General features: G+C 43.9%; 5 protein-coding genes across 7 annotated transcripts in view; 4 read left to right on the top strand and 1 right to left on the bottom strand.

The window, feature by feature from the left end:
• The window catches only part of LOC138590371 (tumor necrosis factor receptor superfamily member 5-like), a 10,639-nt gene extending 6,315 nt beyond the window's left edge, over nucleotides 1-4,324 (top strand). The window contains exons 6-7 of the mRNA XM_069660994.1: nucleotides 3,516-3,605; nucleotides 4,266-4,324. Coding sequence (XP_069517095.1) covers nucleotides 3,516-3,605; nucleotides 4,266-4,324 — 149 coding nt within the window. The remainder of the gene's footprint in view (nucleotides 1-3,515; nucleotides 3,606-4,265) is intronic.
• Nucleotides 4,325-48,435: 44,111 nt separating this feature from the next.
• On the top strand, nucleotides 48,436-52,891 carry LOC138589827 (tumor necrosis factor receptor superfamily member 14-like). The gene is made up of 9 exons (XM_069660289.1): nucleotides 48,436-48,548; nucleotides 48,746-48,839; nucleotides 48,924-49,052; nucleotides 49,567-49,722; nucleotides 49,812-49,899; nucleotides 49,994-50,160; nucleotides 50,263-50,294; nucleotides 50,382-50,417; nucleotides 50,514-52,891. The coding sequence occupies exons 1-9, from the start codon at nucleotides 48,510-48,512 to the stop codon at nucleotides 50,532-50,534; spliced, it is 762 nt and encodes a 253-aa protein (XP_069516390.1). The 5' UTR covers nucleotides 48,436-48,509; the 3' UTR covers nucleotides 50,535-52,891.
• Nucleotides 52,892-74,478: 21,587 nt separating this feature from the next.
• Nucleotides 74,479-78,460, bottom strand: pex10 (peroxisomal biogenesis factor 10). Of its 2 annotated transcripts, XM_069660656.1 has the most exons (7): nucleotides 77,999-78,460; nucleotides 77,266-77,346; nucleotides 77,126-77,166; nucleotides 76,754-77,035; nucleotides 75,947-76,113; nucleotides 75,241-75,376; nucleotides 74,479-74,729 (listed from the first exon to the last, which is right to left on the bottom strand). In XM_069660656.1, exons 1-7 carry the CDS (start codon nucleotides 78,108-78,110, stop codon nucleotides 74,661-74,663), a joined length of 888 nt encoding a protein of 295 aa, XP_069516757.1. In that variant the 5' UTR covers nucleotides 78,111-78,460; the 3' UTR covers nucleotides 74,479-74,660. The 2 variants fall into 2 exon arrangements, with proteins under 2 accessions (XP_069516757.1, XP_069516756.1); XM_069660655.1 differs by having other exon boundaries at nucleotides 76,754-77,166.
• A 19,072-nt stretch (nucleotides 78,461-97,532) lies between these two features.
• On the top strand, nucleotides 97,533-271,497 carry plch2a (phospholipase C, eta 2a). Its single transcript, XM_069660988.1, has 22 exons — nucleotides 97,533-97,665; nucleotides 223,504-223,650; nucleotides 228,727-228,970; nucleotides 229,089-229,218; nucleotides 237,668-237,838; nucleotides 241,937-242,030; nucleotides 243,990-244,193; nucleotides 245,101-245,221; nucleotides 248,505-248,676; nucleotides 251,769-251,876; nucleotides 254,066-254,221; nucleotides 256,289-256,387; nucleotides 256,704-256,804; nucleotides 256,949-257,037; nucleotides 258,327-258,509; nucleotides 258,604-258,711; nucleotides 258,793-258,917; nucleotides 259,176-259,260; nucleotides 260,627-260,773; nucleotides 261,936-262,015; nucleotides 264,756-265,131; nucleotides 268,686-271,497. The coding sequence occupies exons 1-22, from the start codon at nucleotides 97,533-97,535 to the stop codon at nucleotides 270,338-270,340; spliced, it is 4,728 nt and encodes a 1,575-aa protein (XP_069517089.1). The 3' UTR covers nucleotides 270,341-271,497.
• A 2,137-nt stretch (nucleotides 271,498-273,634) lies between these two features.
• On the top strand, nucleotides 273,635-282,916 carry LOC138589724 (probable glutamate receptor). Of its 2 annotated transcripts, none has more exons than XM_069660144.1 (10): nucleotides 273,635-273,731; nucleotides 273,902-273,971; nucleotides 277,499-277,530; nucleotides 278,515-278,694; nucleotides 280,325-280,548; nucleotides 280,859-280,956; nucleotides 281,229-281,446; nucleotides 281,527-281,746; nucleotides 282,083-282,333; nucleotides 282,442-282,916. In XM_069660144.1, the coding sequence occupies exons 2-10, from the start codon at nucleotides 273,908-273,910 to the stop codon at nucleotides 282,535-282,537; spliced, it is 1,383 nt and encodes a 460-aa protein (XP_069516245.1). In that variant the 5' UTR covers nucleotides 273,635-273,731; nucleotides 273,902-273,907; the 3' UTR covers nucleotides 282,538-282,916. The 2 variants fall into 2 exon arrangements, with proteins under 2 accessions (XP_069516245.1, XP_069516244.1); XM_069660143.1 differs by having other exon boundaries at nucleotides 282,439-282,916.
• The last annotated feature ends 5,442 nt before the right edge of the window (nucleotides 282,917-288,358 follow it).

Raw genomic sequence — 288,358 nt, 5'->3', positions numbered from 1 at the left:
AGTTCTTAAACTCTGAGTTTGGGATTAGGAATATTTTACCACAGAGGGCGGACCAGCCAATCACAGCGCAGGAGGACGAGATCAGCTGACAAACATAATGCTGTTAAATATTAACACTCATGTCAGACTCTCGGTCACAGTGTTGCTCTTCACCTCACACCTTTTTGAATCTCACATCTTCTCTAACTTTCAGGTGTTTCTGTGATTGAGAAGTAGATCAGGTACAGTCAGTAACAGGTGTTACAGGTGGAGCTAACACACAGGCACTGTGGTTCAGTGTTTGAGCTAAATGTTCCTATGCGAGGGATCAAAGGTCAGCATGTCTCAGGGCGGTTTATGCTCTTGTAGGCGACCAATCCCTTCAGTATATGCACTCTGCAAATAGTTAAAGGGTCAGTCTGCACGATCATTTGACTTCAACAGTTTTTTTAAGGAGAGTAGAAAATGTTCTTTTCTACATACAGTAGAGCTGCAACTAAATACTCTTGTTACATTAATCGATCAATCATTTTGTCTGTTAGATGTCCTAAAAAAACGAGACAATCAGGTCGTCAGAACCTCCCAGAATCAAAAGTCCAACTTCAAATTGTTTATTTTTGTCCAATTCACAGCCACAAACCAAAAGATCTTTATTTACTGTCATGAATGTAAAAGAAAAGCAACAAATCTTCACGTTTAAGGAGCTGGAACCTGCAAATATGTATGTGAACAATGACTGAAACAATGAACAGTTTGCAGCTCTTATGTGTTGTGTATTTAAGCTGCAGAGTCAGAAACATATCATTTAAGTTACATTAAGAAATAGGTCAGTGTACTGTTAATACCAGTCTGACTAAATGTAAAAGCATTTCTGCAATATCATAGACCAGACTTAAGTAATGCTCTGATTTTATAACAAGACAAATACTGTGTGTGTGTGTGTGTGTGTGTGTGTGTGTGTGTGTGAGAGACATCATTCCACTCTGACTTGTGTGGGTGTTGACTGTGTGGAGCAAAGCCTGCTGGGAAGCAAGCTGTCTCTGCTCCACCTTGTCAGAGTCCAACTAACACTCACCATAAACACACACACACACACACACACACACCCAGGAGAGCCCTGTCAGACTCACTCACACACACACACACACACACACACACACACACACACACACACACACTCAGCAGCATGTTTCAGGTGTTAAACAGAATCAAACACAGACTGTATCAGGCTCTATGTCTGATTCTGTCTGCCGTCACTTGTTTACTCTTTGCAGCTGTACTGTTGTTTGAATGTCTAAGCATGCACACACACACACACACACACACACGCACACACACACACACACCCTTATTTAAGATAGTCTGCTGATAAGGGTGTTTGAAGGTCAGGACTGACATAAACTTTGTGCTTTCTGTTTCACATGCAGGTCCGACTACGTTTACGTGTTTCCAGTTTTACAACAACTTTAACCTTTAATGCTGCCGTAGTTATTAAATGATGATGAAATTATCTCAATATTTCAAGAATAATCTGTAACGAGGAAAAAGTCCTGCTCATTTAGATCTGCCTGCAAACGATTATTAAACTGGACTAAGACAGAATAAAAAGTTCTGGCATTGGACTGGATTTGATAACAAATAAGAGGCTGCCCCTGGTTAGCAGGACGAAATGTATTTATCGCCTCTCATAGACTGTAAAAAAAGACGAACGGCGCGTCTCCACCTCCTCTGTTGTACACAAGTGAAGCCTAAACCCCCTCCAAGCGGGCGCTGCCATCTTTAGTATCCAGGGTGTTTGCAGTAGAGATCGGCTGGTGGAGCCGCCGTGTTGACGTCCCGCCCCTTCCTCTCCCCGACACACACCTTCACCTTGTATCCTTGGCGTGTTGGAGCCCTCAGGTGTCCTTGGCGTGTCGTAGCCCTCAGGTGTCCTTGGCGTGTTGGAGCCCTCAGGTGTCCTTGGCGTGTTGGAGCCCTCAGGTGTCCTTGGCGTGTTGGAGCCCTCAGGTGGGCTCAGTCTGCAGCAGAACAGCTTCTCGTGTCGGTCTGAAGCAGATATTCACGCTGATGGAAAGTTCAATGACTGTAGTGTTAGTGTTAGTTACGTCTCCTCTCGCCGTTCCTCCTCTACTCTGCTACTCGGGAACAGAACGCTGCAGGAGCCCCATTTGTCAACACAGCTGTCAATCATGAGGCCACACCCCCTTTTTATAGCATCAAATAACTAATTAGAAGTAAACTTGGAACACTGTGACATAAATCAGCATGATAAGAACTAACTATAATGACAGAAACCATGTTTGAGAAAAATGTATTTGACGTGTATTTAGATTTTATAGTTTGACTCATGTCCCATCTGTTAACATGGAGGAGGCGGGCTTTATGAGCTATACTGCAGCCAGCCAGCAGGGGGCGACAGAGAGGGTTTGGCTTCACTTTGAGGGAGCTGTCATGTCGGCCATCTTGTTATACAGTCTGTGCTGTAGTCTCATGCCTGTTTAGGATTTCAAAGCTGGACAAACGCCTCCTGGGTTCAAAGGAAGGATTCTGGCTGATTGGAGCGTTTATATAGATTTTTGAAGCATTAATCTGTAGTTTTAATATTTTTATTTGAATAGCATTGCCAACCATAAAGCTGTTATTAAAGTGTGACTCCTTAACAGTAACAGGCTCTAAGGGGAGCGGGAAGGGAAGTGTGTTTGCAGAGCAGTCATATAGCTAACCAGTAGTTTTCCACCATGCGGGGATACATAAGTAAGCAGCCCAGTAATACATTTTAAAATGAGGTGGGGTAAAACCACTTGCACTCTTTGTTTTAAATAAAACTGAATGTTTTTGGTCCAAACAGATTTAAACAGAGACGAAAGCTGCCTGTAGGAGGAGTTTACTTTGAATTCAGTGATGTGAAGGAAGTCCTCATGTTGTCGACTTCTTGAATCCTCCTGAGGATCTCAGATTGACTCCATCTTTCCTCTGTGTGTGCGTGTGTGTGTGTGTGTGTGTGTGTGTGTGTGTGTGTGTGTGTGTTCAGGGACATGCTGATCACAGACTTGGCAGCCTCAGTAACCTTTGCAGAGTTGTGTGAGGAGGTGAGAGGGATGTGCAGCGTTGCCAGGCAGCAGCCCATCACACTGAAGTGGATCGATGATGAAGGTGGGTGCTCCCCCCGCTCAGACTCCCCTCATCAGGTTGAACACACCTGCTGTGCCCTTTTGCACTCTGGCTCAGAGATGCGGTGTGGAGCACAGCGAGCCTGTTCACTGGGCTTTAAGCCAGTCCAACAGTCATCACTGCCACATCACACTGTTACTGGAATGACCTGACGAGCTCATATCCAGCGATGTCGGCTGTACTGTGAATACCAGCAGTCAGAATGGGATCCTGTTTTTACAAATGTCTTTAAAGCTGGACAACAGGAAGTTATCTTCAATGCTGCTGCTGAAGATAATCTTTGTACAAGACTTTAAAAATACAAAACCTTGTCTTGAAATAAAATAAATGTGTGTGTGTGTGTGTGTGTGTGTGTGTGTGTGTAGGGGACCCTTGTACCATCTCGTCTCAGATGGAGCTGGTGGAGGCTTTCCGTATTTACAATCGGACCAAGAAGTCTGGACTGCTGCTGCACGGTGAGTTTGTTCCTTTGTTTCATTTGACTCTTAATAATAACAACAAGGTGACTAAATAGTTTAAATAACACAAACAAACAACCGATCTAGACTGCAGCTCCTGTGTCCTGTGAGCTAAAATCAGTGTTTTTATGAATGGAGTCTGGCGTGTCTGCAGAGAGCGATGTAACGTCTGTGTGTGGTTAAAACAATCATCTTCCTCTGTAACTAAAAGGTCTATCTCTGTAGGATCCTTTCTGTCATGTTGTCACACACTTAGAATAACAACCTGAGCCTGTCAGTGGAAACAACAAGAACCTTTGACCCATCAAGGATTATGTTGCAGCCATGACAGCCTGTTTCACTGCTGCAGGATGAACACATCTACTGGAGACACTCTTAAAGTTTTTGTGCCTTTAAGTCATTAATAGTTTTGCAGAATTGCAGTCATAGATATATACCTTAGCAAGCAACGTAGCATTTAAGGAAGAATTTTAAATGCAATTTTTATTCTGATTGGTGAATTTCTGTAAATTTATTGTGCTCATAAATGGATTACATGTATGTAAGGTTTTTTATTTCCATGTCCGATGCATATTTCACACAGCTCTGCTTGGTGACAGGAGAACAAAAGCACCAGATTATAACGACAACTTTCCCTTTTATTTTCTGTCTTCTCAGTGTTTCCCAGCATGCCCGAGCGGCCTGGCATGCCCTGCCCCGGAGAAGACAGTGAGTAAACCAGCTCTGCTTTCTCTCTGACCCCTCCTATTGTATCCCTTTGACCAGCAATGTTACACTAGGTGATGCACATGCTGTATGTACCTGTCACCTGGCTGTGGTGAAAGAGCTCTAGCAGCACGTTGTTGTTGTTTTCGTACCGAGCTGCAGTCGGCCATGATTCAGAGCTCATGTTGGATCATGTGGTTTACATGTGGCCCTTCTGCTTGTTTGATCTACACTCGGTTTTTCTTTCCTCTAAACATTTAATATATTCATAGATCTGTTGAAACCTAATCTTTGCTCATGAGTTGGTCCCTGTGTGCGCCACACTATACTCGCGTCGTCTCAGGTGTGATGGATATTTACCCAGATGTTTCACTCAAACAGCATTCATGTTTCACTGACACCAAACTCTCTCCTCTCCTCTCCTCTCCTCTCCTCTCCTCTCCTCTCCTCTTCTCTTCTCTCCTCTCCACAGATGCTCGTGCTGAATGTCTTCAGAGGTCATGCTCTCACATGTGATCAATCTGAGTATAAGATAGGAAATAGATGCTGTCTCAAGTGTCCTCCTGGTAAGATCCAACTGAAAATTAAAGGGATATATATATATATATGCTTATGACTTAAAAAATAAATTTATATCTGTTTTCTTTAAACAGGAAGTCGAGTTCAAACTGATTGTAGCTCAGAGTCCAGTCACACCTCCTGTCTGCCCTGCACTGAGGGAACCTTCATGAACCAGCCTACTGACCGTTTGCAGTGCTTCTACTGTAGAGACTGTGATGCAGGTACATTTCTGATAATATAATATAATATAATATAATATAATAATAATATTTTCCAAACCTGAGTGGAACACTAAGCGACACCAAACAAAGCAGGTTAAACAGACAGAGAGCTAAAGAGCAGCTGCTGAGCTAAACGCTGTGACTGCCTGAATCAAAGATCCGTGTTCTCTGTCCAACGAGTGTTCAGATACGAGAGGAGCTGTTTTTTGGGTCAATATTCTGAAACGTTTGAGCCTGTTTTGGTTCCACAACTAAATGTGAATGATCTGAGTTATAGCTCAGATGTTTGCTGCATTCACAGCAGCTCAGTTTGTCTCCGTCTGTTTGACTTTGTAGGAACTTTTTGTCCTGTGAGAAACTATTTGAGTTGAGCTAAAGCATCCCTGCTCTACATCCTTACCTTCCTTATAGATGTAGCCTTACCTTATATAGAAGAGAAGATATCTGCCAGGTGTGTTTGGCTGATGGGTCAAGTAGGTCCATAATAACCTCTGTGTGTGTGCTGACAGGTTCTGGTATGAGGATAAAGACGTCATGTAGCCAAACATCAGACACAGTCTGTGGACCACTGGAAGGATTTTACTGCATCAGTCAGAGAGGTGAGTTTGAGTTTGATAAGACCGTCAGTTAATCTTCATTTCTCAGACATATTTTTATCTCAGTGTGAAACAGCAGATTGCTTTAAACACCACGATAACCAGGAGCTCCCACAGTGTCGCTGTTGAGAAGAACATCCAGAGGCACAAATCAGACTTCATCAAACTTTGAATTCTCTGTTGGAACCAAAAGGCCCCATTTAGTCACTGACTCCAGTCTTTATGCTAAGCTAGGCTAACCAGCTCTGCACTCTGCAACAAAGCAAACACACACTGTTCCCCAGACTGTGAACTTTCCCTGTTAGCTGATATGTTTCAGGTCGAACAGTGTGTGATGTTGCAAACATGCTCCTGCCTGAGCTCAGAACAGTGGAAGGTGATTGTGTGACTGAAGCAGGAGAAGCTGAATCTCAGTCAGTGTCCTCCATAAAATACATGATGAGTTCATGTTTCTCAGATCAGTTCTGTGTCAGTTATCTTTCAAAGAAAACTTCTTCTGCTCTCTGGTGTTGACGACTGTCACAGAAAGAGTTCTGATATTCTCACATTTTTAGATCCTCTGGTATAAAACTGGACACACTGATATGATTATATTAAAACATTCATGTGACAAAATCTCACTTTAATAAATGTGCTGTGTTTTCAGATGGGACGTTTACATCTTGTCAGCCACACACACAGTGAGTGAAGCTTCACATCAGACAGGGACACACCTTCATGACTCCATGAGCTCCGACAGGTGTTCCTCTAATAAATGTCCCTCTGTCATTACAGGTGTGAATCAAAGTTACTACAGATACTGGAACCAGGAACTGATTCAACTGATGCTCAATGTGGAGGACTGAATTCAGACGGGATATTAGTGACAGTCGGTGTTGTTGGGCCTTTGTTGTTCATTGCAGTTGTCATGGCTCTCGTAGTGAAGATAAAAAGACTTCGAAACAAAAGTAAGAATTTCTTTGTGTCAATAAAAACTTGATCATGTTTTAATAGATAATACTGTCTGTGACATCATCAAGTTTTTATTCATTGTTTATGTTTTATTACAGAAAACAAAAGAAAAGAAGAAATTCTGGAACAGGTATGTTTTATTCTCTCTTTACTCTCAATCCATTTAACAGTGAAATAATTAAATGATGTCACTCACTCATTAATATTTCTCTTAAAGAGACTGAGGTTTGCAGAAGAACTTCATCACCAGGTGAGACAGCAGAGTGTTCCTCTGACATGTTCACTGACTGACTCCATTTAACAGTAAAATAATTAACTGATGTCACTCACTCATGAATATTTCTCTTAAAGGAACGGATGTTGGCAGAAGTACTTTATCAGCAGGTGAGACAGCAGAGTGTTCCTCTGACATGTTCACTGACTGACTCTGTCAGGTTTTATAAAATGTTTGTGATTAAAATAAATCTCTTCTCTCTTCAGGAGATGATCAGGATGGAAGGACAGTTGGACGATCTTTGATAAACACAAAGCAAGTCTTATTTAGATTTATTTGGAACAATTAAACAGCTCAGATCAAATATATTACTGGGCAGCAAATATCAGCAGCTTTCTGTATCAGCAGCTTATTGTGTGACACATCAAAACCTTGAAATTCCTGCTTGGATACAAATTGGATCTCGCTCTTGTGCTCGTATTTCACTGTCTGCTCTTCTGTGTTCATCACTTCCACTGCATACCCCACAGAACTGTCAGAACCCTGTGGGTTTGCACTCCTTGAAATTGTGGTTTCAATTTACTGAAACACTACAGATTAGTCTCCATGTCTACTTATGCTTCAACTGCAGCCAGCCACCTGTTCCCAGCATCCCGTATAGACCGTGCTTTTGATCAGTGGTCCAAAAAGGGAATTTTGAACTCCTATTGTATAAAGAAGACATTCTTATGTCATCTGATTAAAGTAAACATTAATTTGTTCTTCCAGCACATCATTTCTTTGGATATTTACAAATTAGACACTTTATACAAAATCAGTTGACTCAGGTTCCTTCCCGGACACAAAAACATATCTTGACTTAATTCTAGAGACCAAACCAGGAGCTAAAGGAACAACATCCAGGCTTTATACAGCTCTATTTGATATGGAAGATGCATCTCTCTCAATTATAAAGGAAAACTGGGAAAATGATTATGAAACCAATATATCAGAAAATCAGAGGTCTAAAACACTTAAAAATATACATTGATCATCCATCTGTGCGAGGCATGGCCTCATTCCATTGAAGACTGTACACAGGCCTCATGCTCTTCTATATTTGAAGTGAACTCAGAGGTCGCAGGTCAAACAGTTCAACACATGCTCTTTTCTTGGTCTTGTACCATCAGAGCATCTTACTCTGACAAAGGCACAGTTCAGCAGCATGGCCTGCTCTGCACTTCTGGCAAAGCGTCTCATTCTTTTGAACTGGAATTAGTTTTTTTGTTTTGTTCTTGTTTGTTTTTGTCTTTTGTGTGATGCTTTTTCTATTCCGTCTATTTAATTTTTCCACATTCATTACGTCTGTCATTTCTGCTGTATTTGTATTCTGTATGTACTTTGTATGAAAAGTTAAATAGAAACACAGTGACAAAAAAAAAGTCTTATTTTATATTCATCTGTTTATTTTCTTGTTCTTTTGCTTTCTTGTTTTTCACCTTCTGCAGCAGCTTTAATGTGTCAGCAGCACATGAACCACAGTCACGTCTCATACAGACGATGACGAGTCATTTCAGTTGTTTGCTGAAGATCTCGACTTCTTTATCTGGTTATCTCCAGAGAACAAAGCTGGTTCTCTCGTGATAACGGATCATTTAGTGTCGATGTAGAAAACAGAACAACAGGCTGCTCGCTGTGATATTAAATCAGATTCAAATCAAATGTTATTTGTATAGCGCCAAATCATAACCAGAGTTATCTCAAGACACTTTACAAGAAGAGCAGGTCTAGACCGACTCTTTATGTTATTTAGAGAGAGACCCAACATGAATCACCATGAGCAGCACGTAGCAACATCCAGCACAGTGGCAGAAAAACTTCCTTTAACAGGCAGAAACCTCGAGCAGAACCAGACTCATGTTGAACATCTGAAGAGACTGGATGGGCCGAACATGGGACAGAAGGAGAAGCAGGATAGAGACAGGCAGAGAGAGCAGCAACAACATATGTTCTTGTTACAACAACAGCAGCTAATACATACTCATGGTTATGATGCCAATAATAGTGGTACACTAGTGTGAAGATTAGCAAGAACAGCAGAGTCATGATGAAAGGCTGATAATAGTAATTGTAACACTTGAAGTCAGCAGGTCTACTTTGTTAGACAGGACAGGTAAAATTAAATGCAATTGTTGTTAACATTTGAATACTATAATTAAATATTTTTTAAATGAGCGTTTATGTAGGAAGTAATGAGTTACATGTCTTTGGACTCCTGCATTTCGCCCATGTCCCTTATGGGACTATATAAATAACAAGTTAAAAATAACAAAAACAAATGATAAGGAGGAAATCTCCATAAGCTTACACTGGCATGAAAGAGTAGCCAGAACACTTGTTATGAATAACTAGTGCACGTTTGAGTCTTGAGAATATATCACTTTTATGTTCTCTGTATGATCTTAGATCTGCTCCTCTTGTACTCCTCTTGAGGTGTCAGAGTCTAACATGTATGCTTTAAGTTTTACTGCCATGTTGGCCTCTGATGCTCTTAGTCGAGTGTCTTGAGAATTACTGCAGTTGAGTCTTTAAAGATCCTATTCTTGATTTATATCCTGTTTTCCCTCAGTTACACTGACTGTATGTCAGCCTTTAACATTATAGCCAGCAAGCTTTATGTACTGTAGCCTTTGCTCTCTTGGTCTTTTTCTTTAGATTTATTATATGTGTGTGTTTAAGTTTGAACATTGTAAACTCACTGTGTAGCTTATAGCTCACAACTTATAATATGAGTTTATTAATTAATGGATTATTATCTGATTTCTTAACTAGGAAAAATAGAATGATGTTTGATTACATATTATTTTGGAGTATTACTCGATTATGTTGACTTTTTATTAACACAAATTATTGGTGAATTGTGAATTGCAAGGAATTATTTTAACCTTGACTTTTAATCAATGATTTGTGTTACTATTCTCCTTCTAGTAGTTACTTTAGTCTTTTCATCAATCTGCATGTTGATTTTTCTGTCAATGTACTTTAATGTACTCATGTAACCATGTCATATATCCATTTATTGGACTTTTGACTATTTATTGTTAAACATTTATCATGTATGCTTACGTTTATTGAGTTGTTAGAGAACTTCTCTTTGAGTCCTTATTTGTGGGTCGCAGAGTTGTTGAAACTGGTCTTGTCTGTGAACAGATTTATGATTGGCTCCCCGGTCGCAGCTGGCCCACGTGGGGTAGGGCTCAGGTTGGCCAATAGTTATGGGTAGGCTGGACAAGTGTCCCTCACCTCACGTGGACGGGCCGCGTGCACCTCACCTCACGTGAACGGGCCGCGTGCACCTCACCTCACGTGGACGGGCCTCGTGAACTTGCAGGTGCAGGAGCTGGGAAATTCCAGCTTTTGCGCAGAGGCCTATATAAAGGCAAATGTCCGGAGATCGGGGCTCACTCCCCGCTCCGCTCTCCTCAGGACATGCCTACCCGTCTCTCAGAGATTCTCCATTCGCAGGAAGAGGTAAAGCAGATAGCCTGAAAAACTTTAAATCTGACTCTTGTCCGTTTGTGACTTGAACTTCTGGCGTAATTTAGATTTGAAGCAAGACTTTGACAACTGTTGGGCCTGCCATAACGGGGATGCTCGTAAGCTCCTGGCGACAACACGCCTATTGAGGGTTTGCATGGTATCTCTTGGTAGACAAACCTAAACAGGACTCGAGGTTTTGTGAATAATCAATGCCCGCCAGAGACTCCCAAATTTAGCTGATAGATAGAATGTAATTTAAGGTTTCTTAAACTGCATCCAAATTGTCCAACTCCTAAATTATCAGCCTTCTTTAAAGGCATCTGAAAACAGAACCAGACCAGTTCTGACAAATTTGAGTTTTTAACTTTTTCTTTTTTATTATTTATATATTTATAACTGAGTGAACAAATAAAGGCATGTAAAACTTTAAGAAATCCTTTGGAGGGAGTTTTGGTTTCAGAGTGAGTGGTATTAAAACAGAAGTGAGAAAGGTTTTCTTCAAAGGACTCCGTTACGCCCCCGAGGTAAGCTCATGAGATTCACACTACGGCGACATTACTGATTTATAGACACACACACACACAGGGCAGAGAGCACCTTTAGAAAGCCTTTAGGGGTTTCACGGTAGGGACCGGACCAAGGGACAGAGAAACTAGCCGTATTTTTCCCTGAGGGCTAAGGGCCCGCTAGCATAGTCCCAGTAGTGATCCGTGAGCACTACGGCGACAGATTAATGAACGTGTCGTCGGCGACGGGAAAGCCTCAGTTTTTGTGACGCTTCTGAGGGCGTCCTGCTTTTAGAAGGAAAGAAAAAATAGGAACAATTTTTTCTTAAAACCCCCCTTCCCCTTACCTATTTAGATATTAGAGCATGCTTCAACTTTTAGCATTAGCAGCAACAATAATGATACTATGGGGAAGTCTGATGTTAGTAGGTGTTGCAGATTGAGTCGAGCCGGTCAGCAGCAGACAGCGAGACAAGGGAGCGCAAGAACTCCCGGGAAGATATATGGTTAGTAACGTTAATGGGACAAGAAGACACAGAGTTAATGAGCTGCATTAATATGACAGAGAGAGAGGGAGAGAGACACAGAGGGAGAGAGAGAGAGACAGACAGACAGAGAGAGAGAGAGAGAGAGAGAGAGGCTCGGTGTGTCAGATCCCCCCGGCAGTCTAAACCTATTGCAGCATAACTCTGGGCTGGTCCCAGCCTGAGCCAGCCCTAACTATAAGCTTTATCAAAGAGGAAAGTTTGAACTCTTAAAAGAAGAGAGGGTGTCTGCCTCCCGGACCCTGACTGGTAGATTGTTCCAGAGGAGGGGGGCCTGGTAATTGAAGGCTCTACCTCCAACACTACTCTTAGAGACTTTAGGTACCACAAGCAGGCCTGCATCCTGGGAGCGCAATGTTCTAGAGGGGTAATATGGCACTATGAGCTCTTTCAGATATGATGGTGCCTGACCATTAAGAGCTTTGTAAGTAAGAAGAAGGATTTTAAATTCTATTCTAGATTTCACAGGAAGCCAGTGCAGAGAGGCTAATACAGGAGAGATGTGCTCTCTCTTCCTAGTTCTTGTCAGCACACGTGCTGCAGCATTTTGTACCAGCTGCAGAGTTTTTAGTGACTTATTAGAGCAGCCTGATAGTAACGAGTTACAATAATCCAACCTGGAAGTAACGAATGCATGGACGAGTTTTTCTGCATCGTGTTGAGACAGGATGTGTCTGATGTTTGTTGTGACGGTGAAAGAAGGCTGTCCTTGATATTTGTTTTCTGTGGGAGATGAAGGACATATCCTGATCAAACAGAACTCCCAGATTCCTAACAGTAGTGCTGGAGGCCAGGATGATGCCATCTAGGGCAGAGGTTTCATTACAGCTAGTTTAAAAGACAGTGGTACATCGCCTGTTGATAAAGACATATTGATCATATCTAGTAAAGAGGTGCTAAGGGAGGGAAAGACTTCCTTCAGCAGCTTGGTTGGAATAAAGACAGGTCGATGGTTTAGACGGAGTGATTAGAGAATTTAGCTCAGGAAGGTCAATTGGAGACAAACAGTGTAAACATCAGGTTTTTGAGCAGTTTCCAAAGATACATCTGCACCAGTTAAGGGCAGCAGGTTACAGAGTCTCTAATCTTTAGGATTTTGTCATTAAAGGAGCTCATGAAATCATCACTGCTGAGGGCTATAGGAAAACATGGCTCAATGGAGCTGTGACTCTCTGTCAGCCTGGCTACAGCGCTGAAAAGGTACCTGGGATTGTTTTTATTTTCTTCTATAATTACAGAGCAGGACATGCCATGCTGCCATCGCCCACACTGATGAGGGAAGTTCAGCCTGTTTCTATGTTCGATTGGTGATACGAGTTATGATCATCTGACGTTACGGTGACCTCCAGGAAACAACTGAAATGAGTCGTTATCACGGGAAAACAGAGTAAATGAAATGTACGAGGCATGTTCGCTCAGGGCTTCTGTAAATAGCAGCTTTAAAATCCAGCCTTAAGAGCCGTCCACACCAAGAACAGCATCTATAAATATATCCTCTCTGCTGCTGTGGTTTACAAGTTATTAAAGTATTATATGATGTAATATTATGCTGCAAATATCATCAACCAGTCGAGTTGAAGTTTATATCATATTTGAGAGGTCACAGTAATCTTTGACCTTTGACCCAAAATTCAAATCAGTTCAAACCTGAGTCCGAGTGCACATTTGTACAGAGGCCGACACGGGCAAACGTGCTCCAGCGGCCTGAAGCTCTTCCATCAGAGGAAAACAGCAGCAGAAACAGAAACCATGCAGAAACCAAAACACATAAAGTCTGAAGGGAAACGTGCTGCAAGAAAAGAGAAACAAAGGCATGAACAGCAAACACAGACGACATAAACACTGAAGCATGATCAGAAACACAGCGCGGAGGAAGAGAGGACGTTAAATTAAATGTCTTATTTGAAATAAAGGATTTTTACCTGTTGTGTAACAGAGCAGCGAGCCGTCACTGAGTTCTTGTGAGGAACAGACTTTAATATCACTTTGTTTTTGTTGTTCTGAATGTTTTTCTGATGCTTCTCTTCACTCTGTGTTTCTCTCTCTGAGTCCACTCTGTGTTTAAATATCACTGCATCAATAAAAGTCTCTTTCTTGAATCTTAAAAGTGTCTGATGTGGATTTATCGTGTGTTTGACTGCAGACTGAAAGGTAACAAGTCCTCGTGTTAAACAGTATGGTGCAGGGAAAAGGACAAAATTAAGACTATTGAGAGGCCGAAGGAGCCTATGTCCTTGCCGAAGCCAGCTATTGATCTGACCAGTGATAAGTCAGCGCAGTGCAGGCCGTTAACTGGCCGCCTGTTCATTCGACCAGGGTGGCAAGTCATGTGTTTAACATAGCAACCCATTGGCTTGGCGACTGGCTAGGCTGGTCATGAGCTTCCGAATTACCAGCCTGTCCAGTAACCGATCCAGTGGGTTGTTAGCTTCGGCGCGCTAGTCGCCAGCCTCGGAAGCGTAGTGAGTTGCTAAAACTGGGCTATACTTAGTGAAAATACATATTATTAAGCTATATTTGAGCCATCAACCTGCTGCAGTGTTCATCAGACATGTCAGGATACTGAGGAACAAAATAATAATAATTTTTCCATAAAATTTGCCATATTTACCATATTTTTCACTTGTGCTGTAAAACACATAGGTCTATGTATTGATCCACACGGGCTGATAATTAAATAGCAAGACATAAAAAAATCATTCAATTCAATTCATTATTACGTTTTTTACATATCAGAGCACAATTTTATAATCATGTTATTATACTAATTTAATTATTATGTTTTGTTATAACGAAAGTCCACTTTAAAAAACAAATGAAGCCCATTTAATTATTAATTATTAATCCAGGCCTATTGGTCTGTGAGTGACTGTAATCGATTTGGTCCTAATATAATCTGGCTTTAATTTATTTTAGTTTTATATAACAAAGTTTTTATTGGTCGTAGCCTAGAAAATTGATTTTTGATTTCCCAGTTTGGGACCAATAAAGTACATCCATCTGTCTGTCTGTCTATTCATCCAACTATACATCCAACTATACATCCATCCATCTATACATCCATCTATACACCCAACTATACATCCAACTATACATCCATCCATCTATACATCCAACTATACATCCATCCATCTATACATCCAACTATACATCCATCCATCTATACATCCATCCATCTATACGTACATCCAACTATACATCCAACTATACATCCAACTATACATCCATCCATCTATACATCCAACTATACATCCATCCATCTATACGTACATCCAACTATACATCCAACTATACATCCATCCATCTATACATCCATCTATACATCCATCTATACGTACATCCAACTATACATCCAACTATACATCCATCCATCTATACATACATCTATACATCCAACTATACATCCATCCATCTATACATCCATCCATCTATACGTACATCCAACTATACATCCAACTATACATCCAACTATACATCCATCCATCTATACATCCAACTATACATCCATCCATCTATACATCCAACTATACATCCATCCATCTATACATCCATCCATCTATACGTACATCCAACTATACATCCAACTATACATCCAACTATACATCCATCCATCTATACATCCAACTATACATCCATCCATCTATACGTACATCCAACTATACATCCATCTATACATCCATCCATCTATACATCCAACTATACATCCATCCATCTATACGTACATCCAACTATACATCCATCTATACATCCAACTATACATCCATCCATCGTCCCAGCCGCTTCCTTACTGCTACTCGCTGGCTCTCTGGCTCTCTGGCTCAGCGGTCTGACCTGCATGGTGGAGTGGCCTATCGTCCCAGCCGAATTAGCCGAAAACATTAGAAGGGCCGTTTTGGCTTCAATTCAGGGTTTGAGCAATGCAACTGTTTTAAAGCAAACATTTAAACATCGACTGCACCATTGCAACCACGCACCCACCTTCAGCTCATGAGATTTTTCCTTTGCTGAGGTAAGTACTGTTCACAGTACAGCACGGAGCCCTACCCATGCAGTTGCGCTTTTGATCCACCAGGTGGCGACAGAGCAACATCAACAATACAGTCACATCAATGTTGCAGAAATTCCACAATAAAGGTTATTCCTAACTCTGTTACATTGAGGATGGATTTGTTTGGGTTGTTTTATTTTATCCAGTACTTATAAAAATTAGGCCATCGTTCAAAAAATAAATAATATAGAGGACGTTTATACATCTGATAAAATATATGAGCCTTTGCTGGAAGGATGGATGGATGACACATAACTATATCTGATATGGTGCTATATCGGCAGCGAGAGGCTGATTTTAGATCACTAACATATTCAAATATTTGTGCGTAAAACACTAAAAGAACTTGTAAAATACGGTATGACGTTTTGTTTAAAACTAAACTCAACAGTTTGTACTAATGCCGCTTAAATGATGAGTTAATAAATCTATCAGTTAATTTACAGAAAATGAAATGGCAACTATTTTGATTCATTTAATAATACTAAAAACTGAAAGTATTATGAATATCATGCCATTGTAGGGCACCTTTTCACATGAAATCTTTGAACCGTCTTTTGTGTTCCTTAGTTTGTTTAGTGGCTTGTTTTTGATCGTTTTCAGCAGGATTCTGTTAAACTAACAGAATAGTGAAGGATCTATTTCCTCTGCGAAAGTCTGCCACTGCTTTCATTTTTCTCAACATTCAGGCATGCGCAGATCATTCCGCCTTACTTGGCGCTTCAGGTTAATCTTAAACATGCTCGGAATAGTATTCTATTTTCACAGAATAGGCTGTAGACCTAGAGGCCATAGAGACAGACGTCTGACGTCAGTGAGGTCAACCCGGGCCTGCTGTTTGTATGTGGATGCCAGAGTTAGCGTGATTAGCATGTTTTATTGTTGGGGATTGACAGTAATGAAGGTACGCACGGAGCTAAATATTTATGATGTGTTTTTATGTTTTAGTTGAATTTGATTTGGTTGAGTAAAGAAACAAGTAGACTACGTTGTATGTAAAAGTGTCTCTGGATAGTCATGTTCAGTGTTATTATGGGAAACAGACGGTGTGATGCTAACATGGCTCAAACAGACTTTATTAATGTGACCGTTCAGAGACGTTGGTTTTCCATGTGAGCCATTTGGTTCCCTTATTTCCACATTGTGTTCACATAGAGAAATATATCAAATGATTTTATTGTCAGACAGTCAATCTGAAGAATGTTTAAATTGCATTTCATTGTTATTTTGAAGCAGCAGATCTTGTTTGATGTTAGCATCTTGTTCATGAACAGAAGTTGGATTTAAAGCTGTTTAATGTCACGTTGTGTCTTTAAGTCTTTACGTTACTCACGCTGGTTCTGAACAACATCTTAAATAAGGTTTTTGCTGTGAGTCTCTCTTTTCTTCTGTGTGACATGAAGTGAACTTATAAGTCAGCGCTGAGCAGCTATCCTGACTTTTAATCTTTAATGAGTCCGATCGTGTCATCCTGACTCTTTCTCATGTTTTCCTCTTCTCGTCTCTCTATCCAGATGCTCTGCCTCGACCAGGACGAACCCTCCAGCTGATCGTCACCAACGTGAGGAACTGTCCGTTGAGCGCACAGGCTAGTAACCACAGCAACTGAATAAGCCAGATATACAATATGGCGGAGACACCAGTAAAAACGTGAAATGACAACAAGTGCAGCCGCTGTATTACACCACCAACACAATCGAAGCAGAGACACATCAATCCAGCGGAAATCAGTATTTTTACTGTGAACGGTAATCCAGTGTTTCCGCTACATACATTTTGAAATTAAATAATTAATAAAATTATTACCGCCGCTGCTTCAGATTTCTATAACGTGTCCTGAAGTTGCAATTAAACGACGGAGATGTCTGCTCCAAATAAACAGTCGTTTGCCGGTCATTTGGTAACGATGGATGATCTTTTTGATCTCTACGTCATTAATAACCTCCCTCGTGCACACGCAGCTCACGTGCTGTTTTGAATTGCGATAGAAAATATTTAAGTTTTGTAACTTAATTAAACAGACTGCTGATGAAGGCAGTCAACAAAGCAGACAGAAAGAGGGGGGCGGGGCCAGCAGCTATGCCGAGAGCAGAGGTGCAGGTGGGTTGGGGGACTGAAGCAAAGTGATCAGATTAAAGTAGATTGTGAATTAAAACTTAATACAGTGAAGAAAAGAGAACAATTAGAGTGTGGAAGTGTGCTTCTCACAGAAATCATTGATATATGCGAGTAATTGCGATCAATTAATTTACCCCCCCCCAGCTGCTGAAAAAAATCCTAGCGGAAACACTGGCAATCTACAGCTAATTTTATTTGGCAAAACCAGCAGCACTTAGTTTGCTAACAGAGACTGTGGAAAAAACAACAGAGCCAACGAAGCAGTAACTCACTGATGTTGTGAACATTTAGCTGTGCGAGCACAGGCACACAGAACTAACCTGGGGTCCGTTTCACAAAGAAGGTTCAACAAACTCTGAGTCTAACCCTGGACTCTGAGTTGATCTACTCTGAGATAGGAAACTCTGAGTTTTCGGTTCCAGAACAGCTGATCAGAGTTAGTTCAATCAACTCTGAGTAGGTTCACCCGGAGTTAAGTGCGTGCATGCTGACTATAAAAAGCCAGCATTAATGGAGCCCCGACACCACGATTCACCATGGCAACGGTACACAAAAAGAGGTCCTCCTACGTCACACCAGCGGAGCTCGAAATCCTCATGTGGACGTTCAACGAATACGAGCATGTTTTTAGAAAAATAAAGTAACACGGCTGCAGCTGCAAAAGAGAGAGAAGCGGCGTGGGAAGAAACTGCTGCTCGAGTAAATTTGCAAGTTTGAACTGGTCTGTTTATTTAATACTTAATCACGACCGGAAGCTAAAATTTATATTAATTTAGGAGCAATCCAGCGGGAGAAAAACGTAAATGGAAGCACTTCAATCATATTTTCAATATTAAACAGATTAAATATCATTCAGTGGCTGTTTTAATGTGCATCAGCTTTATCCCTAACATGATGCTGACTTCACATACATTATAATTCATGTTGATTAAACTGAATGTGTTAGTTTAAAAAAAAAAAAATCCAATAACTTACGGCGTCTTATTTGAGCGCTCTCGGCAGTGGTGGTGGAAAATCTAAAAATGATGACTTTGACACAGATTTGTCTTTTGATTTTTTTTATCATAAATATAAAAGACTTTTGCAAAGCGGTCAGAGCAGCACAGAGACGCAAAGTTTCTTCTTTTAATTCGGTAACCGCTCAAACACACGCGTGAGACGGGCTGAATGAATGAGGAAGTCGAATGAGGGTTTTATATTCTAGAGGGAGGAGACAGAGCGAAACTCTGACTTTCCTGAAGAAAACCTGCTCACGACCAGGTTAGGTTCATAGAGTCTGTTACTACGGTAACTGACCGAGAGCTTAAGTTACCTCTCTCTGTGAAACAGGCTAGAGTTACCCCTCTTTCTCTGGTTTGAGTTACCTCCCTTTGTGAAACGGAAAACTCAGAGTTTCCCTCATTTCAGGGTTAACAGACTCAGAGTTTTCAATAAACCTGCTTTGTGAAACGGACCCCTGGTAACCTGAAAGTAACCCTGCCTGGGCACTTCACAGAGATATTTTCAGCCACTCTGCCATGAAAAAACGCCATACAGCAGCACCAGTGGGAACAAGCTAACGTTAGCCCGACTGCAACACCAACGTAAAGTCACAGTAACCGCAGACATCTTAGGATTGTGGAGACGTTTTTTTAAAGCAAATACAGCATAAATCAAGCTGGGGTAACTGTCTAACTCAGCATCACTATAGGAGCCTAAATGCTATTTTTTGTTGATAAGTATTTGAATAATAATTTAAGTTGATATGTGAAAAAAGATTGTGGTTTATTATGATAAAAAAAGAGGTTATTTACATTACTCACAGGTGAACAGTTCATATTAATAGGTTAGTACTTATTTCATTTCACTTAAAAATGTGTGGATGTTTTTTGGTTTAAAAATCGCACATGTAACCTTTAATGCGGAGGAGTGTTTGGGCGTGGTTGACGTAAAGCAGGCAGTCAGGTCAGTGTCATGGAGTGGAGCCACACAGTTTTTTGACCTCTTTGCTCTTTAATTTACCTTTAGACTCCGCATTTTTGTTGTCTTTGGCTCTTGCCTTTCTTTTTTATTTTCATAATGCTGGACTATTGTATTTTGCCTTATTATTCGGAGTAAACAATGAAAAGAAACGAAGGAATCGTGTGGAGTTTTTTTTTTTCGTTCAAGTGGATAACGAGGGAGGAGAGCGTCAAGCTCATGGCTTCACTGATTAGGAACCTACAGTAGTCAAAAAACTCGCTCTTCGTGGATTTATGGAACGTGGAACTGCCTGACAAACACGGAGACTTTTGGAAAAGGAAAAATCACAAGCTGCGAGAGGGAGCTCATCAGCCTGGCGTCGGATCGTTAATTGATGCGAGTCTACTCGCCGACGCATGTGAGTAAAAAAGAAAACATGATCGTTGTTCGGCTGAATAACGAAGTGAGACTCTACGGTGCTTCGACTTCTTTATTGATTAAAAGTGGAAATAATACCTTGTTATGGATGAACAAGACAGTGGAAAGCGGACAGTAAAGATGACTGAGAAGGCCATAGAAGAACACACATCCAGACAGATCCAGGCACGCAGGTACAAGCTCTCCCAGATAACTAGATTGAAAAAAATCACATTGAACAATTAATGGAAGACGATGCAAATGTTGACACTGTAAAAAATAAGCTCCGTGTTGACTTCAGTGGCTTGCATCAGGAATTTTTGGAGCTTAATTCTGGCCTTCAGAAATTAATGAATGAGGAGGAATTTGCAGGAGATCAAAGGAACTGGTTTGATCCAAAGAATAAATCAATGGATGACTTTTTCTGGAAATGTGAGGATTGGATGAAAGAGGTTTTGAAGCGTGTTGAGCAGGCTGAAGAGTGTGACAGACAGGTTACACCTGCAGACAGTAGGTCTACATCAACAAAAGTGACCACTAGCGGTCGAAGTAAAGCTACATCACGGAGTGGAAGATCACGTTCATCAGCGTCTTCAGTCAGATTAAAGGCGGAAATGGAACAAGCATTATTAAGAGCAAAAGCTGCAGCTTTACGGGAGAAACTGGCCATAGAACAGAAGCAGAGTTTGAAGCCCACCAAAAAAGGATGGAAGCTTCACTAAAAGCTAGAAAAGAAATGCATGCAATGCAAACTGCACTGGCTGAGTCTGACGCTAAAATGGAGGTCTTACAAAAATATGAGAACACACAAGAAGATGGTAGCAAAGGTAAAGCGGATGACAACGGTCAAACAGACACAAGACCCACCTTACCAGCGCCCAGGGTTAAACAAAATACTCCAGCAGCAACTGACCAATTGGCTACTTCTGCGCCAAAGACTGAAATTAAAGAGCCACAGGGACCAGTGCTCGATGGGCTTTGCCAAGCCATCTCTCAGCAAGCCAACGTCACAGAGTATCTTGTGAGGAGTCACAAAGCTTCACTACTTCCTGATCTCACCATCCCAACATTTAAAGGAGACCCACTGGAATACAATTCCTTTATTAGAGCCATTGAACATGGGATTGAAGGTCGCACAAGTGACAATCGTGATCGTCTTCAATTTTTGCTACAGTACACAAGTGGACAACCACATGAGTTGGTTAAGAGCTGCATCCACATGGAATCTTCAGCAGGATATGCTAAAGCAAAGCAAATGTTGAAAGAGTTCTTTGGTGACGACTTCAAGATAGCGGAAGCGTACATAAAGGAAGCTTTGGACTGGCCCACAATCAAGCCGGAAGATGGTGCATCCCTTCAATCCTTCGCACTATTCCTAACAGGTTGCTCTAACACAATGACAGATATTAGCTACATGGAAGATTTGGATAACACAGCTAATATAAAGGCACTGGCAAATAAACTTCCATACAAGCTCAAGGAATCCTGGAGGAAGTCCGCTTGCGACCTGCAAGAAAGAACAAAAAAAAGAGTCAAGTTCGAGGACTTTGTTGACTTCGTGAATAAGCAAGTTAAGTATCTTCTGCATCCACTCTATGGAAACATAAAAGAAAACACAATAAACACGAAAGAGCCTGTAAAACAGAAACCGAAACCACAATACGCAGAGACACTCAAATCAAGGAAAGTGTTCACAACAGTTGTTGTGCCCCCAAAGACGGAAAATGAAAAACAGACAGCAGCAAAAACACAACCTGTCTCAGTCGATGGTTTCAGCAAACCTTGTGTTTGTTGTAATGGAGAGCAACACAGTCTCACAGTTTGCAAGAAATTCAAGAGCAAGCAACATAAAGACAAGATTGGTTTCTTGAGGAGCAAAGGTCTGTGTTTCGCATGTTTAAAGCACGGTCATATGAGTAGCAGCTGCAAACAGAAGCTTCAATGTGAAGAATGCCCCAGACCGCATCCCACATCATTGCACATTACTAACAAAGACACAAGAGAAGACACAGGAAAGGACTGTTGTGATCAGCAATCTGTTTCAAGTGCCCTTGTACGAACGGCTGAAACCTTTGGAGTCACAGGGGCCGGTAAAGATGATTACGTTCTTTCCATCGTTCCAGTGTGTGTCAAGGCACAAAAAGGAACCAAGACAGTGACAACCTACGCGTTTTTGGATCCCGGTAGCTCGGCTACTTTCGCTACAGAGTCACTGATAAATCAACTGAACATGAATGGACGCAATGTAAGCATCTCATTGCGAACTATGGGACATGAATCAGTCGTGAGCACACGCATTGTGGCTGGTCTGGAGATCAGCAGTTTGGACAGCAACCAGTTTGTTGAACTTTCGGAGGTGTATTCACAGAAGGACATTCCTGTAGCTAAGGACAATATTCCCCGCCAAGAGGATATTGACAGTTGGCCCCACCTAAAAGAGGTGAAAATCCCCACTATCCAAGCAGAAGTTGTATTGCTCATTGGAGCAAATGTTCCCAAGGCGATGGAACCGCTACAAGTGGTCAACAGCGTGGACAATGGACCATACGCCGTGAGGACAGGCTGGACAGTGAACGGACCACTCAGAGGTGGAAATGACACATTGGAGGCAAACACACTGACAGGAATTACTGCAAACAGAATCTCAGTAGCCAAGCTTGAAGAACTTTGGCAGCTACAATTCAAGCAGGACTTTCCAGATGCTGGACAAGACGAAGACATCGAGATGTCTAAGGAGGACCATCAGTTTATCAGCATGGTGTCACAGTCTGCTGTACTTATAGACGGTCATTACAATGTTTGTCTTCCAGTGAAGAAAAAATGTTTTTGTATGCCGAACAACAGAGCAGTTGCGGAGCAACGTGCACTGAACTTACGGAAGAGGTTCTCAAAGGATGGCAAGTTCTATGGAGAATATGTGGCGTTCATGGACGACGTGCTCAAGAAAGGTTACGCCGTGAAGCTTGTAGGTGATGAGTGTGAACCTACTGAGGGGCGAACGTGGTATTTGCCTCACCACGGAGTAAGACATCCAACCAAGCAGAAGTTGCGCGTCGTGTTCGACTGCAGCGCAAGCTTCCAAGGAATATCATTGAACCAGCAGCTCCTACAGGGTCCGGACCTTACAAGCTCGCTGGTGGGGGTCCTCATGAGGTTCCGCCAGGAGGCTGTGGCGGTCATGGCAGACGGGGAGGCCATGTTCCACCAAGTCAAAGTGAGTAATGAAGACACGGATCTCCTGAGATTTCTATGGTGGCCTGGCGGCAACTATGAGCAGGATCTCGTCGAACATAAGATGCTGGTGCATATCTTCGGCGCAACATCATCGCCAAGTGTCGCCACCTTTGCGCTCCAGAAATGCGCAACAGATTTCGCAGAGGAGTTTGGACAAGAGACGGCTAAAACAGTCAGGAAAAATTTTTACGTGGACGACTGTCTTAAGTCGGCTTCTGATGAAGATACAGCCATCACACTGTGTGCTGAGTTGAGAAGCATGTTGGCAAAAGGAGGATTCCGGCTGACAAAGTGGTCAAGCAACAGCAGGAAGTTGCTTAACTCAATCCCAGAAGAGGAAAAGGCTCAAGGGTTTCAAGATCTGGACTTAGATGAGGACAACTTGCCCATGGAGAGAACATTGGGTATCCAGTGGTGTGCCGAATCAGATCAGTTCAGGTTCAAGATCAACCTTAAAGATCGACCACACACTAGGAGAGGCCTGCTTTCCTTGGTCAGCTCAATTTTTGATCCGCTGGGCTTTCTCGCTCCAGTAATATTGCCCGCCAAAAGAATCCTGCAGGATTTATGTCGGCAGAAGTATTGTTGGGACGAAGACCTGCCAGACACTGTGGTCAAAGGTTGGAATAAGTGGATCTCAAGTTTGCCACAGATTGAGAAATTTGGAGTTGACAGATGTGTCAAGTCGAAGCACCTTGGTGCGCCAGTCTTTGCGCAGCTTCATCACTTTGCTGACGCTAGTGAAGATGCCTATGGCACCACAAGCGACTTACTGCTGCGCTTTTCAACGGGTGAAGCTCAATCCACCTTGATCCTAGCAAAGACAAGGGTCGCTCCCTTAAAGTCACCAACTATTCCCAGAATGGAACTGACAGCGGCCACAGTCGCAATAAAAATGGACAAGCTTCTGAGGAAAGAGCTTGAGTTGGAGCTTCACGAATCCATCTTTTGGACCGATAGCACGGCTGTGCTAAAGTACTTGAACAGTGAGAGCACCAGATTCAAGACGTTCGTTGCTAACAGGGTTTCAGCAATCCTGGATCACTCTCAGACATCTCAGTGGAGATACATCAACACCACTCTGAATCCCGCTGACGTTGTCTCAAGAGGACAGACTGTGGAAGCATTTTAGAAAAATGAGAGCTGGCTTTCGGGACCAAGTTTCTTGCTCAGCTCACAAGACCAGTGGCCTAAAAATCCAGATCCGGGCATGCTGGATATCGACGACCCAGAGGTCAAAAGAGTGACTCAAGTGCATGTCATTCAGGCACAAGAACTTGAGGATTTCATGGATCAGTGGATGAACCACTACTCTTCCTGTACGGCGTTGAAACGCGCTGTAGGCTGGTTTCTGAAACTTAAGGATTTGCTGAAAGAGCTAAAGGAAAAGAGAAAGGAGCTACGAGCAGTAGACGGAGAAAGCCGGATGACAGAGTTCAAGAAAGCCGTTAAAGGAAAGTATCTGACTTGTGATGACTTGACTGAAGCAGAAACAGAAATTGTGAAATGCTGTCAGAAACAAAGCTTCAAAGAAGACTTGGCTATGCTAAAGGAGCATCAAAGAGTGAAGAAAGGTAGCTCGTTCTTTAAGTTAAATCCAGTGCTCCAAGACGGAGTTATGAGAGTTGGCGGAAGGTTGAGTCGCGCGGCTATGCCTGATGACTCCAAGCAGCAAGTCATCTTGCCTAAGGATTCACACGTCACAAGGCTTGTGTTGAGACACATTCATGACATTACAGCTCACGCCGGAAGGAATCACATGTTGGCTCAGCTACGGCAACGATTCTGGATCCCTGGAGCCAGTGGAGCTATCAGAAGGTTCCTGTCCAAGTGTGTCATCTGTAAAAGGCTACATGGAGCAGCTGGCAAGCAGCTCATGGCAGATCTACCAACATGCAGGGTCCTGCCAGACGACCCTCCTTTTACAAGAGTCGGCATAGATTACTTCGGTCCGTTCCTAGTGAAGAGAGGACGAGTCCAAGTAAAGAGATACGGCGTTATCTTCACGTGTCTTGCTATACGAGCAGTGCATCTGGAAGTTGCTTCTTCTCTCGACACTGATGCCTGTCTCAACGCAATCAGAAGATTTCTTGCCAGAAGAGGACAAGTCAGAGAGATGTATTCAGATAATGGAACCAACTTTCGGTCAGCTGACAGTGAGATGAGGAAATCAATCAAGGAATGGAACACCAACAGGATCGAGAAACATTTGCAACAGAGAGGTGTTCAGTGGCATTTCAATCCGCCAGCGGGTTCTCACCATGGAGGCAGCTGGGAGCGGTTAATTCGTTCAGTGAGAAAAATCCTGAACATCACGGTCAAGGAGCAACTGCTGGATGAAGAAGGTCTCCACACCCTACTTTGTGAAGCTGAGGCGGTCATAAACAGCAGGCCCATCACAAAGGCATCATCAGACCTCAATGATTTAGAGGCGCTCACGCCCAACCACTTGTTGTTGCTCAAAGTCAAGCCCGAGTTACCACCAGGAGTATTTCATGAAGATGACCAGTACGTCAACCGCAGATGGAGACAGATTCAATACCTCGCGGATGTCTTCTGGAAACGCTGGTTCAAAGAGTATCTGACACAGCTCCAAGAACGTCAGCGATGGTGTTCACCTGGAAGAAACTTCTGTGTCGGCGACGTGGTGCTGATCGTGGACGATACATCACCCAGATACTCCTGGCCACTTGGAAGAATAGTGGAGACTTTTCCTGATAGAAATGGTTTCGTTCGTCAGGTTAAAGTGAAGACCAAGACCAACGAGCTTTGTCGCCCTGTAACAAAGTTATGTCTTCTTCAAGAATCAGAGGATAACTGATGGACTGTTATGAAGATCTCATCTTGAATGGGACTAAGAACACCAAGCTTCTCTCACTAAGTGATAGTAATGTTATTCAGGCTCCTTTAATTTAAGTTGACACCTTTTGGAGTAATTGTTTCAAGGACATTGATAACAATTAGGGGCCGGTAATATAGGAGCCTAAATGCTATTTTTTGTTGATAAGTATTTGAATAATAATTTAAGTTGATATGTGAAAAAAGATTGTGGTTAATTATGATAAAAAAGAGGTTATTTACATTACTCACAGGTGAACAGTTCATATTAATAGGTTAGTACTTATTTCATCTCACTTAAAAATGTGTGGATGTTTTTTGGTTTAAAAATCGCACATGTAACCTTTAATGCGGAGGAGTGTTTGGGCGTGGTTGACGTAAAGCAGGCAGTCAGGTCAGTGTCATGGAGTGGAGCCACACAGTTTTTTGACCTCTTTGCTCTTTAATTTACCTTTAGACTCCGCATTTTTGTTGTCTTTGGCTCTTGCCTTTCTTTTTTATTTTCATAATGCTGGACTATTGTATTTTGCCTTATTTTTCGGAGTAAACAATGAAAAGAAACGAAGGAATCGTGTGGAGTTTTTTTTTTTCGTTCAAGTGGATAACGAGGGAGGAGAGCGTCAAGCTCATGGCTTCACTGATTAGGAACCTACAATCACTTTATAATCCTCTCAGGTCCCGTAGCTCTCTCCACCTCAGAAATGCTGCTCCAGTGTTAACGCTGTTTTGTTTCTGTCTCGGTCCAACTCTTTCTTTTTACCTTGCCTTTTCCTCTTCTGTCTTCTTCGGTGTAACGGTTCTTGTAGTAGAAGCCGTATTTGGCGATGGAGGGATGGGCAGTTTTTCATTCCTGGTGGTTGTTTTTCAGCCTTTGTGGACACAAACAGGCTGACGCTGCGCACACTGAAGAAATTGATCTTGACTGTGCTGCTGCGCAGCGTGTGATTGACAGCAGCCCGATTGACTGCTCGGCTCTGATTGGTTGTTGTGTTTCGGGAGTGTTGGGTTCTTGCAAATGCCATTAGGAGCAGTCGGAGGAGCCAGAGGAACATGATGTTTTTCACAGATTATCTCTCTCATGTACGACTGCATATTTGAAGTGACAGTTTGTTAGTTTTAATAATGTAACCTACTACAGCATTAATAATAGATGCAATAATAATATCAAGTAATAAAATAGTAATAAAGAATAAAAAAATAAGTCAGCATATTACAAAGTGAGGTCAAAGACCGCTCTATTTAGATAAAGTGTAATTACAGAACCAATATCTAGTAGTCTCCTAAATTCAGATGCGTAGTGACGCGGCTTAAGAGAGAGTTGTGTTGGAGGTGGTCGTCTTTTTGTCCACCAGGGGTTGCCATACTTCAAGAACGTCTCTGTTGTCCAGCTTGTAACACACTCTCTCTAAATGTATTTCTCAGATCTCTGAGCCGTCGCTGAAATGAAGGACCGCCCTCTGACCTCCACAGTTGAAGAATAAGGCATTTGGCCAGCGATGTGCAGAGGGAAACAGCTCGTCCTTTGTCAATACACGGGTTTGTCACTACTGAACCAAAGAAGGCAAGAAGTGGGTCTGGATCAATAGTTCTATTGAACGCTGCTGATATATAGTCGAATACAAGGCACCAGAAGGAGGCTAAATTAGGGCAGCACCAAAACTGATGAGGAAGTGTGCGTTTACATTCGTCACATGAGGGGGAAGTGTTCAGGTATAATATATATAACAGAGAATTTTATAATGTAAAAAGATCTGATCTATGAAGGACTGAAACTGCCATAATCAAAAACAAATAAATATCTCAAATAAATAAATAAGTAAACAAAATAATAAAGACAGAAATGTAAAAATGAAAGCCTCAATTGTCAAATAAATGTTCATATTCATTAAAGAATAAATAAATATATTCAGAAATCTGAAAAATGTAATGTTTTTATTTATTTTATCCTTATTTTTGTATTCATTTATTTCAATATTTACTTGATTGACAACTGATTCTTTCTATTTAAATTTATATCAGTTTTTCATTATTTCCCTATTTATTTAATTCTGTCTGCATTTATTTCCGTATCCTGTATTTCTGAATACTTAAAGTACTCCATGTAAATGTTGTAGCGACCAGAGGGGGGCCGTCGCGTGAGGCACAAAGCATTATGGGACTGTTGATGCTCACATTGTTTTAAAGTGTTGTTTTAAAGACAGTGTGTTCATGGTTTGATTGTTGTGGTTATGTTGGTGTTATATAATGTGTTTTCAGTGTTTGTGTGGCTAGGAAAGCATTACAGTTTATCTAGCAATGTAGCCACCATGACTCGTGTTGATTAATGACCTGTGTCCATGTATTAAATGGCTTTGTCTTGTTTTAAACAGCACCACCTGTTGTTGAGAAGAGTATGGGGCAGAGGTGTTGTTAAAAGTCAGAAAATCTCTGTCTTCTAACTTTCTTGTCCACGCTAACCCACCACATTGGTGTCAGAAGTGGGATTTCAGTCATGTCAGACTTCAGAATGGAGAGAGAAATTCAAGACCTGGAGCTAGCTATTGAGCAGACACGTCAGCAACTGGGGAGACCACAGAAGGAGTCTACCAGAGGTGGAAGTATCCCAGCACGTCCGGATGGCTCCAGTGCACCACGGCTCCATCGCCCCCTACAGGATGAAAATGATAACACCAGAGGATTGCTGTTACTTACTGCCGACGCTGAGCTTCAACTGCCCATTGCTGCGGCTGCTGCTAACGAGCTGCCATCAACACCGGTCTCCATGCCCAGCCTGTTGCACCCTGCAGCTGTGCCTACAACACCAGCCACAATGGGATGACGCAGCTGGAGCTGTACCTCTCACAAGTCCAACTAGAGGCATGGCACAGCAACTGGAGCAATGAAGAAGCTGCTGTTCACCTGGCTCTGTCCTTGGAGGGCAAGGCGCTGCAGGTGCTCCTCGACTTAGCCCCAGCAGAGGAGCAGAATCTAGAGGCCCTGACCATGGCGCTGGAGAGGCGATTTGGGCGAAGACTCTTCACTGAGCAGAGCAGAGAGCAACTAGCCAGTCGCCACTGTCAAGAGGGAGAGACCCTGGGCACCTTCGCCGCAGATGTGCAGCTGCACGCCCAGCATGGTTACCCGCAGTTCAGCGCAGCTGCTCAAGAGGAGCTGACACCAGAGCTGCTGCGTCAGCATGTTCACCTCGCCATGCGCCAATCTCTCAGCGAGGCTCTCCATGAAGCTGAACGGGCCGAGGCTGTACTGTCCACTCGACCTACCCAGCAGAAGGCCCCTTCTCTCATTTGTCAAGTTGGTCGACTACGAGGAGGAGGCAGCAGAGCTTTGCCAGGTTCAGCCTTCACCACGACAGTGTCAGCAATGGCCTCCACCATCCCGGCGACGTTCACCCCGGCAGAACGATCGCTGTTACCGGTGTGATGAACCTGGCCACATAGCCTGCAACTGCCCAGCACCAGCACCGAAAGCCAGAGCCCCCAGCTGGCGGGAAATGGCAGCGGGATGGTCTAGTGAGGGGCCCACCACTCCAGTCTCCAGTCCCCCTCCAAGGTCAATACACAGAGGTTGGCCGCTTAGGTCACACCTCAGGACTGTATCTGAACTGCCAACTTGACGGTAAGCCCTGCCGGGCCCTGGTAGACTCTGGGGTTACCATTTCCCTGGTGCGACCTGGTATCCTCCGGTCAACTCTCAGGGGCATGGGCTCCAACCCACACCCAGATGACAACAGTGACAGGACAAAAGGCTGGCATGAGAGGGAAGAAGTCACTGTGAGTCCAGGCTGGAGACCAGGAGCTGGTGCATGAGTTCTGGCTCGCTTAAATCCAGGACCCGTACACCATTGGTCTGGATCTGCTGACCCGCTGGGGAGCCATAGTTAATGTGCAGAAGAAAACCATCATGCTTGGCACAGAGACATTGGCACTTGAGATCGGTCAAGAGAAGAAGACCGGACCTAAAGACCAGTGTGCCAGTCGCCAAGCGGCGCCAGTGTGGAGCGTTTCAACCGCACCCTAGCCACTCAGCTTGCCATCCTCACCAGCCAACAGCAGCGGGACTGGAACCGTCACCTACCCTTGGTTCTGTGGTCCTACTGAACTGCTGTTCAGGAGTCCAGTCAGTGCACACCTGCTGCCCTCATGTTTGGGCGGGAGCTCCGGACACCGATGGACTTGGTGTTTGGGGCTCCACCCGAGCCAGAGATTGCCGGGGGACGAGAAATGGACTACTTTCGTAGCCTGAAGGATCACCTGCAAGTGGTCCACGACTACACCCGCCAGGCTCAAGCCAACTCTGGAGTGCGGCAGAAGAGGGCCTACGACACACGGTGTCGGGGGCAGGCTTTCATGCCTGGGGACAAGGTATGGGTGTATTATCCCATCCGTAAGGGTTAGGGGCACACCAGTCGCTCTGTTGCAGCCGGAAGCAGACGGGAGCGCAAAAGAAAGAGGCAGGGGGGAAGTCGCTGCTTAAATGCTTCCCCCTAGTTCAATGATTGGCCACCAGTGGCGCTCCATTAATTGAAGCAGCAAACTGCATAAAGAAATAAATATATTTCTATGCTGCTACACACCGATCAGTGTGACTCTCCTCCAGTTGAATTTCCTGTGGGCCCCAGGCGGCCTGTTGGCCAGCGAAGACATCCTGGACATTTGAGGGACTATCCTTTGGGTGATGGGATCGTCGAGGACGACTGACCCCTCAGATGGGAGTTATGTAGGGACCAGAGGGGGGCCGTCGCGTGAGGCACAAAGCATTATGGGACTGTTGATGTTCACATTTAAAGTGTTGTTTTAAAGACAGTGTGTTCATGTTTTGATTGTTGTGGTTATGTTGGTGTTATATAATGTGTTTTCAGTGTTTGTGTGGCTGGGAAAGCATTACAGTCTATCTAGCAATGTAGCCACCATGACTCATGTGTTGATTAATGACCTGTGTCCATGTATTATATGGCTTTGGCTTGATTAAAACAGCACCACCTGTAGTCAAGCGGTGTATGGGGCACAGGTGTTGTTTAAAGTGAGAAAATCTCGTTTCTCTTGTCCACGCAAGCTCGCCACAATATGTAACGTGTGTTTACTTCAGTGACCATCGAAAAATAATCCTTCAACCAACCATCTGTCATATTCACGCACTTCTGACAGCTACATTTACATCAACATGATGATATTCATAGTTGTTTTTTTAGTGGCTGGGAACAGAGATAAATGTAACAATAGCATTAATGACACATTATGTATGTAGCTAATTATAAATGCCTCCAATAAACGGTGTTTTTTAAATTTTAGTTTAGTTTTTCAGTTTAAATAAGAATGGCTTCAAACCATATGGAGTGTTTTGATTGACCATTAACACATTATACTGTAAATTACGAGACTCTTCTTTGGAAGCTTTTATTGTGAAAGGCCTGGAAATGAAACTAAAGTTACTCCTGCAGTCAGTATCTGGGAACAAGGTGCGTACTCGTCTTTGTCTTGACATATTTTCTTTAAAAAGAATCCCAGTAAATATAAAACTCTGTTGAAGTCAGTTGATGTTGTTTTACTGCTGAAACTCGATCAGTCTGACTCTTATGTTCAGATTATGTTCTGGATATTTGGTTACCGATCGTAACGGCTCTGAAGCTCTGACTTCCTCTTTTGAGGCTGACGGCACATTGCACTTGCACACAGCAAGAGTTAAAGCAAGTAGAGTATATTGTAATCTTTAAGGACAAGTTCTGTTTGCAAACATTTCAAAGTTATTTGTTGGCTTGATTAATGATGATTGATTGATAGACTATTGAATGAAGTGTTTTCAGATTCTTAATGTTCTCGTAGGGTCATACTTTGTATTAGTGAAAGTTCTTTTGAGCAGTCGTGTCTCCTCCATGCTGAGGAGAAGTAGCCTTTCTTAGACACCATAAGTGTGAGTTTCTGAGGGTGAACTCGTGTGTTGTGAGATTATTCATGTTTTAAACTTTACTGTCATATTAGTTATTTTTAAAATCTTTGCGATTCTGTTAGTGATGAAGAAAATCTAAAGTTTCAGATTAAACAAAAAGGTGAGGACCCAGAAGCAGACTTAGATATAAGGATATAATTAAATAAAAGGCAAAAATGCACAAACAAAATCTAAACTCCAACAAAAGACAAAAAGGAAAATCAAAAGACAGAGCAAAAAACTTACAAACAAAACCAGGAACAGGTAATCCAAGGGAACGAGGAGCTACGAGGAAATCAGGGGAGGCACGAAGATAATCCAGAGGAGACACGAGGAACAAAAACACACCAGGAAGGTCAAAGACATAGACTCCACAGGATAGACGACAATGAACTGGCAACGAGACAGGGGAGCACAAAGACTAAATAAACTCAGGAGGTGAGGCTAATCAGACACAGGTGAGACAATCAAGGGGCAGGTGAAAACAATCAGGGCAGGGCACATCATCAAACAAGCGGGAAACACAAAGGCAGGAAGTGGACCAACACGAGAGACAAGGTGACAAAGTAAAACAGGAAATGATCTAATCAAAAAGACACAAGTGAAATACTAAACTAAACAAGACTAACTACTGACAAGAACACAGAATAAAGTAAATACAAAACTAAACGATGAGAACTCATGACAAGGGACAAAGTGACAGGTAACACAAGAAATAATAACTGAACACCGAAATACAAGAAAAACCAGAACTAAACTAGAAACTCATGACAAAAGTGGTGATGAAAAGTAAATACATTTGAAGAGGTAGTTATTACAGTCTTTAGTGTCCTTAGTAGTGAAATATATAGTCATAATACTGATAGCCAGGAGTCGTCATTATCCTCGCTGTCATCATAGTATACATAGAGTGTGTATATAGAGTGCATCCGGAAAGTATTCACAGCACTTCACTTTTTCCACATTTTGTTATGTCAGCCTTATTCCAAAATGGATTAAATTATTTTTTTCCTCAAAATACTACAAACAATATCCCACAATGACAACGTGAAAAAAGTCTTTTTGAGATTTTAGCAAATTTATTGAAAATAAAAAACGAAGAAATCACATGTACATAAGTATTCACAGCTTTTGCCGTGAAGCTCAAAATTGAGCTCAGGTGCATCCTGTTTCCACCGATCATCCTTGAGATGTTCCTACAGCTTAATTGGAGTCCACCTGTGGTAAATTCAGTTGATTGGACATGATTTGGAAAGGCACACACCTGTCTGTATAAGGTCCCACACTTGACAGTGCATGTCAGGGCACAAACCAAGGATGAAGTCAAAATAACTGTCTGTAGACCTCCGAGACAGGATTGTCTCGAGGTACAAATCTGGAGAAGGGTACAGAAACTTTTCTGCTGCTTTGAAGGTCCCAATGAGCACAGTGACCTCCATCATCTGTAAATGGAAGAAGTTCGGAACCACCAGGACTCTTCCTAGAGCTGTCCGGCCGTCTAAACTGAGCGATCGGGGCAGAAGGGCCCTAGTCAGGGAGGTGACCAAGAACCCGATGGTCACTCTGTCAGAGCTGCAGCGTTCCTCTGTGGATAGAGGAGAACCTTCCAGAAGGACAACCATCTCTGCAGCAATCCATCAATCAGGCCTGTATGGTAGAGTGACCAGACTGAAGCCACTCCTTAGTTAAAAGCACACGGCAGCCCGCCTGGAGTTTGCCACAATGCACCTGAAGGACTCTCAGACCATGAGAAACAAAATTCTCTGGTCTGATGTTCAAAGATTGAACTCTTTGGCGTGAATGCCAGGCGTCATGTTTGGAGGAAACCAGGCACCTCTCATCACCAGGCCAATACCATCCCTACAGTGAAGCATGGTGGCGGCAGCATCATGCTTTGGGGATGTTTTTCAGCAGCAGGAACTGGGATACTAGTCAGGATAGAGGGAGAGATGAATGCAGCAATGTACAGAGACATGGATGAAAACCTGCTCCGGAGCGCTCTTGACCTCAGACTGGGGCGACGGTTCATCTTTCAGCAGGACAACGACCCTAAGCACACAGCCAAGATATCAAAGGAGAGGCTTCAGGACAACTCAGTGAATGTCCTTGAGTGGCCCAGCCAGAGCCCAGACTTGAACCCGATTGAACATCTCTGGAGAGATCTGAAAATGGCTGTGAACCGACGCTCCCCATCCAACCTGATGGAGCTTGAGAGGTGCTGCAAAGTTGAATGGGCCAAACTGCCCAAAGAGAGGTGTGCCAAGCTTGTGGCATCATATTCAAAAAGACTTGAGGCTGTAATTGCTGCCAAAGGTGCATCAACAAAGTATCGAGCGAAGGCTGTGAATACTTATGTACATGTGATTTCTTAGTTTTTTATTTGTAATAAATTTGCTAAAATCTCAAAAGAACTTTTTTCACGTTGTCATTGTGGTGTATTGTGTGAAGAATTGAGGAAAAAAATGAATTTAATCCATTTTGGAAGAAGGCTGAAACATAACAAAACGTGGAAAAAGTGAAGCGCTGTGAATACTTTCCGGATGCCCTGTATATATGAATATATATTTATATATATATATACATATATGTGTATATATATCACGTCACGTCTTTGGTTAAAACACTTCCACGTAGGATCCACCTGTGTACCCTCGCTCAGAGCCTCCTCTCTGCATTTTAGAGAGATCCTCCATCATGGCGGAGGGGGAAACATTTTTGGGTCAGCAGAGGAGAGAGGACGCGAGGATGCGCAAATTAATGTAATGAAAAGCACCAGGCTTCATTGGCAGAGCGTAGTGGGCGAGAGGGAGTGTAGACCTGGATGAGGGCGTTCAGGTAGGCAGAAGCTGTATTCTGTCCAGGTGTTTGATTTTCATGTTTCACTGACACCAAACTGTCTCTCCTCTCCTCTCCTCTCCTCTCCTCTCCTCTCTCTCCTCCTCTCCTCTCCTCTCCTTTCCGGTTCCGGTGGTGTGTGAGTGTGAGTGGTGGTGGTGGTAGGAAGTGCGAGTGGCGGAAAGTTTGAATTGTTTGCTGTCCCAGTTTTCGGGTCTCCCTGTGTTTCCCATCTGTATGTGCATGATCAGGTAAGCGGCTTATTTTGATACTTTGTACCGAGTGTTGGGTAAGTGAATTAGTTGTTTGTTAGGTGTTTTTTTCGGGAGGAATGGCGTCCTCCGAGACGCCACCTCCGTCTATCCGGCAGGGAGTGCGGATCATCCCGCCGGACAGTAGCACCGCAGTGGAGGAGGTTCTGCTGGCTGTGGGTGAGCAGGTAGGCCACGACAAACTGTCATTCGCATCCAGAATGAATAAAGCGGTGGTTGTATTTTTGACGGAAGAGACGCTTGTATATCGACTGATAGAAGCTGGTGTGTTCATCAGGCAGATCTTTGTACAAGTTTCCCCGCTGTCAGTTCCCTCCACGCGGATCACCGTCTCCGGTGTTCCGCCGTTCATACCAAATGTGTTGTTGGAGAACGAGCTCCGAAGGTTCGGCAAATTTGCGAGCGTGTTTAAAACCGTGACTCTGGGATGTAAAGATCCGAAGCTGAAGCATGTCCAGTCTCTGAGGAGGCAGGTGTTCATGTTCCTGGATTCACCTGCACAAACACTGGAGGTGTCATTCAGAGTGAAGCACGGTGATGGTACATATATGGTGTACGCTAGCTCAGGACAAATGAAGTGTTTTGAGTGTGGAGATGTCGGACACAAACGCTTTGCCTGTCCGCATAAACAGCGAGGGGAGGTGCGCTCCGACGGTGCGGCGAGCGGCTCCGTCCCCGCCGACGCGGAGGGCACTTCCGCTCCCGCGGACGCGGCGGGCGGCTCCGTTCTCTCGGGTGCGGCGGCTGATGGGCCTGCAGCTGCTGAGAATGTGAGCAGGCTGCAGTCAGCAGTGCATGTTAGGGAAGCAGCCTCTACCAGTGTTGCAGAAGGAGGTCACAGTGAGATTACCACAGAAGGACAAAGTGTGTTTAACAGCCAGGCGTCATGTGATGGAGAAGACATGGAGTATGACTCTGAGTCAGACTCTGTATCTATTGCTGAGACGCCTAACAGAAATGTAGAACTCTATTCGTTAGAGGAGATAAACAGATTTCTTGATGAAACATTCAAAAAGTCTGTGAAAGTGAGTGATTACTTCAGTGACACTGGTAAGTTCATCAGGTCTGTTGATGTATTGAAAAAGCTTGTTGGTTTTGACCTGCTGGATGAAAAGAAGCGCTTCCGCCTTAAAAAACACATTACAACCCTGAGAAAGGCAACAAAAGGAAGAACTGGTTTAAGGACCAAAAGAGGTCAGCTAACATGATCATGTATTGCACGGTGTTTTCCTCTTTGTACTGTTTGGTTGTTTCATCTTGTCTGATTCTCCTTCTCGACCTCTCCATGAGAAACCTAAAAATAGGGTCTCTAAACATTAACGGTGGCAGAGACGGGCAGAAAAGGGCTTTGGTTTCTGAAACCTCTAATCAAAAAAGGGTTGATGTGTTGTTTTTACAGGAGACACATTCAAATCCAAGGGATGAGACAGAGTGGAGGTCATGGTGGGAGGGTCCATGTCTCCTTAGTCATGGCACTAACCTTAGTGCGGGGGTAGCTACTCTGTTTAAAACAAATGTGAATGCTACCATCTTATCCTCCACTGAAGTGGTGAAGGGTCGACTGTTAATAGTCAGGGCAGTAATAGAGGACTCTGTCTTGTGCTTTGTTAACTTACATGCTCCAAATCAAGGAGCAGAAAGAGTAGAGATTTTTAACCGACTGAAAAATGAACTCACAAATTATCATCAGGATCAATTCATTTTGGGGGGGGATTTTAACTGTACATTAGATTTCACCATGGACAGGATAGGTGAGGAACCCCATCCACAGTCATCTCAGAACCTTAAAAACATCACAACACATCTGGATCTGCTCGACACATGGAGGGTTAAACATTCACAGTCCAGACAGTACACATGGGTGAGGGTCAGCAATAACAGGGTGAGTGCAGCCAGATTAGACAGGATATACATTTCACAAAGCCTCAGCTCGAGGTTAGCACATAGCAGCATTAGTCCGGTTGGTTTCTCTGACCACCATCTTGTCAGCGCTGCCTTGATTCTTTCGCCAGGTGAAAGAGTTAAATCCTACTGGCTTTTTAATAACCAGCTACTGCAAGACAGATTTTTCTGTCAGAGCTTCGAGCTTTTTTGGCAGCAGTGGAAAATTAAAAAAGCAGATTTTAGTTCTTTGAAGCTGTGGTGGGAGGTTGGTAAGGCGCAAATTTGTGTGTTTTGCCAGCAGTATACCTCTCATTCCACTGCTAAGATCAAGGCAGCAGTTCAGGGTCTTGAAGCCAGCATTAAAACCATTGAAAAGGGTTTACATAGAGACTCAGACCCTACTACTGGTCAGCTGCTGCGAGAGAAGAGGCTGGAACTGAGCTCCTTCCTGCAGGAGAGAGTGAAGGGGGCTCTTGTCAGGTCTCGCTTCCTGCAGCTCAAAGACATGGACGCCCCAAGTTCATTCTTCTTCAATCTGGAGAGGTCGGTGGCGCAGCGGAAGCAGATGACCTGCCTGAAGCTTCCAGGAGGCAGAGTGACCACCAGCCCGGGCGAGATGAGGAGCCACGCCATGGAGTTCTACGCTGACCTCTTTGGGGCAGAGCAGTGCAACATGGAGTGTCGTGAGGAGCTCCTGGAAGGACTTCCTCAGCTCAGCTCGGAGGAGAAAGCTGCCCTGGACCTTGAGCTGACTCTGGAGGAGCTGACAGTGGCTGTCGGTCAGCTGTCATCAGGACGGGCACCAGGGATCGATGGTCTCTCCACTGATTTTTATCAGCGGATTTGGAATACCCTTGGACCTGATCTGCACAGTGTTTTTATGGAGTGTTTTAAAACAGGATCTCTCCCTGTTTCTTGTCAGCGAGCAGTGCTTTCCCTGCTGCCCAAAAAGGGAGACTTGGCCTTACTGAGGAACTGGAGGCCAGTTGCCCTGCTATGTGCAGACTACAAGGTTCTGTCCAGAGCGTTGTCAAACAGACTAAAAGACATCCTTGGAATTATTGTTCATTCTGATCAGACTTATTGTGTTCCTGACAGGACGATCATGGATAATATTTTTCTTATTCGGGATGCTTTTGATGTTTGTAAATTGTATGATGTGGACTGTGGTATTGTCTCTTTAGACCAAGAGAAAGCGTTTGATAGGGTGGATCACACGTATTTGTTTTCTTCACTGAGGGCTTATGGTATTGGTGATGGGTTCCTTGCTTGGGTTGGTCTATTGTACAGTGGTGCACAGTGTATGGTGAAGATGGGGGCAGGGCTGAGTCGGCCAATTCCTGTACAGCGAGGGATAAGGCAGGGTTGCCCTATCTCCGGTCAACTGTTTAGTTTAGCGATTAAGCAACATGCAGAGACTCAACGTGGCCTATAGTGATGGCATGAGAATGCTTTTAAAACTTCCAAAATGGTGCAGTGCTAGTGAAATGTTTGTAAATGTTGGGGTGCCAAACTGCTCTGCTGTGATACGTAATCTTATGTACAGGTTCATGTGCAGGTTGTCAGTTTCAGGTAATGGTATTTTAATGTATTTGAGTAACTGTGAGAGGAGCTCAGTGCGGTTCTCGTCGAGATTGTGGAGCCACTGGCGCTCAAATGTACTAACTAACTAAATTTAGACCCTGGTTCCTGCTGTTGAAACGCACAGAGTTCCTAAAAAGGTTCCTAGTTTCTGGGGAAAGTTCCTGCTGTCGAAAAGCACCTTTAGAGATCAGGGCAGAAACTGTCTTCTTTTGATCCACTTTAAAAAGCACGTTATGATGTTTATGTAGTAGTATTCATAGTGTTTGGGTGTGTGTGTGTGTGTGTGTGTGTGTGTGTGTGTGTGTACATAAATATATATGAGACATTGTTGAACTTTAAAGGATCCAAGATGATGAAGACAATGTTCCTCTGACAATCTCAATTGTGAATTAATCTTTTTTAGGCTGCATTAAATATGAATCAAAAGGATTCTTCAGAGTTTGTAAAAATCATGCTGAACGTTTTTTTCACACTTTACAAAATAAACTACTTTTTATCTTTACCAAGGAAGTGGTTTGTAATTTAGTTGAATGTCTTCTTGCACAGATTTATTTTGGTGCTTCTTTCCTGCTGCAGACGTCAGAAATCACCACCTGAGCTGTGAGGAGAAAGTTCCCCTGAACTTAAACTTCACCAATAATCTTAATCAGACATGAACACCAACCGCTCTGACTGATGTGTTGTCCTGGTCTGCAGCTCTTGTGTCTCTGTGCTGCTGCACAGCCGCCCTCTGCAGAGACTGTGCAGTAAAATCCTTCCAGTGTTTCACAAACTGTCTGATTTCTTGGTGCATGACGTCTTTATCCTCACACTAGAACCTGTCAGCACACACACAGAGGTTATTATGGACCTACTCCACTTTGACTGTGTTTAATGAACTAACAGCAACATGCTGAACTTTAATCTGACCATCTTTACATTTTCTGAATTAATGTAAAAAAATCTGCACACATGATTTAAGATTTAAGAGGTTGGTCACTCGTACACAGAATGACATTTGATTTCTAACATTACTGCAAGTCCCACTGAAAAAAAAAAAGTCTTATTATTGTTTAAAGAAATTACACATTAAAGTGTCAGCTGATTCTAACAGCCAGAGATCTGAAGCAAAGGGTGGATTAAAACATTCATATCAAATCAAATCAAGTTTATTTATAGAGCACATTTCATACGAAAGGCACGGACTCAATGTGCTTAAGATTAAAAACAGGTCAAAATCATACATGACAAGCATATAAAACAGGAAAATAAAACAAAAAGACACTATGCACAGAAAACAGATACAAAAAGCACAGACAATGGAAAACCCGGCACACCCCACTCGAGACCCACCCACATGACACAAACCGGCAACAATCAGCAGACACACGATCAACCAAACACAAACACCCGAACCCTTCCCAACGAGTCTACTTCAAACCTGGTGAAAAGCTTTTGAGTTTTAAGTCTACTTTTAAAAGAAGGCACAGTTTTAGTCAATCATAATTCAACTGGTAGAGAATTCCACACAGTAGGACCATAATGACCGAAGGCGCCATGAGCAGATTTAGAGTTAATTAGGTGTAATGAGGAGACCGTTACTGGATGATCTAAGGGATCTGTTCAGTGTGTATTCAGTGACCAATGTAGGAAGCAGCTAAGCCGTGCATAGATTTAAAAACAATGACAAGTATATTAAAATCGTATTGTTGTTTTACTGGGAGCCAGTGAAGAGATTTTAGAAAGCCAGTGATGTGGTTTTAGTAAGTACTCTGGCTGCAGCATTCTGGATAAGCTGGAGTTTGTTTAACGACTGCTTTGTCAGTCCAGCAAAAAGTGTGTGACAGTAAACGTAGTCCACTTGAAATGAATGCATGAACTTGCATGGATGAGGTCATTCACTGGGCTAAGGTTGTCTACAGAAACAGATATGTATAACTGAGTGTGATCTGCATAGGAGTGATAGGAAATATTGTGTCTCTGAATGATGGACCCAAGTGGGAGCATATACAAATTAAACAGCAGTGGGCCAAGAACTGATCCTTGGGGGACTCCGTTTGGAATCTTGACTTCATCTGATTAAAAGTTGACAGTAGAAACAAAGAAACATCTTCCAGTAAGATATGAAGAAAACCAGTTTAGAATGGTGTCTCTAAAGCCTAAACAGTGTTCAGGACGATGAAGAAGAATTGTATGGTCGACAGTGTCGAAAGCTGCACTGAAGTCAAGAACTACCAAAATAGAAACTTTATGGTAGTCTGAATTAATTTTAAGACCTTAACAACTTTAACAAGGGCAGTTTCTATGCTGTGGTTAGCTCTAAAACCAGACTGATTGGCATCAAACAGATTGTTATGTGATAAATACGGATGAATTTGCTGGTATGCAACCTTTTTAAGAATCTTTCCCAGGAATGGACAGTTTGAGATTGGTCTGTAATTGTTATCAACAAAAGGATCAAGATTGCTCTTTCTTAACAATGGTGTTATAATAGCATGCTTGAGCCCTACGCCTTAGAAGGCCTTGGGTCAAGAGCACATGATGCAGAACTTGCAGTTCACTATGTTCAATAAGAGTGAAGTAGGAGTAGTGTCGGCACCCTAGCATTGAGTTATGGTAGTGGAAGAAGAGGCCACTTGCGCTCAGATTTGCGACTCTTTATAGAGTCCCTGTCCCGCCCGCTACGCTCTGCCAATGAAAGGCGCCTGGTGCTCCCATCACAACAGGGCCCTATGTCTCTAACTAGACTCTTCTCCTCTGTCGCCCCCCGGTGGTGGAACGAGCTACCAAACTCCAGTCGGTCCGCAGAGTCCCTTTCACCTTTAAGAAGAAGCTAAAGACCCAGCTCTTTATGAACACCTCTGACCTTGAAGACATTGAGGATGTAGTTTATGTTGACTAGGATTTTCATGATGATGATGATGACTATACTGATCTTGTTGATGTTGCTGCTGCTGATTACTATGAAAACATTTTTAAAAAAACACCCTATACACTGCCTGTCAGCACCGGTGTCTGATCATACCTGAAGCTGTTTGTAGGCTCTTGCTGACTTCGTTCCCTCCTGTCCCCATCGTTGCTTGTGTTGTATTAACTCTCAGATGTGCGTCGCTTTGAACAAAAGCGTCTGCTACATGAAATTGTAACATTGTAACATCCTCACTCTTTCCATATTCAGCCAAGGTGCTTTAATTTGACCAGAATCTGTTTTGTTTTTATAGGTGAAATGTCGTCCATAGTTCATGTCACTGATGGGTTCAAATTATTGAGCAGATCACCACACAAAGACAGGGAAGACGAGACAAATAAGAATGTGACCCGGTACTCTCGAAGGGGTTAGTATATCTGGCAATAAGCTTGTCAGATGTGCCTGCACACACTGAACGATTTTTGACTCATTTTAAACCAGCTACTTGTTGAGCGTCCAAGCAACTTTGAAAAGGATACAAAAGTGATCTGAAATCTGAAACTAAAACCACTAAGAAACTTTAGGAACACATAACACAGAGAAAATAAAAACTCCATTTTCCACATCAGAATCACAATTTTTATTTATGGATTATTTTTCCGTTCCAGCAAAAAGAAGAAAGAAGCCTGCAGACTGTGTTTGTTCCCCTCGGCCTGCTGAGACTGGCCCCGCCTACCTCACACTGTATACAGGAAGTGGTCGCAGCCTCTTGTTTAGTAGAATTTGACAGACAGAAGTTTCAGGTTTCACCATGCCCACCTTCACAATAAAAGCATGCTGATTTGTTCACTTATCATCAAACTCTGCAAAAATAATGAAAATACATCAATATGCAGCATTTCAAACTAAAAATGTAACACGTATTAAAGCTTTAACACAGGGACAGGACAGGTGTCTTCTTCAGGTCACCTTCAGAAAATGAATCCTTCAACCAACCATGTGTCATATTTATGCACCGCTGCAGCAGTTTGTGAGGTGGTGTGGGGAAAATCACCTGCAGCTGAATGTGGGAAACAAAGGAGATGGACCTCAGACAAAAAGAACACCTCTCTTTCTCCAGTCTGCATCAGTGGGAACGACGTGGAGATCGTCAGGTCCTACAGGTACCTGGGTGTGCACCTGGATGATAGACTGGGGTGGTCCACCAACACGGACGCTGTGTATGGGAGGGGCCTGAGTCAGCTTCACTTCCTGACGAGGCTCAGGTTCTTTAACGTCTGCAGCGAAATGCTCCTCATGTTTATCAGTCTGTTGTTACGAGCCCGATCTTCTTTGCTGTGTGCTGGGGTTCAGCATCACAACAAAGGACGCCAACAGACTGAAGAAACTGATGAAGAAGGCTGAGTCTGCTGTGGGCCTGCAGCTCGTCAGACTGGAAGAGGTGGTCGAGGCCAGAATACTGGAGATACAGTTCACCGTTATGGACAATGACTCCCGCCCTCTGGAACATGCTGGATAATCTGAGGAGAAACTTCAGCCACAGATTCTTCCACCCTCGCTGTTCCACAGAGAGACACAGGAGGTCTTTCTTACCTGCTGCAGTCAGACTGTACAACACATCTGCACAAACCTACAAACACTGACCTGGACGTATTATCTTTGCACTGTTCACTCTTTGGCCTTTTGTGTGCTACTGCCTGGAAACTAGAATATACATGTACATCTGTGACTTCTGTTCGGTGTGATATCATCTATATTATATTATAATATATCCTATTTTATGTATCATATCATATTATAGCATATTATTACCAGTTCCATAAATGCTCTGTTAAAACCTGCTGAAAACAGGAAATAAATGTAACAACTTATGACACGTATAAATTCCTTCGTTAAACAGTGTCTTTATTAATTTTTCCCTCCACTCCAGTTGAAATGACGTAAAACCAGAAAAATGTTCTGATTGGCCAGCTTTTGTTGTGAAAGGATCTTTCCTTTCAAAAAGAAACTAAAGTCACTCCTGTGGTCAGCCTCTGAGTAACAAGGTGCGTACTCGTCTTTGTCTTGAGTTTTCCTGTAAATAGAATCACAGTAAATATGAAACACTGTTGGAGTCAGTCGTTGTTGTTTAAAAGCTGAAACAGTCTGAGTGTGATATGTGTCAGAAATGTTCTGGATATTCAGTTGCAGAACATACAATAGTTGTGAAACGCTCAGAGTTTCTCTTTTAAGTCTGAAGTCACGTTTTTTTAATGTCATACTCGTTATTATAAATTAACATGCACTGTGACGGTGTCAGTTTATGTGACAAGATATCTGGAATGAGTCCGGGTCTGAAGAGGAAATCCTGAAGAACATAAAAAAGCTTCGTCCAGAGAAGTCGAGTCAGATCGTTGCTTCCTTAAAGTCGGTTAAAGAATCTGGGGTGTTGATCTTTTAGTTACCAGAAGCGCTCACAGTGAAAACCAGGAGACATTTCAAAGATCTTTGAGAAAAAGTTCTCTTTAAAAACGTTACCAAGTTGTTTGTTGTCTTTTTTGTTTACAGATGATTGATAATTGGTTCATAAATGATTGAATAAATAATAGATGGAAAGTGTTTTCAGTGTAAGATACAACATGTTTTGGTAGGATCATAATCAGATATTAACGGTCCGTTCCTCTCCACGCACGTGACTTTACTTGCGCACAAACACGGCCACAGCCAAACCCCCCCCTCCTGTCTCCCCGTGCATGCCCTCCCTTTACCCTGGCTGTCAGGAAGGTTTTACGGTTGATTTAAAAGACCATGTTTCAGCTTCTTCTTCTTTTTTATACACTTACTGTATTGTTTGTTCATTCTTCTTTATTTTAGTCTAGTTTATTCTTCCTCTTAGTGTTTATTTATTTGAACAACAACCCGTGATATTTAGTTTCACATTCACCACCTCTTGTCCTCTAGTGTATTCCTTTTTTAAAAAACTCTTTTTAGAACAAATTTTAAACAAATTACACCCAGGAGAGTAAAACCGTCTCTTATTAAACCAAAAACACAATATGAAATAGTTTCTCCTTTTTCTGTTTGACTCAGTCTCCATGTGTTTGTATGAGTTCCTACCCAACCATTAGAACAGATGACTGTCCATCCAGATTTCTCAGAGATGTTAAAAGAAGATGCAGGATGTGGATGTGATGAAATATATGAAGCTGATGAGCAGGAGGCCGTAGAATGGCGGGGACTCGTACCTCAACTGCTGGGCTCTGAATCAGAAAACAACAGCTCACAAAATGTGCAGAACAGTCACTCAAATTTACCCACTTTAATCTGTTCGTCAATCTTTTCATTTAGTAAACATTTGAACTCTCAACATTCACTACAATTCACGTTTTTTAAACTACATTCATCGTTAATAACGTCACATTTTAACCATGAATTACTTGAAAATGAAATATGGACTCATTTACAATCAGTCCGTTTGATCCAAAGAAATAACAACAGTTATCATGAAATATTACCTGCTAGCTTAGTTAGCTTACCACCTGTATTAGGGTAATCGTCCCTTTAAGCCCACCAAAACCTGTTTGCAGACATTATATATGCAAATACATATATATATCTATATAGATATATATATCTATATATATATATATTGCCACAATTTAAGAAATAAAATTGCAGATGAAATGAAACATTTATCTCTCATTTGAAGTTTAGATCATTTATACAACTTTTTAATGTTTTTATTATTTAATTTAAGGAAACCTGTCCAAAGTCTGGAATGGGCTTAATGGGTACCGAATGAGCCCATGTGTGTTCCCAATAAGCCCACTTCATGATTTACTGATAAATAAATAATTACATATTTTAAATGTAACAATACAAACTTGATCTATCAAATCTGTAATCTCTTACCTCTCAATAGCAATTAAAGAATAGTTATTTTTAACACAGCTAGTAAACACAGCTTAATCTAACTGGCCTGCTTAACCTCATAATAGACTGCTTCACGCTGTGTGTAGTTTTAGTTTCTCCTGGTTTCAGTCATCTTGCTAAAACTGATCTGAAAGTAAAGATTTAAAAATGAGGCCAATGATCTGAATTAGGGAACTGAGCTGAACAAGAGGAAGAACATCCCCATTGAAACACAGTCAGCCGGGCTTAAAGGGTACATCAGTGATTTTATGGATAAAGACTGAATATTTTATCTTCCCTACATGACCTTAAATAAACAATGTTATGAATATAATAATAATAATAATAATAATAATAATAATCTATATATGGTGGACTAACATAACATAAACATTTAAAATGGATCATACAGAGAAGTAATTAACTACACTCATTTACATCCACCCCAACCAGTGTGATTGTTCTGCTCGTGTCCCATTTAAGCCCACCTGATGATGATGATGATGATGATGTTAATTTAAAAAACAACTAAGATAAAAATACACATTTAATAAACATTTAATTATAATAATATCAACTGCATACACAAATGGAAACTATACATGCTTGTCATGCTTTATGTCATTGCAATGAACCATTCTGTGTAGCTCCTGCATGGCAGCACTATGTTGTTGGTTAGCTAGCATGCTAAAACTCATATTTTGATTTCAAAATAAAACAATATTATTATTTCTTTTAATATGTGTTTTTCTGAGGGTACCCACAGGACCAACGTGTTTTTTGCAGCTTCTTCTCAGCTCAGCCGGCACATGTCACACATTGACCCAATCCCAATCTCCTCCCTGAAGCCTGAGCACTGAACACTCACGGACTTTAATAGCGTCAGGCGTGCAGTGCGTGAGTCTGTGAGGGTTTGAGAACAGCATAAAAATGAGGAATGTGTCGCACAATCATGGCATCACATTGCCTGTAAACCAGATGGGCCATTAAATCTAATAAGAAAAAAAGGCGACCTGCAGCATGTGTGTGTGTGTGTGTGTGTGTGTGTGTCTTACAGTGTTTACATATTTAAGATAAGATAAGCTTTATTTAACAAACTATCAAAAGTCAGAAAGGCTTTCATGTTATCTAATTGTTTACAGATAAATGTATTTGCGGTTCCCATCCATGCTCGCATTGTTTACATTTATTATTATTTTTTGGTCAAACTTTATTGAATACGACTTCAATGTACGAACATTTGTTTACATTTAGTGGGGGGCTGGACTATCACGTTTGTATACGTCACCAAGTTTGCTATGAACCCTGGGTAAGTCCCACAGGAAAGCCAGCAGATATGCGGACTCACGGAAAGTCCGTAATTTACCGTTGAAAAGTCGGCATCAGAGAACCTCACGCACTTACCGGGAACGCACCTCAAAGTCTGTGAGTCTGAGAGTGTGGAGATTGGGATTGGGCCATAATTAATAAACGTCCCTAACTCAAGATCAGCAAATCTGATTGGCTTAAAAATACAACTGGCATGTAGGTTAAAAAAACAGCTTAATATGAAGAAACATGACACAGCACAAAATGATGAAGACTCAGAAGTTGCTTATATGGTCGGCTACGTGAGCTTAATAGGGACGTTTACTCACACTCTGAGGCTACATTTGAAATTCGACTTAATAAAGTGGAAACAGGCTTTTTGTTTATCACTCCAACTTAAATGATATTTTTATCTCATCCCGATGGGTTTTTATTTAACAATCTTCAAGTCACAGTTACATAAATACTAACACACTAGCGGGGCTAAATTGCAGTTTTGGCTAGTAGCTAACTCACCGGGAAATCAATATGTCCGCCGCTGATACAGAGAAGTCCACTCCGTGCTGCAAATGTTTCACTCTCTCATCTATCTACATAAAACCACAGCGTGGTCTGTGTTTATTCTGAGTTAATCAATCTTAATCTCACTTTTCAGTTCCTATCATGATGGCTACTAGCTCAACGATCTGTCATCTATGTGTCCTACTCCCTCGACCTGTGTCAGAAACCCTTTTCCAACCGAAATTAACACGTTGATGCGAGTTTTTCAGACCCGGGAAGACCCGCTTTATAAGTGGGTAAGCGGCACTTATAAATGCTGATTGTCTCTTTTCCCATTGCCAGTGGAGTATACTGCTTTCGGTCCCTTTCTGATGCGTCACCGTGCGACGATGTTACGGTGGTTAGGTCTTTATTGTATCTATTACTCATTCAGTCTGTGTATCAAACTCAGCACGGTAAAATTTGGAACAAAGTTCGAGCGCTGCTCGGACGGAGACGGGCGGAATTTCTAGCTGAGATGACGAGGAGTCACAGAAGTTACAGGCAGAGCATAGCATCGCGCCAGAACGGGGGCGGAGATTAGCACGATGACACGGGTTTTATGTGCCCATCAATGCCGATCAGAGCCGAGGCGATAATTACCCGGGTCTTTCCCAGCCGGGAAACGACGGGTCCATTGAGTTTGAGGTTATCCTGAACACTAGGTCCCTTACCAAGTTACGCCAGCAGATGGTGCTAAAATACGGGTATTTATTCTAAGTCATGTCTGTTAGAGACGTTTAACTCTTTTAAACTGATCTTTATTCAAATTAAATAAATATAATGACTAAACAATGGCTGCCCTGACTACCTGGGCTACACCTCTCAAGAGATATGTGAGAAGTTTTTCATCTCATTTACAAGTAAAGTTATGGATGTTAGGCAACAAATCACCCAGCCAGACCGTATTCTACATGCGCGTAGGACACAGTTATTTTAGCACTTTTGAATCTGTGTCCATTTTTATCTGAAATCATATCCCACATGACAGCCTCGAGTTTTTCCTAAAGAGGTTTTTAACACCGTTGGACCTGATAAAATGAAGGGGTGAATCTGTTTAGTGATGAAGATAACTGCCCCTCCTCGTCACGTTGTGTTTACTTCAGGTAATATGAACCCTTTAATAATGAAACCCCTTTAAGTGGCTTCTCTTAAGTGTCATCATCCTCATTAGTTAAGGCTGATACTTAACTTTATTTGACAAACAAATTAATTCTGTTTAGTTGTTCGGTTTAAAATACAAAAAGTGTGATTGAATATTTTCTCTCTCTGTTCCCAGGTGGTGTCGTGATCAACGTCTCTCTCCATCTCAGATCTCAGTGAGAAGACGTCTTCATGAAAACTGTGATCCTGACGAGACAACGATGTTCAGAGGGACTCTTTGGTCAGCTGCATCACTGCTGGTAAAAGATTTTATTATTACAGAGATTTTTTTGTCTTTTTCTTTTCCATCTAAAGTTCAAAGAAAGTAAAACACAGAAATGAACTGAAGAACTGAAGGTGTTTTTCATCAACACACTGAGGGATGATGTTCATGTTTTACTGACACCAAACTCTCTCCTCTCCTCTCCTCTCCTCTCCTCTCCTCTTCTCTCCACAGATCCTCGTGCTGAATGTCTTCAGAGGTCATGCTCTCACGTGTGATCAATCTGAGTATAAGATAGGAAATAGATGCTGTCCTAAGTGTCTTCCTGGTAAGATCCACCTGAAAATTAAAGGGACATATATATATGCTTATGACTTAAAAAATATATTTATATCTGTTTTTTTTTAAACAGGAAGTCGAGTTCAAACTGATTGTAGCTCAGAGTCCAATCACACCTCCTGTCTGCCCTGCACTGAGGGAACCTTCATGAACCAGCCTACTGACCGTTTGCAGTGCTTCTTCTGTAGAGACTGTGATGCAGGTACATTTCTGATAATATAACATAATATAATATAATATAATATAATAATAATATTTTCCAAACCTGAGTGGAACACTAAGCGACACCAAACAAAGCAGGTTAAACAGACAGAGAGCTAAAGAGCAGCTGCTGAGCTAAACGCTGTGACTGCCTGAATCAAAGATCCGTGTTCTCTGTCCAACGAGTGTTCAGATACGAGAGGAGCTGTTTTTTGGGTCAATATTCTGAAACATTTGAGCCTGTTTTGGTTCCACAACTAAATGTGAATGATCTGAGTTATAGCTCAGATGTTTGCTGCATTCACAGCAGCTCAGTTTGTCTCCGTCTGTTTGACTTTGTAGGAACTTTTTGTCCTGTGAGAAACTATTTGAGTTGAGCTAAAGCATCCCTGCTCTACATCCTTACCTTCCTTATAGATGTAGCCTTACCTTATATAGAAGAGAAGATATCTGCCAGGTGTGTTTGGCTGATGGGTCGAGTAGGTCCATAATAACCTCTGTGTGTGTGCTGACAGGTTCTGGTGTGAGGATAAAGACGTCATGTACCCAAACATCAGACACAGTTTGTGAACCACTGGAAGGATTTTACTGCACAGACTCTGCAGAGGGCAGCTGTGCAGCAGCACAGAGTTACACAAGCTGCAGACCAGGAGAATACATCAGACAGAGAGGTGAGTTTTATTTCTAATAATAAAATAATGAGACAAAATCACGTCTAAAATCTCATTTGAACTGGTTTTAATAAATGTGCTGTGTGCAGGAACGTCACAGAGAGTCATTGATTGCTCTGACTGCAGTGATGGAACATTTTCAGATGGGACGTTTACATCTTGTCGGCCACACACACGGTGAGTGAAGCTTCACATCAGACATGGACACACCTTCATGAGTCCATGAGCTCCTACAGGTGTTCCTCTAATAAATGTCCCTCTGTCATTACAGGTGTCAATCAAAGTATCTACAGCTGCTGAAAGCAGGAACTGATTCAACTGATGCTCAATGTGGAGGACTGAATACATTTTGGATAATGTTTATAGTCTCTAATCTTGTGCTTATTTCATCAGTTGTAGTGTATCTCGCACTGAAGCAAAAAATGCTTCGAAAACAAAGTAAGATTTTCTTTGTGTCAATAAAAACTTGATCATGTTTTGATAGATAATACTGTCTGTGACATCATCAAGTTTTTATTCATTGTTTATGTTTTATTACAGGGAGAGAAAGAAAAGCAGACATTCAGAATCTGGTATGTTTTCTTCTCTCTTTACTCTCAATCCATTTAACAGTGAAATAATTAAATGATGTTACTCACTCATTAATATTTCTCTTAAAGGAACAGATGATTCTCAGCCTTATCGGAATAGAGCAGGTGAGACAGCAGAGTGTTCCTCTGACATGTTCACTGACTGACTCTGTCAGGTTTTATAAAATGTTCCTGTTATAAATAAATCTCTTCTCTCCTCAGGAGGTGACAGAACAAACCTGAACATGCAGACAGTTTACCGTCACACAGTGATTGGTCCATCAGAGAGGTCAAGCAGAGGTCGTGCAGCAGACTCAGTGTTCAGCTCTCGTGTTTGTGAAGCAGAGAATTGTTTCATTTCTCTCCATGAAGCTGAGCTGACGTCAGCTGAGGTTGTCACTCATGCTACAAACACACACACTATAAACACAAACACAAAGTGGGTCCTTCAACAGTCTGTTATAAACACAAAGTCTTATTTTATATTCATCTGTTTATTTTCTTGTTCTTTTGCTTTCTTGTTTTTCACCTTCTGCAGCAGCTTTAATGTGTCAGCAGCACATGAACCACAGTCACGTCTCATACAGACGATGACGAGTCATTTCAGTTGTTTGCTGAAGATCTCGACTTCTTTATCTGGTTATCTCCAGAGAACAAAGCTGGTTCTCTCGTGATAACGGATCATTTAGTGTCGATGTAGAAAACAGAACAACAGGCTGCTCGCTGTGATATTAAATCAAATTCAAATCAAATGTTATTTGTATAGCGCCAAATCATAACCAGATGATGAAAGGCTGATAATAGTAATTGTAACACTTGAAGTCAGCAGGTCTACTTTGTTAGACAGGACAGGTAAAATTAAATGCAATTGTTGTTAACATTTGAATACTATAATTAAATATTTTTTAAATGAGCGTTTATGTAGGATGTAATGAGTTACATGTCTTTGGACTCCTGCATTTCGCCCATGTCCCTTATGGGACTATATAAATAACAAGTTAAAAATAACAAAAACAAATGATAAGGAGGAAATCTCCATAAGCTTACACTGGCATGAAAGAGTAGCCAGAACACTTGTTATGAATAACTAGTGCACGTTTGAGTCTTGAGAATATATCACTTTTATGTTCTCTGTATGATCTTAGATCTGCTCCTCTTGTACTCCTCTTGAGGTGTCAGAGTCTAACACGTATGCTTTAAGTTTTACTGCCATGTTGGCCTCTGATGCTCTTAGTCGAGTGTCTTGAGAATTACTGCAGTTGAGTCTTTAAAGATCCTATTCTTGATTTATATCCTGTTTTCCCTCAGTTACACTGACTGTATGTCAGCCTTTAACATTATAGCCAGCAAGCTTTATGTACTGTAGCCTTTGCTCTCTTGGTCTTTTTCTTTAGATTTATTATATGTGTGCGTTTAAGTTTGAACATTGTAAACTCACTGTGTAGCTTATAGCTCACAACTTATAATATGAGTTTATTAATTAATGGATTATTATCTGATTTCTTAACTGGAAAAATAGAATGATGATTGATTACATATTATTTTGGATTATTACTCGATTATGTTGACTTTTTATTAACACAAATTATTGGTGAATTGTGAATTGCAAGGAATTATTTTAACCTTGACTTTAATCAATGATTTGTGCTACTATTCTCCTTCTAGTAGTTACTTTAGTCTTTTCATCGATCTGCATGGTTGATTTTTCTGTCAATGTACTTTAATGTACTCATGTAACCATGTCATATATCCATTTATTGGACTTTTGACTATGTATTGTTAAACATTTATCATGTATGCTTACATTTATTGAGTTGTCAGAGAACTTCTCTTTGAGTCCTTATTTGTGGGTCGCAGAGTTGTTGAAACTGGTCTTGTCTGTGAACAGATTTATGATTGGCTCCCCGGTCGCAGCTGGCCCACGTGGGGTAGGGCTCAGGTTGGCCAATAGTTATGGGTAGGCTGGACAAGTGTCCCTTACCTCACGTGAACGGGCCTCTTGAACTTGCAGGTGCAGGAGCTGGGAAATTCCAGCTTTTGCGCAGAGGCCTATATAAAGGCAAATGTCCGGAGATCGGGGCTCACTCCCCGCTCCACTCTCCTCAGGACATGCCTACCCGTCTCTCAGAGATTCTCCATTCGCAGGAAGAGGTAAAGCAGATAGCCTGAAAAACTTTAAATCTGACTCTTGTCCGTTTGTGACTTGAACTTCTGGCGTAATTTAGATTTGAAGCAAGACTTTGACAACTGTTGGGCCTGCCATAACGGGGATGCTCGTAAGCTCCTGGCGACAACACGCCTTTCGAGGGTTTGCATGGTATCTCTTGGTAGACAAACCTAAACAGGACTCGAGGTTTTGTGAATAATCAATGCCCGCCAGAGACTCCCAAATTTAGCTGATAGATAGAATGTAATTTAAGGTTTCTTAAACTGCATCCAAATTGTCCAACTCCTAAATTATCAGCCTTCTTTAAAGGCATCTGAAAACAGAACCAGATCAGTTCTGACAAATTTGAGTTTTTAACTTTTTCTTTTTCTTTTTTATTATTTATATATTTATAACCGAGTGAACAAATAAAGGCATGTAAAACTTTAAGAAATCCTTTGGAGGGAGTTTTGGTTTCAGAGTGAGTGGTATTAAAACAGAAGTGAGAAAGGTTTTCTTCAAAGGACTCCGTTACGCCCCCGAGGTAAGCTCATGAGATTCACACTACGGCGACATTACTGATTTATAGACACACACACACACAGGGCAGAGAGCACCTTTAGAAAGCCTTTAGGGGTTTCACGTTAGGGACCGGACCAAGGGACAGAGAAACTAGCCGTATTTTTCCCTGAGGGCTAAGGGCCCGCTAGCATAGTCCCAGTAGTGATCCGTGAGCACTACGGCGACAGATTAATGAACGTGTCGTCGGCGACGGGAAAGCCTCAGTTTTTGTGACGCTTCTGAGGGCGTCCTGCTTTTAGAAGGAGAAGAAAAAATAGGAACAATTTTTTCTTAAAACCCCCCTTCCCCTTCCCTATTTAGATATTAGAGCATGCTTCAACTTTTAGCATTAGCAGCAACAATAATGATACTATGGGGAAGTCTGATGTTAGTAGGTGTTGCAGACTGAGTCGAGCCGGTCAGCAGCAGACAGCGAGACAAGGGAGCGCAAGAACTCCCGGGAAGATATATGGTTAGTAACGTTAATGGGACAAGAAGACACAGAGTTAATGAGCTGCATTAATATGACAGAGAGAGAGGGAGAGAGACACAGAGGGAGAGAGAGAGAGACAGACAGAAAGAGAGAGAGAGAGACACAGAGGGAGAGAGAGAGAGACAGACAGACAGAGAGAGAGAGAGAGAGAGAGAGAGGCTCGGTGTGTCAGATCCCCCCGGCAGTCTAAACCTATTGCAGCATAACTCTGGGCTGGTCCCAGCCTGAGCCAGCCCTAACTATAAGCTTTATCAAAGAGGAAAGTTTGAACTCTTAAAAGAAGAGAGGGTGTCTGCCTCCCGGACCCTGACTGGTAGATTGTTCCAGAGGAGGGGGGCCTGGTAATTGAAGGCTCTACCTCCAACACTACTCTTAGAGACTTTAGGTACCACAAGCAGGCCTGCATCCTGGGAGCGCAATGTTCTAGAGGGGTAATATGGCACTATGAGCTCTTTAAGATATGATGGTGCCTGACCATTAAGAGCTTTGTAAGTAAGAAGAAGGATTTTAAATTGTATTCTAGATTTCACAGGAAGCCAGTGCAGAGAGGCTAATACAGGAGAGATGTGCTCTCTCTTCCTCGTTCTTGTCAGCACACGTGCTGCAGCATTTTGTACCAGCTGCAGAGTTTTTAGTGACTTATTAGAGCAGCCTGATAGTAACGAGTTACAATAATCCAACCTGGAAGTAACGAATGCATGGACGAGTTTTTCTGCATCGTGTTGAGACAGGATGTGTCTGATGTTTGTTGTGACGGTGAAAGAAGGCTGTCCTTGATATTTGTTTTCTGTGGGAGATGAAGGACATATCCTGATCAAACAGAACTCCCAGATTCCTAACAGTAGTGCTGGAGGCCAGGATGATGCCATCTAGGGCAGAGGTTTCATTACAGCTAGTTTAAAAGACTGTGGTACATCGCCTGTCGATAAAGACATATTGATCATATCTAGTAAAGAGGTGCTAAGGGAGGGAAAGACTTCCTTCAGCAGCTTGGTTGGAATCGGGTCTAAAAGACAGGTCGATGGTTTAGACGGAGTGATTAGAGAATTTAGCTCAGGGTCAAGGTCAATTGGAGACAAACAGTGTAAACATCAGGTTTTTGAGCAGTTTCCAAAGATACATCTGCACCAGTTAAGGGCAGCAGGTTACAGAGTCTCTAATCTTTAGGATTTTGTCATTAAAGAAGCTCATGAAATCATCACTGCTGAGGGCTATAGGAAAACATGGCTCAATGGAGCTGTGACTCTCTGTCAGCCTGGCTACAGCGCTGAAAAGGTACCTGGGATTGTTTTTATTTTCTTCTATAATTACAGAGCAGGACATGCCATGCTGCCATCGCCCACACTGATGAGGGAAGTTCAGCCTGTTTCTATGTTCGATTGGTGATACGAGTTATGATCATCTGACGTTACGGTGACCTCCAGGAAACAACTGAAATGAGTCGTTATCACGGGAAAACAGAGTAAATGAAATGTAGGTTGAAGTTTATATCATATTTGAGAGGTCACAGCAATCTTTGACCTTTGACCCCAAATTCAAATCAGTTCAAACCTGAGTCCGAGTGCACATTTGTACAGAGGCCGACACGGGCAAACGTGCTCCAGCGGCCTGAAGCTCTTCCATCAGAGGAAAACAGCAGCAGAAACAGAAACCATGCAGAAACCAAAACACATAAAGTCTGAAGGGAAACGTGCTGCAAGAAAAGAGAAACAAAGGCATGAACAGCAAACACAGACGACATAAACACTGACGCATGATCAGAAACACAGCGCGGAGGAAGAGAGGACGTTAAATTAAATGTCTTATTTGAAATGAAGGATTTTTACCTGTTGTGTAACAGAGCAGCGAGCCGTCACTGAGTTCTTGTGAGGAACAGACTTTAATATCACTTTGTTTTTGTTGTTCTGAATGTTTTTCTGATGCTTCTCTTCACTCTGTGTTTCTCTCTCTGAGTCCACTCTGTGTTTAAATATCACTGCATCAATAAAAGTCTCTTTCTTGAATCTTAAAAGTGTCTGATGTGGATTTATCGTGTGTTTGACTGCAGACTGAAAGGTAACAAGTCCTCGTGTTAAACAGTATGGTGCAGGGAAAAGGACAAAATTAAGACTATTGAGAGGCCGAAGGAGGCTATGTCCTTGCCCAAGCCAGCTATTGATCTGGCCAGTGATAAGTCAGCGCAGTGACATGGCAGTCATGTGTTTAACACAGCAACCCATTGGCTTGGCGACTGGCTAGGCTGGTCATGAGCTTCCGAATTACCAGCCTGTCCAGTAACCGATCCAGTGGGTTGTTAGCTTCGGCGTGCTAGTCGCCAGCCTCGGAAGCGTAGTGAGTTGCTAAAACTGGGCTATACTTAGTGAAAATACGTATTATTAAGCTATATTTGAGCCATCAACCTGCTGCAGTGTTCATCAGACACGTCAGGATACTGAGGAACAAAAAAATAATAATGTTTCCATAAAATTTGCCATATTTACCATATTTTTCACTTGTGCTGTAAAACACATAGGTCTATGTATTGATCCACACGGGCTGATAATTAAATAGCAAGACATAAAAAAAATAATTTAATTCAATTCATTATTACGTTTTTTACATATCAGAGCACAATTTTATAATCATGTTATTATACTAATTTAATTATTATGTTTTGTTATAACGAAAGTCCACTTTAAAAAACAAATGAAGCCCATTTAATTATTAATTATTAATCCAGGCCTATTGGTCTGTGAGTGACTGTAATCGATTTGGTCCTAATATAATCAGGCTTTAATTTATTTTAGTTTTATATAACAAAGTTTTTATTGGTCGTAGCCTAGAAAATTGATTTTTGATTTCCCAGTTTGGGACCAATAAAGTACATCCATCTGTCTGTCTGTCTATTCATCCAACTATACATCCAACTATACATCCATCTATACATCCATCCATCTATACATCCATCTATACATCCATCCATCTATACATCCATCCATCTATTCATCCAACTATACATCCATCCATCTATACATCCAACTATACATCCATCCATCTATACATCCATCCATCTATACATCCAACTATACATCCATCCATCTATACATCCATCCATCTATTCATCCAACTATACATCCATCCATCTATACATCCAACTATAAATCCATCTATACATCCATCTATACATCCATCCATCTATACATCCAACTATACATCCATCCATCGTCCCAGCCGCTTCCTTACTGCTACTCTCTGGCTCTCTGGCTCTCTGGCTCAGCGGTCTGACCTGCATGGTGGAGTGGCCTATCGTCCCAGCCGAATTAGCCGAAAACATTAGAAGGGCCGTTTTGGCTTCAATTCAGGGTTTGAGCAATGCAACTGTTTAAAAGCAAACATTTAAACATCGACTGCACCATTGCAACCACGCACCCACCTTCAGCTCATGAGATTTTTCCTTTGCTGAGGTAAGTACTGTTCACAGTACAACACGGAGCCCTACCCATGCAGTTGCGCTTTTGATCCACCAGGTGGCGACAGAGCAACATCAACAATACAGTCACATCAATGTTGCAGAAATTCCACAATAAAGGTTATTCCTAACTCTGTTACATTGAGGATGGATTTGTTTGGGTTTTTTTATTTTATCCAGTACTTATAAAAATTAGGCTATCGTTCAAAAAATACCTAATAGAGGACGTTTATACATCTGATAAAATATATGAGCCTTTATACACCAAATAATGTTTCCTTTTCCGGTTTGGTGAGTTAGTGATAACATTTCACTGGAATCACAAAAACATCTTCAGTCATGTTTTGTTTGTCGTTCCGCTTTTATTCTACGTTTTTAAATCAGATGACGTGATCACAGAGAAGTAAAAGTTATTTCGTTTTAAGGTTTAAAATTTGAGTATTAGCAGCTCCATATCTCACACGGTTATTGTCCTAAACTGAAGGCCTTTCTTTGCTCTGTAGACTCTTTACAGACACCTGAAGGCGCTGCTAAGAAATACTCACAGCCTAATATTTGAACCATAAAAGGAATATAACTTCTACATCCGATGTCAGGTTTTTCCATATTTCCATATTGATGCCTATGTAGCTATTGACCCACACAATGATAATAAGAGAAAAACAGTGACGATGTTATTAATTCAACACATATAGCATCAACACACAATTTGATCAAAATCATGATTTTGATTGTATTATTTTGTTTTGTTATTACGATTGCCCACAAATCAATTACTTATTAATCCAGGCCTATTGGCCAGTGAGTAAGCGTAATCGATTTGGTTCTAATATAATCAGGTTTTATTTACTTTAGTATCATCTAATTAAGTATTATTTGTAGAACGAAATGTATTTTTCTTATGAATAATATGAATAATATTGGGCTATTATTTTTCATATCGCTGGTCGTCATGGTGAGGCCTGACGTGTTCAGGGGCCCCTATAAAAGCAGAGGTCACAATAATTCTAATTCCTTTCCAAACCTGAGCGCAGAACAAGAGACACTTGAACGAGCTCGATTTTTTGGAGATTTATTTGGAGATTACAAACTTTCATCAAGAAGACTTCGACCATCATCTGGAAGATTCCAAGAAGCTGTCAGGAGACGAAGAAATGGCCCCCGGATTCCGACGAGAGAAGCACCTGCTGACCATCGACATCTTCCGCCTGCTGGATGAGCGCTATGGTAAGACACATGTTCGCTCTGTATTTATATTACATAGAACACAAGATTCTGATGTGCTGTAATAGCAAATTACTACGGTATGTGTAAAGGTGAATTTAAGTTAATTTCACTGTTAGTCGAAAATATTTGTCCACTATTTATATGTAAAATCATATAATCATATTTATAGACAATTATTTTACGATAGACTGTTTCTAAATAATATTATATACAGTGTTTAGAATTTACTGAGAGAAACGTGTGTACAAAGTGTAAATGTTCATGTTTTGGGGGTTTGTGAAGTGTAAAATTGAAAGTTTTGGTCAAACATGGCGACCGTTCAGTGTTTTTTTTTTAAAACGCAGAAGTTGTTGTTGCACGCGCCATAGAGACAGACGTCTGACGTCAGTGAGGTCAACCCGGGCCTGCTGTTTGTATGTGGATGCCAGAGTTAGCGTGATTAGCATGTTTTATTGTTCGGGATTGACAGTAATGAAGGTACGCACGGAGCTAAATATTTATGATGTGTTTTTATGTTTTAGTTGAATTTGATTTGGTTGAGTAAAGAAACAAGTAGACTACGTTGTATGTAAAAGTGTCTCTGGATAGTCATGTTCAGTGTTATTATGGGAAACAGACGGTGTGATGCTAACATGGCTCAAACAGACTTTATTAATGTGACCGTTCAGAGACGTTGGTTTTCCATGTGAGCCATTTGGTTCCCTTATTTCCACATTGTGTTCACATAGAGAAATATATCAAATGATTTTATTGTCAGACAGTCAATCTGAAGAATGTTTAAATTGCATTTCATTGTTATTTTGAAGCAGCAGATCTTGTTTAATGTTAGCATCTTGTTCATGAACAGAAGTTGGATTTAAAGCTGTTTAATGTCACGTTGTGTCTTAAAGTCTTTACGTTACTTACGCTGGTTCTGAACAACATCTTAAATAAGGTTTTTGCTGTGAGTCTCTCTGTTCTTCTGTGTGACATGAAGTGAACTTTGAAGTCAGCGCTGAGCAGCTATCCTGACTTTTAATCTGTCTTTAATGAGTCCGATCGTGTCATCCTGACTCTTTCTCATGTTTTCCTCTTCTCGACTCTCTATCCAGATGCTCTGCCTCGACCAGGACGAACCCTCCAGCTGATCGTCACCAACGTGAGGAACCGTCCTCTGAGCAGCTCCAGCGTGGACTCCATGAGGGATGTCGTCCTCAGCCTGTACCACAACCTGGTCACAGGCTCGAGGGACTTCCCTCTGATCCTCTTCAGAGGATCCTTTCGAACCCGGCAGGTGTTCACGCCCTTCACGGTGCAGGAGCAGAGGGAGAATACCACTCCATCTCCTTTTGAGTTACCACCAGGTCTGATGGTGCCTCATTCAGGCTTTGTTCGTCGCGCCATCCTGACTCCTGGTCTCCCTGAGAGGGCTGAGCTGGGAGCCCTCAGGGGAGACCCCCGGCACTTCCACCGACGGCTGGAGGTAGACGGTAGGACGGTGAACAGATTCGTCTCGCCTGTGTACCGCCTTGACAGCTCCCAGCTCACCAACCGCTGGAGAGTCAGCGACTACACAGCAGACGGACTCTGTGTCATGTCGGTCCTCTGTCGCTTCACCAGCGAGTCCACTGAGTGTGCGAAGAGGCCGAGAAAGAGGAGGAGGGACACGGAGGGCAGCAGTCTGCCTCCAGCAGGGAAACGCCTCCGCCTGTGAATGACTGTTTGGTCATCACAGCTGGCCCATGCGTATTGCAGGGCTGCTGAGGCCCCTGCTGGTTGCAGAAGTTGTTGATTAACTGTCTAATTTTATCTGTTATTTGTTTTTCAGAGAGAGGAGAGGAACAACTCTAGACCAGACCGGACGGGACCAGACCAGACCAGGAGGGACCAGATGAGACCAGAGAGGAGCAGAGGAGACCAGAGAGGAGCAGAGGAGACCAGAGAGGAGCAGAGGAGACCAGAGAGGAGCAGAGGAGACCAAAGAGGAGCAGGGAAGACCAGAGAGGAGCAGGGGAGACTAGAGAGGAGCAGAGGAGACCAAAGAGGAGCAGAGGAGACCAAAGAGGAGCAGGGAAGACCAGAGAGGAGCAGGGGAGACTAGAGAGGAGCAAGGGAGACCAGAGAGGAGCAGGGGAGACCAAAGAGGAGCAGGGAAGACCAGAGAGGAGCAGGGGAGACTAGAGAGGAGCAAGGGAGACCAGAGAGGAGCAGGGGAGACCAGAGAGGAGCAGGGGAGACTAGAGAGGAGCAAGGGAGACCAGAGAGGAGCAGGGGAGACCAGAGAGGAGCAGGGGAGACTAGAGAGGAGCAAGGGAGACCAGAGAGGAGCAGAGGAGACCCCAGAGGAGCAGAGGAGACCAGAGAGGAGCAGAGGAGACCAGAGAGGAGCAGGGAAGACCAGAGAGGAGCAGGGGAGACTAGAGAGGAGCAGGGGAGACCAGAGAGGAGCAGGGGAGACCACAGAGGAGCAGAGGAGACCACAGAGGAGCAGAGGAGACCACAGAGGAGCAGAGGAGACCAGAGAGGAGCAGGAAAGACCAGAGAGGAGCAGGGGAGACTAGAGAGGAGCAGAGGAGACCAGAGAGGAGCAGAGGAGACCACAGAGGAGCAGAGGAGACCCCAGAGGAGCAGAGGAGACCAGAGAGGAGCAGGGAAGACCAGAGAGGAGCAGGGGAGACTAGAGAGGAGCAGGGGAGACTAGAGAGGAGCAGAGGAGACCAGAGAGGAGCAGGGAAGACCACAGAGGAGCAGAGGAGACCAGAGAGGAGCAGAGGAGACCACAGAGGAGCAGAGGAGACCAGAGAGGAGCAGAGGAGACAGTATCCACTGTCAACCATCTTACAAAAAAAGAGTAATATACTTTTTTATTTCTATCTGTAAATTTCTTACACAGTGAAGTTCTTCTTTTGTTTGCTGAAGTTCTTTGTTACCTAATGTCTCTTGTTATCCATCATTTGAATTTTAGAGAGAAGAAAGGAAACAAGACCAGGAGAGACCAGACGAGCCCAGACCAGGAGAACCAGACCAGACCAGAAGAGACGGGACCAGACCAGGAGGGACCAGAGAGGAGCTGAGGGGACAGCATACACTGTGAACCATCTTTAAAAAAAGATAAGTCTACGTTATTCTAATTCATGTCAGACATTCCCACAAAGTTAAAGTATTCTTCTGTTGTCTGAAGTTTTTTTTATTAACTGTTGTCTCTTCTATGAATAATTTGTCTTTTATAGAGAGGAGAGGAAACGAGTCCGGACCAGATGAGACCAGAAAGGTGACCAGAGAGGAGCAGAGGAGGCAGCCTGCACCGTCTGCTCTCTCATTTCAAAAGGTAAATACACGTTGATTTGTTATTATCAGAAACTTTAGTTTCTCAGTGCTGAAGTTATTCACTGTTGTTCCTCTTGTTTGTGTTTTAGAGAGCGAGAAGAGGAGCTGAGACGAGAGGAGGAGACATTACACACTGTCAGCCATCTTACAAAAAAAGGTAAATCTACTTTATTCTAACTCATCAGATTTCTTACACTGTGATTTTTGTCTCCTCATTACTGAAGTGGTTAATTAATTAATGTCTCGCCTTGTCCATCATTTGTCTTTTATAGAGAGGAAAGGAAACGAGGAGGAAACGAGTCCAGAGCCGAGGAGGCAGCGTGCGCTGTGAAGGAGACGACCTCCCTGCCTGTAGGATGAGTGAACTGTTCTTCTGATGGAGCTGAACAAACGGAGCCTGATGCTCCGGCCTCAGCCTCCTCCAGCCGCACTCACAAAGAGAATATTCTTACTCTCTTACATGTTTAAATAAAATGTATTAATTGTACTTAAATACAAGGCCTACAACGTTCATTACTTGCTACAAAGTGAACTGAAAATCAGTTATATTATTAAGAGAGTGGGGTTTGATTCCGTGACAGAAAATGTTCCAACCTTCAGTTAATATCTGGACCAAAATCAGAGCTGTCTGAAGTCTCACGTGTGCGACAGCGTCAACAACACAGGGAACAGTTTCACAAGGAATGAGGAGGAATATTTCTGAAACATTAATGCCATGCTGTCCCGTACAAACCTCGTGTCTCCAAAAAGTTTTTCTACGCTGTTAGAAACAGTTTCAAACTGTTCTTCAGAAATGACTCTTGATAAAGACACTTAAATTTGATCTTTGACTTTAAGCTAATTTATTCAAATCACTTCAGACCAACATTTTTCAGGATCTTATGACTCATGAGTCATTGTTTACTATTTCTTAGAAGATAAATACAGTATGTAGTCTAAGTGTGATTTATTAGTGCAAGTTCATGTGTTTGTCCACTAGATGGTGCTAAACATGAGCGCGTCATTAAGGAAAAGGCTCTGCTGGGCTTTAAAAGTGAATCACTCGCTGAAGATCAACTTGACTTTGAAGAAATATCAAAAGCAAAATATATATTAAATCTATTTACACAATGACAAATAGGTTAAAAGGTATTTTGACATATGTATTAAGTTTTTTGATGTTTCATTATCTTAGATATATTTTTGAGAATTGTAAAATTGTAAAAATAATAATAATAATAATAACTTCAAAGAGGGACGTCTGTTAAAATCCCTTATATATCATGAACCTTTGATTTACTGTCAAATAATCCAGAAAACCAAAGAATTTTTATCCCTTTTTTAAAAATTAGTTTTTAGGGGTAAACAAAACAAAACAGAAACAACACGACACTTAGGAATCATTGGTTATTTCATAGAAGATTAATACACAGTGTAAGTGTGATTTATGTGTTTGTCCACTAGATGGTGCTAAACATGAGCGAGTCGTTCTGTAAAACACGGCTGGGCTTCAAAACTGAATCACTTGCTGACGATAAACTTGACAGACAGATAAAAATAAATATCAACAGAAAAATATGTATTAAATCTTTACATACAATGACAATTAAGTTAAACGGTATTTGACACATTAATATGTGTTTTTTTAAACCTTTTTTTTTTAACTACAATCGTTTTGAGAATTGGAAAATTGTACAAAATCATAACTTTAAAGAGGGACGTCTGTCAAATCCCTTACATGAACATTTGGTATTAACAGACAAATAATCCAGAAAAATAGAGATCATGGACATGTAGTAAAATAAGGTGAAGTAAAGAAATAAAAAATACAAGTAAAACAGACAATAATTAAAGTGCTGAACAACAGATGTGTCAAGAGCAGCAAATATAAAAGAGTCATTCAAGTGAGACAAAAGATTAAAAAATAGATGCAATAATAAAATCAAGTAAGAAAATACTAATAATAAAGAATAGAAACAAAATACATCAGCATGTTACAAAGTGAGGTCACAGACGGCTCTAATATCTACAATACAGTTGTCTCCTAAATGTAAGTGTTAGTGAGGTGGCCTAAGAGAGAGTTGTGTTGGAGGTGGTCATCCATTTGTCCACCAGGGGTTGCCATACTTCAAGAACGTCTCTGTTGTCCAGCTTGTAACACACTCTCTCTAAATGTATTTCCCAGATCTCTGAGCCGTCGCTGAAATGAAGGACCGGCCTCTGACCTCCACAGTTGTAGAATAAGGCATTTGGCCAGCGATGTGCAGAGGGAAACAGCTCGTCCTTTGTCAATACACGGGTTTGTCTCTACTGAATCAAAGACGGCAAGAAGTGGGTCTGGATCAATAGTTCTATTGAACGCTGCTGATATATAGTCGAATACAAGGCACCCGAAGGAGGCTCACTTGGGGCAGCACCAAAACCGATGAGGAAGTGTCCCGGTGTCTTGTTTACATTCGACACATGAGGGGAAAGAGTTCAGGTCTAAAAACAGAAAATATTTTATGTTAAAAAGATCTGACAGGACAAATATGACATGAACTCAGATCAGAGTGTTTAACTGAGAGGATGTATTTTGTCATCAGACAAAACAGAAGGGTGAACACTTTCTAAGCTCCCTTACGATTAGTCTTTAATCAGCGATTAGCTATCAATAAGTCTGTGTTACTACATCTCCTATAACTCAAGACTCACAGATGTTTAGAGCATAAACACGATAAAGAAGGCCGTTTAAAAACCAGGATAAAAACTAAAAGAGATCCACAAATATTAAATTCATCTGTAAAAAACATTCTCACATCAATCAGCCTGATCAGAGATTCATCTTCAATAATCAGAACTCTTTGTAAAGCTTATTCAATTCGTGTCCCTTCACTGGCATCCCATTTTCATCACTCAACAGATACAAGATTTGTCCAAAGCAACATTTACATAAGACTGCTTTAAAGTTACAGGTACGACTGAAATCACTTCTATCATCACAAGTGCTGAGGCAACATTCAGCTTCTGTTTCACTGAGTGTGAACTCTGAACAGGAAGTGTTCCAATCTTTATTTCACTTTGTTTCTCAAGCAGTTTGAAACAAGCGGGGTTTCATTACAAGACCAACAACAAGGAGCCGACTGATCCTTTAAGGTTTTTAATCTGATGGTTTAAATCTCAGTTTTCAGTTCAGATATTTAAACGTTTATGTCAAATGTACTTGCCCCCCTAAACAGACGAAAATCAGTGTGTACAGCAGTGTGGTGATCCAGAAAGCAAACAGGTACACAGTTTTGTTACAGTACAACACCGCAGCCTCCACAGGACGGGCCTGTGGGGCGTTCAGGTGCTCTCTGCTCGTCTGATTGCTGCTGTTGTTGAGGGACAGCGTTTGAATGAGATCCATTAAAGTCTGGTTGGTGCTGTTGATCATCCCGGTCTGGTTTATGATCGGGAGGCTCTGGTTCTGGTTCTCCAAGGAGAGGTCAGGCTTGTTGTGAGGTGTAGCTGGAGTAAACAAGGTGGTGTTAGTGCTGCTTGGGTGGAGGGTGGTCTTGATGTAGTTGGGTTGATAAATAGAATAAACCAGGTAACTACCTGTAGAGGGAAAGAGACAAATGAATGACCTATGACCTTTAGAGACGTAAAAGTTCTGTAAAATCTCCAACAGATCAAAATAAGGAACAAATCAAGATTATTCCAGTTAAATGACCAAAAGTCTAAATCCTGTGTGTTCAGTCCCTCCAGGAAGTTGTGATGTTGCGTTCACGTGCACACGTCGACATGTACGTCACAAAACTCACCCCTGAGGTCTGCTGATGTAGAAACATCAGAGGACATCTGTTACTGTGTCTTTGACATGTTTGCAACGCTGCATGCTGGAGATGTACTTTGTTTTTGCTGTGAAGCAGACAGCTGATCCGAGCTCGCTCTGGTGTGTTTCTCTTTCCTGAGCTTCCTCGAGCCGCCTTGAACTACACAGTCTGTGAGGAGACTCTTCACGGTGTAACAGCAGGAATGTAATAACAATAAAAAGCATTTTAATGTGTATGCGCAGCGCAAAATGAGACTTTCATGGCAATTTACTTTAGTGTCATTCAGTTTTCACACATTTTATTTGCCGTCTTGTCACAGAAATCAACAGGAAGTGATGTCAGCAGACAAACAGCTCGCTCAGCGAACAGACGGCTTTATTGGAGCGTTTGTCCCGGTCGCTCAGAGCAGATGTGTGATGTGTTAACCTCAAAACATCACAACTTGTATTAACACTTTTTTAAAAAGCTGCATCAAAATCAGGCAGAAAATCTGGGAAATCCTGGAGAGAGTTTATTCACGTTTATCGGATCATAATAAATGTTTTGTTTTTTTGGAAGCAGGATGGACCATATGTGGATCACTGCTGTTGTTGCGTCTTGGTTGACAGGCACTGTGGTAGTGACTTATTGATCACAGCTATACCTACGGCAGCATCACCTGCTTTATCCTCTAATTTCCTCTAATTTGGACCAAACTGAACGTCACACTGAATCTAAAAGGACTCGCAACTGATTCCATAAACTAATTGGATAATGTTTACCGAAGGAATAAATCAACTAGCTGCAACAATTAATTGCTTAAGTGATGGACAGAAAATTAATCACCAAATATTTTGACCATCTATGATCGTTTTAGTGACCCTGGGCATTGTAAAACCCTAAAGTAAAAATCTCTAACTTTTTCATATAAATAAATGTCTGTTAAGTCTCTATCTATCACTGAATGAGGTAACACAATGGTGACTGAACCTATGGCCCACTGATGAAAGCCTTTGCATTTGCAGTATATAGGATTATTACAGACTGGGTGTCTGTGGCGACATTTGTGGAAAAAATCACAAGCGGCGCCCAGTTAGTGACGCGTTTTCCATCAGCCAGCAGTGGTTGGTCTGCCAGAGAGGGTAGGCGGAGCTAAGCGGCTGCACTTCCGGTTTATGTAAGCATTTCGAGGAGACGGTAATCTACTACGGCTGAACAAACAAAGAAAAGATGGATGACTACAGATACAACTTCAACAAGAAGTGAAAATCCAAAGAAGAAGAAACAAACTCGACGCTCAGATGAAGCAAACAGTCTGAAAAGGAAAGCGACCGTCAGCCAGGAAAATCAAGAGTTACAACCGTGACAGAGGGAGTCAGCCTGTAATTACCGACCAGAGCACCTACTGGTGTATGTTTCACACCTGCCTGATATTTTATAAATTTGATGATTACATGATTAATCGTAAAAATAATTGTCAGATTAATTTAAAAGCCTTTAAAATCAACTGAGAAGTTGAAAGTGATTTTCTTCTGGTTTTATACAATCAGACATCTTTTTGCAGCCAGTGGAGTCGCCCCCTGCTGGCCATTACAACGAATGCAGATTTAAAGCGTCACTCGTATCACAATGCTACATCCACTACAGTCTGTAATATCGGAGGATGATAGTGGTTCAGACCCCTCCACTGTGACCTACCATAGATGACCCATATGAAGGTGAACAGGAGCAGGCTGAGGAGGCACACAGCCCAGAGCCGGTGGTTCGGTGCAGCCGGACAGAGGAGCTTTGGCAGAGCAAACATGCTGATCACCAGCAGAGCCACGATCCCACACACCATCACATACACTGGGATCATTGGTGATATTGGACACTCATGCAGGTACACCACACCTGTTTACACAGAGAAAAGACATTTGGACACACAGCCGATTCAAAAATTATGTTTTAATTAATATTTGAGAGCACACTGTTGCACTGCTCGAGTTGTTACGCTCTGCAGGATTCCTGTACCCATACCTCCATACTATTACTATACTATTCTGTATGCAGGAAGAATATTTAGTTTGTCCCAATACATGCAGGACAAATGTAATATTCCCAAAATAAAGGGATGCTACATCCGGTCACATTTCACAGTTTGTTAGCCAGCATGCTTTTTTGGCATTCCTGACCTCCTTGGACAATCCTCTGCAGAGCAGAAGGCTTGATACCAGACTATGTCAGAGTTTGTTTCAAGGTGACAATTTTCAGGTCCACATGCATCCAGTCCACAGTGCAGCCAAACGTTTGCAAGTTCTCCTATTCTTAAATTTTTTACAAGTCACATCAAGTTCATCCATCTTTTTTAAAAGGAGCGAAGTTATGACAAAGACGTGTGTCCCAGTTGTCTGCATGCTGCGCGTGTGTGCTATAGTACAAAAAACGCTCGATTTGTCTTTGAACATGAGCTCCTTTTCTGGAGTTTCATAAATTTGAAGGTCAGTTGATCGTCTGTTTCAAACGGCCACGTTGTCTGAAAGAATAACTCAACATTAAATTCACTTTTTGATTCAGTCATTCATAACTGTAAATATTAAAGATATTTAACATTCAATAAAACAAATAAGGACTTCATTATTTTAATTTAGTGTCAGAAACCATAAAGCAAATCAAAGACTCGTAATGATCAACTTCGGTTTCTTTACTCTGTTTCCTGAGCCACGCGGTCACATCAGCGTTCAGTTTGCACGTCAGAGATTGAACGCAAATGTACTTCAGCTTGTTCTGAACCCAAATTTAAACTTTTAACAAGTATTTGCATAATATTTCATACATTTTACATTAACCAGGGGCTAAATGATGATTCGTAAAAGAATGATAAGACCGTGGCTGAAGTTTTACAGCTTCCAACATGTTGGATATTTGTGGTCATTTTTATATAAAAATGTAGAGCAAGAAAAGAGTTTTTAAAACATTTTAACCTGCTAACTTTTACCACTTTAGACATGCTTCAATGTGCCGATGAAAGTCCACATTATAAAAGAGTAAAACCGATGATCAGAGAGGACGTGTCAGAGCCTCACTTACCTAAAGTGATCTGGGTGATTGGGAGAGCTGACAAGAGGAAAACGACGCATCCTGCAGGAGGATGCAGAGAAGGTTAAAGGTCAATGATGATAAATATAGTTGCTGTAATTGTTTGTTTCTTTAGTTGTGATAACTTACCTGCAAACAAAACACCTGTGCTACAACAGTTCTCTTCCATTCTGTCACAGATAACAGGCTGAAGGAGAGATGCTCCGTCACTACAGGTGAACACATGAACACTGAGAGTCAGTCAGCTCATTATCCTGTTTGTTTAGGAGGTAAAATGAAAAGTGAAATGAGAGGAGACCTTACCATCTGTCTTCAACTGGGTCTGATAAAACATCTGAGAGTCAGGTTGGTTGTCAGCCAAGTTAATGAGTCTCAACTCTTCAGTGTGTCGGAAAGGAAACACCTCCTGAACATGTAAGACAGGATTTTCTCCTGTTGGGTCAGTGCTACAATATTACTGCAAGACTGCTATTACTACAATTACCAAATCTGCTTGACACTATGCTGAGGGAAGGGCAGCCACAAGATCGTTCATTGAACCTAAAAAGTGGACGTGACGACATCACTCGTTGCTTTGGGGACTGTTGTTTATAATCCTGCCATCTTTGTTTTTTGAAGCCAGAAGTGACCATATTTGGACGAGAGGGTGGAGCTGGAGAGGAACAAGGGGTTAGCAAATGCTAAGTTATCAATTTTATACAGTTATAACGTCTATATAATTTGTTATCTGGCTAATAAGGAAAAGCTAACAAGACAGAGCACAGCAAGACAGATGATCTGTCTGATATTAACATGAACAAATCTCCAAACGGCTCCAACAGCACAAACACGGCCCAGAGGTTACGTTCAGTGACTGAGTTAGCTGAGGGGACACCTAGCAGACAGCTAGCAGCTCCCACCTGTCACTCAAAGAGGCCACGCCCCTAATGCTGCATCACTTTAAGCCTTAATATAATGTAAACAGGTGAGCTGTATAAAGATTCTCCCCGTACAGTTGTCATGAAGAGAGAAATGAGCTATAGAGACCCAAACTGTTTTTTGTACCAGGCTGTAAACATGTTTATTTCTGCTGTAAAGTTTAACATGGGGCTCTATGGGGACTGACTCACTGCTGGAGACAGCCTCAAGTGGTCACCAGAGGAACTGCAGCGTTTGCTGCTTTTCTAGTCAGCCTTATTTTTAAGCCATGGTTGGTGCGTGAGTTGAAGCAAAATGATGCAAGAAGTGATATTTTTTGCAACTCAGACTTGCACTCTGTTCTCAGTGAGGCATCAGTGCCTGATTTGCTGACGTCATCTATCATGTACAACACAGGCAGTTACACTGGGGCAAGAGAGGAAGGGAGGAACTGTGCTATGTGCCTTGTGTCATACATTACATTAGTGTGTATGTGCACGTGTGCACATTTGGAATTGGGAAAGATCAAATAATCCTCTTGACACACATTTGAGCAGTAACATTGCTTTTGTTCTGTGTGATCTGTTAAGACAAGTAATAAAACATTAAAGGGACATTTCACAGTTTTCAGCCTCATTTTAGAGAGTGTGACAAACACCTGCAGATGCTTCAGGTGTTCTCTGACCCCTGCACACCAACAATAGACTGTATAAAATGATAGCCGACATGACAGCTCCCTCAAAGTGAAGCCAAACCCTCTCTGTCGCCCCCTGCTGACTGGCTGCAGTATAGCTCATAAAGCCCGCCTCCTCCATGTTAACAGATGGGACATGAGTCAAACTATAAAATCTAAATACACGTCAAATACACTTTTCTCAAACATGGTTTCTGTCATTATAGTTAGTTCTTATCATGCTGATTTACGTCCAAGTGTTTATTTTTCTGACAAGTTTACTTTTAAAAAGTTATTTGATGCTATAAAAAGGGGGTGTGGCCTCGTGATTGACAGCTGTGTTGACAAATGGGGCCCCTGCAGCGTTCTGTTCCCGAGTAGCAGAGTAGAGGAGGAACGGCGAGAGGAGACGTAACTAACACTAACACTACAGTCATTGAACTTTCCATCAGCGTGAATATCTGCTTCAGACCGACACAAGAAGCTGTTCTGCTGCAGACTGAGCCCACCTGAGGGCTCCAACACGCCAAGGACACCTGAGGGCTCCAACACGCCAAGGACACCTGAGGGCTCCAACACGCCAAGGACACCTGAGGGCTCCAGCACGCCAAGGACACCTGAGGGCTCCGACACGCTAAGGACACCTGAGGGCTCCAATACGGCAAGGACACCGGAGGGCTCCAACACGCCAAGGACACCTGAGGGCTCCAACATGGCAAGGACACCTGAGGGCTCTAACATGCCAAGGACACCTGAGGGCTCCAACACGCCAAGCTAAGGTAAAGGTGTGTTTTGGGTAGAGGAAGGGGCGGGACGTCAATACTGCAACTGCACCAGCCGATGTCGGCTGCACACACTCTGGATACAGATACGCAAGATGGCAGCGCCTGCTCCGTGGGGATTTGGCTTCACTTTTTTTAACATGGAGGCGGTGCAGTCCCTCTTTATGTACAGTCATTTGTACCGATGATGGGGTGCGGTGATGAAATGACGTCATTGAAAACCTGATGTCTTTTATATCAATAACAAATACATTCAAATGGATTGAAACCACACCTGAAGGATTTGCAGCGTTACGAAACACAAAGCTCATCCATAGCTTTGTGTTGTTTATCAGGCTGCATTCTCCTTCTGTCCACTAGGTGGAGCTCCTTCTTCAGGTAACAACTTCCACAGCTTTCCTCCGTTTCCTCCCTAAAGACAGTGGTAGAAATGTTTTCAAATTAATACCTTTTTCAGGGTGTAATTGGAAATATCACACAGCCAAATGCCTCCCTGTTAATGATGAGGAGAGGAGCAGCACACATCCATCATCACAGTGTTTCTCACAGACGTGATTGAGCTGAGGGATCAGCGCTCGTCTGGCAGCATCTGCTTCCTCTGTCAGCCGTTTCCTCCACGGAGGGGAAACCTGATTATCCACAATGACAGCAGAGTAAGTGAACTGGCTGCTTGTCAACAGGAGACAGAGTCTGCCACTGGAGTGTGTTGGGACTGAGTGTTTGGATGAAAACACTTGTGAGGGCTGCCAGTCGGTGTGGCCTCAGAGAAACATCCAGAGTAATGTGTTGAGTTTTGGTGCTAATGGAGTTTTGGAGCTTGGGTCCAGCAGGGTCTGGAAGGTGTGCTCACCACAAACACTTATTTAACTTTGGCATCATGTTTATATTCACTTAGTCTCACAGTCAGGATGCTTCTGCACGGGGTTACAGCAGCTGTGTAAGTTCTAACAGCCTAATTTAAAAGTAATTTCTAATTAAGGTCGACGCCGCGGATGCACTGACGAGTTAGTAGGGAGATTTTGTAATTAATCCTGAGGGAGACGGGGAGCCAGTTTAGTGAGTGAAGGATGGGTGTGATGTTCATACTTAGGCGCTCTCAGCAGGACCACAGCAGTGCTGTTTGGAACATACCGGAGCTTCTGGAGGCTCTTGTCAGGGATCCCGATGAGAAGTGCGTTGCGGTAGTCCAGCCTCGGCATCAGGGAGGGTGAGTGAGGGACGGAGTTTTGCGATGCTCCTGACGTGGAAGAAAGAGTTCTTTCAGAGGTGTTTAATGTGGGCCTCAAAGGTCAGATGAGGGTCACGGTTGTTATATTGCATTTACCGTAGAATAAAGTTGTATAGTTACATTCTAATGTTGTTGTTTATGTACCTTTTTCAGCTGTTTGGTGATTAACGTTAGCCTTTTAATGGCCGTTAGCCTTTTCACCATTCTGCAGCGCTCATAGACAATTGGGATGATGCACACAGGAAGTGAACAGGTCATCTCCTGCGACAGTATTTTGATTAGTTTGGACTTTACACCAGAAAAGCTTAGATTAAGTTTGACATCTCAGTGGTGCAGCTGTGAAGACACCACAGTTTTAGTATCAAACTAACTCGTTTCATCGTCTGGTTTGGTGTAGACTCTGACTTAAGAGAGGCCTTACGTACTGCTCGTGCAACATGTGGCTTTTGTTTACTGATCTGTAGTAAACACCGTGTTGAGGATGCTAGCAGCTTAGTGTACTCTGGGTTAAACCAATACTAAGGATGCTAAACAAAAGCATATAAATAACAAGCTTGGTTTCATATAAAAGAAAATCATCTGAACGTGTAGTTGTAGTAAAAGGCTTTTATTTGTGTGAATGAAGCTTAAACATTTCAGCAAGCTTGAAATGTGTCGTAAATGATGAGCTTTAAAACGATTTATAGAAATCAGCCCCGAGCTTAATGTGACAGCACAGTTTATCTCACTGACAGGAAGAGGAGGACTTCTCATCCAGAGAAACCTCCACAACAAGCCGAGGTTGGAACATGTCTGCTCTCTACGTTCTTTCCAAACACTGACTACAGCAATGTTTCAGAGGTTTATTTACAGCCAGTCAGAGACAGAGACATCCGCACAGCAGTCTGTTGTAGAGCTGTGCTGTCATAGGAACTTTAAAAGCCTTTGATTACAGACCTCAGCATTTTACTGACATCATCATCAACAAATATCTGTTAAAAAATGTGAGTGTGGTGCCAAGTGTGCTCTCACTCTTACTTTAAAGAGCTGCCTGAAGACATTTGAATGAATGAACCTTTGATACAGGAACTATCTGCACATCAGAGTTCAGCAGAGCAGAGGAGACAGAACAATAAGATATCAATCAAATGACTCTTATAGGATAATTCTGCCTCTTTTTCTGTGCCAGACTTTGCAAAAGAAAAACAATGTTTGCTGTTGGTAGGAAACAGGACTCACATCAAATACGTCGGGGCCTGTGAGGGAGCTGCTGGTTCTTCCATTTAGCCTTAAAGACTTTCTGCACGTTGTCCCTAATCTCAACTGCTTCAATTACTTTTACGTAACCGCCGTGTTTTTCTAACTTTAACCCAACCATCCTCGCCATGTGCAGACGAGGAAAGCAAGAATATAAAGATTATAGCTTTTGAATTATAAAGATTTAAATGAGTCTTTGACCTTTTCCCTCGTGCAAACATCAAGCCTTCTAATAGGCCTCCAAAATGTTTCACACAGAGGAGGAAGAACTCCCGCGCAGTTGTTGATTATGTGCACTTCTCTGGAAAGCCACGTAGGATAAGATCATACAGTACCGGTAGTACACAGATAAGATAAGAGTTAGATTCAGATAAGGGGACAGATTTATGGTGCAGATCAGCCAAACTCTCCTGCAGCCTCAGACACAGCCTGAAATAAAAACCACATGTTGACAGACGGATCCTGTTCATGCTGGGCTGAGTGATCGGACTCGACTGTGTTTGGTCTCAATATTTACAGTGTTAACACATGAAGTGCTACATTTGCTGCACAGTTCCATTTACAACATGGCCAGGTTATTCACAGACCTGTAACCTTTATGACACAGAAGGTGTCGATTTAAAACAGGTGAAGCAAAAACATAACCCTGAAAACTGGACACCTGTGTGTTCATTTGTTCAGGTAATTTGATCAAAGCTGCAGCTTCCTTTTGCTAGGATAACAGTGGATCAGATTACTTTGTGATATGAAACTGCATATATATATTTTTTTTTTTTTTAAGGAAATTTGCAGTACTTAGTAACAAACAAACCTGCTAAGGTAGGTCCTGTGTTATTAGCGAATAACATCAAACCCTCTTTTTCTCTGTCAGTAGTTTTTGCTGTCGGCCTCTCTTGAAATGACAGAATGGTCATCCTCCTTTACAGAGACAGTGAAGGTGTATTCTAAGACACCACAAGACAACAAAACATGTTGTAAGGGGATTTTAGGGAGGTGCACAAGGGTCTCCAGAGATATTTGGAGCCTGAGGAGGTTCAAGATCTACAGATGATAAACCTGTCTGGATGTTCGGCTCAGTCACCAGCAGGAATTCAGCAGCTGCTTCTTAATTTGGACTCACACACACACAAAGGCATCTTAAGCCCTTTTTACAACACCTTACCTGTTAGTCTTCACCTGCAAGAGTCAGACAGTTAACGACCAAAAACAACAGAACAAAGAACAATCGCTAAAATCTGTTATGATCATATTCAAACTATTGAAGGAACCTAAACACAAACCAGACAAAATGTAAACATTCACATGTTTTAATTAAATTAAAGCAATATTTATACTTTCAGATTGATACAATCTACAATTAAATTCTCAATCAACAACTTTTCTGACGGCGTGTTGGCAAAAGTTCAGTGTAAATGCAGGAAAACATTGTTTACATCTTCACGTGTTCCTGAGCAGCAGCCTGCCTGCACGGGTCTTTAAACGCATCACGGTCCCCCAGCAGTGTGTGTGTCTGCGTGTGTGGTGTCTGCATCTGAAGCTCTAGTTGTAGTTCCTCAGGTACACCAGTCTGTGAGGCTGAAACTTCTCCCGACACAGAGGGCACTCGGCCTGAGAAGGTAAACACAAACACACACACAAGTTATGAGGAAATTCATGCTTTTGTTCATCAGAGTTTAAACCGTATATATATTTATGAGTGTTTAATAATAACATGCACACTCGGCCGTAACGTGTGCTCAGTATTATCGCCTGTTTCCTACAAAACCCCCCCCAGAATTCTTCTGTGGGAAAATATATCTGACACAAAGACGTTTCATTTTTAATAACTCAACAACATTAAATATTTAAAACTTTAAAGGGCTCGTAAAAAAAAAACGGTGGGAAGAATATTTAGTAAATGTACCTTCAGAAAGCTGAAAAACCTCACATGACCTGGTTAATCCCCCAAAATGCATCGTTTCTTATTATGTAGGATCAATTCATCATTGAGTCTATAAAATGTCAAAAAGTGTAAACAATGCCCGTCACCATTTCTTTTATCTTTTCATTTTCAGTTTTTAAAACAATTTCAACTGATTCAAACTCTGATGACTTGTGATAGTTGTGACCGAAGCCTGACCTTGGTGTTGCACCACTCAGTGATGCACTCCCAGCAGAACAGGTGTCCACAGGGGGTGGAGGTGGAGTGTCTCCTCTCCTCCAGACAGAGGATGCAGCGGGCAGCTCTGGAGCCGGAGCTCTGTGTGCGCTGAGGACTGCAGACACACAGTTCAAAGAGTTCAGTGTTAAAGTCAAATCACATATTTCATCATGTTAATATTTTACTACAATGATGTTATAACAGATCGTCCAGATATTCCTGCAGTGGCCGTTCAATCCAACCAAGTTTAAATTAACTAATGTGAAGTCTGTGCTACAAGACCAGAGCAAGTACAATAAAAACATGAGTCAGACTTTAAGGTCTATACAGGATCAAATTTAATGACTTCTGTTTCAAATATTAGGGGAAATTAAGTTCACATCAGCACTGAAACATTTAAATTAGGACTGTCCAAATAACGCCACAGAGACGTCCTCTGAAACTTCCCTCCTGTAAATGCATTGAGCTGTTACCCAATATTAACCCACTTCTTTTGCTGTTTTTCAAAGCTTGCTAAATGTGCAAAACACTTAAATAAGAGAACAGAGTAAAGTTAGAGTGGGAAAGTAAGAAATAAACATCTAGATACAGATTAATACTGCACTTCCCAACAAGACCTGATAGAGAAAGAGATAGAGATAGGGTCTACAGAGCTGTGTCCTGTGGTCTGGTCCAGGTTCTGTACCTGAGGGTCCTGTAGAGCTTCCACTCCTGCCGGGCTCTCTGTCTCTGCCTGAAGTTGTTGAGCTGCAGACACACAGTGATGAGCAGCTGGAGGAGGGACAGGGCCCCCAGCAGCCTGTAGCTGCTCCTGATGGTCCCGTCTTCACCGGTCAGCCCCATCACACGCAGCTACACACAGACACACACAAAGAACATTGTTTTATATGTATGACCTGTAAAATAAAACCATTAGGCAGAGGTTAAACTGATCTGCAATTCTATATAAGATAAAAAGCAGCTGTAATCTGATAAAGTTCAGCCCCACAGCTTCAGTCTGTCTCAGGATGAAGAATCTTCATAGCCAACTGCCTTATGACTTGCAGTTTTACATCTGTATAGATTACGACATAGGAAGACAAATTTAGGAAGATGTTGGTGTTATTGTAAAAGGTTTAAACTATTTAAATCAGGCAGAAATTCTGTTTTCCGTACGGACTTCAATGTCTCTAGAAATGTAAATGTCATATGTAAACATCTTGAATCTGTCAGTAGAGCTCATTAAATAAAAAAAACACAAAATACAATCCTGCCTCTTTGCTGGTCCTATCAAATGAATCCGCCTTCCCTTCCTAGTGGTTAATACTTTCTGGGGGAGCTACGAGCACATGTACTTACATATTTAGCGCAGAGAGAAAGAGTAAATTATGAATGCATAGTTTTATATGTCATGTAGGACTTTGCCTATTTATGCATCTAAAACATTAATAGAAATCATACTTGTCTACTCTTGTATTTGAAATTTGTCTGAAACATGTAAATAATCACCCACATAGCTGATTCCAGCCGCCCTCTTGGACAGGTGATAGAACGAGCCGCTGATGTAGAACAGAGCCACGTGCAGTCGATGCAGGAGGGTCAGACTCTGCTGCAGGACAAACACGACCGGCAGGCACGCTCTCCTCTGCTGCTCGGTCAGCAGACCCACGGCCTGCTGCATCCATCTCTTCAGACACGACTCCAGGCTCCACCACGCAGACGCCGTCTGCCGCCGACTGACACCACTACGACTCTCCTGCCCACCTTCCAGCTCGTTCTCCAGGCACACCAGGACCTTGTCCAGGAGGTAAGGGAAGAAAGCGTGACAGAGGATGAGGAGGCCTCGTCTGGTAAAAGAAGGGATCTGACGTTTAGTGGGATCCACCTGGACGATGTTGACATACTCCTCACCGAGGGTTTGGAAACCTGGAGATAGAATGATGAAAATCAAAAACTGAACAATATAAGGAAAACAACAAAACACACATTAATACATATAGTGAAACAGGTTTGGTCAGTAACTACCTGAGAATGTTGTTAAACCATAGTAAGCAAGATCTGACAGCAGCTCTATCTCTCTCCTCCAGTCCAGCCATCTTTTGGATCCTACAGAGAGACGGGAGAGGGCGTTAAAGTTTAACGTGTGCCAATTTAATGTTCAAATAAATAATGGTTCACTGGTTTAAGAAAGTGTTCCAATTATATGCAGTAATTATTGACTGATACTATACTATAGTGACTTCATATATTTATTTATAAATAATTTTGCTCCATTACAAAAAAGCCCAATGAATCCGTTTTCACGTGTAGTTATAACATGATAACATATTAAAAAGCTCAGAGGGGTTAGATGCTTATGCAAGGCACTGTACATGTTGAAGACAAAGCAAGTTAAAGCAAAGTTTATTCATAAAGCAAAGTCGACACAAGACAACTAAAAGTGCTTTACATGGGCACAGAAACACATTAAAAACATGACATACAGAAAACATTAAAATTGCAAAGAATTAACTAAAGATTGAAAATAAAATCCCAATTAAAATACAATAAATCAAAAAGCAAAAGTCAGGTATAATTGGTTAGGGATGCAAAATACGTTATGGTATTACTTTAAATGAGCCGACAGCTTTAGCAGACCTCAGGTGTTATTCCACAGGTGGGAGCACAACAAGTGGGGGTCAGAGAAACTTTGCATCACCTTGCTTACTAAGAAGGAAGAATGGTAATTTCCCAGTGCTTTACAATAGATCAAACATACCTGCAACTGTTTGAAAAGCTTCGTTGGCGTTGTTTCGCAGGAAGTTTTGATAATATTCGTCCTTCTGACTGGACCGAATTAACTGGGACTGGTTAGCAGGAGCGAGGGGCATTTTTAAGCTAGCATTAGAGGGACGATTTCAGATGCTAACGTAACTAAAATAAGTCACAGTTAATGACGAAATAGTAATGTCCTCCTCTGAAGTTTGTCAGCGAGAGAATCATTAGACCTCTTCATTCATACAGCAGGATGTCAGTCCAGCAACAGCACGTAACGTTAGCCTTCCAACCGCTAAATGCTAACACTAGCAAACATTAAAGCACCAATTATACACAGTAATAAAACAGTCACACGTCAACAGCAACCTAAAATGATCCATGACCTTCAGTTTCTGTGTTCTGTATAGTCGGAATATGCACTAATATCCACTAAGTGTAGATTTTAAACAGCTACCTAAAACCAGGAAACACACCGGAAGTCAGTACCCGGAAAACACAAAGGGACCACTGACTCACAGCGCCACTCACTGGCAGGAGGAGGAATTACAACTCCCTCAACATGAAATTGAGCTGCATTTAATGAGATAACAGAATGTTTGATAAAGAACTATAGCTTTTAATGTCAGAATCTGTCTTTATTTTCTTTTTACTTATTAATACATAATTACATTGATATTTTTTTTCTTAGTTTCAAAACAAATTTGAGTCTTTTTAATATGATTTTGTTTAATTTTATTTTGTTTTAGCACCATGGTTTTATTCTGAGGTCATGAGACAGGCCTTTATATGAAAAATACAACAATTAAGATGAATATAATTCAGTCATCGGCAGGATTTTTTATTTTTACTGAGGTTACGAATTGCCCCAGCCCCAAACAATCCAACATTTTTTACCAACCACCAAATCTGAAATGCTTTTTATTTCGATAAAATACACATTGTATTCATAAAGGTCATGCTTAATCATTTTTTGTTTACATTTTTAGTTAAAAGAAGGAGGGTTTAAAAAAAATGTCATAATTTACCCATCATTTAAGTTTTTAATTGACCCCCTTTCAAAGGTGCACCCTTTTACTGCACCTCTAAAAATGCACCGCAGCTATGATGTGCCCTACTGTACAAGTTGCTACAAGGCAGCTACCTGTCTGTGTGAGTGGGTTAAGTACATTCATTCATTGACTCATTGAAAGCTCCGGCTGCTCTGCTGTGATCTGAAAAGTTGCAGAACCAGTTTCTTTGTCTCCTCTGCGCTGCTCCCTGAGCCAGCGAGGTGTACGATAACCGCTACAGAGAACATCCCATTATAAGCCCACTCCTATCCTTGTACTTTTCTCAGCACTCGTATCAACCCTTGGACAGCCTGTGGCACCATCCTACACACCAGGAAGTTGAACTTTGCTCCCAGTGAGGGGAGGAGCCGGGGTTTTTCTTTTCTTTTCCCTCCTCCCATAAACTCAGGAGCTTCTTGTAACATGTTGCAGATTGAAGGTGGATGGTGAGGGAAGCACTTCACAGTTTGGACTAACAAGCACACGAGGAGAGTCAGGAGTTCGACAGGTAAGACGCTAACTTGACTGGCTGCTGTTCGCTTGCAGGTTTCAGGCGTTAAACATCAAACTGTAGTCCCTGTTGGCAAAGTTTATTTCAAGGCATCAGTCAGTAAAGATCTGAAGGGCTGATAATAACGCTTAAGTGATCATAGCTGCTGTGCTTTGTGATTAACATGTTTAACTGAGACCTTTTGTTGTGCTGAAAGTTCAGAACGTACTCCTGAAGTTGATTCTGATGAGACAAGATAAAGTGAATCTCTTCCTTATAAAGCAGTCAGTCCAGGTAAAGGTAGCACTGTTGTTTTAATGGACTCTACATTAAAACAACTACCTGCATTACAATCCTGAAATCTGAGCTGAGTGAGTAAGCAGAGCAGATCTGATTCTCAAACAGATGATAACAGATGAACATCAGCACAGTTATACTGCAACGGATCTGTGCATAACGTCAGTCTCATTAGGAGCCTTTGATACAATGTCTAGGCAGTCTAGGTGTCAAATGTTTATATCTTATATTCTTATTGGACTATTTGTGCGGAAACAATTTTCAAGATTCCCAAAGATTTGTGCTCCTTAATTTTGCGAAACCGTATTTTGTAGGAGGCTTTAACTTTAACTGATAACATCATTATAGTGAACTTATTAGAAGGTTAAATGCAACAAATGCAGAATTCATTTTTTTCCCATGTAATATTACATTTTAAAATAACGCTATGTCCCTGCATGTGTGAAATGTGCATTATATTATGGGTGAAACTGTGGTTTTCACAAGTGATGTTTTGCGTGGTTAAAACCACGGGCCTCCACGTCGTTTACAATCTGAATTTATCACAAGAAATTCTGTCTATTAAATTGAGTGACACGTGTGAACTTGTGTATTCGAATGTGAAATCTAACAGCAAAAGTTTCACATGTTATGATACAGTTTATGTGAAATGCCTGAATATGACCTGAGCCGTTATAGCCTGAATCTGAGCGGAGGTGGTGGTGTTTTAAAATGCAATGTTGCATGTAAAACGTGAGAGTTATAATTTATATTAATCACATGCGCCTGTAGCAAAAGATTTTGTTGCACAAAATACCTGAAAACAACGTGGTTTTATTCGTACGATTTTAATATATAAACACATTCAAAACAGCACGATACCGGAGGTTAAAAGCACTGTCTGTTCATGATCTTGTTTTTTATACAGGGCCAATATAAGTGTCATTTATTGGTAGCTTCTTGTTTTATTATTAACAGAAATGAACCTTTGTTATTACAGGTTAAACTGAGAACACAAGTGCAGAATTACAATAGAGCATTTTAGGAGTTTTTGCAGAGTGTGCGTGGGTGGCAGGTTGTTTGTAAAGGGACATCCTTAAAGGACCCTGCACACACACACAAAGGCAAACACACACACACACACACACACACACACACACACACACACACAGGCAAAAGCGCATACAGACAGAATTGTAAGGAAGCAGAAGAGCTGAGGCGACACCTGCTGAGCCGACACAGAGCGAGTTATTTCTGTAATCTCCTCAGACAACATCTGTTTCAGCTGGAGATTCACACACAAGTCATGTCTGGGTTACACACACACACACACACACACACACACACACACACACATGCTTGGGGGGCACTTTGACAGACCTGTGTCAGGATTGTCTCGAGAGGGTTCTAGATGTTTTTGGTGGTTTCATACGGGGCTCATGAGCTCCTTCAGAGGGCTCGTATACTAAACGTCTCGAGGGGGTCCATAGTGGGTTCATCAGGTGTTTCAGTTGGATTTATAGATGGTTGAAAAGTTCCTGAGTTTATTGAGAAGGTGCCAGAAGGTTTCTAAGCCCAAACTGGACTCTGATTTCACTGTAATCCTGAGAGTTTTTCCAGTTGGAAATATTAATTCCTCAGAAAGTTGTGTTTTAAAGCCTAATAAAGTTTGATTGATGAAAGGGGTCAGGTGAATTATGACTGTAGTCTGTTCAGGGCAAAGGTCAGACTTGATGACGTTACACAGCCACACAGTTTGGCCTGGAGGAGGTCAGGGTGGATGGACGGGATGATAAAGGACAGGGCTGCTTGTTTCCCAACAACAGAATATGTTTCTTTCAAGGATGACTGATCATTCAGACAAGAACATATTTTTCAGCCTTTGCCTTTCTTGGTTAGGACAGCTGGAGAGAGGCAGGGATTCTGAGGAAAGAGAGGGTGGGGTTGACACGCTCCAAATGGCTGAGGGTAAGATTTGAGCCCGCAGCCGATGCGATAAAGACTTTGCTTCTGTATATTGGGCGCCTGCTCTACCGACTGAGCTCACCGGCGCCCCTCAAGTAGCTTTTTAAAACCAAACCAACATTGTGACCAGGATGTTAGATCGATTGAGACATGTCCAAAGCAAAGGATCCAGAGTTGAACCAGGCTCAACATCATCGGCAATGTGCTATGTTCTATGTCTCACCTTAACCTGAAGCAGCACACTGTCAACAACTCCGTCCCATTGCATTGTTTTAATGCAGGGCAGATTTTGAACACCAACCTAATGTGAGCAGACCATCGAGCTGGCAGAAGGGAAACGCTTGTATGATCATTTGAATGTCTCTGGACCACAGACTGTATAAATAATGGACGTAGCCACCGTGACGTCACCCACTGGTTTCTCAACTGCGTAAATGAGGCGTGGAGTTTGGGATTTGACCGCCCCATTTTGGTTTCCTGGAGCCAGAAGTGACCATATCTTAAGAGAGGGTGGTGCTAGAGAGGAGCGACGGGTTGGTCGTTAGCTGGTGAATGAGCTGGTTTAACTTTGTGTTTCCCACAGAGGATATTCTGTTTGTGGTGGTGACTGACTGCAGGTGTTTTTTTTTTAGCAGACTAAAGAAGAAACTCGCTGCTCGTGGCGGGTGAATCACACGTACTGGGAAACTTAAAATAACCGAAAAGCCTAAAACTCCTGACTCCTCTGCACTAGCCGACAAATTAATAATGTATGATAAACACTGAACAGGCTAACAAGGTATGGTGAGCACAGTATAGCTGCTACTTGGAGCAAATATATCAAAACAATAATACTACAATTGAACTGGAGTTCCATAAACCTCACCACTAATGATTATCTGTCTGATATTTACATGAACAAATCTCCTAAAGGCTCCAACAGCACAAACACGGCCCAGAGGTTACGTTCAGTGACTGAGTTAGCTGAGGGGACCTAGCAGACAGCTAGCAGCTCCCAGCTGTCACTCAAAGAGGCCACGCCCCTAATGCTGCATCACTTTAAGCCTTAATATAATGTAAACAGGTGAGCTGTATAAAGATTCTCCCCGTACAGTTGTCATGAAGAGAGAAATGAGCTATAGAGACCCAAACTGTTTTTTGTACCAGGCTGTAAACATGTTTATTTCTGCTGTAAAGTTTAACATGGGGCTCTATGGGGACTGACTCACTGCTGGAGGCAGTCTCAAGTGGTCACCAGAGGAACTGCAGGTTGCAACACTGGAGGTTGCCGCCTGCTTCGGACACAAATGTTTTCATCCTGCTGATAGAGCTGACAGATGTCTAATTCAGAGGTCACCACTTCCGTTAGTCCAACAGCTGCCGCACTAAATCAAGGACGCATTAATGCTCAAAGCCAGAGTATGTTTCTCAGAAAGTCTAACATGAAGAAACTTCACGCAGGAATCGACCAGGTTTTTTCATGTGAACAAGATGGTGCAACACCTCGCCTTCTCAGGAAACTCTCTGCAAGTTATTAGTCTGTTATCCTGTTTGTGTGATTCATCCTGCATCCTTTAACCCCTCCCATCTTCATGACGTCAGGCTGTTTGCCTCACCTTGGTGCAGCCATTTGAAACAGATAGGAACACGTTTTCTGTTAGATGTTGTTGGATTTGGAGAAAGCATCGGATGCCTTGTTTCGAAATGTTGACTAAATTACCTTACACCCTCTGTGTTCCCGATTTCCTCACCTGTACCTGAGGATGGGAAAGTCATACATCACACAGTCAGACAGCTCATGTACTCACAGTAAATCTTAAAGAGCCCCGGGCGTATTGTAGGACGTCTGAAAAGCATGAGAGGAGCCCTGTAACTTCTCCACACAGACTGTTTGAAACCAGATAATAGCTGTTGTACCGTATGAATTTTTATGAGGCCATAAGATAAAACAAACAGGCTTTTGTTTGGAGCTGATACGACTGAGCACACTTTCAAATGACTGCATGACGTCTATAACACAGAGTCAAACATCACGGTGAGAAGGAGGAAGTCTGTCACCCCTCGGGAACGGCAAATAAAATGACATATGCATTATGAATTGAATTTATTTTGTTTTGAAGACATTTTACAGACTTTAGTTGTCAAAGTGACTTAAAAAGAAAGTAAACATTAGTCTCAAATACTTACAGGTGCTATGTGAGACAGTTACATGTCCTGATTGCTTTGTATTAATGTGTTAAAAGGATTTTAACGTAACTTGACATAAATTTAGACCCCTGCCTTTCGCAGTATCGATGCACTTGTTAGTTAATAGTAGAAAAAAGGAAGCTTTTGCAAACTGCCCACTGTAAACACACTTTAAAGAGTGATGATAGGGTTCCAGTGCTAATGCTTTCCCTGGCTGTGTCTGAGACCTTATTCTGTTTAGTTATTAACTTATTCAAAGTGTATATTTCATCGAAAAGTGTGTCGCTTCATTTGCATTCCCCCCCTGGATTAAATCACAGCTCACTGCCCTATTTCAATCCAATGAATATCAAACAGGCATGCACATTTGGGTTAGCACAAAACATGTGATGAACAATTGCTTATTCATTCAAGATCAGAGAAAAAAGAACTTATTATAAAGTCTTCTAAAATATCGACCTTTTATGCTTCATGTTAACACAGTGTGTGTTCACGGCCTGCAGAGCCCCTCAGGTGTTTTCACTTATTCTGTGAGCTGAGACTCACAGAAAGGTCACTGGTTTCCTGCAGTAATGCGATGATGAAGGTGTCATTTGTCTCACCATAACAAGTCCAACACAACAGCAGAGTGAGACGTCAGTCAGTGTGCACGCAGCCACACACCTGTGAGGGGGAACTGAACTCTACATTCATGTCCGTGTTCACGTGAACACCTTTTCACAGCTGATATTTTGTTGTTGTTGATGTTACAAGAAGATTTTAAAGAAGGTGAGATGATCAGATGGATCTTTGTGTTGGTGCTGCTGCAAGAGTCTTCATGAAATCTAAGAAGTATGAGCACATCACTCCAGTTTTATCATCCTTACACTGGCAACCTGTAACATGTACCTCTTTCCTACTGCAATTAGTGCGTTGACGCGGGATTTTCAGACCCGGGAAAACCTGCTTGTAGATGCCGATTGTTTTTTTCCCATTTCAGGTGGAGTATACTCCTGGTCTCTTTTCTGCTGCATCACCGTCTGACGTCACAAGACAAGACTCCGGAGACAGGGTTAGTAACCAGTGAAGATGTTACGGTGGTTAGGTCTTTATTGTATTTATTACTCATTCAGTCTGTTTATCAAACTCGGCGCCAACAAGTTTGGAACGATGTTCGAGCGCTGCTCGGACAGAGACGGGCGGAGTTTGTAGCCGAGATGACGAGGAGTCGCAGAAGTTACAGACGGAGCATAGCATCGCGCCGGAAAGAGGGCGGAGATTAGCGTGTCGACACAGGTTTTGTGTTCCCATCAATGCTGATCGGCACCGAGGCGATTATTACCCGATCTACTGCAGAGTCATGTGACCCAGGTCTGAATGCAGATTGTAACTTTTCCCACTAAGCAAAAAAGCCGGGTGTTAGCAGGTGTTAGTGAATTTTTTGACCAGTGGGAAAGCAGCTTCAGAGAGTTGGCTGACTGGCTCTCTGTGGCTCAGCGCCCAAATACATCTCTGATATGCTTGTGACATATGAACCGTGTAGGACCCTGAGGACATCTGGGGCTGGCCTACTGGCCGTCCCAAGAGTCAGAACAAAACACGGTGAAGCAGCGTTTTGTTATCGTGCAGCACAGACCTGGAATCATCTCCCAGATGATGTTGGGCGAGCCTCGACTCTGCCCACCTTAAAAACGTCTGTTTTCCACTCTGCCTTCTCGACTCTCTCATGGCTGCAAACTTATTTTTAAACTCAGAATTTTATGATTTGTTTTCACAATGCACCCTTTGTCTGCACTTTTGCTATTTTAATTATTTTAACAACTTTTAAATCATTTAATTTGTTTTTATTCAAACTTTTTACACAACACATTTCAAAATAAAAGGGTAAAATTAATATCACAATAGTAGGAGGTATAATCAAAGAGAAAGGAGACTTAAGCTTAAACATATACTGTTGCATTGTTACCGTACCTGATCTTATATTTTAACATATTTTGTATTTTAATTCAATGTCACATTTATTTAAAGCTCTTGATGTTCTGTTTTTAACTGTATAACACACTTTGAATTGCTCTATGTATAAATGGGGCTTTATCGACTAAACTTGTCTTGCCTAGGTACAGAACTGGAGTCAGGAGGCAATTAGCGTAGCTTAGCATGAAGACTTGAAGCAGAGGGAAACAGCTAGCCTATATGTTGCGACTCAAAGTGCAACAGTTTGTGGTTCAAGTTATTGTTCAGATTATTTCCTGTTGAACAACACGTCTGTCCTGCTGGCTGCACCTAGAAGCTCGTGTTTATTATCAAACAAATATCAGTTAAATATTTGACACACATCTAATTTGTTTAATCAATAAATATTAGTATATAGTAATATATATATCAGTTTTTGTGTTTACATTTGTGTTGGTTCATGTATTTAATAGAGATGGAGAAGACACTGAATCCAATCTGACAGCTGTTTAAAAAAGTAGAGCTCTTTCTGGACGGACAAATTAGCAACTCAGCTATGGGAAACTGCTTAAAAGTAGACATGTAGGCTAGCTATGGCTAACATTAAGCTACAGCAAATAGGCCCATTGCTTGTGTTTGACTTTGCTTGTGTTAATGTTTAACCACATTAGCAGGTAACGCCTCATTATACCATTTACACGTTACTGTTTACCTACAACTTAACTCAAACAAATTGGCTGAGTAGGTTTTATTGTCTAAAGGAAGTTAGCAAATTAGCGCTAATATTTCAACACAACATCAACAACAACCAATAACTGTTAGCTAACTTCAGGAAAACAATAAGTGTTGATAATTTAAGCAAATTCAACCTTCAGTCCACCGTTAAAGCTAGCTACATTTAGCTAGGATTGTAGCAGAGTGCTCTGCTACTCAGAGTAACGGTATATTCCTACACACTCCAATGTGTGTGTTCAGAGTAACTATTTACAAACGCACCCTCACTGAGCTTTAGAAATGTTTGAAAGTGCTTTGTTTGAATTTGCAGAGAGCCAGGCTACAGCTTTCCTCTGTTTCAAGTCATTGTGCTAAGCTAGGCTAAGAAAAAGCAAACAAAGTATTAATCTATTCAGTCTGCACGTCGTTCTTGGTGAGTGTTTGTGTGGAAAGCTTTATTAAGAAGTATTTTGAGGAGGATCTTTTACAATGTTGACTGTCATTAACTGAAACCCTCTGATTCATTAACATAACCAGGTAACATGCAGTTCTGCCAGCTCATTGGCAGACTAACAAGTGGCAGCATGTGAGTGTGTAAAGCTGTAGTGGCACCACCCAGCAGTCATTACATTAGAAAATCAATCACAGCTTCAACAGTGAGCGGTGGGAATAGTAATTAACGTGTCTGAGGTGTGTAATTAGCTCAGCAGCACACGGAGATGAAAGTGACGGCAGGTTGAAACAAGACAAAACACATTTACATCCTGAGACAAAGAGACCACACGATAAGTTCTCTACTCTGAGTAAGTCATGTGGGAATATGATTAACCTATGCCCAGGAAAACAAAACAAACTGTGTCCCGGGTTCGTCGCCGTACGTTTGGAACACTTCCTGACCTTTTCAGAGCCGCACTTTATTCCTTTCTTCTACTAAATAATGTCCTACTTTTAATCGTGTGCGTCTGGTTGTGAGTCACTTTGACCTTTTCGGGTACGTTGCCCACACGCTGACTGTTCTGGAAGTCCGGTTGACCGTACAGAAAGGAGAGTATCTGACTTGGAAATGAGCTGTGAGAAAAGTTTCCTTTTGACTGTCAAATGTCTGTTTGTAAAGCCTCGGGTCTCTGGGGGAATATTAGTTCTCTGTCCTCTCACAACCAGAGTAGGTCTGCTGGAACGTATACATCAGGACACTTTATTAGATAAACTTAGATAAACCAAATATGCCTTTACAAATATGAGGTTTTATTCCTTTAACCCTAAATCATGATGTACATGTTTAAGTGGTTTGTTGAACTGTTTTGTTGTTGCTTCTTGTCCACCACTTATCCTGTTTACCGTCGCAGGGGGGCTGGAGCCGATCCCAGCTGTCACTGGGCGAGAGGCAGGTTTACCTGTCATTCAAAGAGCTGACACATGGAGACAGACAACCTTTCACGCTCATTCACACCTACGGGCAATTTTAGAGTCACCAGTGAACCTAACGAGCATGTCTTTGGACTGTGGGAGATCTTCTGTGAAGTCATCTGAAAGTCCAACAACAGAATTGTTGGAGCATTATTGTTCTGAATTCGTCGCCCCGCTCTGATTTCTGACATGACTCTTAAGGGGGTATTCACTAAGAACGGATTGCAGCCCTTAAAAGCACCATAAATTGCCTCCTCTATCTGCTCCGTCTCATGGTCCGAGTCACAAAGCAAATTGATGATATTCCATAAAGTTCTGCAGATCCGTGCAAATTGGACTTTGCAATGAGGTGCATTTGCATAGAGAGGGGCCACATTTGCCCCCTGTGAAATGACTCATTTAAATACGCGCAAACAGCACGGGAGCACAGAGACGCTGTTTGCTCTGCAGCGTAGGTTGGGGTGCATTTAACCCTTTGCATGTGCTTGGAGAGTTAGGAGTCTTTTTGTCTTGTTTTCTCAGGTTGAGCGGGCTCGAAAGCAACACAATCCTTTAGTGAATTAGGCCCTTCATTTTTAAAGAGCTGATTTTATCATTTAGGTCCCTAACTGACTTTATAACTCCACCCACTTAAAGTCGCGGCTGTAAGGCATTTGAAGCCTTTCTCCAGACAGTTTTCCTGTAAGAAAACTGCACCCCCAATCTGTGTATTTTCCCTTTATACAGAATGTCGCAGAGGGCCGTGCGAAAGGGGCGAGAAGTGGTCGCAGTTGATTTTGATGCTTCTGGACACGCTGCAGGACAGAACGGCTTCTTCCGAGTCTTTTGCCTGTCCCTCTGGTCCCTGCTCTCAGCACCTCTTAACAGTGTCTGTACTGTTGAGGTTTGTCCCACATGACATTTAAAAAGCATCAGTTCTGCCAGAGTGTTCAGTGATGTGGTGCAAACAGCTACAGTTGGTCTGTGTGAGGAGAGTGAGGCTGTTTTTCTTTGTCTGTCACACTTTGATGTTCTCTCTTGGCTCAGTAGAGACACCTCATCACCTCCTGTTTGGAGAGAAAAAAACGGCATATTTTTCCTCTTCCTGTTTCGCCTTCTCAGCTTTATGAGAAGTACAGTAACCGTGTTTGTGTGACTCCATGACTTTCTTGAGAAAAACACATCACAAACGCACACACACACACACACACACACACACACACTGAGACGCCGCTGGCCGACTGTATCACCCGAGCTTGGCAGCGATGAACGTGAGTGTGGTTTGATGGGAAAAGCCGGTTCTCCATCCCTTTGTGGAGGCTTGGTTTTCGGCAGGGTGTTGGTTTTCAGCCTCTTTCAGCTCAGTCACGGGGGATTTAACAGCATCGAAACCCAGCACCTCACCTGGGCTAAAGACCTGAGAGGCTGAAAACTCTGCAGCCTCCAGGGAAAGTGTGTTCCTGCTCTGTGTGCTCTGTGTGGGTGTGCATGCATTTATTCAACAGGAGGAAATATTTTGTTTTTGCCAGAAATGTGTTCTAACTGAACATCACAGTCAAAACCAAACACCAATATCAATGTCAAAGATATATTCCCGGCTGTTCGATGCTTTTGTGGCCAACGATGAGCTGCAGTGATTCATGTGAGGACGCAAGAAAACATCGTCACGTCGTCGGTATGAGCAGATAAAGACTCTAAAAATTTAAATAGTCATCGGATTTCTGTCCAGATGACAGGCTGAAGATTCAGATGATCTAATGCCATTCATACACTCAGATACACAAATGTTATATGAACATAAATATGCCATGCTTTTAAATTCGGCCTGCACGGTGGTTCAGTGGTTAGTGCTGTCGCCCCACAGCTAGAAGGTTCCTGGTTTGATTCCCGGCTCAGACGTAGTGAGCCTTCCTGTGTGGAGTCTGCATGTTCTCCCTGTGCATGCGTGGGTTCCCTCCGGGTACTCCGGCTTCCTCCCACAGTCCAAAGACATGCTCGTTAGGTTCATTGGTGACTCTAAATCACCTGTAGGTGTGAATGTGAGCGTGAAAGGTTGTCTGTCTCTATGTGTCAGCCCTGTGATTGACAGGTGACCTGTCCAGGTGTAACCCCGCCTCTCGCCCAGTGACAGCTGGGATAGGCTCCAGCCCCCTGCGACCCTGAATGGGATGAGAGGTGTAGATAATTGATGGATGGATGTTTTAAAGCCGTATTCGCACAGGACTAGTGTTACCTTGGGACCTCATGTGATTCAAAAAAGACCCCACACGTCTGTGTTTCGTGCGGTGCATTTGCACGAGATAAACAAAGTGTGTATTTTACTACAAATTACAGACATTATTCCCCCGGATATGATTGAAAATGTCAAGGCTTCGTGTAACATCTGCTTAAAGCCTTGAGCCTGTTGAAAGATAGAACAACGTTCCTTACCGCATGTTGCCACGCACATCATCCTTCTCATCGTCTTTCACAATTTCGCTCTTGTGTTGGATTTGAGTTTGCTCTTTCTGCGAATGGGTCCATCTGCTGTGTAGCGAGATGAGCCTCCTGAACTTTTGTTTCTAATTTCCACCGCAGCCTCCATCGTTCTCGACCGGGAAAGAGGCAGGAAAAAGGCGCGGAGATAACAAAAACTTGGCCCCGAATTACAGGACTAATATAATTTATCAGATCACCTCTGAGTTTGTCGGTAATTTGAGCTGGAATTTTTAATTTATAAATTATGGACATGGCCAATTCACACAGGATTAAGATTACAGACTACCTCTGCAATAATTACAAATTAGGTCCCCAGGTAACACTCGTCCCATGCGATTAGGGATTAAGTTGTAGTTTTCCTATTTTGCTCAGTGAATGCTACATTTTGATCAAAATCAGTGGTTCAACAAAGTCCACTGGATTTTTCCTCTTTGGCATCATAAATGTACGAACACAATATAATGGCATCCAGTTGTTCAGGTGTTTTAGTTGTAATGCAAGATAGGTAATGATTTTAAAGACTGACAGGTAACACAGGATGTGCCGAAAACTCACCGTTTTCTGGGGATGATTGAACTTCACTAGATTTGCAGGTCTGCAAGACTATTGAACACCTTTAAATACCTTCAAATGAAGCCGGAACAAAGTCAGGGGGTCACAAAAAGCTGTAAGATTTATTCTCTTGGCACCATGAACGATAAACCAAATTTACTGACAGTGGATCCAACTGTTCAGATGTTCTGTTGACCCTGATGACAAACTGTCTTCTGTCACAGAAGATGGTGAAACCTCAGGGATTAAGCATCAGTTTTAAGCAACATACTCTTCATCGCCATGTACATCATGTTGGTTGCACACTTTGGTGAAACCTCTTGAAATGATGTGCACTGAATGGCTCCCATTGTGTGTGCATGTGTCGTGTGGAGAGAGAGGCAGGTGGAGACTGGAGGAAAGAGCCATTGTGGGTTGTTTTAATGTTAGCATGTAGCATCTTGCTACTGGCAGAGATACAGTCTGTGCAAGGGAACGGTTCCATAAACAAACAACACGCTCATCAGCAGCTCCACGGTTTGTGTTCCTGCCTCCCTCCCTCTCATTCAGCCCGCTCCACAGACGACGCAGTTTGTAACATGTTAGTCACAACAACCGCCGGCAGTCCAAACCACAAGCTGAAACACACTCTGCTGGAGCTGACTCACCCTCTGACACACTCACAATGCATTATTCAGGCTGTCATTGTGGCCGTGTAGATTGTAGCCATGAGAGTCGATTTGTGCTCTGACACTTTAACGGCAGCCGCTGCTCCGTGTCACGTCTTTTATCCCCCGGCTGCGACGTGCTCTTACGGTTGTGTTTCATTCACAGGGTCTGATCCGAAAGCTCTCGCTCTGTCGCTGACTTCACTCACGCTGGGTGTTGTGAAACAGAGGTTAAGTGCGTGACCTGCTCCAGCTTGTCTCTGACTTGCTGCACTTTGTTACAAAAAGGGTGTTGACCTGCAGGTTAATGTTACTGCCTGCAGGAAGTCTTTTGTTCCATTTTGCAGTCATTACTCTAAGTAATAGCCCTGCTCAACATGAGGCCGTACATGTGAGAGTTCAGGAGAGTGATACACGTCGAATCCACAACGGTCCAGGAGTGTGTGTGTGTAATTTTGTTGTGCATGCTGTACCACAAAAGTTTATTTTGTCAGCCCTCTCTTGTCAATGCATTTCGGGGTGCAGCAAGCAGCCGTTCCTGCATCACTCTGTGTTTGATGCAAACTTGGTCTAACTAAGGTCATATGGTAATATTCATGGGACTATCTGCACCAAAACCACATTTAAGCTTGTGGTTCCTAAACTCAGGCCTTACCTCAGAGAACAGCCGGGTGTGAAAGCAAAAATCAAAGTTGGAACTTGTGAACTTTCACGTAGATGTGGATGTCTGCGTCCCCTGTGGACAGAGCGGCACGCCTCCTCTCTTTGCTGATCTTGTCCTGAGTCGTGTTTGAAAATCTCCTCCTGCTTTCTGTCAACAGTCAAACGTATCACTCACTGTCAGTCTTTATGTTTGTGCAGCGTGCAGTTAATCTCCTCGCCTGACACTGACCCGCTGCCAGCGCTTACTCACATTAAAACTAACTATATAGAAATAATCAGTGGTCCTCCTGATGGCTTGGTTTGCTGTTGTAGCTCATATAGAAACATCACAATTAACCAGGGCTGCACGGTGGTGCAGTGGTTAGTGTTGTCGCCTCACAGCTAGAAATATCCTGGTTCGATTCCCGGCTCAGACGTAGTGGGCCTTTCTGTGTGGAGTCTGCATGTTCTCCCCGTGCATGCTTAGGTTCCCTCCGGGTACTCCGGCTTCCTCCCAAGGTCCAAAGACATGCTCGTTAGGTTCACTGCTGACTCTAAATCACCTGTAGGTGTGAGTGTGAGCGTGAAAGGTTGTCTGTCTTTAAGTGTCAGCCCTGTGATTGACAGGTGACCTGTCCAGCTGTAACCCCGCCTCTCGGCCAATGACAGCTGCACATGGATCCAGCAGCTGAAGTTCTCTGAGTGTAACTGTCACAATTATCCAGTGCTTATTGTTTTTTTAATGCAGAGTGAAATTGTCCGTTCTTGATCGCTTATTTGAAAATGTCTGAGGTCCTCCTGACACACCTGGGCCGAGAGAGCAGTGTGGCCTGTGCAGGAGAAGTCACCACATGTAGCCACACCTTCCTGTCGAGACGCGGGCAGACCGGATCTTATCTCACGTTTCCACTTTAAGACTTTCGAGGACGAGATCTCGTGCCTGTTATCGTCTTTGTGTTTCAATAGCTGAAGTGTTTCCTGCAGGCAGAGAGTGAGTCACAACAGCGTATTCATTCATAGCTTCAGTCAGTCACTCCGTTAATAACAGGCTATCACATAGAGCGAATGCTTTCAGTTTCCATGATGTCAGCCTCACCTGTAACGCTGAAGAGTTGCTTAGTCAGTTTAGTTTGACCCTGTGATTTACACTAAGTTTGACATTTGGTGGAAAATGGATTTAGATGCTTAGATGTTGAGGGTTGTTCTTCTTTTTCCAGCTTGTTCTCTCTCCGTAATCACCAAACTCTCCTCTGCTCGACTTCGGGCGTCTTTTTTCTCGGTTGTCGAGTCACATTTAGAGAGAAACAGTCATCCCTGTGTTTGCAATTGATTTCCCATCCGTCACTTTTCTGCACGTGGCGGCGTTAACATCTTTAAGACAGGTGTAGTCTGAACATCATGCTGCCCTTAAAGCACTGAATGAAGGCAGTTCTGTGTCATCTTTGAGTCGGTCTCACAACGTATATGGATACAAGCGGCTTTCTGAAATGTTTCACGGTCAGATTATAGAAGTTTTCTGCCCTTTTCATCAGCCTGTAGATGTTTAAATGTTCCGTCAGCTGCACGTTTCAAAAACTGCTTTAAAATATGACGTCCAAGTTTCACCATCTTTGTTCTCCAAATGAATCAGTGAGTGGGTAAAAAACTTCCGACAGCATGTTGGTGTAGGAATTACCACTTAACATTCCTGTGTTAGTAAAACACACAACATCCCCCCAAACACACACCTTCTCCTGTGTCCAGGTGTGTGTGTGTGTGTGTGTGTGTGTGTGTGTGTTTGATGATGACGAGAACGTGCCCAGGCCTGCAGCTCAGGCAATCTGACCGCCAACGTTTTAAAAACAGATCTCAACACGTCCGACAGCCGGCCCCATCCTCCTCACACACACACACACACACACACACACACACACACACACGTTTTACATCCCCAGCCGGCCGGTGGAAGATATTATTAAAGAGTAACATTAAAAAGTCGTCTGATTTAAAGGATCCGCATTGTGGTAGCTGTATTCATGTTTATCTAAACTTTGTGTGGTTCTGTGTGTGTGTGTGTGTGTGTGTGTGTGTGTGTGTGTGATGTGTGTCAGGAGGTGGGAAGGTGAGCAAACAAACGAAGTTCAGGTGAAGAGGTGAAGCGAGTGTGAGGTGTGGTTAAACATACCTGCAGCTGTCAACTTTTGTCTCAAACCAGAGAAATGAATGTTCTTCGACATGAATCTTTTCTTTCCTGTTAAACCTTTAACAACAGTCGTGTTTCTCTTTGTTGCTTCTCCTCCTCTCTGGCCGGTCATCGTCTGTCTGAATCATTTAAAATCTGTGACTCGTGCTGGGACGTCCATTTTTAGCAGCTTTGATAAACTGAGGTCATCTTAAGTTTGAGGGAAGCCAAAGGCCGTGAGAAGTGACCCTTAGCGACCTCTGACCTGGGACGTGCTCAGACATTTCAGGAGGCAGGGGCTCTATCAAAAAAAAGACACCCTTACCCCACCTGCAGGGCTTAAAGTATTCCGGCACCGTGCTGGATTTCCGGCGTGCGGCGGAAAAAAAAAAAAAAAAAAGGTCCCATATTTGAAGAAAAACGTCATGATATTACTTTTGAGTTCATGAGTTCGTCTGCCAATGATATGAGAGGAACACAACTCTCCCTCTCTCAAACTAACATTATTAGCCAATCAGAAGTAGAATGGGGCGGGTCTTGGAAAAATGTGCTTGAACCGAGTCCTATGCTGCATAGATGCCTGAGCGGAGACGTCACGTAGGAGAGGAGGAGGGAGAGTAAATTCATGAAGCCTGGGGAAGATGCCGTCCTAAATGATAAAGGATTAAAAAATAAATGGCGCTGGGCGTGGATAGAAGAAATAGGGAAAGACGGTAAGCCTTTTGGTAGCTGGTGCAAGAAGTTAAGAGAAGCAGGTGCTTGCTTCTGCACTTTGTGCTCGAGAAAGCTAATATTTGCAACTAGTGGTAAAAGAGTTCTTCCACGTCACGAATCCGACCCCGCTCATAAAGCAGCTGTTCGCGCTCTCCAACACACAACACGATTACCGGAGCAACAACCACAGCTGACGTAAGGGCATCAATGACTGACTGTGTGTGTGACTAGAAAATACGTGTGTGCATGTTCAGCGATGCACCACATGGGGGCACCAGTTTAGCTCAGCGGTTACATCGCGCTTACCATGTGTAGAAGCCCACCCTCACATCCTACAGGATCCGTGGCACGTTCTGTCTGCGCCGCGACCTCCGGAGTCGACCGCGCCCATTAGAGTCAATGCTCATGATACCACAGCACGCGCCGCGGTCCGTCTTCGGCGCGGCCCAGAAGCGTGTCTCCGCTCTGCTCCGCTAAAGATACGCCCTGGGTCTATTTCTGACGGAGGCCGCTTCAAACACACGTCAAGCTGAACAGAGCAGATCGTTCCAAACAGGAAGTCACACACGAAAACAACATACAGCATCCGGTCTTTTCAAAATAAAACAGCATGTACAGACCGGGACAGACTCATGTTTTTTCCGTTTTCATAACAACAGCAGGCTGTCCGCTATCAGTGAGGGCATCAAAGGCAAAAACAGAAGAACAAACATGTGCACCTTATCGAGGTAGATATGTTACATTTCTAATTGGGAACTAGTATAAATCAACCTTTTCCCAGTGGATAATAAACTGCTTCTGCACTAATATGGCTAAACCAAGGTGCCATGTTTAGTTGTGATTTTCCATCTCATACCAGGGAGCCTCATAAATGTCAAACTGGCAGAACAACCAAACGATTGTTCACTAGCGTTGAGAATGTAACCACTAATGAGTGATTGGCTCTGCAGATATTTTAACAAACTGTGGAACCTGTTGGTGTAACAAGCGTCCAAACATCAGACTCTGAAGCTCCTCCTTCTCCCATCAAGCAAAATGGCCGCCCTCTGCACTGCTGACATATGATTGAGCACATGCATGTAGACTAAGATCCAGATATTCAAGCCAATCAATGATGGATATCTGATGTCAGTATCGTATTGATGCTTCTCTGCTATTCATGCACACTGAGAGAGACGCACAGAAACCCAGGATGCTACATGTCAGCTAATAAGTGGGTCTCTGTTGTCTTTTGTAAATCCTGGAGTCTGAAATAAATCCACCAGTTATATGATGCTCATAAGAGTTTCATTAATCACACAGTATATTGTAGATCTGATAAATGTCACATCTTACATCTCTGCCTGTACAGTAGAAGCCCTCGCACACATGCACAGTTCTCCTGAAATGTCCTGTGTTTATGCTGAGCTGCTCGGAGGACGCAAATGTCAGAATCTGTTGACCTGGATTTTAAGCAGACTCTTCGCCTCATTGTCTGTTTTATGTTTTCTACTCTTGTGCTTGTACTGCGGAAACATCCTGATACACGTTGTAGGGATATTAACCCAGAAACAGTCACCTTTACGTCAGACTTCTCCTTCTCCTACCTGACACAGACGATCTCCCGCGGTGTGCTACGTGTGTGAAAGAGCAAACAAATGTTTCAAAGGGCTCAGGAGATATAACCACTGTGAAAAATCTGCCATTAGATGCTCGTTGCTCGTGCAAACACTGAAGTCATGCACGGAGTCCTAACTGTGGCTCTGTAATGTTTCCTTCGTCCTACTCTGATGTCTTTATGCTAATTGTAATTTTAAGCACAATCCTTTGCTCATAAGTCCTTTGAGGTCTCATGCTTCTCTGTTATATTTTCCTCTCCTCTGTCTGTCCGTCTCTGCTGTAGGTGACTGTAGCAGCTCGGCCTGCCTGTGATTAAGGTGAGGACCAGGAGGACCAGGAGAGAGATGACCTTCATCCTAACCTGCTCCTCTGTGAGGGAAGACTAGATGTCCCTTTGGATCCTATCAAGCATCATTTCTGGAATATTTCTGGGAACTTTTATGTCACATTTTCTCCTGTGACTTAAATCCTTTTTGAATATTGGATTGGATTTGGGAATGGTCTAGACTTCCCCTGTTCTGATCTTCAGTTTGAGGAACCGCCTGCCAACCAACGTTTACTTCTTCTTCTATGGAATATTTTTGACGATGAGAGACTCCTCGGGCTTCATCTCCAGCTGCTCTTATTGACTGGATTGTATCAGAGCTTCTAAAGGCACACACAGGGAAGACTCTTCAGAGCTTACACCTTTCATATCTGCTGGCACAGCCTGACCACTTGGATTCATCCATCATCCATCAGTCATGGAGTCTGTTGCAGCCAGAATGGCCATGGTGACCGACTCCCCGAACCCGTCTCTGAGGTCGAGGACTACGGTGACGACGGACGGCGACTCGTTCGTGAGCACTGCCAGCCTGCCCTGCAGCCACTTCCTGTCAGCCAACGTCATCAATGTTGGTAAGTGACCACTTGTGACCTCTGAGAGGCCTCTGTGTTGTGATAACTGCTTGTTTCTTTAATGAAGGCTGACGATGTGCCTGTGAGTGTGAATGCGTCAGGTCTCATGTGTCCTGTCGGGCGCGTGGTGCTTGTGCTGTTTAACTTCATGCTTACTGTTGCTTTGCTGAAGACAGGAGCAGCTTTGTCTACGTAAGTCAATGAGTTCTGGATGGTTCATGCTTGGACTCTTGATTGATAAACATGAAACAGACTTCATGACCCCTGAAATGTGACGTCACTGTCTGTAAATGTGCCTCTTTCTGCTGATATCGGGGTGTTACTCCTGCCTTTAAAGCAGGGATGTACATATATTTACACGTGTGGTTCAATACTGCTTTTGTGCTTATGAGGTAAATGAGTATTCTGAGTTCTCATAGAAAAAGTTCCCATAAAGTAGAGTTGTTCCAATACCAACGTCAGTATTGGTATCGGCGTCTGATACAGCCTGAGACGAGGTCTCGGGTATTGTCAGGTGTCAGTGCACTCAGTGCTTCCCACAAAATGATGGCTCACCTGTGGCGGCGATGGGACTGGTCGAGCATATGTATTGTTAACAATAATTTACCCTATGTAAAGAAGATACACCGTATTTCACCTCATTTCAGTGTTTGTTCACAAAACCACTTTAATTTGCTCACTTTGCTTCTGTTGAGTTATTTCCACACACACACACAGCAGCCATCTTGTCCGCTCTGTTGACGTTCATCATGAGTTGTAGGTTTTACAAAGTCTCCCAATGACTTGTTTTTTTCACCCTCAGGTTCGTTTTCACAGCAGCAGGTGAGCCGTGCATGAAAGAGACTCGTTATACTCGGTTATAAAACACACAGTAACTACGCAGCTGCACTGAGAATCTTTTAAATTAGTGGCATAAGAAGGTCCATATCTAACAGGAGACGTTACAGACGTTACACCTTAATCAGCGCATTTACAGGACGGATGTACGACAAGTTCTCTCTCTGTGTGTGTGTGTGCTTCTCTGACGAGCACGTGTGGGGACGCTGCTTGTGACAGGTAAAATGAGGAACATGACAGAGCTGGTCGCCCGCTCATTAAACCCCCCAAAAAACCAACATGTTTCAGGTAAATTATCAGGTGATGATAGCAGACTGTGTTTCTAACAGACGCTTCCAACAGTGTAGAGCTAGTGTGTAATGTTAGTCAAAGGTGGCAACATGTCAGCCATCACAGTTTTGTCATGTATATTTATCGTAACTGCACTGTTAGTTATTGTTATCAGAGAGGCGTCTGCTAAAACCAGGTAACAGAACTGGCTCAGAGAAAGAAAAAAACTCTATCTGAACATCTTACACGTTTTCAAAGAGCTTTCTGTGTTCAGCTTCAACATGCTGAAGTGCATTTTCCAGCCTCAGAGCTGAATGCTGCATAAATAATGAAACAATTTTAAAGGTCGAGGGGTTAGCAGCAGCGTCTGTGAACAGACCCATTTTTTATTTCTCTGCAGAGCTGCACACAGCTGCTGGAGAGAGTCGGCTTTATTTGTCTGCTTGGCTGAAAAGGACACAAATGTCATTCAGCAGAGAGTTTGGTGCAGAGTCCTGCTGCACGAACGCAGCACAGAGAACAGGCTGTGGTCTCCATGGGTTCATTGTTTGTATCTGATCTTAAGCACTTGACTTCATGGCTCTAAGACAAACCTAATGACTCATCAGGAGCTGGAGGTAAACAGACAAACATGCAGATTTAAAGCTCACACTGGGGGATGAAAGGATCCGTGGATAAGGAGAGATAAACCAGGTGGAGCTGATTCCTTTCTGCATGGCACAGAGAGATGTCTGTGACCTGTGTGCTCATTTAAGTGATGTAACAAACCTGTAGAGATGAAAATATTCTGTAAATTGTGACAATTTGAGATTCACTTTCTATTTTTTGAATCAAATGCAGCGTGGCCTGCATTTACACCTCGTGCTCCTCTTATGCACAGGGAGGAGGAATTTGGTGCTTAAAACAACAGTAGGAGGAAACCGAGGGCTGCAGGGGGATTAATCGGTCGGATACGATGTGGATGTTTGCAGTTCTGGTTGTCAGCGCTGAGCTTCTGCAGGGTCGCTGTGTTTTAGTTAATTGTTGTCTCCACAGATGGATGGGAAGCGCTGGGGTCAGACTGAGTCAAGTGCTGCAGGTCGATGGCTCGTCAATAATTGGTCAGTTATTTGTTTCTGTGCAGTGTTAAACACAATTAGCTTAAATAGGTATTGATGTGGACTGATCCAGACCAGTGAATCAAAGATTAATGGAGTCTCCTCTGAGCACGGCAGGACATTTTCTCTTCTTCCAGTTCAAGCTCTCAGATGACCTCGTTCAGAGGTACATAATGTAATGTGTGCTCTTGGTTTTGTTACGCTGACGTCTGAAAACCTTTATTTGTTTAGCTTAGCTTATTTGTGAGCAGGAATTAGTGGTTTCAAATCTCAGATTAATCCAGTAATGATGGAATTACTTCTTATATTTTGCCTTAATGTAAATGTGCTCTTGAGAACCTGCACAGAATGAGGTTATAGCGAGGCACCAAGACAATGAGCTGCAGGAGAGCAGGTGTCTTTTGGCGTGGGAATATTGAAGTCATTAATATACATAAATTATTTCTTTATTCATCACAGTTGTCAACATCCCCGCTCCACTCTTTTCTTAAACATCCTCACAGTCTCAGCGGACACCGTCTGTAGTGATCTGCTTTGGATGCTTTTGGTTTCAGTGCCAATATCCGCCTGTGCAGCCTGATGCAGCGCGAGATAATCCGTCATGGAGAATCTGATGTAAGGGATCTTCTGTGAGATTCTGACCCATCTGGTCTTTGTGCGGAGCTGTGTCGTTGTTGTTGTGATGTGAGCTACAGTTTCAAGCTGTGTAGTCCTTTCTGCATGTTAGCTGTTGCTAATCCAAACCTAGCTAAAGTTAGCGACACTTCTTGCTGTGTCGTTGCTCACTCTAATGTTAATAATAACTTTATTTGAATAGCACCTTTTAAAACAAAGCGCTCTACATACAGGAGAGAGCAACAAGTCAGATCCCAAACAGGCAAACAAACATACCAACACACACACACAACACGCATACCAGCATCAATTCATACACACACACAAGCCTGATGCACAGACCTAAAGAAACAAGTTTTTAGCAGCTGTTTAAAACTGACCACAGATTCACAGACCTGATGTTCAGACTGTTCAAGCGCACGATCACCTCTGGATTTGAAGTATGATCGAGGAACTGAGAAAAGGCCCCGATCAGAAGATCGGAGAGGACAGCCGCTAGAATAAGGGCTCAATAGTTCTGCTATGTACGCAGGAGCCAGGCCGCGCAGGAGCCAGGCCGTGCTGGGCTTTGTATGTATGTAATGAAAGCAAATGAAGGGAGGCAAGAATGAGAGTGATATGAGACTGACGACCGGTCTTTGTTCACAACCTGGGACCATTTGGAGGCGCGTTGTTGAAGAGGGAGTTACAGCCGTCTAAACAGGAACAGATTAAGGTGTGTATGAGTGTGCTGTGTGTTTGGTTGTTAGCATACGTTTGACTTTGACAGAATTTCTCGAGTGAAAGAAGCAGGACTGAGTGAGCTTAGAGATATTATCACGACAACATCTGCATAGAGTTAAATAACCAGGATGTGATCAACAACCTGCCTCCAGAACAATAAACCCAACTTTTGATGCTGATGGAGAAAGCCTTTAATTTTTAACCCTTACATCCCCACAGTCTATCTACAACAACAGACGTTTTCATAAATATGAAAGGAGAAATCTATCGAGTAAAGCCTCAGTTAACCATAATGCATTGCAACTAAAAGCAGGGCTGAGCTTTGAGTTTGATATGCCCCAAGGTTAGAAACTACTTGTCAACATGTCACCTGTGATGGGCCTCTCACTCTCTGGACAATAAGCATTTTGGGAAAAGTCAGAGGTGTGTGTGGTTGTCTGTGTGTGTGTGTGTGTGTGTGTGTGTGTGTGTGTGTGTCACTGCCTGCTAACTTGACAGCCACAGAGGAGTGACAGGGCCGCTTCCTTTTCTTACTGTACGTCCCCAGAGGGTTCGACTCCTCTGTGGCTCTGCTGGTGACCCATTTACTCTGCACAGCCTGGGTCAGCTCAGAGGAAGCAGCTCTGCAGAGACACTCCGCTCCTCATGACTCATCAGGCTCTCACGACCTCAGCTTTTACACCAGGATGTGCTCTTTGTCAGACTGATGACCCAAATCTTTAAAGGCAAAATGTGAAATATTTGTCCCATCCTCCTGTGTATCCTCGCCCCCTGGATCAAACTCTTCTTGCGTGCATCAGATCCAGGTATGGTTCCATAGATTTGGTGTCTTTTGAGCTACAGAAGGACCTAAAGGCAGCTCCCATAGTGAAGCACTGAATGAAGTGAAAGAGCCCCATAACTCATGCAGATGTTTAACTGAGATCATTAAATCATGACAGGTGCTTATTTTACCAGAGACGGAAACACTGATTTATGCTCTCTTCCGTTACCTGACTGCAGGTATTTTGTGCTTGTCTTCAGGGAGTTAAAGATAAAAAGTATTTTTTGTTCTCTTTCCCACATTAATAAATATTTTTCGTATCATGTTGATGTTTTAAAAGCCTCACATGACCTCAGCAGCTGATGTAAGGCTGTATGCAACACCACACTCAGTATTCACAGTTCAACAGAAGTCTTTAACCAGAGAGAATCCATTCAGCAACATGAAGCGAGGATCAGGCCCGTGTTAATGTGTGCATGGTGGATGCTTGGAGGCTGCAGGTGTTTGAAGTCGGCTGGAAAACAGTCGGCGTGTTTACCTGAAGCTCAAACCTCCAATTTAGTCTCAGCTGCAGACTGACGCTGCGCTCAGAAGCAATTAGAGACCATCTGCAGAGTCCCAGGGAGGAAGGAGGGCTGTCAATCAGAGGGCTGTGTGTGCGTGTGTGTGTGTGTGTGTGTGTGTGTGTGTGTGTTGAGAGGGTAATTCAGACAGTTAAAGAGCACTGCCGTGAGTAAAGGTGATTAACTATAATAATGTCTTTATTGTTTCACATGAAGCCAGTTTGTAGAATAAATGCAGGAACATTGTGAGCGTCTCTGTTCTGGATGTCTGACGTGACGCTGGAGGACGGGCAGCAGCTCCTTCTTCCTCTCGGCCTTCACACACTCATCATGCTGCACTTTGTTCTTTCAGCTGCTTCAACAAGTTAGTCGTGTTGCTTTGCGGCGCAGACGCAGGTTTCATGACCTCTTTGCTGATTATTGTTTCTTCTTAACATCACTTAAACCTGAAACACCTCCAAACGAGCGCTGACGAGCCGCTTCAGGGGACCAGCTCTTCGTCTTCTGTTCCACACGTTTGACTTTAGTTTCTCCGACCGTCTCTGTTGTTTACTCTTCCTCTCTAACCTGCCGCTGAGAGGTCGGCGCTCATCACATGACCTGCCAGCTCCCCTGAAAGTGAAGCACAAACCTCTCCATCGCCCCCTGGGGGAGGGGCTGTTAGTTTAGGGAGCGCTTGATTTGATGTGCAGCAGCGTTTTCTACGGGCGGAGCATTTTAAACGTCAGTCATGTTTATTTAATCGTGGGAAGACAAAATCGTGATCAGGATTAGAATTAGATTTTGTGCAGCTTGATTTTAAACCTTTAATGCTGCAAACACAAGACTACACATACAGATGAAACTGTTCATATTTAAAATAAAGTTAGGCAGCATTTAGAATAATGTCTTTCTACAGAGACTCACTGGCAGCTTTAAGCAAAGTGAAGGCAGGTGTTTGTTAAAAGGATCAGATGATGAAATGCACAGCACTTCTGCAGCTGTAGATTTCTCAGCTGATGATACATTTGAATGTTTCTCTGCTTCTTGCTGCTGTTCTGAAAAGATTTGCTAAACTCTATGATTACATTGAGACTCAGCCACCTGCACTAGTCCAGGTAAAGATCAGATACATAAATGATAAAATCAGCAGGGCTTATGCAAAAAGCCAATGACCAGGTGTAACTTAAAAGAGCCGACCATTCACAGACATCCGAGCTGTCCAATCAGCGAGCTTCGGTTAGCCGGCTGGAAAACGAGTCTCTCAGAACAGTTCAGTTCATCTTTAATGTCAGACTCAAGGTCCACTAGTACGGTCCTACTTTTAGCTAATTCAGAGTTTGGCTGGAGTCCTAGCTGCAGCTGGTCTGGACCACGAGCCTCAATCAGAGTCACTGAACGCACAAAACTTAATGAGACTTCTAAAATTCACTGATGGACTTTGTGAAGCTCTTACATTAAAATGAATTACTGCAGAAATGATTGCAGAAGTTTTGTCTTGTCTCTCCTCCCTGTGCAGAAGTAATGAACATTATTGATTGATCTGATGATAGAGGAGGCACATTGAGGATTCACCCTCAGCTGACATCTGAGGATTTTTATTGCCGAGCTCCGATATGAATCCAAACTGCCTCCGTATCCAACACGTCGTCCCGCATGACTTTAACGCCTGTGATTTATCTCGTCATTCGACGGGGATGCAGCCGAGGATAAATCCAGTTGAGCATTTTTGTCTCACTCTGGCTCTTCAGTCAGCGTTTGTGACGGAAGCTCTTGAATTAGATCTCACTGCAGTAATAATCAAACCTTTGCAGATGCCCGAGAACAGCATCTGTAATTGTGTTGGTGATGCTCATTAACAGGAGCTGAGAAAACAACATGTAACAAGATGTAAAACACGGAGCCTCAAAGTGAAGCACAGTTGTCTGTTTTCATGCTCAGTGCTCCTCTAATTAACTAAGTTGTTATGGTCTCATCGTGAGGACTCCTAATTACGCTCAGCATGTTCTGCTGACGGTGACTTAAGGGCCTCATGAAAGACGTGACACATCTGAATGCATCGGCTGACACGTTCTGTGTTTGGATCCAAGCCTGAAACATCTCTTTTTATTCTGTTGTCTTAAAACTCAACTTAACTTTAGTTATAGAGCACCGTTCAGACAGACATGCAGCCCAAAGTGCTTCATACAGGAACAAACAGACGGCAAACAAGGAGGCTCTCTGACTTAATGTGTGGGACAAAAAATATGGATTAATCCGCCACTGGAAATAGTCCCCATCTATTGACGTTTCCTAAAAACAACACCAAACAGCTGTTAATGGAAATAACTGATGCTTTATTCAAATGAAACTAAATATTAAGTGTTTTTAAAGATTGACATCTTCAGTTGCAACCAATGGGCTTTGAGCTGAGAGCTGCAGACAGGAAGTGAGGGAGTACTGAGAGCGTGCACGTTTTTTGGATGGGGACTGAGGTGAATCGCTCAACCTGCTGCTGCTCAGGAGGCGACCTAAAGAGGCCGTGGTTTAGTTCCAAATATTCTGAAGGCTGCAGATCTGATAAGAGGAGAGAAAGTTTCTGCTCTGACCATGAAGAGAAGACTGAAGTTCTGCTGCCCGCTGAGTCTCAGTTCAGACCTCAGAGGAGACTTTGTGGAGCAGAACAAGCATCTTTTCCTGGGGCTGTTTGGGGAGAAGTTCAGGGTGTTGGTCCCAGATTGTTGCAGGAAGGATCTATGATGTCATTTTTGTCAGATTGTTGCAGCATTTGAGACCGAGTTGAAAAGTATACCCAGTTTATGTTGTTGAGACTAAAACATGAAAAGACTTAATTGGGATGCAGGATCAGGCTGTGATCTGACCTGTGGGGGGGGGTCACGTTTATATTTAAAGCTTATTACAGCTTACTGCTTATTTTTACATTTCACGTTTTTCCGCCCCTAAAGTCTCTGCATGATATTTGTATCTGAACAACTTCAATCAGATGTTAGAGTTTGTTTCTTGAACACGTTCACAGTTGTTGATAAATCTGCAATAATTAAAGTTTCACAGATAAACACTGAAAACTGATTTAACACTAGAATTTGTGACCCTAGAATGTCACAAATGTTTCATCACCGTCACCTATCACAGCGGCCTCATGATAATTTAGCTGCTTCACAAACATTAGTCGGCCACCACAGCCTCTGAGCCCTGGGCTTTGTCTGTGAGGCAACACGAAGCTTCCCTTTCTTCTTGGTGGAGGCTGCTGGGCTGTGTGCAGCCTGCAGACAAAACACAGGGCTAAAAAAACCTGAACATTATCCCAAAAGGATGCTGTACATGAATCCAGTAAAAATGTAAATCCAACTGTCATTCAGAGTCTCTACGAGGGAAGCCCACACTTCTGCCTGCGTGACTCTGTGATTCAGTCAGTTCTCTGTGCAAACACCGGGGGCAAAGTCACGGCGTTATCGAGCAGCGAGGATCTTCTTGTGATCTCGCACATGTCTGTCTGTCTGTAATGATAAAGTGCTGCTCAGGGCTGTGTGTCAGCGTGAGGTCACAGAGTGAGGCTATCTGAGGTGGAGAACAACAGAGGAAAAGCAATGACCTCACAGAATAAGCAGAGTTTGATCGTGGTTAAGATTCAGCTGCAGTCTGAACGCCCAGAGGGGGGCAGTGCAGCGTCCTCCTTTTAAACAGACAGATGATCAGAGCAGCAGACAGACGGAGCTTTTATAAGTCTTCGTCTTTGCATCAGACTCGTAATAGAAAGCTGATTTCTTGAGGGAGTCCCTGCATTCAGTCTCTGTGTTTCCTCCTGATTAGCTGAAGTGAAGAGGTCGGGGGTTCATGAGCTCATCACTGCTCGACTGTGCTGTGAGGGAAGAGGGTCTCTGGAAACACTTTCAATTCTGGCTTTCTTTCTACTGGAATCTGTCTTATAGTGTTTTAATGTATTTAGATTTAATAAATAGAAATAAACAATATACAGTATAGAGATGTAGGTCTGCATGACGACACTAGAGACATCTAACAAGTAATATTTCAGAGATTCACATTATCTTTGGAATGATTCAAATGTTCCAACCATGCTGTCAGAGGCTCGTCTCCCAGATGACCAGTTTCATCATGCTACACCAGCATTTCATTAACTGAAGGGGTCTTAGCGATAAACGACTTCAGGCCCAGACGTCCTCCTCCGTGCGCTGCATTGTTTACAGTCCAGTCAGCAGCTCAAGAAGCGACCATGTGTTCAGATCAAAGGTAAACTCTCCCTCCAGATGTGTCTGCTACATAAACGCTGTCATCTCTCGGTTCGTCCCATCCCCCGGAGGAGCGCCCGTTCATCTGTCTGTGCTGAGTCTCAGTCTCACTGTAAACAGGAAGTTACACAGAGGCTGCACTCTGGCTTACTGCAGCGGGATGAAGCCCAAACAGAAACAGATTTTCTTGTGATCGACTTTAATTAACGGCTCTTCAGTTTGCTGAAAGAACAACATCATGATGCAGATTAGGAACAACATGAAGCTTTGTCAGGTCTGTCCTCGAGAGGAGAAGAACACTACTTTAACATGAGACGGAGGGCGGAGCCATCATTTATGATGCATTCAGGGAAGACGGGAATTCTGAACACTGATCAGCTTTCATGACAGCCTCAAGCAGATTTTTCTCAAGTAGAATTTTAGATCTAGAGAAGATTGTTAGCTGTTTTAGCTAAATCGTTGACAGATGACGCTGATGGGAGCCGTGATGTCATGACGGTGGATTGAGTTCTGTTTTTCCTGCATACCCCGCAGCCTGCTGATACGTGATTGGTCAATACAACTCGGACTACAAACAGAAACCAGAACACTTCCCGTACTGAAATCTGATCTCTGTAGGAATTTGCTTGATTACTTCATCTTGAGGCTGTTTGTCTTGAAGTGTTTTTTATGTTTCCAAACGACATACATCTTCTCAGTGAATGAATCTGTTCCACCTGGATGGGGGGGGTTAGTGTGGACCCAGCATAGGCTAATGTTTTGCCCCTAAAGGGGTAAAAAATTTGAAAGGTTTGGAAGCACTTCTATGAGAATGATTGTATGAATTAAATGAAGTATCCTGCTGTCGTTATAGTGTCATAAAATTCATCGGCTCTGACTTTCTCTGCTACAGGAAGCGTGACCTTTCACCCTGCAGATGCTGGAGCTAATGGATGCTCTTTCTGAATACATGGTATTAATAGTTTGCAGTCGGCTCGCATAGCTACATCAAACATCCCCTCTTGTCTTTATGTGTGTGTGTGTGTGTGTGTGTGTGTGTGTCCCAGAGGATTGCTCTCCTTACGTTGTCTCTCATTATCAATCCGGAGCAATTAGCACCAATAGCACCGCTCGCCTGCTCGCTGCCATTTACCCAGCACCACATGCTAGGCTAATGAATAATAAAGCACAGTGTAATGATAAAATATCTGTATGCATAAAAGGAGGGGGAGGAGGATACAGAGCTGATACGGGGGGGTAATGAAAGTGGTTGTATGAAATATTGAAGAGGATGTTGAATGAGGTGGAGGGTGATGGTGGGCTAATCTACATACAACATCAGAGGCTCCAGGGAGAGGCAGCGTGTTACGTCGTGTTTGTTTAATGTGTGAAGCTGCTTATTAAGAGCTGGAATGTGTGCAGCAGTAATGATTAGGATCCGACTGGGACACAAGCTTTTATTTATTAAATTAAAGGGGATTTTACACATGAAGATCAGTGAACTCGTCATGGGAGCTTCATCCAATCAGAATGAACAAATCTAAAGTCCTTACGAGACGGGACACCTGCTTCTTTTCAGTGAGACAGATTATTTGGCTCTTGATTTAAATTCTTTTACTGTTAAGTCAAATTTAACAATGTTTTTAGTGTGTGTCGTTGACTCTATATAAAGATGGCCGACGCGTCTCCTCCTCCTCTTGTACAAAGTGAAGCGGGCGCTGCCATCGTGCTCATCTGTATCCAGAGTGTGTGCAGTAGAGATCGGCTGGTGGAGCCGCAGTATTGACGTCCCGCCCCTTCCTCTACCCGACACACACCTTTACCTTAGCTTGCCGTGTTTGAGCCCTCAGGTGTCCTTGGCGTGTGGAGCCCTCAGGTGTCCTTGGCGTGTTGGAGCCCTCAGGTGTCCTTGGCGTGTTGGAGCCCTCAGGTGGGCTCAGTCTGCAGCAGAACAGCTTCTTGTGTCGGTCTGAAGCAGATATTCACGCTGATGGAAAGTTCAATGACTGTAGTGTTAGTGTTAGTTACGTCTCCTCTCACCGTTCCTCCTCTACTCTGCTACTCGGGAACAGAACGCTGCAGGAGCCCCATTTGTCCACAGAGCTGTCAATCATGAGGCCACACACCAACAGAAAAATGAAGGAGTTGCTTGTTAGTTTTCTCTTGTTCGTTATCTTTTCAAATTGTGAGGCACTCTTTTGAAGACGGCTCTGGAGATGTTTAATCGTCTCTTTCAGGACGATGTGACAGAGCTCAGTGCAGCTTTTAAAGACTCACAGCCTTCAAGCCGTTCAGCAGAGACTCCTTTATATTGTGCTTTGATGACATTGATGCTTTAAAATCCTCAGTTTTAATAAAAAGACCAATGTCAACTTCAGACATTGACAAACTAATAACTGTCTCAGTGCGCTGAATATTCCTCCTTCAGCTTAAAAGAAACTTTACTTTTTCCTGTCAGTCACAGATAATTAATCTTCTCTGAGTGAGAAAGCATCTCCGTATTTTCCTTTAAAGTCATCTGTGCAGAAGACATGCTCATCAGCAGCATCTGCTCATGCATGCTCATATTTACCTTAAAACCCTCCTTCTCTCCACACTGTCTCTTTCAGTATTCCTCCCGCTCCTCCTCCGGCCCTGATTGTCACGTTATTAAAACTCGGAGCCTCCTTTGATTCCAAAACCTCCACTCACTTGACTCAGCTCATTACGAACTCAAATTGAGCGCAGACTTATCAAACAAAGGCTCACCTTGCATTAATGTCACCGCCAACGGCAAATGGAAGAGGGAGTTAAGTGGACACGCACACACACGCACACACACACACACACGCACACACACACACACACACACACACACACGCACACAGACAAAGCGAAGCCCCTTTGCAAAATGCCAAAGGACATAAATCCAGCCTCAGAAATAAACCGGGCTTTGTTGCTGCGTCACCGACATCCTCAGCTCACCTCCAACACATGAATCAGGCCGACATACGCTTTAATGACAGAACAATCAATGTGAGCAGCTTTATCTGCACCAGACAACCATAAGCTAGGGTCATGAAGGCCAGACTGAATGTGGCAGCGAAAACAAACCATCCTCCAACCCATACGACCACATGGATCTATTGTTTCTACTGCTTCATACAAACCACTGAGTGTTTCATTAAAAAGCTTCCTTGTTGAGCAGCAGAACCTGAATCAGTCACACGCACGTTAAATACTCTGTACCTCAATAACGTCGCGATCTGTCCGTATTCACGCGCTCAGTATAAACTCCACATGCTGCCATGTGTCCATATGCTGTGTACATTTCACTGATAAACACAGAGCTGTAGAGGAGCATCAGGCTTCATGATCAAAGTTTAATTTCACGTCATCACTTCAGTCCGCACTCGCCCGCTGCCTCCCTCCCTCTGTGCTCGTGTGCAGCAGCTCTCCCCCTCTCTGTGCTGCGAGTCTGCATCACAGTTCTCTGTATTATATGATGTGTTTTAAAGTCTTATTACGATGCCTAATGGAATTGACATACTCATGGCGGGTCAACAACAGTCTTGAAAATATTATATATTGCTTGTAAAACAAAATGCAGGATGGGAAGGCAGGGTTGCAGGTCCACGGTTCTCCTGCGGAATCGGGCTACTTTTGAAGTGTTGCTGCAGACTGAGAGAACGATGAGCCGGGGGAGATCGAAAAGCAGGAGCGGGGAGCACGGACAAAACAGGAGCACGTAGGCCCATCATCAAGGCAAGGGGGGCAAAAGAGGCAACGAGAGGACTGGAGGAAAAAGAATTAAACTTGATGCCTTTTATGCGGCTATAAATAGGCAATGTTGCATTTTTATTTTGATGTTTTTTTAAGGTGTTGGGGGTGCATCAACCCGACCCGATGTAGAAGGGGGTGCGTTGCATAAAAAGTTTGGGAGCCGCTGGACTAACTGAACATCATGCTGTGTTGAAGAAGACTTGAAACTAGAGATTGAGACCATAAACTCATGAGGAACATGTTTACTGAGGGAATACATCAACTTTTGTCAACCTCTGTATGTCGTCCTTTTTGTAACCAGTGGAGTCGCCCCCTGCTGGACATAAGAAGGGATGCAGGTTTCAGGCACTTCATCATTGACTTTTAAAAACCAAGTTTTTCGCACAGTCTGTGGTTCAGCCACCGAAACTACTTGTTTATGTTCCCAAAAAATTTAATAGCTTGAGGTCAAATAAGTATGCTACGTTATTTATGAAGGTAAGAAATAAAAATGTGAAACTTTAAGACTTTTGGTTTCATACAGGACTCAACTCTGGCCTGTCAGAGAGCCTTGAGCCTGTTTGACCTGACGATCACCTCCGACTGAGCACTAAGCTAAACGGACTGATTCTCTCTTTATCCTACTTCACCTGGCTTCCTCCTGGGCGCCGGTAAGATTAGCTGTGGCCACTAGGGGCCGGCTCCTAACTACAAACTTAAATATGGGTCATTCTTCCCTCTTCAACTGTCTCCTAATCTATCATCGACTCTGGATGTTATTATTACATTAAAAATGTTTACTAGACCGTTAGTTGTCTCTTAAGTTTCTTTGTGGATTTTATTCTGGGCCAATTAATAAAAGTATGTGCTGCTGAACCATCACAGAGTGTCTAGAGACCTCTGTGGAACAGTGATTATCAGTTTCGGTTAGTTTGCGGAGGAGTGATCAGACCCGGGATTTCACAAACAAAATTAGGAAACGAGGGCGGATCCAAAAACGAGGAGGAACAAAGAGATAAACAAGTTAAAAAGAAGAAGGGAAGAGGACAAACGAGCATGAGAGACAGATGGGAAGGAGGAAAGCAGGGTCAGGCATGAAATATAAAAAAGGGACAACAGAGACAGCGAGGAAGCCGGTCAGAGAGGCGGAGAGAGAGATGTCTGCAGTGTTCTGTGTGCGGCTGCAGGGGATGTGCAGCAGCTGTAACTGGAGCAGAGAAAAGAGGCCTGTCCTCAGCTGCTCCATCGCCTTTATGAGCCCACACTCACTGAAAGGCACCAAGAGCCCTGGAAAGCCTCCTAACCCTCTCAGAGTGTGCGTGTGCGTGCGTACACACGACACACGAGGCAGTGGAGTACATTCCACAGCTTGCAGTGTGCTGTTATTTGGAGGAGTGTGTGCAGAGCAGGACGGAGTCTCACGGCACGAACCTTTCGTTTCATCACTGCCACATCATCACATTCAGTTTGAGGTTTCTGCTGAGAGGACTCGCAGCCTCCCATGGCTTTATCACCGTGTTTTAAATAAACACAACATCCACTGGGAAATCTCTCAAACACTGCAGGACGGCTCCGTTTTCACCGTGTAGTCCAGCATGTCTGCTAATGGCAGCTGACAGAGGAGCAGGACTTCTGCTCACGCTCCTGAAGGGGAAGTTTGGATGCAAAATAAAGCGGCTGAGGAGGATCATGTAACATCCATCAAGAAGTTTGTTGTCGGTCATTAGTTTGAATCATGCAGATGGATCTAAATACTACATGAGCCTCCATTACTGCCGAGGAGAGGCCAATTAGAGGCACAAGGCAGAGCTGCAGTGAACTCGGGAAGCTTCATTGTTGGAATCAGGAGCAAAACTTGGCTGCTGAAATAATCTCACACTGACAAACATCTCTGTTTAGTCAATTCTTTGTTTAAATGTTTAAATTAAACAGGGATAAAGCAGGTTAATGAAAATCAGTCTAATAAATAATAATAATAAAAAAGTCTGTCGTCCTCAGGCGGGTAACAAAAACAGAAACATTCCTAGTGAGCCCCAACCGGGATTTCACTGTTGAAAACAGACGTCTGAACATCTAAGACCTCAATCCTGATCAGTTGTTCATTTATTTGTTGAACAGGTGATTAATACCTGACGGGAAGAAGAGTCTCATGAGACCCCCGGTGACCGACAGTGGAAAATACTGGACTTGAATGCAGCTCTCGTGAGATCAAATCGTGTGTAATATTTCGTTGGGGACTGAGATGCACTGCTCACTTATACAAACCTGAAAATCGCCGTTAATGTGTGTGAATGTGCGACGAATCGTGTGACAGAAGCAGATTTCCTGCTGAGATCTGGTGTAAACATAACGTTTCACAACTTCGACAAAACGTTCCTTTTTGAGCCGTTTGAACGTGTTGTCATCGGTGGCCATTCTTTAAACGTCTCTTCAACAGAAATATGTGCGCTGGGTTATAAGTGACAGTATACAAATACAAATGTGCATTATACAAGAAGAAAAGACTTAATACACTGTGCAACATGTCTGAGGTGGAACTCAGCGGATGTGAGGGACAGGTTTCAGGTTTCAAATGGTTAGCTTTAACTTCTTCCTGCACAGGTCCCCTCACCTCTACGGAGTGTTTTAGCATCTTTTAGTTCATTCTTTTCTTTTTTCAGGCCACAAACTTGCAAAGTCTCTTTTCAGCTGAAAAGTTATGAGACCAGAACATGTGAGCTGCGCGGAGCGCAGTGCCGTTTCTCTGAAAGATTTGGAGCGGCGCCGCTTCTCCTCCAATTTTTCAGTTACCTCAAACACCAAAAGTTCAAAGCAAACCCCGAATTCAAGTAGCCTGGGAAAGAAGCAGACGGATCTGCCAGGCTCTTGATTTATTTGTGAATCACTCTGACGAGTCTGCGAGCTTAAATTTAAATACAGCTTTTCTCTTTCTGTAACAATCAGAGGCTGATAGAGCGGAGGGGCCTGGAGCGGCTCTGAGTGTGGGAGCGGAGGGAAGGAAGAGTTCAGAGAACGAGGAGCAGAAACTCTCACAGCTCCGCTCCGCTAACACGCTCTGGATAAAACGACCTCCTGCCCAGCAGCACACAACAGACAGACAGACAGAGTGAGAGACAGACAGACAGAGTGAGAGACGAGCAGGGAAACATGGTGGAGAATTTAGCAGATAAATTAGATATTTTCCCCACAAGTTGAAAGAGATCCAAACCAGAGGGATGCTTTATCTTTGTCGCTGCTGGATGTGTAAATAGACAACTGTTAAAAGTGAAATGTGTCAGGCGTACAGCTTCTTCCTCGCCCTGAACTTTCTTCACTCTTTTATTATTTTTTCACACACAGAAGCCTTTTGTGTTGATATCTCCAACAGGGGAGCAGCACAGCATCTCTTTAACCCTCTCCAATAAAAGGCAACCTTGGGAAAAAGAAAATGTAGTGTTTACTTCATCCGACCGCTCGGGAACGACTAAAACTCTCATGTTTGTTCTGCAGTTTTCACTTCGCTGCTTCAATATGAGTAGACGAAGAAAAAACAGAGAATTCAGTCCTGAAAAGGTCAGTCGCACAACAATACATGAACCGTACTCGACACTAAAGTCATGACACACTCACACACACACACACACACACACACACTCACACACACACACACACACACACTCACACACACACACACACACACACACACACACACACACACACACACACACTCTTCACACACCGTCCTTTATGTGAGACTACATCTGCTCTTCCAGATAAGCTCAGTCTTTATGTACGTGTTGTTGTCGTGCTCACTAAACCACGCCCACTTCATGTTAAGTCACAACTCATCCAAACAAACACCGCGCTGACGTCACAGGTTTTTATCTCATGTGAGGAGACGATGATGAAGGAGAATTGTTCTAAACAAGCTTTATATTTTTACTGAAGAGACGAGCTGCACCGGCACCGAGCAGCCGTCTGCAGAGTCTGCACAGGTGAGATCTTTGTCTCCTCGTCACTTTGTGGGAAACTCTGACACATTTACGATCTCACTATTTCATGTCACATTGTTGTTTCCAGGTTTCAATGTGTCAGAATGTGTTTCAGTATTTTTCAGAAGGAAGCCTCTTCAGAAACATTCACACACAAACGTGCAGTTTTGAGAACAGGTGACACAAACACCTCAATCGTGTTTCTATTTGTAAAGCAGCAGAGCCATGATACTAAGGGTCTTATTACAGTGCAGACAGTCACATATGTTTGATAGAAGAAGACTCCCCTTTGAAACAGTGAAAAGGAAAGCAACCATCTTTGCAACACAGTGCATCAGGACCAGTGTTGGGTAACGATACTTTTAATAGCAACTCGTTACTGTTACCTCCTGAGAAAAGTAACACGTTAGATTACTTTTGCGTTACCAAAAATTAAACCCTCTTTGCATCTCGTTCCACATGTGTGTCATATCATCAGGACGGCGTGTCGCCTGCTGTACGTCTACCTTTGAATGTATCGACTCTACCGTCTCTGCGTCGCCTCGGTTACGGCCCATAGTCTGTAACTCTGCAGCCTGATAACAGGACTGACAGACGCAGTATAACCTTTACAGCTCTTTATGATGCTAACAGTCTGACAGTGAACTGGGCAGAACCATACAGCTGTTTCCATGACAACAATACAACACAGGCTCTTAGTCCCACAAGTGTTGTGGAGCTGTGTTTAGCTGTAGATGCTTCTTCACGTTTGAAGTCAAGCTCTTCACAGCTGACGAGCACTTATCCTCCAGACACAGCTTACATCTCACCGTCATGTTGTAAAACGCACAAAGTGAACGCTGTCCTCTCTGACAGCTCGCTAGCTGAGTTAGCTAGCAACGCATGCGCATTGACACAGCAACACAGAAACAGAGGATCAAAGAGTTTCTGTCTCTGTGGAGACAAAAGGAAAAGAGAGATACAGCGATTTATTTTGCAGTAACAAACACAGATGCCTTTGTGCTGCTGTTAGCTGGTCGAGCATTAAAAGCTAGGAGGCTGCTAGCAGGTAATTTTCTCCCATTTCTTCAAACAGTTCAGCCACGGCGCTAAGACCATGTCCTAACATCAAGCATCATGGTGCCACTTTTACCAAACAATCAAGATGAAGGGAACACGCCGCGTCTCCAGCTAAACTCTCATGATTCATTCGACATTGGACAACAATCTGAGGCAGTGTAAGCACGAGTACATGACTACAGGGAGGTCATAGGCCCTTATTGAGTGCGACCTTCACGTGAGATCTGTTGTAGAGTTGCAGATGCACTCAGCGCCTGACCTGTGAAATGTTTTGCAAACCACATTTCTTTGTGGCAGTTGAAGAATTCGCTCTTATTGGATACAAGCGTTGCAGTTTTGTAAGAGAAGATCATTTCTCTGATTAATAAAGGTAAGCTTATGTTTTGGCTCACATTAGCAACTGCAATCTTTGTAATCCAACACCATACAATACATTACAACTGTGGCTCAGGAGACAGGCAGCCAGAGAGAAGCATGTTAGAAAGTTCCAGGAGAAACGACAGCTTTAATACCTGAAAATAATTGTGCACCATGATCTCATCTGCAGAGGTAAGACGTGAAGCCAGCCAGAGCAAATAATTAAAAGAAAGTTGAGATTGAATAAAAGTGAATAACAAAGACTGAAATGAGAGTGAAACTTGTCGGCGCCTGATGAGTGGAGCTAAAAATGAGTTTTCAGCCTCAGAAGGAGCGCGTGTGGCGACCCGTGCCGGAGAAGCCACTTCACCTCTCCAATGAATAAATCACTGCCTTAATGCTGCTCTCCTCCCTCCTCTCAGGTAACACCTGGCTGCTCAATCAGACGCGAGCTAAGCGAGAACTAATCTACGTCCCCCCCCGGACCGCTGAACTGCATCGCAGCTAATTTAGGAAACACATGAAGGGCGGCTCGAACAAAGCCGGAACAACAAGAACGACTTGATCACATCAGAAAACACGATTTAAAGAAAACCATCCAGCGTGGTCTTCTGGAGGTTTGTCTTAGTGGAGTCGATATTTCTGTGAGAAAAAGATGAATGAGGACAGAGTGCAACAAAACGCTCTCACAGGAGAAGCTGCCCTACATACAGAAATACCTCTGAGTAAAGCTGCCTCTCTGGATTCGCACGACAGCGACGGTGGAGGGAAAGGTTGCACTAGTGAGTCGGCCTCGTGCCCTTTGTGCTGAAGATGATCGATCGTGATCATTTTGAAGGAACATAAAGACGTATATGGCATTGTACCACCTTATGCCGGTGTGATACCAAAAGACAAGCAAGCAGTTTATCCGTCAAGTCAGAGCAACGTCCTGAGAGTTCTGCTGGAGCACCTTCATCGTTTGATGAAAGGAGGTCATAAAACTCAGTCAGAGCTGCCTATCGTGACATTTCAAAAAACCTAAACGTATCTGAAGTCGTTCGTCTTGGCTCATGCAAAAAGTGAATTTAAGTTATGTAAACTTTGTCAACAACCAATAGGAGCGCTCTCTGCAACATCAAACAGGAAGGATATATATAACATTTATGTTCATGATCAGCATCGATCACCTGGGAGGGCTGCTGTCACCGCGTCCTCACTGAATGTGTCCCCAAAGGTGGACACTCGCTTGCTGTTAGCACACAGTGTTTGAAGCAATTGCTTGTCTTGTGGCCTCTTAAGCTAGCTCGTAAAGCTAATCTGGCTAACGTTCTGGCTTTAATAATTCAAAGCAGATAAAACAAATGCACACACAAGGGCAGCTTCTTCTTCTCTTTCTGCTCCAGTGTTGGTTGTACTTCTTGTATATTTCCACCAGGAGCATGATGGGAAATAATCTTGATGTAGCTTTGTAAAAAGTGACCCTACAGGACACTAAATAAAGTCTTATAGTCGGTAAATAAAATGTCTTTCGATCTGTGAGAGAGCAGTCAGACTGTGTTTAAGTCTGATCACAGTCTTTATGGTTATGGTATGCATTAAATGCAAATGTTTTGAGCAGTCGAAGCGGCAGAGACCCGAGCAGTGCCTTTGTTACAAACCTGGCAGCTGGAGTGAGAGGGTCTCTGTCCAGCATCCGAATGAAGCCAGTTTGTTATTTTATAGTCATTGAAATTTACAAGCAGTTTATTTCCATCCATTGTTCAGTTTAGGCAGAGGTCAACAGCTGTTTCAAAGCTGTCACAGTAACGCACCACGTATGCAATAATGGAGGGGGTGCATAGAAAAGTTGTTTATGCATAATTATGAATGAGGCATGAGACATTGAGCATCAGAGAAGATGTTGATGTGGAAAAGAAGATGAGATGAATACCTCGGGACACTGAGGCTGCGTTCAGACGCACCGCAGATCGGCTTCAAAGTGCTCGAGTTTCTTCTTACTGAGACGTCCGACAGGTGTCCTGATGCAGACGGTTCAAAGTACTGGAAACAGAATGGTCAATTCCTCCAATATGTTATTTGTTCCGGGGCAAAATAAGAAGACAGAGAACCATTTATCTCTCGCTCAGTAAACATCTGATCATCGACTACTGACAGTTTCCTCTTTCTGTATTATTTCCACGTCTTCCCATCCGTTCCCTCTCCCTATTGGCTGCTAACATCAGTCCATCACCGCGCTCTACAGCTCACTGGTGTGTGCTGTTCGGGACATTAATCCTGCTGCTCATCCATCAGTCAGTCTGCTGTAATGCTAGCAGAGGTGAAGTGTTATTGGCTGAAAGCAGTGCTGGCTCATTGGCTTCTCACCAACCCATGCAGTGGGCGGACTGGCTTCATTAGCTTCTACCCGGGGTTTGGCCTGCCCGAGTGTTCAGCTTCTCATCTAGGACCACAAATATCAGGATGTAAAGCTGGTTTACTCTCTCTGCCAGATTCACTTAATAAATGTGGTGAAAACAGATGCTTAAAGTCCCAGATTGCATCCCCTTTAAGCTCGCAGGCAGCAGACCAGTTGAGGTCCACGGGTAAGTCCTTCAGAGGATTGGCAGAGTGAGCCTTTGGCCAGAAGTTAGTCAAGATATGTCCGATAAACTCTACAGAAGCTGTTCAGACAACTTTAACCACAGATGGGGACTAATTAGTGAAATGAGCTGCTGTTGTGTTTGGCTGGTGAAGATATCCGCTCAGCGTGGGTCACTCAGCCAAACTGTTCAATCAGTTTGGTCGTAGTTTTTAAATCATGTTCATGTGAGAGGATGGGGCAAAGAGGGAGCGCTTCAGGGATCAAACTCTGCCTTAATCGTCTGAGGGAAATGTGCTTCATTAAGTTGTTAAAATTGGGTGAATTGCTGTGAAATCTCTGGTGGAGGCCCCAGAGAATGATTCATCATGTCTTCTCTCCTGACTTACACGTGGTGCCATAATAACGTCACACTTTTGGTTTCATGTGAAATGTCTCAATGAGTGCTGCATCAATTTATAACTCTGGTTCCTTGTGTGAACTGATCAATCATTACTCTTAACCACCGCCCCAGATAGACCTACTAACTAACATTACAGATGTACATTGGCAAACAAGCTAGCGCGAGCTTTAGCTCACACCATAGCATTTGCCCATCGATAGGGACCCATCTGCTATCGTCTGAGTGAACATAGATGTAGTCAAAATAGACCATATTTGGAAAACAGGGTGGATACCTGCCATTTGCTCCTGGGAATGCATCACATGAATGAAACAATCTGCTTCCCAATCTTGGGACCAATCAGCTCTCCTCTGACAATAATATAAACACCCGGAGCAACGGCCAACTTATCGTTTCTCCTGGTGTAGCCAGCGGTTAGCGATAAAGGACAAATGGCAAAGACATTTCTGTGCGCTGCATTTTATTTTCTGTCTGGAAACTTGAGCTTGTTGGAGTTTGGAGACTGTTAGCTGCACTTCTTTGCAGATGTAGACTTTAAGAAAAAGCTGAATTGTTGCCAGAAGCTCATGAGTTCCGGTATTGCATTACGACGATGCGTTCGGCCTCTCATTAACTACTCAGGCTACAAACGTAAACTAAGCATTGCTAACCCCTCCCTCCTCTCCAGCCCTGATGTCCCGTCCACATATGGCCCTTTGGGGTAGACAGTAGCTCAGACTGTAGTCGCACAGTCGAGGTGTCCTTGAGCAAGGCACCGAATCCTCAACTGCTCGGGGCGCATGTCCACGTGCAGCACCCTCACTCCGACATCTCTCCTTGTGTCCATAGGATCCTGTTTGTGCGTGTGTGTATTTCAGGCCTTTGTGTGTGTAGCATGTTTGTAATAACATTGAATTTCCCCTCTTCTCTTCTGCCTCCAAAGAAGCATGATGGCGACGGCCAAACTGCAGAACGCAAGGCTTCAAAACTTTAGTTCACAGACGTCAAGATAACAACATCCACGTCTGTTCGATCTGTACCTGCAGCCTAAAAGCCATCTGTCCAACAGCTGCTGACACGAACAGCAGGCTCTTACTCAGACTCAGTGCCGTGTTATAAAGCTATTGTCACCCCTGTGAATATGGTATCACATGTACAGTAGGAGCTGAATCTCATTATAATATGATTGGTAGTTTCCTCTCTGTGTGACAGTAAAGTTGAGTGGATTTAATAGATGCTGCAGCTCATTCACCTGCCCGCTGCTCGTGTCTATTACAGCAGAACACAGCGCTGTGATTGGCTGCAGGAACACAACTGGGAGTTGTGTCAGAGTTAGTTGGTGTTCTGGATTAAGCAGCCCCCTCTGGGTGACTGCAGGTGTTTGTGGAAATATGAACCACTGGGAAATGAATAACACATACAGGAAAACAGCCTGAGCGTGTGCGGAGAGCGAGCTCCCTCACCGGGTCTGTGCGACATCCTGCCAAGGACATGAAGCTCCTCACAGTGGCTGACATGAGAACGTCTTACTGTCATTTCATGGTTCATTCTGTTAATCACTTTTATAATGTGGTCTTTAATGAACAATACAGACTCATGTGACTTTTTACTTTTAGTCTCTACTTCCCTGAGTCAGTCCATGTCCTTCTTCTTAATGCGATCTGTCTCTGCTTGCTCCTTTTACTCTATCACACTCTGACTTTCACACATACACACAGCCACAGGCTCCGGTGTAAAAGTGTGTCGTCATAAACCTCTGTGACATCGCCTGGCGCGGTGTTTATGAGAGTCGCTGCAAATGAGTTTGAAATCACGTGCTGTTTCCATAATTGCACAATAATTGTTCCAGCGTCCGCTGGGAAGCAAACGCAGCATTGTAATCGTTCAGCGCTCTGACGTCCGTCCATCTGTCTGCAGTCACAGGAGGAGAGCAGGTCGCTTCATTAATGTGACGCTTATGTATCCGAAAACAGGACATGAGTTTCATAAAGCCTGTGAGCCCGTTAATACAAGATACAAAACCTGCATTCTTTCTCATGTCCAGCAGGAGGCGACGCCACTGGTCAGACAATGCTCCTCCTCCTCTCCTGATTTGTTCCCTCAGTAAACATGCCAATAAAAGTCTTTATATCTCTGACTGACCAACAAGTATTTTCCAAACAAAGCTACAAAATAAATATTCCATTTCTCACTCTGACATGCTCGGAGGCATTCGACTTCATTAACATGTACTGAGCTGATACACTGACGATCAACGCAGAGTCACACTAACACTAAACTTGACTTATTCCCTCAGTAAACATGTTCCTGATGAGTTTATGGTCTCAGTCTCTAGTTTCAAGTCTTCTTCAACACAGCATGATGTTCATTTAGTCACTGATGCTCCAGTTAGAGTCACACAGACCAGGAAGCAGGGGAGGGTTTAGGGCATGTACACCCATGATAGACCAGTCAATGCATATCCACCCTCATGTCCAAATATGGTCACTTCTGGTTTAAACAAACAGGATGGTTTGGACCATAATGCCAAATGTGAGGCTTCAAAACAGGATGGCTAAACATCAGACATCATCTCAGGTCCTAGTTACCTACCTAACTTACCGATACACCTCACACACCAACACTTTGTCACTCCCACCTGTGAAACATGGCGGCTTGGTCTGTGGCCCTAAGCTTCAGAATATGACCCACTGGGCACCACTCCTGGTTAGACTTTCAAAGTAAAGCAGCCAAGCCAGCAATAATAAATAAGCAACATCCGGTTAGATTTTCAAAATAAAGTGTGCTGACAAACATGTCACATGTATCATTACCATCTGGTTAAAGCTGTGTAACAGTTACAGCACAACACTTAGCTTAGCTTGTTTGCTAGTTACGTATCTTTTGAAGTTATGTAATAAAGTCTTTGATTTTCATGCATTAAGTAACAAACGTATGTTATGTAAGTTATGGCATACACTGTTTGTTTCATGCATGAATTAAAGTATGTTGGCCCACATTCATGCTCTTACTACACGTGACTTCAACTCTACATCGAAGCAATAAGCTATGACAGATACCTACAGAGTCACATTTTGAAGCGTTGGGCCTTTGAACAAGCTGCCTTATCTGACGACTTGGGAGTCAGAATGGGCTGGGTAAAGATCATCCTACATAAAACACACACAATGCCTTTTAACACATGTAAGTAGGTCTTATACACAGATTGTGGGCATAGCAACCAAGGCTGCTGGAGAGATAGAGAGACATAGAAAGAGAGAGAGAGAGCAGAGGCAGAGTGGGGCGAGGTGAAGAAAACTCATAACAAGCAGGGATGGAAAATGAGAAAAGGCAGAAAAAGAGGAAAATTGGGTTAGCAGCATCCCGGCAGAGAGGCACCCGCACAGACAGAGGAGGCAGACAGGAGAGAGAGAGAGAGAGAGAGAGAGAGAGAGAGAGAGAGAGAGAGCTTGGCTGCACATTACTCCCCGCTCTCTGTCTCTTTGGTGTCAGTTGCTTTAGCGACTCAGCGGCAGCAGCATGGAGCTGGAGCCTCAGAGATTCAGTAAGTCGCCCTTTATTATTGCTGCTCTTTACGACTGTTGTTATTCCGTCTGAAGTGACTCTAATACACAGACCTGATTGTGTTCCTGGTTTTATTTGTTTGCTGAGGTTAAAGTTGGATTGTTGGTGTGAAATGTAATATGTGATGGATGACTCTGATGGATTCTGACAGTAAACTGATGGTTTCTTTAGAGGAAGTTTGACCTGAGCTGAGTCTGTGAGGCGTTGTGATTGGGTGCATGCTCTCATTCATTCATTGGTTTCTCGTTCTTTCATGTTCATCATCGCCTGCTGAGAGTTTTAGTGTCTCAAGCCCTGAAATCTTGTTTTTAGCCTGATAATTATACAAATCTGACACAAGCCCTTCTTGGGCTGAGGATGGGAACATTTTGACATTTTAGGTTTTTGACAGATTCAAGTCAAAACATTTTTTTTTTACTGTCTTTAAAAGCCATTAATGAAATACCTGTTGAATCGATCTTCCTTGGATCTTACCTTCAGGGCTTAATTATGTGTAATGATCTCGATCCTGCAGCACGAGCTGGGCGCTCTCTGCCTTTCTGCTCGTCTGTTTGGGTGTGAAGGTTTTTTGCAGGTTGCAAATAATGCAGCGTTTGCCCTCAGGTGATGGCAAATTTGTGTCTGAATCAGACGGTGAGTCAAATCGCATTTAGGCTGTAAAATCTTTTTTTATCCCACATTTCTACAATATCCAAGAAAAAAAATACAACTATCTTTATGAGGTGAGAAGCAGGAAAATAAAGTGTTCTAATGAGTACAAGGATATTCCCATCTCTCCCATGTGTGCTGTGAGCAGACGTGTGCTCAGACCTGGAGCACACGAGGGAAACGCAGCTCATCACATGTGCGACTCTCGAGCTCCAAATATAAATGAAACAAAAGACATTAGTATAAATGATTAATGTGAGAAACAAGGACGGACTCATTACACAGACATCAGTTGTCAACACGCACATTAATACACTCCTCAGTCTCCTGCATGTGACCACAACACAATGAGGTGAAGAGTTCTCCTTTACTTTTATGTTATCGTTACATGATTTACTCATTAGAAACAGAGTCAGGGACCAGAACACCCGATTGAACTGTTTGAAAGCACACACACACACCTTGGCTGTGTCTGACATCATCGCTGTCCTTCCGTGCAGTACGTATTCTCCGCTCTCTCTTGCAGAGGTGTGGCTGCAGAGGGATTGTGATTGCAGTCGCTCCACCGTCCGGAGCGTCCAGACTGAAATAGTCGTGAACCTTTGCACAGATATTCAGGGTATCTGTGATGATTGATGTCTTCATGTTGTTGTTTCTCTCACGTTTCCACCTCAGTGATGTTGGCATTTGTTTTTAATGAAAACTTTGGATTTCTAATGATTTCCCGTCCAGCGATGTGATATCAGGCCACAGTTTTGATCAGTTTAATGCATGACTAATCTGTACTTTCTCTGGGTCCAAATCACAATGAACGGCCTCCTTTCACCAGGGATTCGCTCAGATTGTGTGAATGGGTTGTTTTAAAGTGGACAATTGAACCGCTGGCTGGGGACTTCTGTTTAGAAGCCTTGAGTTCGACATTTTGGCCGTCGCCATCTCGTTTTTTTGCAGCCAAGAGCGACCATAATCAGACGAGAGCATGGACACATGTTGCTCTGCCAATCCCACAGTAGCCCCGCCCTAACCCCTCCCCTCTTCCTGGTCTGTGTGACTCTCAATGGGAGCATCAGTGACTAAATGAACATCATGCTGTGTTGAAGAAGACTTGAAACTAGAGACTGAGACCATAAAGTCATTAGGAACATGTTTACTGAGGGAATACATCAGGAGAGGAGGAGGAGCATTTTCTCATTTACGATCAGACTTCTTTTTCTGACCAGTGGCGTCGCCCCCTGCTGGACATTAGAAAGAATGCAGGTTTAGGTTCTTCTGCATTATCTTTAATTTAAAAACCAAGAGGCTACACCCACTCTTTATATACAGTCACATATTAGAGAGCAGTCAGCTAATTAAACATCCATTAACACAGAGTCTTGTGTCCACCTGATGATTGTCAGTCCGATATTCTCATTTCACCACCAACTTCTGAGAAGAGTTTGTGTCTTTATCTGCTGAAACTATGCTCACCGTCTAGTGTCTCACTGTGTCCGTGTGCTGTTCGGTGCTGAGCAGGTAATGTCCAGTGATTTTAACATTTCTAATGAAAACATGTGACTGCTCCAGCAGGAGACCAGGTCCATGAGAGTTGGGAGACTGAACCAAAACTCTTAAAGAGGCTAAAGAGTTTGTCCAGTTGCTTTAAACTCATTTGATTTGTGTTAATATGCAGCTTTGACAAACTTCATCAAAAGTTTTAAAACAAAACTTCCACAAAATCCTGTTTTTAAAGCTCTGATCAGCACTGATCTTCTCTGAGATACCCAAGTGCATTGTGGGTTTTTAGCTCATCAGCGCTCGTTAAAACTGAGAGCTGTTTTTGCATGTTTGTTTTCAGAGCGACTGTGTGCAGGGAGAGAAGAAGCATGTCTGAATTCATGTGAGCTTGTTTGACCGGACTAAAATGTGTCTCTAACACGAGTCGTCCTCCACTCAACGAGAGATTTCTTGAAGACAGAAACGCAGCACGCTGCCTGCAAACTGTTGAATTATTACTGAACACGTTTTAGAAAGTATCCCCTCTCTTCCCTTTCATCGGCCTCGCGTGGAGTTGTGGATGTGGCTGCGTGACGTCTGTATGAAAGCAGGAGGCAGAGCGGAGGACGAGCACAGCTGCAGAGAGTGATCGGTAATGTTCGCCCTGACAGTAAAGCTTTATTTGATATGATATGAGAGAGCTCAGATATTAGATCAGACTAAAGCTCTCTGATGAGATGATGGGAGGAACAGAGCGGGGGAGAAACGGATAAAGGTTAGTCCGTAGAGATTGGATGAGCAGGGGGGAATTCTAATAATGGATGGATGAAAGGATAAGAGAGCAAATTAATGCATTAATGGAGAATTATTGGATGAATTTCAGACAAGATGGAGGAGAATGGAGCTGCAGAGGGATGAAAACCCAAATGAATGTCAGGATGTACAGAACAAAGGTAGTAATAAGGAAGGCGGGGTCGGGACACGGCAGCGTGTGCTGTCATGGCTGTGATTTATCACACTTCTGTGGCAGTAAGCTAACTTTAGTACAGAGTTTGTGAAATACGCACACATGCACACACACACACACACACACACACACACACACACACACACACACACAGCAGCGTGCTTGTCACTTCCTCAGTGATAGCGGCGCTAACGGCGGATGTGAAAAGGAAGCATCCTGCAAAAAAAAGAGAAACAACAAAGCTGAGGCAGATTTTCTGCTCGGAGAATCCGGAGGAATCTGCTCATTTCTTGTTTTACATGCAGACAAACTGCAGAGAGAATTCTTGAGCAGCTGTGGTCAATGGTTTCCTAAATGTTTCATACATTGCAAACTGATCCATCAGCGTTTTCAGCTGCACAATTGTCTGCGCTGCAAAAACCTGTATCAGATATCCTGGAGAAACTGGGACAGTTTTGTTGTACTGGGTTGCTGAACAGCTCTTCTGCCCCACAAATAGTTCTCCCCTTTTTAAGTTCAAATCAAATAACATGAATTTCTGAGCCATTGCTTATGATCATATAACCAAGTACAACTACATGTGGTTACAGGCTGGAGAGCTCAACCATGTAGATACGGCATCGCATACATATTACGGGTGAACATTAAGTCCCCATTAAAGTTAAACTGAAATCACAAATGACATCCCGCTCTCCGATACACCACAGAGATATTCACAGTTAAGTTCAGCTTTTTATTGCTTAGAGGACGGGAGATTACTCAGAGTCCACTTAGAGCTGGTTCATGTTCTTAATAAGTCACATTAGAGCTGCTACACTACGTTCAGAAACTTCTGAATTATCATGTTTTTATTGCATTTTCTGTTTCTGATGGATGTTATCAACGGGCTGAGACCAGAATGCATCTGGATGCTACAACCAATCAGAGCGAGGACACCATGCTGTAGCTGACTGCTCTGCTAGGTGGCTCGTTGCATCGTCCGGTTCTTTTGGCTTCTTGTTCAACACGTACACAGATACATGAATGTTTGGTTACGACATTATTACCGTGTAGTTTGTTTACATTGACTTGTATATAAGAAGTGGACGTAGCCACCGTGACACCGGCTTTGATGCCTTGAGTTTGGTATTTTTGCCCTCACCATGTTCGTACTATCTGGAACCAGAAGTGACCATGTTTGGACAAGAGGGTGGAGCTGGAGAGCAAGAGGGGTTAGCAATCACTAAGTAATCAGCTAGTACGAGAGTTAGCTTGGTTAGCTTGGTGCATCTTATTTGCAAGTTATCTTAAATGTGATCCTCATTTCAGATAGTTACAGGCTTTAAACTAAATGTGCTTCTGACGGCCAAGAGTTTCATTTAGTGCAACTGAACACTAAAACAAAGACATTTCTCTTGTCGCTGTGACAAACTGTCAATCACAGGTAGCCCCGCCCTAAACCCTCCCCTGCTTTAGGGTCTGTGTGACTCTAACTGGAGCATCAGTGACTAAATGAACATCATGCTGTGTTGAAGAAGACTTGAAACTAGAGACTGAGACCATAAACTCATTAGGAACATGTTTACTGAGGAAATAAGTCAAGTTTAGTGTTAGTGTGACTCTGCGTTGATCGTCAGTGTATCAGCTCAGTACATGTTAATGAAGTCGAATGCCTCCGAGCATGTCAGAGTGAGAAATAGAATATTTATTTTGTAGCTTTGTTTGAAAAAGACTTGTTGGTCGGTCAGAGATACAAAGACTTTTATTGGTGCCATCTTAAACTAGTTTGTAAAAATATCCGGCATCTTGTTATGAAATAATATCTAAGATCCATTCGGACCCATCCTACTGTTTCAGATCTTTTATGACGTCATTTGTTTTCTCTCCATTAAGATGTCTCCTCAGATTTACTTTCCAAGAAAGCTTTGATAGACACAGAGATATAAAACATATTTGAATCTAAACCAAAAATCTCCTTTAAACTTTAAATCGAAGTCACAGAGATCTTGTTTCATGGAGATGCTGTTAAGAAGCAATACTGCAGACAGAAGAGAGAATCGATTGTATGATATTGATATTAAAATATTCATGAGGACTTGTGTTGCATCTGATGAAAGCTTCGAGCCTTCCTTTAATGAGTCAGTCAGCGTGTGTCCTGTCCTTCATATTAGCTGGTGACATCGTCTCAGCTGGCTCCTGCAGAGCAGCCTCTGTGGCTGCGGGTATCGACTGAACGATACGTCAGTCTGGAGCTGCTAGAACCAAACAAGATTATCATGAAGTCAAGAAGAATGCTCCGTGTAGTTTATTGTGTTTACTGAAAGAGTCTCTGTGTCTGCTGTTCCTGCAGTCTGAGCTCTTCACCAGGACTCTGCCTCTCTTTAAGGTAAGCCAGGTTCCTTAGCAGAGTGTGTGTTGCACTCTGCCTGCAGCTGCTGGGATGAGAATGTTCTGTGCTGCATTGCTTAAAGCGGGAAAAAAACATTGCTAGTTCTGTTTGTATCTGTCAGTATCTGCAATTAAGTATTAAAGAAACATCCAGAATCTCGACAGTAAATTAAAGGTACTTGGTGTAAATGACCCCATTAAACGGTTAACGTGTCGTGTTTGCAGATGTGATGTATTTTGAACAAATGATTGCGTGAGAAATGATTCAGTCTGCCGTAGTAACAACATGTGAATTAACTGTTTTGAGGCTGATAAACTTGGAGGTTAGTGTAACTGAGTCATCACCGACAGATGAAGTACACAGGGGAGAAGGGGAACAGGCGGGCGTAAGGTGGGGCACACACTACAAGATAATCAGGCGGGTTTTATGCCTGATTCCCTCCTTCAGACTAAAGTAATCAAGTCCTGATGTTCTGATGGTCCTAAAGATGATCTCTCAGATGTTCCTGTGCTGTGACGGATGTTAAGAGTGATTTCACTTCCCCCGATTTCCTTGTAAGAACGTCATGGCTGCACCAATTTCAAATCCGATCCCCGAAACCCCGAGGACAGCCGAGCACGCTCTCTGTGGATCGTCACGTGGAACCAAACGATAGCCAATCAGGGAGTGAGCTGACTGAAGCAGGAAACACAACAACCGCAGCCATGGCAACAAAAGCAAACGTGCAGCATAAAGTAACATGTGCAGCCGCGTGTTCACGCCGTCTCCACCTCTTCATCCACAGTTTGTTCTTTTTTCTTCCTGGATTTTCAGTCAAAAGTCCAAAAACTATCATCACCAGTTCTTCCTGCCCGTCGGCCGCCATGTTTGTTTACTCTGAAGTCGCATTTGACAGCCTGAGATTCTGTGAGATTTGCAGCTGTGAGAGTCGGACTCTGGTTGTTGGTGAATGAATGTGTGAGTGTGTGGTGCTGTTTGGGTCAGATCGTTGCTCTGCACACTACAGGAACAAAACTGTTCAATCTGTTGTTATCTGTCTTCATGTGTGGCTCTCTCACATTTTACACATCTGTTAAGATGTTTAATGTGGACCAGGCTTAAGGCCGTAACTGCATCTTGTAAGAAGTGTCGGTGATACCAGTGAGCACCGGCACACTTCGGGACAATGTCTTGCCCTCGTGCTGAAACACCGTCAGCTGCTCTGCTTTCATTTCATGACCTCAGTCCCAAACTTTCTTTTTTAACTTTACTTTTTTTACTTGAAAGCGATTAATTTCCAGCTTCTATTTGCATATTTGTCCTGAGGTTAAAATAGCTCAGAATACATTAGTGTTTCGAGTGTATGCAAAGCAGCTTCTTACACGTACAGAGTATATCACAAGTGGAGCAGACATGCAAATGTTCAATAAAACTGTGATTTTAAATATCTCAGAATAAACAGAAACATTTAGCAGGTCTGTAACTTCTGGACAATCTTCAGTCAGATCTCGTCTCCAACAAGACACTGAGACGCCCGAGGTCGTCCAATCTCTGTGAGTGAACAGTGTGTATCGTCTCTCGTGTCAAAGGGTCAAATGTCCCCTTTGAGTTATTCAACAGCTCTTTGAACAGTGAAACAGCAATTTACATAAACACACACATGGTTCAGTGTTTGCCCACATGGTGTAGAGATAACATTCACATGTTTACATGTTCAGCTGCGCCCTCACTGAGAGAACATTTCCTAACAATGAAATTATATGATGTATTTAGGAGCAAATTATTCCATGAAACAATCTTTAATCAGACTTTAATGGGGGCGTCGGTGTAGCTCAGTGGTTAAATCGTATGTCCCATGTTCAGACGCTCAGTCCTCGATGTGGCTGCGCGGGTTCGACTCCCACCCTCGACCCTGCTGCGTGTCATCCCCACTGTCCTTTGATTTAAATGAATCCAAACCTTTAATTATTCATTTATAAGAAACCTGTGAAATCAACATATAGTAAGATCTTTGTCATATGTACCTGTATAAGTTCCACTTTAGGTCAATTTAATATTATTAATGAGTTTATAGCTGTAGATGCAGTAAAATTAAGATGTAATTAAGAATTTGTTTTTTATCATTAGTAAACCTGCGTTCCTCATTGAAACCATTACTCTTTCTAAAGACTGTACGGTCAGAAATATATGAAGATTATTGTGGACGTAATGGTTAAATTTTTTTTTGACCACAAGAAAATTAAGTTTCAGACCAGAAAAACGAGCAAATCCAGCTGTCAGTGGTCAAAGAGGAAATTTAGTTCAAGGCAGGTCTCGACTAAAATTATCACTAAATTGCCACATGGAAGAATATTAATTGTTTCCTGAGGATATTTATATGGAAATGTGGCTCTGTCAGATCAAATGAAGGAGTTGGCATGGTGCATGTTTTTATTGTAAGTGTGTCCTGTGACAGAGTGGGACTCACACAGGTTTGGTCTCGTCTCGGTCTGGGTACACCCTGTTCTTGGTCGTGAGCTGGTCTGGGTTTACGTGGTCTTGACTACAACACTTCAGTGCACACATACATTTAGGCAGCGTACAGCAATGCTGCTTCTAGGATTTCAGCACCATGGTCAGTGGACAGCTCCTGAATCTCTTCTACTGGAGCCAGAGCAGACACAGACATACAAAGACACACACACACGCACACACACACACACACACACACGCACGCACACACACACACACACAAAGACACAGGCACACAGAGCTTCACAGCATGGTACACACAAAACACACAGCCGACAGCATCGACACAAAGGTTTTGTCCGCGTCTCGCTGCCTGTCTGACCTCACTGACTGAGTTTTAGACAGAAACACAGACAGGCCAGTTCGTCTCTCTTCTCCTTCTGTCTTCAGTGGAATCACTTCAGGGCGCTCAGGTCTGCGCTTATTGTCAGCTGGGAGTCAGAGAAAACGTCTCACATCCAGGAGAGTATTGGTTTGGTCTGATTTATGCAACACAGCTTTAAGGCCAAGGTTAGCTGCAGTGCAGGGGCAGACAGGAAGTGTGAATGCTCACACCTGACTGGTAAAGAAAATGTGAAATGTAAAGTCTGTTAGTCATTTGGACCCAGTAAGTAATAACGTATTTTAATCACAATATAATAAATATTCATTAAAGTGGATGTGATGCTATTTTCTATGTTCTAACCAGCAAAGTTGAGCTAATATAAATCAAGTTTTCTGGACTGGAAGAACATCATTTTGTAATTGTCTTTTTGGAGGCGACGATTTTACACAGTTTGAGTGATTTTAGGATTGAAGTAGTGAGTATTATGGTCTGTTTTTATCCCAGAAACCTTGTGTTTGAAGGGCACGTCTCGTTGCACTGTGACTTTAAGTGGGTTGCTAGCTGTGACATCATCTGCGCCAAAATGAGCAGGAAGGCTTGATACCCCTGAGTGATGTTATTTAAAGTTGGATTAAAGTTAGAGATTATACCTTTCTTTCTTTGATGCAAGAACATGTGGATGTTGTATTCATTTAAGAAACATACCTTCAAATAGGTTAGACAGAAAGGCCAGGCCATACTGGATTTTTTAGCTGGCCTAGGAGTATAGAGGGATAAATAAACCGCAGTAAGAGTCGAACCAAGTTGAATCCAGGGTAAGCAGAAGACCATACGCGACGTTAGTTACTCTCTCAGCCATCACTGACAGAGGTCCTGCCCTCTGTCTGGATTCTCTGATTTTGTTGTTTGGGCTGTTTCTGGTCGTCAACCTTCGGTCGGTGGTGTGTAACCCTCGCCAACAGCCTGCAGGTCTGTGGTTGGTTGAGGCTGAGCTACACTCAGAGCAGAGACGCCACAGATGACAGGGTGAAGTCTGGCTTTGCACGAGCAGGGTTCTTTTGAGGTGAGAGCTGGTTTATTGGTTCTTGAGTGAGTAACCATGAAAATAGTCTAACATTTGTAAAAAAAGAACTTAAAAATGACTTTGTTGTTGTTGCTAATGCAGCATTATAACCTTTATCACCGCACACTGTCGTTTCCATGGTAAAATACTCTCCTCTCTTGGACACATGGCTTCGCTCCAGTTCTTGCCTCAGAGTATCTTTTACCCTCTGTGCCTTTTGTTTTTTTGTCTTCTAGCTGTACAGAACACTTTAGTGCTGACAGTGAAGTTATTGATCATTTTGTCCTGCTAATTTATTCTGATCAGTCTCCTCTGGCCACACAGGCTCTGAAAAGCTTTTTTTGTTGTTAAGATGAGTCCTCAGTAAACAGGAAAGCAGACCTGAACACTTTATTACAATAAGGAAATGCCTCCTCTCTGCCTCTCCTGCTTCTGCTGAGTGTTTGTTTTTCAACTGAATTTGATTCGATTGGCTCGCTGTATCATGTCTCTCTTGGCGGCAGTGTCCGTCCACACAGCCAGGTTTCATAGTGATTCCTGAGAGAAGTTAGTAAATAGAGAAGGAGGTTGTGTATGCTGGCTGTGAGATGGAAATACACACTGGAAGCTTCCACTAAAGTCAGCGTTCTGATTGCCGACGGCGGCTCTGTTGACGCACCAGCAGAGTCGCTGACAGGTGGCACGCTGCAGCTCATCCTACGACAGCTTGCTCAGCCTCCCAGACAAGCTTTTCAAGCATTTAAAAATCCTTAAATGAGGACTAAATTCTGTCAGAGGCAAATGAAGAGGGAGGGTTGTATAATATTATGATGGATGGCACACAAATGGCACCTGCTTCTTACACTAAACAGCCTCAAGGGAGTGAGCTGCCACATGCTTTGAAAGCTGTGCGTTGTCAGTTTGTCACTGCAGGGATGGCTGCAGGGATGTTTGTGAAGGTACAATCTGTGTGTGAGTCTTGGGGATAGAGGCAGGGTTAGTCCTGAGCTTCATTTATACTGCAGTGTGAGAGGAAGGCACGCTAAAGCGAAGAAAACTGGCTCCACCAGCTTCCCTCGGCTCCCCGCAGAGAGTTTAACTGCGATGCTTCACAAGTTCTCTTAAAGGCCAGGGGTCATTTATTCTCCTCTCATGCATAACACAGCGGAGGAAATGCTAAACTGGCCAACAGATGCTGAGCCCAGCCACTGGACCTGTTATTCTCTCAGTGCGAAGATTCAAATGAAGAGGAAAAGTGGATCTCCTGATGTGTTCTGTGCCGACTCTTTATTCCTCCTCTTACATAACAAACAGACAATCCTTGTGATGTATTCTTCATAGCAGAGACCGTACAGTGCAGCACCTGATGTCTTCATATGACTCCACGTGCTTAATTTGCCAAACAACAGAATTACATGAAATGTTTGATTTATTGTGTCTTTCTTTTCAAGCTTTCAGTCTTCAGGGCCTGTTGTCATGTGAGATAAATCCTTGTCAGCTGCGTTGGGCCTGTAAGTTATCAGTGGGAAACCTCTGTATGATGGATGAGCTGTGTATCGTCTGGAGAGCTAATGCTTCTCCTCTGGGACCGGCCTCCTGCTGTTACCAATAATGACAAATAAGAGGCGAGCAATCACAGTGAGAACAGAACATCTCCCAGCTCCCGTCAGACTGCTGTCATTACTGAAGCCGCCGCGCTGTGGGGGCTCTGTTACACTCGGTGTGTCGTACTCGGGGACAGAGACAACACGAGGGAGGCAGAAAGAACAACACTGAAAACTGTGAAGCGCGAGGGGCAGCGAAGCAGTCAGAGACACAGCGGGGAGGGGATTGGAGCCACAGGAAAAGTAATTCATCTTCTCCTGAAACACAACAACATGATGACAGTGTGAGGCGCTCAGTGTCACACATGTCAGGTGTGGAACAACATGTCTGACACTGCAACAGTGAGGTGAGCTATTCCACAAATGTTCATTAAAATGCAACTCAGTGATGACCGGAGTCTTCCATCAGGATCGTATTACATTATGTTCTCTCTGGTCTGGCCCGGCTCTACGCTTCAGCCTCCAGCCTCAGATTGGCTCCGTCAGGGCTCTGTGGTCAAGTGAGTGATAATAGATATGCAATGCCTGGTTTGACCTTCAGAATACAGCGCTAAAGTTAGCGATTATAAGACTTAAACTTTCAACAATAAGATCTCTGACGTTTTCCACACGCAACAAAAATTAAAGTTATGAACTGGTTGCAGTTTGGTTATGTTGAGGAGAAAGATTTTGTTTCGGAGTTTTTCTACCTGAGAGCTACTGTGTCTTTAAACACTAGTTTGATTACATACTGTACACTAACACAGAAGCTGTGTCTCAATTCAGGCGCTGCATCCTTCGAAGGACGCGGTCTCCGGAGGATGAGTCATTCGTAGCCTGTGTAGACGCTGAGGCCGAACTGACACAAGACGGTCTGGTGTACGAAGGATTTCCTGTTAGCGTCACCAGCTGTTTCCACCCCTTGGGCCACCAGACGCATCTCCTGTTGCCTAGCAACAGGTAGCTAGCGGGCTAACTAGCTAACATACCTAACGTCTCGTAACTGAATCTATTATTTTACAGATAATTTGAAGTTTTAAGGCCCATTCTGTTTTTTTTGTTGTTTTTTTAAAGATTATTTTTTGGGCTTTTTTGCCTTTAATTGACAGGACAGCTGAAGATAGACAGGAAATGCTGGGAGGAGAGAGCAGGGGACGACATGCACCAAATGATCGGCAGACTGGGAGTCGAACCTGCGATCAGTGCAACGAGGACTGTAGCCTCTGTATATGGGGCACCTGCTCTACCAACTGAGCCAAACCAGCGCCCCAGGCCCATTCTGTTTTTAACATTTGTATCTCTAGCTGTTCAGTTGAGTTGAATCGTTTCGAAAAACATTTAAAGTGTATTCCTCGGCCGCTCGAAAGTCCAGGTCTCGTTTGAATAAGTGCGCAATGAATCTTGGGATTTGTCGGGCCACGAAGGATGCACCCCATGGATCCTTCGTGGTGCGGGAAAGGGAGGACACATTTGTCGGCAGCATCTGAAGGAGCCTCTGAAACAGGACAGCCTTCGACACGCCGCTGTGACGCAATCAGCCTTCAAATACGTCCTGAGAAGGAAGCGGCTCTGTCCTTACCTGTTGTTGTTTTCTTTAAAGATTATATTTTGGGCATTTTGTCTTTATTAGATAGGACAGCTGAAGAGAGGCAGGAAGTATGGGGAGGAGAGAGTGGGGGATGACGTGCAGCAGGGGGCCGAGGGCGGGAGTCAAACCTGCAGCTGCTGCATCGAGGATGACAGCCTCTGTACATGAAGCGTCTGCTCCACCGACCGAGCCAAACCAGCGCTCCGCTGTTGTGTTTGATTATGGATTGATTAAATTACCTTCACTGTTGTATATTTGTTGTTAATTTTTATGGCTTTTAAAGGCCCCTCTCTGGACGGGGATAGAGGCTGCAAATGCTGTGGTGTGTGGTGTTGGTTTCCATGCTTCATACTTCTCCCCACACAAATAAACATAATATTCAATAAAAAAGGGACCTCACAAAGACTGAAATCATAGATATATTTATTTTTTCTCTTCTAAGCTGAATGGAGTGAAATGATCTGCCGGAGCAGCAGGATGATTTAGCTAAAAATGTTCTTTAACAAGTTTAATAAGTCTGCATACAAAACAAAAACTCCCTCGCCCAGCCTGTTATCTTTCCTCCGTACTGTTCCTCTCTCGCTCCTTAATTGCCAGCCTGTGATATGTGACCTGCGCTGTGTGCAATGATCCAAACATCACTGCAAATTGACGAGACAGAATTCACGACGGGCTCGGTCCACACTCCGTGTCACAGGCTTAATTGCCGCGGTCTCGGCAGGACGGTGGGCCGCTGCAGTTTTATTAGAGGGCAGACAGCCCCCTTCACCAACATCCCACCCCCCTCCTCTCCCCCATCCCACCCCCCGCCATCCTCCGCCCTTCCCCTGGCCTTGCAAACGCCCGGCTAAGATCCAAGATGAATTCAGGAACAGATCTGCCACTCAGAGGAGTCTGGCTCTCCCCAGGCGGTGAGGAGGAAGAATTAATTGGGAAGTCTGTCTGCGAGAGTCGAGGACGATCAGCCTTGATTCAGAGCCAACAAAAGTTCTGCACATAAGTGACCTCCATAAAGTTATATAACGGCAGCAGTACATTTTCTGACTACTTCTGTGAACCATCACTGCGTTCTTCTTTAGAGCCGTCAAACACCACAGAGTCAGAGAGAACCGAAGAGTCTGCAGTGATCATTACAGAGCAACTAACCGAGGAGATAAAGAAAGAAATGATTTAGTTTAACTAAACCAGCTTCTTTTCTTATTTTTATTACCAAAGTGTCGGCTGTTGGTGCTGCTCGAAATGAGCTTGCTCTCCTCCAGGTTCTCCGTTAGTTACACGTTCATCACTTCCTGTCTAGACTGCTGTAACTTAATCTGCTTAACCAAACAGAATCTTTCCGGACTTTGTTTGATTCAAAATGCTGCTGCGAGTCTCCTCACTTCTTCTAACAAAAGAGGACATAATTCCAACTTTAACATCATTACACTTGTTTCTGCATGTTAGATGTACTCAGGGGCCGGCCTCGGAGCGCATCATTGATTGTTTAATCCCATTAAGTGAAACTGTATCCTGAGATCCTCCTGTGAGTCTGTTTGAGAGATTTCAAGACGTAGATGTGAAACTAGAGGTGAGCAGGTCTTTGCTTTCAGGGAACTGTCGCTCTTGAATCTTTTACCAGAGTAGATCAGGTGAGCTTCGGCTGTGGCCTCACCTCCGAACCCCTCCCATCCACCACCACCGTCCCATCCACCTTATCTTCTTATCCCCCCTGTTACCCCCCTGAACCAGGAAAAGGTCAGTACGACAACAGATGTAGAGAATGTCACTTTAATGTCACAGATAAACCAAATCAAATCATCAGTGTTGTCGGCTGAACTCGGACAGCAGCAGCACTTTGTAGATATGCTGGAGAGACAGAAACATCAAGAAGCAATCAGGAGGTAATTGTCGGGAAAGCTTTAGAAAGAGTGCAAAGATAGAGACGAGGAAAATGGATTAGAGAAAAACAACAAGTACAAATGTAATTATGGTGTTAAAGCTGTTCACAAGACGCATCCAGGGAGATTTACAGATTATATACTTACAAAGACCGTTGCTCAAAATGGAACAGCAACAGAAAAATAACTCTTCTGTCTGGGCACATCTGAGGTCAGCGGGGCGGCTCCAGCAGCTAAGGGGACACTGTGATGTTTACTGATAGAAAAACATTGAGCACCTGAGACAAAGCCATGTTTGAAGCCTGGAGTTGTTTTTATCTGCATGGCACAATCTGTGCAGCCGAGTTAGACGGTAGACTGGCTGCAGCTGAAGACGAGTCCTGCATGGACCTTAAAGTCAGACCCGAACATGCCCCATACCTGTGACTGGTTTTACTAATCACGAGCGTCAAACCCTGCAATGTTTTCATTTCACCGTAGCTGCTCCACTTTCACAGTCTTGTTGTTGTGCATGCTGGCTCACTGTAACAGTTTCATGGCTGCACATGCGTCGGTTTCTCTTGTGTGTCTAATGCATCATGCAATGAATCATGCAGAAGGAAAAACAGCTCGCACTTTCAGGCAGTCTCCCCCTGAGGGCCTCTGTGGTGCTGCACTGCGCTGTTCACACAAACACTGGTGGGAGTCATTGTTTGGACTTTTTGCAGATCATCATCACAAAACTGTTCAGATGCAGAGCAAACATTTTGTACATCCAAAGGTTGTAAGAGGAGGGGGTGTAGACACGGTTACAGCAGCGTTTTAAAACGAACACAATCTCCCTCCAGACGATCATCATTTCAGATCTCATCTCCATCCATCCCAACACGCCTGGAAACGCCTGCACACTGGGCAGGTGTGTGCGGCTGTAAACCCAAAGCAGGGACGGGTTCTTTCACCCAAAACAGCAGCACTTCATAACGCCTCAAAACGCCGCTGGACACTAACATCGTCCCTCTTGCACATTTAGGCAGCAGTATTATGAGATACAGATTTATCTGCACATCAGCAGCTCCTGTAATTAATCATTACTTTGGGAAAGGGTCATGTCTTAGGCGCTCAATGAATCTGGGGTGAACATATAGAAACTAGTAAGACCAAATCATCCATCCTTAAGTTTTTGCTTGAACACATTCAACCTCAGAGTTTGCAAGAGAAAACAGGGTCAGCAGTGTTTCCAAAAGTTCCTGTTTTAGTGTGAACAATTGTTGCAAGCGATGTGTGTGGATGTAGCATAACGTTGGTCTAAACATGGAGAGAGAGAGGGTGAAATAATCTCAAATCCAGAAGAACAACTGTTTTTAGCATTTGAAGACGCAAGGGGAGGTGGTTTAAACGTCTGACTCAAATGCCCACTGGATGCACCTGTAGGGTTTTGCAGGAATATCCAGTTTTGTGTGTCGTATGTCTGGAGAGCAAATGTTCAGTGTGGAGCTTTCTTTGTTTCGGTATTCAGTTGTTGCTGTTATTTTGAAAAGTGTCAACCAGTCCAGCATGTTGCAAACGGCTCCGTAAAAGAGCAACACTCAGCATCCATTTAATGATCAATATAAACATCAGGTGATTGGTTGATAAGAAGATGGGTGTGTTTGTGTTAGCCGCTGCAGCCACACTGAGCTACAGCACACCTGACACTATCACCAGCTCCTTTCACTTCTTATCTCAGTCTCTGAACTCCTGCCCGAGACCCCTGGAAGCTCCGTCTGCTCCCCTCCCCTCCCTAGTTGTCATGGTAACCTTACACTGTCCTCAGGTAGCTCCAGTCGCTGTGATCAGGGTCTCGTTCCCGCCAGCACTCGATCTGTCAGCCTGCACAGCGGGGGGTGGGGGTGGGGGGGGGGGGGGATGAGGACATGTGCTGTTGGATTTGGAAAAGGTGGCGCACCTGCCTCACAAAATTACACTGTGTTTACATCATAGGTGGTGTCACATGGCAAGACGGGGGCTTCTGTTCAAACTGTGTCGTGGCACACTGAGCTAGAGCGGTGTGTTCAATGGGAAGAAGACTCGGACACAGCTTATATACAGGAGCTGTGTGACTAGTGTTGAAAACCCAGATGCAGAACACAGAGACTGAGGCAGGTAATTAGTGCAAAGAAGATTTTATTCACTTTACTTTCAAGTAAGTGGGTGAGTCATTTGGTCAGTGAGTCCTGAGCCGGGGGGTGGAGCAGAGCAGAATCCAGAGGTCCAAGTGAGTGCTGCTGATCCGGGTGAAATGCAGAAGATTCAGGAGTGGAACGGAGGCAGGAGTTGGGCCGAGCACGGCTGCAAGAAAAGGAGAACAGGTTTGAGTAAATCATTCAGAAACAGGTAAGACATTTCAAAAGAACGGCTGGAACCAGACTGACTGAGAAAACAGAGTCTACCATCTGGCACAGGGTGAAGTTGAAGCCTAGTATTTGTTGCAGCGTTGATTGTAGATGGTTTGCAGCTGCAGCCCAACACTTGCACACCTGTTCCCACTCCTGTAATCAAGCACACACACACACACACACACACACACACACACAAAACAGAAACTTGCTATGATGAGGTAGAGGGCATGACAATCAGATTTTTAACTGTGAATAAAAGTGGACTGAGAATAGACCCTTGTGGAACCCCTAATTACCCTAATTAGGTCACGCTAGCAGCTATGTTATATTTCTATCTGGAGTCTTGGGCATAGAGTAAGTTAAAGTCCTATTTTTTCAGTAATATAACATGACCATTGGTATCAAATGCTAATCAAATGTCTATTAATAATATTGATGACTGTCTAAGGCATGAACAATATCAGATTTGTAATAAAACTTTCAAACCGCCTGATATTTGTTCTTCAAACGATTTGTTTTCCAGTCCTGCGAGCACAAACTAATCCAATTTCTATTCAAACCAATTTGCCGCTCACATTTCATAATTTAGAGCGAATGAAAGTGGCGAGACAACTAAATAAGTTTCTCATTATTTGTACCGCTCGCTCCTCCAGATTGAGCATAATGAGACGTTATGAGTCAGTAATTACAATAATGTCCTAATTTATCAGCAGGTAATGGTGGAGAGGCGTTTTTTTATCACAACCAATTTGAAAAGCGGCTGTCTGGATTCGCTGTGATTGTGGTTTCTCATTTTCTTTCCCTTTTGCATCTGCTGTTCTCTTTATTTCATTTGTGTAGCTTCAGATGCTCTGTCTTTTAACCCGAGGATCTGTAACTATTACAACCGACAGGAAGGGTAAGGACGAGGAAATGCACTTTATGCCCTCCTAAAGCCATACATCACAGCTCTGTCTGGTTTTGACAGTGTTTTTCTTTTTTTTGTTGGTTGCCTTTAACCAAACAGGAAAACAAAACATCAAAGGAGATGGGGGATTGGGCTCAGATTGAATTCTAGACTCTGCTTGCTTTGTCCTTTTTCTGCCAATATAAATGCTGTGTTGTGGGAAAATAAGCCATTAAGCAATTTAAAGATGGGGACATAGTAAATGTTCATCAGAGGATGAAAGAAAACAAAGCCAAGGATTTTTTTCCTAAAGTGATAAACCTTTTTTTGTTTTGTTAACGGCCTAACATCACGAAACACAAAGCCACAAAACACCACTATAAAAACAGCCGCTTTTACCTCGTGCACAATGAGAGTTGCCAGTTTCCTGCTGACTCCACGGGTACGTCTGTTTATGTTTTATTGTTTGACTTTCATGTTTTAAAAGGTTAGTTGAGATCCAACGAAGTATTAAGTTAACATCCAGTAACACAAATGAAGTAGTCAAAGTAGTAACAGCATAAGACCAGCAACTCTTAAAATCGCTGTTTTTCATAATGGAGTCTGGTGTGTTTGCAGAGAGCGATGTAACGTCTGTTTGTGGTTAAAACAATCATCTTCCTCTGTAACAAAAAGGTCTATCTCTGTAGGGATCCTTTCTGTCATGTTGTCACACACTTAGAATAACAATCTGAGCCTGTCAGTGGAAACAACAAGAACTTTTAGTGGACGACCTTTGATCAGGTGTAACAAAATATAAAAAATAGTTCCCTCCACATTCTTCATTCAGCTCTCAATTCAACACTCTGCTTCTTGTCATTGGTCCGATCCTTGTAGCTGGTTTCTTAGTCTCCTCATAGAAAGATTTAAAGAGCTAAAAGCAGAATCCTCCGGGGCTCCTTAATAGCTCTTTTATTTGGTGCTGTGTTATTATGCTTAATGTGCATGTGGCTTCACGTCCTGAAGAGTCTATTCTGTGACTTATTTGTTTTCGCTTTAATCCGCTAGGACAATAAATAATTAGTCCCTCTGCTGTACAAAGCAAATGGCTGTGGCTGTAATAACACACACCCTGCATACTGCAGCCATATTCTCATTTGCATCTATTAAAGGAGAGTGTATGTGCACCTTTCTCTGCAGCACTTCAATGAATAAATTCTAACATGGTGCCAAAATCTGCCCCTGCTGCGATCCAATCGCACTCTGCAGCCACATGACTGACTGTGTCTCCACTGTGAACATCTGCAGCTGCAGATCCTTTGATACCACTATGTTAATGACCGGCACTCCAAATATAACCCAGTTAGACTTTAATTAAATGCAAACCACACACACGGCTTTGCTCTACATACTGCACTCATTCATCACAGCTTGTCACGGAGGGAAGAAGAACAAGGTGCACGGACACTCCAACATCTGCTTCAAAAATATGTTGTACCTGGTTGAGACGTGTTCAATTCTGACAGATGATGAAGAGTCCTGCAGAAACTCCATTTAAGGAAGACAGGAGTTAAACTGCAGACTTATTTGGTCAAAAAACGTCTTTGCAGTTCCTCTGCTGGCCACTTGAGGCTGTCTCTTAAAGTGAGTCAGTCCCCATAGAGCCCCATGCAGCCAACCGTTACGTCATGTGTTTCATTTTCTTGATTAGAAGCATCCAGAGGCCTTTTTGGCCGGCGCCTTTTGATACCGACAATTATCAAGAAAACTATGAGAGGTTTCAGACTAATCTGCATTCAGGAGTTGGTCGGCATTGGTCCGGTTAAGGTGAGGTTCCTTTCTTTGTAGCTGAAGGTAGGTTCAGTCATGCTAGTCTAGTCTTTTTATGTATTAGTTTTTCTTGTACCTTTTCTCTTGGCTCCATTTCAATTTGTCTCTGTTGAAGAGAAGAAGAAAGTCAGGTTAAAGGGTCCAGATAACTCTGATGGAATCAGAATCAGCAGCTGCAGCAGACAGAGGACTCTGCGGTGTGTGTGTGTGTGTGCGGCTGCAGGAGGACAGAGCTCCATGTACACAGAGGTAACACTTGGCTCTCAGCCGTGTTGGCATGTTGATGCACTTTATTCAGCCTGAAGGTGTTCCTAATTTAAAGTCTCCATCATCATCATCATCATCATGAAAACCTCCTCCCACCCACCTCTGTAACGTTCTAGCATCACTCAGAGAACTTTAACTGACCTACTTTTTACCCCCGTCTGAGTTTTAAAGTTTGAACAACACTAGTTATCTCTCCGACCTGTGTGTTATGTAATGTTGCACATACTGTCCTCGCAGAAAAGCACGTTTCCATAATTTATAGTGTTTGTAATGAAGAGCATTGTTATGTAAGATTAGTGCCGGCTTGCCAGTTTGAGCGACCCGAGATGTGAAAGAGCGTGAAGAGTAACGTCCCAGGAGGCTGTTAGATGTGAGGCTGGCTGCATGCTGCCAGCTGAGACAGCACATTACCACAGCACAGCAGAGACAACAGGAGAGCATCTGCAGACTGCACATCAGGGCTGCAGACTCCAGTCTCAGGTCCTGCCTCTAGTCTCACCCTAACATCGGATTGCTCGACCACTTGAGCGTGTTTTTGGGCTTGAAATCGACCTCTGACTTGGATGTGTCTCTACTTCCCGTGTGTTGGGTTTGTACTTGTCTTTCTGTTGTTTCTAGTTTTGACTCAGACTTGTCGGGTCGACTTGTCTCATGAGGGTTTGGATTCAGACTTATGTATAGCTCTGTTCGACCTTTGGTTCTGACTGATCTTGATGGATGTTGGTGGGTGTTTTAACTCTTTTCCCTGTCTCATTAGTTTTGAAACTCAGACCTGTCTTGATTTTACCCAAAGGATGTCTTGACTCTGACTCTCTCGTTCGTCTCAGTGTCTTGACCTGGAGTTGTCTCTCTCTTGTGGGTGTTACGGCTCAGACTTGTCTCGGCTGTCAGAATATTTGACCTACCCTGCAGGTGCTTAAGATTCCTGAGCCACTGCTCAAGGCCATTTTTTATTGAACTAAGACTGGCATTAAAGGCCTGCATTTAAAATATTCAGGAGTGATATTTCAAAGTGTCATTTGACAATAATACGGAGAGAATTCAGGAATTTTTGTGCAGATTTTTGCCATGAAAGTAGAAAGACGTGGGCAGCATGTTTCCAGCTGTTCCAGAGGGAGAAGAGGAGGGAGCTTCATAAGGAGAAGAGACAGAATATACACGATGACCATTGGGAGAGCCTCTCACACACACACACACACACACACACACACACTGCAGCTCCATTGTGTTTCTCCACCTCAAACTTTCTCTCTGACCTCTTTCTCTGACTTTCACCTTCCACTTCTGTACGACTTTCTCCCTCTTTGATAAGGTCTCTCTCTCTCTCTCTCTCTCTCTCTCTCCCTCTGTCTGTCTGTCTGTCTGTCTGTCTGTCTCTCAGCGATCAGTCACACTGTCTGCTCGGCGACTGTCCTGAGCTTTGCAGTGCACCTTAACCTAATGAAGTACTTGGCTGGATCAAGCACTCACTGCATTATTCATCATGATCCCCACCCCCATGCGCACACACACACACACACACACACACACACACACACACACACACACTGGCACCAATGTACGATCTGACAGTTCCTCATTAAACTTCGATGAGCCCGCCCGTCGGGTTGAGAATCCCACAGTTAACCGAGTCTGACCTCTTCTGACTTCTTTCCACCACTCTTCCTCGACACCTCCCTGCAGGTGGAGCTGACGCTCTCATCCTCCTCCTCTCACTTTCCTCTCCTCTCCACCTCATAGCTTTCTTCCCTTACCTTCTACCCTCTCACCTGTCACCTTGGATCCTCTCTCATCTCCATCTTGTGGCAGCCGATAAAAGAATAGCAGATAATAAAAATCAATGCTGTAAAGGTGTTAGAATATCACCCTGAACAGGTGATGAAAATGTATAAAACCTGCTTCAGGGATTTCCATACATAGACAGATCAGTGTCTAACTGACTGGCACATAATGCAGCGAACTGTTTTTATTATTTTATTCCAAAAGGTGCAGAAACGCTGGTGAGAAAATGCAAAGGTAGGAGACACGTACGCAATTAGATTTCCATATTTTGCTACCAGTATTTTTAGAGCAGTTTTCTTTCCCTGTGTGTCGCAGTGTGTCGATGAACGACCGTCGCCATAGAGATGATTCCTAAAGACTCTGCAGACCTCGTGAACTTCCCTGCAGGGCCTCCATCACGCTAAAATGTTTTAACCCCTTTACACTTCGAATGGCAGTGAACGACAGTCCAGTTTTGTTTTATGAGCAGCTTCAGACAATTTAACATCAGCTGCAGCCATGTTGGTTGAAAGATGCCTTAAACCCGCCCTATACTTGATCATCGATTGTGATTGGCCCGACCTGAATCAGGTCAGATGGAAATCTGACTTGGTGGAGGACCAGACGTAGCTGTCACAGCAAATAAAAATGTGCGTGCAGATTTGTCTTCGCGTAAAGCATCTGACTTTGTTACAGTAACAGGAGTAAATGTTCTTCCTGACTTCCAGCCGTGCATAACAGCCCTCACTAATGCAATCATAGACGATGGGTTATTTGGTTTGAGATTAAATCCCAGAGCCAATTGAACAACAAATGATGTTGTAACATCAGCCGGGCCTCTGACTGTGGCATTGATTGAGTCACGCTGCCTCTGAAATGACTCTTCATTATTTCTCTGTTTCCTCTCGGTGATCCGTCTTGTTCGAGCTCGAGGCTCGGGGCTTCACTCAAAACAAGCTCCAGGGACGGATCGCAGTCCATTAAGCTGCCAGTGAAAAACAATGTCTCTGTGTTTGAGCGCTGACATCCACAGTTAACCCTTCACACGCCAGAGAGCCATGTGGAAGAATCACAGGATGGAGCAAACAGTGAAACATCATTATATTAATAATTATCCGTCATTTGCAAGTTGTTGCCACCTTTGCCCATGATTAGCATGATGTTGGCATCACCAGATGTTTGTCTCACTGAAATGTCATTATCAGAGCACACTGACAGAGCAGCAGCTGCACACTAAAGTTTCCACTCGTGTGCTTTAACTGAATATCTGTAATTTAGCAGAAGGAAGGTTCATAACCGCTGGCCCACAGATAACGACTAACGACGAATGTGTGGAGAGCAACGATCTGACCCAAACAGCACCACACACTCACACATTCATTCACCAACAACCAGAGTCCGACTCCCACAGCTACAAATCTCACAGAATCTCTGGCGCTCAAACGAGACTTCAGAGTAAACAAACATGGCGGCCGGCGGGCAGGAAGAACTGGTGATGATAGTTTTTGGACTTTTGACTGAAAATTCAGGAAGAAAAAAGAACAAACTGTGGATGAAGAGGTGGAGACGGCGTGAACACGGGCTGCACATGTTACTTTATGCTGCACGTTTGCTTTTGTCGTCATGGCTGCGGTTGTTGTGCTTCCTGCTTCAGTCAGCTCGCTTCCTGATTGGCTATCGTTTGGTTCCACGTGACGATCCACAGAGAGCGTGCCCGGCTGTCCTCTGGGTTCCCCCACACAACAGGGTATCAGATCGTAAATATTGAACATGTTTAATATTTGAAATCGGTGCGGCCACGATGTGATTCCGAGCTGATCGGAGGTAGTAAAATCACTCTGCTCATCGCTCACACCACAGGAACATCTGCAGAGATCATCCATCAAACAATCAGGGCTGTGACTCTTTATCTGAAGGAGGGAATCAGGCCCAAAATCAGCTTGATTATCTTGTAGTGTGTTCCCGCCAAAGTTTATCTTTCCATTATCAGCCGACTTTGAGGAGAATGTGACAAGACTAAAGAATAAATCACGCAGCAGGAACTCGCATTAGTTTGTCTTATCGCTGCTTCCCGCTGCACGAAACATTTCTCTGTCTAGACTTGTGTCGAATCAGAACTCCTTTTCCTCGTCTTCCTCTCTTTTTGTAGATTTCGGTGGAATTATTTCCTTCAGCCTTCATCATCAATCGTGTCTCTTCTCTTTTTCAAAATGCCACTTCAGCGGGGTGTGAGGTCTTTTCTGACATTTAGAAAGTTGTTTTGTTTTTTGGCATTTCCACACGTTGAATGGATCGAGTCCTTCAGTCGGATCCTCACAAACTTCAGATTTCCACTTTGCTTGTGTTTCAGTCCTGAGATGTAAACATATCATCTTCCTGATGACTCAGACTGTCCTCATGCTAATGCACATAATAATAATACCCTGCTCACCCTCGCTAAAGATAACAACGCTAATGGCACAATAATCAGCTCATGGTCATATACAGAACAATGAAAGTGCTGAGGCAGGCAGGAGCCATTACTGTAAGTGCTGATGTCATGGTGTTTGTGTAAACTGGTCTCTGGCTGCAGATGCTTAAAGAGCTGCTGGGAATCAGGTTTGGGTTTATTCTATCGAATCTGCTCAAACTTGTCTGCTTTCATATATTTGTTTTGTGGCCTTGGAGAGTCACAGGTTTCTTTTTTCTCGCCTTGTTGCCTTTTTTATGAATCGTTTGTCTCCGTGTAGACTCCCTCAGCCTGTTGGTGCCCTGCAGTATTAATCAGCTGTGTTTTCGTGCTGTACAGATATGAACAGGGTTACAGCTGCTGGTATGAAAGCGTCTCTAAATTGACCTGAATTGAACACAGCTACTCCCACAGTGGAGCATCGGGACCTCTATCAAAGCGAGCACAGATTTAATTTGAAGCAGAACTTAAAAACTTAACTTGGCACATTTATTCTGACGTGAGCACTCTCCTGAAGAGTCACCTGGATGTGACATTTGAAAGGATAAAAGGCTGATTTTTAACTTCACAGGCGGTTTACCTGTCACACTCAGCCTTTAAAAACAGTTTGTGTAACCTGGGTCTTCTTCAGCCCTGGAGAGGTTCTCTTCAGTCTGAGAGAATGACTCCAAAGTGACCTGAAAATGACATCACACAGTGTCTCAGTTTTACTTGGGGATGAAATATTTTCTTTGTTAAAAACTGGCAGCATGAAGCCGTGAGCGCTGACCAAGTAAGGATCCAAAACACAGAAACTATCAAGTTGCATTCAAGGTGTTTTTAAACTAAACAAAAGCCTTCAGGCTCTGCTGCTTTGATTTCAGCCGGCCTTTAAAAAACATCTTTCTCACAAGTCTCCAAACTTTTCAAAAGGGCACTAAAGTGAATCAATATCATCCCACAGTGTAAGTTTAAGGCCGGAGATATACGTGCTTTTTAACCTTGTGTTCACGTACACAACCGTCTGCGTCATGAACGGAACTGTTCTCATACTTGTGCACTACGCCTGTTACTGGAGGACACCTCTAGAGGGCGCACCAGAGGGCTCAGGCCGTATGCAGCTACTGTACATGCGGGATGTAAACAACAGACATGGAGACACTCGAGGAGGTTACTGTGATGTTCATTCTGAAATCACGGCAGAAACGGTGACAATCAGCACCGTCCCCGCTCCGTCTCTCCAACATGTTCCTCCGTGCAGGGACGTAACGCTCCCGGACTTGTTCCCATTTAGTTTTGCAGGTTTCCACGTCGACTTCTTAAACAGAACTTATCTGTCTGCAGCTGTTTGACAGGCATGTTTGTCTCTGTGCAGCGGCAACAACACATCGTATAGATGTGGATCATTGTGGACTTGGTCTATCAGCTCGTCTTCAGAACTTTCTGCCCGCGTACGGTGCATTTCTGAGGATGTGCACAGCTGACGCAAACATGTATTGTTAAGAGCGAGTATATCTCCGGCTATCGAGCACCTGTTCCTGGATTCATGAGAACTCTGTCGTGTTAGTTTGCCTCTGAGACTTCCAGCAGACGCTGAAGCACATCTGGCTGGACTTTAATTATTAGCTGAATCATCCAGGATAAAAAGGATCATTGCAGTGCGTCTGTAAGATAAATATCAGTAGTGTACGTTTTTATTCCCGTGGTGCACCAGCAGTAGACGTGTAAGCTCTGCCGTCAGCCTCCCAGGTGTCAGCTCCAGGACTGAAACCTTCACTGTGCTGCCGGACATCGATCTCATATATAATGTACCTGCATCAAGTGAGGCTGAAGGAAGTCAATAGTACATCCTCCAGCCTTGAGAGCCGGGTTAATAACATACATACTGTCCCTCTGAGGACTCTCACAGAGCGATCGGCTCAAGGTTCAGTTCTTCATCTTATTGGTTTTCTTAATGACTTAATAATGTTTTCTTAAGGGCCTCACACCTGCAGAGTTAGCTGTGTTTAATATGTCACACCAGCGGCGTGGCATGTTTTGGACATTTTGCGTGCATGCTCCAAAAAGCGTTCCAGATGTTTTTACTCATTTTCCGCCCTCAGGCGTCCTCAGGCGTCCTCAGGCGTCCTCTGTCCACTGCTCAGTTTGATTCCAGTTCACATTGGAAGGAAACGTGCGCAGTAGTCTGTGTGTTTAGTAAAGTTTCTTTATCTTTGTGCAGTGAAAAGAGACTCCTTTGAAAACCTGTGAAAGTTCTGTCGATGTTTTAGGGATGAAGTGAGAGGAATCATACTTCTTGGTGAAAGGTTGCTCCCTCCTGAGGATTGTGAAACGATTGAGAAGCAGCAGCAGGAAGCTTTCAGAGGTCTCCTCATCCAAAATAAAACAGTGAATTATGTTTAATGTTATAAGACTGAGTTTCAAGTGCTAGATGTTTTTCACTCCCAGCAGCTGACTTTAATTGAGCGTTTCTTTGTTAGCGTGGCCTTGGAGTCGTCTTTGTGAAAGCAAGTTATATAAGCGACTGACTTCACAAAGACTCGAAACTCAGATCTGACACCAGACTTCAGGTGGATCTCTTAATTTATCCGCTGCACAAAGCTGTTTCTTCTTTACATCCATAATGACTCAACGGTATTGAAATTCAAATTAAGCAGCCGTGATTTCAAACAGCTCGGCTCAGTTTATTGAAGCAGAACATGTTTGCGCTTTAAAGCAATTTAACAGTTAAAAGCACATTTTCAGGGCAAACTCGGCACAAGGTGAAGGACCCTGAAGTTAGCAAAGTTTATATCAGTCTCAGTGTTCACATTTACACTCTCTTCTGAAATATTAAGCAAAACAAGATTTAAAAAATGCGCTCGGTTACACTCTGAACATTGTCCTGTAGTCTGTCTGTGAGATATTTATCGCCGTTATCAGCTCGTCCTCGGTGTTGCACAGATTTGTCTCAAACTCAGATCAGAGTCTCCTTCTGCCTGATCTCCATGTTTAAACGTTCGGAGCGCTCTGATTGCGTTCATGTTGCACTGTCTTGCTGCCTCCGAGCTGAGGGGGGGGGGGGGGGGGGGGGGGGTGAATCTGCAGAAGCCGTGCAGGCTGCAGCCGCAGCAACGACAGGCTGACGCAACGTCTCGACACTGACAAAGAGGTTAGCAGAGACACACACACAGGCATAAAGTTCAGCTGAGACTACAGAGAGGCGACAAACACTGATGCTGATCCTCTTTCACACCTCTCTCAGCCCTGCTCGGGTGTTAATCCGCTCAATCTCCTCCGTCTAACAGCAGCTCCCCTGCTTCTAATGGATCAGTCTCCAGCTCTTAAAGGCCACGAGAGGAGCAGCAGAGATTCAGCCTTAATAATGGAACATAATAAACATTCAGGATGCACAGAGAGAGTACAAAGAGGAGACTTACTGCATGCTGAGAGCAGAGGAGCGTCTGACTGACAGGTGAAGTCACAGGGGGGCTCACTTCAGATATGCATGTCAGTCAGTCAAGAACAGAGCTGCAGAGATTTTTATCTTCTTTTATTCTCTCTGCAGTTTATCCACCTGCGAGGATGTCTTAATCTTTCAGCCAGTTACAATATAAAAATAAAGTGTGTGAAGTCAATAGATGTGTGTTTGGAACGTGTGAAAAGATGGACGATGCGTCTCCACCACACTCGAGGCAGGCGCTGCCATCTTGCGCTGGTCATATTGATTTTATAGTTTGACTCATGTCCCATCTGTTAACATGGAGGAGGCGGGCTTTATGAGCTATACTGCAGCAAGCCAGCAGGGGGCGACAGAGAGGGTTTGGACTCACTTTCAGGGAGCTGTCATGTCGGCCATCTTTCATACAGTCTCTGGTTTGGACGCAAAAGAGCATCTTGCTTCTACATGACCACAATCTTCTACCCGACATGAACAGTTTAGTTTCACATGAGAGATTTCTGTTTGACTCCGACCGTGTGACAGCTGCTCTGATGTGTGCTGATGTTTCCAGGTTGATGTCAGTCAAACCCGATCACACCACATGCAGGCAGACCTGAAGGAGCAGATAAGATGACTTTATTGGCCCAGAATGTGTGCACTCAATTGGCTCGCAGTGTACTGACGTCTGAGAGAAATAGACGTAACAAAGCTGAGCAAATAAAGGTTAAGAAAACGACAAGCGAGGAGAAAATAAACACAGGACCAGCCTTATAAAGAATATATACATGTTTGTGTGGAATGATGTGCAAAGCCCAAATAAGAGAAAATGTGTAAAAAGGCCAAAAGGATGTTTTTATAACACGTCAAGAGTTTGAGCAGAAGTCGTAATCAGTACAAATAAATACTTTTCATTTGTCAGTGACTTGATGCTTTTTATATTTTCAGGATGGTGCATGAAAGATTTGGTCACAATAATCTGAATGTTTGTGTTCATGGTGATAAAGCCACCACAGGTGTAACTCACTGATACACTTTAAAGCTCAGGTGGGCCATAGATTGGCGGTTTGATCCCCAGCTGTGGTCCGAGTACAAAGAGTGTGTGAAGGTACATTAGTTGAGATCTGTAGGTCTCTTCCACAGTCCATTTCTCTTTTATTGGAAGAAGATTCCAGAATAATAAAAAAATCAGCAACATTTAAAAAGTCAATATGATATCAGACAGCTGCATGTCTGGGGCGCCGGTTTAGCGTAGCGTTAAAGCGTCAGTGACCAGATACAGAGGCTGTTAATGCAGCGGCCCCGGGTTCAACTCCAACCCTCGGCCCTTTGCCGTGTGTCACCCCCCGCTCTCTCTTCCCCTGTTTCTGACACTATCCACTGTCCTGTCTATCAATGAAGACATAAAAGGCCAAAACAACATCCAGTAGACGCAGAGCAACACCAGTTACAACTAATAAGAGCTCTGGATGTGTTGCAGAATGTGTTGCAGTGTATAGAACTAGAGCAACATGTTGGACGAATGTAGGTCAGAGTCAGAATATATGTGTATGATAATGTGCAGCTGGACATGACCTGATTCATACTGGCATCACCTGACGGTCTCCTCGCTGCAGCAGCCGTCGCTGCAGGCCGGAAATGAAGCACAAAACACATCAGATTGACTGAGCGGAGCCTAAAGCAGGTCACAAAGTTTATGAATATATTCAGCAGATATATATATATCCACAGTATGATAATGTTTCCTGGAAGGCTGACTTTGTGAATTTTAATATTCCCAACCTCACACTCTGTTTGAATATCATTTTCTGTGGTCAGAGCGGCGTCACAGTCTGACACGCTGCCAGCGACAGAGCGGCAGGGATTACTCTGCGGAGCCTTTAATTTCATTAACATACAATAATTGCCTGCAGGAAGTGACAGACGATAAACCCCATCTGTCTGAACCAAAATGTGTCAACTCTCCTCCTGAACAAGTGGAACAAATACTTTCAGCTGCTGCAGGAAAAGTTGTTAGAGAGGAGTAAACGTCCTGCTTGATATCTCAGGATGTTCAACATGTCCGACTTTAGCCTCCAGAAGCGGCCTGAGCATCACTCATGAAGACAACAGGTCCTGTCCGCTGCTCTTGTCCTGTGTGTGAAGAGACGTCCTGGAACATCACCATTTAAAACAGCTAAATCAGCTGAAGACACTCTCTCCCTCGGGCTGTGGTGTCATACAGACACACAAGGTATTCTTCAGTGTCTGTTTAAAGGTTTCCTCGAGTATCTCTGTAAGGTATCATAGTGTCTGTTTAAAGGTTTCCTCTAGTATCTCTTTAAGGTATCATAGTGTCTGTTTAAAGGTTTCCTCTAGTATCTCTTTAAGGTATCATAGTTTCTGTTTAAAGGTTTCCTCTAGTATCTCTGTAAGGTATCATAGTGTCTGTTTAAAGGTTTCCTCTAGTATCTCTTTAAGGTATCATAGTGTCTGTTTAAAGGTTTCCTCTAGTATCTCTGTAAGGTATCATAGTGTCTGTTTAAAGGTTTCCTCTAGTATCTCTTTAAGGTATCATAGTTTCTGTTTAAAGGTTTCCTCTAGTATCTCTGTAAGGTATCATAGTGTCTGTTTAAAGGTTTCCTCTAGTATCTCTTTAAGGTATCATAGTTTCTGTTTAAAGGTTTCCTCTAGTATCTCTTTAAGGTATCATAGTGTCTGTTTAAAGGTTTCCTCTAGTAACTCTTTAAGGTATCATAGTGTCTGTTTAAAGGTTTCCTCGAGTATCTCTTTAAGGCATCATAGTGGTTGTTTAAAGTACCCATCAGTGTCTTTTTTAAAGGTATCCTCAAAGTACCAATTACTCCGTTTTAAGATACGCGTTCGTTTCTGTTTAAAGTGTCCAAATGCATCACTTTGAAGCTCACGAATCTATTAAAGGTGTCCCGAAGCATCTTTTTCTACCCTTTAGTCTCTTTTCAAGGTATCATTTACTCTCTGTTTTATGTCCCTTTACTGTCCCATAGCTTCTACTTTAAGGCACCCTGTTGCATCTTTTCTAAGTTCCCTTTAGTGTCTGTTTTCTGTCTCTTTCTCTCACCTTGATTATGTTTTTTTAAACGCTCACAGTTTGGGGATGTGAAGGCAGAAAAAACGCTGTGTTAGTCTTTGGAAAACATCACGGCGTGGTTCATGATATTTAACGTCAAGTTGACTCTTGGGGGGGAATTCACTAAGAATGAAAGGCGGCTGCTGACAGCTCCGTAAATTGCGCATCATTTGCCCCCGCTATCTGCTCCGTCTCAAGGTCCGATTCACAAAGCACATTGCACTGATGACATTCACTTCCACTCTCTGCTGCGCTGTGCTGCGCTCTCAGGCATCAGTTGAGCGCACACTGACGGATCTCAACATGATCGATGATGAGCAGGGAGAGGAGGGGGCAGCTCTTTGAACATGTAAAGTCCAGACTCGACAGGTGTTTGCTAGTTTAACTGTAACGCAGCTTCATTTTTCAAACAGCAGCTCGTGCAGGTAATAATCCCCATCATGCGTAACGCCTCCAGACCGTCCGCCCGTGTCTGTGCCCGTGTGCCGGGCTTGAGCCTCCCACAGCGCCGGACTGATTGGTCTCCTGATTATAATAATAATAACAATATATTATTAACGGATTGTTTTTACAGACAAATCGTATTTTAAGATCACACAGAAGGTGGAACTGTGGTCCTGATCAGTTTAAACGCAGAGCGTGACAGCCCTTAGAATGTGACCACCAGCTGTCTGCAGACAGTATATTTTCACTCTGCGCGGCACCCTGAACGTCTGCATAACGACTCATTTAAATATGTGCAAACCGCACCGGGGCACAGAGACGCTGTTTGCTCTGCAGCACACTTTGAGGTGCATTCAACCCTCTGCCTGTGCTCCGAGAATGAGGCAGAGTCTTTTTGTGTCCTTTGCACAGGTTTTGTGGGTGAAAAGCCGCCCGATCCTTAACTGAATCCCCCCTTGGTTTGCTGGAGGACTTGAACTCCTGTCGTCTTGGTGAAAGTCCTGATATGAACAATCCATCCACCCTGAACTCCTCCTAGGGTGGACTTTCTCGCTCTTTATTCTATGTAATTTAATTCCCACGTTATTTGATTGGAGCAGTTGCAGTTAAATTCCCACTGATCTATTTGGAGTTATTTGAAAGCCTGGTGTGTCTCATTGCAAAGTCTCTGTAAGAGATTCAAAAGACACATGAGAAAGTGCCGGTAGGGAGGTGTACACCCTGCACTGGCTCTGTACCTACGTGTCACAACCCTTCTGCAAACCTTTAAATCCATATTAACTGTATTTCCACCTGCAGGTCTTTCTAAATGTGATGCATGAGCTGTCTGATGTTTTTAGATTTCTTCTTACTCTCCATGAGTTTGTTTATTCACATGTGCTTTCTCACGCTGCAGTGCATCATAATAATAATCAAAGATGTAAAATACTCAGGTACATTTTTAGACAGGGTCCGCAGTAATGAGAAATATACATGACTTGTGTTATAACGTCTCTAAGCTCCTCCAGTAACAAACACGTCTCCATGTTTCTCGTGCCGTTGCAGCGCGGCCTCCAGCTAATGACTAAAGAATGTGAAAATGCAAAGGCAGTCACATCAGCAGTGTGTGAGATATCAGCAGTGATGGATGAACGCAATCTTTAGAGGGAAGGAAAATACAAAATGTATGAGATCATTCAATAGTGCTGACATACTCTCCTCCTGCTGAGGATTGATGGGCCGCCCGTTAAATAAAGACTCTCCTGTCAGTCTGCACTTCATCGCCGCATGATCCTGTGACCAGGATTTATTGAATGAAGACACCTGTAACGTAATTTCTTCCATTTCACTGGAGCATTGACATGCACGGCCTGAATCTATATTGTGCAAAGGAAGAATGATGCGTTTGTCAATGTCACGCTTTGCAGAGAAACCACAACAGCAGCCAGAATCGAACGTGGCCCGGCTTCTCAGTGTCGACAGAAATCAATCCCGTTTCAGCGAGCTGTGATGCTGACACAGGAACTGCTCCCGTATTAATGATCGGAGGGAGGGAGGCTTTATTTATGCTGCCAGCCAAAGTGACACACTGACAGTCTGACTTAGGCTCTTTGTGTCGGCACAGGTGGAGAATAGGAGTCATAAAAGCCCCTTCAAAATCATAAAAAACATGCACTCCTCAATCTTATTGTGCATTAATTAACTTCACTAATCAATGCTTTTATACTCACGATCGATCAAGTGGTTACGTTTAATGTGGAAGGTGTCGCTTCCATAGAGATCAACCCACAGAAAATCATTACCCTCCTCTGCAGCGAGGCTGAAGCTAAAGTTAGCTCCCTGTGGTTCCAGCGGCTCATTGGGTTCATCGTGTTTGTGTCCACCTGATGTTACTTGTGTTTTAAATCCAGCGCACACTGTCCTCTGTAGCGGTGTGTTTCTGCCTCTCCTTTGGCACCCACACATGTTAGATAGACAACACCTTCTGGGTGTCACAGGAAGAACAAACACAGAGGCAGGGCAGCTAACTGATGAGCTTCTCTGTGTAAGAAAACTTTGTAACAACAGATTATAAAACCTAATTTACCATCCTGGTCTCATCCATTAACATGATATCTGGTTTGCCCCCGCCCATCTGCCTGAATCCAGGTGGTCCAGAGTCCCTCTCAGCGCGGCTGTGGCATGTTTAGTTCAGCTGAAGTCAAGACGACAGCGTAATCGTGTTAAATAATCCTGATGTCAATATTTACCACAAAATGCCACCTTGTGATTATTTCATTGAGCTGCCTGAGTCCTTAACGCCTCCTGAGGGAAGGATCTGCCTCTTTAGCTGTTAAATGCTGCACTTTGTTCAGCAGCTGAAACAAACCGTGTCCATCTGCTGTTTGCTGCTGAACAGGAAGTGTGCACAGCTTCTTCTTCTTCACTGCCTGCAGCGGCGACAAACACAGTTTCATTTGTGCAAAGTTGTGCAAAGTAAATAAAGATCTCTCAGAGGCTAAATGCTCCATAATTCTCTTTGGGTCTTTGATTGTGTTTTGGATAAGTTTGCATGTTCCAAGGGCAAATTAAATCTTACTTACAGAAGGAAAGGCTCCTGTGTTCACCGTTATTTCCTCAGAGGGAGAGCTGAAAGATCGAGACCACACGAAGAGTATAAAGGAGTCAAGGCTCCGAGTAAACCTGAGGAGCTGCTTTTACAGAGAGAGCAGGCTGAATAGAGTCAGTCCAGGAGAGAACCATGGAAACACGTTCATTGAGGAGTCACTGTGTTTTCAAGGTTTGATTAAAGTGTTTGTGTGACAATACAGATGCTGCTGAACTCTTCAAACTGTTCTCTGTGATTTGCAAAAAGAACTACAAGTAAATCAACTTTGTTATAGTAGACAGGATGCAGTGTGTCTGCAGGTTCTGCAAAGATGCATGCATGTAGAAACCATCACCGTAGTCCAGTGCAGACATTAAGGTCGCAGCAGCACCTCAGTTTGACAGTTTGTTCACCAGGCGCTGTATGTGGTCATCCTTTAATGTGAGGCTTATTTAGTGTGAAACAGAGCTGAGCTTTAAAGCTGGCATGTCAGTAACCTGCACAGGAGCACCTGTATGTAGGCCAAAGTAAAGTGAGACATCCCTGTCAGTGTGTCCGTCCTCGTTCTGTTTCTGCTGAGTAATGTGGCCTGTCTCACAGCTTTTGATGCTGCTATCAGCGTATGCACAGAGCAGCGGAGGGCCAATTAACGGAGCCCTGCGTGGCTGCTGGGACCGGGGGATTACACTGAGGAATGTAAATGTGGCCTGGCTGCTGTATGAAAAGGACTGTCAGCACCGGTGCCCCCCTCACTGTGCCTTCAGGTGTGACTGAGGAGTCATTAAGACGATCTGTCATATCCTGTTGAATTAATAAGGACACCAGGTCTACTTGGGCCGTGTGTCAGGGCAGTTGGAGTTTGCTGGAGCACAGCAAAGGTTGACATGTGTGATATATGTGTTCATTTTAAAAGTTGAACTTCCTGTGAGAGACGCAGCAGGTTGACAGGAAACAGTCGGCCGAGAAAACTCAAATCAAACTCCCTCCATTCAGCTCTTCTCTGTGTAGTACTCCTGCTGTGAACGGCACGGGTGGAGAGTGAAGCAAATTACCTCCGAGCCTGCAGAGATCTGTTTAATCACGTTAAAGCCCAGGACAAATAAGGAGCATCCGCAGACACGCTGCCCGAGGCCGCAGGAGGTTTGAAATGTCAACACAGAACCACACGAGATCAGCTGATGACTCGTAGAGTTTGTGGGAGTCAGAGTCTGCAGTTTGGTCGCCTGGTGGGGACTCTGAGCAACACTCTAAATATGAACCGAGCTCGGAGCCTCAGTGTACTCATGTTGACTGTTAGCACTACAGTTTGATCCATAAAAGTATTGTAATAATTTCTTTATCAAAGCGAAACACAAAACATTTTCCTCAAAAGTCTAAAAGCTCTTTTTGTCTTGTCTCGCCTTTGTTCACATCTTTGTTGTTTCCTGTTTTACTTTGAAACTCACCCTTCCCTCTCAGATCTGAAGTTTTACTTCCTGCTTGTGTGTTTCCCACCGGTGTGATCGTGTGTGCCGCCCTAATTGTAATTACCGGTCCCAGCTTTGATCCTAGCCTCACCTTTAAGTGTATTTTGACTTTGTCTTCACGTGTTTCCGTCCAACGTCGTAACTCCTCATAACTTCTTTAGTGACTTTAAGTTTTCCTGGTGTTATGCTGCGTTCCAGACAGCTGGGAACTCGAGAACCTCCCAGTAGAAATTTCCGACGTCCGAGCTGAGTGAATATATAACATTGCTTTTCAGCTGATAGTTTACCATTAACAATGTGCCTCTCCATGGGTGCGGCCATTGTTGTGTGACGTCAGACATCTGATTCTCGTGCAGTCGGGGTAGATGAATCTGCTCCGAGTCCACAAGTAGGAACTCCGACTTTGAATGGCGTCCCAGAGCAATCTTTCTAGTCGGAGGTCGGATAGACTCAAGTTCCCAGTTGTCTGGAACGCAGCATTACTCCAACTCGTTTTGCCTTGTTTTCTGGACCTACTTTGTATTAAAACTTACAATTTAAAACACAATAACAGAAACTAACCAATCGAGGGTAACTCCTGTGTTCTTGACTCTGCTTGCATTAACATTTTTCTACCAGTATAAATGCCGTATTGGGAAAAATCCTATTCTAAGATGGGGTGACAGTAAGTGTATATCAGAGAACAAAATGAAAGAAGCCAATGTTTTTTTTCCCCACAGCGATAAACCAAAAACAGCCATATCACCCATCAAAGCCTTTTACCTCGTGGAAAGTGGACGTTGCTGATTTCCTGCTGACTCCATCGATACGTGTGTGTTTGTTCTATGGCGTGACTCTGGTGTTTTATAAGGTTAGTTCAGATCCAACACAGTATTAAGCTAACATCCAGTAACACAATGAAGCAGTCAAACTAGTAACAGCATAAGACCAACAACTCTTAAAATTGCTGTTTTTCTGAATGGAGTCTGGTGTGTTTGCAGAGAGCGATGTAACGTCTGCCTGTGGTTGAAACAATCATCTTCCTCTGTAACAAAAAGGTCTATCTCTGTAGGGATCCTTTCTGTCATGTTGTCACACACTTAGAATAACAATCTGAGCCTGTCAGTGGAAAAACAACATTTAGTGGACGACCTTTGATCAGGTGAAACATGGATTATGCCGTGGCTGTCTCACTGCTGCTGATTGAAGCAATTCCAAAACTTTTTGTACGTTCTGTTCAGACCCCAAAATATGTTAAAATAGGTTTAAATATAGCCCTTTAATATGTGCTCTTACACAGCATACGTTTTACCTCGCGCTCACTCTGCTGGTACATTATGTAAATCTCTCATCTGTTTACTTCACAGCAGATAAGAACATCTCGTTCGCTGGCAGAACAAAAGAAAATTAAGTGGTTACGGGACGACGAAGAATCCAAAAATATCTGAAATATTCTGCTAATCCCCTTTGATGTTCACTGCAGCAGAGAGTGCATCATTCACTTCTGTTTACTCTTTACTTCATGAAGTCGCTGAATATCTCAGGCTTTTCAAGGTCCTTTGAATCTCTCTGACCTGTCAGATTAGGAGCTGCAGAGACCTGTGCACTGATACACAGCAATGGATGAATAAATAATATAAAACTTAGTTATTATGTTGTATGCAAATATCCCAATAACAGCATCCAGAGCTTTGAGATGATAAACATGGATTTAGCGCTCGCTGGGCAACAGAAATCAAGTTGTTGAAATATTAAAGAGCAGAGGGACAGAAGAGATTCACAGAACGTGTTTGAGCCATTAAAGCAGGATGAAAGAAAACAAGGATCTAACGAGGGGATGCATCAGAGAGAGATCAGCTAATAACATCCTGCTCTCAGACACTGAAGGCTGAACGCTAACTGTTATGGACGACTCTATTGTACTGATAATGTAAGAGCAGTGTGATCTTATCAGGCAGGTCCCTGAATGCGTCTCTTCTGCTCTTTCTTTGGAAGGTCATCTTGGTGTTAAGACTCTGGTGGTTCTGGCATCTGTAAAGGCCAAACCTGCAGCAGTCAGGACGATTGTTGTTAACAGATAGTGTGGGCCTCATTCTGTCACTTCCTGTCGCCATGCTTCAGCCTTCAGACACGAGTCAGAGTTCACGTACAGGGTGGCTAGTGCAAAGAAGTTGATGCAGGCAGGTAAACAATTTGTGACTGACAGGGCTCCAAAGAATAAATACATGAAGTACTTTTTATTTACAGTGTGTCAGTGAAACAAACGGCTTCTCTTCTTTTGTGGATCTTTTTGCTGTAATGCCCCGTTCCCCCTCTGCTAGCATCAAGGTTTAATTGCCATAAGATTTGTCGTGCACACCAAAGACCACTTGACCTTTCCTTTAATTCTACAATCCAGTTTCACAAAGCTGCGTAGACGATGCTCCTCAGCTCCATCCAGACTTCCTTTTCTTTCGCCACATGTCACTTTTGTCTCTCGGGCAAACCTCGCTAGTTGACACGGTTTCTGCCCCCGTCTTGTCAACCATCGAACCAACACATCTTTTGTTTTGACATTTAATTGTGAGCCAATCAGTGCTGCCGATTTATATTCCATCAATATCATGTCAGTGAATGGAAAGAAGAAACAAAGGATCTTCAGCCTGTAGCCTCAAAACAACAGTTTGATTCAGAAAAGCTCTTCGCTCCTCTGAAGCACAGATGAAGAACTCTCTCTCTCTCTCTCTCTCCTCGAGCGGTGGAGAGCTGCTCCTCTGCTGCCGCCCCTCTCGGTCTGTCTGACGGCTCAGTGAGTCAGGAGAGTATTAACCCTTGTGATTCATAGACGGCTGAAAGGATCCAAAAAGTCTTTGATTTCAAGCTGAATGTGGCCAATTACTCCTGTCAAACACGCTGCTAAACTGTGATCAAATACACTTTAAACAGCCCACACATGCAGGAGAACCCTCCATCTCACAGTCTACTCCCTGTTCCTTGTTGAGTTTTCCACATGTGAAGTTAAAGGACGTGTTGTAATGAGTGCTGACAGAATGTTTGCAGGGAGTCAGCTGTTGGTATAAAGAACGATAGCTGCAGTATTTTTCGGCCTGTTCTCGCAGAGTTCGACTGTTATCCATCAGACTTCCGTTTGTGCACAATCATAATAAATAACTGATTTCCATTCTTACTCCCCCAAGGATGAATCATCAGGTTTGGACACTCCACAGGCTCTGCTGTATTCTCGCCCTCAGGCTCAAACGTCTCTCACACTCTGAAGGCTCCCAAAGCAATACATATTGATTTGAATGACCTTATGACCTTTAGATTTGTGCGGCTGTGAGAATTACAGTATTTTAGTTTTTGCGAAATGTAAATGATGAAATGTTTAACCCGTGAAAACAAAGAGGTCATGTCCTCTGTGTTCTGTTACTGTCTAACATTTATACAGTGACTATTTAAAGGCAAACAAACTGAACTTCTTTTCCCAACAATTGATTTCATTGACTGAATTTTGGAGGAGTAGTGTTAAGCTACTAAACAACTGTTTACACCAGGGGACACTGAACATTGGTGGGGGGAAAAGTCCACTTGGATGCTGCTTTAGACAGAGTGGCTATGAAGAGCTGCAGGCGAACTTTGGGTTGTCTTTCATGCAAAAGATAAATAAAAAATATGTACTTGTTGTTTGCTAATTTCTCGCCGCAGGACAAGCATACCAGTAAGCCAGCAGCGTTGGTGCTGAAAGGAAACAAATGTGTCCATGCACTTTTAAATTCTCAGTTTTCATATGAGACTTTTCTTTTTATTGATTTGACATCCATGACTACTAAAGCCAGTGAGACTCAGAACTAGCCACTGGTAAGACTGGAAAGGTGCCGTAGACGCAGGATATGACATTTAGGTTGACAAAATACGATGAATAATTTGGTGTACAGGCTGCACAGAGAATGTTAAAATACTTTGCTACAACAATGATAAATGAAAATGTAAACAAAGGGAGCCACTGGAGAGGGGCAAAAGAGCCGCATGTGGCTCCGGAGCCCCAAAGTTCCCTACCCCTGGTTTACACCAATCCTACTGAGACTCTGAATCTGAGTATTTCTGCAACTCACATGAAGTCTTTCTCCTCACATGGGTTTGACTTCAGATCTGTTCCTCTGATATTGAACAAAAGAAGCTGAGCTCAGTAACTAGATTCTTCTGTATTCTTTGATATTCTGGGACAATGTAGTCACAGTTTAGATAGGTTGGGAAAAGATCATGATTGAAGCTACAATAATGAAAAATCTGTAATGGGAGGGGGTTGGACCCAAATGCAGCACACACAGAGGAGGTATCATTGGTAATAAACTAAAAATATATCAGGTACAGGAAAAACAGGCAGGAAAACACAGCTCGATACAAAAATCAGGGCGGGAGCATTTAAAGTCACTGGACTGAGCCGGGGACCCAAACTGTGCGAGTCAGGGCCGGGTGGAGGTTTGAGGAGCCACAGAACGTGCACACAGTGAGCGGCGTGGCAGCACCGTGAAGCTGCTTTCCCACTGGTCAAAAAACCCACTAACACCAGCTAACACTCGGATTTCTTGCTTAGTGGGAAAGGTTACAATCTGTATTCAGAGCCGGGTCAAATGACTCTGCAGTAGACCCGGGTAATTATCGCCTGGGGTTTTGATCGGCACAAAACCCTAATCTCCGCCCCCTCTCTGGCGTGATGCTAGGCTCCGTAGGTAACTTCTGCGACTCCTCGTCATCTCAGCTACAAATTCCGCCCGTCTCTGTCCGAGCAGCGCTCGAACATCGTTCCAAATTCGTCAGCAACAAGTTTGATAAATTTGAGTAATGGATACAATAAAGACCTAACCACCGTAACATCTTCACTGGTTACTAACCCTGTCTCCGGCGTGTTTGGGACGTCAGATAGTGACGCAGCAGAAAAGAGACCGACAGGAGGATACTTCACTAGCAATAGGAAAAGAGACAATTAGCATCTATAAGAGGGTCTTCCCGGATCTGAAAAACCTGCGTCAACACGTTAATTTAGTTGGGAAAGGGGTATGAGAGTCTCTGAGTCACAGTATCCACAGATAAGAGAACAGGGAATCTCACACAGCGACATCAAAGCAGTGAAACAGCCAGGGGAACTGGCAGACAGGAACCAGGAACAAAGAGGCAGAGCTCGTGGTCGGGGACAGAAGGCGGAGGGGATTTCCTGGATTCCAACAAGGCTGGCAGGTCAGAGGCAAACAGGGTCGGCAATCTGGGAATGAGTGTGAGAGCAGGAGAGGTTTATATACTGGCTTGATTACTGATGAGGAGCAACTGCGTACACAGGTGAGCTGAGTGAGCTGACGAGGTGGGCGTGGCAGGTCAGGGCAGGTGATGTGACACCACTGTGAGCTCTGAGAATAACCTTTTATGCGTCATTATTTCAAGTCCACAGAGTGCAGAGCTGCAGCTGCTCGATCATTTGCCCAGTCTGCCTATTGTCCAATCACTGATCCCCTTTGTTTGTCTTTGATCTTAAAGAAGTGTTTGAGTATTCCAGATCCTTCTTTAAGTGATTCACTAACCCAGCAGCTACGTCTCACCTTCACTCGCACCATGAGCAGTGACACACAGAGTATCAGTGTCTGAGAAGCTGTCAGTGTGCTGTTCTTGGACTGTGATGGAGGCAGGATTTCAGGGTCAGGAGGTCGGCGCTCTTCACTGCACATTCAACGTGTCTAATAGGCTGCTCCTCTTCAAGGCTGCTGTGAACTGTGTCTGCTTCACTTTGGGACAATGGGAGAAAGACACAGATAGATAGCTGCAGAGAAACAGACAAAGAGTGTGTGTGATGGTGTGTGTGTGTGTGTTTGCTGGCATGCAGCTGCCTGTCAGGCATCACTTAAGTCTGCATGACTGAAGACAAGATACTGCTCATGCTTTCACCTGCACACCACACACATACACACACACACACACACATACACACACACACACACACACACAGATACACACACATCATGCTTTATTTGTTACACAAAGCAGGTATTTGTCAAACAGTGTGCAGGCTATGAGGACAGATTGGATTCTGTAACGCGAGTCCTTGAAGAAGACGCACCCTGAATATTTTTTCAGCTTTATGTGACCTTTAGCTTCTCATGTAGCATTAGCATTCAGCTGTGGGGACAGATTGTACAGGTCTGTGTGGAGTGGAGGAGAATGGCAAAGGAGACGTTCACATGTTGTTGGATGAGGACAGTGAGAGTCGGACTTTAACAACCAGAGGGAGAAAAAAATACATGTTTCACTGACTTGCTTCTTTGTTTTACATGAACACTGAAAAGGGTGAGTTTTGACAGTGGCTGGATTTACTGTGGTAGAGCTAGTTTTGCTTTGAATATTAATTTGATATTTAGTTAATCAGTCTATTAAACACTCTGATCATTTGACGTTAACTAAAGTTAGTTACCTTTCAAAACGTAGTTATCAGCCACCTGGTGACTTTCTTTCGCCCTTTCTTGTTTAGGTCCGTGGTTTGCCCGTTCTGTAGATAAAGCCGGAGGGCTTCGTACGACTCTGTATCATACATAATTAGCTAATTTCATGTAACACGCTAAAATCCCGGCTGGTGCTCCCTGGATATTAGACACCACCATGCTATTTCGCTGGTGGTCTAAAGGCAGGCTACATGTCGCCTGTCGAATTCAGTCGAGCTAAATCTTCCTTTGCTTACATGACTGGATATCATACATCGTACAAGCTGTGTGAGCAAAAACTAACTTTAATCCATTTTACTAAAATTTTGCCTAAAATGGGCTACACATAGCCGGACTAAATCAGGGCTATATCGTGCCCTGACGTTGCTCGGATCCATCACACAAACACGACCTCAGGCAGATTTTCACACTCTTACGGTTACTGGTGTCACTGAAGCATCGGGCCACTGATCACACGGCTGGATCTGAAGAGTTAAGATTGAGGACGGGCTGCTAAACCATCAACCTGAAGATTTATCTGAGGGTCAAAATTTAAACTTTGTCTTTTCAATCAATATCTCCTTTTTACACTGCCAGTTCGAGGCAGGATTATTACGCCTCTGATACGTTCCGTCTGTAAAACACACGGAGGCTGATTGGTGGAGCGGAATCAATTGTTCTGCCTCTGAGCCGGCATCGGAGGAAGTAACAGAGGCGAAACAACGCAGTGTGTGTGTGTGTGTAGAGACGCACATGCTGTTAGTTTACACCTCGGCCGGAACACTGTAAAAACACACACTTTACGCCGTCGAGCATGGTCCAATGTAAAATGGCAAAGGCTGCATGACGGCGGAGCTTCGTTACGCTAAGGGCTGATGACTCTGTGTTATTGGTTGGGAGTTTTAAAGCTGTTTTTTATGTTTTTTTCTCCACATTATTTGAAGAATTCTTTGAGCTCAGTTTGTTTCTGAGAACTTTTATTTCCACTAACAAGCCTGCATATTCTATTAAACTTGCTAGTTAATGCATCAACTCTATTTGCAGGCCGCTGGAGTGAACAGGAATGATTGTGTAGCTGGAACGGACGTTATTGCTGCAGTGACAGGCTACAATTACTGAGCTGTTATTACTGAACAGAGCTGCTCGCTCTTATGATGGCTCATTTCATCCTCCTCCCTCTGATTGAATTTCCTGCAACATTTAGGATGCACAAACACTCGTTTCATCACTTACTGTTACTGCTTTTCTTCCCACCTCTACACACACACACACACACACACACACGCACACACACACGCACACACACACACACACAGGCCTCCATAAAGACACTAATGCCTTCTCGCTGTGGTAGTTAATAATTAGCAGGGCACGTCTGAAGCCTGTAGTGGAATCAGCTGCTAATCTGTTCCCATTGACTGAGCTGAGAAAGCAAATTAAGCAGCTAATGAGCACCATGACATCATTCAGCTGAATGTGATCAATCTGCACAGAACAACAGCACGCTGGCCACACACACACACACACACACACACACACACACACACACACACACATACATTCATACATACAAATGAAGCGAAATATTTGCCTTTACAGACTGTATAAAGGGAGGAAGTGAATTCTTCAGCTTGCCCTCGTAAAAACATTTTCAAGTCTTGGGAAACAATCCTGATGCCAGCGTAACAGATCGATTATTTAACGGCAAAGTGCTGCATAAAGGTTGGTCAACATTTTAACTTGTGTTGTAATGATCATGAGGTAAACTTTAGAAATAAAGCGTTCATAGGACAGAAGGAAATACACCATTGTGTTGCACATATTAGACTGGCCAACACTGGGCCTTGCCAGAAGAGGCAGCATTGCATTGCAGCAGAAGTTGAGCCTTGTTGAACTGTACTGCCGTCCACACCGTGCTGATGGATGAATGAGGGCTCCATGTTTACGTGCACGGCTAACAGTCGCTCTGAACGTGTCTTTGATCCATTCAATCCAACAGCTTGCACAATTTGGACCCGTTCTATCTAAATTGTGCGTGCTGTGATTCTGTTTGGGTTTGCATCAAGACACAACCTGACTTGCTGATGTTTAATCGTACCCATCTGTGAGGACTGTTGCTGTATGATGTCCATGATTACCGTGACCCAGAGTTTCTTTCTCAACGTCAAACCCTCCTGAAATCTTTATTTAAGCTTTTTCTTTACCAATGTACAGAAGTTTGGAAGTCAAAGTAGAAACCATATGCGAACGTATATATGTGAACAGTTTCATGTTATTGTACTGTACATTTTGTGAATGACATCAGAGGCCAGCACTACGAAGCAGGTTCAACATACCCAGGGGATATCTGGCTTCAGTAACTCTGAGCAAGGAGATCGCGCTAAGCGGTCACACAACGCTGTGTCAAACGAACTTAAGGAGTAAATAAAATAAATATAAAACCATTTGAAAGCGTTTTAAATCTTACCGTCATATCTTATAAGTAAAATAAGTACAAGGCTTCAGTGCTGTGATCAGTCTCTGTTGTAGACGTATATCAGTAAAGAACGATGAATATCTTTAATGATTATACTTCATGTAATCAGACAGTTAAGCAGCAGTGTTTCACCGCTCTCTCTCTCCCTCCTCCCTCTCACCATCAGCTCTCAGAGCTCCTGAATCAAGACACCTGATTGGTCAGTGGGTGGTGTTTAGTACAGGTTGATGTCTTACCTCGAACATAAGGTCTGCTCCGGAGCAGGTGAGAAGGAAGACCGTACCCTGGTAAGAAGTGAACCTCCTTCGTAGAACTGAAAACCTGGACTTAACCCTAAAATTACCTAGATAACAGCAACTCCTGCTTCCCAGCATTCCCCCAGGTACAGTTGTTGTTCGAAGTGCACAAACGTTCCGCAGGTTTAAGAATGTTTGGAAGAGGTGGGGGTCGTTTGACCACATTTGCAGAAAAATAAATCATGATCAATAGCAGCACAACTTCAGTCGACTTCCTGCTTTCGGTTGTTGCAGTGTTGAATATATGATGATGCCTGTCTGTCGCTTTATACGCCTTTATTGTTGCTGTTTAGTCTCGTGCAAAAATGTAACATACAAAAAAAAGGCTGTTGCTTCTTTAAACATCATCAGAGTAAATCGCCTCCTCCTTGCAGCCTTTGAACCCCGCTGATATCAGAACCAGCGGCTCAGTCGGTATACTTCAGACTATTGAGCGCTCCATGCAGCTGCAGCATGTCTGCTAGTTCTGCTGCTGGAGGTCCTAACAGAGAGCATGTGCAGCACTGACTGCACAAAGGACTGATCACCACTCTCATCACATACATCACTGATGACTCTACTACAAGCTGCATGATTATCATTAGTAGGGGAGTGTGTATTATAGCCCACAGGAACAGTACAGGTCCTGCAGCAGCACTAACTCTTTATGACACACAGCGACTCCGGCAGGTATAAAACACATTAATCCAGAGCTCCATAATAATTACACTGAGCTCCTGTTAGTCACCATAAGGTCAGACAGTATTATGTTGTGTATCTGCTGACAAGTTGGAATTGATTCACTCGACATGATTTAAATAGATCCCCCATTGAGCAAAGGTTAAAATCAATTTACGATGCAATTAGAGTGAATGACCCGAGACAGAAATCAGCTGCAGCAGGTCTCTGATGCTCTCGTGTGACTCTTCTTAATGTGATGGCCTCTATTATACTCTATCAGATGTGCAGAGCTACAAATGAAGCACATTAAGCTCTGAGCATATTGCATCAGTGCAGTGAGGAACAAGACGTGAACGCTGATGTGCCACCTCACACTCAGCCTTTATATCCCCGTCAGGTCCAAGGATTTATAATATCGGCAGGAAATCAGCTCATGTTGCAGCAGCAGGTAAATTTGTGCTTTTAGTGCAAACAGACAAAACATGATGGATTATCAGGCTGGAGGCGGCCTTCAGCCCACAAGGTGAGGCGGTGCATCTGGTCAGAATCACCAATGTTTTCTTGTTCGCTCCAGCTCGCTGTTAAGCTGCTATGAATGTTGAAACACATTGAAAGCCTCATGTACAGCCTTGTTTCTCACGTGAAACGGCTGTAGGAGGCGTTGGTTTCGTTCATGGCAGCCTGAAGAGAGAGGAAACGCCAAAGGTTGTGACCTAAACTGTTCATGTCGGGTAGAAGATTGTGGTCATGTAGAATCAAGATGCTCTTTCATGTCCAAAGAACAGACTGTATAAAAAGATGGCCGACATGACAGCTCCCTCAAAGTGAAGCCAAACCCTCTCTATCGCCCCCTGCTGACTGGCTGCAGTATAGGTCTTAAAGCCCGCCTCCTCCATGATAACAGATGGGACATGGGTCGAACTATAAAATCAAAGTACACGTCAAACATCCATCCATTATCTTCCTCTTCTCCGGGGCTGGGTCGCGGTGGCACCAGGCTAAGCAAGGTAACCCAGGCGTCCCTCTCCCCAGCAATGTTTTCCAGTTCTTCCTGGGGGATCAGGAGGAATCCTAACCAGATGCCCGAGCCACCTCAACTCCTTTTGATGCGAAGGCGAAGTGGCTCTACTCGGAGCTCCCTCCGGATGTCCGAGTTCCTTACCCTATCTCTCAGGCTGAGCCCAGACCCCCTCCGAAGGAAACTTTTTTTGGCTGCTTGCATCAGCGATCTCATTCTTTCGGTCACTACCCAAAGCTACCCAAACGCCCACATTACTGCTGATGCTGCACCGATCCGCCTGTCAATCTCACGATCCATTTTACCCTCACTGGGAACCTCGAGATACTTGAACTCCTTCACTTGAGGCAGACACTCACTCCCCACCCTGAGGGAGCAATCCACCGGCAGAGAACCACGGCCTCAAACGTCAAATACATTTTTCTCAAACATGGTTTCTGTCATGATCGTTAGTTCTTCTTATCATGCTGATTTATGTCCAAGTGTTCAAGTTTACTTTTATTTGATGCTATAAAAAGGGGGTGTGGCCTCATGATTGACAGCTCTGTGGACAAATGGGGCTCCTGCAGCGTTCTGTTCCCGAGTAGCAGAGTAGAGGAGGAACGGCGAGAGGAGACGTAACTAAAACTAACACTACAGTCATTGAACTTTCCATCAGCGTGAATATCTGCTTCAGACCAACACAAGAAGCTGTTCTGCTGGTAAATACAACAATGTGACGGATCTGTGACATTTTTTCATTAAGTTAAGTGTGCATTTTGGATATGGGAAGTGGCTATGGCGGCTCCACCCACTTTCTCCACTGCGCAGTCTCTGGCTTCAAATAACGTCCTCAGCGTAAGATGGCAGCGCCCGCCTCGGGGGACTTTTGGCTTCACTTTTGTACAACGAGAGCAGAAGGAGACACGTCGGCCATCTTTATAAACAGTCATTGGTAGCGACAGACGTGTTGTAAAAAAGGTGAGATTGAGGGCAGCAGAATGATGAGCGTGAGCTGCATCAGCATCAGCCTTTATATGAATGTGATCATTATTAATCATCACAAATTTAACATTTTATGGATTTTATTCTACAAACTACAGTTGGATTTGATCCACCTAATTCATCTCTGCAGTATTCACTAACAGAGATCCAAACATCATCCTCTCTGTTTTAAATGTCTGAACACACACACACACACACACACACACACACACACACACATACACACACACACACGACTCGTTCCTGTTTTTCTGAGCAGTTAGATCGTCTGTAGTCGTCCATCTCGTTTGCTCGGTCACAGTGACCGTTTACTCACAGCTCAGCAGAGAGCCGAGGAAACAGAGCCCTGCTTACACCTGCTCTCTCTAGAGGACCCGACACTGCTGGGTGATGGATGAAAGTCAACTTGACATCTAAGGAATACTGACAGAGCTGCAGACTCTCAACACTGTGTTTACTCATTCAGCAAGAGAAAGAGCTGAACTACTAATGTTCCAGATTACAACAGAGAGGTACGAACGTCACAGATAAGATGATGACTGAAATGACTTCAACAGAACGTCCAGATTTCTCCCTCTCTTGGTTTCTATCTCTCACACACAAACCTGTCCACACACACACACACACACACACACACACACACACACACACACTCCTCTACCTTTCTTGACAGATCTGGGGTAAACAGCAAGGTGCGAGGCATCAGTCTGCTGGGCTTACTCCACAGATGTTGTCTCACTAGGAAAGGATTTATTTTAAACTCTCTTTAAACACATTCCTACACACACACACACATACACACGCGCACACACACACACACACAAACACACACACACAAACACACACACACACACAAACACACACACACACACACACAGGGGTGTAAAAAACACAGCTGACAAACATGCACTGTTAGAAAATTAAGAAACAGCTGGAGAAGGAGCCGCTCACTTTGAAGTATCATCAGACCCTTGTAAAAACACGTGCTTCACCTTCTTCTGTGTGCAGCTCGTGTGTTACAAAGCTGATAATACAGTCATCACCACACAGCACAGACTGGAGCCTGTGGACATCGCTCTGTGGGCCGTGTGAGGTTAAAGCTCGTTAGTCCACCTTAAAGCCCGGCACTGATCACATTTACACTTCAAAGCTGCCTGGCTCTGAGTTAAAGGAGAGTGTCTGAACATCCATCCATGAACATGGAGGAGGATAAACTGCATCACCTCCTCCGGAGCCTTTCAAAATAAAAGCTCTGATGGATGATGGCGTGACGTTTGTTTGACCTTTAATCGCAGGCATGTATTTTGTGTTTGTGATTTTATTCTGTGGCCTGCAGGGCAGCAGGTGAAACTTGACCTTTACATGTAAACTCTATAAGTAAATATTTCCAGGTCACAAGTCAAAGAAAGAATCGCTGACATTCTTGCTCCCTCTGTTTTTCCTGATACAGAGAGAGAAATCAGAGTGCGGTTCGGTCACATGAACATGACGGCTTTTACCAGGATGCTTTTAATCAAAAACTCAAATCAAAAAAATTGCTGCACTTTAAGATATAAATCTGATCTTATGTAGAGATGAAGCACAGTTTGATCGCTGCCGCCACATCACCACACAGAGGCAGAGTGTCATTTCACATGGAGTGTGGTTTGACAGCCCCGAGCCTGTAGCTCTGCTGCTCCTCACACTGAAAATGTGTCTGAGCCAAACAATTAAAACCAAGCGGCTCACACAAGCTGATTATTACCAGGAGAGGCAGTGTCTTATCTCACTTAACCTGCCAACGACAAATGTGTGCTACTCTTTATAATCAGTCAATGGCAAGCAACACCTTTTCTATTAATCTGAGTTATTGACGAACGCAGCTGTAAGCTTCCTGCACAGGCTGAGTTTTTGTGAATGTGAGGAAGCAGTCGGAGCCGTTTCTCTGCTGGTTCAGGCGTTTTCCTTTAATTTGAGTGCAGCAGTTTTCTGACAGCCTCCAAACGAGCTTCATAGTTGATGGACGAAACTGTCCGTAAAGCTGGATAGCGCTCCAGTGAAGCAGCACAGAAACACACACGCAGTATGGGAACGCACAGGAGCTCGCAGTGCAGACATATGCGTCTTTCCGCTTGGACAGCGATCAGATTAAAGAACGGCTGTTTAAGCAGTTTGTCTCCAGAGGAAGTGGGTTAGAGAGGCAGGGCTGTTAGGCTGCTCTCCAAGGTTACACCCAGAGCATGATGGGAAATAAAAACCATCCCTGAGGACGGGGCGAATAACGTGATTATAACACTGACAGAGTGCATTAAATAACGTACATGTGGAAACGACCTTCACTATAAACCCATTAACATGATTCAGTTTAATCATTATTTTCACATGAAGGTGATAAAGTTTTTTACCTGTCGAAGGGTGTGATGTGTGTTTGGGACTTTTTGTTTGGGACTTTTTGTTTGGGACTTTTTGGGAGCTGTCGTGTGTTCCACTTTTTTACTTTAAATATGAACCAATGACATGAAAATGATGTTAAATATAAGAAAAAAGACATTTAAACAATGCTAAATATAAAAGCACACATTACCTGCAGCTGTTGTTTAAGGGGACATTGCACGAGTCGTATTGATCTCTCTGTGTGCAGCCCTTTATGAGGACACGGGGGGAGGAGGAGGGGGTTGGAGGGAGCCCAGCTGACAGTCAGAGGGAGCTTTGTTCTCACTAGAGGGCGCTGTGCCACATTGAGAAGAGCTCTTGAGTTCAGCCCGTCAAACATGTTTACTTTACATTAGTGTTAATGAGATGTCTCATTTATTTTAAGTCGTGTCTTGTTCATGTGCAGCTCCAGGGAAACACTAAACAGCAGAGACCACGGCTGGATCACTGCCCACAAAAACGAACTGTCCTGAGGCCCCTGAACCTCAGGGACCCCGCAGTGATTGATTTCTTTTAAAGCACATTTATTATCTGCATCGTTAAAAATCAAAAGGAAACTGAAATACAGAAATTCAGAGCTCAAATAATGCAAAGAAAACAAGTTCAATGAGAAATGCTTGCAAACAAATGAAAACAAGAAATGCTTATTACAGTTTCCCAGATTCTTCATAACAAACAGACGAAAACCTCCCAAATTCCTTTTACCGTCAAAATAACAAACGCAGAAGAAGAAGGAGAAATCAGATTCCTACATGTTAAATATCTTTCCGCTTCCTTCCCTGCTGCTCGGCTGGATTAAACTACCCAACACTGCAGCGCGCCCGGGTCTCCTCTTCACATCTGAATAAAATCTGAGTTCTCTCCACACAAAACATTTACTACGTCTGTCGATTAATAGGCCGGCTCAGCCCTGAGGATTCACCAGCTGACCACACAACGCTCTGCACGTTTTAATGAGTGATGTTACTCCAGCAGTGACCCGACCAATTATCTGCTGTGAGTCAGGCGGCAGCCAGCGCTGCTGATGAAGCAGAGAGAGGAGGAGGATAATGAGACACCTCCGAGCAGAAGGTTAAAGAAGATAATGGCTGCTCTCAATACGGACGATCACAGCGGCTTTATTTGCAAAGTGTCCTAATCTGAATGTGTTAAAACGATCTCTTAAGAAAGTCTTTACTGCAGGAGCCATTTGTCAAAGTGTCACTTTATTCTTACAGGAAGCATACAGCTGTAAATCACTGCTGCACTATCACCACACCAGCTTACACCGTCCAGACGCTTTAATTCTTCTTCAGCACTCGCACACAGAAACAATGGCTGCAGAGGGAGACGTTTGAAAGTAGTAGAGCTGAAATCTCTGCATGTCCCAGGGTCCAAGTTTATCTCCAGCCCACAGAGAAGCATTCAAGGAGCTCTCCATCCGCAGACATGTTCCCCGAAACACTTCAGCAACAACACCCTGGAACCTGTCCTGGGTGTCTCCCTGTGTGCGCTGCCTCAGTGACTGTGCAGCAGGTCCGGACAGATGGAGGCGGCTTTAACGATGCAGCTCGAATGATCATCTGAGTCCAAACAGGACATTTTAATTCCAGTTACATCCATTATTTTAAAAATCCATTTCAAAATGAATCTCACTGCACTGACGATGTAAACTGTCATTTTAGTGCAAAATCACACAAACATGCACATTTGCATCATTTGTGCATTTGCAAGAATAGAAAAGTCTATCAGCGCTGAGATTCTCCTGCCGTTCTCCTGCAGCTGCATCAGGAAAGTCGATCTGTGCACTATTCAAAAAACAAACAGGTGTTTGCTTGTCTCGTCTTGCACGGACCCGACAAAGGGGGAAATCAGACATTTTCCAAAACTGCATCATGGTGTAATTATTTGTGCATCTTTTGACCCATTTATAGATGGACAGACACTCCAGAGCTGAAATATTGGCCAGTAGTTTGTGTCCACTCCGAGACATCACACAGGTCATTGACTGGCCTCTCAGTTAGCTCAAAGGGGAGTTTAGTTCATCGAAACACAATACCTGTGAAGGAGGTGAAAGTGAAGTGTTCTGAACCCAGACAGGGTGGTGTTTGGTTTTCTGACATTTCACAGCTTGTGTTCACAGATGATCCAGCTGTTAAACTCGCATGTTCAACACAAGGCAAAAATTAGCTTCACTTTTGGTCTGAACAGGAAAAGGCATTCCTTCCAGGAGGTCGCTGTGTTGTGATGCTGCGATGCTGCAAATTGGGGGTGCTCTGTGCAGGCCCTCAGTAAGCCTGAAATGACTCAGTCAGCTCTGTCCCTTTAAGAAACCCCGCCCCTACAACTCTGTGATGTCACAAAGTGCAGCGTGTAGAAAGACCTGTGTGAAAGCTGGCGTTCACAGCAGCCTGCAGACTGAGCTGAGGACATCCAGCAGCGTAACACCTCCTCTTTAATGCTAAATAAGTTTTTTCATGCTTCACCCAGAAACAGTCTGATTAACAGAAATACACCAATCAGAGCACATCGTGTCTCTGTTCTGGTTTCTGGCTTTTGTTGTTGTGTCTGTCTGATCTGTGTGTTCATGACTGGCGGGATTATAACCAGCAGACAGCCAACCCTGCAGAACAACACACAGAATGTCCAACACACTGGATGGAAACATTATCCCCAGGCCAATACATCGAGTGCTGTGCTGGACCGATCACTGCCACTTTCACAAAGTGACCGATCATGTCAGAGAACACCTGGTGTGTGTTTTTCTGTTCCGTCAAACTGTAATGAACAACAAAAACATGACGTTCCACTCGTAATGTAACAAACTAATTATGTAACAATGCAGCTCAAAACATCTGCTCCCACAGCTGCCGCTAACCGCTCTCACCTACATCCGAGCTAATGTTAGCGGCTCACATGTGCTGCACACAGGACGCACTGTGAGCAGTGCAGCATGTTTAGCTAGCTGTCCAAACATGTTAGGAAAAGAGAAATACAGCTGTCAGAATTCAAACAGCACACGCTCGAGATGAGTCTGACAGTTTGGCTTATCAGCTGGTTATCAGGCCTCAGAGGACAGACACACACACACACACACACACACACACACACACACAGGCTCAGGCTCTTAAAGGGGAGGATTGGGATTTTTCTCAAAGGCCCGGAGGTCATTTTCAATCAAGACTGGTGACTGATTTTCCAGGACAACCACACGAGCAAACGCCCACGCACACACATGCAGGGATGGAAGTGCTAATTATACATCCAGAAATATTAATAGGAACATGTTTAAAGCTTTTTAATGTTTCATTACGAAAAGAAAATACATATATGATGAGTGATGAACGAGAGCAAAGAAATGGACCCTAGAAGTTCACACAAAGACACCACATTCACGCAGATACATGCAAACCTGTTCAGATTAGATCACATTTTAACCCCCCGGTCCCTCATCAGAATCCCCACCAGTGCACGTGATGCTAACGCTACATGATACACCTCACTATGTGCTGCTGTATGAGCTTGTAGGTCTCACTGCTCACATCACCTTCTGTACAAATTCAATCCCCTGACATTATTTCCTCAATGAAAGCATTCGTGTTTGAACTTCAACCTTCAAGCCAACCCTGAAAAGCCGGGAAATAAGCTTTTTCCATTTACCACAGGCCACCTGCATCTCTATCTCTCACACACACACACACACACACACACACGCACACACACTTTTAATAAGAAATCCACAGAGGACACAGCTGGCCCCTCCACTCGTCCAGCTGGGGTTATTATCTTCACTCTGTCCTCCGTCCACACTCTCAACATGTAAGACTGTGTGTGTGTGTGTGTGTGTGTGTGTGTGTGTGTGTGAACGTGTCAGAGCCTTTTCTAAAAACACGTTTTCACTCCAACATTCTGATTTTGATGTCGGAGAAGAAGAAGAACGATTTAATGAAAACGGCTAATTTCTCTGAAATCTCTCAGCAGTGCCAAAATAATTTCACGCTGACTTAAGATCAGTAAAGATGGAGGTTCAACAATGTTGAGGGGAACAAGCAAAGATTCTGTGAGCCGATGTTTTTATTCATATTTTACGCCACTTCAGAATCCACTTATATTCTATACGAGCGTAAAGAGACACTCGGCTGTCGATGTTCTCTGTCGGCGTCGTGTTTTCAATCCCAACACTAAGGCGTGACCTTCCCCTGTGAGCCAATCACTCAATATTCTGCTTGGCTTCACATGTAGGAGCTGAAGTGGGCTCAAAAGGAACAGAGCGGCTCTGTGGTGACCCGGACGGCGTCTTTGTGGTGTCTGAGACTGTGTCGAATTTCTTATCAGGCTTCAAAGAGTCCAGCGGCGGCTCTCAGTTCTCCCACAGCGCTGGAAACCAGTGACTGGTCAGCAGGGTATCGATCGCTGTTCACTCGGTCGTTGCTACAAAGTGATTTTATCAATCCTCCTCTGTGATTTTACAGGAGCTCAGGAGGTAACCTGCTGCACGGCTGGATAATAGACAAAGTGGATAAAGTAACCCAGAAGTGACACGAAATGCTGCTGCGAGGCTCGAGGCGCCACACTGATTGTTTCTAACCTTTTTATTGTTTTGAACAGGAACATGTTTCCACAGCCTTCAAATGGAAACACATGATCCAAACTGCTATGTGTACAAACTGTTACTCATATGTCAAACCCTCCATCTCTGTTTCAACTACAAACCCTGTGAGACAAAGAGCAACGAAACAACTAAATAAAATACGTATTTTCCTGCTGTCTGACATCCATAACACAAACGCATATTTCTGTATCAAACTCATATGACAGTCTGAAATTTCCCTGCATGGCAGAAAAGTTCACATCAAGTGTGAGGAGTCATGAGCTGGCTGTTTGGATCGGCAGCTGGCTGGCGTCCACCCGGCCAGCTGCCACTTCAGCTTCCACATCAGCTGCTGCTAGTTTTCAGGTGACAGGGCATCAGTGTGAGTGTGTCTGCGCGGGTGTGAGAGAGACGGTGAAGGTTAGAGAGAGACGCCGAGGGATGATAGAAGGGTTATGATCATTGTGGATATAAGAAACATTTTCATTTGGTTTATTTTGTCTTCAGAAAGGTTTTCAAAGTTTTGTTCTTTACGTCCACAAGCACAAAAATCATATTACTGATCATAGTAAGGAATTTAAAGAGGTGTGTAAAATCGTCAGGGATCATCTTCTGGAAGGATGAATGTGTTCAATATTCGTAATAGATTTTATTTCACGTGTTTGTGTCCATGTGGACGATTTTGCCTGGTGGTGCCAAATCATGCTCTGGGAACACTGTCACAATTTAAATTATAATTCAGGTAAAGACACTTTTTATTTAAACCTTTTAAAGGAAACTTAAAGTGTTGATTAAAAACTAAGTCTGGTGATATTTTACGTTTTTGTTATTGTCCAAAGACTAAATAAAAAGAGCCAAACCAACTCGAACCAACTGTGTCAGTCAGCTTGATATCTTCTTCCTCAGAGCCACAGAGCTCCGTTATATGTAAAGATATTAACCCATTAATGACATGTTCCTTCACTGCCATAAACTCACACTGTAGCTCTGAAAACATCCCCCAACAAACAAACGTTTGATGAATATTTAACTAATGAGTCTTTTTTAATGAAAACTTTATTTGTGACCTGTTTCAGCGACAGTACTCCCAGCGTGGCTCCGGGGAGGCCTGTCGGCCAGCTGGCAGACACTCTGACACATTTTGTTCTTCCTTTCTTTCTTTCTTTGACGTTCACGTCCCCCAGAGGATGAATACAAATGATTCTGATGATCTGGCTGACATGAGCGCCAGCGGAGAGTTGACCTTTTTGGATTCAGAGTGACATAATGGGGACTTCAAAGCAGACATTCAGGGTCCCCACAGGATGAATCTCAGGACGAAGCACATTTAATCAGGGCAACATGTTTACGACCAAAACAGACATAAATAATGAGCGGGGGGATGTTTTATTTTATTTTGCATTTGGTATGGCTGTATGTCTCTTTAACTACTTTGTGTTGGATGGGAAGTAAAACTGAGCAACATACTTACTACTGATCTGCAGTCAGTCCTCACCTGAAGGTTTGGACACTGAGCTGTCACAGGCGTCAGGGGAGTTATAATCTTTATGATCCTCTTTGTTACGCGTGTATTTTGCCTAACTGCTGTAGTGAAGGCCTCCAGAGCCTGCACCAATGATTTCTGTGATTGTATGTTTATGTTTGCCAGTAATGAATGAAAATAAACGTGTTAATGAAATCTGGAATCAGGCCTTTGAAACTGCGATGAATTGGTCCTTTTGGAGCCAAATGTGCCTTTTGTTGAGCTGTGATTGAACACACTTTGTTTACCTGCTATAAATGATCCTGGTAATTCAGGCAGTCCTTTCTTTGTCTGTGAAGTTTAAACAAATCACTAATGGTAATCTGCTTTCTCTGTCCATGGTGCTGAAATATGTGCCACAATAGATCAAATGAGAGGCTTTCTTTAAGTCGTGTACAACACTCAACAGTTTGCATTGTGAGTGTGAGAGAGAGCTACGTGTCAGCTAACACAGGTTGTGTCTCGTTGTTGTACCTCTGCCTTCACTGAGCAGTGATCAGTACATCACCGATCAACATTCATTCAAACATTCATCTCAGCCAATCATGTTCATCAATGCAGTGTTGCAGATACAACATGCACATGCTTCTGTTCCCTGCCCATGCTCATATTTGACATCGTCTGTCCGTCCTACTCTCTGTGTGTGATAGTGTAAGGTACATGGCACAGGCTCCAGCCCCCAACCACAGCCCTTTAACATCCCTCAGGGCCCTGAAGCCCATCCCCCACCTTATCCCCAACACAAGCCTCCACACTTAGGAGACCATTACACTGGTCCTTATGGACCTTTGCTCTCAGCTAACTTCGAGCTGTATCTGATGGCCTGAGGCCCGGCTGTGTGAAACAGGTCCTGTTGCTACACTGTGTGAGTGGACGGTCACTGTAGCGTGCCCAAAGCGCTGTCAAGCAGCAGGAGGTGTTGCACGCTAATGTACGGAGAAGACACTGATAGATAAATGTAGTTTGACTTTTGGTCGGAGCAGGTTCGGGTGCAGCTGCAGTCTGGATTATGATGATAGTCTGGAGGCTGCAGAGCAGCAGAGCCCCTCTGAAAATGCATGTACTAAAGACCGGAGGTTTGTTGTTCCTGCCTTATGAAACATGCATGAGCCGAGACAATTCACAACGTGTATTATTCATGCAAGAGCTGAAGGTTGCTGAAAATACAGTAAACTGTGTTCTGTATTTGATGGTGATGTACCGTGACTTTAAATAGCTTCATTTCCTCTGCTGCGTCCCCCCGGACAATACAAGCTTTATTAAGAGGCTCGGCATTAATAAGACCTGTCATTACATCTGCACTTCATTAGGCAGTCACTGCATGTGTGTATGGCTGCCACCCTGTAACATTAAGGTTCAGCCTGTGTGGCTTTAGGAGGACAAGTGAGTAAGAGGTTTAGATTGAAGCTGCTGACGATAAAAAGAGTTTAGTGTTCCATCAAAAGAGCGCCCTCTTTAATCCCTACTGAGAGTCTGAATACAATAAGATGTCTGCCCTGTATATTAGAGAACTTTACAATGTTTCACTGACGAATAGTGTTAGTATGAATTACTATGGGTGAATTAGAGTCAATGTAAATGATCAAGATGTAACTCTGTGTCTTGTGAATGCCTCTTCAGCTTGGACCTGCTTTCTGTTCTTGCCCCTGTACTGCATCCTAACCAGACATCGGGTTAACTCAGTTGCAGTGTGTGACAGTTTTATTTGATAATGTTTTTACTGTATGATGCACAAAATGTTGCCTTAATGAAACCAAAATATCTCAATGTCAGAGTCATAATCCGGTGTTATCTTTTTTTATCTTCCATCACATGTCAGTGGATTCCACCCGGTCTTCAGTCAGACTTTCCTCCTCTCAAAGTTTGCCGCAGCTCTACACAAACTCTTTCTTTCAGGAGTTGAAGGCTGCTTCCTCTCCTGCTGGCCTCACACCCAGCTCATGGAAGAGGAGAGAAGTTCATCTTTTGCCTCTCTTCTTTCTGTTGTTTTTTCCTCCATCTGCCTCTCCCCTTCTTGGCCGACTGCTGGGACAAACCCATCCATGCCCGGCTGCTCCTCTCTCAGCAGCTCTGTCTTGAATAAAACATGCGCACCACACGCTGCTGCTCTTTGCTTCTTGCAAATCTCAGCCACCTTGCCTCCTTCGAGCCTCTCCCATCCTCTCATCCCTCTCATCCCTCTTATCCCTCTCATCCCTCTCTCTTCCCGCTTCCTCTTCACTCTCCTCCCCTTTATCTCAGCAGATGTATTTCAGTCCATCTCCTCTCTCTGCTTTCTCCTCCTCCCTTTCAGTTTTCCCTCCCCCCTTCTTCTCCCACCCTCCCTCCCTCCCTCCTACGACTAATAGCGCTCATTCTCCCAGGTGATCGGCTTTGAACTGAGCGCTTCCCCCTCTCGTACTAGAGCCATGAGTGGTTGACTGCACTGAGCACGCTCCCAAAGCTCTCCAGGCAACACTTCCCCTCCCTCCAGTCTGTACAGTAGAGGCAGAAGAAGAAGAAGAAGTGTGCAACATCACACTATTGTCTTTGCTGCTGCCAGCCACACTTGCACACAGAGACAGAGAGGATGGGCTTTAATGAGGACAGAAGACGAGGAGAGACTGTGCAGGAAAGGTAGAATAGAGAGAGGAGAGGAGAGGAGAGGAGAGGTAAGTTCCCCCAATTTCAGGATGATGACACCCACCGGGCGAGGCATGCCTGTGACAGAAGAAGCCCTACAGATGGCAGTTTGGGTGAAGCCGGCTCCTCCATCCCCGTTTTAGCAGCACATGGAGCTCCGTCTCTTTTGGGAATACACCAATGGAGGAATCCAGCAACATTCGCAGCCTGAGCCGAGAGCAAGGTAAGATAAGAGAGCGGTCCAGGATTCACACTTTTACTTGCATGCGGCTTTGGAGAAGTAGGCCAGCTGAGGATGAGGAGCTCCTCGTGCTCGTCTGAGGTGAGGGAGGAGGAGGAGTGAAGGCAGAGGAGTTTCTACTTCTCCCTCGTCGCTCGTGAACACAAATTCACTTTGACTTCAGCTCTGTCTTTGCTCTTCTCTTCAGTTGATTTCAGTCTTTAACAAACCTGCACTGCATGCTCGTATGAATATTCACCGCTGTAAATGGAGCTGGAGGTTCAATCTTTCAAGATGTATCGACTGAATCTTGGAGTTCTTGTCTCGAAGCGGCTCCTAAATAATAAAATATTACAGGAAATACATTTTTCTCTTTGTCTGAGCTGTTAAAGGCACTGGAATCAGAAACCCACACCCCACTAATTAAGGGTTTCAGCGCTTTGCATCTAAAAAGTATTTAAAACTAGTTTAAGTTTATATTCCAGATAATGTCATTTAAGTTCCGGTTGTCTTTCTTGATATCTTTAAACTGGGAGCTGTTTCGTTTGTAAAGTTGTTGTCAGGCTGTTTACACATATAGCGTTAGCATCGTCTGAGGGCCACGTATTGTCATTTTGTCATTTGAGGATGTTGAGTGTCGACCGCGGTCGTCTATTTAGGCTGCAGGAGTTTATTTTGGGCCGTTGATCTATTTTTGCAAGCGGATGTTTTGCAGCAGAGGAAGGAGTTTGGCTCTGTAATTATTTAGCACTAGCTGACGCTACAGAGCCGTCATTTAGCATCGCAGCTTCGACGTGTTGTTACTCACCGTTCTGCAGCCGACTGAGATGAATATTTTCAGGTCTTCTGCTTCTGACTCAGGCAGAAGCCATTCACTGTGTGACTGCCATCCCCACAGAGTCCTGAGAAATGGGCAAAAATAGCTTCTTACGAACATTTATTTTTAATCAGACTTTATTGATCTTTACTGACAATCTCAACTTTGCTATCATGTTGCATTTAAAGTACTTCAAGCCAACTTTCCAGAGGCTTTTATTACCCATCACCTTAAAGCCATCACCTGCCCAGCCCTGTTCTAAAGGTGAACACCTGGGAGGCAGCGCTAACAAGCTCCTGACAAAGTTCAGCTTCCAAAGTCTCATTTTGTCTCCGCCAGCTTCACGGCAGAGACGCGAGCAGAGGCAGCGAGGAGGCAGAGGAGCGGGGAAAATGAAAGGAGAAACAGGCAAAATGAAGTCGTCTATCTTTGACAACTCCCCATCAGGGCTCATACCGGCTCCTCCACCCCCTCTCCTCCCTCCTCCTCCCTCCTATTCTTGCAAGCATTCCCCTAAGCCCCAGTAACCATAGAGCGAGTCATTAGTGTTGGATCGCCGCGGCTCACAGGAGCAGAGCGGAGGGAGAAGCAGAGCCGAGCGTTATAATCAGACTGTCTCAAAGCCATACAATGGAGCTTTAATGTGTACAGTGAGCGAGTGTGTGGCTCACTTTAACACCCAGAACGCTCCTCAGAGGAACACAGCTGCAGCTCTGATGTGATGCATCTTCATCACCTCACTTTTCTGCCTTTTTTAGACTCACTTTCAACATTTTTCAGTTGTAATATTATTTTTATTCATGGCTTGCATCTTTTCAATAGTTCTCTTTATCATAAGTTTGTGCATTTCATTTAAAACAGAAACCAAGAGCTGATTTTTACATTATTGGACTGTGTCCATTTGTTAGGGACTACTTTTAGCGGCGTATTAATATACATGTGGTGCTGTAGTGAGTATTTGGGGCAGCAGGACGGTGTATGTGTGATTAAGGCAAAAGAAACTACAGTATGTGTGTGAGCTGTAAAGAAGGATGTCACCCAGTGCAGCAGTGTGGCTCATGGATGGATTGTTATAGTTAATGGAGCTCAGCAGAAGAAGATACATGACATCAGGCTGTGGAAGAAACACATTTTCACTCCCGACTCAGCGTACTCAGCGGCCCTACGCTTCGAAATACGACGTCCTGGATTCCTCCTAAAGCATCAGTTTTTCACCTGCAGGGATCTTTGGTCAACACAGCAACAATCCATGTGCAAAATCAGGTCACACGTTTTAAATGAGATCCTCTTAAGTCCTTTAAGTCTCTCAAAATAAAGCTCACAGAGAAACCTTTCATTTGTTTAGATGAGTTTCGGGCTGCAACAATAACTACCACATGGTTCACATCTGAAAACGCTCACAGGTTGGTTAGGTTTAGGAAAAACAACATGCTCCAGGTTTAAAGAAGTTCTGCTGAACGTTTCAAAGATAAAAAGCGAACGCTTTGTGCTGAAACTTGGGCGCAACCAACTGCCTTCATGAGAATGTGTGCAACCAACCAAGTCTGGTTTTGGAGTGCTCTTGTGTCCAAATCAAACTTCATTAAAGATTTAATCTGGAAGATTTTCATTTAAATAAATTGCTGTTAAGTCTCTATCTATCACCGAATGAGGTAACACAATGGTGATTGATTGATCATGAATAAATCACAAGCAGCGCCCAGTTAGTGACGCGTTCTCCATCAGCCAGCAGTGGTTGGTCTGCCAGAGAGGGTAGGCGGAGCTAAGCGGCTGCTTTTCCGCTCTCTGCAAGTGTTGCGAGTAAACAGTAATCTACTATGGCTGAACAAACAAAGAAAAGATGGATGACTACAGATACAACTTCAACAAGAAGTGAAAATCCAAAGAAGAAGAAACAAACTCGACGCTCAGATGAAGCAAACAGTCTGAAAAGGAAAGCGACCGTCAGCCAGGAAAATCAAGAGTTACAACCGGAGCCGACCGTGGACGTCACACATGCAGCACTGTCATGCAATTACCCTTTATCTCCATAGGTGCCGCCAAAGAGAGCGAAACTGAGATTACAACTTTAACTTTCATAAGTCTTCAAAGTGCTTTAATTAACTTTAAAGAATTAAACTTCCTAAAAGAAGACGTTTGACCCCTCCATCGCCCCGTCTGCTGCTTGAAGCTAAACAATCAGCTGAAGGACGAGAGTTAAAGATCATATTTAGAAGCGTTGACCGACCTGCTGTCTTGGAGGATGAGGAAGTGAAAACAGGCTGCTGTTACCAACATCCCTGTAAGTAAGATCAGTCAGTTGTTAGTTTGGGTCTCTCATTGGACTTGTTGACATAGAGCACATGTAGAACATCTCTTTAGATGTACTTTGTGTTGAATAAAGTTGCATTATTGTAACTGAGCCAGCATCAGAGCGCTGAGGAGCAGTTTGAGTGCCGGTGAGACATATTTCATGAACTCCTCCACAGGCCATCGAGCAGCTCGCCTGCAGGATTATTGATCGGCTATAAGGCCACATGTGAAAAGCTACTTCCCTCCTTCACTGAGTATCTTATACACCCTTCACTTCCATTACATTTATTGCTAAAGCCCTGTGGTTGCATGATGCAATCTGTAAAGCGTGTTACGGCTCATAAAGCAGATATTAAGTGTTAGATTGTGCTGACAGACCACATGGGAGGCTGCAGTGTTTGATGAGCTTCCTTTCATGCCACTCGTCAGTCAGGAGCCCCCCCCCCTCCCCTCTGGCATGAATAAAATCCTACAGTCTCTTTAATAAAGGCTCGGGCTGCAGGTTGAGGCTTTTTGACAGGAATGATAATGACTATTTTGGATGCATCACAGAGAGTTTGCCAAAAGGCCCCGGAGGCACGAGTTGAATCACCTGCCACTGTCAAGAAAATGTGCAGCTGTTTGATATTAAAGCAGCAGCAGAGGCAGCAGATAGGACAGTGTGTCAACTCGATACCAGGGGGAGTTAGCTGAATATCATTCTGACTCATGTTTCAGTGCGCAGAGTTACACAGCGATGGATGTCGGTATCTGAAGGCCAATACCTGGTCAGGCTTCATATTTAACTTTGATGATTGTAATTCATTCAACCTTTATTACAATCTGAGGACATGTTGAGAGCACTTTAAAACAGAATAAAGTCATACACAAGCAATAACACGATAATAAGCAGCAAAGACACAAACAAGTAGAAGATGAAGTTTAGAAACAGCTGCATTCAAGAGCAGTTTGTCACCGTGGTGTTAAAGACGTTGCGTTGTAAAATGTTCAAAGTGTGTGCAGCACAAAAACTAAATGTAATAACTTTATTCATATGAAAACAAGAGTTTACGATGTGCGCTGACAACCAAACAAATCACAAAAACAAAACCCACCTGGGGTCCGTTTCACAAAGCAGGTTTATTGAAAACTCTGAGTCTGTTAACCCTGAAATGAGGGAAACTCTGAGTTTTCCGTTTCACAAAGGGAGGTAACTCAAACCAGAGAAAGAGGGGTAACTCTAGCCTGTTTCACAGAGAGAGGTAACTTAAGCTCTCGGTCAGTTACCGTAGTAACAGACTATGAACCTAACCTGGTCGCGAGCAGGTTTTCTTCAGGAAACTTAGAGTTTCGCTCCGTCTCCTCCCTCTAGAATATAAAACCCTCATTCGACTTCCTCATTCATTCAGCCCGTCTCACGCGTGTGTTTGAGCGGTTACCGAATTAAAAGAAGAAACGTTGCGTCTCTGTGCTGCTCTGACTGCTTTGCAAAAGTCTTTTATAATTATGATAAAAAAAAAGACAAATCTGTGTCAAAGTTATCATTTTTAGATTTTCACCACCACTGCCGAGAGCACTCAAATAAGACGCCGTTAGTTATTGGATTTTTTATTTATTTAAACTAACACATTCAGTTTAATCAACATGAATTATAATGTATGTGAAGTCAGCATCATGTTAGGGATAAAGCTGATGCACATTAAAACAGCCACTGAATGATATTTAATCTGTTTAATATTGAAAATATGATTGAAGTGCTTCCATGTACGTTTTTCTCCCGCTGGATTGCTCCTAAATTAATATACATTTTAGCTTCCGGTCGTGATTAAGTATTAAATAAATAGAGCAGTTTAAACTTCCGCATTTACTCGAGCAGCAGTTTCTTCCCACGCCGCTTCTCTCTCTTTTGCAGCTGCAGCCATGTTACTTTATGTTTCTAAAAACATGCTCGTATTCGCTGAACGTCCGCATGAGGATTTCGAGCTCCGCTGGTGGGACGTAGGAGGACCTCTTTTTGTGTACCGTTGCCATGGTGAATCGTGGTGTCGGGGCTCCATTAATGCTGGCTTTTTATAGTCAGCATGCACGCACTTAACTCTGGGTGAACCTACTCAGAGTTGATTGAACTAACTCTGATCAGCTGTTCTGGAACCGAAAACTCAGAGTTTCCTATCTCAGAGTAGATCGACTCAGAGTTCAGGGTTAGACTCAGAGTTTGTTGAACCTTCTTTGTGAAACGGACCCCAGGCCACAGCAGAACTCACACAACATGAGCAGACGACAGAACAAGGGGACGAAGAGGAGACAGAAGAGAAACAGTACGAGCAATAAAAAGCAGTCAAAGACAATAACTTAAGCAGGAAGAAGTAGAAACAATAAATTGGAATAAAAGACACAGAAGAACTGAACAGATCAAAGAAAGGAAATTAAAGGTGTCTTTTCAAAGTTAGCATTTGCCTGCTGGGAGCATTAGCTAATCACTGAAGGAGTCAGAGAGAGACTGTAGGACGATGGTGAGCACGCAGACAATAGATGAGATATTTATAACCTTCTTTGATTACTGAAATGCACTTTTTACAGCCTCCTTAAAAAAAACACTGAGAGACTTCAGCTCATTGAAACCTGCAGCTCGTCTGAAGACGAGCGAGCACTCTGCACTGAGATTTAAAGGCCCTGCCCTTTGACCTTATCGGGCAGAGAAGAAGCTACATAACTCCCTCGCTAGCTTTTTGCCTTCAGGAACACAGCGATCATCTGCTGCTGGTTTATTTTAGTTTTCACAGAAATCAGGGATTCAGTGTTTGTCAATCTCACCTTAAAATTGTGAAACCCTCTTCTTACAGGTGTTAGGGAAACTAGCTCGATCAGTACTTCAAGACGCTGAACATGTATCTAATCACTTTAGCCGTTAGCTAGCTATGACTCTAATGATACAGTTTTTTATAGACACTGCTTTACTTCTTTACTTTGTTCTTTAAGTGTTAACTTTCTTAATATTAATACATATATTTTATTTACCGTAAAATATGGAATATAAGTCTCTTTAAGAGGAAAAAAGGTTTTCTATATTGATTTATTAATAAAACGTGCATAAAAGTTATTTCACCACCATTCCAATTTATATGAAGTTGAAACACAATCAAAACACACAAATTACAGCTTCCATCTGTCCGTGTTGAGTTTGTAATCCTGCTAGCTACAGTGCGGTAGCGGGAGTGTTGATTGTTGTGAGAATGGCCGCTGCACCGGCACTCATGACGGTGCATGGATAGCTAGATTAAAGCGCCATCGTCTGGGTAACATACCATGCACTATAATCTGCATTTATCCTGGTATATTGGTCACACGGTTTATAGGACACAGCCCACCTTTCAGAGGAAAAAGATGTATTAAACGTGCGTCTTATACACCAAATGGTACCTAGTTATGCATTTCATGTATTTGTTTTCATCAGATGTATTTTATCTTTCCATCTCATTATCGTAGAAATCCTTGTTTTAATCTTTGCTTTTATTTTCCTTATAAAACACTTTGAGCTTTAAGTCAAATTATTCTTCAGTCACTGTGTGAAGCTTCTTAAATAACGTTCAGACAAAGAGCTGAATAAAAGACACTTTGAGAAAAGGAAACAGAGCTTCTCTCCCCCATATAAACAAGGTAATTGTATTCAGGGATAACCCTTAACAAGTAGTTTGTTTTCCTTCCACATCTGAACCAGAGTGTTGTCAGATCAGTGAACAGTCATATCTGTGATGGTAATTTGTTTGGAGGGCACTAAAAAGCAGCGCTGCTCCGCCCAATCAGCATCAAAGAAGGCAAATATGGAAGCTGTTTAAAGTAAAGATTGTGTTGTTTATGTTGTGAGGACACACGGGTGGACGGATCGAGGAAAGGGGGAGCGCACCGTTTCTGCAAAGAGTCCAGAACAAAGTCACATGTATCTCTCCGTGTCTGCGGGTCATCGCGAGCTTTGGCTCTGTGCAGGAGAAACATTACAAATGGATCCAGTCGTCTCTGACTCACAGCATCTCCTTCATTTCATGCTTCAGACTGAGTGTAAAGGAATGTACTTTGCTCTTTTGTCCTTCATGCCTCCTCTCAGGAGATGAAAGTAGTTTTTACTTTGGGTCACTCGCATGTAGAGGAGCTTCCTCACGAACGGCCCACATTATTGAACATTTCGTGCATCTGTCTGAACGCTTCCTCGTGAGATATGAACAAAGAGTAGAAACACGCACTTTTAGAGAATGTAGTTTCCTGTAAGATGTGTTCAGGAGATAAAATGATGGTATTAGTTTGAAGACATCGCCGCTCTTCCTGCATACTTAGCAGTGTTCTCTCCTCTGGGAGCTGCAGTCTGGGTATTGTCATGTTTGACAACAGACTGAGTTTGCGAATGACAGAAACGAGTGACAGTTTCTTTGTGATCCCGGATGAACGTTAGATATCATCTCTGCTGACTGTCACATCTCAGGCTCACAGCTCATTGTGTTTAGCAGAGACAGACGCCAGCAGTTCTGTGCATGACTTCCTTTATGTTCTGCAGCAGGGACGGAGGATGGAGACGCTGCTCCGTCCGTCCATCTGTCCACGCTTTGACCCAGAGGGAGATATTTCTAAAGCTACAACTTGTTCACCACAAAGTCAAATAATCTGCAGCTTTGTCTCCTTGTGTATTCAGCCTGACGTTGTGTTGATGTTGGCTCATGTACGTTTTTCTCAGCGTCTGACGTATCAGCCCGTCGATGTCTTTTTTCATGGACTCTTAAAGCTTGTTAGAGATGATAGGAGCAGTTAACTGAACATGTTTTGAGCTTTAAAGAAGAATTATGATGTAAGACCTGCTGCAATATTATATCAACACTATTTTTATGAACGAAGCTTTTTACTGGTTATGTCGAAAATGATGCCTGTGTCTGTGTGTCAGCCCGGTGATTGACTGGTGACCTGTCCAGGTGTAACCCCGCCTCTCGCCCAATGACAGCCCTGCGACCAGGATAAGCGGTATAGATAATGGACGGATGGACTTTTGATCTGGAACCAGGATACTCTCCTCGAGTGTCCCACTACAATTTTGGATACCATCTGCAGCAAACATATGTGAAGGGCTAATTACAACCCATATTTATGTTAATAGTTTGGCAGCTACCTGTAGTGTAAGAGAGTTGATGGCTGTAAAGGCAGTAGTCCTTGTTAAGTAAGTACAGAGAGCAGTGTGGGTGCGATGGATGTCTAAACCTGAGAGGACTGTGATTGTTCCACAACTTAAACCAGTTTGTCCAGCTCAGATGTGTACGTATGCAGACATGTCGTCTGCCTCTGGTAGCAAGAAGGATCTCTGGCCTTGATTCTGGTCGCGCTTTAAAACCACATGTCGTCCATATGTTATGTTAATATATTATATTCCCCCAATAGGAACTTTAACTCTGACACTACGAGTGTGCAACATGTAATTAATATTTAGTCATGAAGGTCCTTTGAGCATCACATTGTCGTGTTGGAGTCAGATAAGGTGTGTGAACCGTTAGAAGATCACTGTATCAGTTTATTGATGTTTTCCTTTCACCTCATTCATGATCAATACCAGCAATTTGTTAAATGACTGAAGACCTTAGTTAATATTTCACTGCTTGTTTATTGGAAACCATTAACCTGACCTGGCTGTAATTTAATCACATGTTGTAAACACCTGTTTTCAGGTATTTTCAGCTTTAAATGGTCGATAAAAAGCGTCGTCCATCAGCAGCTTCATTTTATATTTACTGACATTCAAAATGACGTATTGGCCGAGCTGTAATTTGACCCGTGTGTGTGTGTGTGTGTGTGTGTGTGTGTGTGTGTGTGTGTGTGTGTGTTGCATATTGCCGTGGTGAAAATGTCACATTAGATCTTGGGTCAGGAAGCAGAAGTGCCAGCGGGCAGCTCCCGACGAGAAGCAATGCAGCTTTTTATTGACCAACTTGTCGTTGGGCATTTCGTCTCGTTGTGGCCGACATGTTGACACAATATTCACACAGACACAGCCTACACACAGTTTTACACAGCTGAAACTGATATTCAGACATGTTGAAAAGGGATTTCTTTAACCTGCTGCAGCATTTATTGTACCTCACAATGTGAATATTTCAGCTAACATGTTAGCTTTTAAAGAAGCCGTCCTCTCTCTGTTCTTGGAGCCTCATTTGCACCAGCATTACAGAGAAGCTAGCCTCGGGTGTCAGAGAAAAAGGTCGCTGGGTCATTAAAGTGTAATTCTTTATTACAACCTGAGTCTGATTTTTTTTGAGAGTTATAATCGAATCAATAATAATTTCTCATCGCATGCAGCTAGGGAGGCACACAGGAGTGTTTGAACACAGAGGTTAACTGGAGGATCAGTGTTCATCAGTTTGACCACATTAGTGATTAATGGTTGACTGATGTTCCAAAGGTTTTATTCTGACCCACAGACTTTATACGAGGAGTGAAAGGAGCTCGACGGTTTCCAGTTTGTCATTTCGGCCGTGGCTGTCTTGGCTTTAGAGCCAGAAGTGACCATATTTGGATGAGATGTCACAGTTTGGGTAAAATAAAAAGGTAAAGGACCCAGGTGCAGACAACGGTAAAGAGTTTAATAAACTAAGGCAAAAATGCAAAAACAAAATCTACAAAAGACAACAGAAATGGTAGAACAAAAATCTTACTGTCCAAGTGGAAGAATGATCCAAAGGGAAAAAACAGAAACACATGGGAGCAACGAGGAAACAGGTAAATCTAAAAAATCACAGGAAAGAACGACAGCTTCACAGGTAACACGACAACGAACCAGCCACGAGACAGGGGAGCACAGAGACTAAATAAACTCAGGAGGTGAGGCTAATCAGACACAGGTGAGACAATCAAGGGGCAGGTGAAAACAATCAGGGCAGGGCACACAATCAAACAAGCAGGAAACACACAAAGGCAGGAAGTGGACCAACACGAGAGACAAGTGTCAAAGTAAAACAGGAAATGATCGAACCCATGAAACGCAAACGAAATGCAGAACTAAACAAGACCAAATCCTGACAAGAACACAGAATAAAACTAAACGATGAGAACTCAGTGACCAGGTAAAACCAGAAATAATAACTGAACACCGAAACACAAGACAAAACCAGAACTAAACTAGAAACTCATGACAGGAGCTGGAGAGGAGCGGGGGGTTGACATGCTAAGCTATCATCTTAATAAACTGCTAATGCTAGCACTAGCTCTGTGCTGGGGCGGCTGTGGCTCAGTGGTAGAGTCGGTCGTCTTTTCGATCGGAGGGTTCGATCCCCAGCTCCCTCAGTCTACATGTCGACGTGTCCTTGGGCAAGACACTGAACCCCAAATGACTGTGACTGTGATGACTGGTTAACAGCTGGGCACTTTAGGCAGCAGCCTGCCTCTGCTGTCAGTGTGTGAATGTGAATGAGACATAAAAGCACTTTCAGTACAGTCCATCTCCCATTCAAATGGGCTGGAAACAGACTAACCTAAAACCTGAACAAATCACTGCAGCAGTGTGAATCGCAAGGTAGCCACGCCCCAAAGCACAGCCCTCTTCATCATGTATTTAAACATCATCTACAAGCTACAGCAGTGGAACAACTAGCTATCTAACTATCTTCTACATGACAACGACGTGCACTTTGCGTTGTGTCCAGGCCTGCTACATATCAATGCACCATGATGAAATGAAAGCAGCACTTGTTGGATGGATTTGTCTCTTCCTCGTCCTTCCTGTCACAGTTGGACTCAGAGCGAGGTCGATGGGACACAAACATTCACTGACTAATGCGGTCTTCAGGAACATTGGCTGCAGCTTCCTGTCACCTCCTACTTTCCTGTCCTGCTAATCCGTCATCCTGAAGTCAAACTCATAACTTCACTTTCACAAACACACTCATTCACATGCATCTCATGCTGCCTCCGTCTCCAATATCATCGTCTAAATCTGTGATCCATTACAGAAAAGGGCCCGAATTGTCATTTGAGGCTGCATTCGAGGACAGAATGAGAAAGAGAGCTAATCCAGGTAGCACAGACGTGTCTCACCTCAGTGAGCAGGCAGGGCTGAGCTGATTCCTGGGTGAAATAACCTCACACACACACACACACACACACACACACACACACTGGTGTTTCATTAGCAGCTCTGTGAGAAGAATGCCCCGTCTGAATATGAGACGTGTGTCGTGGCCCGGGGCGCGGCCCTGCTGAAAGGGACCATAACAAAGCTGCAGAGCTATTATTGAGACGTGGCCTTTCAGGGGGGCTCGTGTCAGGCCGGGATGAGCAGCAGGGCAGCGTTCGCACATCTCGCTTCCTTTCTGTCTTTGATCACTGATGTTGACCCAGAAAAGTACCATCTGAGAGTTTAACCAAAGGAGCAAGGAGGACAGGATTAGAAAGGAGCTGCTGTTAACATGTGGAATCAGTGTCAGCAGTGGGAGGATTACAGGACGGCAAACAGCCCGCGTTCAGGTACCAGTCAAGTGCTTGTGTGTTTGTGAAGAGGAGTCATTCAGGTGGTTTGTTCAAAGGCTGAAAAATGATGAATTGTGCATTCAGACTCTCGCCTGTCAGGGAGCAAAATGTGAAGCTGGTGTTCTGCTGGACGCACGCAGCATCCGGCTGCATCGCGCTCAGGCTCAATCAGGGCTCTTTCTCTGGTTGAAGGGACGTAACAGAGGAGTGTCTGTTCTGACTCCAAATAAGGTTTATGATTGTTTAACCCACATTTGTTGTGTCTTACAAGAAGAGATGAAGACAAAGTATAATTAAGACTTTTCAGGAGTCTGTTTACTTGACTATTTAATTTTCTGACTTTTCATTTTCACTCCCTCCTTATGAGACACATATCTGTACTTTCCACTCTTACTGTAGCTTTAATGCATTCACAGAGAATTCATCGACTAGTTTAAATTATTATGCGCTGCCTTCCCAAAATCAACCTAAGTTGGCGGGACAATAACACATAGATAAGTTGATTTATTTGCGTGTTCATCAGTGTTCATCACACACAGCCTCAACATGAAGAAAAGGAGGTAAACGTGTGAAGACAGAGACAGAGCGGGAAACTCTCGCGTGGAGAAGAGGCGCCTGGTGAATGTGATGTCTGTGCACGACAGGGAGAACCACATGGGTGAAAGTGAAGCAGCCAACATGGCCGACGATCAGCAGCAAGACATTCCCCATCCAACTGATTTGCACACTGGAGTAATGCTCTGTGCACTCACAATGCAGACCCGCCAAAAGAACAGCATAACCACGCAAACAAATGTCATTTAAATGCTTGTTAGAAATTAAGTTTCTCTGAGCAGGAATTTTTCTCCTGAGGAATTCTGTCAAATTAAAGTTCCAAACGTCTCCGTGTTTGCTCTGATGTACGGCTGCAGCTCTGCAGGAGGCCGAGCAACCGAGCAGCCGAGCAGCCCCCCAGCAGGCATACGAAGGGAATGATTAAAAGTTCACTCTGAGGAGGCAGCGTGAGCGTATGAAGGACGTACATCAGAATGGAACTCTTCATGTGGAACACGTTGGCGCCCTTCAGCCCTGCACGTTATTGCAGAGCTGATTGTCTTCCTTGTTCCAGGCTGCAGGTGATTGCATACTGTACAAAGTGCTAAAAATAAACGTGTCAGTCATGCAGAAGCACGTCTCGCAGTGTCGGAGCCTTGATGAGCTGCAGCTGAACATCTGTGAGTCTGATCATGTGACGAGGCTTTGTTTGTGCAGGGGAGTTATAACCACTGGCTATTGGTTGTTATGCTAATAGATTTAATGAGCGTTGCACTGATGATGTGGGGGAGCGCTCACAGAGCACCTTATCAGGCTGATAAGAGGCTTCATGCCCACGCTCTCTAAATCTGGAGCGTTTCTCCACACGAGGGGAACGAGAGCGCCTTCATGGTCGATGGGCTCGTCTGTGGGAAATGCAGTTTGTGTTTCGAGGGTTATTGAAATTGTTGGAAAAGTGTGTTTGTGTGTGAAGTGAGAGCGTTCAGGCGTACACACACACACACACTCTGTGTGTTTGTGGCTGAGATGAGCTGTGGGTTTCAGGGGGATTTAATCACTCCTCGGAGCTCCTCTCCAAGGCTCCCTCTTGGATTTTCATGGATTTGTTTAGTTTGGGAGTCGATACAAGTCGTCGAGCACTCGAGGGAGTTCCTAACAATGCAGGCTGCTACATGTGTTAGCGCTGTAACTCTGCGGGACATCACTGTGAATGAGGAAAGGGGGATTTTTCAGCGTCTTCTTAGAGATGCAGCTGCAACAGAGACAAAGTGTGTGTGGGTGTGTTCTTTTTAATTTCCACAGAAAAATAACAATTCCCAGCCTCCGCCATCAAACATGATGAGGCACCATGAAAGCCGATGTCAAAACATTTATTTTACCATCAGGGAGCCTCGGTGCCTTAAGGCAGCAGGAATCAAAGAATGCAGATTGATTGATGCATCGGTGAATTGAAGTTGCAGAGGCTCGTCGTTAGCGATGTGAGTTTATGAACGCCATCAGGGACACTGCTCAGACATGAGTCCTCACACAGCACAGTGTCCTGCCTGACTGTTCAGCTCTGCGGCTCTCTTCTCTCTAACAGGCTCCTGTTAACGTCTCTGCTGTTGCTGTTTGTCTGCATTTAAAGCTGTAAAGAAACAAAGACACACGGTCGACTAATAAGGCTCCGGGGAAATCCACAGTTTGTGTATCAAAGATAAGAGATGTAAACTGAAAGTCAAACTTTGGTGCACATGTTGGGTCGGACTCTGCGTTGTGTGTTCAGAGGATAAAGACACAGTTTGCTGAACTGATTATGAGCCTTTTATTTCCCGACCAGCAGCAGCAGCAGCAGGTGTGACTGTGGAGAAGCTAATCCCAGAGATAAACAGGAAGTTAAGCTCATACATGTTCCAGATATGTAGAACAAAGGACGGAGGATGAGTCCTAATCTGAACACTAAACAATATAAACATATTCACAACATTTCATAAAAACATATTTCAATATGTAAACAAATAAGAACATAAAGATGTGATAGCGGCTAACCAGCTCCTTCAAAATAAAAGTCTGCTGAAATCCCTATACAACTCTTTTTTAACTGTAGACTGTACGAAGATAAACGACGTGTCTCCGCCTCATTGTACTTATCTAAAGTCAAAATACCCCCGAGGCAGACGCTGCAATCTCACGCTGGTGACAAGAGATCAGCAGGTGGAACGATGTCCCGCCCCTTCCGATAACCAAAAGACATATTTAGCTGACTGAAAAAACAGCTCAGATCCGTGTTTAGCAGCAGAACAGCTTCTTGTGTCGGTCTGAAGCAGATATTCACGCTGATGGAAAGTTCAATGACTGTAGTGTTAGTGTTAGTTACGTCTCCTCTCGCCGTTCCTCCTCTACTCTGCTACTCGGGAACAGAACGCTGCAGGAGCCCCATTTGTCCACAGAGCTGTCAATCATGAGGCCACACCCCCTTTTTATAGCATCAAATAACTAATTAAAAGTAAACTTGTCAGAAAAATTAACACTTGGACATAAATCAGCATGATAAGAACTAACTATAATGACAGAAACCATGTTTGAGAAAAATGTATTTGACGTTGATTTTATAGTTTGACTCATGTCCCATCTGTTAACATGGAGGAGGCGGGCTTTAAGACCTATACTGCAGCCAGTCAGCAGGGGGCGACAGAGAGGGTTTGGTTTCACTTTGAGGGAACTGTCATGTCGGCCATCTTTTTATACAGTTTATGTTTTAAATGTGCAAGGCCCTCATTATACCATAGTACAACATCACACTACTGCACACATGAATATTACTCTGTTGATATATTAGCCGTGCAGATATTTAGACTTTTTAACATCTAAAGACGTTGACATCTTACACTAACTTTAAATGAGGTGTGATAAAGACAAGAATATAAAAGCTGGTTTATAAAACAGATTACCAAACGGGATGTTAGCATGACCCAGCTTCCCTCCACAAACAGTCATCGGGATGTTTTAGTTGGATTTTTAATTATTCCATAAAATCTCTGTGGCAAACAAAAGTTTAGAGTTTTGTTCAGGAAGGAAATCTTCACAAATAAACAACACTTTTATGTTATTGAAGCGTCAGTGTTCTCACCAGGTGTAAAAAGCTAACATCAGATGGAGCATGACGACGTTACGAGTCCCTGACAGCCTCTGTAGCCTCACTTAGCCTCTTTATAGCGACCGCCTTTTTTCTTAAACACATTAAAGCTTTAAAGTTCACGATTGTGTTTGCAGACAACTTTTATGTCGTAGAACAACGTGTGAAAATCTCTCAAGGTTTGAGTTTACGACGATTCAGACATCCAACCAGAAACTCGCTGACTTCCTGTCGAGGCAGCCGTCAGTTAGAAAATGCTCCCTCCCGGGTTTTAGGACTCAATTCTGCAGAAGTCATGAGCAGCAATAAAAACCTGTTTGCGGCTGAATGGGGCTCCAGCTGTCAGAGGGTTAAGTGTTTCTGTGTTGTTCCTGGAGGTGTTGTCAGCTGCTGAGCTTGTTTTGGCTTCCTGTTACTCTCTGACAGGGAAACTGTTCTTCAGTGTTTGTGCAGGTTCTGCTGTGTGACAGTGATAAATGTTGCTTCAACACGAGCAGTGAACCTTTGGCTTCAGGAGATTGTTTCGCTCTCTTTACAGGAAAATAAGACTGAATTTAGAGTGTGTACGCTTGTTTTGGTTCCGTTAAATCCACCTGCATGACTGAGAGTAATGAGAACATCCACTCTCTCTCTCTCTCTCTCTCTCTCTCTCTCTCTCTGGCAGTGATTATGTGACAGCAGCTCTTAGTGAGTCAGGTGCTAATGGACCCAATATTAGTTCCAGCAGTTTAGCTCATCTCACAGCTCTGACAGAGAGAGATGCTTACGGAGCTCCTGCACTGAGGCTGCTGTTTCTCTCTCTCTGGCTGTGAGGAATCATAAATTAGCTATTACAAAGTGAAGACTCCACCTGAGACCCACAATTATAACCTCACATCAGCTTTAAGATGAAGTTTAGATGATGTTATAACTGAGGATGATTTCTATTTGGTGTTGGTCTCCAGTCTGCAGGCATTGTGATTACATGTGATATACGTTAATAATAAGAGGATGGAGGACGAGCGTGCTCGCTAATTCTGCAGCAGGAGGTGAAGTTAGCTGACCATCCAACTTACAGATTCAGTGCCACACATACACTAGACTTGGGTGGGCATGACAGGAATGATAACACCTGCTCAGGTATATTTATCGACCGGTTTCAGAATGTTATATTTAGCTTTTTTGTTTCCATCCTAGAGAACGCCGTTTTTGATTGATTAGTCATGGAACATCTCCCCAGCTCTGCCGCTGACGTGGTTGTTGCAGGCAAACACCGCTGTCACGTCTCTTCATCAGTAGGCCATCTCATGGAGTTGTCTTGCAGCACTTCTGCTTCCCTCGGTAGTGATCATTAAGTCTGTTTTAAATCACTTGCTTCATGTTTGCTTTTATTTACGGATATTTTACAAAGAAAACAAAATCAATGAAGGAATCGTGTCCTGGCGTTAGCAGCAGCTAACACCTGGAAATTGTACCCTCGAAAAAGGATTAGCTTCTCCTCCATCAAAGTCCCGCCCCTTCTTGATTTTGATTGGTTGGGGAGGGAGAAGTGACATTGCCGAGTGCAGCGGTGTTCCAAAAGTTGAACTATTTTCAACTGAGAGCACAGCGACAAAGAACAGCTGACGCCGAGGCTCTTCTTTGGTTTTGGATGCCGAGCACAGAGCTCCAAGGGGACACGGGCCTTTATACAGCAATAATCCTGTGAGGACACCTTCTGTTACACTTAGAATTCCTTTGACCTTCAGTGTCTTTAGAAGTCTGTAGACTTTTGCACACCTTCGGTGGCATGGTGATGAGAGGTATGTCTGGTTCATATGTGTTTGGGGATCTTTGCTATCATCTCTTCTTCCCGCCTCACATGTCCTGTCTGCTTTACTGAATATTGTCATTTATATCCAAAATACCCAGAAAATATCTGAAAGAGATCTGAACGTGGCATCTTCAGATCTTCAGATGACACGTTTGGGTCGATGATGTGTTTGTATCATTTCATGCCCACAGAGACGTCTGCACATCGTCCCAGCAGCTCCGTGTATTCAGGCTGTTAAACCCTAAATAGCAGATGAATTACATATTTATCCTCAGATTTATGGCACTGACAATGAAGCCTGCACGCTGGGTTCAATATGGAGGCACAGTGGGTTGTGTGAAATTTGTTGCCCATTGGTATGCAAGCATTAAAAATCCCAACGCTGTGCTGCAAATAGTAGCCAAGGCACCATGAATGGAGTCCATTCTGTTTGGTGTGTCACTGCAGCGCTAGTAATGAGACAGTCAACAGCAGAGCCGCACGCCTCGGGGCATTAGCCGTGTTTGAATTAAAAAGCTGAATGGAGCCTGAAAACAACCGAAACTGAATGATCTTGTTTTCTCTCAAACAGGAACTTCATGATTTATTCAGAGCCTTCGGCCTTCGCACATAATTGGCCGCTGAAACAAGTGCTGTTGACTTGTGCGTTATCATTTCATCTCTCAGAGTGAGGCTGATTTGAATACAGTGCTGACAGCTTGTGCAGGTGTGAGCCGGGAGGGAGAGCTCTAAAAATAAAAGGAGTTAAAAAAGTCGACTGAAGCTTCAAAGAAAGAAACTGTGACACTGCAGAGTTGTCATTGTCGACACCTCTTCCCTCTCTTGTTCCTCTCTCAGCTCGGTCCTGCACGAGCTGCTGTTTCTGAGAAAGTGATCTCCGGCTTCGTACAATCCCTCCCCTGAGGACCCGATAGATCTCTCAAATCCTCTCCTCTTTGATAACCTGCTGCTCGGAGGTTCACCACCTGCTGGAGGCTGCTCACTCTGTTTTCTTCCCCTTCTTTGCCCCTGTACACTCGATGCTCCTTTACTCCTCATTCTGAGACTTTTTAAAGCTATTTTTAGAACAAAAGCACCTGACAGGACAGTCAGAAGAAGAACACACACAATGAGATGAGTTCACTTAAAGAGCTCCAGTCAAAGAGCGTCAACATGAATTTGTTCACCTATTACACATATTGAGACACGCCTGCAGCATCTCAACAGCTGACATCTTTAGAGTAAAGCTTCCATTAGACGCAGCCTGCAGCCTTTCAGTCACAGAAACACTCTCATAGACAGGTGCATACAACAACCAATCATGTCCGTCCACAACCTCTAACACCATTTGACACTTACATCTCTTATACCGTGTAATATTGTCCATTTGGTCACACCCCACTTTCCCAGCATCCTCCTGTGTTAGCAGCCAGTGTTTGAGCGTGTGTGTCTCAGGCTCTGACAGAGGGTTTGTAAAATCAGACGCCGTGTGTGTCAGATTTGTTCCACAGAATCACATGAGCAGAGCCACACCGCCAAAATAAAATGTGTGTCATTGTTGGAAAATATTATTTAAACCTGAACATCAGTTTCCTGAGCGAAGAGAAATGATTATACTTCTAAGTACAGACAAAAGGTCAGTTTTGGACATGACATGTGTCCTGGCTTCTTCTTCGTGTGTCTGTGTGTGTGTGTGTGTGTGTGTGTGTGTGTGTGTGTGTGTGCGCGTGTGTGTGTGTGTGTGTGTCTGGTTGCATTTAGCTGGCATTTTAGGACGTGTGAGCAGCAGTACTTAATGTGTGTTTGCGAGCACCTGAGAACGTTTGAAGGGATTCTGCTGCAGCTAATCTACCGTATCGACTCCTCACACACACACTCACACACACACACACACACACACACACACACACACACGCACACTCATGCTGGGTTGGTTGTCATGCCCCTGCAGAGCAGAGCGGCAGGACTCAGCTTCCTCGGTGCCACTGAGCCATCTGGCAGCTTCAGATGGTTTGGTAACTCCACACCGGGGTCCTGCTCTTTCATCCAGCGGGACAAAGTCACTCAGCCGACACGAACAAATGAGTCCTCAGTCAGTCACACTGTTCTCAGGAAGCCGAGACGGAAGTACTTCTCCCTATTCAGCAATCATTTAGTGTTTCGTCTTGTTCGCAGCTTCTGGATTTTCTTGCTGATTGACAAATTGTCGTCTGATCGATCAAAGGAAAACGTCTTAAATTCCCAAACAGGAACATACATGAACCTTCGTCCTGCCAACGTGAACATGTCACAAGTTATCTGATTAAAGTCATGTTGTCCCCTAAGCAGACTAAGACTTTATTATTACTGTTATAAAACCTGCAGGTACAGACACCATGTATCTGGATTATTTACAGAAGTCTGAAAACTCATGAGGCCAGAATCATTGCTTGTTCGAGTCGAAGACGGATCCATGAGGACGTGTGACAGGGTTTCTCCTGGGCCCACACGTCCTGTGTTTCTGTTGTCCTGCTGGACAAACACTGAAATGCAGCCTCAAACTTAATGTACTGATCAGAGCTGATAACTGAATATGTTTCATGGTATATGGTCAAAGATGAATATATATATATACAGTCCATCCGTCCATGAGAGGCGGGGTTACACCTGAGCTGATGGCCAGTTGATCATTATAAATATTTTAATATGTTTATAATTTGCCAGATTATCAGATTTTCACTACGCTAATATACATGTGATCAATAAATATCAGTGATCTCGGTGTGCATAAATATTTTTATAATGACAGTTGTTGATGTGAGCTGCATACGTTCAGATGAAACGTGATGAGGTGTGAACGTGATCATCCTTTTTAAGTATAATCAATATATAGATTATAGTTCTTGATTTAGGTTTACACATTTTAAGCTACAACTATATGTGCATTTAAAAATGAAGTGACATATTTCTGCATACATGCACATGTGGTTTGACACTGACATATAAACTGTGCTGATTCCACATCTCACAGTTTGAATGAGAACATTACGATTTCCCTTTGGGGAACAAAACACGTTGTTCTATTTTGAGACCAGCTTCTACTTTGAGATATTTTGATCCTTAAAAAGGTGCAAAAGAAAGTGAAAAAGGAAAAGCATCTTGTTCTTCATGTTGTTGTTGCCTTCTCTGTTCTCACTCTGTCTTCTAAACGGAGGGTAAATATGCTGCTTCTACATTTGAATCTGGCAGAGAGGAGGAGAGCTGGAGGAGGAGGCAGGACGGAGCTCCTCTCTGTTCTTGTTAAAGTGTGGGCAGCAGCAGCAGCAGAAGTGTCCCCTCTTGTTTTTGTATAACGCACGTTGGCTCGGAGAAGTCCTAATCCACACTGAGGGGACGTGGGTGGAGTGTGTGTACACACACACATGCGCGTGGATGTGTGAAAGAGGCCATGTAAGGGTTCTTTGCAACTTTGAAAGCGAGTGAGATGCTGTGACTATGAAAGTGTAACTGACGAGTGAGTCTGATAGTTTGGACATTCTGGAGTGTGAATGTGTGTGCACGTGTCGTATGTCCCTGTGAGCGAAGAGGAAGTGTGTATTTAATGGTGCAAAGACTATTTCTGTTTATCGGTGAACGTATAAAATTTATGTTTGAATATTTCACGTGAGTAAGACAAGAAAGCAAGCGAAGGTAAATCCCAGCATGCATTGTGTGTGTACGTTTTCGTCCAGAACATCCTCATCGTGTCCGAACAGCTGATTCACGTTATCTTCATGCTCATCGAACCTCTCAGTACCGGAGACCTGCATTCTCCATGTTTGTCTGCTCTGTCAGAGCTGGTGTTTGAGCTCCAAGGAGAGAATAAAAAGTCATAAATATCTCAGTTATTATGTGATGGATTGTCAATCATGGTATTAAGACAATCATATCCACCAATAGAGGAATCCTGAACACTTTGGTGACATTTCCTTTAACATAATCGATCCCTGTGTTTTAATATGATGTTCATGACTTACCTGCAGAGTGGAGACAGGTGTGAACAGTGGAATAAAAGCCGCATGAATGATGAATTAAAAGTGCTGATTTGGACGGACTGAGAAGAGAAACAGTGCGTGTGAGTGCACATGTGCAGACATTGTGCATCTGTGTGTGCACATGAACAGGTTCCAAGGGACTCTGCTGTTAGCATGCTGATGTTAGCACTCCGCTCAAATCACCTCTGTGCCTCAGAGAGCAGCTGGCTTGGCTGTAAACTCTGTAGGTGTGTTTAGCAGCACTGCAGTGAATCTGACTGTAACAAAGCCTTCCTTTAAGTGTTCAGTAAAAACCAAACATCTTCATCTTGTGCAGGAGACTTCCTGTGCCGCCGCTGTGAGTCTGCGCTTGTGTTGCCTCTATAAAACGCTTTATGTTCAGCATAAACACTTTGTGTTGCTCTGCAGGATGGACTTCTGTACCATGTGGACAAACTCCTCCTGAGCAGTAGTAGTTATCTGTAGGATTTCAGAGCCCCAGTGTTTTTTAAAGCTTTGTGTTGATATTTAAAATGAAGAGGACAGGGCGGTGCTCGGTTTGGCTGCATGTCTAATATTTCTGCTTTAAAGGAAGATATTTGAAAAGCTACCGGCTCGATTAGCATGAACTTGCATCTGGTTCCAACAGAATGAATCCTGAAGACTTCAATATCCCTGCAGCCTCTCCCCTCTCAGTGTCTCATACTATTACTGTCATCACTTTCACACCGTGGGGTGTAATAACTGCTGCAGCCTCTCGGGTCAACTGTGATTCACTATGAAATTAAAAACTACAGGGCCTAGCTATTAAAAGGGTATTGATTTTTTTAAACAGGTTTTAAAGAACATTTACAAAATGTAACAAGTATAAAAGACAATAAAGTAACAAGAAAACAAGAGCAGCTCAGACTGAACATATCTACTTTGAAAATGTTTATTTTTTATTATTTTTTGGCCACTTGTACTTCCTGTAGTTGTGTCGGATTTCGTTGGTTCCACGTTATAAAATGGTGAACGGTGCACACTCAGACTGTGGACACCTCTCATGCAGTGAGCAGTAATAATGCAGAGTGCACAGGGGCATTAAAGCTCCACAGAGCTGCCCTGTGCCCGTGCAGAGGTTGATGTAATATCCTCTTTCTATTTATAGCTGCCAAGAGGGAGTTGATCCCCCCCACTCTCTCTCCCTGTCTCCTTCTCTTTCCATCTTCTTATTTTTCCTCTGGGACTTTTTGAGATGGAGAATTTGTTTTTTTATTTTAGAGCTAAATCTCATGTGACTCTTGGTGCATCTTTCTGTGGGCAGACTTTCACCTTGAGTTGGGATCTCAGTATGAAGGGAGGTTCTCACCAGGTTCCTCCCTCATTACTATATGTAGGGCAGTGCTTTCCTGAGTGATCCCTCACAGAAGCTGTCAGAAATTACAAAAAAATTAAGATTTCTCTTGTTGCCGTTTCACTTTGGAATCAAAGGTAGGGTTCTGTGCCCCCCTGCAAAAGTTCCCCATTATTAGATTTCATTATTTCGTCTCCCTGCTGGTTATGATGTGTAACTTAGAAGTCTGTGAGGAGGGATTTCATTAGTTCTTTAGGCTGCAGAATCAGGCCGAATAACAGAACAAAGCAGGCCGGTGGAGAGGTATGAAGTGAAGCATCATTAAATAGATATACCTGCATTCCCACAGTCTCTGGGGCTGCTTCACAAACAGCAGCAGTTCTATTATTTGCAGGAAACACACCATATTGTCCTCATCATTATCCGATATATTCTCTTGTCGCTCATAAGACCTCCTATTTGGAAGCCCTGCACAGTCATTTGCACTCTAATGCTGGTGAATTAAACAGTTGCTGTTCTTTGCATCACATGCTGCTTTAATAGTCTCTCACCTATTAAAAAGCAGTGGAAGTAATTTATGTTTGCGTTTCTCATTTCTTTCAGGCAGGTCAGAAAAATCAGATGGAAAACTAGGAAATATTTTATCTTCAAAATATCATCAAATTTCCCCAAAATTAATAAAGATGTGATTTTGTAGAAGTTATTAAGTTCTGAGCCCAAACATTCTCATCTAAACGAGGAACATTTATGAAAGTGAAAGCCTAATATCATTTTCAAATGACCTCGTTGATCTTGGTTTTCATGGAAACACATCAGAGAGTTGCTCACCTGTGCCTGAATGGACAGACCTGAAAAGCAGACATGGTAAGCAGAGAACAACATGTACAAGGCTAACAAAGTTGCAAAACTACGGTAACATATTTCTGTTTGTGATCGATATTGTTTCATAAACATCAGTTGCCAGCCTTGATAATGTTGCTGTGGCTTTAGTTGCTTTGAGTCAGATGTGAAAGCACCTTTATTGAAAGAATCTCGATACAACAAACAGGTTTAGTGTTGTTGGAGCATTTCAGCACCATGGTCAGCGCTCTTCTACTGAACGAAACACTGAACTGACTGGGAACAAAATGATCAAAACAAAAAACAGATGGTCCAGAGTGTGAGTGTGATCTACAAGCAGTTAGGCGGAATTTATAACAACACGATCCAGCAGTGAGCAGTTTATAATCATGCAACGCAGCGAGGACACCGACCTGTGTGTGCTTCTCATGCTCTGCCGTTGACTTAATAAGGTCGCGATCGCTCCCGTATTTCCGCCCACAACATTTATTAAGAATAGAATACGTCTCCACAAGCTGTGAAAGAGATCAGCAGGATGTGTAGTTTATCAGAGATATCATGAGCGCGGGGAGGAGACAGACGTTAAGAGAGGAGCAGATATGACACAGATATGTGTGTGTGTTTTGATGCTGTGTACCTGAATCATTAACGTCGCAACATTCCCCCCCACACACACATTTCTGGCGGCCTGGCAGCCCACTTAGTGGCCCATCTGGCATTTGCTTACGTTTCCAGATTGCCAGTCGGAGCTGACGCAGCAACAAACAGGTTTCTTTCTGTGAATGACAAAATGCTGAGACCCTTGAAGCCCTCAGGGTTTATCCAGTTCCACTGAAATCAGTTATAACGTTTTAATTTAGAAAACAAATAGTAAATTTACATCACTTAATGCCTAATATCATATTTTTCAAACTAGCTGCCACTTTTAAGAGACCAAGATGACCTAGGTTTTTATGGAAACACATAAGTGTGTTTAACACCTGTGCCTGAATGGACTCAACTGAAAAACAGAGATCGAACAAAAACAGTAGAGAACAAAATGTACAAGGCTGAAAAAGTTGTAAAACCATGGTAACGGATACATATTTCTGTTTTCAATGAGACCTTTGTGATTGATATATTATTACATAGAGAACAATTGTCAACCTTGATGATGTTACTGCGGCTTTATTTGATTTTATTCCAATTTGATAACACCTTTATTAAAAGAACCTTGCATATACAACAATATACAACAGGCTTAGGCTTGTGAAAGCATTTCAGCACCATGGTCAGCGTTCTTCCAAAGAGTGCAGAGGAAGCTCGCACTCAGCTGCAATCAGGTTTCTTTCTGTGAATGACAAAATGCTGAGAAGTCCTCAGGGTGCAAGAGAGGGAAAATCTGAAATTATTTTTTTCTTTATAATTTGATCCCGTTCCACTAAAATCAGTTATAAAGTTTTGTGTTCACACAGCAGTCAGAACACAAAGTAGAAGCCTAGAAAAACTAAGCATAAAGATACAAATCTTAAATGCACAAGTGGTAAAACTACAGTTACAGATACAAAGCACGATTTAAGCTAACTTTTTTTGATTGATATAATGCTCAGTGAACATCAGTGGCTGACTCCTGCTGCTTTAGTTGCTTTTAGAGAGATTTGAAAGCACCTTTAAAGGCCGAATTTTGCATACAAAACAAATGGGCTTGGTCTTGGACCGTTTCAGCACCACGGTCAGCGCTCTTCCTCTGAGCCTGAAGCAGAGGCTCACACTCAGCAGCAAACAGATAAAAGGTTTCTATCTGAATGAGAAGCGCTCCAGCTGCTTGTCAACAGCAATCAGACTTGAAGGTCACCCGTGTGTCCACTTTAATGGTCAAGTGTCTGTGCCCTCTCACTGATTGTCCGACTCCAGAGGAGCTCATTACAATCACAAACAGACAACACAATGCAAGGAGACGATTCACACTGTCAAATTAGTCACCAGGGCTTTGGCCTACTTTCCCCTGGCCTACTTTCACCTAATGGGCATATATTCTGCATTGTGGTGCAGAGTTATGAATTGATTTATTGTCTTAAGGGCCAACAGCAGGTCAGAGTTGTATCCTGTGTATGCCTTTAATTTGTAGGTAGGATGTGTTGTGTTCATATAATGTAACAAGAGAAAACAGGCGTTGGAAGTTTTGGATTGGTGCAAGATTACAAAAATCTACTGTAATTGTTTCAGTTTAATTTATACATTTAAGAATATGACGTTGGTGTGTTTGTGTGAGCTGCTGAATATGAGAGGAGATTTCACAACTTGTAATGCCAAGGCCAAATATCATTGCTTACAAGTTCCCACCTGATGTGCTTGAATTACTACAAGGCCATGACAGAGCTGCAGCCACTGAGGGCACGTTCCCCACAACTTTCCCACCATCATTATATCCCTGCTAGTAGAAAAGGCTTTCAGCTTAAAGACCGGGGAAATAATATCTAAAAACATTCATTTGCACAGTTAACAGTTAACAAATATACAAAACCATCAACCTTAGCAGCTCTGAAATATCAAACATAGAACATATCCCTTAAGTCTAAGCCACAGACTTGCTGTCAAGGTCTTCTGGGAGCTGTAGTCCAAGATTCAAACAACATAATTGGTCTTTTATATTTGATAAAATTACAAATGTTAAAATTTGTATTTGGTACTATGTTACATCCATTCTTCACAACATTCAGACGGACAACTCAATGACTGCTGAAGGAATGCCACTGTGTTCAATAAAAAACCAAAGCTCGAAACTTGGACCGACCTTAATTTTTTATTAATAGAAATTATTTGAAACAGAAAAAAATGTGTATTTCTCAAAACGTAACTTCAGTATAGTAGTTTTGTATGAACAGCTGATATAAACAGTTTTTAATGCTCAAACACAGCTGTTTTCCCACAAGTCACAATTCCTATATTCCAACGCAATCCTGAATGCAACACAGGTGTGTGCACGTGCGTAGGCTACCTGAATAATGACATCCGGCAAAATGTGCCTGTGGGACTACACTGGTTTCCAAAGTGCGGATATTTCTGAGCCAAATCGTGACGCCACTGTGATATTTTTATTTCTCCCATAAAAGTGACCGGAAGTGTGAATTCTCCCCTGAAGCGGATTTTAACCCGTTTTTAGTGTTTTAATGAGACTTTTATTGTTATGCCACACACGACGAGTTTCATCGACCCGGCTCATCTTTGGTTTCTCAATGACAAGACGTCGAAAATTCATATTTATGCTACTTGGACCAAAGTGCGAAAACGACACAGTAAACTAAACCTGCTGTTCGAAAACAGCGTTTCGAAATGTCTGTCCTGCAAAAAAGGGAAAAAGGCCAAACCCCGAGGCCAAGGTAAGTCAGCTACCACCTGTTTTACCCTTTCTCTTTACTTTAATACCTCATTAAGTTGATTCTTTTGACTCTGAATAATGCACTTACGTTGCTGGATACGACTAAACACTTGTTGTGGTTGTGGTCTGTCCCCTGACGCTGATACACCAATCTCCTTTAAAAATGTCGTCATTTTTGTGTTTCCCTGCTCGTCTGCACTCAAACCTCAGATAATATGAAGTCATGCAACTCATTTTTGTTATTGAAAGTAACCTCCAATAATTCGGCTCCGACATTAATTATCAAGAAGTTTTATTTCACTTACATTTTAGGTTCTTGGTCACTCAAGGGTCTCTCTCTTTATTGCAGAGGATTTTGAGTTGCATCTTAATGAGCAGTCATATCTCCTGAAGGGATTATAGGCAATGCGAATTGAACATCCCAGCGCTTGATGGATACATGGTGGTGGTGGCAAGCAAAGCAAATTGAAATAAAGTGTGTGCGTGTGGCAGAGTCTGAATCCTCCTCTGGAGTTTGGTTTGCTGACACAGACGAGGCCCACGCGGCTCTGGTGTGGTTCTCTCTCGTTGTAGGTCAGGCACTCAGTTTAATTATAGATAACAGTTCAGTGGGAAGGTAAAGCCAGATTTAACCGTTTTGCCATAGAGTTTATGTTAAATTGAAAGTGCGTTAAGCCTCGGCTGTGGGCTGATCACATTTGTGTTTGTGGGCGAATTCAAATTAAAGTCGACTCGGATTATTGATGTGCCAGTGTGGGGGTTATTTCTGTGTTTGCCTGCCCTTAGCCTATAGAGAAGGTTAAACCTGTGTGGTGGGGAAGTCAGAGGCTGCCAATATTGAAATGAAATGATTTCATAGAATTGACATTTACCCTCTTTGTGTGAGAAAGAATACCAGTATTAAAATGGAAGGTTAACAGTTTTTTTTTTTTACAATGCAACACTCATTAAAATGAATTCAATTCGTCACTGTGTTTGCCCCTGAGGGATAGAAACAGAGGCTGTTAGAGTAATGCATGTAACATAATACAGGATAAAGCTTGATGTCTGCGCTGACTGTCCAAAACACTGCCGGAGGGAATCATCATCATTTTAACTGTGTCAAGCTTTCATCATTATTGTCATATTCGATTCTTGTGTAATGTCAAATGTGATTAAAGAGTGGACTCTATAATGTGATTATGATCATTAATAATAATTCAGATGCTCCTTCTTGCTATTTACAGAATGACTCCTGCCATTATGCACATTTTGGTTTTTGTCTTAAACTACCTGCAGTCAGAACAATGTTCAATTATTGTACACTTAATTGATTTTAAACTACATTCTCACTGAGTCAGTAACTGTGCATGTTCATGCCCACAGACAGTATGAGGAAGAAGAAGACATTGCAGAAGTGTCTTGTACCTGCATTCTTCTGGTGTCCAGCAGGGGGCCCCCTCACTGATTGTTAAAAGAAGTGTGATTGTATAGATGTGTATAAGAAAATGCTCCTCCTCCTCTCCTGATTTATTCTCTCAGTAAATAATGAGTTTATGGTCTCAGTCTCTAGTTTCAAGTCTTCTTCAGCACAGCATGATGTTCATTTAGTCACTGATGCTTCATTTAGAGTCACACAGACCAGGAAGAGGGGAGGGGTTTAGGGCGGGGCAACCTATGGTTGACGAGTTGCTTCCACGGCTACATTTCAGCCAGGAGAGGGATAACGATGTTTCCCCCCCATCTTGTCCAAATATGGTCACTTCTGGCTACAAAAAACCAAGATGGAGACCAAAACTCCAAAACGATAGTTCTTCAAAGGTGAAGTCATGGCTGCGTCCACTTCTGTACAGTCTATGATGAAGCCACTGAGAGAGTATTTCTTGTTTGATCATTAAGTTACTTGATTGCATCTGTGTCCCCCTATAGGCTGGGTTGATGCGTTTAGATTGGTCACACTACATATGTCTTCAGACGGGGAATTTCCAGCCTAATGTTGTAACATTTAGTTCCTGTCCAACAATGACACTGTTCTTCCAGCTTTAAACACCTCTCCCAGTGTTAGTGCTGCAGATTCCCCGTCTCAGTCCACCTGGCATGACTTCAGCTCAGCCTGCAGACTCATTTCACACACATGATCCAGTTTCTGCAGAACAGATTCCTCTGATTGTGTTCCTGCGTGTGAGCTGGACCCTGACTCTGCTGCTGTTGTGCTTTCAAATTCAGGTTTATGTGCAGCCTCATCCCTCTCTTACTCGCACACTGTGAGGACTTTGAGCTTTTATCCGCTGATATTATTCCCATCACAGGTGAACTAAATCCTCCAGGTGTGGAAGGCGTCCTCCATAAGAGAAGTTTGACTCTGCTTTGAGCATAAATGTGCTCACAGCTGCTTTGAATGCAGCTTGTTGAGATCTGAGGAATACCTGCACTGAAGGTTTGCAGGATTTCAGAGAGACCTGTGTTATTTCATGTACGCCTTTCTATATGTCAGAAGGAGACAAAATGCAGAAACACAGCAGCAGGAATAAAAATGGATTCAGCAGGATTCTCAATCAGTTTGCAGACCGGGTATTGTCATCTTCCTGCTGTGATGTCATCCACACAACTTGTTTTTGTGCACAATATGTATTTTACTGCAGAATCAGGAGCTTATCCTTTAAGTTTAAAAGGATATAAGTGCATCTGTGCGGCTGCGTTTGCCATCAGAAACCATGTGTTGGTGAGAAACGCGTCCACCTCATGCCATCTGGTGTGTGTGCTGCTATGGGGGCGTAAAGTTGTGGTGATATTATGTCGAGCGCTCTGAAGATTACCTGGTTACAGGAGGACACCACGGTCAGCTTTCTAGCCATGGGTCTTAAACGGGCGTCTGGTACTTTGTGTCCAAACAAATTAAACGTGGTGACGCTTGGATCCAAACACAGCTTACTGTGAAGGAGCAGTGGGGGGGGGGGGGGGTTCAGTGACATCTAGTGGAGAGGCTATGAAGTGACGGCTACCCTCACCCTGAACACTGTAGAATAACTACAGGCGGCTCTACAGCAAACAACAAAATATATAATGATGATAAAAAGAAGCCGACCCGTTCTAGTGCTGCTGTGTTGTTTGTCCTTTTGGGCTGCTGTAGAAACATGGCGGTGAAACACAGCAAGCTGCGTGAGAGAGGACCTGCTCCCTCTGTACATAAAGAGCTGATTTTTGGGATCTAAAACACAGCCGACTTATTTTTAGGTAAATAAATGTTAATGGAAGCAACACACTGAAGTGACGTTTCCAAAAGTACGTTGGAGCTTTAGTCGTACTTATTGATCACTTAAAGAAAGATGTCCATGTGATTTTGAATGAGGTGAATCAGAATAGATAAACTTTTATTGATCCCACAACAGAGACATTTTCAGTTCCACTGCAGCAGATAGGAAAGAAAGAAGCACACAGTGCACAGTAGATATGGTGGGACTTCTGGATCAGCTCCTAAAACTTCTGCCCTCACTGTGAGCCTCCACAGTGGACGGTGAAGATTTTGTCAGCTGTGTAAATGAAGCTGTTCCATATTCAGAACGTGGCACCTGTTTGTCAAGCTGTCCCGCTGCTGAGAGATGCAGAGCTCTGACACAGTTTGACACGGCTCAGCGTGCTCAGACTGCTGCATCCCGCTGTCAGGACTCAGCTCAGACTTCGTCTGTAGCAGCCCACCACTCTGTATTTTTAGAGGTGACACTTTGACGGAGTTTACGCTGCCAGAAAAAGTGTGACTTTATGAAACCAGTGTAGAACAATGGTGAGACCTGCTAACTGAGAACCAGTTATAACCACTGTATTTGCTAAAGTATGTACTGTGAAATGAATTACATGCACACTGTGAAGGTTTGCTCACACTGATCCATGCAAATCTTTTTAGCTCAGCACAATGTCGGTGTGACAGTTTCATGTCGCAGATGCTTTTGTCCAAAGCGATACAAGCAACGATCGAGGAGGGAACCAAGTCAGGAAGAGCCAACAAACAGCTTCAAGCGTGATCGGACACTGGTGCTGCTGACGGGCAGAGCACAGGGCGTAAAGAAGACAGTAACACACACAGTCAAAGCAAACACACTGATTGGTGCAGGGCAACCAGACTCGCACGGCAGCCACGTGAACACAAAAAAAACTCGCGTCATTCATGTATTTGTGCAAAAAGTGGGCGAGGTGTGACAAAAGCCTGTCGCCGTGTGAGCTGCAAAGGTGAATCGATTGAAAGAAATTTAATTGTCAAAAAATTTGAATATCGAAGAATCGTTTGTCGAGTATTTGTTGCTAACAGCTGCTTTATAGTTTCTTGTCGTTTTATAAATGTAAAGTCTTCGGTTGGGAAGCTCTGGGAAAGAGAATTTATACAACTTTCTCACATTTTATTGACCAACAGATTGCATCACAAATGGTCGATCCAAACAGCATTAAAAGGAAGTTTGACTTTCTCGTCTTGTGACCCGACAAAGCATTTGAACCTTTTACAGATCTGCATCACAGTGTAGTTACTTCTGAATCCTTTTGGTCCTTTAATTGCAGTTAATGACACAACGAGCCTGACGTGGCAAACTGGGCACAGGTCGGCCTCAGGTATCTGGAAGCAGCAGGAAGTCTAATCCAGACACACTTCCTGGAGGAGGCGTGTTAATGAATTAGGCTGTTTGTCGTCAGAGGATGTTACGAATCCAGAAACGGCAGCGTTTTCTTTTTCCGTCGTTATGAAAGGAAAATATCCGCTCTTCGGTTCTAACTCATCCCAATGTTTGCAAATGATCCTGCAGTCGAACTCGCTCGAGGAGAGCAAAGTATAAAATCTGCTTTGGGTCAGAACACATCATGACAGTGAAATAGTGTTCAATCAGTGCTGATGATAATGCAGAGCCTCAGACAGGCACACTGGGAGTGAGTGCAGGTAATTGATAAAAGGATTGTTTCATGTGGAGCTCGGTCGGGCTGTGAGCCGTCTGCAGACAGGTGAGGGACTATCCGAGCTCAGAGGAACACCTTCTGACATCAAACAGACTCTTTAACTTCTCCTGGAACATTAAAGCAGCTCCATCTTTCTTACAGATCCATCCTGTCCCACATCCGCCTTCTCTGTCTTTTCTGGGGGTCATTGCGTTTCACTCAACACATTTAGCAAATCTCCTCGACCAGGATTACTGCTTCCGAGGGATTTAGGATTTCTGCCCGCGTAACACATGTTGCACAGTTTGTGCTTCTCACGTCTCTTCTGCTTCCCATCGCGGCAGCCACAGTCCGTCTTTCATGAGAAGCCAGCCTGAGGAAGTCTGAGTGAAGAAATGATGGCACTGCATGAAGACAAATTGAAGCTTTGAAGACATCCTGCTGCTCCTCTGTGCTCTTTGAGATGGAAGGATATTGAAGGGATTGAAGCAGGTTTGCTGGGGAAATAACAGCATGAGATTACTGACCAACTGTTGACACCATTCGGACGGAAGCTGAGAGGATTTCTGCTGTTGGATTTTCTTTTCTGGATTCTTTTCTTTTATTCTCAAATGAAATTCCCTCGGAGACGTCTTCTTGACTTCTAGCAGGAACTTGTTTATCAGTCGTTTGAAATGAACACGTCCAAGATGAACAACTTTTTCCCCATCGGCCCCGTGTCCTCAGCTCTGATGCGTTCCACCACCACGGCCGCCACCGGAGACAAGCCCGGGCCCCTGGCTAAAGGGGCGTTCTCCGTCTCTGAGGGGGACAAAGACAAGCAGAAGGAGGCGGCTCTGTGTCGGAGCCTGCAGCTGCAGCAGGCCTCTCATGTGGTGGAGGAGTTCTTCTGGATAGGAAACATGATTGTGGCGTTCTCCAAGTGGAGGCTTGGCTACATGGGTAAGCTCAGTGAGATAAACCAGACTTTATACAGTGCTCTTCTTCTTGTTCAGAGATGTTAAATAACCCTACGATAAAGTCAACTACAGGCCGTTTATAGATGTGATATCAGTGCTTTCGTTATCTGGCCTGGCTCTGAAAACTGAAACTTGCTTCAGCAGCAGCTCGACGTTACGCCCTCCTGACTGTCTGCTTTACTTTGAGCTTTTAGCAGGTTTAATGATTTAACTTTAATACAACAATAACAACCTACTGATGTGTGAAAGTAAAACGCTGCTGACATTTAGCTAGCCTTACACTCTTGGCTAGCACCACACATTTGTTTGCTTTTGTCACAACTGACCTGTAACCTATTCTTCTGAGTTTGAGAAACATTTTCTCTGCCCTGATCTCTCGTCAGCTGGATGTTCATATCTCACGGGGAATGTTTGGAGGAATCGACAATGGTCAAAAACTTGATTTATCTCAGGTGAATGACCCCTGACCCCTCTCTGTTAGGACCTATAAGATAGCTGAATGCGTGGAAAGTTGAGAAATAGCTCTTCTTGTTCCATGCTTTGTGTACAGGTGCTTTCGTTTCATGAGATGACCGTCTGCTTCATCACGTTAAAAAGGCCCAGCAGGGTGTTTGTACTGCTCCCGTGCAGCCTGAGAGAAACAGGTGAACCTGAGTGTTTGTTTGATGTTTCGATCACGGTCGTGTACCAACACTACAGATGCACGACTGTAGCCACAAAGCAGTGTGGGCGCTGGACACCCACCTTCTCTGCGTGATGCATTCTTGTGTTTATTCTGACTCTGACTGAAGCTACCAGACACTCGTGCTCTTTCTCTTTGTCCTCCCGAACACCTGTTTCCTTTTGTCTTACACTATCAGTGCAAATATCTGAAACCATTTCAGTGTCGGTCTGTGCTGCACTGAGTCTTTTCCTTTTGAGGTAGATTCTCTTAATCCAGTTAGCATCATAGCATTCCTCTACAGTCAGCCAACAGATGGTGTACTACTCCTGGCAGGATCAGCCAATCAGTTGGCACGATGGGTTATTGATGTTTAGAGGGACTCTTGGTCTCTGCGACCTGCAGTTACCCATGACCCCCTTCTCTGTGCAGACCTCCACAGATGGATATACAGATAGCGCTGTACTGTATAAACTAAAAACACCCTGACTGTGCTTATTCACTCGGCAGAAGTCTTTTTATTTCCTGTCACACTGAAAGTGTCAACATTTAATTTCTCAATCAGAACCTGCTGAGAGACGAGAGCGTGTTATTTAATGCCCCCCACCCGCACAGTGTTTACCTTTACCTCCACCATGTCAGTCTGCATTAGCTTTGCTTATCACCCACAGCAAAATGACCATCTGCCCATGGAAGCACCTGAGTGAGTGTGTGTGTGTGTGTGTGTGTGTGTGTGGCTGCAACATATGGTCTGCAGACAATCCCTCTGGGCTTAACCTGGTGCCCTGGTAGTGGAACACTCCGCCTGTTTGGCCCACATTGTGACTCATGGACAGGACAGCAGTCAGGTCACCCCACCACCTCGCCGAGGTGACCCCCTCTCCTCGACCTCGGCCTCAGCTGTGTTTTTGAGGGAAACTGCTACAGGCCCGACACCTGTCGCCTGCTTCCTGCTGAAAGCACATTAACGAGCAGAGCAGCTGTGGCTTCCAGCAGGACGGCTAAAGCCTGCTACATACAGGAGTGTTCGTGTAGGTCGGCCCAGTATACAGGAGTGTTCATGTAGGTCGGCCCAGTATACAGGAGTGTTCACGTAGGTCGGCCCAGTATACAGGAGTGTTCGTGTAGGTCGGCCCAGTATACAGGAGTGTTCATGTAGGTCGGCCCAGTATGCAGGAGTGTTCATGTAGGTCGGCCCAGTATGCAGGAGTGTTCATGTAGGTCGGCCCAGTATACAGGAGTGTTCACGTAGGTCGGCCCAGTATGCAGGAGTGTTCATGTAGGTCGGCCCAGTATGCAGGAGTGTTCACGTAGGTCGGCCCAGTATGCAGGAGTGTTTACGTAGGTCGGCCCAGTATGCAGGAGTGTTTACGTAGGTCGGCCCAGCATGCAGGAGTGTTTACGTAGGTCGGCCCAGTATGCAGGAGTGTTCACGTAGGTCGGCCCAGTATGCAGGAGTGTTCACGTAGGTCGGCCCAGCATGCAGGAGTGTTTACGTAGGTCGGCCCAGCATGCAGGAGTGTTTACGTAGGTCGGCCCAGTATGCAGGAGTGTTCATGTAGGTCGGCCCAGTATACAGGAGTGTTCACGTAGGTCGGCCCAGTATACAGGAGTGTTCGTGTAGGTCGGCCCAGTATACAGGAGTGTTCGTGTAGGTCGGCCCAGTATGCAGGAGTGTTCACGTAGGTCGGCCCAGTACGCAGGAGTGTTCGCGTAGGTCGGCCCAGTACGCAGGAGTGTTCGCGTAGGTCGGCCCAGTACGCAGGAGTGTTCGCGTAGGTCGGCCCAGTACGCAGGAGTGTTCGCGTAGGTCGGCCCAGTACGCAGGAGTGTTCGCGTAGGTCGGCCCAGTACACAGGAGTGTTCGCGTAGGTCCGCCCAGTATGCAGGAGTGTTCGTGTAGGTCGGCCCAGTATACAGGAGTGTTCGTGTAGGTCCGCCCAGTATACAGGAGTGTTCGTGTAGGTCGGCCCAGTATACAGGAGTGTTCGTGTAGGTCAGCCCAGTATACAGGAGTGTTCGTGTAGGTCCGCCCAGTATACAGGAGTGTTCATGTAGGTCAGCCCAGTATACAGGAGTGTTCATGTAGGTCGGCCCAGTACGCAGGAGTGTTCGTGTAGGTCGGCCCAGTACGCAGGAGTGTTCGTGTAGGTCGGCCCAGTATACAGGAGTGTTCGTGTAGGTCGGCCCAGTATACAGGAGTGTTCGTGTAGGTCGGCCCAGTATACAGGAGTGTTCATGTAGGTCAGCCCAGTATACAGGAGTGTTCGTGTAGGTCGGCCCAGTATACAGGAGTGTTCATGTAGGTCAGCCCAGTATACAGGAGTGTTCATGTAGGTCAGCCCAGTATACAGCAGAGGGAGATATGAGTTTTGTTTTGAGGGGCTTTTTTAATTCACATCCAATTACTTTGAAGATAAATGAGATTCACCTTTTGTGTCTCTGGAGGAGGAAGTAATTGTGTTTGTGCGTTTAAAGTTAATTTGAATAACTTCAACTCTCAACTCATTTATTAGCTATCACTATGATCTTTGTCAGCCTTAATGATACTGTAGTGTTCATGTAAACTACACTGAAAGATGGTTGGAGTCCGGCTGGAAGACGTGCTCTGGAAGAATCGTGGCTCACTCGCCCGCCCTCTCCTCCCCAGGAAAACTGTTCTGCTATTAAAAGAGGCGTCTGTGGCTCAGAGGAAGTCGGTCGTCCTCCAATTGGAAGGTCGGCCGTTCGATCCCCAGGTCCTCACGTCTACATGCAGAAATGTCCTTGAGCCACTGAACCCCAAAGTGCTCCCAAAGGCTAACCTCCTGTGTGTGAGTGTGTGTGAAAGGTTAGCTGTGTAGTGTGGAAGCGTGAATGCTCTGTAGTGTAAAGCACTTTGAGAGGGCACTAATATATGTGCAGTTTATTTAAAAGCTGGTGGAGTTGATGTATAAGCCAGCTTCTGTAAAGCTGAATGATCTGTCAGGATGTGTCGACGATATAGAGTCCATGACAGCTTAAAGCCTCGGCTCTCACTTGTGCTTGTCTTTATTGAAACGCTTGTAAAAGTTGCTGCTGACACTAAAAACAGAATTTAGAGGCTGAAACTAAAACTCTTTCGTGTCTGAGCTTTTCTCGTCGATGAAGCCTGCAGATCAAATCTGAGCGTCTTTTGAACATCCAGTGTTCCTCCTCGCACAATGGGCGTCTTCTTCACATACACACACACTTTAAATCAGACGAGGTAACCATGGCAACGGGCTTATACCCCCACAAGTTAGGGAGTTTACTGCCATTCTGTGTGTGTGTGTGTGTGTGTGTGTGTGTGTGTGTGTGTGTGTGTGTGTGTGTGTGTGTGTGTGTGTGTGTGTGTGTGTGTGTGTGTGTGTGTGTGTGCCCCACTTGTCTGCATCTCCCCCCTACAAGGTGTTGTCTGTGTTTGTGCTGCTGAGGTGTGACCTGCTCACCTCCCTCACAGCTTCCTCTCACTCTTCTGGCTTTGTTGTTCTTTGTTTTATGTTTCTGACTCTAAAACAAATCGTCACTTTCTAATTAGACAGGTTTGTTATCAAATCAATAACAGTTAATTACACCTGCGGGCTTATTTTCCCTGCTTTTGATCACCTTTACTTCCCGGTGAGGACACCGGGATTTAAAAGGGTCTGGCAGGGTTTCATGAGACGCTGCTCTCACTGGGGCGTCTCCTTTGTTCACGTGGGATCAGCTCTCATTAGTCTAATTAGTGTTCAGAGGATGGCGTCCTCTGTGAAGGGAAAAGTTGGACTCTTACCGACGCTGTACGGCTGCCTTCAGACCCGCTTTTCTGTGAGAAGCTGAAATAGAAGAGCCCGTAAGAACGTTTTGTTCCAGCGGCTTCACTGATTGAACTTTGAGGATCAGCACATTTTAGCTCCGATAAATTCTAAATGGAAGTTATAATAATCTGCATTTGTCCTCCTTGTCCACTGGCAAACAATATTGGGCAATCGATATCGGTGAGGCTCGGTCCAAAGCTGTTTGCACGGACTGGCTCCTCTCCGTCTGCTGCAAAAACAGTACATAATGCACACACACTGAATTTTAACAACAAGTCTGTTTCAGTCCTCCGTAGGGGAGCAACAGAAACGATGACAAAATTAGTTGTCTAGAAATTTAATTCGATTACGTCATCGCATGTTTTTTATGCTGTGTGCGAAGATAACATCGTTTTCCTGAGCTGGGCTGCTGAGGGGTGAGGGGTGAGGGTGAGCCATCTCGCATCCTTACTGTCTCTGCTGAGAGTGACTCAGCGACCGGGAAGCGACAGGTAAACAAAACATGGCAAAATGGCGGCAGCCGATGCAGCACCATCGGGTCCTCAAACTTGTAAAGTCTGAGAGCATTTCAGCCTCAACGCTGCAGAGAAACGGATCGCCTGCAGGATCTGTGAAGCCGACCTTGCTCATCACCGGAGCACGTCGGTGATGAGCTTGTATACTTGATGGTTTCTGTCGATCAGAACTTTGGCTGTCCTAGTTTTAAACGGACAAAAAGAACACCAGAACCAAAGCACACTTCTTGTTTGGTGTCTTGTTGGTGACGTTGCTCTGCAGTGTTTTCACTTGTGGTTGTTTTGAGATCTCACCTGACACCAAACAGATTAAAAGTTTGTTCTTCTTTTATCTTTGTTTCAGTGTTCTGTGTTTTTGTTCTGCCGTAGCATCCTGGCACCTGTCCCACTATGACCTTGTTGTTCTGTAGTCTTCCTGAATCTCGGTGTCTAAACTTCTGTGAGAGAAGTCAGCTTTTGTTGTATTATGTGATGTTTGGTGCAACCTCACACAACTTCACATGAACCTAAATATAGAAATAAAAGACACACAGTCTAAATCTGTTTTAAACGCCTTCACAGACGATAGAGACGGAGTGTTCCACCTCGCAGCACCAGCTGTGTCCCAGCCCACTGGACTGTTGGTTAATTGATTACACTATCTTTCATTACCCAGGATTAATCAGCCTCCATAGGCGACGACTAACCTTTCCAATGCACAGAAACGGGACACGTGTATTTTTCCAACAGCTCCTGCTAAATGGCTGCAGCTCTGTGCTGTTTGAGTCTCTCTGAGTTATTATTCATGGTTTGCATTGACATATATTTATTTAAATATTCTTTTTGTGCAGTTTGAGTGTTTTTTATTTTTAGTTTCCTCTGATTAATGTTTCAGTGTTTTACTGCAGCATGGACACCCCTAACCTCTCCTGACAGAGTGAACGTCACCCCTGAGTTAAACCCACAGACCATGCTGCTTCTTTCTGAGCACTTCTCACTAAAGTAGAGTAAGAACACGTTTCAAAGATTTAGTTGACTTCCCAGGAGGTTTCCCACGCACAGCCAGCTCCACCACACGAGCAAACGCTTTCTCCTGTTAGTGCACCGGCAGGGGAGCGTGAGCCGAGCGTGGCCTCTTTCCCTGCCTCCTCATGCGTGAGTGAGTTGTGTTCAGCTGGAGTGTGTTCACGTTGAAATGAGTCTCTTTGGTCGCACTTTGATTGAATTTGGCCTCTCGCTACACTGGTGAAATCAAATGTGCATGCAATTTGACAACACAGCTAAACAGACGGGTCTGCTCTGCTGTGCTCTTCCCTATTTATCTTCACTTAGCCCAGAGAATCTGATGTCCTGACAGTTTCCTTTCTAACGTCAGTAAAGTGAACTGAATGGCTGTTTGACAGAGGGGTTGGGGCTCTCTGGACGCAGGCAGCATTAGCAGCCGATGTTAATGTTAGCAGGCACACTGTACCGGCTGTTAGAGATGTGCAGTTGAGCTCTGACAGGACGAGCCTCTTAGATTGTTGTCAGGAGGAATGTTTCCAGCCCCGTGCCATCCCGACCCTGAAGTCTGCAGAGTCAGGATGCTCTCACTGCAACCGAACTTTGACAGCAGCTCATTTCATGGATAACTGCCCCTCTCCAGCTGAGAGAGTTCAGAAACGTTAGCTCGGTTACAGTGGCCGCGCATCAGGCTGCAATCAGCCGGCAGCTGCAGAAATGACTCTTCCCCTGAAATCAATGAAAAGCTGCTTCACAGTCATGTTGCATTTATGTGGCATGAAAAAGTCCGAGCTGTAAAATCATTAAGGGTCAACTGATATGGATAATTTGTTCCTTCATTCTCACACAGTTCATTGAAAACCAATCAAACACAGCATTCATAATTGGCTTCTTGTTGTATTTGTGTAACGAGTTCCCTGAAGGATTTTACCGTGTGCATTCAGATCACAGTGATGAATAACATCCAGTTCTGAATGGTTAAAACCAGTGCAGGTTACATGATGGTTAATGACAGTCTTGTTGTAAACTAAACATTCAATGACAACATTTTGGGCTTAAGGAAAAACTGATTTACATTTTCAACATTTTAAAGACAAAACAACGAATCGATGAATCAACAAGTAACAGATGATCAGGCTGCAATGAAAGAAATCGTTGGTTGGAGCCCTACATGAAAGGCTGGTTAGTGTTTTCATGTTTCTCAACAAGTGCTGAAACTGTTTTTATGACACTTTACTAAAATCCTTTTTAAGCCGCCTTCAATCTTTTTGTGGATTTGAAAGCAGTGAAATAAAATAAAAAACAAATAAACCAGAACAAAAATCAACCTGATGTTCTTTGAACCTTTTGTCTTGGAGAATAGCAAAGTGATGAATGTAGTTTGTGCTTTTTGTCCTCAGTGTGTGCTGCAGTTAGGAGGACACATTAACACCATGTGACACGTCTGTGCTGAGTGAATGTAAACATGGATGAGCAGGAAAAACACAGACAGAAAGGTGGTGTTAGGCGGCGTGTGCGTGTAAGCGGAACAAGAAGAATGTGTACATTTCAGCATTTTCACAGTCTGAGTCCACAGATCCTCTTCATCCAAAATAAGTTTGTATAATGTGATTGAACAGTGAAAATCATTGTGTGTGTGTTTGTGTGTGTGTTAGAGAGAGATCCTGCACTGGGATCAATAAGCACCCTGCAGTTCAGTGTCTGTGGGCTCTGTGGTGGCTGCGGTATCGACTCGTCCAAAAAGGCTGATTGTAGCAACGGGTCGATACGAGAATCTCATGTCACCATTATCCCGGCCAAAACGGACGAACGTCACAATAATATCCTGATAATCATCGACATCTGCTTTATACTGTTACACCAAAACATACAGTCATGCACATATTGCAAAGAGGAACACGTAGGTTTACTCTGACAGTACGGTTAGAGGTTGGTTTCTTCTTGTCTTCAGGAGTACGTTTTTTTTTTGCTCGTGCCACGGCCTTCAAAGAGCTTCATTCAGGACAAGAGATTTGATTCGTGCTAGTCTCGATCTTTACACCAGTTAACCACTGTTAATTATCCGGAGTGTTTTTAACTGCAACCCCCAATAAGTCCCACATCCTCCCATCCATTGCTAATTGTCCTGTGTGTGTGCTGGGCAGGTTAACAGAAGGGTCAAAGGTCATGTCAGCTCTGCTCTGACAGAACTGGTCACTCAGCCACTCTGCATGAATGTAACTGTTTATTTACAGAGTCTATCCATGCTTCTCTTTGCACATAGTTTTCTTGTAATCACCACATCTGTTCAGACATGTTGGCAGGATAATAAACACGCAGTGTTACGAGCGCTGCACCAGCAGTGTCGTAGTGCAGTGGTGCACTTTACAGTCGTGGTCCCGAGCAGGAATCCAATAGCAGAGGTTAGAGGAACAGCACTGCACTACATTAACTGTACCCCGGGGGCGGGCGCTCTGCAGCAGAGCCGGGCCAATCGATGCTCAATTAGAGCAATCCATCACTGCTGGTCCGGTTTGCATTACTTACCTACACAGCGGATATTTTGGAAGTGTTGCGTTCAGACCACACGAGTGAACATGTGATGAAGATTTGTATTAGAAGCGGTAACATTTCCATGGCTGGTGCTTTCTGTGCACGCTCCCACTTTGTGCTGGTGTGTCTGAGTCGGGTCAGGCAGAGAGTTACCAGCAGCTGCACATGAATTATCTGAATTAGTCATTGAGTTGAATATAATAATAATTGAAATCTGAATTAACTGTTGGATTTTGGGGCTGTGACATTAGACATGTTATAAATCCATCAGTTCTGTAATCGTCAGTCTGTTGTTCTCATGACTTTTTCTGTCCCATTGTGCACTTCTTCTCTCACTAATCAAACATCAATGATATCTGTCGTTAAATTGATCAGACGATCAAGAGAAAAGTAATTGTCAACTATTTATTTGTTATTTTTTAAGAAAACATGAAAACATTTGTTCCAGTTTCTTTAATGTTCAGATTTCCTGATTTGTGTTGTTTGTTTCTAAAGAAAGTTTTTGGCTTTTAGAAAATGTCATTTTTGCAACATTAATCAGAATTTTTAATTAAAGGAGCACACTTCAGATATCCAGACAGTGCTGCATGTGTGACGGTCGGCTCCGGTTGTAACTCCTGATCTTCCTGGCTGACGGTCGCTTTCCTTTTCAGACTGTTTGCTTCATCTGAGCGTCGAGTTTGTTTCTTCTTCTTTGGATTTTCACTTCTTGTTGAAGTTGTATCTGTAGTCATCCATCTTTTCTTTGTTTGTTCAGCCATAGTAGATTACTGTTTACTCGCAATGCTTGCAGAGAGCGGGAAAGCAGCCGCTTAGCTCCGCCTACCCTCTCTGGCAGACCAACCACTGCTGGCTGATGGAAAACGTGTCACTAACTGGGCGCCGCCACAGACACCCAGCCCATAATAATACTATATACTGCAAATGCAAAGGCTTCCATCAGTGGGCCATCGGCTCAGTCACCATGTGTTACCTCATTCAGAGAGAAGAGAGACTTACAGACGTTTATTTACATGAACATCTTTGAGATTATTACTTTAATGTCTGTTATCAGTCACAGTGGTGATAGTGTCCTCAGTGTTGTGCCTTTATGTGTTTGTGCCAAAGGGAAACAAGTATTTCTTTGTTTGTTATCAATAATCTGCCTCTAATCTTTTCAGTTAATTGATTAATGTTTGTCTGTGAAGTTCAAATAGCTTCTTTTTTCAAACAAACACTTCAAAATCCAAAATGGCAAATCAGAGATTTAAGAATCTGGAATCTTTGACAATTGATTTTTATATTTGGTGATTCATTTTCATTCTATTGATATATCGTTTAATTAGATTTTTTTTTAGAGCAGTTTTTACATGAAAGTTTGCAGCATGAGTAAGGCTCCAGGTTGAGCTCGTTCTCGTGCTGAGCTGCTGACATGTTGGACGTCATGTGTGGCAGCGATCGGCTAACCTTATTTAGAAACGTGTGCGTGCTGAGTTGGCCTGATTCCTGCATGCTGCGGGAAATTGTTTGATAGGATGTGACAGACATTTGATAATTGACAATATGGCCACATAGGGCGTAACGGCAGCCCGGGGGCATGTGGCTGTCCACACCAGCCAGACCAGGCCTCATTACCATTAGCTTCCTGTGGAGGAGCTGTCAAACTCTCCCTCAAAATAATGGCAAGGACACGGAGAAGCTCGACTTTTGGCAGGTCTCGTTAAAGTCAATCTTCCTCTCTGGCTGGCGTCGCTTTCCTCGACGTGTAGAAGTGTTCCTGTCAAGTTTAGGCCACAATATGAATCCTCAAATCTGAAACGAGCTCCTGGTTTTATTGATTCTTCCCTTTGTTGCTCTGTCACAGTCTGCGGTGTGAAGTGGAGATCTGTTAGAGGGCTTTTGTGGAGAAATTGCCCCTCACTGTCGTCTATCTTCTCCTTTCTCTTCCTCCCATGAGATAAACCCCTGTCGGCAGTGACAGGCATATCCAGTGTGTTTGCTTTGCATGGCTGTGTGTTCCTGTGAGTGTGTGAGTAAATAAGTGGGTTTGCATGAGAGCCTGGATGGACACCTTTGGAAATACACACACAAACACACATTCAGTCTTTGAATAAAAGCAGGTCTTCTGTCACACACTTCCTGTCAGTTTGAGTGCACACTCCAGCGGTTTCCCTTCTGACATCTTTCCAACCTGTTTTTTTCCCCTGTCTGTCTCCTTCTCTCGCCTGCAGTGGAGAAATGTATGGGCTCCATGCAGATGGGGACCCAGATGGTGAAGCTCCGCGGCGGCTCCAAGGGACTGGTGCGCTTCTTCTTCCTGGACGAACACAAGTCGTGCATCCGCTGGAGGCCCTCGCGCAAGAATGAGAAGGCCAAGAGTGAGTTTTTCTTCCTTTTACTCTCACAAGGATTTTATATCTGCCGTGCTTCAATAGTTCAATGTGTTTATGGCTCAAAGTCATGGAAAGCCATGTGGGCCATATGTTTGTGAATGTTACCAGGCGTCCCATAAGCACATGTGTCATCCTCTCAAGAGGCTCCACCTGCTGAGCCTTTGACTGTTTGATGTGTTTGAAGCTAAATGGCCACATGCTGACTGACTGCAGCGGCTAATGCTAACCAGACAAGTGATTTCATTGTAACGACCGTAGTAAGGATGGACCAGACTCAGGATTCTGTCGTCTAATTAGATTTGGTTGTTAAATACGACTTTTAGTGTAGTGTTGCACCACACTCTTATCAGCCTACACAAGTCTCATGTTTTACCTGTAAGACGCTGTCGCTGTTCATTCAGCTAGTGAGCTAAGCCAGTGGTTTTCAAAGTGGGGGCCGCCAGGGGGCACTAGGGGGGCCTCAGAAAATTGGAGGAGGAAAAAAAAAAAAAAAGCAACAACACGTAAACTGCCGTAATCTCGAATTCTCAAATTCAGCTGCAAATTCGGCATGACGACGTCATAATCCGTGTAGACCTGGCGGTTGTTATCAAGCTGCTCTGCTCCTCAAGCTTGCGTGTTCCTAGCTAGCGCAAAATGGACAGGTTTTTGACAACAAATAGACCAAAGGAGCAGACCAACAGCCCTGCCATGGAGGACTCTGCTGCCAAAAAACCTAAGAACTCAGCAGAACTCACTCTCATGAGGCAGCATACATTAAGTATGGCTTTACAGCAATACAGAAAAATGGCCACAATTGCCCGAAATGCGTCCTCTGTCTGGAGACCCTCTCAAACGAGTGTTTAAAACCTTCGAAACGTCACTTGATGCAAAAACATCCGGCAGAGGCCGATAAAACAGTAGACTTCTTCAGACGTAGAGAAGAGCATTTGGTCAGGCAATCTGCTGCATTCACACAGCAAGCTACCGTGCCCGAGCGGGCCCTGAAGGCATCATTTTTAGCCTCATACCACATTGCTCGTGCTAAAAAACCTCACACAATTGGAGAGGATTTGATTCTACCAGCTACCAAAGACATTGTCCGAGAATTGCTTGGTGAGGATGCTGCCAAAAAAATCAACACTGTCCCACTCTCTGTTGTCTGTGGGTTTGGGGGTCCCCGGCCAGAAGCTAATGCTGTTTGGGGGGCCTTGGCATGGAAAAGTTTGGGAACCCCTGAGCTAAGCTATCAGCAGTTTGGCTGGCAGTCTCTAACCCAAACCTCAGTGTTTGAACTGGTTTTAATTACCAGGTCTCTTAGCTTAGTAAGTTTTGGAGACCTCTGTGGATAATGTGTCCAGATAAAAAGGGGATAAGGTGGGACATAAAGTGAGGAGGCACTGTGTCGTGTTACAATGTTACAATGTTACAATTTTATTTAGCCGACACGTCCAAAGTGACGTACATCTGAGAGGTAATGATCTATGCATTCATACCCGATGGCTCTGCCACTGGGAGCAATTTGGGGTTCACTGTTTTACCCAAGGACACTTCGACATGTGACTGTAGCAGTCAGGGATCAGGGATCGAACCACCAACCTTCCGAGAGACGACAGCTCTACCACTGAGCCACAGCTGCCCCTCAAACTGAGTCAGACCAGGACACTGGGCCACTGGCGGTCTAGGGTTGTCCCTTATTGTCCCTGGTCATAAGGTGGGACCTGTTCGAATGATATATCTTCATTATATTTCTTCATTATTAGGTTCAGTTAGTTTTGGAGAAGTCTTGTTCTGACTCCAGTGTAATGGATTTGAAATGAGACAAAACAAACAACAATGACGCACTACGTCTATTAATACAACTTTCAAAGCTTTCGGAGGAGAAAATAACAGAGAATCGATGAGTCATTGCAGCTGTAGTGCAGAATGTCAGCTTTCATTTAAGGCTGTTTTAACGTGGTGTAACGATCAGGCGGATAGAGAGTGTGGCCTTTCTAAGATTCATGTCAGTGCAATGAAAACAAGTTTGCACCAGTGTGAAGATGCAAAGACAGACAGACCGCTTGCAATAACTTTATTAAAGAGTGACATCATTGTACTTTCTAACTGATTGAGACCACCGTCTGCTGACACAGTCTAACCATAATTGTACTGCACGAGTCAGGGAAACGATATATTGCTGTATCGATATTTTGTCCCATCCTGAACCAAAAAATGTTTTTAAACGCTCTTCGTAATAAATCTTTGCTGGGCCCGTATCGGCTGATGATATATCTATGGAGCTATAAATAGAACATACACTGCCCGTTGCTCCCGTGCCCCTCCCAGTCTGTCTGTTAATCTGTTGATGTCTTACAGGCTTTAAGTTCTCCTAAAGTAAATTCCTCTTTCATACTTTCCCTCGGGGCTGCAGGTGTTTTTGGTTTTTAGAATTGGACATTTATTTCCCCTGAACATTATCATTAAACAGCAAATAAATTTCCTGCAGTGTTTTCAGAATAAAGGAGGCAGAGGGACTTTTAGCAGCAGCTCTCAGTATGTCTGGGCGTCTCATGGGGGCTTAGGGGCTCAGTTTCCTGTTGCTCTGCCTCCTCTGTAGCCCTGGATTTAATAAGCTTCTTAAGTCGACTTAATTATTCATCAGCTTTAATCTGCCCAAACACGGTCTTTCACACACACGTGCCACTCAAGGAAAATGGCACACACACACTTTAATGGCACATCACAACAGGTTCCTTTAAAGGTTTAAAAACACGAGTTTAGATCACTGAACTGATCTGAGATCTGTGTGGGGGCAGAACTTCCTGTCTCCTTATCCACCCAGGAATCGCGTGTTGCCAGCTTTTAGTCACACCCCGACTGCCCCAGCCCCAGCCTGTGTGTGTGTGTGTGTGTGTGTGTGTGTGTGTGTGTGTGTGTGTGTGTGTGTGTGTGTGTGTGTGTGTGTGTGTGTGTGTGTGTGTGTGTGTGTGTGTGTGTGTGTGTGTGTGTGTGTGTGTGTGTGTGTGTGTGTGTGTGTGTGTGTGTGTGTGTGTGTGTGTCCCTCTTTGTATAACAGGTGTCATTCACTGGAGGAGGATACAACAGTGGAGCCGCTGCAGCCTTTCTGGCAGCATGTCCCCTGGCACTGTGTGAGGTGTGTCAGCCTCTAGAGGTTTATCACAGAGCACCTACTGGGACCGCCTGACGGACAGGAAACACTGCAGGCTTCTGGTCTGCTCACACCGATCTGCTGACCTGTGTTTCTGGCAGCACATTTGCTCTTTCTGGCCCATAAAATATACAAACAGAGATTTATATTTTACCAGTGTAAGCTCTCCTGCTCCACCAGAACCCATCTGACTGGCTTTAGTCAGTGTCTGCTTTAAGGTCATGCATCCAGACAGTAAATATTCTGGTTAATAAAGTTATGAGATAAATCAAATGTAGGAGAAATTATCAAAAACATACAAAAATAAAGTATTTCCAATCCATAAATATTACTTGGCCCAAACCAATCAAAAAAGCCCAACCCTGTGTCTCCTGACTAAACTTGAGCACGGCAGGATTTTCAGGAAGTCGAATAAAAACGTTGTTTCTCAGGGAATCTTGAAGTTTATTCAGTTTAATTGTTCTCATAAAGTCTGTGGAAAGAAACGCAAACACGAGTTTCTCCAAAGTAATTAATAATGTTTTTTCATTTAACCTTTATTTAACCAGGAAAAAGATTAAAAATCTCTTTCACGAGTGTCCTGGCAAAGACAAACAGGGAGCAGCCGTACATACAAACATAACACAGCTGCATCCCTGCTGTGACATTTTTCATTGTCTTCAAATATGATCAAAGAAATGCTGAAGTGCGTCTCTTCTGCAACGATTCCTGGTTTAAGATTTAGGCTAACGTGTAGCCTGTGTGTTAATTAATATAATAGCAGATAGCTGACAGCAGAGGATCACGTCAGTGTCAGACTGATTGTCCTAAATGCAACATGGATGTGCAAAGTCCACGTGGCCGTCAAAGGTCAGAAAGTCGACAAACAAGAGAGTCTGAGCGCTGACCAGCTGAGATCATCTTCCTCGAGCCGTGCTGCCGGCAGCTCGGCACGTGATCCAGACGGATGTCGTGCAGGTTATCGTTGCCTTCCAGATACCTGCTGTATACTTTTCCATTATTTATAAAAGTGCTGCAGTCAGGAAAGGCGCAGGAAACCGTGTCCTATCTGCAGCCACATGGGAGCCCTCATAACACAGCAGCAGTGTGTCGAGTGTCATGTCGATAGCATCTCTGACATCCAGGAGTCTGTATAAATCCATACAACTGCCTTGAATACAGAGGTTTCTATACCGCACGGCCCAGGGGAGGATGTGTGTACATGAGTGTACAGCTACATCACTGCATTATGTATGAGTGTGTATGTTAATAGTGCATCCTCCATGTCGTATAAAAGACACACAGAGATATGTGTTGTTGTTTCCTCCTCCAGATCTGGGAGGTTTTCAGGGAATGAACCTGTTCGAGAACAAGAACAGAAGTACTTATCATGTGCTGCTGTCAGGGGGAAAAACTAATGAATGACTGGAGGCAGCGTCTTCCGGTAAAATGTCATTAACATCTCATAAATGTTGCATCTTAATAAACAGAGCTCTCGGGGCACTGCTCATCCAGTCGAGTGTTTTTAATCCTTTATATCACAAAGCCTGAAATCACCAGGAAGAATTTCCCCATTAAACTCTCCCAGTGCCCACCACAATTAATTCACGACTCTGCCAGAGGTGGAAAGTGTCAAATGTTGAGACCACAGAGGGATGATTTGGGTTTAATAAACTGAGTTTTGCTTTATTGTTTTTTAAATAGGTTTGCTTGTTTCACGCCGCACGACTGAAAGAAGTTTTGAGGAATCAGAGTGAAAGTGAAGAGTAGAAATAAACGTTCAGGGAGGAAGGCAAAGTAGTTCTCTGTTAGATAACGGATTAAACAAAAATCAGTATCGTCTTATAAAATGAGAAGTTTACTGTTACAGCAATATCAGCGCTTCAGTACAGCACTGAAGTACTTGTTTCTTTTTCACCGCTCACTTTCTGACTTCCTGTTTCCTCCATCAGTCTCCATCGACTCCATCCGCGAGGTGTGTGAGGGGAAGCAGTCTGAGATCTTCCAGCGCTACGCTGAGGGCAGCTTCGACCCAAACTGCTGCTTCAGTCTGTACTACGGGGAGCACATGGAGTCCCTGGACCTGGTGTCGGGCACAGGAGAGGAGGCGCGGACCTGGATCACAGGCCTCAAATACCTGATGGCTGGAATCAGTGACGAGGACAGCCTGGCCAAGAGGCAGCGGACCCGAGACCAATATCCTTCACTTATGTAGCCCGGGAGGGGGCTTGTTTGATCATAGGGCTGCACCACCTAGCTTTAAAGACTGTTTATTATCTGCATGTTGACCTTCCTTAACCCCTGGTGTCATCACATGGCTGAAGCAGACCTTCACTGAGGCCGATAAGAACGGAGACGGCAGCCTGAGCATCAGCGAGGTCCTTCAGCTCCTGCACAAGCTCAACGTCAACCTGCCGAGACAGAAGGTCAAACAGATGTTCAAGGTAGGACAGCAGAGCCACATCAGGGGGGTTCAGATATGTGAGCACAGCTGCCCTTTTGACCTCTCTGCCACGCAGCCTGTCGCTTATTTAATACAGCAGAAATCAACATTTACATTAGTTCTGTTTTAAATAGTTTTTTGGTTCTGTGGTCCGAAAACTGAACAAGTTTGGAATAATCAAAAGCCCAAAAACCAGATTTCAACCGCAGAAGTTGACAAGTTATTGTGATGATGTCATTGTTGCAAGGTGGAGTGATCACAGAGAGTCAGAGGTGGCTGGGTGTCTTCATACTTTGACTTCTACACTCACCTCACTCATTTCCTCAGCATTAATAAAGTTTTATCTTATCTTTACTCCGTACACAACGAAACTCAAATTGTTTATTTGAATGTTGAAACACTTATTTTGGGACACGATTGAAAAGCTCTTTGTTGGGGAGAGAATGGCACTCTGACTGTCTGATGAGGCTGAAACCAAGAGGAACAGATATTAAGTCTGGTCAGCCAGATGTTTAGGTCCACGCAGCCTCATCTGTGAGTTAAGTTAGACCACTGGACTAACTTTAACTTTGTAATTAAGGGTCTTCTGGACATTTTAGAAGGCATCTAAAAAGTATTAGAAGAAAGCTCCAATGCAGATTGTTAACATTGTCTTTGAACTTGCTGCCTTTCTGATTGTTGGTTTGATTGGATGTAACTCATCATTCAGTGAGTAACTAACTGATTCTGACTCATATGATTCAGCTGTAATTGTGGGCGGAGCCAGGCAGATGTCAATCTAATCGTGATGAACGCTTACACAGTCTTGAGAAGAGGTCTAACAGCTACACAAGCTGTTCTTAAACTACGTTTTCTGATAGTTATTTTCACTCAGATTTGGATGCTAATTCAAACACTGCATTTTACTACTTACTACAAATATCCTGAGGCTTTAAAAGTCTTCTTCTAGCATGAGCAATGAATGTCACTGTGCAGGTAATGATCGGCACAGTCCGGCTCGTTGGGACAGTAAACAGGCTTATGAGGTGACTGCAGAGCGCGCTGTGTGCTCTGTGGTGGCAGACTGTGAACGAGCAGTTGAGACACTTTGGGCTGATTGCTGAGACTACAGATGTTGGCTCACACACTCAGCTCGGCTCACAGCGGAGGATTAGCATGCTGCCGTCTTAACACTGTTGTTATAGCCTTCCTCCTCGCTGTCACAAAGTCCGCTGGCCTGTTGGCCGTCACCCATATGGTGCTGCTGGGACACAGATGGCCGTCGGTGTAATGCAGGCTAAACACACCGGGAAGGATCTGACCCTCTGTGTGTGTGCGTGTGTGTGTGTGCGTGCGCGTGTGTGTGTGTGGGGACATTCATGAAGGTTTGTGTGTTAACAGTCTCTGGGCTAGTTTCTCGGCTTAACCCACTTACAGAGCGAGAGGAGCTGTGGACGTCCACCTCGTTCCTCCTTCTGCAGACAGTAACTGTTTGTAGCAGGACAGCACATCCTCTGTTCATTGTGAGAAACACACTTTAATAACACACAATACAGTTCAACAATCAGCACATCTCTGAACAAGTGTTCAGAATAGATAACGTTACTGTGACATAAGCTGCCCTCCTTCGTGTACACTGTATAATGTGTAACAGGGCGTTTATTATGAAAATACATGAAGTTCATAACCAGCAGCTGTTGACTGTAAGCGTTTGTCTAAGGACTCATAAGTAATGGTTTTACTTTCGAAGTGTTTGGTGGCAGCAGATCTTTAAGCTGACGAATTATAAGAAACGATTCAGAACATAACCAGTCAGTCAGACACGAGCCAAACGCAAACGCTGCAACAAGATCTCTGAGGGTTTCTAAACACAAGAAAAATAATGAGCAAAACTCGGCCAGAGATGAGCATCTCAGCAAAACACAGATGGACTGAGAGAAAGACGGAGCAGTTTAATAATCCCAAAGAGAAAATGTTGAGTCTCAGCAGCCGAGACAAAACACAGGAAGGACAGAAAATAAGAAAAAGAAGCACAGAAACAAAAAACAAAACAACGCCTTTATCTGAGACGGGCCTTTAATTATTATATTACAGCAAAACTATAAGTCTGTTGATTTAAACCAGTAAGAATGTTTACCTGTATTACAGAATTAGGCTTTTAAATGCCACCAATGTGCTCGGCCTGTCGGCGCCTTTAACCCGACCCGCTGCACTGAGGGAGAGAGAGACGGATGAAGTGAGACACGTGTTAAACTGATAACCTGCGAGTGCTGTGCAGACAGGTACGTCTGTGAAGCTGTTTGAGAATATCAGAACGTGTTTTGTTTGTTTTTTAACGCCTGAGAGAGACGGAGAAAAACATGTTATCATTGTTTTTTAACCTTTATTTCTGTGCATAAGGCAGCACAGCAGCAGAGTCCTCCCCCTCCCTCCTGTCACTCATTTCTTCAGCCTTCATCCCGATCATTCTGCAGGAGACTCTGAGATGTTGAACTCGCATGCTTTAGATTCACGCACGCACATGAAGCTCCAGCTGATCGTTTACTTGCTTCCTCCTGTCCCCACGCAGTCCGGCCTTTTTACCGTCTCTCTCTTACAGTGGTTGCTGCCTCTCCTGTCACCTGAGAGCGCTGACGTCGTACTGTTTTCGCCGTGCCGTTTTCGACCATTCACGGAGCACATGTGCGGCGGAGTGTGTACTTTAAGTGGCTTCACCTGCAGCGCACACATGGCGGGAGGTTGTGTGTGCCGACACTGGGCTGATCACGCTGATGAAACATACATTTGAACACTGTTAGAATTGATACATGGTTTGTTAACATACTGTATAAAGAACACAACTGCAGCCCACAAGTCTGTTTGTATTTATTTTATAAAGAAAGGTGTCGCTCCAACATCATGCAGCCCTGTCCTGTACGTTCGTAGTACAAATAAAGTTTAACGGTAAATGTTGAACAGCTGCTGAAAGCTTGTCTTTGCTTATTCAAGTATAATGATGATGATGTTGAAGATGAGGTTCACTGTGCAGCCCTGCGTCTAACCAGAGCCTTTCTTGGGTGGACTTTGGGCAAACTTCTCTGTAGTGTATCTTTGGTACATTTACAGGACTTTATGAAAATCTAACTGTCAGTTGTTCTGCTAAAACACTTCCTCACAGTAACACAGGGGACTGTGTAAACAGAGAGAGCGGAGAAACTGACCTTTCTGCATTTGAAACCCTGTGAGACCGGCCACTAGGTAATTATATGAAGTCAAATGAGCGGTCTAAAAGGAAGCAGTTTGCATCTCCTCACTTTCCACATGAAATCGTCTCCCTGACACGCCGCATTAATCTGCTCTCCAGCCCCGGAGCTGTGTATTAACTCCATGAAGCCTGAAGAGCTTCTTTAGTTTGTGTTGACAGAGCAAAGGCGTGCTGAGCCGTTGGTGCTCATGAGTCACAGGAAGGTGGTCGGATGTGATAGCTGGAGCTGTAAACGAGAGCAGTGAAGCAGCTTCCTGCAGCAGAGACTTTGCTCAATGATTTATCACCCCACAGACTCACAGATGTACATGTGGAGGGGAAGCTGCAGCCCTAACTGATGAATTAATCCATATTAGCTGTCGAGCTAAAGCACAGAGCGCGAGCTGCTAACAACTTAAGTGCCTGAGTTCATGCATAATGAACGGGGATGAATAAGGCTGGATTGATGTTTTTGGTCCAATAAAAAAGACTCTGTTCTACTTCGTGATCCTCCTGTGGCTCTCGTGTGTCCTCTGTGAGTTTGCTCCAGACAAGAACTTCTTCACTTCCAAGAATGAGTAAAGATGGAGGCCAACTGGTGGAGAGCGGAGTGATGCTCTTCTGTCAGTGTTTTTCACCAACAGGGCGATGGGGGGGGATCATTTTCATAGTGCTGCAAGTTTGAAGAGAATCCTGATAATGAAGAACGCCTGAAGAAAGCAGATGGTTCATCCATTATTAACATGCACTAAAGTTTTCTCTATCCTATTTGTACGGCTGTTTCCTTCTTTTTAAAAACTAAAGGTCGTAGAAACCGGTTTTAAAAACAACACAAAAGTAGTTTCAAGTAATAAATCTGTCTTTTTGACGCTTTGACAGCGCAGGATCGCCCACGTGGGGGATGTGGTCACTCCAAATACTGTCAGCCAATCGTGGCTCAGGTCTGACCTTTGAATGGCTAAAACATGTCCCCTTTAAAATCAGTGTTCCTCAAACGCTCCTCAGTGGACACAGGACGTCCCGTTAGCTGCTGCTAACCTCCACATATTAACTCTCAGATGTACGTCACTTTGGACAAATGAAATTGTAACATAGCTGACGTCCTGTTCCCGGTTTTTGTCAACAATCCTGATCTTAGGAGGATAACAGGAGTTCATTTTCAATGTTGCTTTCGTGCCCGTCACTTCCTCTCTGTTGTTCTCTTTACAGACGACACTTTTCTCAACAGCAGCTCGAACAGTGCTTTGACGTGAGGCAGAGACCTGCAGACGAACTGGCTGATGTCCCTATCTCTACACTGATCGGCTTTCAGATGTATCTATATCAGTTAAAAGTTCATCATCGTTACCATCATAACTTTATTGTGATTCCCCATAAAGATGGCTTTCCCACCCAGCGCTCGTCACCCTGATCCTTATAAGAACATAACAGCAGAGTGAATGTGCGTCACTGCAGCCTGCCGCGGCACAGAGCCGTCAGAGCCCAGATCTCTGTCTTAATAACTGTTTCCACATGAGTAAGCCTGTCTGTATGCATCTGTGCCTGTCACTCCTGTGTCACCCAGTCACATCTTAGTGCCCACCAAGTGACATGAATGCAAAGCCAGCAGCTGAGTCTGGTGACATGAACTGTTTGTCTTGTGTCTGTGAGTCACTCGGCTTCCTGTGTGTGAGCTGCGTCAGAGGCAGAGCATGGTGCTGACAGCTGGGAGGTCTGAGGGTGAGGAAGACTGACACCAAAACTTTGCCGTATTAGTGGAGGAGAGAAATGACTGTATTATGATCTGTGTGCCTGGATGCAACTTCTGCAAGGTCTCTTCAGCAAAGAGACACGAGTGTAAAAGTGTGTAAACCTTCTGATTCTGATCCTTCTGGGTCCTTCGTGAAAAAGTGGAGACCAAATCTGCTGGGTTGGGCTGAAGTCTTGTGCCTGGTGCTGGTTCTCGTCAGCTCTCACTTTGTCGCCTAGTCATTTTTTGGATAAGCAATCAAATAAAAGCTAAAAATATTGTAATGAAGCTGATCTCTGTGTGAACCTGCAGGTTAAAGCTCCAGCAGAGCTGGGCCTGACTGTAGCTTCACTCAGAGATGATTCTCTGTTTGTTCCTCGTCATCCGTTCATGAAGAGACTCTTTGTAACTTTACTGCTGCACGGCTGCAACCGAGACGAGACTTCCTGCAGATTTTCAAATTAAAGTTACCTGACTGATGGTCATTCTCACACTGACCGTCAGAACATTACAATGGAAAATATGCACAATGAAATACAGCTGATTCCTCATTCCTACGGTGGCCCTGAAGTGCAAATCACGACGGCAAAACAGAAAACACAACAGCAAAACAGAAAACACTAGGTAACTGCTCTCTGATTGGTCAGAATTTCCACATGGGACAACTCCCTGAAGTAAACGAAAAGAGAGAACAAGAAGAGAGAGAAGAGTGTTTTTTCCTTTTAACTGACATTGTTCCACAGATCGATCAGTCCCACTCTCCTTCAGTGTCACTGGACAGTTTGAACACCTCCGTCTTAGTAGTTTGGTCAGCCCATGTTTCTATCAGAGCCCTCACCTGTCGCTCCCCCTCGTCCTCTACTCATCTTGCTGCCTGTCTGCGTGTCTGTCTCTCTGCCAGTGTCAGCTTCTGTTAACAACCCACAATGCACCGTGTTTGGTTTGCTTCCTATATTAGGTCCTACTTTGAGTCTGTTTGTGTTCTCACCTGAATCAATCTGGACCGTGGTTCGTTTGGTCCGCACCAGAGTTTGAAGCGTGTTCTCACCTGTCCAAACAAACCGGACTCTCAGAGGAAAGTTCGAAAGTCTGGACCAAAGCTGTGAGATGGGAAACTGTGGGTGCGTCAAAGTTCTGCATAATGAGGCTTTAAGTGGATGGAATATCAGCAGCATGAATCCACATGTAGATTCTTCATACACGTGTGTCTGAGCGTGTTTCTTCTCTCATTTATATTCAGTCAGAACTTTCAGGTCGCCAACTCAATTACAAGGTTAATAACAGTCTGTGGCTCATGAATGATATTCTTTACATGAGTGGAAGCTTCACGCCTCCTCCCAAAAGCATGACAGAACAAAATTAAGTTTGCATCCAGATGGTTATTATATTCACTTCTTTATTACAGTATTCCCATAACACAGCGGACATATGATACAGTCGGATAATAAAAAGCCTGTAGAATCAAACTCGGACACTTCAGATGTATGTGCTCCTCTCTGATACAAAGCGCAGCGTGCTGCAGACTGAGCCGCTCTGACGCTGAGCTCCGACCGGCACAGACGTCATCGGCCCACACTGAGCCGCTGCCTCCGGTGCCGCTCGGCATACGGAGACGGTCAGACGGCGTCAGTAAACTAAGGACAGGATTACACGGGTCATGGCGTGACCCACTGCCGTGCTCTCGTTAACCTCGATCTAGTGCACGACCGTCGCCTTTTCATAGTCTGAGTCAGAGTCTGTCCGGCCTGTCGCAGCGAGAGAAGCAAACCTGTGATGATGGTGGAAGATTTCACATCCAAAACTACGACCAAATAAATTCATTTAGGACCTTTTTTTCATGAAACAGTTGAGATGTTAGCGAGACAAAAAACACTTATTACATTTATATATCAAAGAATTAAATATAAATACATTATTAACACTTTAAGGAAGGAAAAGAACATTTCTATTAGCACTTTGTGATCAGTGAAGAGAAAAATATACTTTTAATTTTAATTTTTTCAGTCAGGTTCAGACGTGATTTCTTTACCTCCTCTGCCTGTGTCAGGTGACACACCTGCAGTGCAGCTCTGACAGCTGACCCTGCAGCCTCAGGAGCGTCGCCAAGAGGAAAGTGTCTGAAAAACATAATGATGAATAAACTACTCACAGCAACAGGTTTTTATTCTAACCGACTACAGCCACAGAGGAAACAATCTCTGTTATAATCCTTTTAAAATAACATTTGACATGTTCTTTAGGAGTCCAGGATCTCCACATGTTCAAGTCTTCAGAATCCTCCTTAGATTCTGTAGTTTCATTCATGCTGCGTGCTGCACTGTTTACATCAGTATTCACTCAAAACAGCTTTTTGTTAACAACAATAATAATACATTTTATTTACACAGCGCTTTTCATGATACTCAAAGTCACTTTAATTATTAAAACAACTAAAGAAACACAATAAGAGGAACTATTAGAACAATGAAAAAAATCAGCATCAGAGGTTAAAGCAGGTCAAAAAAGGTCGTGATCAGAGATTTGAAGGAGGTCAGGTCAGTCTCCGATGTGTTGGGGTAGAGAGTTCCCGAGGGAGGGGGCAGCTGTGGAGAAAGCTCTGTCGGGTTCGGTGCTGGGTTCTGAGTGGCGGAGAGAGGAGGTTTGCATCAGAGGAGCAGAGGCTGCGGGAGGGAGCGTGGCGATGGAGCAGGTCTGCGAGGTACAGAGGGGCCTGGTTATGGGGGGCTCTGTGGGTGAGGAGGAGGACTTTGAGCTGGATGCGTTGAGGAACAGGGAGCCAGGGGAGGTTCTGGAGGACGGGGGTGATGTGTTCGCGGGAGCGGTAGTGGGTTCTCGCATAAAGCATGAATGCATAAAGAAAGTCTATATTTATTTTCCTGACGGCCTGCAGAACACGTTTGTGTCTGAATGAATGACTCGCTCTGATTCTGCACTCCATGTTCATCAGCAGAGCTTTTACAATAAAAGTCTGTGGATGTTTGACGTAGCTCTCTTGTTGATGTTTGAACACTTATATATAATGGCTCAACTAAAACAAGATGAATATGTTGAGTGTTTTTTGTTTTTACAAATGTTTAAGATGAGGCGGTTTATTAGAGTACCACAGGGACGTTAACGTGGATTAAATCTGGCCTGTACTGATTTAAGATTAAGTGTAAAATGTAAATTAACACTGCATTGAGCTAAATCCAAGTCAACACTCTCACTGAATGTTTCAGACTCGGAGTACAAACTGAATACGTGTGGAGGGATTTTACGAGTTTTCAGAGTTTAAAGCAAAGACGGGAAGTTTCACCCATAAATCACTTTAATGAGGATTGCAGGAAAGTGAAATGTAATCTTCGATGTTGTTACCACATAAATTGCTTTAGACGGTGGGGGTCTAAGTACAAGTTGCACTTGTCTAGGTCCTGGAGTAGTTGTTTAGGATTTGTGTGAAAAATAAAGCCGTTTAAATTATGAGTCTATTCAGGAAACGCACACAAAAAACTAAAGGTGGTCTTTGTGTTTGTTTTGTAGGAGGCCGACACGGATGACAACCAGGGGACGTTGGGCTTCGAGGAGTTCTGCTCCTTCTACAAGATGATGTCGACCCGCAGGGATCTGTACCTCCTCATGCTCACCTACAGCAACCACAAGGACCACATGGACGCCGACGACCTGGTGCGCTTCATGGAGACGGAGCAGAAGGTACACACAGTCTCCGCGTTTCAGCTCCGGAGAACACATTGAGAGTCAGCACTGAACTATAACAAAGACTAAAGGTTAAAGTCAATGCAGCAGCTTCGAGCTGGAAGTTACGACGACTTTAAATCACGCCCTGTGCACCATTTAGACTTTAGCCCAGTTCGTGTTGCACCCGGGTGAATCTTTTATGCCTCGGGTGGAGCAGGCACAAGTTTAGAAAGGTAAGACTTAAATGTAAGGTTAAACGAACAAACAAAACAAAGAAAAACACAGTGAGCAGCAAGTCTTGTTTTTAGGCATTAGATCGTGATCATGCCGAGCCACTAGAAATCTAGTCAGACAGTCAGCTGATCAAAAGCTCTCCCCTCAAGTCTGGCATGTGTGGGACAAATTTGGGCGCTGTCCCCGCCCTGCAGGTGCTCAGATTATATGCTAACCGGTGTCCGGTGTTTATGCTAAACCAAGAAGTGCGTTGTAGCTCAGTCGGGCACAAGAGACACCCTTCATACAAACATGTAAAACTGTTGACGTGACATCATCAACTCTGAACCTTTCTGAAGTGAGGTCTTGATCCATACAGTTTTTATATTTGTAAAAGTTTCCTCAAGCTCAGAAAGCCATTTAACAATCAGCGACGTCATCACGATGCAAAGTCTACGGGAGATCCCAGAGGTGAACCAGAAGCTCAAACTTTTCAGGGTTTGCACCAGGCTCACGAATCTCTCTCTGGTTCAGTATCCCGGTCTCACTGATAGATTCGTGGTAGTTCCTGTGGAGGCTGATGTAGCGTGGAGCCTCAGGCAGACATGAGGAGCAGGCTACAGAGGTCTGGTTAGCTCTCACCCCCTGACTCCTCCATTTTTAAAGCTTGTAGTTATCAGCCCCGACCGACCTGCCAGATTTCACACAGCTCTCTGCAGCTAGAAGAACTTTATATAAGTTTTTTTCTACATATGTAGCAGTGAAACTCCTCTGGACTTTGAGACTTTGATGTCAAAAATTGGAGCAGTTCCACTTGGAGGGCAGTTCCCCCCGGCCCACAGCGCTCGCCTGAAAGTGTTGCTGCGAGTTTGAGACGAGCTCTGACAGGAAATTGGATCTGGGAAGTCTAGTTTTTTTAGCTAGTTTGATTTAAATTAAATCTCAGTGAATCTACTAAATATAGCCACAGAGACATCGCGGAAACTACCATTAGTGAATGTAAACAGTATCTATAAGGGGACTGCATATTCACTACAACACATATCTGCCACACAAGTTTACACCCTAATGAATACTTTATTTAGACCTAGTGGTCGACCTAAAGCCGATATTCTTTGTCCAGGAGAGAGTAGAAAAGTGTGACGTTACTCTGGCTCAGTCGTTCGGATGCTGAGCAGCAGGGTCGGCGGACCGAAATGCAAAACTCACCGTCACTCCCAGAGGATATATCGTCGTCAGACTGTAGCCGATGGGCCCCGTGATCAGGGTGAAACAAAGTTAGAGCCTTCATTCTTATTGCAATAGAAGGCTTAAAGTTCCGTCTTTTGTTCTGTACATGATCCTGTTTAAAATGATGTTAAATACAAACTGTAACAGACGGATCACAACTTACGTGAGCTTTAAGTCGTAAGCAGTTGAAGATACTCCACAAAATGACATCACAATAAACCAAAACAACAAAGTGATATTTTTCTTCATCAGTTGTTTAATTGTCACAATAGATAAAAATCCCTAGTTTGTATGCATGCACTGTCAGACTCGTGTCTCCTGCAGACGTCTCGGGGTGAAAGCCTCTCGTGGGCTGCAACAGAATCTCAGGCAGACGTTTGGACTCTTTCAGATGTGTTGACTAAATTTCCCGATCATTATAATCCCCTGAATGCTGCTTGTTTTCAGCTTCTGCGAGGTGCGACGTCAAGAGCTTAACCAAGTGCTGCTTAATGCAGGGGAGTGCAGACAGTGAGGGCCCTACAGAGGTCTTAGCATTAATACCATCACTGCTCTCGAGATGTTGCTGCAAAGGGCTTCTGGATGAAGTACATCTCCTCGCTAATGATACCAAATACTGAAAAGGAGAATTTGCAAATGAGTGTAACAGCTCGTCTTTTCTTTAACTCCCTGTGTGGGCTCCTTCAGCTAATTTGCACTCAGACTGGCTGTTTGAATGTGTAGAAAGTGCCAGTTTAAAGCAGGAGGCTGTGTTTGGAAAGCTCCTCTCAGAGAAAAGCTCGGCCTGCCTAATTACACTCAGCGTTTAGTTCTGGCACCGTGAAGAAGATGGCGTTCCTTCTCCTGTTATTGGAGAGGTGTAAGCACTATTTGCAGCAATATGTTTGAAATGATGCCGAGTTGCAGCAAAGTTGGCTGTGCAGGCATCATTAAGAACAGACTCTGTTGGTGTTTCTCGTGCATCAAATATAAAAATAAGACCTGTGTGTGTGTATAAAAGTGTCTGAATGTGTTGCTGTGTGTCCTGTGACGGTCTGAAATGTGTTAATGGCGATCCACAGCCGCAGCCTGTTCCTGCACAGTCCAAAAACACCTGCTGAAACGGCAGCGCACATTAGCAGCATTAGGGCTGCACAATATTGGGGAAAAACGAAACCCCTCCTACTTTTGTCACACTTGCTTCAGAGACTCTGACAGCCGCATGAAAAAGGAGAGAGAGTTCAGGTGGAGCGACATGTTTCTTATTAAGTAAATACAAACAGACTTGTGGGCTGCAGTCGTGTTATTTATATGATATGTCATCAACGGCGTGATCAGCCCAGAGACAATAACTTTAATAACTAACCACTTCCTGTCGGCACACGCAACCTCACGCAGTGGGTGCGCTGCAGGTGTAACCGCTAAAAGTCAACGGTCCGCTTCGTGAACGGACCAGCACCGGGACGAGGTACCGTTAATAACAGGATTACACATGCTTATAAGCCACCTCGCGTAACGGAGCGTCTGCACGGAGCGTCTGCCTCCATCATCTCGTGCTTGTTTACGGTTTACAGGCAGGTGACTCACAGACTCTGCAGCTCAGCGGTCCGTTCTCTCTGAGCTCAGGTGAAGAGCTGCACTCATGTGACATCAGACGGACTTTTGTTTTGTATATTAGTGATGAAAAAAGAGAAACTGGCGAGTTTTCGTTTTGCACCAAGCAACAACAATCAGCAGCTTTACATGTTTCACTTGATTAGCTTCACTGTAGCTCGTCCTGCGATGTCACTGTTGCACATGTGCACGTCACAATGTGATGGTTAAAGGATTTATGGCGCATCCCTAATCAGCGGCATGATTAGAATCTTTAACTGGATGTGGACGTTTAACTTTTAGGCCACATGACGCAGTCCTGGTGTTTAATGGCAGAAAGGACCAAATACAGACTCTGTTCTCTCAGCAGTCGAGTTCATGATAAAGACTCGATTTATACCTGTATATATTTATTTATCTTAAGTCACAGAAATGCAGCATTAAGTGCCAATGTTAGTAATATTTTCAGGACGGAGATACGATCACATAATCTCATCTGCTACTAAAAACACACAAAAGTGCGATTTAGTGATTTATATGTTTTTAATGCTGAACTGAAATCAGTCATATGATGTCTTTACTCTCTAATCGTTGTATAAATAGAGCTGTTGAAGCTGTGCGTGTGTTTGGCAGCAGCCTGTGAGCTCTGGGCGAACCTCTGCAGAGTCTCCTGCGGATTACGATGAGATGGAATTAAGTTTACCCCCTTTTAACACAATTTCAGACTCTCAGCCTGCTAAGTCGATCTTTTTAAAATGGAAATAAGCCTGTGGAAATGAAGTCTCAGCAGGTTACCTCGCTGCACATGGTTTTCACTCATGGTTTAAACTGTCACATTGTCACTGGCAGAGTCTGAGCGGTGACGGAGGACTGGGATGTCCCGCCCCCTTCGATTGATCAGTCGGGGTTTAAAGAGCAGATAGCAGACTAACAGTTTGATTCTGCAGCCGGGATGGACAGAAAGATGACATGTAGGGAGCTCTTTAACACGATTTGTCCTTTAGTTTCCCTTCTGATGCTGAGGAGGGATTACATGTGTTGCTCTTCTGTTTTCAGCATGTGAAGTATTTTTGTTTGACGTGTTTCTGTGTTTTCTAGATGACCAAGGTGTCCAAGGAGCATTGTCTGGAGGTCATCAACAAATTTGAGCCGTGCTCTGAAAACCAGAAGCAGGGGGTTCTGGGGATTGATGGTGAGTCTGCTTTCAGTTAATTTCTCTGGAGCTAAACTGTTTGTTTGTTCTGTTGAGCTGTGAGGGACGTGTTCCATTTTGTCTGTCAGTATTTGAATACTCTGTTCATGTGTACTGCTATTCAAAGAATGTACTTTCACTGCTGAACAACAGTCAAAAAATGTTTCACCACAAGGTCAGTTTGTAAAGTGGAAGCTGCTGCAGCTCTCGATCTGCTTTCAGTTAAGGTTGATCAGTTGTGCTCAAAGAATCAGCTTTTCTTTTGTCCACACAGACTCACAATCGGAGCATTTCAGAGTTTTTTCTTTTCCTTTGTTTTCTATTGACAGTGAATGAAAACAAACATGGAGGGCAAACAGAGACGGAACATGACATTAAAAAGTATTAAAAGCAAAAACAGGAGAGTACAAAGAACAGAAACATAATGATAGTTTCAGAGAATCAGGTTCTTTTATTTTCCAGCAGCTTTACACTGAGAGACAAAGTAAGAGCTGATGAATCCAAAACCTTTGGGCTATTTTACAAAATCGTTACGAGCCGGCTCGTGAGGTAAAAGGGAAGCAACATAAAAGCACTTGTTTGTGGTAAAGCAAAAGTTCTTTATTGAAAAAAAAGTAAAAAAATAAATAAATGAAAAAACTAGAGTTGAGAACATAGATGCCAGTTGTCTCTTTTCCCATTGCCAGTGAAGTATCCTCCTGTTGGTCTCTTTTGTGCTGCGTCTCCGTCTGACATCAGTCATCATTCAGTCTGTTTATCAAACTCGGCGCAGACAAATTGGGAACGATATTTGAGCGCTGCTCTGGCGGAGACCGGCAGAGTTTGTAGCTGAGATGACGAGGAGTCGCAGAAGTTACCGACGGAGCGTAGCATCACGGTAGATGTCCGGTCTAGAGGAACACACGACTCTCTCAGCCTGCTCGACCCTCAGTTTGCCTGATGGAGGGTGCGGGAGTTTACCAGCAATTTTGACGGATTGTTTTCCTTCCTGCGCACCTGTCCTATGAAACAGATGTGCAAAGTTTTTCTCTACTTTACATGCACTAAACTAAGATCTGGATTGAGATCTCGTATAACATAGCACTAACCTCATTCCACATGTCAGACATGCATATAAACACTGTTTGATGGAGGACACACCTGCAGCTACTGACTTAGCTCACATCATTTTAACATGTGTAATGTTAAATATAAAATGTTTCCCTGTATGATAATAAAACAGAACAAAGACACTAAAAGACGAGTATGGCGAGGTGAGTTAAGGATACACTCAAAAAGATCACGTTTAAAAACTACACCTGTGTCCAGGTTTGTTGCTGGAACGAGCTGGATTTGGTCTCTTGAAGTGTTCAGGACTCTGATGCTGTCAAAGAAAAACAGAGTTGAACCTTAAACCACTTGAAGCTGCTCGGTCAGATCTCCTGCTCCTCTGAAGTGTTCACCCGAACGTGTCCACGTCGTCCGCAGGGTGAAAACTCTCAAATGCACTGCAATGAAGTTGTTCTGAAAAGGTGCGACATGAGTGTGCGACCTTTCACCTGGTTTCTGTCCTTGAAATTGTTTGAAAAGATTCGATTAGTGAATAGAGACAACCTGCCTGCTCCTGACTGAAAGAGGAAATGACTGATTTTTAATCCCACTTTGACGTGATGTTCAAACCAACATGAGAGCGAGAAGAACGCTGATTTTAGATATACATACATTTTAATCATGAATATCCAGATTATGTTTTTTAGCCCTTAAGATCTGAATAATACTGAGTCTCAGTCAGTAACACAGCTGCACTGCTCATGTACATTAAGGTTATATGAATTAGCTATATCACACAAGGGAGGGAGTATTTACTGTCATTCGGTCAAAGGCCCAACTAAGCGTTGTGTTCCTCATAAAGCAGATACCGAGCAGATAATATTCAAGGTTCAATAAATAAAAAATAAACTGTGTTTTCGTTTCTTCCAGGCTTTACGAATTACATGCGCAGCCCTGCAGGCGACATCTTCAACCCGGAGCACTACAACGTGAACCAGGAGATGAACCAGCCGCTGTGCAACTACTTCATCGCCTCCTCACACAACACCTACCTGATGGGCGACCAGCTGATGTCTCAGTCCAGGGTGGACATGTACGCCTGGGTGCTGCAGGCCGGCTGTCGCTGCGTGGAAGGTCAGGAACAAACACTGACGTAGAAGAGAGCAGCAGTGTTTTTATTTTTAGATAGAGGCTGCTTTTTTTCATTCATGCACATGAACATGACTCTACCAGATAAGCCAAACTGTCAAAACTGGAAATAACAAGTAGATGAAAAAGTCTTTTAAAGTTAGTTCTGCAGGCTGTGGATGAAATGTGCACAATGGAAATACAACTATGGTAAGGAAACGTGAGAGGAGCTCTGCCCTTTAGGACTGGCTGCTGCTCTGTCTTAGATGCATGCTCCAGACCGGGCTCAGGTGTGTCCCCATACCACTTCTTAACCTGCCAACAGGTCTGCAGCCCTGAGGACAGGGAGAGCATCAGCAGAGAGACTGTCAGTATGCGATTGTAGGTTCTAGCTCCAGCTGCAGTAAAAATCAAACACTGGAAATAATACTTATTAATAATAAACTCCTTATCATCAGCAGATATCAACCTCATGAATGTGTACATGTACGTAAACATCACCAGTTTATTGCACCGCTTGCCTGCAGCGTCAGAGAGGGAACGTGGAGCATCTCGGAGGGATGGAGAGACATTAGGAACGTTCGGTCATGCTTGATGCATATTTTACCCTTATTTTTAACCATCTTGCAGCTGGTTCCACAGTTGAACTGGTCCATTGATATTCTGCATAATGTGCAGTCATAGAAAAGACACCATAGAGGGTATTGCCTCAGTTATATGTTGGTAGATTAGCAACAAACTGCCACGTCATCAATCACCCTCACCCTCCCCTTTAAGAACCAGATTCAGGAGGTCACAAAATCATGCAGAATTGTTACAGCACTTTCAAAGTCCTTGTTTATTTACGGTTTGTATAAAAAACTGTTTAATTCTGCTTCCTGACGTCTCGCTCCGTCTCTTGTTCCGCCCACAGTGGACTGTTGGGACGGTCAGGACGGTGAGCCCATCGTCCACCACGGCTACACGCTCACCTCCAAGATCCTCTTCAAAGACGTCATCGAGACTATCAACAAGTACGCCTTCGTCAAGAACGAGTACGTCTACACACACACACACACACACACACACACACAGTCAGTCAGAACGCTCCAATCATCTCTCTCTTGTTTCATCATCTTTACACTGATTCCTACTGACAGACCATAAAACAGTGTGTGGAAAATAACCCAGCAGTATGTGGACATGTTCGCTGCCAGTATAGATTACAGTGTTGCATTACACAGGCTGTTGGACTGTAAATCCATGAAGCCTGTCTGTGGAACACAATCGCAGGCTTGGATGGGTTTAATACGAGTCCTGTTAAAGCGTTCCCTCATGTCTGTTTGGTGAGGAGTGAAAGCTTCTCATTTCATCCCAGGCTAAGTATAATAAGTGGAGACGCTGTTGATCTTATATTTGAGGGCTGAAAATTCACAGGTTAAACAGGAAAGAGTAAAACGTTCTGCACCTCAAGTTGCTCAACAAAAAGGGGCGGGGCTTAGGAAGGCTGTTAATGCATTGGTCAGAAGACATTTTATTGTTCCTTTTGGCTCCTTTTATTTCTTTATATCTCTGCAGGCTGTGGCGGCCTGCAACGCCCAGCCCCATCACATGTACAGCACACTGTCCCTGTCTGACCATCCTTTAACACAACACATCTCTGATTGGTTGGAGGTCTGGTTCCTCTCATGCATCATTCCTCCTCATCAAACACTCAGCGAGCCTTCGTCTGTGTGGAAGCTGCTCTTGTTCTGTTTCTTTACACAGGATTTTCTTTAATTTGTCGCCCTCCGTATACAAACCACACGCAGATGTTCCCCTACGAGCCAGCATTATATCCGACTCCAACCTGTGCAAACATGGAGACACACAGTTACAAAACAGAAGCATCCAAACACCCTCCTCCTCCTCCCAGAATCTGCACCAGGAGGTGATAATCCCACCGACATGCACACGGTCTGGAGGAAGCAGAGAATCTCTATTTTTAGATGCCGTCTCTTCAAGTGAAAAGCAGCAGGAGTACTCGCTCTGTGTGCACGCTCGCTCTGTGTTTTGTGAAAACGTAATTGTGGACGGCGTATTCCACAGATAATTGGCTAAAAGGAGCCGGGTGAAAGGAGCATTCAACATCAAAGCCATCGGATTTTCCAGGACGCTGAATAAAAACAGGCTCCTCCGAGAGCTGACGCGGACGAAATCATCCGTCTGACTCGGAGCGGGAATCTTCACAGCCGGATGGTGTGAGCGAGGAGTCGTTTTTAGACTTGTCTCACATGACAGAGCACACATCCTTCATCCTAAAAGAAAACACTGATTTATCCAGAGCTGCTGATTTATAAAAGTTTAATCTACAGATTAAAGAGAATTCATATTGAAATCTTTTACAAGTGATGCCAAACTGACTTTCAAGTGTCATCTTTCAGAGCTGAGGACACTCGAGCGTGTTTTCATCTTATTTAGCGGCTCTAAACACTTTGAGTCAAGTCACGTGATTTATAAAGCACATATTCAGCTCCGAGAACAGACCGCGCTGTGACAGACGGGAGGAGAGCATGCAGAGATGCATGAAAGCTGAAATTAAAAACCAGGTTATTCCACCCAACACTGACCTGTGACCTCTTCCTCAGTTCAAACATTAGTATTCTGTTTAAACACAAACATGTTTTCTTTGCATTGTTCCAGCTCTGAAAAGCATCTTTAGGTTTTCTAAAGCAGTCATCATTTTCTGCAGATAAAAGACCTCAATGAGAATATTTGATTTGGACGTAGAGAGAAATTACAATAACAAGAACACAAACACAAACCTATAAATAGAAGAACCAGAGGAAAACATCTTTTTGCAGTGGTGTCTTTAATGTTTCCGGAGCTGTGTAATCAACACACGTCGCTTTGTAGTTCAGGCAGATCAGTAAGAAACGGCCTCAACAGGCAGCCAACTACAAGAACAGTAAATAACAAGTGTTGTTAGCCTGGTCGGATCTTTAGTCATCAAGATATCTGAAAAGAAAGATATATTTATATACTAGAACATTTCTAAGGACATGTTGAGGGTGGCTGGGGCCAATAATGCCAGTGCTTAAAAACAGCGTGAATAGTGCGATCACTTTCTCTGAGGGTCATATTCAGTGCTCACAAATTAGAACGTTAACGAAACACCGTGCGAGCTATGAACATCCCTCTTTAGACCCATGGAGCCCCAAGCCTTGTGACACATTTAAACTTTAAAAAGTATATGGTGGAACGACACTTTCTGTCCATCAACAAAGCACAGGGGCATTCATCGACTTTGGACCATGAAAGTTTTACAGTTGCTGTGAAGATGTTTCACTCTGACAGAATCGATCGACACTAAGATTACTTTACAACAAGAGGCTTGTGAGCTCCAAGAATGCCCAGAGTAAATCACAAAGCAGCAAGGTACTAAAATTAGCCGCTCACTCCGAGAGAAAATGGATGCAGTCCAGAGGAAATCTAAAGCCGCTCATTGTCAGGCAGCTGCTGGGTTAATACCTTAAATATAGGTTAATAGTTAATGAGGATCCTGTTAGCTTCCCAACAAATCCAAACAATCCAATAAAACCAGGGACGACGCTGCACACGATTACTCCAACAATAGAACACTCTTTGGTTTCTCCGTTCACTGACCCTACGACTTTTTTAGTTTAAAATGTCACTTAAAGGCCAAACAATGAGCAATAAGTTGTTATGGTATTTTTTAGTTGTTAATTTTCCTGAAAAACATGAACAAACGTTCACGACTCTTCCTGCACTAGTTCTCCGTCCAGTGTTCCTTCCCCGTCGAGCTCATTCCATTGCTGGCCTACGAGGGTTGGGCTGGTCGACGATGCCATCCTCCATCGATGGCTGAAAGTCATCAAACCACAGAGACCACGCTGCGTGATCGATCTGCTTTTGTTCCTTTTGTAATTCAGTTCAGCGCCTCACGCCTTCATCAGCCCGACAGATTTGTGTTTTACATCTCGACTGCTTTTGTTTTTGTCAAAAAATCCAATTTCCACACAGTCGAGAGTCATCCTGCAAAAAGACAAATGTGCATTGTCCCTCTGCCAAGGCGAAGATATAAAGTCAAGAGATCTTGAACGGGTGCCTTTTTGGAGAATGTTTAAACTAATGTATGTTATATTCTATATCTGCGTGTTGCAGTGAACGTGTTGTCTGTACTTGTGGTCGACTCAATGAAATGTGAATATTTAATGAGGACTTTTGAAACTCTGCAGCAGCTGATCCAGCTCCTCAGAGAAATCTACCTGTGTCCTCTCGTCCCTGGTGTAAACCTTTCAGCCGGTAACTGGAGTCTGTGTTGTGATCATCTCTCAGCTACCCCGTCATCCTGTCCATCGAGAACCACTGCAGCGTTCCTCAGCAGAAGAAGATGGCCCAGTACCTGATCGAGATCCTGGGGGACAAACTGGACGTGGCCAACATCAAAGCCGAAGAGTCCGGACGGCTGCCGTCACCAGAAATACTCAAGGGCAAGATCCTGGTTAAGGTAAAGTCTGAGGGGGGGGTGTACTGTAAAGAACTCTGATGTTTAATGAGAGATTCTCCTCGGCGCGGGGAGTCGGCCCTTCAGGTGATTATCGCAGCTCATCGTTTCATTATCGCAGGTTTGAACCTCACAGACATCAAAGGCAGGTGTTGGGCTGATGGAAGCGCCGTGATTAGAAGGTGTGGACATGTTTGGGAGAAGAGAGCGCAACAGAAAACTCGACTGTAGGAAGGAGCACCAAGCAGCAGTTGTTTATGTGTGGTACCTGCAGACTGCAGGAGGCTCATTAGCCGAGAGTCCAGCTGACCACAGATGATTGGTTAAATGTGTCGGTGGGTCCGGGGCGGTTCAGCTCTGACTTAAAACAATGTTGTTACGACAACTATGTCACCCTCAGCTGATACCATACGTTTACAGCGAGCTGTGGGAGAACTGTAGCAGCTGCCCATTAGGCCGTGGTGCTCCCAGGAGATCAGCCCCGAAGTTTACAAGAAATAACTATCCAAGAAATACGGATCCAGTGATTGGTGCAGTTTGTTTGGGCTGAATGCAACCTGATGGGAGCCTGGCAACAAGAGCCAGACCAACAGGGGACCAGCCTGATGCTGATTTAGAAAAGAATAATCTCCGATGATAAAAATGCTTTCCTTGCCTATCGCACATCTTCAAGGCTTATTGTTTATTTGTTTAAGTAAAGATAATTACAATGCACTGAATAAAACCGTTTTTCTGGTGCCCTTTGATGGACAGATTCCTTCAGTATCTTAAACAAGGCGAGGTTAAACAGGGAGCCAAATTCACACATTTAGGAGTCCTCCTCTCTAGGGGTGGGACAAAATATGCGTCGTCCTGAGTCATGTCAGGACAAATATATTACCCTGCTACTTCCTGACTCCTCGTGTAAGATATCGTGATTCATCGTTGTCTTGTAATATGTTAATTATGGCAGAATCGCTGTATTGTAATATTATCCTTATCGTGGGCCACACATCGTGTGTGGTTAGTTACCCTGCGATTCCCACCCTGCTCCTGTCCAGAACAAACACAACTGGTGATCATTAAAAAGGGGTAAAACTACCAAATATATCAGTTTCACGTGAAGTCGATCTGCAGCTAACTTTAGTTCAGATGACTAAAACCAACTCCGGTTTACCTCAGTGTAGGTATTGTGGATGTAAACGGCACAGTAACACACACATAAGAAATGTCCCTTTATTCACCCAAAAGTCTCCTGCTGTCGTTCTGTGAGCTCACAGCGGGTGTAAACTCTCCGTCCAGGCTGGTTCTGCTGCAGAGTTTGTAATGAAAACCATGAAAGCAAAGTTACACTCGTGGCTTTAAGCAACAATGACAGCAGGTCATGTTTATCAGCAGCAGCTCTGCTATCATGGGAGGGAGGAGTATCGGGGTTAATGAGGCTTTATTGACACCAGATGCTTCACTAAAGTGAAGGCACCTCGCCAACACCTGGCACGCTAAGCACTGCTCTGCCAGCTGTTCCACCAGCGCTCCTACCTGTGCGTACAGTCAGCAGAGCGGCGGACGTTTACCCACACCTTCATGTGACACGATTACTGACCACGGGACAAACTGCTCACCTGTTAATGAAACATCCGTGTCTCATTCTGTCAGAGTCGGGCTGTGTGTTACCAAAACATCGACCCCTGAGTCTCCTCCTCATGTCTCCTCCTCGTGTCTCCTCCTCGTGTCTCCTCCTCATGTCTCCTCCTCGTGTCTCCTCCTCATATCTCCTCCTCATATCTCCTCCTCCTCCTTTGTCAATGAGAATAACATTACGTGCAACAGGTGCCGGTTTACTCGTGGCTTTATTGGCTACTAAATCCCCTGCTGTGCTCGGCCGCTCTGACTTCCAGGAGACAAAGATAATGTCAGAACAGCCATAAAAGGAAGGCGATTAAAGGCTTTAACGAGGGCTGGGTCCATGAAACAATGTCAACACTCAGCCTGTTTCCAACAACAGGATAGGTTGTTCTAACAGTGAGCCATGTAGAAGAAACAAGGCAGTTTTATCTGAACACACCTCATGTGTGGAGGAGTTCGGTGATCGTTCAGAGCAGGAAACACCTCCACAGTCCTGCATGAGGAGGACAGATGTTTAAATGTTTTACAAGCAGCAGAGGTTGTTTTATTGCTCATATGCACACAGGACTGATGTAACCTGAGGACCTCATGATTTAGATATTGTCAGTGTTTGAGACGCATTACTGAGGAATAAGCAAAGTCTGTATTTGACTTGAATTTGCCGACGTTATCCCTCAGGCATCATAAATAGACGACAACATAATAACTGATGAGCCTGTTGGAAGATAGAAAAACGCTGCATGCTGCCGTGGATGTCTTCTGTCTGTCGTCTTCTGATGGATTTCAGCTCGCTCTTTGAATCCGTCTCATTGCTGTGCGGCGAGATAAGCCTTGTGAATTTACACCTAAAATGTTGAAGAGAGAGAGGAAATGTTGGGAGAACAGCGTGGGGGATGTCATTCAGCAAAAAATGATCACATGACCTCTGTGATTGGAGAATGCAGTTTCTAGGTTACATCAGACTTTACTAAACGTCCCCAGAATGTACTTCTCCCTTGGGAATCAAAAGTACCTTCCTCTTCCTTTTAAGCCCACCACGCCCACATCGGTCTACTCATCCGCTGCGGTAACAGAGACAGGAAATGCCTCAAACTAAGTTTATCACTTGAAACATTCTCGTCCAGTAAAAGCTGACGAGTGCAAACATTATTGACTTAAACAGCAGCAAGTATCCTCTGCCCTGGAACCAGCCAGAGGGCGAAGTGGTTGGATGCCAGTATCAAAGCGTGAAAATGGGGCTTCAAGCTGTGCTGTTAGCGCTCGGGCTGCAGACATTTCACATTTTAATGAATCAAGTACAGATTTAAAGAGACGGATTAAACCTCTGACAGTTCTTTGAGTTTATTTTTACGGATTTTAAATTGAAGGAAAGTGTCTCGCTCAGCAAAAACACTTTATTTATATCTGGAGCCACAAATGGATAAATTAAATTGTACAGTTATTAGAGATTGTCATGTGAAGCTCGACTGACTCGTGCGTTTCTCCACCAGGGGAAGAAACTTCCTCCGAACATCGATGAGAACGCGGAGGAGGGAGACGTGTCGGACGAGGACAGCGCTGACGAGATGGAGGACGACTGCAAGCTGATGAACGGAGATGTATGTAGCTCCTCTGATCAGTCCCTACTTCCCCTCGTTTATCTTTTCCGTCTGTGAGATGCAGGCTTCGTGTGCAGCAGATGACATCTGAATCCTTGCGTGTATTTCCTGCTCTCGATGGTTCATATCTAATCTAAGCGGTGGTGATCTGCTCTCCTGTCCTGCCATGTTTATCTTCTGTGCTGCTTTCTCTGCTGTTTGCTTCAGTCTCTTTGTTTCTTTGTGGCTATTTGTTCTTATTTCCTGCTCTTCTCTCTTTCTGTTTTCCCTCCTCCTCCTTCTTCTTCTTCTTCCTCTCAACTGTTGCTTGCTTCTTTAAAGTGGAAGGTACTGTATACAACGTTCATTCTGAACCATTGCAGCAATCTCTCCCTGTCATGTTCCATACGTTTTCATCCTGCCTGTGAAAGCTTCGTGTCTGCCCCGCAAATACTGAGCAACATCTTTAAGATGCTGCTTCGAACAAAGCATGCACTGACACTGCAACAGAGCATTAATATGTGTGTTTCAGGTTTTAAAAGCAGTGGAGACAATGATATTTCTAAGCAGCAGCTCCGACAGGTTCTTTAAAAGGTCTACGTGGTCATGATCAGAAGGCGGGCGTGAGATTTAGCTCAGATCAGAAAGTAACGGGGAGGAACCTACCTGAAAGTTTATAACTTTAGTATAATATCTCTTTTTCTGACAGAAACAACAGAGGAATTAGCCGCTTGTGAAAGTTGTCTTATGATAACTTTGGCTCTATAGAACAAGAGACAATTAAGCTAATTAGGATGCAGCAGTTTGTCCAAAGCTTCCTGGACCAGCTAACGTTTGTGTAACATCCAGGTCAGACAGACCGCCGTGACTGAACTACATTATTAATGAGTTAAAGCTCATCATTAGACCTGCACGTTCAGCTCTCACCACTCAGAGAGAACTTCTGCAGTGAGCATGTGGGGAGCAGGTGGTTCATAGAGACACTCTGCCACCGTGTGGCTGAACTCAGCATGTGCACTTTGTTCTAATCAAAGATCAGAGCTGTGATCTGTCGATGTGGACGTCTTTCATCTTTTCCTCTTCACCTTAACACCCACAGTCCGGCCTTCACCCTGTCGCGAGCCCACATGTGGGAATGCATTCATTACTTCATGTTTGCCATCGATGATGCTTTGCTTCATGTTCTTTTGGGAAGCTGCATGATGACTTTATTTCAGAGCAGGTTAAGAGATGATTATCCACGATGTGCTCTGCAGTAGGACCTCAGATAAAGGCTCAGTTCACCTAAATTATAAAATCATAATCTCTCTCACACCGTCAGTGGCATCTACTGTGCAGATAGTTTTACCATCGTATCAACAGTTGTTTGCAGAAGCTGTGTTCGGATTGTTCCTAAAGACCCACAGATCAACACATGAAACATTTCTTATGCAAACTGTTGGTAATTCAGGTGAACTGACTCTTTGATGCATTAAATATAAATGTTATGTATGGTGTCATCATTACTGTCATACACTTACATGTGGAATGTGTTGTGTTCGTGAAGCAGCTGGAAGGTTCTGCGTCATGTAACAATCTCTGCTCTGTCTGGATCCTGCATGATGTTTGTTCTGTAGTTTTTATTTACTAAAACCAGATGAACACCATTTTTCTAACATCTCTCACAGAAGACAAACACTTTATTTGAAAGGGACTTTGTTCAGAGCAGCAGTTAACTCACTGCACAGATATGTGGATCTATTTAAACAGTCCCTCTAAGTGATCCTGCAAAATGAAGTTTGGTGCTTCAGTCAGACGACTCTGCAGACTCTGCACGTTTCCTGTCTTCCTGACCAAAGATACTTTTACATCCATAATTACAGTGAAACACTCACGGTCTGCCCAGGTCTGCATTTTATTACATCTCTAGATTAGAAAATATGAAACGCAGTGTTTCAATATAATTCAGTCAAATACCAAAGAAGAAGAACTGAATGTGTGGAAGTGGTCTGAGATCCAGAAGCTTCATTGTAGGAGCTCACATACAAACTTTTATTAGCATGTTCTTAACCTGCTTACTGATATAAAACTCACTCAGCCGTAGAGCACACAACATGTGGATGAACAATAATTCCCACCAACCAGGAGCTGTCCAAACTAACCGGTTCGTGTATGATCAGACTGTTTATCATCCTCATCTCTCTCTGTGTAACTGCTCCTTCCTCCTCCAGACGTCGGCCAACAGGAAGCAGGTGGAGAACATGGCCAAGAAGAAGCTGGACAACCTGATGAAGGAGTCAAAGATCCGAGACAGAGAAGACCCCGACAGCTTCACCATCGCGGCTCTCCCTCCTACGGGGAAGGCGTCAGACAAGACCGGCTCCAAGGTGAGCACAGACGGGGATATATGGAGATGGCTTCGAGGTGTCTCATTCTTTTAGTGTGCTGAAAGTCCTCTTTGGACACAGAGGAAAGAGAATGAGTAATGTGGTCAAACTGACACTTCAAGGGCGGACAGAGAGAGCAGCAGTGATCAGGCCTGTGGCCTCAGCAAAGCTAAATGGTTGACTAAGTGCAGTGAACCAGATTAGCCACAGCCAGTTTCTGGCACACACTTGTACCAGTCACAACATTAAGTAAAGGAATCAACATCCTGCTCTCATTCATTTTGACCTCATCCCACACTGTGAACCTGCACGTCCACGCACAGGTCAGAGGTGAGTCAGCGCTGCTCACCAGCTAAGCCAATAAAACATCAATGATAAGACCGATAATTAACTTACTTTACAACCTGAACCGGCAACAATATGTCCAGAAAGAAACAGGGCAAAGTCGACCAGGAGAAATGTTGATGCCTGACAGGACTGATCAGTCCTTTCACCAGACCTCGCCGATGCTAACGCTACAAGCTAGATATGCACACAGACTGCAGCTGTGTGCAAAGAATATGATCTACAGAGGCGCTTCCAACCTTTGCATGCTGCCAGTTTTAATGACACATAAGACTTGCTGCAGTAGTCGTGTTAGCGGTGTTACACGGTGTTCAGGCACCCAGTGATTGCATAACCCCCCCCACCGCCCCCACCGTCGTTTTGCCTTTATTGGCCTTATAGAAATCTGAATATAAAAGGAGCCTCATTCACCTTCATTACACTTTAACAAACATCATATAGCCTAATACAAACTGTGATGCAGACTCGCAGCGGTGAGAGGGGGAGAGCACGGGCACAGAGGGAGGGAGGGAGGGAGCGGGTGATCGTGGACTGAAGTGATGACGTGATATACAACTGAGGTCATGAAGCCTGCTGCTCCTCTACAGCTCTGTGAGAGTTACAGGAAGGACACAGCAGACTGGAGTCTCTGTCAACAGTGACAGACAGAAAGATCAACCTTGTTAATCGTCTGTGTCCTCGTCGCGCTGCGTTATTATAAACCAGGATGAACTCATCTCCTGCTCGTGCTCGTGTCATTCACTGAGCATGAGAAACACACAGGTGCCTGTTATACCTGCTCGTCTCCTAACGTCTGTGGTTAAAAAGGACTAATCATGATTTTTGCCGTCGATTACCATGGCAACGACTGAAGCTTGGAAGCATTCGGGTCAGCCCTAGAGCGCTCTACAGGTATCGAGCATCATCACTGACTTTTGTTTTTATGTCCGGTGTAATCTACACCGGATTCTCTACACCGGATTCTCTGTAACACCGAGCTTATGAACCGTGACATCCCGATTAAGAACACTCACTTTCTACTATGTGAAAATGTACAAGACGTGCTTCAGACGTTTCGGCACTTAGCTCTTGATATAATTTGGTCCTCAGGGGAAACTCACTGAGCGGCCCTGGTCTATGGTAAGCACATTTAAATATAAGATGAACATATTATAGATTTTCCAATCACAGTTTCATCCTGTTCCATCTAACCACTGAGCAGAAGCTGCTCGGAGCCCACAAAAAAACACTTTCCAAATATATTTAGAGGGAATAATGAGCTCTGCTGTGTGCGGCAGGACCTCCTGGGAAAGAGAGTTAAGGATTCCTCTCCCTGTCGTCTCTCTGTTCTCGGCCTATTAGCATGGAAATGACTCTTTCACACCGAAATAGAATCTTTCACATTTAATTAGAATCCTCGAACTTCTTTATTCATCTTTCCACGACTACACGAGCCCCAAGATTTATCCTTAGTGTCTCATGAAACTCTGTTGTTGGTGTCGTGTTTCTGATGACTCTTCTTGGCTTGTTTTTGTATTAGTAAAGACAGTGATACTGTGACCTTTCTGCAGGTCAAAGGCAGCAGTGAGGCTGAAGTGATTTCATTTCCAGAGAAAACTGAATGTAATGCTTTAAATTGTCTCAGCAGATCCTGAAAAGAACAGTTCTCAGAAATACGTGATTCAGTATTTATTGTAGAAATGTTTCCTTACAAACCAAACTAAGTTTGTCGTCTGCTCTCAGGGTAAAAGCGAGGACGGGACGGACACAGCAGACGAGTCGAATCCCAGCAGCAACAAGCGGACAGGCCGCTCCTTCATGGGGAGCTTCTCCAAACGCAAGGTTTGTGTTTTTACTCGTCCTGTTTAAAGTCTGATTTCTCTGTTTGCCACAATCTGTTTATGAATCGTCATTCTGAAGACGTCTTTTTAAACGACTGTAACTTAGGAGCAGTTCTTGTTGGCGTTTTGAGACTTAAACATTTTAGTGTTTCACGTAAAAAGCTTCTGTTTTTCTTGCTCAGATATTTCAGCTTTTCGAAGCCAGGAGACTTTTATGATATGATTTTACCGTCACTAATAATCTGTCAAAGCCTGCTGCACAGAAAGATGACTCTCACCAATGTCTCTCACTTGTTACTGAAACTTTTATTCTGCAGAAAAAGACGACCAAGCTGAAGAAGACGTCGAGCTTTGAGGACACGGACACGGACCCAGAGAGCACGAGCAGCGCCTCCCGAGGCCCCCTGCACCACAGCAAGTACGCTCAACTGACACAGACCGAGCTGTTGGACACCGTCACACTTTATGATTTATTATCTCTCAGATTTTTATTTATAATTGATGTATTTGGTATACACTGTATGTGTACTTCTGTAACCTTTGACCCCTGTTGACCTCGCAGAAAGAAGAAGACCATGAAGTTGTCCAGAGCTCTGTCCGATCTGGTCAAATACACTTGCTCTGTGGGTCTCTACGACATCGAGGCACAAGGTGAGCAGCTCTGTTCACTCCGAGCAGCCGTTAGCGTATCACCGCTGTCCTGTCTCGATGTGTCCTGTCTGTCTGGATGTGTCCTGTCTGTCTGGATGTGTCTTGTCTGTCTGGATGTGTCTTGTCTGTCTGGATGAGTCCTGTCTGTCTGGATGTGTCCTGTCTGTCTGGATGTGTCCTGTCAGTCTGGATGAGTCCTGTCTGGACGTGTCCTGTCTGTCTGGAGGAGTCCTGTCTGTCTGGATGTGTCCTGTCTGGATGTGTCCTGTCTGGATGTGTCCTGTCTGTCTGGATGTGTCCTGTCTGGACGTGTCCTGTCTGTCTGGATGTGTCCTGTCTGTCTGGATGTGTCCTGTCTGTCTGGACGTGTCCTGTCTGTCTGGACGTGTCCTGTCTGACTGGATGTGTCCTGTCTGTCTGGATGTGTCCTGTCTGGACGTGTCCTGTCTGTCTGGATGTGTCCTGTCTGTCTGGATGTGTCCTGGATGTGTCCTGTCTGTCTGGATGTGTCCTGGATGTGTCCTGTCTGTCTGGATGTGTCCTGTCTGGATGAGTCCTGTCTGGACGTGTCCTGTCTGTCTGGATGTGTCCTGTCTGTCTGGACGTGTCCTGTCTGTCTGGATGTGTCCTGTCTGTCTGGACGTGTCCTGTCTGTCTGGATGTGTCCTGTCTGGATGAGTCCTGTCTGGACGTGTCCTGTCTGTCTGGATGTGTCCTGTCTGTCTGGACGTGTCCTGTCTGACTGGATGTGTCCTGTCTGTCTGGATGTGTCCTGTCTGGACGTGTCCTGTCTGTCTGGATGTGTCCTGTCTGTCTGGATGTGTCCTGGATGTGTCCTGTCTGTCTGGATGTGTCCTGTCTGGATGAGTCCTGTCTGGACGTGTCCTGTCTGTCTGGATGTGTCCTGTCTGTCTGGACGTGTCCTGTCTGTCTGGACGTGTCCTGTCTGTCTGGATGTGTCCTGTCTGGATGCGTCCTGTCTGGATGCGTCCTGTCTGTCTGGATGTGTCCTGTCTGTCTGGATGTGTCCTGTCTGGACGTGTCCTGTCTGTCTGGATGTGTCCTGTCTGGATGCGTCCTGTCTGGATGTGTCCTGTCTGTCTGGACGTGTCCTGTCTGTCTGGATGCGTCCTGTCTGGATGTGTCCTGTCTGTCTGGACGTGTCCTGTCTGTCTGGATGCGTCCTGTCTGGATGTGTCCTGTCAGTCGAATCCTTTTTGATTAGACTTAGATTCGAGGTTTCTGAGCCGATGGAGGAAAACAAATCCGTGTTTGTGTTTCCCCGACAGCTAACTGCAGCTGGCAGGTGTCGTCTCTCAGTGAGACCAAAGCCCACCAGGTGATGCAGCAGAAAGCCACGCCCTTCATCCAGTTCAACCAGCGACAGCTCTCACGCATCTACCCGTCCTCCTACCGCGTCGACTCTTCCAACTTCAACCCTCAGCCCTTCTGGAGCGCCGGCTGCCAGCTGGGTATGAGCTTAACCCCGCCCACTGTGTGCTTCATGACCACACTGCTCCGCCTATTTGTCCGCCTAATGATCTAATGAATCTTCTTTGATTTCAGTCGCACTCAACTACCAGTCCGAGGGCCGCGTCCTGCAGCTCAACAGAGCCAAGTTCTACAGCAACGGCAACTGTGGCTACATCCTCAAGCCTGCCTGCATGTGTGAAGGTCAGTGCATCACAAAAGATGCATTCACATTATTACAGAAGGACATATGGCAAACAATGTTCTTCTTTCCTTCCCATGCAGGTGCCTTTAACCCGAACCTGGAGGACCCGCTGCCGGGTCAGATGAAGAAACAGCTGGTGCTGAAGATCATCAGCGGACAGCAGCTGCCCAAACCCAAAGACTCCATGCTAGGAGACAGAGGAGAGGTACTGTACAGCACACACATGCACCTGGAGAAATGTTGAGATATATTTAGCCTTTTCTGTGTTTCAGTTAGTGTCTGTAAAGTGAATTTTGAGCAGGCAGGGAAAGCCAGGGAGTTTCTCTGCTGTCGAGGCTTTAAAACATCTTCTGAACCAAGACGTTATTAAGATTGGTCATTGAAAGACCTGAGGATTCTACCTCAGAGAAAGCGGTTTTTATGACCCAGCACCTTAACCCTGTCTGTACCATCTTTCTGTCAGATCATCGACCCCTTCGTGGAGGTGGAGGTCATCGGCCTCCCCGTGGACTGCTGCAAGGAGCAGACCAGAGTGGTGGATGATAACGGTGAGTTCATGTTCAGGTCTTCATAAACTTGACATGCTAGCATCTGCTGAAATAGACTGATTCATTTTTGATGTGTGAAGGCTGTTTTTATCTCACCAGACTATTCAAAGAGAAAGCAGTAAGATTTCTCCTCTGAGAGTCAAAGAAAGTCCACTACAGGTGCTCGTCTTTGTTACCTTCAGGCTCAGATTGTTATTCAGAGTCTCTGTCAACATGACAGAAAGGATCCCTGCAGAGAGAGACCTTTTTGTTAAACAGGACGATGATTTTTTTAACCACAAACAGACGTTACGTCGTTCAGTTTAACTCGGAGCAGCTGGTCTAACGCTGCCTCGGCCGTTTACTTTTTGTTGTGTAGTTCAGTTTAGTTTATTTGTTTCATAAAAATAAATAAAAACAGATACAGAGCACATGTGAAAGGCTCACATGTGCCTTCTACCACACCCAGAAGACGAAATGAAAAACCCAACATGACAACCCAAATATTAGTTTTCACATTTAAAAGTGCAGAATTTAAGTTATAACAAATGTCAGGAAACAAGAGAATGACAAACAGCATCTTTAGTGATCGTTACTGATTGTTTTGTGTAACACAAATATTGTGATGGACCGTACGGACGTTTTAAAACACAGCTGTTAAGCACCAACACAAACTAGCTAACCTTCAGGCCAACAACTCAAAGGTCCGTCTCTGTGGGATCCTGTCTGTCATCCCTCTCAGCTGACTTTCTTTGCTCTTCTGTAATCGCCCCAAAGGATTACATCACAGCTACCGCAGCCTTTTCAAGGCTTCCCCTTTAAGATCAGCTGGTCGGCTGTGAATGCTCATCGTCTCTGATTTCTGTTTCCTGTAAACTGAGCCTCACATGGTGTCCCAGTGTTTGAGTGGAGCTGTGGTTTGTTGTGTTTTTTCTGACATGTGATTAATGTATGCATGTGCAATGTGCTGATGAAGACGAGACATTAGCTGGATGTTACTCTGAATGTGTATGTGTGTGTGTGTGTGTGTGTGTGTGTGTTTGTGTGGGTGTTTAAGCTGTGGGTTCTGATCCATTATTGATGAACTCAGCAGGAGAAGACGAGCAAAGGCAGCACCTCTGTCTGCTTTCACACACACACACACACACACACACACACACACACACACACACACACACACGCCCTGAATTATTGATGAGTGCTGACTTCGCTCTCTGACTCTCTCCTGGACCGTCCACTCTCTCTGTCCTCCCCCTCTGTCCCTCTTTCTCTCAAATTATCTGTCCAACTTTTCTTCTTTCTGACATCCTTCTGTCTTTTCCCTCCTCCTCCTCCTCCTCCTCCTCCTCCTCCTCCTCATTCGACCTCTCTCGGGACGCTCCCGTAGGGTTCAACCCAATGTGGGAGGAGACTCTGGTGTTCACGGTGCACATGCCCGAGCTCGCCCTGGTGCGTTTCCTCGTCTGGGATCATGACCCCATCGGCCAGGACTTCATCGGCCAGCGCACCATCGCCTTCAACAGCATGATGCCAGGTAAGACATGGTGAAGCACCTGCTTCTAGATGGAATTGATATGTACCCCACGCTTACCTGCGTCCTCCAGAGATCATGTTTGTTATGACCTTTTAAATGATTCTGTGTCTTATTACGGTAAGATTATTTACATAGAGATGGAAATGTAATTTGCTGAGAGTTACAGAGAGTAAGGTGAAGGTGTATTTAAAGGTAGGCATGCACCATTGTTGTGTTTTGTAAGCAAGTATCAGGAACTTTCCGGAATGAGTTGGGGACAGTTTGGTGCACCAAGCTTTTATGATTCACTTAATCAGAGTTTATTAACAGAAAGTTTGGAAAATATTCTGAAATATTTTCTTTTAGAGAGTAAGATGACATAATTATTAAGGGTAACTATGTGTGTTATAGAGTACAGAGCTAAAGTAAGGATGTGGTTAGCCTAGCTTAGCATAAAGACATCAAGCGGAGGACACAAACTGGCACTGTTCAAAGTAAAAGAATACCCCGTCTCTAAAGCTCTTTTATTAACGCCGTACCTCAATGGTTAATTCCAAACTAGAGGTGTTCAACGTTAGCGTGACTCGTATTGGCAGATACCGATATTTCAAGTGTTCAGACTGAGGCCAACAAATTTGATAGGGACATCCTTTAATGATAGACAAACACATACATGTAAAACCGAAGTTTGTGGACTCGTGAGGAGTTACTGTCGGTGCTGGAGTCGGAAATTGAAATCAGCAGTTTATCCATGCGAGGTAGCTCTTCCTGAAGAAAAGCAAAAACAGGTTCACTGATGAACAACACAAGATCCTTTCCTGATCAGAAACATGAAACATCTTAAACATGTGTGTTTATTGTAGCTGGAGCGTTATTCTACTTGTTTATGACCTGAGATCATCAGAAACGCAGAGTTGAGTGTCGTCTGCGTAGAGGCAGACATTAATGCTGGAGCTGAATATTTGACTGCCGGCAGAAAGATAAAGACAGATTAGCTCTGAGCTAAGTATCAAACCATCGAACAGTATTACAGTGAATCAATGATCCAGTAAAATGATCTGATTGACTATACTGGAAAGAAACTTCACAGTAAAAGTTGAACTATTAAAGATTGATGTTTGTATTTATTTGTGTCACTTCGGTCTGCCTGCTGTGTGTCACTGATGTGTTATCTGTGTGACAGGTTATCGCCATGTGTACTTGGAAGGTATGGAGGAGGCTTCCATCTTTGTTCATGTAGCTGTGAATGACATCACTGGTAAGGTGAGTACTTCTGAAGACGTGACCTGACAACGTTTGATACATCGGATATCTTTTATATCTCTATTGTTTGATGGTACAAAAAGTGTCTGAAACTAAGCGTTTAACAGATATTGGATATTTTGATGCAGATATCCACATTGATGTATCGGCTGATATAACAGTTTTAAAGAGGATGTCGTTTTTTAAAGAATAACTGAACTAACTGCAACATTTCACAGTGTCAGTCTTACAATAAACGTAAAGGAGACCTGGTTTCTAAGTGACCTCAAACATATCTCGAGCACAATTCAGAGATTTGGAACCCAGCCCAGTTCCTGTTTAGTGGCAGCATTCTTGAAAAAACAAAGAGATTATGAAGGGAAACTGATGAGCAGTGTGAGCATAGATTTGAATGCACATCATACATGACAGAAACCATCTAAGAACACGTGGTGAACACCCAGGACAAGAGGCTGAATATACTGTAGCAGCGTTAAAATGAAAGCATGTGTTCATGTTGTTCTAAAACCTTTTTGGGGAGGAGCATAAATGTGCTTCAGTTCAGCGGGGGGGAGATGCTGCTGTGACATACTGACTGTGTGTGTTACTGCTGTCATTAATAATGGCGTCATCACCACACAAGCTTTGTTTCGTACTTTTAGTTCGACGCCCTCAGCCATGCTGTAAATGACCGCTCTGTTGTACACATTGTCCTTACTTTGAACTTCCTCTCTCTCAGCTGTATCTGTGTGCTTCCTGTTGTGATTTCTCTCTTCCCCACCCATTCTCTCTCTCTCTCTCTCTCTCTCTCTCTCTCTCTCTCTCTCTCTCTCTCTCTCTCTCTCTCTTTCATCCTCCTCCTCTCTGATCTTTGCTCTCTTCCTGTGTCTGTTTGTGATTTCAGTGGATCCCTCTTTTTCCAAACGCTCCATTTAGAGGCAGGACATTTTTAGGAGCCCTGAAGCTGCCATTCAAAACTCAGGTGTAGTGAGACCCAGTCGGCATCTTGCATGAGCCACACGCTCCACCTCCCTCCTTGCCACCAAAGTGACTCCCCACTACTCACACCCCCCTTCTTGTCAGCCAACTGCAAGCATTAAGAAGTCTAAGGCCAACTCATGCCTCACATGAGTTATGAAGGCTTTACCTGCCTGCTTCCTCATTGACCCCCCAAGTAGATCCAATGTCATCGAGCTGCACAGTCATAGAGCAGGACAGAAGAGAGATGTGAGTCAGGAAGTCTGCCAGGCTGCAGTGACTCCTCTCTGCTCGTTTTTGCTGAGAGCATTTTTCTTTGATCTCAGAGTTTTTTCAGCGTGCTGCACTGCAGGGGTATTCGGTTCCACTGCCTCCGAGGACATTTACTCCTCTTTTCATCCCTCCTCCTTTGTTTTTGAAGCATTCTTTTTCTTCCTTGGGAAACCGGCTTTGGAATATTTTCTTGCCGGTTGTTTGTTGCCAGATATCTTGTGACATTCAAACATATTGTCGCAAAGTCTCCTGAGAGGTAGAGATAACAATCTGCGCTCTGAAAATCCAAGTCCACTTGAGCCCGACTAACGTGGCATTTTTAAAAGATTCTGATTTGAGAGTTTGTCCGCCATTAATGCTGTGAAAAGATTCTGAACAGGATGCTTTCTGACACTAAACAACATTATTATATATTATTAGTCATGTGCAGAGCTGTGCTGCAGACAGCGCTGAACAAATTATTGTTTTGTCCTCTGTTGGATAAAGTACACGATGACACCATATTTACCGGTAAATCACCCCTTTTATTTTCATACAGGCGCGTCTGTGTTTGGCCCATTTGGGGGAACAATATGCAAAAGATACAAAAGATGCAGACCCGGTCGGATGATTAAAAACGTCCTCAAACCACAACATCCAGACTTTCCTCCATGTGTATGTAGAGCAGTGTGGCTCAGGACATGGAGACCCGTCAGACACATCATTCAGAAACAAATGTGCTACAGGCGTTCATTGGAGCTGTTTGAACTTCTGCTTCTAATTTTTGATCTTTGCATTAATCTGCATGTCCCTTTTTTCACTCAGAAACTTTTCTCTTTAACATCTTGTCTTTTACTTTTCTCCTTCTGCTGTCCTGTTGAAAGACGTGTAAACAATTCACTGCATCAGTCTGACTACTTGGATCTACTTCTTTCACTGTGTTTGAGTCTTCTGATAACAAAGGTTTTTAAGGTTATTTATACGATGCCTTGTTCCATGAAAGCCCCGTTTGGTTTGGCTTTCTGTGGACGGGTCCAGTGTGAGTGTAAAAGTGACTTCAGTCATACATGTCATCACAATGTCCTCATCATTGTCCTCATCTTTGCCCCAGTCTTTGTGACTTATGACCTCCACCATGCAGCACCTAACGGCACAGAGCAAACGACTCTGAATATGAAACAAGTGAAATGAATCGGTCGTCAGTCTGCTGGCCAGCTTCACTAACACTTAGAGTCCAGAGTGGAAGGTCAGCAGCATGTATCACAGCTGAATGATCATGCTAAAGAATGAGTGATCATTCACTCGTGTTATTACAGAACATCTCTTTGGTAAATGTGAACATGGTTTAATCTCAGAGCATGCTCACGATTCAACAACTGCCCGTGTATTTTTGCAATAATGCAGCATGGACGAGAGCCACCTGCATTATGGCAGACATTGTTCTGGTGTCACCTTTAATCATTAGTTTAAAGGTGATTAATGACTTACTCATCGGTGTGTATGACAATGATTTCCTGTTGTGTTTCTCCAGGCCAGAGCGGTCAGCGGCATAAAAGGGCTGTTTCACAGAAACCCAAAGCAGGCTTCCCTGGACAGCCATGCTGCTGCACAGCACAGCCGTAAGCACCCGTTCGGTGCCCACCTCCTGCGCCGCACTGCCAGTGCACCCACCAAAGGCCAGCCCAAAATCAAGAAGGGCTTCCCAGAGATCGACACCAAAGACTACAGCTCAGAGGGCGCGAGTGAGGAGCGAGAGTCCGAGGACCGGGACAAGGCCTCTGCTGCCGCCTCTCACCAGCCCACGACACCACAACACCGCAACGGGGACTCACTGGCATCCCACCCAGCCAAGGGCCCCTGGGACCGTCCTGACACCAATGGGGCTTTTCATCCTGAGGAGGGTAAAGGTAAGAGCCCTCTTTTTGCTCGACGGCCTATGAGTGAGCCTCTGAAACGGGCCAGCCGGCTCCGCTTTCATGACCCGCTGGACATGAAGCCGGGCGTGTTCGCCCGCGTGGCACTCAACAGCTCAGGCAGGGTGGGGATGTCCTCCAACTGCATCACATGTGTGATCGGCACCAAGGAGAGTCCAGAGGCTGAGAGGAAGGGTCAGGTTAAGGAAAGGCAGGGGGGTAAGTCCAAAACGGCAGAAGGGGAGAAACAGGAGAGAAGTAACCGCCCCTCCTCCACTAAGAGACAAGTTCAGCCCGAGCCTGCAGCCAAGCCGCAGCCCCTCGCCGTCCAGACAGAGGCTCAGCAGTCACCCCTCCCCAAGTCATGCATGGAGGCCCAGTTTCAGTACTCGCCCCAGGCTGTCCTCAGACCTGTCCCCTTCCCCAGAACCAGAACCAGGCAAACTCTGGGTGCCCAGCACATCCGCCCTCAGGCCAACGCCTCACAGAGGAACCGCCGCTCCTGCAGCGTCCCCCGCAGACGCTCCACCAACACCGTAACACCAGCACCCAGCCTCACACCTGACTGCAGGAGCAACCTCCGCTGGCAGCAGGCGACGCCCCCCAACTACGGCTCCGTTTGCGGCTCGGCGCATGCCCTGCTCACAAACAGTACTGAGGGTCTGTCGCTCAGTGACAGCAGCAGCTGTGACAGCTTCTGCAGTCTCAGCAGCCTGGAGTCGCCTCCTATGCTGCCTCCTCGTTCTGTCCTCGACAGCCGTAAGAGGGCCGTGGGCACCCTGCAGCGCGAGATGAACGCCCTGTTCGCACAGAAAATGGAAGAGTTGCGCCATAAGTCCCCCATGTTCTTCGCTGGTAAGATGCATTAGCTTTAGCATTAGCAGTGACCCGGTAGTGGCTGTAGTTGGCCTCACGTACTGTAGACTGTAGATTCCCAGTTAGCCTCCCGACCTGCCAAGACACAGAGCGTTTGGTGGCATCAGAGCGGCCCCTCTGATGTGTACCTGTGAGAACGCCACACGTCGTCATCCCGCCTGTCCCTGATAGTTGGAGAGCAAATCCAAAACCCAACACGTTTCTTTCCATCACTACTCATTAGAGTTAAACTCTAGCTGTTGTAGCTCTCGTCAAAGCTTTGTCTCTGATTCCTGTTGTGATTAACTGATTTCATTCTCCCCTCTGTGCCTTTAAACACGACCTGACGCTTCACGCTTCACAGATGAGAGAAGTGGTAAGTTTTTACCTTAAATGAAAAGCAGTAGTTTCAACCTAACCTGGATATCTTGATGCAGATGCTCAGAGCCCCCCCCTCATATCATGACCTCCCTTCTGGGCTCACTACAAGAGGAGCACCTTCAGCATCATCTGGCAGATGACATGTAGCTGATAGTGCTCAACATATAGACCGGATCTTTGGGATTCATGCACTTAAGTCATCATATTTACTCCCTTTTATATAGCAAAGTCAAAACCTCTAATGCGCTCTCATCCACCAAAGCAAAGCAGAGCCTCTAACAAACCCCGAACACATTTATCCGTAGCTGTAGAACTTTACGTTCATTGAAGTCCTGAGTCGTGCAGTTTAGTGAGGACATGACCTCCAACAACTGGCTGAACAGTCACAAGGCCCTGACATCTGCGTGCGTCCAGGTGACATCCCCCTCCCCCTCCTTCACATGTTTCAGGGGATTTCAGTCAACGCTCAACACCAGCCGCCCCCTGACCTCTGTCAGTGTATCATGTGATGTCCGTCAGGGCTTTTACTCAAAATGACTCTTGTGGGGAAACAGAGTATGTTTAGGGAGTAGATTTCGAAGGTTTCCGGGCCTTGTTACCAAAACAGACATCTGTTTAGTCATGTGATGCTGGCAGATACTGTTCTTGTGGATTATATGTATGCTAAACTTTTCTGTGTGTCCAACAAATGCTCTGATGTTTGCTTGTAAAGATGCTTCTCTGTCCTAAGCTTCGTCCTCGCCCAGTTCTCCTTCTTCTTTCCAGTTTTGCTAAACTCCTTTTTTCCTCTCTGTCCCTTTTGCACGCCTTCTCTGTTCCTAGTGCAGAATTGAGGGGATGACCAGAGCCAGGTAAACCGCTGACTGCATGCAACCTTTCAATACATCCTGTTTCCTTCACCCATCAGTCTCTCTGTCTCACCTGCCTGCTTCTCTCATGGTCCATAAGTCACACCTGCTGGGGTCTGAAATCCATATTCTTACTCTTATTATTTTCACACTCAGTGGAAGTAAAGAGAGCACCGTGCCAGCTCGGCTTGCTCACATCAGTGAGTGGGGCTGCAGGCCCAGACACACAAGATCACTGTGGGGGAGAAAACACCCGTTTAAACGTGTGGCCTTTTACACTCTGTGATGTCGTGTGCATGGTTTTTAATTGTAAAGTTTTTTACATTATAACTCTTAATATGCTTCTGACAATAAGTCCAATCTATGGTTATAACGATGGACTCTGTTAGGTAAAGAGATCACTAAAAACGAGTACTTTAAGTGTTCTGCAGGGTTTTACCAGCCTTCATGTGAACATGACTATAACCTATTCATTTTAATGCTTCGTTTTTTTTCCCTTATTGTACTTCTATTCGAGACGTTGCTGGATTATTAACTTATTTAGTATTATTGATATCAGCATATTGACATGCACCAACCCCACAGTTTACAATCCTCTCAGCGCTGTCTGCAGCACATGAGCATCACAGCTGAGCAGATGCTGGTTAAGAAAGAGGCCTTTACTGCTTTTGCACAGTCATAGTCACTTTGGACAAGGTCTGTTTTATTACACCTGAAAAATGTCACCATATCGTTCACAATATCAGTAACGGTGATTTTCTCCTCTCTGAGATCGATATCCGTATCGCTCTCAGTAATCTAATGTTGGTGAGGCTCGTGTGAAGTGTTAGAACAGAACCAAACGGATGTCTTGTAAGTTAAACTGGATTTATTCAGGAAATCTCATCGAGATCACGTTTCACAAGAGAGACCGAAGAATACATTTTGAGAACGTGTGCGGACACACAGAGCTGTTAAATAAGATTTAAGTTGTCATTTGATTTTGGAGCAAGAAAAGTCTTTGTTGGCATTGGGGACAGAATCTTAGGCAGGTTACTCTGTAGCTTTTTCCAAAGGGAGTCTCGCAGCCGTCAGCCTCCAAGAGAAACTAAAGACAAAAAGAGACAGCGTAGCTTCCTCCTGGAGCAGATGAAGGCCATGTGCAGTCGGGCCTGGCCAGTCATCGGACCTTAAGTTCAGTTTTATTGTCACGTTTTGGGCACTGGTGAGACGTCGTCAACATTAAGATGCATTTATTGGGAGAGGTTGGCAAGAACTCGATATCAGTAGTAGCTACACACACAAAAAACACACCACAGAGTGTATTTACCAACTCTATAACCGGAATCCGTCGAAAATCCAGAATCGGCAGATCAGAATCAATGCATCCCTAACTATAACCAGGTGTAGTCATCACTTTTAGAGGTTTTCAGAGACCATGAGGGACAATGATGATAAATGCCTGCGTTGTCTTTGTTTCCACAGACTGTTCCGCAGTGCAGAGACCAGCTCCCCCTCCTCCATTCCTTGCACTTACCTCTGAAGAGGCCAGGAACCCACGTTTCATCCGCTCTGTCTCCACCCCAGAAGAGAGCCTGTCTTCTCATCACTCGTCATCAACACCACTGCCCACAGCATCCACAGCAATAAATGCAGACTCATCATTGACCATTGCTTCAAACGGGGCAGTGGACAGTCCTATCAAGCTGGTTGGAGACCTCAAGAAACCTCCTAACCTTTCCAGAACAGCATCATCCCCCCTGAAGAACCCTGCTGAGAAAACTGTACCACAGTTCACCCAAGAAACACAGAACAACAGAAGCGCTGCTTGGCTCATGGAGCACGCCCCAAACCAGAGCGAGAACCAAGAAACTCTGACAGAGAAGAAAAATGATTCCGCTGAGTCCAAACGCAGAGCAGAGCCTCTTCCTCCAGCAGAGTCCACTGGAACCCCTGCAGCCCCAGCAAAGACCACCCTGGCCAGGAGAGCACTTTTCAGCAACCTGCCGTCACACGCACCAGTAAGAAGAGCAAAGAGCGAGGGCCATGTTCGGGGGGCCGCAGCCTCAGCAGAGCAGGCCCAGTCAGCAGTACCAGAGGTCTGCATGGACGCTACCATGAACGACAGACTGTGGAGCAAGTTGGAGCCAGGCAGCCACCGAGACAGCATGTCCTCCTCCTCCAGCATCTCTTCCAGTGACACAGTCATCGACCTGTCCCTGCCTAACCTGGCCAGGAAGAGCCTCACCAGCCTGCCCAACACCAGCAGCACCTGCGACTCTCCCTGGGTCAACTGTCGCCACTCTGCATTGGTCTCCTACGACACCCTACGAGTCAGCAAGAGCAAGTCAAACCCCAATCTTCAACAAAGTGAGTGCACTCAAGATGACTTAAAACCCCGCCCCCTCCAGCCCCAGGATTCTTCTTTGGACTCACCAGGCAGACTGACTCAGAGGAGGCACACCTGGAGCCGGCTCTACATGGAAGGGCTGAAGCAGTCATCAGCCAGCAGGCCGTCCCCTGCAGCTACAGCCCAAACAGCTGCAGCCTCCATGTCCAAAAGCCTCGGGGATCTGACCTCTGATGACATCTCCTGTAACTTTGACAGCAAGTACCGCAGCATCAGCCGCAGCTTCATCGTCAGGCCAACCAGGGACCAGCTCCGAAAGGGCAGCCCGCAGAAATCTCGTCCGTCCAGCGACCTGACGGAGCAGCTCCGGAAGCTGACAGATGTGGAGCCCCTCACAGCCAGTGACTTCACCCCACCAAGCAGGCCTGTAGAGTCACAGGAAGAGGCTGTGGATGAGACCCTGGTGCGGAGGACCTCCTCCAGGAGCCAAAGCAGGGTGCGGTATATTGCAAACAGGGCCAAGAAGGCCCAGGAAAGGCAGAGGCTCCAGGGCCTGGCCCAGGGCAGGAGTGCCAGCTTTAGCTTCAGTGGTAGCATTGGCAGTGGAAGTAGTGCGAGCCCAATCGAGGAGCGGGGGAATCCTGAAGGCGCCTGTTGTGTGGCCCGGAGTCCCTGCACCAGCCAGGACCTGCTGAGTCAACTCGCCCCCCTAGGCACCCCCTCCCCCAGACAGTCCCATTCCTCCCCAGACCCTGAAAACAGTGAAGTCTTTTTCATGCTCAAACTCTAAGAACTGGCTGACTTGGAACTGAGCGTGAGAGACGCAGCTAGAAACTTGTTTGGAATACAATCCAGTTTTTTCTCAAGTAGAAATGTTTTTTAGAAAATGTTGCATATCTTGCAGAATATCTCACAGAAAACTGGTTCGTGGTGCAGATTGTTTGGATGTCTCAAAGAGAACTCTGCTCCACTGAATAAGTCATCCATGAACAATCTGCTCTACATCTTGACATCCGTTTTTTTACCTGTGCATTCAGAAATGTTTCGTCTTTGTCTTGAGAACACTGCAGAGCTTCTCTGGAGAGCTGTGTTCACCTGTTTGCACCAAATGTTAGATACATGCCAGAATGTATTTAGTGAAAAAAACTTTTTAAATAGCTGTTTACGTTGACTGTGATCCACTCTCATGTGCAAGGATTTTTTTAACTTGAGCGTACGGTAGCATCGATCACAACTAGAGAGAGAGATTTTAAACCTTCTTTTTTATTTACTCAGACTGTAACACTTTTAACTGAGATGGAAATTAGATGCGTTATGTCATGGCTTTATTATCAGCCCGTCCACTAGCAATATTTTGAAAATGATGGCATGGTCTCATATTGACTCTAATGTACAGTTTGATGCTAAAGCTGAGGCTCGTCTTGTGTCTGCTGAAAAAATAGAAAGGAGGTATTCCTACAATGCAGGACAAAAGATCTTCATCCGTAGTTTTCCTTGTGTAGTCTTTACGTTGTAATTTGACCAAACTGCCAATACTTGCTAACCCTCCTGCTCTGTGGCATGTCACAGCACTGAGATCCTGTGCTTTAAAGCTGTGGTAGACCCCCCCCTGCCCCCCCATGCCGAGTTTAGCCTTTTTTAGTTGCATGTCTATAATGCACTCTGATGTTGATCCTAAGGCTGTGCTTTACTTCACTAAGACTGTTTACACGCTTTGTTTCTACTTCCGATCATCAGTCGTCATCAAGAGCATCAAGTCTGAAACTCTGTGTTCTCATTGGTCCGTAGAACTCATACAGGATGGAAATGATCCGTACCGAAGCACGTTTATTTGTCGGCCTGCTGTAACGTTTGCACTGCCATGCCAGTTCTTTGTGCAACATTTTAGGGACAATATTTAATTCAAACTGTGTAACTATGACCTGAATAAATCTCAAGTGAATATTATTGGTTGTTTCACAGCTCATTTCTTTCATTAACACTTAATCTGTCAGCAGCTGTCTGCGCTCAGAGACGAGGCCCAGTCGCTAACAAGCCGGTTAAAGTGAGCCTCATACAAGCTGACATGTAAAAGCCTTTGGCCTTGGTTTTGGCAGGCTCTGCTCGGACTCTAATTATGGACTCTGCTTGGGTCTATGTTTACCAGCCGTCACCTCTCCCAACCTCTCTGGCAAACAAACCCCAGACCTCCTGCAGAGAGGAGATTGTTCCGGAACAAAGGCTTGAAGCTACACAAGAGGCGACAAGCTCAAGCAGTCGTTAAAGGAGAGAAAAACAACTTTCAGGGCTGCTCGCCACCCAGGATCATATTTATTTGGTTATAAACGAGACTTTCTAAGAACTTTTAAATATCTTAAAGTGTTCTGTTTCTCCCTCAGACCTGAGATCTCTGTGAAATTGAAAGCAGCCTGTTCACTCTGGTGAAACCGTGCTGTAATGCTAGCATCACGATGGATTCATGCATTTGAGGAAGCCAGTACAAATCTCTATCGGCTTACTTTGACAACCTCTCCAGCACCGATCCATTCGGCCTGATACACTTTACGTGCTGGATCCAATTTACCCTCGACCTTAAAAGCCCTTTGAACAAGCTCCCGACTGCTTTATCCATCAGGCCACATCATCGGGCCGATATTTGCTTCAGATAAATGTCGGCGTCTGCAGAAATGTTTCTGATCAACAGTTTGGTTCGGGGCAAAGTCGGGTTTCCACTCCAGCTCAGACATTCGATATATCAGCCCCCACTTCTGTGAGCCTTTGCCCCCTCTAAAATAGTTTTCAGTATCAGTTTTAAAAACCCCATAAAGGCTCGGCTCGACTTCTAACTGTAACCCTGGAAGTCCTTGAACCCTCAGTCTGTCGAGCTGGCCCTCCGTGCTTTCTCAGGACTCTGGTTTGTCAGTCAGACTCTGTGCTTTCCAAAGCTGACGGCCACCTCTGGCGATCTGTCACACACTGCCAGGCCTCTTCCTCAGCTCTGTGAGACTTTGTGAAGCGCGACATGCTCATTTTAGCGCCACAGACTCCTCCACAGCCGGCACACAAACACAAAAGACAGCTTCATTAGGATTCTGAGAAAAGCACCGAGTCCCTCTTAAAGCCGTATTTATCCGGACAGTTTGGCACGGCTTGGCCTCTCAACTGCAACCTCCAGGCTCCGTCCTGCACTTCAGGCCTGAGAGAATGTTTTTGTCTCACAGAGTGAATGCAGCCCCTCCTTTCAACATGAAGTCACTGCCTGTTTTCGAGGGCTTTGAGCAAATAAACCAGTTTGGTTTGTAGACTAATGGTGCAACCTGAAGGGACTTTGAAGGACAAGAAATAAGTTTGATTTTAGGATGATATGTGGATTGAAATGTATTGGTTATTGATGTAATTTGATTCTCTGTGTTGGAGGCATGCTGAGGCGGCTTCGTTTACCATCCTGATCACAAACTGAAAAACAGCTGCTGGTTTGTCTTCTGTGTTTCATCATGGGCGACATTTTGACTGCTGTTGAGGAGTCCCTCACAGTCCCTCACGGTTTGTCAAAAGTATGAGAAAATTACTCCCAAAAACTTCTCTTCCTCTGACTCCCGGGGACCTCCAGTTCATCCATCTGTAAGCTCATTGCAGCCCCCCCTTAACCCCCACCCCCGCAACTCCCTCTTTCTAGGATCCTGTTACGTAATCTTACAAAAACAAGTGTGGCAACCGTTGGGTCATAAAAAGCAGTCGGCCAAAAAAACAGACCAACTGACCCCAAAACGTCTGGAACAATAATAACAAAGAGAAGTGAATAAACACAGCAGTTTATCTAAATGCATTAAATTCACATTATTTCTTGGTGCTGGTTTGAACAGTCACAAAAAACAGCAAAATATTAAATTACAAAATACTGAAAATAAAAGCCTGAACGTGCAGATGTTGCAATAATCCTTCATGAGACACCTGGCTCCAATAATCTGATATCTTCTCCCAAACCTCAGCCCGGCTATCACCAGTTTATTCTCCTGTGAGGCTCTATCTCCTCCCCCCTGTTTGCTCCCCCATATAAACCCCCACTGCATTGTTCTGCACACAACTCTTCTGACTGACTGCTCACTTGCAAGACTTGTTGTGATTTTCTTCCACGTCTTCCCGGAGTCGTCCCTCGTTCACAAGTCAAGGTTTTTATTCACGCCGCAGCTGCTGTAACAGAGGTGAGAAAACTTTATTTAAATATCATAATTTGACAGTCTGTACACATAATAATTGATGTCTTATTTGCAAGTAGTACTGATAACATAATGAAGCATGTCTCCCCTGAAATTACATCTGACATGTGGGCCAATTATTGTATTTAAAAGTTTAATTAATCCATTATTTTCAGGGCAACATGAGCGGCCGCTTGTCTCTGGTGTTCTGTGTGGCAGCTCTGACAGCATGGGGAGTCACTGCAGGTACGATTTACACACAGCCTGCCTCTGCAACATGGGGGGTTCATTTAAATCCATATATTATATTTAGGGTGGTGAGGGTTCCTGTTTTTGTTGCAGAACAGTCTCTGTATTTTCTGGTCACCACCTGCTGAACTGCTGAAAACAGTCGATGCTCTTCATCTCCTCACTTTGTCAGATACAAGTGTGTTCGTATTTTAACTATAGAAACATCATCTGATAACAGTCTTCTATAGAGTTAAACTTTCTTTAAAGTAGAGCTGCTGTGTTAACCGCACTGCAGAACCAAACAACAATGTTCCCCCTTTGCTTACTGTACAGTAAACAACCTGTGTACCTGAAAGAAATCAATCAATCGGTGCATTATGCTGCATATTGATTAAGATATGAGTAAATAAACATCTATTTGAAAAGCTTCACAAACATGGAGACAAAATGCTTTTTTTGGTCTGAATTTTCCTAAACCTCGGCGTCTGTGACTCCATCCAAAGATTTGGTCGTGTCTTAAATTGTTTGCACAATCAGGTCGGCCAACATCACACTGCACAGGTGAAGGATTTCAGTCTGCACGGTGGCCTCTGAACACCATGCTTAACAGCATTCCAGTGTTTTTGCCAGCGTTGTGCTTGTGGTTGTTGGTTCAGGATGTTGGGTTGATTATTTCTGTGGGTTTACATTTATTATGGGCAATAAGGCACCGGCCAATATTTGTCTATAGGCAGGGTTCAGGAGCAGCGTCCTTCACATGATGGCCGAGGTTGTGGTGCATATTTCACGTGGCAGTTTGTTTTTGTTTGTTAAAAAAACGATGCGATGTAAAACAATCTCTATCCGCCCTGCAAGCTCTGCCAGAGAATTTAATTCAGAAGCATTTTTGTTACATTTGATTTTTACAAATCAGTAAACAAAAAAGAAAAGTATCTCTCCGTTTCAGGCCTGTTATTAATCTAATCACCAATCATTGCAAAGCCTACCTGCCTACCTGAGCACACTCTGCAGCTGCACGTGTTTATGTATTGCAGGGAGAGGTAGTTTACGATTAGCGGTTCTCCAAAGTTGCCTCCCTCAGCTTCAACCAAGTGTTTGCCAAAAATGTCCATGAGGTGGTTGTCAATAGAGATGTTTTAAAACTGTCTATTAACATGAAAAAGAATTGTACATGTTACAGTTTATACATGTTGCAGAAACCATGACCTTACACGTGTTTGTCCAATATCACCATGTGTTTCCTGCCTGTGGTGCTGGGTTATAATGAAGTGTGTTTGTGGGAGGAAAGGAGCAGTTAACCTGACGTGAAAGCCATCCAGCTAAGAGTCACTTTTTGTACTTTAACTTTTAGCCAATACGCTGAGAGAACAGGTTTAACATGTTCAAACTTTTAAAGAATTAAAAAAGAAAATAAAAAAACGTATTGTTTCCAAAAATGTATTTTCCGAACAGGCTTCTTTTTTGTCCCGTCAGTTTTAACTTACTTGTATTTATTATTCTTTCCCCAAATCACGTTTCTGTCAAACATTTTAGTCACTCAGTTTATAATCAGGTTCTTCGTGTCTCCGTTAGGCTGACGTAGGTCATTTTGGAGAGTTAAGTAACATGAAGCCAACAAAATAATTTAAAGACCGTCCAAACAGATAAACACGCCTCACTCACGGTGCAGGACGAGTCCACAGAGAGCGCTGGATAAAGGAGCATGGTGCGTCTCTGTCATCTGTATCAAACCGCCTTTCTCTGCTAATCTTGTGCAACTTACTTGCTAGCTTTAGCTTGTGGAAGAGTCTGCTCATACAAAAAGAGTGCTTGGATGGAGTGTGTGCAGGTACACTGGTAACAGGTAAGAAAGGATGTGAAACTTGCTTCAGACCTTCAGCAGTCACAGATTTATGTTCTCATTATGTTGTTGTCAAGATGTGAAGATGATCTTAACAAATACGACCAACAAAAGCTTCAGAACTGAAATGTTTACTCAAGCTTGAAGGCTTCACTCAGCCAATGAGATCACTTCCTCCTCTGCAGCAGCCCCGTCTCTGCTGCTGGTCTGCAGAGTTGCAGCTCTGTGCCAGCGGGCTCTGGCTGACCCATGAGACGGAGGTCACGCTCCCAAATCATCCCTCTCATTTGACTCTTTCCCTCCGCTGGCCCTGCTGGACTCCTATCAAAGCACAGAGGGGGCACCGTCCACCGTGGCAGCGTCCCATTTCTCACCAGTGGAGGGGCTGCTGCCGTGCTGAGGTCCAGAAAGCACTGTGATAAATCAATTAATCGTTGGGGGGAGGGGGCTCTGCGGGCAGGCCGTGAACTGACAGGCATCTCCGCACATCGTAGGTCCTGCCATCCTCTCTGGAGGAGGCTGATGGGGTGTCATGGGCTTTATATGACCCCACCGGGCCCGCTTTTGTTATAGCATGCAATTATAATGAACTTGCACCCCTGGCACCTCCGCTTGCCCCCCCTCCTTTCTCTGACCGACCCTGGCAGGGCATGTTAGGGCCTGCTGGACACGCTGGGAATGCCATTGGTCACAGTTCTATCAGAAGGAAAACAACTCTGAGTGTCAGGAGCTGGGGTGGGGGGGTCATCCTCTGCTCTCACTATTTGGACTGGGTTTGAAGAATACGGGCAAAACCATAGCCTGCATTAATACTGAACATAGCCACTCTGACTTTACCCGTTTATCGCCTGCCTTTTCAAAGCCTTGACTTCCAAATGTCGACTCTGATGCACAAATCAATATATCAACGTAGGACAAACACTGAACGAGCTAACAAGCCAGGTAGGATAAGCACAGGCAGCAGTAAGCGCTAACAAATTTATTATTATCGTAGAATTTCACTTACTGATAAAACCTGTGCGTCAGACTTGTTGGACGGTCTGTTAGAACAATAAAGCGCACAGTAAGACAGATTATCAGTCTGATATTTACATGTGCATCTCACACATTCACAGTTAGCAGCACCTTCCTGTCAATCAAAGAGACCGCTCCCTTTGATATAACCAGGCTGTAAACATGTTTATTTCTGCTGTAAAGTTTTAACATGGGGCTCTATGGGGACTGACTCACTGCTGGAGACAGCCTCAAGTGGCCACTAGGGGAACTGCAGGTCTCTCACTTCCGCATTCTTCGGCCGGTTGATATAAACACATCTTTCAGGACGGCCCCTGCTTTGATCCCCCCCACAGGGCCCCAGCTTGTGCCTTGAAGCTGTCCCTCAGAGTGAAGCCCTTTTCTCCAGGTCTCCTGAAAAACAAGCGACAACAACGCTGCCTTTGTCCTCCGCTGGCTGTTTGGCTTATTTACTGCTGCGGCCGAGAGAAAAACACATGAAGGGACTCAGAGAAACAAATGCTTGGTCGGGCTTTCAGAGGCGCTCTGCACATAAGCCTGGAGACGTGAAACCAAAGCACTAATCAGCCAAAGAACTGGCTCAGACTAAATCCTCTCATCTCTGTGCTGATACTCATGCTTGATTATGTTAACTCGCTTCATTACAGGAACCCACAATTTATTGTGCTGCTTGTTTTTTCCATTCTAGATGCCAAGGAGTTATCCATCACCTCCATAAAGGTACTCTCTCTTTATGTCTGTCTTTAGACGAGAAGGCCAAAGTGGCAGAGGCCTCCAGCAGCTGTGGAACTGAGTCACTGTGGCTCAGTCGGCTCTCTGTGCAGGAATGGTTCGGGTTTTGTTAAACTAATGAGGCCTTGACTTCTGTCAGTGTTATTAATAAGATCATTCAAAGTGATGACATCACTCAGGAGAAGTCTGAAAGGTCGATAAACACAGGAAGTCAGACATGATGTTTAGCCACATTCTGGAGGAGTCATGTTGTCGAACACTCTGAGCCTGAACGTTTACAGTGGACCTGCTTCATACTTTTTCTTACTTTGACGTAGGCTTTATTCCAAGATTGGGTCATTTCTTCCTTAGTCCACGTTAAAAATGTACGGTACGTTTAATAATAATGGGCCAGAAGTTTTTCTGTGACTCTCCTGACAACAACAAACTATGACAATAAGACCCAAGCTGTTCACTGCAACTCTGCAAACTTTGATCCATCTTATTGATTCCTTTCTGTCAATGATTGAGTAAAAAAACAAACAAATAACGCCAAAAAAAGGAAAAACTTTTACCCAAGTCCAGTTGGATAACTTTTAGCACACAAACATGTCTCGGCTTGTCTCAGGAATAAGAGACTGCTTCATGGTGATTTTGTTTGACTTGTTTGACTAAAGCAAAACTTTAGGGACTCGAAACACATTGACCTGCTTTGACCCGAGTGACCCAGAGTGTAAAAAAAGCTTTCAAGTGTGAGAAGAACTGCACATGAGCTGCTGACTGCACATCCTGCAAATGTGACACTGTAACTTTACACATTTCTTAACGTCTTCCTTATGTCCCACATGGTTACTCTAAGTTCAAAAATCTGATCACAATATAATCTCACACACGCTCCCCTCTTGTGTTTAACTAGAATCCTCTTCACCTTCAAAGCCATGTGTTGTCTTTCTGCTGCTTCCTCCCTCACTGATTCAAATGATCTGTTTTCAGGAGGACCCGTACACGATGAGCAAAGGCTCCGAGCTGGAGGGATACTGCATCGACATGATCTCTGAGCTCTCCAAGAAGCTGGGCTTCACGTACAAAGTGCACCTGGTGAAGGACAACCGCTACGGATTGATGGACGCCAGCGGAAAGTGGAACGGCATGATCGGTGAGGTCATCAGAGGGGTAAGTGGCCACGCAACACTGTTTGTAATGTACTGAACCTTTTTGTAGTGACAGTAATAATAATACATTTTATTTATATAGCGCTTTTAATGGTTCTCAGAGTCACTTTACATTATTAAAAACAACTAAAGAAACACAAGAAGAGGAACTATTAAAACAATGATAATACATTTTATTTATATAGCGCTGACTAGGTTTAAAACATCTTTACGTCCAAAGATTCTGATAATCAAACAGTCAGAGACCTCACAGGGTACATTTGAATACAATGAATAAAGTATAACAGAACCTCTAAAAGAATTAGAATTATAAATATAAAGTCTTTATTCTTAATAAATGTGACGTAGTTTTGAGACAATGTTGCAGTCAGTAAACCAGAGCATGTTTGTATGGAGACACATCAAAGTGTTAAAAATGAATTCATAAAACTTGATTTAAAAATAATCAGATGAATAATCGAGTTAATTAGAAAACGTTTCCATCAATTATTAAAAGTCAATTTTTTTTTAAAATGTCACTATTTTATCACGTTTTAGTTTTATTGAGTTGATTTATAAAATTGTATTAAAATATTTCATTAATTAGTTTAAATTTGACACATTAAATCTTTTTATTCATTTTAAAATGATTTAAAACATTTTCAGATTCCTGCAGAGAAGAGAACAATGCTCGCTCTCTTACAGCTGCTGATCTTAATTCTTTCCTCCTTTGATCACTTATCAGAATCAGAATGGGCTTAATCAGGTATGTGTACACACGTATGCTAATTGTTTGCCGGTAGAAAAAAGGCTATCATTTTTTTATGTTCACATGACATCAGGTTAATACGGAGTCCCTGAAGTCCCAAAAGGTGATCATTTCTATCTTGTGCACAAAAGATACTAACTTGTTGGTGTACCAGTTATCGGTCATATTCAGTCTCTCTCAGCCAACTTTGTAACAATAAGCTCCAAAAACTGTTCAAACACTGAACAAAATAATTTAGCTAACCGTGGGTGATTGAGCCACACCACGGAGAGTAATGTTGGCATCATAACATGATGAGCTGACATGACTCAAACAGCAAATCAAAGTCATCACAGAAATGTTTGATACTGAATATGGAGACTCTCTCACACAGTCAGCATGAATAAACATACAGCTTATTAAATATGAACATCTGCAGGGCCCCAGCAGAGGGCGCTCCTGTTACACACAAAATGCCAGCCTCAGTGTTACGCTCATAAAAAACACATTATAAAAAGTATGCACACTATTAAATTAGCTATTTACTGGAAACATAGCAGCAAATGATGGAAAAGGACGGCAGTTGATGGTGAGTGGAATCATTAACACGATATAGTAACTCATCACCTCATGGGACTTCAGGGCCTCCGTAGATTCAAAAAAGGCAAGTGGAAAAAAAAAAGGTTTTTAATCGTAATATTAATTTTGACTGCAGTTTTCCTTAATGTCCATTTTAATTTCTCAAAGCACTGAGAACAGGTACAGAACTCTCTCTCTCTCGTCCTTATTCACACCTAAAAACGAATTTTAGGGGATCATGCAAAACGTATTTTTCACCTGTAAAATGGTCCTCTGCCTCACATAAGTGATATGAATCCTTAACACCTTGAACTGTGTCGCTCAGGAGGCCGACCTGGCCGTGGCCCCGCTGACCCTCACGGCGGTCAGGGAGCAGTTTGTGGACATGACCACGCCCTTCATGCAGACGGGAATCGGCTTCATCCTGCGCAGAGACGTGGCCTCAGAGGAGAGCAGCTTCAGCCTGCTGGCGCCCTTCTCCACGGACATGTGGGTCGGTGTGCTCATCGCCTTCCTGCTGACAGGGGTCTGCATTTTCCTGGTGGGCAGGTCAGTGCAAGATTCAAGTGTCCCTGCAAAACTGTTGTCTGATATTGTCTACTGTCGGGTTTAAAAAGGTGCTGTGAAAGTGACTCTTAAAGTTTAAAGGTCGTTTATACCATCGTGCAGATTATTTACAGACAAAAGGCCGTTATTACTACTGCTCCTGAACACACCGTGCCTTTGCAACCTTATTAAGACACATTACAATATAAACAGAGATCATGATCTTTAAAGTCACTTAAATGATCTTTGTAGTGTGCGTCCTTGGCAGAGGCTGCTTGTCCCATGTGTAAAGTTACCTTTCATACACGTGCAGGATCAGTCCCTCTGAATGGGCCGAGCCGGACACGGAGCAGCACAGCTTCACTCTGCTGCACAGCTTCTGGTACATCACAGGAGCTCTGACCCTGCAAGGTAACACGGGAGTGCACTGAACCACAGGAAGGCACACACACACACACACACACACACACACACACACTCCTGCATGGTACCTCTGGTTACCTTTATCATTAAAAGTCAAAGTATCCAGAGCAGAGGCAGAATATGTTTCAAAGAGCACTCACAGTTTTAGTGGTAGATACTGAAAAGGAAAGGTTGGTCACCATGACAACACTGTATAAAAGTCAAGGCAGTGATCTTCACCCGTGAACTGAATGATGAATGTTTAACGTCTGCCCTCTCAGGTGCCGGTCCTCACCCTAAAGCCCTGTCTGGACGGCTCGTCAGCGCCATCTGGTGGCTGTTTGCTGTCCTGCTGCTGGCCTCCTACTTTGGCAACTTTAACTCCATGTTGCACTCAAACCACGGCCATGTTTCCATCAAGAGCTTTGAGGAGCTGGCTAACCAGGATGTGATTGAATACGGCACGGTGGAGGGAGGCTCCACCATGTCGTTCTTTAAGGTTCGCTCAAAGCTCAGTGATAACGTTTACAGCTGATCGTAACGTCTGACTAATACAGCTGGATGTCTTGTCTTTCCCAGAATTCCAACAACCCGGTATACCGACGGATCTACCAGAACATGGAGCGTAAGAAGAGCTCTGTGCCCCACATGGAGGAGGGGGTCCGCCGCGCTCAGGAGGGAAACTTCGCCTTCATCGGTGAGGCCGTGTCTCTGGACCTGGCTGTGGCTCGATACTGTACACTGACCCGCTCACAGGAAGTCATCGCTATGAGGGCGTACTCCATCGCTGCACCTCTGGGTGAGTGCTGCTGGCAGGATGTATTTGGTAGGAATATTTGAGGAATTTTTTGGAGTCTGGAGAACATTGTTTCGTGTGTGGAACAGAGGGAATGTGCTCCAGAACTCCTGCTTGTGTATCTTCAGTATTTTGATCACCTTACAGCTTGTCTCATCTGGAATTTGGTGATTTTCTTGAGATGAATGAATCAAACTGTAAGTTGTGTGTTGTAAAGTTCAGCTGACCTGTTTCACCCTGACTCTGCCGCTGCACACAAAGCGTGCTCCAGAAAGAAATGCTTGTTATGGAGAGTTACACATCTTCTTCCTTCCATCACACCTCCTCTCTTTGCTCCAGGCTCCCCGCTGGTCAAAAACCTCACCATGGCCATCCTGCAGCTCAGTGAGTCAGGTGAGCTGACGTACCTGCGGGACAAATGGTGGGCCAGCAGCTGTTTGGGCGCTGACAGGACTCCCACCTCTGAGGCCCTGCACACCCACGACCTGCGGGGCCTCTTCCTCCTGCTGGCCCTGGGACTGGGCGTCGGACTGCTGCTGGCCCTGCTGGAGCTCCTGTCCAAGGCCCGCAGCCAAGCCAAGGATGGCAAGGTGTGTAAGCCGTGCTGAAGTTACTGTGCCTTAGTGCAGACGTACATTCTGCTGCTAGCACGGCTCAAAATGAACGCCCTCTGAACTCTTTCTTCTCTCTCTCAGAAGTCGTGCTGCTCGGTGCTGACATCAGAGCTGAACCGGAGATTTGGCAGCGGAGGAGAGAGCGCAGAGCAGGACAGCTCCGACAAGAGCAAAGCCTGAAGGAGACGTTTACATGTCAGCTGTTGATCAGAGAATAAGCTCAGATCGTGCGTCCCGTCCCTTTAAACACACTAGCTCTCTGTGTTTCTGTAGGTGAAGACGTGTAGATGTTCAGTGTGTTTTTTACTTAGTGATACATGGAAAACTTCAGCTAGCAGCTGCAGCGTATGTAGCAATAAACAAGGAAATTGAGTTTCAAACTGCAAAATAATAACTCTCGTTAGTTTACTGGTCAGTGTTGTTGCTTGTTATCAGATATCCACATCGTGCTCTTACTGACAGTCTGTGTTCTTCTCCTTGCATTGTAATAATTTTGTAACTAAAGTTTTGTTACTGTTTCTATTTGATTGTTTATTTCAAATAAATCCCAAAAGATGTCTTTGTCAGAGTTTTGACTTTATTGTTCTTGGAGGACATTTACAGACGTTACATTAGGTCTTTACTGTGTTCATATATTCTACTTTATACTTCTGCTCAACATTTTGGGGCCAAGTAATGGACTTTTTACTCCATTAAAATGATTTGAACTATTTTTTATGCAGATTATTATTCTGAAATTGGCTCTTAATGCTTTTTTTTCTCTTTTTACTTTATTTGTATTTTGATGTTTAACCTGTTAGAAAAGACATTTTTGCCCGTAGACACGAGTTATATACCCGTCCCTGCAGGAAGTTCCTATGTTGCTATGTGATCCCTGAGGTCTGCAAATAAACTGAGGGCATCTTTTACTGCAGGCTATTACTTATTTGTAACTGATGTTTGTGTCCTTGCTGTCATTGTACAGTGAGATTGTAATTCCCCATGTCTCTTACCAATGTTTTATACAGCTGCAGCAGCCTGAATGTATTCAATGACATGTAGATTTTCCCTTGTGCATATGAACAGCATTGAATGTGCACATGTAGTGCACAATGAACATTTCATGGCTGTTGACTGTTGACATTCAGTTTTTACACATTTTTTTTGGCGTCTCGTCACAGAAATCGACCTGAAGTGATGTCAGAAGACAAACCGCTCGCTCAGCCAATAGATGGCTTTATTTGGGCGTGTGTCCCGGTCACTCACAGAGGAAGCGTAGCACTGAATGTTACACAGAAAAGAAAGCCTTTAAAATGCCACAATTTTCATTGAAACTTTTTTAAAAAGCTGTTATGAAATCATTTTAGGGACAACAATCACAGAAAATTCCTGTGAAATCCTGGAGGGACTGATACACACTGAGGATCGCCATCGCTGCCCTTTAACAGGCATTGAGTTCCTCATTGTGACTGCTGTATCATGCAAGACGACCATTATGGAGTTGATATCAAGCTCAGAATTTTGTTCATCTGAAGGATAAAAGGGACAGCTTCTCCTGTCCCCTCTGGACGGGTTATTTGAGTCCCTGGATTTTGTCTTAAGGTGTTTCATTTTTGTTGCATTGCTGCAATGAGCAACTACAACTGTGTCAGAATGTCCCCATAAATCACCCAGTTGGATTTTAATCATCTTTTGTCAGCTGACTCTTCAACTAAGACAGAAAAATAGTTTGAGCTGCTGTTTGTTGGGCCGCACTTTAACATGCTGGTTTGGAGAACAAACATATTTACACTTTCTTCTTCTTCTTCTTTGATAACTGGCAGACTATAAGAAGAGGACATCAGTTTAGCAGGCAGTCCTTCACTGTGGCCTGGGACACAAGTGTGCACATACTGCAGAATGTTTCCATGTGATCACCCCTCTGCTGTCATCTTAGGCACTGTGAGTGACCCCTCTCTGCAGGTGCTCGTTAGTGCATCTGACCGAACCTGAGGGTCCAGGGAGTGTCCAGGTAAGAGTCCTTCCTGCAGCTTCAGGTTCTCTCTCTCTCTCTCCCTCTCTCCCTCTCCCTCTCTCCCTCTCTCTCTACCTCTACCTCTCCCTCTCCCTTTCTCTCCCTCTCTACCTCTCCCTCTCCCTTTCTCTCCCTCTCCCTCTCTCTCTCTCTCTCTCTCTACCTCTCCCTCTCTGTCTCTCTCTGGCGGCTGATACTTGCAGCTCTCTCTTCCCCTGCGTTTGGTTGTGTTGATTTATACGTTTATTTTCTTATTGTGCACCCTACAACAGCCACATGCACCCTTCTTCTTTCAGTCTACATACTACAACACTGACGGACAGATTTTCACACCTCGTGCCTTTGATATGAGTTACTGACGTCATCTTTATTGGGTGAGTGTTATTTAAAAGAATATTCTTTAGTAATGTTTCTTATGGTGCATTTTGACCAGTAAAAAAAACAACATGCTGCTTATATCCATGCTAATAGGCAACCTATACATTTTGTATCTGTGTACCTTCATATAAAATAATGCATAAATGTGACTATATTGTTGATGTGCACTCCGGTACAGGCCAGCAATAAAGATGTCCCCTCTCCTCAGTGGTCAACAGGTGAGATTCAGATGTAGAAGATTCAGGATACCTGAACCGCAGGGAGAACATATCATATTATTTAAAGAGGAGTGACTTCCTGCTCTCCTGCAGGACCTCTTTTCTTTAAACGTGTCGTGAAGCTGTGTTAATGCTTCGCTGCAGCACGAGCTGATGATGAACGGAGTTTTCCTAACGGTCTCTCTCTGCTTCCCGCCCTGCACGACAGCTTGTTATGCACCTGTCGACCACTTGGAGGTGCTATTGGATTTGTATAGGTGTGGAGCTCGTCAGGTTTCATTCATGGTAAACTGGCCGATCATGTTACTGTAGAGTGAAGACACTAACAGTCCTCTCAGCATCAAGAGGACTCAATGACCGTACTTTACTTTAACACAGATTCTGAATGTTGACCATGTTAACATGTTTGCTGAACATTAAGACACATCAGTGACAGTAAAAGTGTTTTTGTTTCTGTAGCTGTAGGTTCTTAGAATTCAGTACCACAAAAATCAAAGGTCTCTTCAGCTCGAGCCATTAAATGCGGAGCCTGGAAGCTCAGGGTCGACAAAATCTGAAACAGACGGAAAGGCATAAAATTCCTCTTTTTCGAGGAAAAAATATTAATAATAACCTCATACAATTAACACGAGCCAATGAGGGAGTCTGAGGGCAAAAGGACAGGAGGTAAAGCTGCCTTTAGGATCCACCTGTGAACAGGATGTACATATCAGCAGCCTGACCCGTGCTTTATGTACGAACAGGTGTCTGTGTATTCTGAGGAGGACAACACTGGGAGCGCAGTCGAGATGAAGTAGCGTGCGGAGGGAAGCTTTTTATGTCGCTGCGTCAAAACCAAGATCTGACGTTTACCAAAAGAGACGCACAGATTCTGCACATCAAGAGTTCGTTGTTGTTTCTGTTTGCAGTCCGAGTGGCATCACCTGGTTGTGTTCCTGTGTGCTGCATGCAAGAGAAGTCTGTGTGGAGGGCAAAGGGAGCCATCCCTCCACCCCTCCTCCTGCAAAGTTGCTAGTCGGACTAAACAACGATCAGCAGACTAAAAAGGAAGTCTTGGTTTGTTTATCCTTCATAGATTTTCCTTCAGGCAACACCTGAGGCCCCAAGAAATTAGCTGTGCTCCCAGGGGCTTTATCGACATCAGAAGGTTGCAGACGGGTTTGGAGATTGGTGGGAACATTAGACCTTGGTCCCGCTCAGATCTTCACAGATCCTAAGAAGCAACCTGATATGTTAAATATGCCATCCTGAAGAGTTGCTAAGCTCTGAGTAGCCCATTACATGAGTGAGATGTGTTTAGAGGCATGTAGCATATGTGTGCCATATTAATGGAGGCTCCAGACATCAACAACATTCTCACACTGGCAGTGAGTCTGGATCCGTGAGTGTGTTCAGCAGAGAAAACGTCCTCTGGCTGTGTGAACGACCTGCACTTGAACCTGCTAATCAGCCTGAGGACTCATTGATTTAGCTGACGGCTGAGGCAGAGGAGGGGGGGGCATGAGACGCACAGAGAGGTAGAAAAAGAGCAGTATTGATCTGGTGGCAGGCAGCTCCTGACAGCTGCGCTAAGCTAGCACGTAGCGCTCTCAGCCACAGTCTGCAGCCCGGCCGACAGGGAAGTGCCTAAGCAGATTAAACTGCAAATCCCACAGATTTCCTGCCCCCCCAATCCACCCCCATCCCACCCCCACCATCACTTCTACCCACCGGGAAACACACTAGCTATCTTTCACAATTAAAAGCTTATAGGTGTAAATGAATGGAGGCAGGATACTCATCAGGCTGATATCTAAGTCTCTACCCTGATGTCGTCCCACGTGGTGTAAAGATTGCTCTTCACTCTGCTGACATGAGGTTACAAAGCGGTGACCTACTGGACCACACTCAGCTGCTTGTCTGCTTCTGGATCTCCTGCAAATCAGAATTATGGGAAATCCCTGAAGAAAACTTGTGAGGAAGAGGAAAACTATTCTGAGCTCTCACCAATGTTTGCTTTACTGAAGTTTACGTTTCTGCACGTGACTGACGCTGACGTGAACAGCATCCAGCGGGTCTGTCCCCGGAGTCTCAGCTAATTATGGGGGATTAATTGCTTGGGGCAAAATATGGAATATGAAACAGAGAGATGATTGCAGAAGTGTCTGTCGGCCAAACTCCAGCAGCACGTTTAGCTGCCACCCATTAGCATGTAGCTAGCAGCTCAAGCTAACGTGAGCGTTTGGGCTCGAGACTTTCCAATAATAGTTTCAAATGTACGACTAGTGTGAGATGTTGTTTACTGATGTTTTGGAATAAAAATGGTTCATTATTAAGTTTGTAAATCTTCAAAAATATCTCTAAAGATAAAAAAGCTTCTGTTGTTTGAGGATGTGAATGAATGAATAACAGAAGTATAGCTAATCACAGTAGTTATCTCTGCTTTCTGTAACATTTCAATGGTTTGCTCAAACTTGTGAAAATGAAACTGTTTAAATAATAAAGGTATAAAATAACAGTATACAGTAACCTCTCTCTCTCTCTCTCTCTCTCTCTCTCTCTCTCTCTCTCAGTGGCCTACATTCCTGTGAGCGCGTCCTCTGCCTGCGCTGTAGCCGTAGGCCTGTCGATGCGATCAGAATTATAAATTCTAATGGACGTGTCATCACTTTGAACTGTGGGCTTGAAGAGCTTTGAGTCTGGCGCTCCCTTGGATATGCCATGAGAAGTCTGAGCATTGATCCCTGTGAGTGTGTTTGACTTTGACAGTCTCTTTCTTTTTACTCGCCCCTTCCCTCTCTCTCTGTCTCTCTGTCTCTCTCTCTCTCTCTCTCTCTCTCTCTCTCCCGCTCCATTAATGTTCTCTCTGGCTGGCTCGCTCTCTTTCTTCTCCTCTTCTTTCTGCAGCATCTCTCTGTCTTTACAGGAGCAGTCAAAGATGTGAACACACACACACACAGACACACACACACACACACACGCACCTCTGACGTACAGCACAAGTGATGTGCAGACATCATCAGTTTTACAGAAGTACAGCTCTCGTTTAGTCATTCTGCGAAGGTGCTTCCTGCGTTTCAGCGGACTCTGTTTGACTCCAAACCCGTCATGCACGTACAGAAGGGATTCATGTGTTGATGATATAAGAAAAACAGATTTTAACATTGAAATAAATGTTATTTTCTGCAATGGAAGGAGCGGTGATAATGAAAATGTGAGGTGTTATTTCTCCTGACAGAGAATCCTCCTCCGGGAGGTCAGAGGTCAGCACGTCTGCAGCTTGTTATTCAGGGATTTTGTCAAGGACATCAGAGCACAGTGAATGATTTTTCAACACCGAGGCGAGAACCACAGACTGAAGGGCCTGCACACAAACCAGTGGATTTAAGAAACATTCTGATGGCCACACTCAGTTTCTGAGAGAGGTACGTTA

This window comes from Semicossyphus pulcher, unplaced genomic scaffold (assembly GCF_022749685.1).
Source record: "Semicossyphus pulcher isolate SPU_LCO1_2020_fin unplaced genomic scaffold, fSemPul1.0.p SCAF_13, whole genome shotgun sequence".
In the NCBI taxonomy this organism is placed as follows: domain Eukaryota; kingdom Metazoa; phylum Chordata; class Actinopteri; order Labriformes; family Labridae; genus Semicossyphus; species Semicossyphus pulcher.
Note: the sequence above shows the minus strand (reverse complement) of the source record. Positions and strands in the feature narration are given on the sequence as shown.

What these genes read in the sequence shown, in the direction of transcription:
- LOC138589827 (XM_069660289.1), top strand. Translation starts at nt 48,510, where the DNA reads ATGTTCAGAGGGACTCTTTGGTCAGCTGCATCACTGCTG. An exon ending in TCTTGTCGGCCACACACACG is followed by an intron (nt 49,900 to 49,993) that starts GTGAGTGAAGCT and finishes CTGTCATTACAG; the next exon opens with GTGTCAATCAAAGTATCTAC. An exon ending in AAGCAGACATTCAGAATCTG is followed by an intron (nt 50,295 to 50,381) that starts GTATGTTTTCTT and finishes TTTCTCTTAAAG; the next exon opens with GAACAGATGATTCTCAGCCT.
- pex10 (XM_069660655.1), bottom strand. Translation starts at nt 78,110, where the DNA reads ATGCCCCTCGCTCCTGCTAACCAGTCCCAGTTAATTCGGTCCAGTCAG. An exon ending in AGCTTTTCAAACAGTTGCAG is followed by an intron (nt 77,347 to 77,998) that starts GTATGTTTGATC and finishes GTCTCTCTGTAG; the next exon opens with GATCCAAAAGATGGCTGGAC. An exon ending in CTGAGTGGTGCAACACCAAG is followed by an intron (nt 74,730 to 75,240) that starts GTCAGGCTTCGG and finishes TTACCTTCTCAG; the next exon opens with GCCGAGTGCCCTCTGTGTCG.
- plch2a (XM_069660988.1), top strand. Translation starts at nt 97,533, where the DNA reads ATGGCCATGGTGACCGACTCCCCGAACCCGTCTCTGAGGTCGAGGACT. An exon ending in CAGACAAGACCGGCTCCAAG is followed by an intron (nt 254,222 to 256,288) that starts GTGAGCACAGAC and finishes GTCTGCTCTCAG; the next exon opens with GGTAAAAGCGAGGACGGGAC. An exon ending in GGAGCTTCTCCAAACGCAAG is followed by an intron (nt 256,388 to 256,703) that starts GTTTGTGTTTTT and finishes TTTATTCTGCAG; the next exon opens with AAAAAGACGACCAAGCTGAA.
- LOC138589724 (XM_069660143.1), top strand. Translation starts at nt 273,908, where the DNA reads ATGAGCGGCCGCTTGTCTCTGGTGTTCTGTGTGGCAGCTCTGACAGCA. An exon ending in AGGAGCTCTGACCCTGCAAG is followed by an intron (nt 280,957 to 281,228) that starts GTAACACGGGAG and finishes CTGCCCTCTCAG; the next exon opens with GTGCCGGTCCTCACCCTAAA. An exon ending in GCCAAGCCAAGGATGGCAAG is followed by an intron (nt 282,334 to 282,438) that starts GTGTGTAAGCCG and finishes TCTCTCTCTCAG; the next exon opens with AAGTCGTGCTGCTCGGTGCT.